At 47.4% G+C, this 288358-nt stretch overlaps 4 protein-coding genes and 1 long non-coding RNA gene across 19 annotated transcripts; 2 read left to right on the forward strand and 3 right to left on the reverse strand.

The window, feature by feature from the left end:
• Positions 1–19696: 19696 nt before the first annotated feature.
• Positions 19697–26996, reverse strand: LOC142072603 (uncharacterized). The gene is made up of 2 exons (XR_012669123.1): positions 26887–26996; positions 19697–21695 (listed from the first exon to the last, which is right to left on the reverse strand). It is a non-coding gene; the product is annotated as an uncharacterized LOC142072603 (long non-coding RNA).
• Positions 26424–157513, forward strand: TRIM9 (tripartite motif containing 9). Of its 14 annotated transcripts, none has more exons than XM_075129998.1 (13): positions 26424–27328; positions 96995–97129; positions 100302–100424; positions 117526–117636; positions 119223–119376; positions 126228–126385; positions 133519–133657; positions 143113–143301; positions 146478–146519; positions 147315–147338; positions 148845–149148; positions 151006–151168; positions 155334–157513. In XM_075129998.1, the coding sequence occupies exons 1-13, from the start codon at positions 26519–26521 to the stop codon at positions 155394–155396; spliced, it is 2415 nt and encodes an 804-aa protein (XP_074986099.1). In that variant the 5' UTR covers positions 26424–26518; the 3' UTR covers positions 155397–157513. The 14 variants fall into 14 exon arrangements, with proteins under 14 accessions (XP_074986099.1, XP_074986100.1, XP_048709289.2 ...); XM_075129999.1 differs by having other exon boundaries at positions 126240–126385; XM_048853332.2 differs by having other exon boundaries at positions 96995–97090; positions 126240–126385.
• LOC142072373 (uncharacterized) lies at positions 61441–63251 on the reverse strand. Its single transcript, XM_075129031.1, has 2 exons — positions 62388–63251; positions 61441–61999 (listed from the first exon to the last, which is right to left on the reverse strand). Exons 1-2 carry the CDS (start codon positions 62965–62967, stop codon positions 61458–61460), a joined length of 1122 nt encoding a protein of 373 aa, XP_074985132.1. The 5' UTR covers positions 62968–63251; the 3' UTR covers positions 61441–61457.
• A 46115-nt stretch (positions 157514–203628) lies between the features above and the next one.
• On the forward strand, positions 203629–238905 carry PYGL (glycogen phosphorylase L). Of its 2 annotated transcripts, none has more exons than XM_048853114.2 (21): positions 203629–203878; positions 204658–204916; positions 207976–208077; positions 210448–210526; positions 211600–211703; positions 221499–221630; positions 223517–223628; positions 224028–224110; positions 225418–225561; positions 225844–225936; positions 228485–228631; positions 231062–231225; positions 231753–231867; positions 233562–233663; positions 233751–233898; positions 234024–234082; positions 234500–234641; positions 235667–235874; positions 236478–236612; positions 237674–237740; positions 238508–238905. In XM_048853114.2, exons 2-21 carry the CDS (start codon positions 204674–204676, stop codon positions 238706–238708), a joined length of 2580 nt encoding a protein of 859 aa, XP_048709071.1. In that variant the 5' UTR covers positions 203629–203878; positions 204658–204673; the 3' UTR covers positions 238709–238905. The 2 variants fall into 2 exon arrangements, with proteins under 2 accessions (XP_048709071.1, XP_048709072.1); XM_048853115.2 differs by lacking the exon at positions 203629–203878 and adding an exon at positions 204029–204186.
• ABHD12B (abhydrolase domain containing 12B) lies at positions 238793–276760 on the reverse strand. Its single transcript, XM_048853117.2, has 13 exons — positions 276627–276760; positions 259789–259910; positions 256138–256237; positions 255069–255188; positions 252642–252672; positions 252215–252260; positions 251992–252121; positions 250217–250257; positions 249418–249497; positions 247512–247594; positions 245178–245256; positions 242299–242423; positions 238793–239893 (listed from the first exon to the last, which is right to left on the reverse strand). Exons 1-13 carry the CDS (start codon positions 276743–276745, stop codon positions 239869–239871), a joined length of 1101 nt encoding a protein of 366 aa, XP_048709074.2. The 5' UTR covers positions 276746–276760; the 3' UTR covers positions 238793–239868.
• Positions 276761–288358: the final 11598 nt, after the last annotated feature.

Below are 288358 nucleotides of genomic sequence, written 5' to 3' on the forward strand. Positions count from 1 at the left end.
GGGTGGTGTGACAGTAAATACAAAGATTGTGAGGTGCTCAGATACTATGGTAATGGAAGCCGTGTCAGTTCCATAGGTAGATGGACAGGGATAGTTTTTACAGCGCCTTTATATCGCCAGGCAGGCATAAAAAGGTTCTTTGTGTAACAGACTCAGGCCCACAATCCATGTCTTCGACCAGTTTATCCCTGCCGCCTTGCCAGCCGCTCCCCCTTTTTCTTATGTGGCATCTCTACGACTAGAGGTTTGCAACTCTGGTCATCCATTTTGTACAATCATATGCTATCTTTTTGTTGCCCTTTTCTGAACCTTTTCCAATATATATTTTTCGAGATGTGGTGACCACATCTGCACACAGTATTCAAGGTGTGGGTGTACCATGGATTTATATAGAGGCAAGATATTTTCTGTCTTATTATCTATCCCTTTCTTAATGATTCCCAACATTCTGTTCACTTTTTTGAAGGCCACTGCACAATGAGTGGATGTGTTTAGAGAACTACCCACAATGACCCCAAGGTCTCTTTCTTGGGTCGTAACAGCTAATTTAGACCCCATCATTTTACATGTATAGTTGGGATTATGTTTTCCAATGTCCAACACTTTGCATTTATCAACACTGAATTTCATCTGCCATTTTGTTGCCCAGTCACCCAGATCCTTTTGTAGCTCTTCGCAGTCTGCCTGGGACTTACCTTGAGTCGTTTTGTATCATCTGCCATTTTTAAAATTGCTCTTCCTGTTTGCTTGGTGTGGAGAGCTCACCTAGCAGCTACCCAGCTGACCACGGCAGCTCCCGGCAGCAAACACGCTCCTGCCTGGAGTACAACGAAGTTGTTGGATCTGCCGGGTCGGTGGGGAGAAGAGGCGGATCAGTCACAGCTCTGCTCCAGCTGTAGGAACTTTCATACCTATGAACAGATACAAAATTACTAAAGATAATTGAGACTCTCATCTGCACATTTTGCCACCTCACTGTTTACCCCTTTTTCCAGATCATTTATTGCTCTTGCCACTCTGGTGCCGACTTCAGCATCTGATCTTCCATCTTCTGGCATCAGGCTTCCTAGGTAGCAATAATTTTTCACTTCGTGTATGGCTGTCAGATTTACTGCACACCATATTTTTTTGTTTTGACCACATTCAACTCTGGGTCATATTCATACATGATCTCCACTAACTTCATCAGACCTTCTTCTGAAATCAGCCAACAGGACTGATTCATCTGCTGTTCACTCATTTTCCATTCATCGTAATGCCGTCTTCTGTTTCTTTGATTCATCTCAAGCACTCGATGTGAATAAAGTCAGTGACATTATCCAACCTCGTTTTGCTTTAGGGCCAGATGATGAGAATCAGGGTCCTTGCTTTGTTTGTCCCTCTTTCATCTGGGAAAGAAGGAACCTCCAGGACTCTCATTGCAAAGAGCACAAGGTTGGGCCATTTCCATGGCTGTGACCTGAGCTCTAATAGAAGTAGCATTCTTTCCCCTCACCAGAATCTGGTGGATGCGCACGCAGGCAGGGGAAGTGGAGTGTTATGGGAGGCCCTTTAGTGGTGAGTGAATACGAGCAATGCTGAGAAGGAGATGTAAGCATCTCTTTTCCTCCAAATCTTTGCAGTGTCCCCAGCATGGAAGGGACACTCCAGTTCTTTACGTTCCTACATGGAGTGTTACCCAGCCACTGAATGGAGCTGTGTGGCAGAAGCTCCTACTGAAAGGCATGACATGCAGGCAAGTTTGAGTCTCCTTTTTCAAGTAACCTTCTCCTGGGGGAGAGGAGGTGGGTAGGAACAACAGCCATTTCATCTCCAGCTCGAGTCCCAGAGAGTCCAAGCTATTTCCTGGCAGCCATCTGCCACTGGCAGCCACCTAACTGTGGCTAATCGAAGGCATCAGAGGCGTGGCAATGAGCAGTCCCCTGGCACAAAAGCAGGCGTATTGTGCCGAATGTAAGTGAGCCTCGCAACAGATGATCAAGCCGGGGTTCCAAGGCAACAGCAGGCTGGAGCTCAGAGACCAGTAGCAGAAATAATAGATCCACACTCAAGCTAGAGAAGGCCTAGTTTTAAGAAGTGCTCCACACCCTCAACTCTAAAGTCAGTAGGAGCTGGTGGACGCTCAGCACCTCTGACAGGCCCACAGTTTGGATGTGCCCTGTGCTTTATGGAAATTAGGCCCCACCATTATTTTGTCTCCTTTTGGCTGCTGTATCTTGATCATTCATGCATTTTGCTCCAGCTTCCTCTGTACAAAATGTACTCTGCCCACACACGCACCCATGCTGACGAATAGCAGCCCAGAGCGAGGCGCCTCTTGCTCCCCTTCTGTCACATTTCCTTTGACGAAGAAAAGGAGTCAAGATTTTTACCTAGCTACACGGAGCCAAAGGTGCTCTCCTCCCTGCTTCAGCAAGTGCGTCCGCTTAGCATTTTGGGTAACGTATAGCAAAGAACTTCATTAGTCCTGGTGCAGAAGAGAAAGCGTCTCCCTGTTTAGAAGCCACAAAGTCAAGCTAAAGGATAAATCACAAATTGCCTAATGGACAAGACTTGGTTTCTCTCCATATTATTACTAAGCCAGACATGCTGGAGGCTGCCACGATTAGTCACTGGACAGTTCTGAGAATGTACAAACGATAGCATCTGAGCCCACGTTGGATGGATCATCGCTCTGATATTTGTTCCCTTCCCTCTTGGTGTGCTCGGACTGATCATCCGGATTGGTACCCTCTGATGCAGATCTCTGTGTCCTGAGTGTCATCAGGAAACGTTGCTATAGCTTCCAGAGGAAAATCTGGGGGGATACGCATGCGTGATCTCCTATTAGAGATGTGCTCTCACGGTTAAGTCCCAATCCCATAGTGAGCTGCACATGGGTGGACTGAAGCCAATGGGGCACTCCACGGGTATTGAGAGACCTAGGGAGGCACTCCTCCTCCTCCTTTCTGGCACAGCTCTGGCCGTAACCCTCCAGTGTCCAGAGGAGTTTTGCCTCAGTAGAGACCATAGAACTAGGCCCTGCCAGTTGTAAAACTTCCCTATTTCGCATAATTCAAAGGTGATTTCTAGTCTACTCCACTACTTCCTATTCCTTGCTGGGGGAAGATAAGCCACCTGTGACTTTTCCACACAGGTCCTCCCTGCAATCAGCTTTTCTTGCTCCGAGGAGAAAGAACAGAGGCTCAATGCATCACTTGTAACAAACCCATTGCCATTTGCACTAATGGTAAAGCTTAACCTGCTTCTTTTTGCTCTGGCACTGGCCTTCACCTCCTCTTCCTGCATGGATTATGCTGGTCTCAGGGCTGGCCAAGTGAACCTTCTGGGAGAACATGTCCCAGGCGCTGGTAGCTTAATTCATTCTTGAACCACCAGGAAGATGCTTCAGATGGTCAGACCTGGACTCCCTGAAGGCATTTGCTATCTGCCTCTCACTGTGCAGGCTGCTTGTCTGCTTCAGTACCTGCTATCCGAATGTCTGAATTGACCAGGCTTGCGAGGGCTAGGCTGGGCTGGCATCTCACTAGGTTTACAGTCATTAACTCCACTCTGCAAGGGACGGTGCCAGAGAATTCTTCCCACTTCCTTTGAAAAGGCCTTTTATTGAAATACCAGGAAATAGCTAGTGTTTCAAATACAAATTGCTCAGCTCCCACCCACTCATGTTGATAACATAGGTCACCTCCTGTCTTTGGGCCCCATCTTCCCACCGACACTGCGTAGCCAGAAGTCCAGGCTGGCTTCTTCTATTCTATCTTCCAGCTATTAATCTGAAAAGGAGATTGGTTCCTCTCAACACCCTTTTCCAATTTGGCAGTGGTCTTCTATCAAGCAGGATGAAAAATGGGGCTTTGTTAGCCAAAGGGGAGAGCCTTAATTAGAAGCAGGCTGTCAGCGCTGGAAAAATGTGTGCAAGAAAGGTAAGCTATAGTCTCCTCACTTTCACTGCCTCATTGATTCCCCTGCGGGTGTCACTGCATACCAATGGGCTTGCCCGTCCTCACGCGCCAAAATATCCTATTTGCATTGGGGTTTGCTGAGTATTGAAGCTAGTGATTCCAATTCTGGGACTTCGACCCTGTGCTCGACAGTACTGATTCCGCCCCAGTACTGGCCTATCGCAGAACTCTTCACTTTTCCCTCAAACAGACAGCTGCCAAGAGAAATCAAGGCCTGTTCAATACTACTGGACCAGGTCCACCATTCCTGTTTCTTCAGTTAGGAAGCTGTTGACCCAACAAACAAGCCCATATGCTTATGGACTGTTAAATCAACCAAGCCTGCTATCTCCATCAGCAAAACACTGAATTGCACATTGGGCCTCCCTGAATAGGCCATCTGTCACTTTGCCACGTTCCCATGCACCATTAGGAAATGCTTCAAGATAGCTGGCAGTAACTCAGCGCTCCAGCTAATGTGTCAAATGACAGCATGTGTGAAGATGCCACTGGAAGTTTGGTACTAGACTTGGATTTCACTTCCCGCAACTAGGGAACACCTCTGCCCCCGCCATTCACCCTAAATGGAGACACTCCATGTCAAGCACACGGAGAACCTCACACTGGTAACATGCAGTTGTTTCCATCAGTGCACACACAGCATGGATACATGTTGTTACAACTGAGTGGATGTTGCACGCTGACCTACTGTGATGAGGCAAGCACTCCCTGCCTCAGTTTCTCTTCTCTCAGGGCCCCTTAAGAACTCCACACGGTCCAAAAGGGTTTAAAACAAAATTCCCCTGCTGGGGTTCCACATTATTAAATACAAGTAAACTTGCAATAAAGTCTCTTCCGTTGGGCTTGCGGGTTGCACAGCCCTGTGTTCAGGGACTGTGGTTGTCTAGCCTGGGTTCGGACTTCCCTTAAAGGGGCCAGCAACCCTCTCACATCAGGAAACGGCATTTAAGCCTTTGATCACCTCACAGCCAATATGTGATCTGATACGATTATCAGCTTCTGCTCAAGTGAGACTGAGTGTGCAAAAGCAAGACTGAGGCACACTGCCAGATCTGGGGGGCGGGGAGGAGGGAGATGTTCATGGCACAGCCAAAACTTCATTAAAATAACTCACCAGGCAGGGTCTAGGACTAGCAATGTATTATTCTGAAATAATGGGAAATAAGATTTCCTGGAAAAAAAGTCTGCATTCAACAACATAACTCATTGAAGCAGATGTTAAACAGCCACATTAAGTACCTAATTATCATGTTAATGACATTAATATCAAAAGAATAAAGGCAAGTGGATTGACTATTAAAGTTGTTCAGGACCTCTAGCCTAGAGACAATGTTCCCCAAGCAATTACTGTGACACTGAACATTGTTCAATAATTATAGATTTTAGGTCAGTTATGTTGTATGGCAGCGAAAGCTGGTTGTGGTTTGACATGTATGGGAAAGCTTTTTATTTTTAGCTAATTTGGTTACTATGGTAGCAACAAATATTTGCACTAGACTAGAAGAAGAAGTCATAAGTGGTGGGTTTGGAGATTTTTGCCTTTTACTCAGTTTATCCATAAGCTTTGAAACAGATTTCCAAAAAGAAGTCTTTAGCTATGAACTGCTCTATATAATTTCCACCTTAGAATAAACTAGTTGGTCCATTTTTCTTTATTCATTATCTACCCTTGAAACCTCTAGCTAATGCTGTTTGTTATGGAAGGTTACCTGTAGGCATTCATTTTCATATACACTTTTATTAATTCATTTCTGAAAACAAACCCATTATTCTCCTTTTAAAAACCAAGAACTCTTCCATTGCACAGTTCACGCAGATAGCATGGTTTTAGGAGTCTATCGCAATGCATGATGTAAGTTTTGCTAGCAATGAGCAGTACCTATACGTGAATGGATAAATACTTTGCCAGTAACGTCCCTGAGCCAGATCCAGAGCTGTGCTCAGTGCATCTGGTGGGGTGGGAATAAGTGACATCAGGGCTGCTCCCACTAGCACTGGCTGGAGCAGCCCCAACAAGCTGTTCTAGAAGGCCAGGTTTGCAGCACCATCAGTGGTCCACCTCTGATATGCTCCCTACGCTGGGGGAGGCGGTACAGAGTCAGCTACACCACCTTTACACCACCCAGGCGTTCCTGTGCAAAAAGTGAATCCTCAGCCAACTCAGTAAGGGTCTGATTAGACCCCCATTGATTTTAATGGGAGTTGGATCCGGTTCTTCCAAGGGAGGGAGTGGCAGCCAGGATCAGTGGTTTCTTGTTGAAATGGATTGGCTTAGATGCTGCCTCAAGCAGGATCTCTTCTAATTTTGCCTTTGCCAGCAGGTGCATTATGTCAGAAATGCTTGGACTTCAGAATGACCAACTTTTATCAGACACGCCAGCCATTCTCAAGGAAATGCAATATCTCTAGAGGCCTCTCATTCACTTTCGGCCCTTTCTTCTACAGACGGTTTCAGCCAAAGGCGTGACACGCGGTTCATCTCAGCGGCATGTAGGCAGAGGGTATGGTAATGACGTGGATTATTTGGCTGCAGTTTTGCTTAGAGATGCCGAGATTGTATCAGTGAAGTGCCCCATCCACTCCCACAGATAGGTCGTTTCCCTTCTTAAAGGGTGAATGGATAATTACCCTCCCATTACTAGAATAATGAATGAAAGAAAAACTCACTTCCCTACCCAAATGACCTAAACAAATCCTGGTATCTTCTGCAGCTGTGAGCACAGACTTGGGTGAGAACAGAACCAGGAGTTAAGAATCATATTTGTTCTTCTCACAATGATGCATTTAGGGTTGAAATGCAAAGATGAAATGAATATTGCCCTATGCCCATTTATGCGCTGAATTTCTCTATTTACTGGACTGTAGTACAGAAATACATTGTCCTTACCTTTAATAAATATTTCTCCTTTTGCGCATTCAAAGTTATTTTCCCTGACACATCACAGGTACACTGAAATTATCCCAGAATTCATCCTGCTTTGACATCACAAGATATCAAGGGTTGCTAAGAGACTCCTGCTATCTGGGATGTCACAGAATGCTGTATTACTGATCATGCTTTGGCACTTGAATCCCAAGACCATATGTGCCTTCTACATGCCTAGGACAGATAGAGAGGTTGAAGACATTCCAGCATCAAACAAACTGGAATTGCCAGCAAGATATCAGAGAGGGGAACAAGGCTTTTGTATAAGAGGTATGTCTTTGCTGAATGACCTGTCCAGCCTGGTTTAGCACATGCCTGACCCTAACTCAGGCACTGAGCCAGATTCTCATCAGGTGGCAATGGCCATAATTCCATTATTTCCCGTAAAGCCAAGCCAATGTACATCAGCTGAGGATCCAGCCCATTATTTAAGTCGTAAATATTATGGGCAGACTGTAACTGTCTGGGAAGATTCTTACACCTAAATCCCAGATTCCAGCTGCTTTCTCTCTGCCCAGGCAGGGATGCACTAATTTCCAGAAATCTTCCATATCAGAACAGCATATTGGTAATGCGTGGTTTTGGCTTGGGAAAGAATTTGCAAAACTGCCTCAGAATTACATGGCTCGTGCTCAACCAATCATTAGAGCCATATCTGGAGCTAGACTCTGTACCACAAATGTACTCCGTTTGTTCAGGTGTCTTGTTTCGACTTCAAAGCGCACAACAATGTTTCTAGCAATTCTCTGATCTGAAAATTCAGTCATGGTTCCTACAGCAACTGTCACTCAGCTGCATGGCACATACGCTGTATGCTTTGCCAGCCTCTAGGTGTTTCACAGGATGACAAACTATTTAGAACAAAGTTCACCCATAGCTGCAATGCAGCCATCTCTGGGGTAGGATGCGGCAACCAATAGAATGTGGCCAGCAATACTACGTAGCAGCTTTAGGCTATGTGAAGGAGAATGCTGTAGTCTGTCTCCTTCCATCCCAGCTAAGTTTTCTAACATCTCCTCATCCCGTGTCAAGCCACCAACCTAAGCCTAACAAGGCCAAAACAGATCTCTTCATGTTTCCTCCCATGCCTTGCCCGTCTGCCCTCCTTTCCTCATCACTCTGGACAACACTGCTCTCCCGGTCACTCAGGCCTGTAACCTTCCCTTGGACTCTGCCCTAGTCAACAGGCAATGTCCAAATCTCGCTACTTCTTCCTGTATAACATCTCCAAGGTAGGCTGGCTTTTCCTCCTGGCAGCACATCCAAGCCCTCAACTTCTCATTTCCTCCTCTCTCGCCTTGAGAATCCCATCGCATCCCTCTTACATCCATTCAAAACGCTGCTCCAAAACTCTTCCTGGCTCATTGCTCCAACCACGTCACCCCCATTTTTGCATCCCTTCATTGGCTCCTTGTCTTCACTTTTAAGGCCCATACCTATCATGACGTATTGGGTAACAGGCCATGGATGGCTACCTAGCAATGCCAGCCTTTATTAATCATCAGTCTTATTCTCCCTCAAACACCTTTGTATTCTCTTCCATGCCTTGGCTCACGTGATGCCTTGTTCTGCTAAATGGAAGAGCCATCTATGGCCAGAAGTCTTTCCCATGAAGGTACCTGTCAGATTGTGACCAAGTCACCTGTTAACTTTCTCTAATAAAACTAAATAGATTGAGTTCCTTAAATCTCATTATAAGGCATGAGTGATGTTATTGACATAAACCGTGACAGTATAGATCATTGTTGCAACCAGGGTCCTATGGTTGCACCAGTTCTTATACAGAGGAGGCCAAGTGGGGTGTCTATGGGAAGGTTGTAGTTTGCTGGTTATGATTTTTTGATTTGGGGGGAGGGATAGCTCAGTGGTTTGAGCATTGGCCTGCTAAACCCAGGGTTGTGAGTTCAATCCTTGAGGGGGCCATTTAGGGATCTGGGGCAAAAATTGGGGATTGATCCTGCTTTGAGCAGGGGGTTGGACTAGATGACCTCCTGAGGTCCCTTCCAACCCTGATATTCTATGATTATGCTGTTTGTGTGTGTGTATCATCTTTATATTTGAAGTTATGAATATTGGCTATGTATTTGTTTGATTCTAAGTAGCCTCAGCGAAGCATTTGGTCAGCTTCTTGAGAATGGGCACTTACTGAGAATAGTCATATGAAGAAACACTTAACTGACAATGGACTTTGGGACACGTCAGTCCACATCTGAGCTCTCCTGGGAACGTTCAAACTAACATGTAAACAATGGCGTCAGCTTGCAAAAAGCTGAATCATTCATAGACATGTGACTTGCCCAGGTGACTGCAAACTCCATCTTGTTGAGGGGATTTTACACAGGAGAACAAAGGGGTTTCCATCCACAAGAGAGGCCCTGGAAGCCCATCCATTTTGTCTTCAGCTGGCTCAAAAGATAGCCTCTCCCCCTCAGAGGGATGCCTGAAAGAAAGGACAGTAACTACTGGGGTGTGAGACCTAGATTATGAGGAAGTCTGGTCTCTCAAGGAAGCTTATTGGAACATCTGAGGGTGAGGTTTGCCTGCATTTAGTTTCATACCGTATTAGGCTTAGACTTGAGTGTTTTATTTTATTTTCCTTGGTAACTTACTTCGTTCTGTCTCTTATTACTTGGAACCACTTAAATCCTACTTTTTATATTTAATAAAATCACTTTTTGCTTATTAACCTAGAGCACGTAGTTAATACCTGGGGGAGCAAACAGCTGTGCATATCTCTCTATCAGTGTTATAGAGGGCGAACAATTTATGAGTTTACTCTGTAAAAGCTTTATACAGAGTAAAACAGATTTATTTGGGGTTTGAATCCCCTTGGGAGCTGGGTGCTAGAGACAGGAACACTTTCCAAGCCATTTTCAGTTAAGTCTGCAGCTTTTGGGGAACATGGTTCAGACCTGGTCTGTGTTTGTAGCAGGCTAGCTTGTCTGGCACAACAAGGCAGGGCACTGAAGTCCCAGGCTGGCAGGGAAAATGGGCTCAGAGGTAGTCTCGGCACATCAGGTGGCAGTCCCAAGGGGTCTCTGTGACCAACCTGTCAGAGCATGTAATCTTGAATCATTCTTGTAGATCTTTTCTCAGCCTTTTCCAACACCCTTTTTGAAGTGCTGACACCAGAACTGGACACAGTATTCCAGTAATGGTTTCATTAATGCTGGATTCAGAGGTAACGCCACCTTCTCTTGCTACTAGCTATTCCCCTGCTTGTACATCTGAGGATTGGGTTTACCCTCTTAGTTACAGCACTGGGAGATCGTGTTCACTTGGTTATCCACCATTACCACACTCCCCCCCCAGTCCTTTTCAGGGTCACTGCATTCCAGGATTCCCCATCAGCTCCAGCACCTATGTTCTGTTCCTAGATGCATGACTTTGTTCAAACGAGCACCCCTTCCCCTGCTTAACCAAGTGATCCTGGTCAGCCTCGATTCCTCACCTGTCCCACCATTATTCATCAATCCACTAGTTTGTGGATCATCTGCAAGTTTTACAAGCAATGCTTGTATATTTTTCTTCCCGGTCATTGATAAAGATATTGAATAGTGTTGGGCTCTCGTGGTTCAGAGAGCTCTCAGCCAATTCTCTTAATACTCTTTGGTGCAAGTTATCCAATACTGCAGACTTTAAAATATTTAACTTCAATAGTTGCTGTTTAACATCCTCCCTAGTTACAGATAGAATAGAAAGTATTATCATTAATGAATACATAATCTAATTTCTTTTCAAATACAGAACAGAATTATTTGTTGAATACTTCTGCCCTTTCTACATCATGATTGACAATTTTGCCATCATTGTCCAGTGTCAGGCCTATATCATTGCTAGGATTTTGTTTGCTTCTGATATAATTAAAGACTTCTTTCTTGTTGTCTTTAAATCTGCTGGCCATAGATTTTACACTGATACCTTTAGCTTCCATTGTCAATTGCCCGCATTTCCTAGCTGCAGATTTGTACTCATCACTATCAGCTTCCTCATTTGCTGTTATTTTAACTGAGCTTTCTGTAACAGTGTCACACCAACCTCTCACAAGCACATCTCTTCTGTTCAGGTGTCTGCATTCTTTAGACAGTCCCAGCTCTGCTATTGGGCCATACCCCCAGATCTTCCACCCTGGAGGCAGTAGTTTTGCCTTCTTGGTCTGTTCCAGCTGGGCCTCTTAGCAGTTTAGTCCCTCTTCTAGGGGTTTATCACTGTCTGACTGTAGGCCAGTTCCCCAGTGGCCTGTAGGGGGAGTCCCAGCCCAGGGATCCTAAGAATAGCAGCCACCATGGCCCTTTAACTACACTGCTTTCAGTTTCCTGGGCCACATCCCCATGGCCCCAGCCCTGATCAAAGCTTCACCCTTACCTCAGGGCTCACCTAAGTTCAGGCCCCACATTCAGCCAGGAGCTCTTCCTTGCTGCCCAGGTTCCTGTCAGCACTGAGCTGTCCATGGTGCTGCAGTTCCCTTGGGCCAGCCAGGAGCATTACCTGCCCTACTCTAATTCCAGCAAAGAACTGAGTATCTCTGGTTCTGCAGCTCCTTTTATATGGCCCTCCTGGGCCCTGATTGGCTGTTCCCTCCAGCCTCTCTGATTGGCTGCTTCCCTGCAGTCCCCTGTTTGGAGGACTCCTCTACTGCTGGGATGGGTATGGCAGAACCCTGAGGCCTCCAGCAAGGGGCCTCTGAGCCTAGTACACTCTGTCACACTTTCACCTCCTTCCTGAACCAGGAGGGGTTTGTTTGTTTTGTTTGTTTTCACCTTTGAGAAACTGGCTTGCTTAAAGCCTCAAGCATATAAATATTACTGGTCTGACTATATCCTTTTTGCACATCACAAATCAATTTAGATCATGATCATGCGATCACTTAAAAATGGGGGCTGTTTGAAGTGGAGATCACAGTGGATCTCAGCGGAGATCACAACTGGAACAGCCTATCAAGGGTTGTGGTAGGTTCTCCATCACTAGCAAGGTTTAAATCAAGACTGGATGTTTTTGTAAAAGATATAACCGAATTAAAAAAAAATAATTTATTCTGGGACATCCTGTGGCCTGTGTTATACAAGAGGTCAGGTTAGATGATCACAGTGGTCCCTTCTGGCCTTGGAATCTATGAGATAAAGTGGGCAGAGTGCAGGTGAAACAGTCAAAGGAGCATGATACTCTTAGTTTAACTGCTCAGTTTCATTAGCAAACTGGGGGCCAGATTTAATTCTCTCTTGATTAAAATTAGAAGTCATTCAAAAACACTTGAGAGTAAGAAAATAATTTCACAAGCACCATCAATTTCTTGATAATTTCTAGTTAACAGAGTTGTTGACTGTTGAGTAATCCTAGCTCGGAAGCATAATGTAAGTGTCTGGATTTTCTGTGGGATGCCTGCGACCAGCATTCAGCCTGGAGGGAAGGACTTCCCTGGGTACTGTTATACTAGCCAGGCCAACTTATGAGTCTCACAAGAGTCTCATAAGAAGGGCCATACTGGGTCAGACCAATGGTCCATCTAGGCCAGTACCCTGACTTCAGGTATAAGCCAGGTGCTTCAGAGGGAATGAAGAAAACAGGGCAATTATCAAGAGATCCATCCCCCGTCGTCCAGTCCCAGCTCCTGGCAATCTCCTGAAGAGCAAGTTTGCTGTCTACTTTTAGAGTGCACTAAATGGCACATATTTTCAAAGGCATTTCAAAGAGATTACCCACAATTCCACTCCCCCGCCCCAGCAAACACATACACATTATTCCTCCGTCCTCACTCAGCAAATTACACACCCTTCCGGGGACCATACTCAGGGGCTTGAATGACTTCAGACAGAGCGGGCAGTAGTAGACTTCTTCTCCAGGGTTTTAATACACAGCAGGCTGCTGCTTGATTAAATCCTATAGGCGAAAATTCTCCCTGTTAATATTCCAGTGTTTTCTTCCGCTTCCAACAGCAAGAAATGGAGATTATTTAATACTATAACAAATGCTTCATGACAACGGAGCGGTGAGTTTTTAACAAGAGCATGGTGCCTCCTAAGGCAGCATTATAGTTATTAAGTGTTTGTTTTTTTTAACCATTATATTTCACTACAGGCACACAACTGATGATTTTAATACAGAAAGCATGTGTGTGTTGTGTTTTTAATTACAGACTGTTAAAAAATCACTAAATATTTCAAATCCTTCTAGTAATAATCTGTTCATTGGGATTTGGATGGCAGGGGTGGTTTCCTTCTGCTAAGGAACCAGACTCCTAAGAAAGAAAAGAGTCGTCTCCACCAAATAGCACAAAAGGGCAAAGACTGACCGCACTTGCACTCCTGGGCCCCTGTCCATTTCCGTTGGTGTGATCGCATGGACGTTGATGATTATTAATAATTATTATTTTATTGTATGGATGTGGCACCCAAACTGTGCTCCTGTACATGCTTCATAGATGGAAAGAGACGTCGGGCCAGATTTTTTAAGGGATTTAGGCACCTACAAATGGAGACCGGCACCTAGGACCTAACTCCTACTGAAAGTGATTGGAGCTAGGCATGTAGGGTTCTGGAAAATCCTACCAGGCATCTACTTGCATCTTTAGGCACCTAAGTACCTTTAAAAACCTGGCCCAAAAGCTACCGCCCCAGAGTTTACAGTCTCAGGCACCGGGCCTGCCAAAATTCATACATGGGTCACTTCATGTGTGACAATAGTCAGTGGTACACTCCAGGCATAAAGACTACGTCTCTGCAAAATGAATAGTAATCCCCAGCTCTTATAAAGCACCGTTCATCAGCAAATCTCAAAGCACTTTGACCATCATCATGTCCGGTTTACAGGTGGGGAAACTGAGGCAGGGAGTAGGCCTGTACCTTGCCCTAGGTTACCCAGCTGGCCAAGGGCAGAGCCCGGAATAGAATTCAGGTCTCCTGAGCCCCGGCCTCACGTCCGTAAGTATTTGCAGAAATCAGGCCAAAGGTCCCTGCTGAGAAGTAGCCTTGGTAACGAAGCAGACCAGCTTAGCTACACCCCTTCATGCCTGGGAGAAGAACCAACTCCACTCCTCTCCTGACCCCAAATGCTCCCTGCTTGCCCCACTGTGTCCCTGAATCCCCCCTGCACTGGGAGCTCTGGGATGCAAAGCAGGGGAGTCCTTTGCCTTGAGGTTATTCCTGCAAGTGCACAGGGCAGGTGTAGCATATCGTGCCTGCCTGACACACAGTGCCCCAAGATGCACCACCTCCAGTCCCCGCATAAGTGACGCCTCATGCTGAGAGCACCCTGAGGCTGTTTGCCAGAGGACTTGCTGCCCGTCAGCTGCAGCTGTTGCTGAGCACCCCCTCTCGTACTGCTGTCGCACACCTTAGCCGACGTTCTTCCTCTGCTTGCTTTGTGGATTGCGCGGGTGCGGTTCCTAGTTGGGAACCAGAACCCTCGAAGTCTCCACTGACAATCTCAGTGCAGTGGTGCTGGACAAACGCTGTGTGAGCCAGCCAGCCGCGCTCCCTGTATATTAAATGCATAAATATAGCAAGATTGCCAGTCAGTCGGAAAGCCACGAGGCTCATCGCTGGGACTGAGGCTGAGAAGGAAGAGGGAACATCTTGGCACCTATTTATTTCAGAATTCAAGTAGGGCCTGATCCAAAGCCCACTGAGGTCCGCAGCGAGATGCCTCCTAACTTGGGTGGGCTTCGGAGCAGGTCCCTGTTTTCACCTTTCACATTTGCAAATCTTATCATCTACTTAAAAGGGTACGAGCTAAATGACACCTCTGCCGGTCCTCTCACATGGCTCTACAGCCGTAGGTACACCACCTGTCATGAACGGGGACCAGGAAGCCAAGGGTCTGGCACCACAGCCGGTAGGGCTAGAGAAGGGGCAGGGTCGGGGACAAGGCAGGCCTAGGACCGACAGCAACAGCAGAGAAGCCAGAGATCAGTTATAGCTGTTGGGCTTGAGAGCAGGCTTGCTGAGTGCCTTGGCCCATCCGGCTGGCCAATCAGGAGCCAGGCTGGGGCTCAGCTGTGCCCACGGGCTGCCTGGAGATTGGGCAGGGGCAGCCGCAAGTCCTAATTGCGGACACCATCTCCTGGAGTCGCTGCGGCCTGAAACGTAACACCCGGAGGTGTCTCCTGTTCTGTATTCAGTGTCTTGATACCGAGCCAGAGGTCTGGGTGACCTACGTGCTGGGTCTAGCATTGCTCGAAGCAAGGCTCAGTTGAATCTGTGATCATTGAATCTGTGACCCTGCTAATGGAAATCTCTTTCTAGATAATCCTTAATACTAGAACAGGAGTGTTTAATTCAATCTGCCCAGCTGTACATCCCACACCACCGCCCGTGTTATATCTCCCACCACCTTTAATCAGCTTTTGCGCAAGGCGAGGGAATGTCTAATTGCATTTTCGAAGCTGTCGTAATGTCGTAAGCTCCGTGACTCACAATGAGCCTCCCAACTCCCTGAGAGGCAGGTGGGGTTATCTGGCCCTCACAGACCGGGCTCCTCAAGCACAGAGAGATGAAGGCCGAAATTGACAAGGAATGTTGGGACATGAAAGATTTTGAACAGCTGTAGTAGGAATAAAGAAAAGGAGTACTTATGGCTTTTCTTTTTGCACATACAGACTAACACGGCTGCTACTCTGAAACCTGTAGTAGGAATGTAACTGAATAGCAAGGCAGAGATACTGACGTTGGTGCCCAACGCTGGGGTATGGAATTATGAAGTCTTAACTGTCATAATGTGGTGTAAAGCAGGCAAGATTGTCCCTTTCCCCCCCTCACTCAATAGAATATGCACACACTGCAATGGGTCCAGCTAGCCCTCACATCTGGGAGTAACTCCACTGAAGTCACTGGCATTAAATCCGTATAAATCCCAGCATACGTGAGAAGAGAAACAGGCCCATTCAAAAATCCAAACGTACCCACAAATGGGTATCTCAAATAAGAACAGAAGACACACCTCAGCCTATGCTTCCTCTCCAAACTTTACTGTTCCTTGCATTTCCCTGAAAGACCGCTTTGTCTTGTTCCTCCGCCCGCAAATGAAAGTGTGCGAGAGAGAGCCACTGCGGGCCCTTTTAGCCTGGCTGGAGTTAGCAAGGTGTGCCTGCCACTCTGGCCACGTCCACCGTACACAGTTTTGTCAGCAAAAGTCAGCTTTCGTCGACAAAACAGTGGAGGTGACATACTGCAATGCTCCTTCTGCCGATTTAACGCTTCTGCTATGCCGACATATTGAAACCACCTGGATGAGAGGCAGAGAGCTTTTTGCGATGAAGTTAGAGTGACGTAACGTCAGTGTAGATACCGTGTTGCTTATGTTGCCCGAAGAGGCCTCTAGGAGGTGTCTCAAAACACCCATCGTGACCGCTCTGGTTACCAGTTTAAAATCCGCTGCCCTGCAGCCAGGTACACAAGCATGCGCCCCTCCTCCTTTAAACATAAGAACGGCCATCCCCGGTCACCAAAGGTCCATCTAGCCCAGAGTATCCTGTTTTCTAACAGTGACCAATGCCAGGTGCCCCAGAAAGAATAAACAGAACAGATCCAGTGATCCATCCCCTGTAGCTCATTCCTGGTTTCTGGCAAACAGAGGCTAGGGACACCATCCCTGTCCATCCTGGCTAATAGCCATTGAGGGACCTAACAGCCATGAATTTATCTAGTTCTTTTTTTAACCCTGTTATAGTCTTGGCCTTCACAACATCCTCTGGCAAAGAGTTCCACAGGTTGTCTGTGCGTTGTGTGAAGAAATACTTCCTTTTGTTTGTTTTAAACCTGTAATTTCATTGGGTGACCCCTGGTTCTTGTATTATGAGAGAGTAAATAACACTTCCTTATTTACTTTCTCCGCACCAGTCATGATTTTATAGACCTCTATCATATCCCCCCTTAGTCATCTCTTCCAAGCTGAAAAGTCCCAGTCTTATCAATCTCTCCTCATATGGCAGCCGTTCCATACCCCTAATCATTTTTGTTGCCCTTTTCTAAACCTTTTCCACTTCCAATATATATTTTTTGAGATGTGGTGACCACATCTGCACGCAGTATTCAAGATGTGGGTGTACCATGGATTTACAGAGAGGCAAGATGATGTTTTCTGTCTTATTATCGATCCCTTTCTTAATGACTCCCAACATTCTGTTCGCTTTTTTGACGGCCGCTGCACATTGAGTGGATGTGTTCAGAGAAGTATCCACAGTGACCCCAAGGTCTCTTTCTTGAGTGGTAACAGCTAATTTAGACCCATCATTTTACATGTATAGTTGGGATTATGTTTTCCAATGTGCATCACTTTGCATTTTTCAACACTGAATTTCATCTGCCATTTTGTTGCCCAGTCCCCCAGTTCTGAGAGATCCTTTTGTAGCTCTTCGCAGTCTGCCTGGGACTTACCTTGAGTCGTTTTGTATCATCTGCCATTTTTAAAATTGCTCTTCCTCTTTGCTTGGTGTGGAGAGCTCACCTAGCAGCTACCCAGCTGACCACGGCGGCTCCCGGCAGCAAACACGCTCCTGCCTGGAGTACAACGAAGTTGTTGGATCTGCCGGGTCGGTGGGGAGAAGAGGCGGATCAGTCACAGCTCTGCTCCAGCTGTAGGAACTTTCATACCTTGTGAGCAGATTGCTCGTGTCATGCAGGAGAAGGGGCACAAAAGGGACACACAGCAGTGCCGTGCTAAGATCAAGGAGCTGAGGCAGACGTACCAGAAGGTAATGGAGGCCAATTGTCGGTCTGGTGTGTTGCCACAGACATGCCGCTTCTACAAGAGGCTGCATGCCGTCCTCAGTGGTGACCCCACCTCCACCGCCAAGAGCCCCGTGGATACTAAGGGGGGACTGGAGGCAGCAGCCAGTGGGGTGAACCACACAGACAAAGTGGTGGATGCGGAAGTGGAGCTGGAGAAGGATGGGGGACAGGAGGCAGGGACATCCAGTAACATGGTGCATAGGCGCCGACTTCTGCTTCCACCAGTGGGTGCTCGACCCCCCTCTGTCCCCGGCCCTGCCGCCACTCTACCCCTTCCATGAGGCCCTGCCCCGCCCCAACTCCACCCCTCCCTGCCCCTATTCCAACTCCTTCCCTAAATTCCTGCCTCAGCCCCACCTCTTCCCAGCCTCCTCCCCTGAGCGTGCCATGTTTCCGCTCCTCCCCCTCCCTCCCAACACACCATCAAACAGCTGTTTGGTGGCAGCCAGGCAGGAAGTGCTGGGAAGGAGGGAGGGGGAGGAGCAGGGACGGGGCATGCTCAGGGGCGGGAGGAGCTTGGCTGCCAGTGGGTGCAGAGCACCCACTAATTTTTTCCAGTGGGTGCTCCAACCCCGGAGCGCCAACGGAGTCAACGCCTACGGTATGGCGAGCCAGGGCCTTTTTTTTAAGTCCAGAGGGCTCTAGCCAGTCCCAGCACTCCAGCTCTGGCACGCTTGACCACAGTAAGTACTCATTGTGCTTTGATATTGCAGGGAGATATGAGGTAGAGCTCTTCTTTTTGTTGTTGTTATTGTTCCAGGGTAGAAGAGGGATAGAAATAACCAGCACCAGCACTGTTTGCGTCAGCTTCTTATTCCCCGGTGCAATGAGGCGGAGGGGGCCCTGCAGAAAAGTTTGTTGATACACACTGGGATGTCCTGGAAGTCCTCCGTAGAAATCTCTAGGAAACTTTCCTGGAGGTACTCTGCAATTCTCTGCTGAAGGCTCCTTCTTGTTTCTTCCCCCAGGCCAATCAGCAATCACCTCTGCAAACATCAGAGCGGCACACAGGCAAGCGGCATATGGACCCAATCTGTAGCCACACGCATGCAGGAGTTACACCCTTGCATCCTTGGTTACCCTAAGGAACATGATATCAGCTACTATTATCCCCCTCCCCCGCCTGTAGAAAACAGTGTCAGTATTCACAATAGTGACCCGGAGCACTTCCATTGATATCCCTGTGAAACTCACCACCACCACCCTTTCTCTCATCTCTCATGCTCTGAAGTGTCCCTAGCTTCTGTTTGCCAGAAGCCAAGAATGGGCAACAGGGGATGGATCACTTGATGATTGGCTGTTCTGTTCATTCCCTGTGAAGCACCCTGGGCCATTGTAGGAAGCAGGATACTGGGCTAGATGGACCACTGGTCTGACCCAGTATTACCGTTCTTATGTTCTTATCTTGCCCTTCCCCCCTAGGCCAAACTCACCATGGTTAGGCCTCTCGCTGCACTGTGTGTCTGCCAAGGGAGAGCACGAAAGTGATCTATGTAACTTTTCTGAATCAAGGCTATGAGTGCACTCATAACAGTGCCTCTGTCTATTGTTTCTTTAGCTTCTCCACATGTGCCCTTGAGGGTTTCCTCCTGAACACCAGCTGAGTGGCTCCGAGTGAGAAGGAGACAAACCAGGAAAAGTAAGGAAGACATGTTCAGGGAGGTGTTACATTTGTCTGATGCAGCTGTGAGCGAGCAGAGAGCAGGGAGAGAGACGATAAATGAAAGACTGAGAATGGAGAGCCAGGAGAGGAAACAGGGGCAGGAGCAGATGATACAGGGGCAGGAGGACCAAACAGACATGCTGAGCTCCCTGATTCTGCTGCAGGTGGAACACATGCATGCTTACCTCCCTCTGTAGCTCATACAGAACTGCCTTCCGTTCCTTCCCCAGACTCCCCACACACATTCCTCTCATCTTCCCAGGCTGTCCCAGGACCCCAAGCACTCCAACCCTAGGAACACATTTCACAATGACAGGTGGACATACACCCAGCTGTGAGAGCCCCACTTCAAAAAGTGCTCAAGTGTCATGTCCCTTTTAGAAAATAGAAATGTTTGTATTGCTGATGATTAAAAATGTACTTATAGAAAGAAAATGAATTTTTATTTGTCTACAAATCACAGTGGTTGCTGCTGAAATTTATACACAGTGCCAATCAGTGGATTTGCAGAAACAGTGAATGAACACACAGCAATCATTACAAGGGTCAGACTACAGTACAAGAAAGCAATGCCTGGCACAAAGTATTATAGAAAGGCACATTACTGGGGCTCATTATCAGCCTCAATCCCCTAATTCGAACAGCACCCTTTTGAGCCCATTGAACAGCGCTGGTATGTGGCTGCTCAAAAGCAGCCACCAGCCAATCCACCTCAATGCTGCATCCCTGCGGAAACTTTTCCCCTTTAGCTTCACAAATGTTATGTAGAGCACAGCAGGCTGCTCTGACCATGGGGATAAGTGAATCCAATTTCCCCATAAGAATCAATGTAAATGGCAGGGGGTTAGGGAAATTCTTTTTGCCAGACAAAAGACTATATGTATACACACACAGTATAAGTTTTAAACAAACAATTTAATATTTTACACAGCAGTGATGATTGTGAAGCTTGGTTGAGGTGGTGGAGTCAGAGGGTGGAGGAGGGTGGGACACTTCCCAGGGAATGCCTTACTGCTAAATGATGAATTAGCACTCGGCTGAGCCCTCAAGGGTTAACACATTGTTGTTAATGTAGCCTCACACTCTACAAGGCAGCATGAATGGAGGGAGGGGAGACAGCGTGGCAGAGAGAGACAGAGACACACACACCCTGTGTGTGTGAGAGAGAGACGTGCATTGCCCCTTTAAGTACTCTGACCCCACTCTAAATACACTGCTTTCTTAAGTAGATCAGCAAGTTGAGACAGCAGCTGCTGCCAGCTCGGTCCTGAGCCCTGTCCCGTCCCCTCCGCTCTGTGGAGATGGGGTAAAGGAACGGGGGGCAGGAGCGGGGGCTAGGGGAACACCCTCACATTAGCATCCCTCTTACCCCCACTTGCACAGCAAGCAGGAGACACCTGGGAGCAGCTCCAAGGCAGAGGGCAGGAGCAGCACATGGCAGTGGGGGGAGGGACAGCTGAACTGCCGGCAATTGATAGCCTGCTGGGCAGCTGCTGCACAGGGAACTTAGGGGAGCAGGGAGCTGATGGGGGGCTGCCGGCCCACCCTGGTTCCGAGCCCCCACAAGCTCGCTCCACCGGACTGCTCTTCCTGCAAGCAGTGGACAAAGCAGGCGGCTGCCAAACAATGTTAGAAGGGAGCATTGCACAGCTTTAAACGAGCATGTTCCCTAATTGATCAGCAACGTAACAACAAAACAACATTAACCAAGAATGAGGAGTTGTAAATGAGGAGTTACTGTACTCCATCACAAGGTGATCTAGGGCCAAAATGGGGATATGCGTTCCACCTATCACCCCACTGCAGTTAGGGAATTCCATTGCCACAAAGCCACCCATTATTTCCTGCACATTGTCCAGAGTCACCGTCCTCCGTAGCAGGAGGTGATTAATGGCACTGCACACTTACATGACTGCAACCCCCACGGTGGACTTCCCACCTCCAGACTGATTTGCGATTGATCTGTAGCAGTCTGGAGTTGCCAGCTTCCACAGAGCGATCTCCACTCGCTTCTCCACTGGGAAGGCAGCTCTCAATTTGGTGTCCCTGCGCCAGAAGAGGGGGGCAAGCTCTGCACACGGTTCCGGGAAGGTGGCTTTGCGCATCTGAAAGTTCTGCAGCCACTGCTCATCATCCCTTACCTGCATCACAATGTGATCCCACCACTCAGTGCTTGTTTCCTGAGCCCAGTACTGATGCTCCACCCTGTGTGGCTGCTCCATGAATGCCAACAGCAGTCTGGAATTGTTCCTTTTCATGGCGCACAGCAGGGCAGACACCACGGTGTCATCATCAGATTTGCAGCTCATGAAATACTGTAGGATCAGTCATGTTGTGTTCATAACACTCATCACAAGACTGGAGAGCAGTGCAGGATCCGTGCTTCCAGGCAGAGACGGCAGGCACACAGTTTACAGGGGCTGTTGAAAAGCAATACGAAAGGTAGTCAGAAGCCCATAGAATGATGGGACGCAGAAAACTGCATCACGGGATGGTGAGCCCGCCCCATTAGGCACTGTGATCCCTTCCCAGAACTCCCAGCGGCAGATGGTGGTGAGTTGCACAGTGGGATAGCTACCCATGGGACACTGCTCTCTCTGTCAATGCAAGAGCACCTACTGTGGACACGCTCCACCGGCAGAAGGAGCGTTGTGTGGTCACGCAACAGCAGTTTAATTACATCGACTTCAGTTGACGTAACTTTGCAGTGTAGACATGGCCTCTGACTCCACAGCCACTGCCCGACATGAGCGTTGAAGTTATCCGCCACCAGAATGACTTGGCTGGAGTCGTTGGAGAAGAGAGCGGGAGGAGCAGGGCAAAGGGATGACATTTTTTCTCTCTCAACTTTGGACACTCACATTTTTGAAATTCAAAATGGCCGACTTTGAAAGACAGTAACCGGCTTGTGAGTCCCCAGAGGAGCCTGGCGTCCCTATACAGTGTCTTAGAGCCTGCCTGGGGTTACGCAAGGACACATGCTTTCCCCTTCAGTCATGATAAAGGCTTGCTCCCTGAAAAGCAATGCAGCCTCTTGGTGCTAGTTGATCGCCTTTAAGCCTTGCAACACCCCACATTATATTTTGGATGTGATTCTCCCTTTATGGAATTTCTCCCTGATCTTTAAATACACACACCAGGAGGTTCATTTTTAAAAACAAATATCTGGGCATTTAAGCAAGATTTTCATCTCACTCCTTAAGAAGGGAATGGGTGCTAAAGAGCTGGCTGTTAAATAGCTTCCATCATTGGGTGAGGGAGAGATGCCCCATTCTGATTTCAAACACGACCAGCAACATTGCCATCAGCTGATCTATCAACTTCATAAAATCCTGGGGGCGGCTCACCCAGGCTCTGAGTTTTACCTGCCGGGAGACTTTTAATGGGCTGCATCTCTTCACAGACGGGCAGAGACTGATCGTCTTACTGCAGATGGAGATGGCAGATTAATTGGCGACAGACAGCCTTCAGCTTCACGCTGCTTTTTGCTCCAGTATCCGATGGGAGTATCTTACCGATTTCCTGAGGGCTGCCACTCCCCACCCCACCACATGCCCTGCCTCTTTCACACTTAGCTTGGAAAGCAAGATCATTAGCTCAGAAATCATTAGAAAGAGTGTACCTGTGGGCAATAGAGGCAATCACTTTCCTCTCCTTCCCTTTGTCCGGGAAATTTTACAGGCGGAATCTCTCAATCCACTGTGTGTAATTCTGCTATACACAGCCCTCAGTGCCTTGTTATTATTTTATATCACGCAAAAGGTGTTAAATTCCCTTTGCTCTGCGCTTGCTGGACAACTTAAAGATTTCTGAAATGGGCAGCTGGAGATGCCCCCGGGTTGAAGAAATGCCCAGTTGGCATAGCCAGCTAGCTATACCATCACCTCCTGTCTCCAACCTCCAGCATAGGGGGCATGCTGCAGGAAGGGACAAGGATGGCTGGAATGCACAGTTCTCCAGTGACTCCCACCAGGATAAAGCTTCTAGGAGCCTATACCAGCTGGTGCCAGTTACAGAGCCAGTCCTGAGGCTGATTGAAGTTGTGCCAGGTTCCCGACCTGTTCCCAAGAGCCCTGAAGATGGTGAGACCACCTCTGTCTCCAGCTTTGACAGACCTGAAGACGTGGCCCACAGTCTCTGCCCCACAAGCTCACAAACATGACATAACAAGGAGGACAAAGCACAAGGGGGAGTGTAGGGAACTTCTCTATAATGATAACAGGGCACAGAGGCTACAGAGAGACAGATTCTCATTTACACCCAGGCCTGTTTCCGCCATGGAGACAGAGAAGTGGAGACAGAGAGTTCGGGGACTCTGAGACAAACCCCCGTGCATTCATTTTATTCATGAGGAAAGAGCTTAATGAAAGCAGTTCCCTGCAACCTGCCACTTCCAGCTCCCTCGAGGATGCTCCAGCACTGACAAGGCCCTGCCATGATATCATGAGTTTGATTTTGACCCAAGGCCGGTTCTAGGGACAGGAAAGCCAGGTAGTCACCCTGGGAGGCGACTTCCAGGGAACGCCAGACTAGCTTTTTTATTTATTTTTGCTCCACTCTGATTGGCCAGACATTTTTATTCCACTCATGGGTCAACTGTGGTGGTTTTCTTTCCTTTTCTTCTCTTTTTTTTTGGCTTGGTCGCTCGGGTGGGAGGTGCCAAAACCTATTTCTGCCCTGCACAGTAAAATGGCTTAGACTGCTCCTGTTTTGACCAGTGCAATCCCTTAAACATTTGCAGGGAAAGATCACTGAGGAAGAAGAACAGGTTTCCCCAGATCAGATGGAAATTCAGAATCACTGTTTAGCCAGTACTGTGATGGACGGGCAGTCCAGGGGGCATGTTACCTCCCACCAGCCAAACTATACGTCTGGTCTGAATGGGAGTCTGATTACCAGCGCTTTAGTGAAAGTTGAGGCTGCACCAGATGTTCTTTCAGACTGAACATCCTCTGATCACCTCATGTTATGTTTCCCAATTATACTCTTCTTAGAGTTGTCCAGAGAAATTGTGCAGAGAATACATAAAATGGGAAGATGGAAAAAGAAAACATTCCATCAGCTCAAAGGGTACAATCTGTGCAAGGAGATGCACCAACACGCCCCCGGGGAAAATACTCCCTGGCTGGGATGATTTAGCTGGGGGTTGGTCCTGCTTTGAGCAGGGGGTTGGACTAGATGACCTCCTGAGGTCCCTTCCAACCCTGATATTCTATGATTCTATGATAAGGTATGGGAGGTAATTGTCCCACTCTGTTGGGCACTTGTGAGGCCTCAGCTGGAGGACTGTGTCCAGTTCTGGGTGCCACAATTTATGAAAGATGTGAACAAATTGGAGAGAGTCCAGAGGAGAGCAACAACAATGATGAAAGGTTTCGAAAACCTGACCTATGAGGAAAAGTTAAAAACACTGGGCATGCTTAGTCTTGAGAAAAGAAGACTGAGGAGGGACCTGATAACAGTTAAGGGCTTAAAAGTTTAAATACTTGAAGGGCTGTTATAAAGAGGACAGTGATCAATTGTTCTCCATGTCCACAGTAGGTAGGACAAGAACTAATAGACTTAATCTGCTGCAAAGGAGATTTAGGTTAGATAGGAAAAATTTTCTACCTCTATGGATAGTTAAGCTCTGGAACAGGCTTCCAAAGGCAGGCTGTAGAATATCCATCATTGGGGATTTTTAACAACGTGTTGGACAAACTCCTATCAGGGACAATCTAGGTTTATTTGGTTCTGCCTCGGCACAGAGGGCTGGACTTGGTGATTTCTCAACATCTCTTCAAGACCTACATTGCTATGATTCTGTGATTATCCGCTGGACTAGTACATTTTGTATCACTATGTAATTCTTGTATAGGACCTACAGTAAATACCATAGGGGGGGGGGAGTCTAAAGAAAAACATATTCATTGCAAGAATGTAGAACTCTCCATATATCTCCATATATCTTACCTTTTTTATCAAACACATTGGCAGTGCCCCAATCGGTAAGTGCTTTAAGTTATAAAAGTCAGAGCATGCAAAGGTTGCAAGACACTTTTTAAATGAAATTCCACTTTTGTTCTCTGCATTTTGAAACCATTAGTTTCCTCCCTACTCCAGACCCTATAGATTTCTTCACCCAGGGAATCTTACTAGAGAAGCATTTCAAGGTGCATGTTTTGCAATAATATCTAGAGGAAATTAACACAGCTCAGCGATAAGATAGAAGCAAAACTGTTAACATTATTTTGCAAATGCTCACCGAGGGAGCTTTCCTGAGAAACTCCAGTGAAGCGTTCTGTTGTGTCTAACACCAGACTACAGCTACCCAATAAGGAGAGATTCACACATACACACGTACAGTGCTAGACTTGCTCTGGGTGTGCTTCCAGCTTAGGTTCAGGGACCTTTGTAGTCCCTATGTCTACTTCTAACAGGGGAGCCCACGAGACCTCTCTCCCAGAGACTGTAAGACTTGTACTAAGCTTGTCTCAGCTCCAGTGTCTGAAAACAAGGGGGAATAATGAAGAGAACCAATCCTGCTCCGGTGGAGTATGTCACCTTCTCTGGAGGGTGCTGTAGCATCCCGACCAGAGGGGATTGTTATGCCTTGCTCATAAAGAGGCTTATGAAGAGTGGATTTTGTTGTCTTGGCTATGTACCAGACGACCACTTTTCCCCCTGCCCAATTGTCCAAGGAAGGGATGGCCCTAGGCTGCTGCAGAGCACAGGGGGGCTGGCTGCCAACTTTAGGTCGCAGAAGGCGCAGGGGCCTGGGCCCGGGGGGGCTTCGGAGCAGACGGGAGGGAAGAAGGGGCAGGCTGAAGGTGGGGGCCCTTATGCATAAGACAAGGGCACCTCGGGGCCGCAGCTGAGCCAGTGGCCCGACTGTGCGCGGCGCTGCACAGCCAGAGCCAGACTCGCGCAGCCCAACAGGAGGGGCGCGTTGGGACACTGCGGCCCGGAGAGAGTCCCGCGCGGGGGGCCGCTGGCTCCTCCCGCCGCCGCCCCTTCTCCCGCAGCGCCCCCCTCTCACCCCGCAGTCTGCAGGGGCGGAGCCCGGCGGGCGGGCCGAGCCAATGGCGCCGGGGGGGCGGGGCCGGCGGCGGCCAATGGGGCGGGCCCCGCGGGGCGGTGGGCCGGCGCGCGGCGCGGCCGGGGCCGGCGGCGGAGCGGGCGGGACAGGCGGGCGCTGCGCGAAGACTCTCCCCGCGCCGGCTCCGGCTCCGCTCCGCGCCCTTCCCCGCCGCCGCCGCCGCCGATGGAAGAGATGGAAGAGGAGCTGAAATGCCCCGTGTGCGGCTCCTTCTACCGGGAGCCCCTCATCCTGCCCTGCTCGCACAGCCTGTGCCAGGCCTGCGCCCGCAACATCCTGGTGCAGACGCCCGAGGCCGAGTCCCCGCAGAGCCGCCGGGCCTCGGGCGTCTCCGACTACGACTACCTGGACCTGGACAAGATGAGCCTGTACAGCGAGGCGGACAGCGGCTACGGCTCCTACGGCGGCTTCGCCAGCGCGCCCACCACCCCCTGCCAGAAGTCGCCCAACGGGGTGCGGGTCTTCCCGCCGGCCGCGCCGCCGCCGCCGCCGCCGGCCGCCCTGGCCCCCGTGCCCCGCAACGCCTGCCTCACCTGCCCGCAGTGCCACCGCAGCCTGATCCTGGACGAGCGGGGGCTGCGCGGCTTCCCCAAGAACCGGGTGCTGGAGGGGGTGATCGACCGCTACCAGCAGAGCAAGGCGGCCGCGCTGCGCTGCCAGCTGTGCGAGAAGGCGCCCAAGGAGGCCACGGCGATGTGCGAGCAGTGCGACGTCTTCTACTGCGAGCCCTGCCGGCTGCGCTGCCACCCGCCCCGCGGCCCGCTGGCCAAGCACCGCCTGGTGCCGCCGGCCCAGGGCCGGGTGAGCCGCCGCCTCAGCCCCCGCAAGATCTCCACCTGCACGGACCACGAGCTGGAGAACCACAGCATGTACTGCGCGCAGTGCAAGATGCCCGTGTGCTACCAGTGCCTGGAGGAGGGCAAGCACTCCAGCCACGAGGTCAAGGCCCTGGGCGCCATGTGGAAGCTGCACAAGGTGAGGGCTGCCGCCGGAGGTGGCCAAGGGGGGCTCAGACCTGCAGCTGGGAGCCAGCCCTGGAGGTTCGGTCTGTCTATGGAGCCGGTCTGTCTGTCCACCTCCCCGGGGGCTGTTCTGTAGCGCCCGTCTCCGTGGTGTCTAGGCACTGGCGTGCTTGGTGTCCCCTCTGCCCTTGCTAGCCCCAGCGCTGTGAACCGGGGCCTTTTTCTTTCTGAAATGGGCAAAAGATGGGGGGGGGAGAGTGCACCCCAATGTAATTCTTGCGCGTTATCCATAAGCAGCCGGGCTGGTGCTGCCTGCAGGCATTCATCCTTCCCCGGGCTCCCCTGGACTTCAGAGAGGGTTTTGGCTAAGGAAGGGGTAAGCACAGCAGGGGCTGGCCTAGGGTGGGCAGATGCATCTGCTCGGAGTACCGGCCAGGTAGGTAACAGGGCATGAAGGTTTGCAAAGGGCAAGTGTGCAGGCCTCCTGGGGCGCAGAGTGCCAGGGCTTGACGCAAAGGGCTATGTGTGGGCTGTGCATCTCTGTGTACCCTCAGTCATCTGGAGTTGGGGGGAGATGAGGAGGAAGGTTGGGAAAGGGTAGGCAGCTCCCTGGCTACATGCTTTACTGTATACGGATCAGCTGCTTTCTTGTGCTCTCCCACTTCATAATGCACCTTCTTTGGCAAAGGGCGGGTTAGGAGACTCCTGTAATGAAGCAGAATATTGAGAGGGGGCTGCGATTCCCACTCCTCTCCCCATGCTGAGAAATTCATTTTTAATCCAGGACTGGGATGCAGAGTTGGCCAGGGAGCTGGTGAATACCGGTTTAAACCCAGAACCTGGGATTTTATTAGAATACATGAATGAAAATGACTGAAAAATAGTTAACAATCTGATACTGGATTTGCAGTAATCTGGTCTGTTTAGTTCTAATGAAAGGGAATAAAATAAAACCCCAAAGAGCCTCTACTTAAAGCTGAGTGCTGTTGTCTTGGCTACCTCAAAGAGAACCTTCTCAATCTGGGAGTTCCCCTTCTGTGTTCAGCAGTGAAAATTAGCTGTTTGTTTAGTAAACAAAGAAGGGGGATTCCCAGATTGAGAAGTTTCTCTCTGAGGTAAACTGCCAAAGGTACTGCCCAGTCCAGTACTCTCTCTCGACCTGGCTGGCTGGAATGCAAGTGTTGGAGCTGAACAATGTGAGTACCGTGACTCACGTTGAAATATTTCAAGATGCGCAAAGGTGGAAGACCGCTTGACCCGATTCATGGTTATTTTGAGAGAGTTCAGGAAGGTGGCACAGAGAGTCTTAGATGCCAAAATTGCAAAGAAAAAGTGAGTAGGAAGGCGGACCGTATGAGGAAACATTTTGCAAAATGCAGCGAAAAGAACAATGAGATACCGGAACCACTGACTTTGGCTAAACATGTGCGGGTATTAGAATCAGCTGCTAAGGACAAAGGGTATTGACAAAACCGCACTACCATTGCCAAGCACATGGAAAGAAAGCCAGATCCAGGTTGGCCAAAGACAACGAGAAGGAAGTGCCACGGTTTTTCAACCATGAAGGCATTTGTTGGTGACAAAACCAACTCCAGAACTGAAATGAAAGATTTGAAAATTGCAGAATTTTTTTATGGCTGTAATGTTCCCTTTTCTGTTATTGAGCATCCAATGTTTGAAGCAATGATCTGCTGCCTAAGGCCAGGCTACAAAGCACCCAGTTGAAAGCAGGTGGCAGGTGAACTATTAGACACCGTTACTGATGGTTTGAGGGTGGAAGCACGCCATGAATTACATGGAAAAGCAGTTATGTTAATACAAGATGGCTGGAGTAATGTGCACAGTGACCCAGTGATAGCAAACTGGGTGCAGACAGGGAAAACTGTGGTTTATGTATCCGCAGTTGATACTGGAAGTAATAAGAAGACTGGAAAGTACTATGCTACACTGGCAAGAGAAGCCAAGGATTTAGCCAATGAACTGTATGGTTGTGGTGTTAAGAGCTGCCTGACAGACAATGAGAGAACGATGCAAAGTATCAGAAGTGATTTGGAACTAGATGACGACACATTAGTTACGTATGGATGTGCATCACATTGACTCAATCTACTTGGACAAGACCTTACCCCAAGTGCTTTGGTGACACGTGTTGTAGATTTACAAAAGTATTTTCTTAATCACCATCAGCCTGCAGCCTGGTTAAAAGAATGCCAAGGATCTGTACAACCCCAAATCCCTGGTGACGCACAATGGAACAGTCAAATAACATGTCTGGAAACATACGTTAAAAATCAGCCACATTATCTCAGGATTGTGAGTGATCATGAGGCAGAACTTGAAGAGAGAGTGGTCAGTATAATTAATCAAGGTATTTACCAAGAAGCAAAGAACTTGATCAATCAGTTGAAACCAATTGCCGGGGCATTTGACACACTCCAAAGGGACACATCAGCAGTTGCTGTTGCATGCGAAATATGGTTGGATCTACTGATAAATGAAGATCTTGCAGCACACAAAGCAAAAGTACAAAAGCGATTTCATGAGGCCATTACTCCTGTACACATGTTGACCAAACTCCTTCATCCAAAATATGCAGGAAAGAAATTGTCAGCTGAACAAGAAGAAATTGCCAGGCAGTGGTTGCTCAGCAAAAATCCCGACTTTCTGCCATATTTACTTGCATTTAAAGTAGAAGAAACTCCATATCCAAAATCAATGTTTTCATCCACTATCAAGGAAAAAGTTTCCCCTGTAACATGATGGAAGTATTTGAAGAATGCTGATATTCCATCTGACTTCATAGAACTGGTGGTCCAGCAAATTCAGTGGGCATAGAATGAATCTTTTCAAACGTTGGATACATCCATTCAAAACTGAGGAATAGGCTTGGTCTATCCGCTACATCAAAATTAGTCTTCTGCTACAGGATGCTGCGTGGCCAAAAGGACCTGGAGTGGTAATCTGCAACTCTGCATGTTTCTGATGGCTGCTCTGCATTATTGTCAATTCCATGTTTTTGATTATTGTTGATAAAATATTGAAAACTGACATCTGAGTCATGACACCTATAACCTCCTTAAGAAAATACCAAACCGAAATGTACACAGACATTCTGATGCTCAGGTTTATAATCATATATATTAAATATGTCTACTGCAGTTTAACTTTTTTCTTTGCACAACCCTAAATTGATCCGCAGCCATATGAAACCACAATTGGAATAGGTACCTAAAACGAAGTGTAATGGGGTGTGCATTAACAAAACAGTTTTTAAAATAGAAAATGCCGTAAATGGAGACTAACTAGGTTTTCCTGGAGCAATTAAAAAAAAAAAACCCAAAACATTATTTGACCTGGTAAATCCACCGCTGGTAAATACCATACCATGCCTGCTCAGATGTATGTTGGTGACCTCCCGTTTAAGGTAACTAGGGCAGAAGTGACTTGGATGTAGGCAGACAGAGCTCAGTGAAATGTGTATTCTGATGAACCATAAAAGCACAGCCTCGTTACTCAGGCTAACGTTGAAATAATTGTCCCTCTGTAATAAACAGGAGCTAGAGGGTGGGGCACGTTGGAAGGAGTAGGTGTGATGTAAGAGATATTGACATGTATGCCCATCTCTCCCAACCCCTAATGAAATACTTTCCAGGAACATCTTCATTTATTCATGTTGTGTTTTGACACAACATATGGAGGCAAACAGCCCTGTGGAGAATACACCAGGACTGCTGTGCTGTAATTCAGTTCTCTGTAAATTGGGCATGGGGGTGGGGGGCGTTCTCCTTGCTGACAGGCTGTCACTTCGCTTGACAGCTGTGCTGTTCCGAATGGAAAAGGAATTAAAGGCTTGTGCTACACTAGGCAATAGTGTACGTGTGTTGGAAGGAGGATTGTTCTTCCGGCATTCAAAGAGCTGCAGTGTTACTACGGCTGGGATGCAATGGCTGCATTTTAAGTACAATATTATTAGGCTTGGAAGGATTAGATTTTGACTGGTAAATGTCAGTAAACATCGATTTCACCACACACACACACCGACAACAAATATTTCCATCGATAATCAAAATTTACAGATAGGCAGAGTAAGAAACCTGCTGCCTGAGAATTTATTAGAGTTTGGTTTAAGGGTACTTGCATTGTATATTTGGACATATGATGTTGTGTTTATATTTCAATGGTTATAAAGCTTTAACTTGTTGAATTTCAACATCTACTGTCATTAAATCGTTATTGTCTGACCACTTCCTTGCCTGATGTTCTGTCCCTCCCCATAATTTCCTGCAATTGTGGACATTTAAATCTACAAAAATAGGGAAAAAATGCGTAAAAGTAAACATCGATATTATCCTTCACAATTATAGAAAAATAAAAATTAAATAAGAATGTAATATTATTGATAGCAGCTAGTAGTTTTCACACTGATCTTTTGATGTCTGTATCATCCTGCTGCTGCATCTTACAGCCTGACTAACATATAGATCTACGAATGAAACTCTTCTGCATGTTGTGGTCCATCAGTGTGTTAATATGCCGTGAGCCCTCAACTACTGTGAGTGTTGTGCTAGGTTTTACAGTGGGTGAGAGAAACAGCTCTTTCCCATTGAGGAGAATTGTCTATTAATTTATCAAGAGCATCCTGTTTTCACATGGAGGACCCTTTGGGGCCAGATCTTCAGCTGGGGTAAATCAATACATCTCCTTTGAAGTCAATGGAGCTTTGCTGATACACAGGAGTGGAGGACCTTACCCCCCAAATCATGCATGTAAATGTCTCCAAAACAATAGAGCATCATGCGTAAGAGGTTTTTTCATTATGGTTTGGCTCTGAGCCTATCCCAGTTAACCCCTTATCTTCTGGTGCTCTTTAGCTCTGATGCAGCAAAGCGCTGAATTATGTGCTTAAGTTTAAGCAAATGCGCAGTCCTGGTGACTTTAAAGTTTAAGCATACACATACAGTCTTTGGGGCTTTTGTTCTCTTGATTAGGCTTGGCTTTTCTAGTGTGTCTTCATTTTTAATGTCCTTTTAAAATAAAACTCTAGTGGAGAATTCTTGCTCTGTAAAGTCTTGTCTTCGGTGCCACACGAGCACATACAATTGGATTTTAATGCTGTTTGAAGTTATCATTTCTCATTCACATTTCCTCTTCTGGAGAATTGAATCAGAATGTTAAATCGTGCTTTCTCCTGAGTCATCTGAAGTGTCTGCAGGTATTTGAAGGGCTTGCTGAGCTGCGTGCCGTGACCGAGAGGGGTTTAGTGTTGTTTTCCGCTGGGGATGTGTTAGGGCAGGAGGGGATCGTCTGTTAGCTGGCATTTGAGTGGGGGTATGGTTGTGTAATTGAATTTATGACAGAGAAGCCAGAGCATGGGTCAGTGCCTTTGAGATCTCATACATCACAATAAATCAATAACATCAACTATTTACGCATAGGGCACACCTGTGCTGCAGCTGGGAGGTGTCATTCCCAGCGTGGCTAGACATACATGCTCTAGCTCTGCTCCAGCTAGCATGCTAAAAATAGCAGCATGGCAGCTGGGGGTAGCTCCCTGAGTATGTACCTAAGATTTCAGCTGGGCTTGTACCCGAGCTGCTGTCAACGCCCCTGTAGCCACACGGCTATTTTCAGTGCACTAGAGTTAGCATGTGTACGCTTCCCGAGCTGAGAATTACACCTCCCAGCTGCAGTATAGCCATAGGTCTGATCATGCAGGGGGGCTGTGTGCCTTGGGGAAGGTACCAAGAGACCTCCAGCGGCCCCTTCTAGGGGACCCTCACAGGATCAGACCCTTAAACGCAACCAAGCCTGGCTAAAAGAGCTACTTTCAAAGACTAAGAAATATTGTTCCTATTTGCTTAGTCATTTTGCTGTGACAGAGATGGATTATTGGCTCAAATGCCGCTCTGAAGCTTGCAAGAAGGAATGACAAAGATTGCGTATACATTGTGAACCACCTGCATAATTATAATACATGCAAGATATACTTTGCACTACATTATCATTGATTTTAATAAAAGATTAACATGATCATTGGTTAAATCTATGATGAACGACGAATGCCTTGAAAGCAATATTTATATATCGATACGCTCATGCAATTGCTGTTAAATACAGTATGCTTTACTTAGGAATGAGATCAACCAGCTCCCTCTATACAGTTCTTTAATGAGTGACCCAGTTTTTCACCATCCCGTGAAAGCGGGCTGAATGCATCGTTCTCTCAGATGATTATTTCAAAACACTAGCTGCATTGGGGCACATTTAACCATACATATTTCAGAGAGCAGTGACTTTGAAAGTGCACACAGATAAAGAGAGAAATCCTTTTCTTAGCTGTTCTGTTTTCCACGGCAGCTGTTGAAAACACCTTCATGCGAACATAGAGGAAAATGGCTTTACAGTCTGAAACATCCTCATTTTAAAAATATACAAAAATTGCTGCTCTCTGGACTTGTTCTGTCAAAGGGAAAACCACAACATGGGTCTAAGTACTATTCCTTGCACCTCCTAAGCTCCTCTTGATCTCAGTGGGAAATCTGAGAGTATAATGTTTGTTATTCATTATTATTATTATTTATTATTTTATTTTATTTATTATTAATCGTGTTTATTACAGCAGTGCGTAAGGGCCAACCAAGCATGGGGGCCTGTAGCAAAGTTGGTGACCCGGCGCGGCACCTCCTGCTGGTCATCTTGGGAATTAGCTCTCCAGCATATGGAGCGCCTCCTCCCGGCCAGTGTCTCACCTGCCACTGGCCCCGTGTTCCTCCCAGACCCAGGTGCCCCTTATCCTGGGTTCTGCCCTCGCAGTACCCCCACACTGTGGGTCTCCCCTCCCGGGGAAACCCCCAACCCTCTAAACCCACCTTGCCTCAGTGGCTACTGCCCATCATGTAGCCCCTGCTCACTGGGGCAGACTGCAGTCTGTAGTGGCCACTCATCATTGGCAAGGGGTTAGGACCTGCTGCCTTTGCCTATCCCCGGGCTGCCCCTTTGCAGCCCCAGTACCTTTTGGGCCTTTACCAAGGCCTCAGCCTGGGGTTTTACCAGGCTGGAGCTCCCCAGCTCCCTTGCCCTATTCCCCAGCACTGTTCTGCCTCAGGTACCCTTCTCTCTCAGGCAGCCAGGTCCTTCTCCCTCCAGAGCTAGAGAGACTCGCTCAGCTCCTGGCTCACAGCCCTTTTCTAGGGCCAGCTGTGGCTGCTTCCCCCAGTCAGCCTAGCCTTTCACAGCTGCAGCTCTCTTCGGGGCTGCTTTTAATCCCTGTTCTTCAGGAGTGGGGCTGCTGCCCCACTACAGGGCCCATTGTGCAAAGTGCTGTACAGATGGCGTAGTAGGCGGTCCCTGCCCTGAAGACCTTACAGTCTAAATAGACAAGACAGAACCACAGTATAAAGGCTATACCACAAGAATGCCAACACAGATTTTTGCCAAGGATTAAATATGTTTACAGGTTTCCTGAGTTAGTCACTGAAAAGGCCTTGGCATGGTTATTTCTGTCTCTCTAAGGGTTTTAGCCTGCTGCCCCTCACTATAGTATCAACAGCAATAGCAAAATCCCTAGTGGACTCAATGAGGTCACTGGCACTTCTTCCTCTTTGGGATAAAAACTCTCCTTGGGGTTGTGTTTTTGTTTTTGTCTTTTTAGATGGACTTGTTTTGTGTTGATTTGTTTGAGTGTTGTTTGGGGGCGTTATTTGGGTTGCTTGGGGTTTATTGGGTAGGAATGTCATTGTCGGGAGTCTAATTTGTGTGGCGGAAAGATCTGTTATATGTTAGCCCTAGTCCCAAATGCCCCGTCACAACCCACATTAGTGCAACCCAGACATTTGTTTTTCATCCTTTGTACAATTAAGGGATTCAGCTGCCCTGACATAGCATGCAGGAAACTGCCACAGGAGATCACTGAAATATTTGATGACTCACTTGCAGTGCAAATACACTGGCATCCGGATCAAATTTTATGGCTTATTCACAAACACAACCATTTGCAACAAATCAGGATACACACGACTGGCAGAAAGAAAGATACAGGAAGGGAATTGGAAGAAAAAAGGGGGCTTTTGTGGCAGACCCTTGCTGCATGGCTAGGCACAGTTCTGTTCCTGCTGCTGGAATTAGAAATCTCGCTGCTGACTTGCAGCAGTGATCTTTTGGGGTCGGCTGGGCTGAAATTTCAGTCGACACATTTGGACTTAGCAGGAGGCCCTTTTGGAGTCTAGTGTGTTGCTGGGGTATCAAGAAGAGCAGAAAGGAACTAAGACAGAGGTACAGCAGAGATCAAATGAGATGTCACATCCCCTCCTTCGGATTCCACACCCTTTTTTTTTATTTGTTTGTTTTTAATAGTGCAAGCTAAGCAGCTCAACAAACAGCCAATGTATGCTATGAGTTGGGTACCTGAATACTCCATGCAACTTCCCCAGCCATTCAGGCACATCAACGTGGTCTTATCTTCTTCTTCTCCTCCATCATCTCTTTCTTCCTGATGTGACTTGGCATCAGAGGATCATCCCTGTAAGACCATAAGAGTGTAGAATGGGAAGGGACCTCCTGGTCATGCAGTCCAGTCCCAGCTATCACGGGCAACCTCGGCGTACCATCCTGTTCATAAATTTATCAAGCTCGGTCTTAAAACCAGTTAGGGTTTCCTGCCCCCGCTCCTCTTATGGGGAGGCCGTCCCAAAACCTCACTCCTCTGCCGGTTAGAAACCTTCTTCTGATTTCCAGCCTAATTTACTCAGGGTCCATTCATCCCCATTTGTTCTTCTGCCAACGTTGTTCTTTAGCTGAAACAGCTCTTCTCCCTCCCTGATGTATTCTGACGACCGCCTCATTCAGGCGTTCAGTGTAACATCGCTCGCAAGTGAGACAGACCTGCTGACGGGAGCCCCCACCACCCGGGTGAACCAAACATTACCACCCTTACTGGTGCTGAGCGCCACAGTGCTCTGTGAGCAGTGCCGCTAAGTTTGAGCCAGTGTTGAGAGCTGGCATTTCTAACCTACCCTCAGAGTTCTGCAATGGGCTTTTAGAATTGCATTTTCTCTATGTAGCTGTTTTGAACAATTTTCCCTAGAAAACTAAGCAAGAGCTCTGAGTTTAGATCCAGGCTCAATTTTAATGAACAAGAGGTAACACCCTTCTTCCCCTAAGGGTGGGGAGCGAAGCAACAGGAATGATGGGCTGTCATTTTTTCCACATCTATCTCTTTAAAATTGCTTTTGCATTTTTAGCCAATAGATCTTGAACGGGACCAGTGTCCACCCATGACTCTGAAAACGGAGCAGATTAGGAGACGGATCCAATTCCCAGTGCACTCAGTGAAAAGACTCCCACTGATTTCAGTGGAAGTTGGATTGGGCCCTAGATTATAGGTTTCAAGTGGGATTTTAAGTGGTGATGGGCCTTGTACTGGTTGATCTGCCCAGGAGAGAATTTCACCTCCCAGAACAAGTCCATGGTAGCCCTCTTGTCTGATGGTGGATCTTTGCCCCTGCATCATCTGGGGAATCTCAGGTCATGGCAATTTTAATGGCTCACAGTAACAAAACAAGGGCTTCACAAGTGACACTCCAATCTTTTATAGGCTGTCAGTAGGGAGAGGCTAATTGACTAATGTGTGATCTGGATATCTGTTGATCCAGGATGATGATGGAACAGATGAGGCAAGTGATGCAAAGAAGAGCTAATCTTTTATGAGTCATGAAATGAAAGTTCTTGTGAACTTAATTTTCTGCCTGCTGCTCTGCTCATCTGCACAAATAGAAAGTGAATAATGCTTCCTACACACTAGTATCTGCCTTAGGGACAGTAAGAGTCAGAGCAGGTGGCAGAGTCAAGGTACTGAATGGAAGACAGCGTTATTAATTAACTTACTTGCCTGGCCCAGCTTTATGTCATCTGCTGGAGAAAGAAGCTTTTGTAGGTAACTGCTGTCTTGTGACACATAGTCGCGGGCTCTAGAGGGATTCCCTTAACACATGATGCTCATGGGAAAGATCCGAGGAGTCGCTTTGCAGACAAAGCTGTATTTGCATTTGCGAAGTAAAGCATTCGCTATTAAAACAAGAGAGGCTAGAATCTGCACTTTCCCAAGCCTCAGCGTTTTACTAGAATCCCAGTGTTGTTTTTTTTTCCCACAGCCTCTTCATTCTTGCTTCCCAATGGCTAACTTCATTCCCGACCCCTTCATTTTTCTTTCTGATTCCTGGAGGCAGATGCTCAGCTGATGGAAATGAGCGCAGATCCTTTGAAATCAAAGTGAGGTCAATAGAGTTACATCAGTTTACATCAGCTGAGGATCCGGCCCCTGATGGTCTTTAGTCTTGCTTTCCATAAATGTGTATTTCGTACGGCTTTCTGTCAATTTTTTTTTTCAAGCTATGCTGCAGTTAACAGAATAATATGCAATCCAGAATAGCTAATTAATCAAAGCTAATTTAATACATCCAGTTTTATAGCACATTCTGGAGGATTTTGTGCTGCACTGGATGCTAGTAAAACCCTTTCAAACACTTGCAAATGAAAATGGACTCTGGGCCATATCTTCAGATGGTGTAAATCAGTACAGCTCCACTGACCTGAGTGGTGATTCCTAAAATGAGTTGACTTCAGTGAAGTTATGTTGAGTTACACCAGATGAGTATCTAGGACCAGATTTCTAAAGGTCTTCAGGTGCTTAAAGATGCAGATAGGTGCCTAGTGGCCAATGGGAGTTAGGTGCCTACGTGCTCTGGAAAATCCCACTAGATGCCTGTCTGCATCTTTAGGCACCTAGATACCTTTAAAAACCTGGTCCAAATTCCTTGTTTTTTAATGGAAAATTAATTTCAGCCATTTCCATAAATGAGGATCTTCTAGTCCTGATTCGCCTCACACTTACACTGGTGTAAATCAGGAGTAACTCAGTTGAAGTCAGTGGAGATAGATAGACTGGTTTAAAACCAGCGTCATTGGGAGGTGAATGAGACGTCCTGTATTTCTATTGGAAGCTGCAGCTGGTAGCAATGTGTCCTTTGATTCTCTGTATTCCAAGGATGAGAAAGCAGACGATTTAACATGCAGTGTAAACGTTGCACAGGGTATTAAGTAAAAGATGTTAAGAGTGAAAAAAAATTGTTTATATTTAAGCTTCACAAGGTGCACAGTGAGAACAAACAAAGAGTACGCCCGCAGAGTTCAGCCAGGAATACTGTCCCAAGGAGATTATGCTTCTGTTCATCCGTGCTGTTTCTTCTCACTCCTCAATAAAAAAACAATCCCCCACGGTCAGAGGGGTCATATCTTAAATAGATCGTCCCGTTCATTCATTTATATTCCCCCATTCTGTGAAGCTCCTGCCCTTTCCATCACTCTATTAGAAATCTTGGCTGTGCATAACTGAGAAATTGTACTGTATTTCCATGACAATAACCACTTGTGGTTAATCTTTTAACCAAATAAGAGGGTTGTTTAAGGAACAAAAGAAAAGGGTCTTTTAGACTTTTAGAGGCTGTGAACCTTCTTATAGGGCATATGCTTTCTAGACATAAGAACAAACCATTCTGAAAGATGAAACATTCTTTCTTAGAATGTGAAGAAACTTCTGACCTCATTTGACATCACATGGTGGCATTTCCATCCAAGCTGTTGTTTAAAACAGTCATTTTCAAACTGGCTAACAGCTGCCTTTGCAGAAAGGACTTTTTCTTTAAAAAACGCCTTTTTTCCTCAAAGAGAATCATTTAAAAATGAGGCTCAACCCCGTGTCATTACACTGCCGCAAAGCTACACATTGTGATGTTCTTCTTTTAAACATTACGTGGGCAGCAGTTTTTTGTTCCAATTTGATCATGGCTAAGCCTTCCTCTGTATTTAGGATTTTCTTTGCTCTATTCGGGGTGGTAGATTGCCTGACAAACAGTCCAGCTCATCCTTACGCTCATGCAAGGTATCCCCACTCATTCCAAGTGGAAGAATTGTTGGAGTATGTGAAGTAGTTAACCAAACCGGACTAATAGAATGAATCCCTGACAAACACCATGCAGGTAACACTGAGGCTGACCTATCTGAATTCCAGTTATCGTAAAGGATCTAAATGATTCCTATTATGTTGGCCTCATGAGGGAAAAATACTAAGCTTCCTGGACAATGGAAAATATAGTTAAGCTTGGAAGAATTCAATTTTTATTCATAAATGTTGGTAAACGTCGATTTCACAAACTGGTGAAAAAGTATTTCCGCCCATAATAATTGAAATTTACAGAAAGGCAAAGTACCAAAAAGGTGCTGTTTGAGAATTTATTGGAGTTTGATTTAAGGATATTTATGTTGTATATTTTGACATGATGTTGACAATTTGTGTGTTAATGGTTATAAAGCTGTAATTTTTTGAAATTCAACATCTGCTGTCCTTAAATAATTGTTGTTTGACCATAGAATTCCCAGTTGTTTAGATCTCAAGCAAAGCTCATAGGGGAATTGGTTGCAATTAGAGCTGGGTGAAATTTTTCATGCAAATTATTTTTTACACTGAAAAATTCCAATGCAGGTGGACCGAAACAATTGATAGATCTTTGTCGATTTCTGCTAATTGTTTCGGTCGAATAAATTTTTTTGAAAAAAGAGAAGTCAAAACAAAATGTTTTCACTTTTTTGTTTCAGAAAGACTTTTTTTCATTTTGGAATGTTACTCAATTTTATTCTGTTTTAAATATGTTATGAAACCCACAAAGATGAAATGAAGCGTTTTGGTTTGAACAAAAAGTTTCATGTGATCTCAAATGATTTGTGTGTGTGTTACTTTTCCAGTTTACCAAAGAAACTGGAAAAAAAATCTGTTTCGGGTTGATCTGAACCAATTTTTTTTTTCTTTAAGTTCAACCACCACACTGAAAAATCTGTAATTCTCATAGCTCGAGTTGCAACATATCTTTATTTTGCACATTTGGGGCCACATCATTCTGTTGGTGTGTAACGGAGTGTGACCCAGGTGCAACCGAGGGCAGGAGCTGGCCCTTATGTTTTACAATACACAATATTCTGGGATTGATTGATAATCCTGGCAGGTGGATGGAGAAATGTAGTATTATAATATCTTAAACAAGGGGGCAGAACTTGTAGCTAGAAAAAGAAAGTGAACGTTTGTTTTGAACATTCTCTTAAGCCAGCAGTTGCCCTAACAACAAATTAGATAGTCAAGACTTGAGGCTGCAAGATGTCTTGTTGAACTACCCAAAAACACAGGTTTCAGAGTAGCAGCCGTGTTAGTCTGTATTCGCAAAAAGAACAGGAGGACTAGTGGCACCTTAGAGACTAATAAATCTATTTGAGCATAAGCTTTCGTGAGCTACAGCTCACTTCATTGGATGCATTCAGTGGACAATACAGTGGGGAGATTTATATACATAGAGAACATGAAACAATGGGAGTTACCGTACACACTGTAATGAGTGATCACTTAAGGTGAGCTATTACCAGCAGGAGAGCGGGGGGGAGGGGGGGATAGCCTTTTAATCAAGGTGGGCCATTTCCAGCAGTTGACAAGAACGTCTGAGGAAGAGGGGGGGAATAAACATGGGGAAATAGTTTTACTTTGTGTAATGACCCATCCACTCCCAGTCTCTATTCAAGCCTAAGTTAATTGTATCCAGTTTGCAAATTAATTCCTGTTCAGCAGTCTCTCGTTGGAGTCTGTTTTTGAAGTCTTTTTGTTGTAATATTGCAACTTTTAGGTCTGTAATCGAGTGACCAGAGAGATTGAAGTGTTCTCCGACTGGTTTATGAATGTTCTAATTCTTGACATCTGATTTGTGTCCATTTATTCTTTTACGTAGAGACTGTCCAGTTTGACCAGTGTACATGGCAGAGGGGCATTGCTGGCACATGATGGCATATATCACATTGGTCCATGTGCAGGTGAACAAGCCTCTGATAGTGTGGCTGATGTGATTAGTCCCTATGATGGTGTCCCCTGCATAGATAAGTGGACACAGTTGGCAACGGGCTTTGTTGCAAGGATAGGTTCCTGGGTTAGTGTTTTTGTTGTGGTGTGTGGTTGCTGGTGAGTATTTGCTTCAAGTTGGGGGGCTGTCTGTAAGCAAGGACTGGCCTGTCTGCCAAGATCTGTGAGAGTGATGGGTCATCCTTCAGGATAGGTTGTAGATCGCTGATGATGCCTTGGAGAGGTTTTAGTTGGGGGCTGAAGGTGATGGCTAGGGGCGTTCTGTTATTTTCTTTGTTAAGCCTGTCCTGTAGTAGGTGACTTCTGGGTACTCTTCTGGCTCTGTCAATCTGTTTCTTCACTTCTACAAGTGGGTATTGTAGTTGTAAGAATGTTTGATAGAGATCTTGTAGGTGTTTGTCTCTGTCTGAGGGGTTGGAGCAAATGCGGTTGTATCGTAGAGCTTGGCTGTAGACAGTGGATCATGTGGTGTGGGTCTGGATGAAAGCTGGAGGCACGTAGGTAGGAATAGCGGTCAGTAGGCTTCCGGTATAGGGTGGTGTTTATGTGATCATTGCTTATTAGCACCTTAGTGTCCAGGAAGTGGATCTCTTGTGTGGACTGGACCAGGCTGAGGTTGATGGTGGGATGGAAATTGTTGAAATCATGGTGGAATTCCTCAAGGGCTTCTGTTCCATGGGTCCAGATGATGAAGATGTCATCAATGTAGGAGAAGTAGAGTAGGGGCATTAGGGGATGAGAGCTGAGGAAGCGTTGTTCTAAGTCAGCCATAAAGATGTTGGCATACTGCGGGGCCATGTGGATACCCATAGCAGTGCCGCTGATTTGAAGGTATACGTAGTCCCCAAATGTATTAGCAAAAAGAAAAGGAGTACTTGTGGCACCTTAGAGACTAACCAATTTATTTGAGCATAAGCTTTCGTGAGCTAGTCTCTAAGGTGCCACAAGTACTCCTTTTCTTTTTGCTAATACAGACTAACATGGCTGTTACTCTGAAACCTAGTTTCTTTTGGTAACCCTCAGTGGGATCAGAGGGTAATGGCTTGTAGAAAGTGGTGTTGGAGAGCTGCCTAGCAGCCTCTTGTTCATATTCCGAACTATTCATGATGACAACAGCATCTCCTTTGTCAGCCCTTTTTGATTATGATGTCAGAGTAGTTCCTGAGGCTGTGGATGGCATTGTGTTCTGCACGGCTGAGGTTATGGGGCAAGTGATGCTGCTTTTCCACAATTTCAGCCCGTGCATGTCGGCGGAAACACTCTATGTAGAAGTCCAGTCTGTTGTTTCAACCAAAAACACAGTAAACACAATAATTACATCTAATTTCAAAGATACATTTTTGCATCTGATTAGCCATCAAATTGACTGTGTTACAAGAATATAGAAATGCTAATAGATCAGTGCTCTGTTTCCTAATAGGGTATTCAGTAGATAAAGGGTTTTAAGCTCAGCCCAGGTCTACGCTGGGGGTGGGATCGACCTAAGATATGCAACTTCAGCAACGCGAATAGCGTAGCTGAAGTCGGTATATCTTAGGTCGACTTACCTGGCCGTGAGGACGGCAGCGAGTCGACTGCTGCCGCTCCCCTGTCGACTCTGCTTCTGTCTCTTGCGAGCTGGAGTTCCGGAGTCGAAGGGGAGCGTGTTCGGGATTGATTGATCGCATCTAGACGAGATGCGATGAATCGATCCCCGATAGACCTGCCCTAATTACGTCTTTCCTATGACTAGCCTTTTATTATCTGAAAAAGTGGAGCAGACGTGAACGTTAACATGGTGTGACTATTGCAGGCTCCCCGGGGTGCACGGTGTTAGCCATCGCCCAAAGATGAGGGGCTCAGATCTTCCCCTGGTGTACAGTGGCATAGCTCCATTGAAGTAAACAGAGCAACACGGATGTTCTTGGGTGTAGAATCTGGCTCAAGCTTTTGAATGCCTGCTGTGGAGTTCCCAGTCTGATTCTTAAATGCTGTATCTGTGGCTGGCACTTGCATTTTAGAAACAGATTAATCACCTATTGAAATCTGGTTTGAGCAGTCCTCAGAAATGACGGGCCAGATCTGCAGATGGCGTAAATAGCTGGAACTCCACAAACAGCAGCGAAACCATGCTGTTTGCATAGCTGACGCTCTGTCCCTATGATCAAAACCTTCGCATTCAGTTCCATGATTCCCTTTTTGACATGCTGACCTTGGGGCGTTTGCCTGTCAATTTCCCCCCTCTTGTCACAGTTCTCTGCGGCAGGATTGTATAGGGGTGTGCAAATGAATGAAAGCTTAAGGTTGTTTTGACAATTAGAGGCTGAATAATGCATTTGTGGCATCATTTAAGCCATAGCTCTCGGTTTGTAGCTACTTTTGTATTCCACCCCACGCTTAGAGCCTGCATTCTTCTGTGATGGAATCCCTCTGTACCCCTGGTATTACGCTAATATGATCTTTTGTTGTGGTTCAAAGAGAATTAATAGGAATTTAAATAAGACATTAGATGAAGAGAACACTGCGTGTGTTTCAGGGGTTTCTCTCTTTGAGGATGGATGTAGCATTTGAAAGCGCTGCGGGGACATTTGTACATCTCCTTTACGATAATATTGTCCATAGTCGGAGCCAAACGAACTAATCCATAAACCTGAGCAGATGGCCAGTGAATATTCTGCCTGCCATTCTGCTGTCCTGGCAACATATGCTAGGAGATCAGCTCGGCCAAGGCATTCTTCCGACTTCTCCAATTTCCTTCTCCCCCTTACCTCTTGACCTTTGCACGCTGCTCACACGCATCAGCTGTAGGCTAATGAGAAGATACTGCTTTCCGCCCACCCCCTCACTCCAAGCAGTCTGTGTTAGGCAGTTCTGGCTTAGTCTACGAGTTGCTGTTGACATCAGTTCCTCTGAGCCAGTCGGCCCTGCGCTTTGGGAGCAGTTTTTATGGACCCACAGAAGAGGCCCGAGAACGCAGATTTGGATTGCGTGCTGATTGTTGAAAATAAGACTGGGTCATCACTGCATGACTCTGGTTTCATACAGCCGTCACGCCACTGGAATGAAAAGCTGGTGGTGAATCAGGCCTTGAAATTGCAAATGTTCTATGCTGGTATATCAGGATATCGATCTTGAGAGCTAGAGGTATTGATCTGGGACCAGATTCACCAATACACTTTGTGCTGCTGTGTTGTCTCAAAGCAGCCATGACTTAGATCTAACCAGAGTGGCACAAAGCAGCTGGAGAACACTGGTGAATCTGGCTCTCAACATCTGTACCTGCATTAATGTGTGAGAGAGATTTATAATGCAGCAAGAATGGGAACTGTTACCATTTCTTTGACACCCTTCTGAGGATACTTGAAAGATCAAGGGTGGGTTTGTGATTCAGGAACTAGAGTGGGATTGACAAGATGTGGGTTCAATTTCCTACTCCGCCACAGATTTCCTGTGTGACCTTTGGCAAGTCGCTTATTCTCTGTGCCTCAGCTCCCATCTGTGTAATGCGGGTGTAATACTCCCCCTTGTCTGTTCTGCTTGCAAACACTTAAGAGCAGAGGCTGTCTCCTGCTGTGCATACCTTCAGCACCTAGTGCAATGGACCCGGATTTTATCTGGGGTCTCTAAGAGTTAGTGTAATGTAAATTAATATAATAATTATGGTAATGCACCTAACATACTTCTGCTGTACATTTTCTGAAACATTAAGGTATGCTGAAAGCTTCCATGGGACTGGGCAAGGACTTTGTTAATCCAAGGTGCTATTAGGAGTCCTCTCTCAGAACATACCAAGGGCTTTAGCTGGAGAATCTAAACCATGTCCATCCAGGAAAGCGCATGAGCTTACCTGTAAGGTGAAGTCACTGGCACTTAGGCACAGGCTGAAATGCTGTTCTGAATTTAGGGATCAGAAGAGAGAAGTTGGTCAGGTTTATGGAAGTGGAAACCATCTTGGGCTTGGTGCAAGTCTAAGAATGACTAATAATAAATAATCCAAAATGCTATGTAGTCCAAATCCACACCCCTATCCACACCCCTATCCACACCCCCACCTCCTGACAGGCCTCCCTGGACTCCCAAGCCTATCAACCCTCCCCCCCCGCTCCCTGTCCCCTGACTGCTCCCCGGGACCCTCATCCCTAACTGCCCCCCCCGGACCCCACCTCCTATACAACCCCCCCCGCTCCCTGTCCCCCCCAACCCTCCGGGACCCCACCCCCTATCCGACCCCTCCCCCGTTCCCTGTCTCCTGACCGCCCCCTCCTCCCCGAACCTCTGCCCCATCCAACCGCCCCCTGTCCCCTGACTGCCCCCCAGGGCCTCCTGCCCCTTATCCAACCGCTCCTCTCCCCTTACCCTTACCATGCCACTCAGAGCTGCAGGACAGGCTTATTTGAAACCATGGGAGGTGGGCAGGCGCAAGCCGCGTTGCCCGTGTGGTGGCGTTGCAGTGGGGAAGGGGGGACGGTGGGGGAGGGGCCGGGGGTGAGCCTCCCCGGCCAGGAGCTCAGGGGCCAGGTAGGACGGTCCCGCGGGCCGTAGTTTGCCCACCCCTGATGTAGATTGAGTGTGAATGGCAAGAAGGTTTTTATTGCATTGATTGTGCAGTGGCTGCTGCTTATTATGCTGCGTTTCTGAAGCTACTAACTGATGACTGACTGGTCGATAAATCTGAGACACAGATTGCTGGCTAGACTCTGTCGGTTTCTGTGCACCATGTCACGTTCTCAGATGGTGATGGACTCTGTCTTTCCAAGACGCTAAAAGACACGGCCTCCCTCTCCCTGTGGTAGCTGTGTGGACGGGCTGGGTCATCCAATTTTTCTCTCCTCTTCTGCAGGCCCAAGACAAGTCAGGGGTTGTGAAGAGGGGAGATTATGAAGAGGTTTATTCCCTTCTAGTCCCTTCCTACAGCACTGGCTGCTTCCTTCCCTCTCTACCTTATGGCCAACTCATGTCAGACCATCTCAGAGCTAGCGTTTGAGGCAGTGTAGTCCAGCGGACGGAGGCTGAGTCGGGAGGCTTAGGTTTTGTTCGTGCCCAATGGCTCTCTTTGAGTTGAAGGCCAAACTGCTGGCCCCAAGTTTTCAAAAATGGCCTCTGGTTTTGGATGCATGAAAAGAATAATTTTAGAATAGAAAAAAATATTCCCCCCCCCCCCCCAAAGAGAGAAAAGTTTCATTGTGTCGTTCCAGAAAATGGACAAGGGAATGGTTCTGCTTCGGAGTGGACTGAAACTCCCATAAAGGTGCTCAGCCAAAAGCAGATGCTTTGTCTGCGGTACTCCTTCATAATGCATTCCACGACTAGCAAAGGAATATCGAAGCAACATGTCCTGTTTTGTGAGGTTCTGAGATTGTCAATAATCGAGGGTTTTTTCTTGTAACCTACTGCAGTAAATGATGGTAGATATTAAATGTGACTCGTCTTTATCGCTCTTGCTACTATTTAGCTTCTGCTTCTGCTGATCGCAATTTCCAGTTATTTGGTATCTGTCCAAGTACTACAATTACTGTATTCAGTAAATACCTACTTACAGTATCTGCAATACAGGGGAACAATATTTATAAGGCAGGAGGCTCTGAAAAAAGACAAGGTAGTAGATGTGTATTTAGATGCAGGTGCTGCTTGTGTAGCGTATGGGCCAGATCCACAGATGGTGTAAATTGGTACAGCGCCATTAATTTCACCCCAATGTACATCATCGTCTGAGGCTCTGAAAATAAATCAGGTAGAATTTCTGCAAAGACACATCTTCCTTTCGGGTAAGTTGGGGCAGTTCCATGAGCTTCGCCGTTTTGTTTCCATGAGTTACAATGAGATCCGAGAAACGAAGGCTGTACGCTGCGCTTTGAAGCCGTTCGTTTCATGCGTCGCACCTCAGCCAGGTTTCTTTCGCTGTGCTGTTTTGGGGTAGGAAGTGTACAGCAGCGTTATGGGGCTGCTGTTTTAATTGTTAGGTCCCTTTGTAGCTATATGGAGTTCACCTCAGGAGAATGAGACCACGCAAGGTAATTTGTGGCGGTCCGCATCCAAGAGTCTTTCCACAGTAGCAAGTGCAGTCAGCATTTGACATCTTGTAATGTGTCATGAGGAACCTGGGAAAATAGTGTGTGCCCACTGTAGCAGTCTGCTCCTAGCAGAGGAAAGGAGACTGCGGCTGTATGCCAGTTACTTGCCATCAGTAAGATTGCTACAACTGTCATCAGACTCATGGTTGTCATGATATTCTTGGTTTTGAAAAAGCATCTATGACTTTTGCCCCATTAGGACTTTTGCATGCCAATGGCTGGGCAATTGGGTGGGCCGGTAGGTTGGGAGGTATGAGTGAGCCCATGTGTGAGTGAGTGGACAAATGGATCTGTAAGTACCCAATCCTGAATCTCGGCAGTGGGTTAGGACTGCAAGGGTCATCCAGTCTTTCAAACCTTTTGATTCTAAGTGGTGGGTAAATGTGCAGGCAAACAGTTGTGTACAATATATAGAGACATGAGTCTTGATGAGAAGGCGTGATTAAAATCTCACGCAGATTTTGCACCTTTGTAATGCCACTGACTTCAGTTACTGATCCTAGAGCTATTCAGAACACATCACTAATGTAGACAGAAACAAAGCCCATGATCTAAATGAACTCCTTAAACATTAATTTATACACAATGGCAAAGGCAATTCTCTGAGCATTCCTATGTATTCTATATCTCAAAGTAACTCATTTCATCTGTGTATAGAAATGTGAATGTGTAAAAAAAGACTCCGGGTTGAGATCCGATGAAGTGAGCTGTAGCTCACGAAAGCTCATGCTCAAATAAATTGGTTAGTCTCTAAGGTGCCACAAGTACTCCTTTTCTTCTTGCGAATACAGACTAACACAGCTGTTGCTCTGAAACCTGACAAAACTGACTAGTGATTTTGGGTGCCAAACCTGAGACACCTCAAAGTGACCTGAATTTCAGAAAGGCGCCTGCCTTCTGTAAATCTAAAGCACCTCCAGGTGGACATCCAAAAATCAGAGGCACTCAAAAGCACTATTTGCGTTTGAGAATTTTGTCCTTAATCTGTAGCATCGAGGCTATAAATAGGTAATCGCTATCAAACACAAAATCCCAGTTATGCTTAGTGGATATTTGTGTTTGGCCTTATACAGCACATATCTAGACATTTTATCAGTCCCACCAAGGCACGTCAGCTTTTCCCTTTAATTGAACATAGAAATCCCCTGCCTGTAGATAGTAATTACTCTGTCATACGAAGGGAAGAGGTGCTGAGCATAAAAATAAATAAGGTGGCTTTATATTTAATAGCAGCAGTAAGACAGGTATAATCCGAAAAGAAGACACATGAGGAGTACAGTGTATATTTACTCAATTACTGCATGCTGAGCTATTATACACGTGGTATGTTATACTTCACTTTACCGTTACCAATGCCTTCACTCTAAAGTTTCGCCTACAAACTCAAGAAAGTATGGTAACAATTTAATGCACCCTAAGATACATTTGCCTTAGTCTAAGTATAAGAAAATGTACAGGATCCGATCTTCAGCTGGTGCAAATCCGCATACTTCCATTGACTTCAGTGGAGCTGCATTGATTCACATGAGCTGAGAATCTGGCCTGTAGCAAGCAGCTTATTCAGAAAGTTGATTACCAAGGACTCTGAGCAGAAATAGTCAGGTATCTAAAGGCTGTGCAGAGTTTTTAAACCTCTGTTAAATATTTGGAAAATCAATATTGTTTTATTGCAGTCACCGTTTTAAAAAATGAATACTTTACATTATTTTGGACCCACAATTTAACTTCTTATAACCCCTTTGGCCGGGGTGCTCCATGCTGAGTCTCTAGAGGACTTGCCCCTGGACTACGGTATTAGGGGCGACAGAGGCTCGGGACTCCATTTCCCAGGTTTCCTAGAGTCCAGGGCGAAGAAAGAACAGGCTGGAAGCTACTGTAAGAACCAGTCTTAAGCCAGAACTCGGAGACAAAGGGTTTGTTCTTACTTTCAGTTTTAGCTGTTTGAGTGGAGCAGGAAGAAACACATCAGTGTCAGGGACTGGGGTGTAGGCGTCGCATCTGGGCTGAGGTCTGCCCACTAGGGACCGGAGTCACCAGGCAGGAGTTGGAGGAATCGCAAGGCCAGGTCCCATAAACAAGAGTCAGGGTCAGAGCCAGGCTGGGGTTGAAGACCGGAGATCAGAGGCAGTGCCAGGTTAAAATCGGGAGGCAGGAGCAAGGTCAAAGTCAAGCTGGAGTCAGAGGCAAAAGACAAGACAAAGTCTGGCATTACAGCAGGCCGAGGTCTCTGTGGTTGGCCAGACAACTTCCTGGGCCAACCTCTGGGGTTAAGTAGGGGCACTTGGCCAATCAGAGGGCTGCAGGGTACTGTCACTCTAGGTTTCTTGGGCGGTACTTCCTGCTTTGCCTACTCTCCACAGTGTTCCCTGTCTTATTGACTGAAGGGCTTTGTGCAGAGGCTGTGTTTTTAAGTGTTTTGCTGAATTTGCAGCCCTAGTTTTATGTCTTGGAGTTAGGATCAAACAAGGTAAATACATTTTTAAACAACCGTTTGGCCTTTGAGCTCAACTGGATGCAAATGCTTTCTCAGTGATATTCCACAGCAAAACTGCCTGTGATCGCTCAGTGCCTGCCGTGGTGTTTGCTCCTGGAATTCCCACATTTTCAGTAGGTACATTTTGCTGCTCTTTATTTAGAGCCTTAACTCCACCACCCTGATGAGATAAACAACGTGGTTTCAAAGTGAAAGGACGCACATGGGTAAGCTCTGTTAATTAGTTAATGGTTTTTTCCCTTATGTGTTCGATATTGACAATAAGTTTAATGAAGGCATAATTAAGACACGGTCAAAATTTTCAAGGATCAAAGCTCCTAACTAATTGCATGCTTTGGGATTTCTTTTATGACTTTGGAAGCTTTGGAGCTTTGCGAGGCATGTTAATGTCAGAAACCCCCTGTCAGCCCCATCTGGTTATTTATAAGGCTCTTCGTTTTCAGAGTCTGCGGGTGTTTGAGAATGGCTGCAGCTTTGCCCAGCACCTTTTCATCAGCACATTAGCATCAGAGATACCTTTCCCAGGCCCCCAGAATTTTAAGGAGGAACCCTTCAGTTTTTCCTCTGATTTATCTTCTGACTTTGCTCCATGCTCTTTGGGAGCAAACACGTGAATATATTATTACTTCCAAAGTCATTGTTATGCTTGGTGGATATTTGTTTGGCTTTGGAATCCTTGTTTTTATTCCTTTTGATGATACCTTTTTATTGCCACGAGTAGCCATAACATTGTGAGAGCATCTCAGAGCCCCCAGTCACGGACCCAAGCCCCCCATTGTGCTAGGCAGTGAACACACATGGGGGGAAAAAAGATGGCACCTGCCCCAAGGAGCTCACAATCTAAGTATAAGACAAGGGACAACAGATGGATGAAGTCGGATGGGGGAATACCAGGAAACAATGAGACAGTGTTGATCAACATGAGAAGCAGTGACCTCAGCACACCAATAGCCTAACCATTGTCAAGTTTTTGGTAGGCATCAGGGAAAAGTAGAAGTTTAAGGAGGGATTTGAAAGAAGATAATGGGGTAGCTTTGCAGGGAGTGACAGGGAGTTCCTCCCAAGCGTGAGGGGCAACCCAGGAGAAAGCATGAAGGTGCTTGCTTGAACAGTTTAACAAGCAGGCCATGGAGGATGGCATCAAAGAGCTGAGGTGGGAGTTGACATTGCAATAGCATAGGAGAGACGGTAGGTAGGGTTGGGCTAGGCCAGGAAACCAAAGACAAGCCGTGTATGTCTGATGCAGTGGAAAAGAGGGAGCCAGTGGAAGGACACAGAGAGAGGGGAGAGATGGTCAAAGTGACCAGCTGGGAAAGTGAGCTTTACAGCGGTAGTGTGACTGGATAGAATTGGGCAACACAGCAGTAGTCAGGAAGTGACATGAGAATCTGGACAAGAGGTTTAGCTGTGTGGATGGAGAGGAGAAGCCTAGATCTTAAAGATACATTGTGCCTGGCTTTACGTATATGTTTCAGTGGACATTTCAAAGGACTCGCTGAAGTCAGTGGGACCACTCATGCGTAGAGTTAAGCACATGAATAAGTCTTTGCACTTAGGATGGAAGAATCCCATGCACCGCTACAGACTAGGGATTGAATGGCTAGGCAGCAGTTGTGCAGAAAAGGACCTAGGGGTTACAGTGGATGAGAAGCTGGATATGAGTCAACAGTGTGCCCTTGTTGCCAAGAAGGCTAATGGCATTTTGGGCTGTATAAGTAGGGGCATTGCCAGCAGATCGAGGGACGTGATCGTTCCCCTCTATTCGACATTGGTGAGGCCTCATCTGGAGTACTGTGTCCAGTTTTGGGCCCCACACTTCAAGAAGGATGTGGAAAAATTGGAAAGAGTCCAGTGGAGGGCAACAAAAATGATTAGGGGTCTAGAACACATGACTTATGAGGAGAGGCTGAGGGAGCTGGCATTGTTTAGTCTGCAGAAGAGAAGAATGAGGGGGGATTTGATAGCTGCTTTCAACTACCTGAAAGGGGGTTCCAAAGAGGATGGATCTAGACTGTTCTCAGTGGTAGCAGATGACAGAACAAGGAGTAATGGTCTCAAGTTGCAGTGGGGGAGGTTTAGGTTGGATATTAGGAAAAACTTTTTCACTAGGAGCGTGGTGAAACACTGGAATGTGTTACCTAGGGGAGGTGGTGGAAACTCCTTCCTTTGAGGTTTTTAAGGTCAGGCTTGACAAAGCCCTGGCTGGGATGATTTAGTTGGGGATTGGTCCTGCTTGAGCAGGGGGTTGGACTAGATGACCTCCTGAGGTCCCTTCCGTTCCTGATATTCCATTATTCGAATTACCAAAAAGGTCAAGCCCCGATAAGGGGGAAATTTGGATTGTATATAGATAGATAATCTCTTTAGCCTTTGACACAATCCAGCAACCAGCATCTCTTTATTCAAGGATGGACCAGCCCAGAATGCTTGGGATGTTGAAAGTCTGTCTGGAAAATGGGTTGTATTTTTGCATGGCAGGGCACAATTTTTAATGGCCACCATTTACCAAGCAGACGAAGAGGCCACTGGGAGAATCTGCATTAGGAATAAGGTCAGGTTCCCCAGGTTGTGCTATGAGGGAGACATGTTCACTGTGGCTTTTAGTTAGAGCATCCTGTCCTGTGCCCAGTCAGATACCTTTAACCTACACCCAATCTGGTCAACAGCTACTCCTCACCCTGACCAGTTCCTCTCTCCCCTCCACTGATCTCCCTGCTGCATTTGTCCATGTGCAAGTGAGGGGGGGAGTGAAACCAATCTCCGTTAGTTTCACTTCCCCTGCTGTTTGCCCATGAAGCATAGCAAGGAGAATATAGAGCATTTTAACATGTGTCTCCCATGAGTCCCTTCCAGCACATCACTGGTTTGTTTGCTTTCTGTGCCAGACAGAGTCTGTCCCATTCTCTTTCAAGTTTGTTTGCTTTGTGGCGTAGCTGCAGATTGGAATTCAGGGTTTTCTGGCGCACACCACCTCTGTACACTGTGTATTACGCTGCAGATTCGCCCGGGTGGTGTTATGTTTGATGTTGAACTTATGAATGTTACAAAACCACCTCTCTCAACAAGGTTTGAAAATCCTCAAAGGGCGGATTCCAAGAGACTTCTCATTTTCCTTAAGGTAAAGCAGTGGTTTAAAAAAAACATCTAAGAAGAAAAAAGCTGGGGAGCTGAACTTTTGCTGATGCAAAGGATCCTCTGGTGTCCTTCTGAATGAGGATCAGGCCCGGCCTCCAACGACTCTGTTCCCTTATTTTCAGGTTTCCTTTAAAAAAGATATCGGAGATGTCATTTCGGGATGGTTTTGTACTCCCTTTGGCTTAAGTGGCCTTTTCTTCATGTATTGTGTGGAAAGCTAAAAGCCTCCAAGGCTTGCTTGGGTGTTGAGATGCCATCTGCTACTGCAGTGCAGAGCTCTTTACAAGGAAGTGTAAAATTCAAAGGAAGATACATTGTGTCATCTTCATGGCTAAGCCTACCCTCACCCCCTTCCCCCCCATTTGAAGGGGGAGCAACTACTGCAGACACATGGGAGAAGGTAAAAGTAATGTTCCATTGCCTTTAGTTTTATATTACCTTTTAATAGTTGGCAGCATGAGCAACTCAAGGACTGAGGCTCTGGATCTTGTATTACTATGACCTTGCAGTAACATTGCTTTCCATACCTTCACCTTGGGGACTGAGTCCTGTTTTCCAACCCGGGCAACCAAACCAAATGTCCAAAACCACGTTTGGCTGCTCAAATGGACATTTAGGTCTATACATCTCCATCACTGTAAACACCATCAGCATCTCCCCTGTCATTCAGACCCATAACTTGGCTGTCATCTTTGTCTCGGCCCACTCACTAGATATGGGGCGGGCAAACTTTTTGGCCTGAGGGCCACATCGGGTTTTGGAAATTGTAGGAAGGGTTGGTTAGGGGAGGCTGTGCCAGGCTGTGCCCCCATCCCCTATCTGCCCCCTCTTGCTTCTCACACCCTGATGGCCCCCCTCCCCCTGGAACTCCTGCCCCATCCAACCCCCCTGTTCCCTGACTGCCCCCACCCGGACCCCTGCCCCATCCACACACACCCCCGCTCCCTGTCCCCTGACGGCCCCCCACCGCCCCATCCAGCCCCCCCCCTTCCTGACTGCCCCTCCCCCGATCACCACCCCGAACTCCCCTGCCCTCTATCCAACGCCCCCTTACCACGCAGCACAGAGCACCGGCGGCTGGCAGCACTGCAGCCGTGCCGCCCAGAGCTTTGAGCCAATGTAGTGTAATAAATTGCTCCCCGTAGCTGCTACCAGTAGCACATTCCTACGTGGAGCAGTTTAATACACTACAGCCTGCCGCGCTGAGGCTGCAGGGGAGGAGGAATGGGGGGGGGGAGGGGCTGGGGGTGAGCCTCCTGGGCCAGGAGCTCAGGGGCCGGGCAGGAGGGTCCCACGGGCCAGATGTGGCCCACGGGCCATTGTTTGCCCACCTCTGCGCTAGATCCTCACCTCCAGGTTGTGCCTGAATCTGGCTGATTCTTTCGGTATAACAGCTCCAAGATTGGACCTTTCTTCTCCAGCCCCACAGCTACATCTTTCATCCAGGATCTCATCCTGTGTCTCAGCTACTGCAGCATCCTACTCTCTGCTCTTGACAAATCCTAGCCCACTGCTTTGACCATGTCACCCCTCTCTTTGCAACCCTCCACCGCTGGGCTTTCTCTGTTGTATCAAACACAAACTGCTTGTCGTCATTTCCAAGGCCCTTCCCAACCTAGCCACACCTTACCTATTATCTGGCGTCTCAGTAGAGTATGAATCTCTTGCCTTTATTCCACAAGTAATGCCAATCTTGATTGTCCATGTTTTAAAACATTCAGTAGCTCCCTGGAAACACCCACGAACCCACCTCATTCTCCTCCTTCAAAGCCCTCCTTAAAACTCTCCGTTGTGGTGACAGCTACAAAAAACTTGACTGTGGGAATACACCCGGTGTGCGGTGGCCACTGCACTTTGCATGCTGACCATCTCATTGTTCCTTGTGCTCCCTCTGTCTGTTTGTTGTATCCACCTGTTGTCTCTGGTCTGACTCGAAGATGGTAAGGTATCCAGGGTGGGGACTGCCTCTTTCTTATATGTTTGTATGGCACCTAGCACAATGGGGGCCCTGGCCTCCAGGCCTAAAAAAATAAAGCCCCATTATTATTGTTTATTCATAATTTGTCGAGTGTCTAAAAATGTTACAGGTACCTCACCATTGCGACTTCAGTTGGACTACTGTGTTTTAAGTGAAGCACGTGCTTAAATGCTTTCCCGAATCAAGGCCTAAAGACACAAGGCTGGATCCTCAGGGGGCAGCTTTCTTTCTGCCACCTTTTTGCCCACCCTCCCATCCTACCTACTGCAAAGACCGCTTATTTGCTCTTCACGGTCACCCCTAGGTTTTTCATTGCGTTACTATTTCCTAAGTGTCTTGCTCCCATTGAATGTATCTGATTGAGATTATTACATGCTGTATTTTTTCAGGCCGAGTTTCATTTTTATTGTTTCCTGACCATATTTCTAGTCCCAGATGGTCCCTTTGGGTTATTTCTCCACCTGTACTGACATTTGCAGAACCTCACAATTTAGTATCATCTGCAAAGTCTGAGGCATTCCACTAGACCCCCTCCTGCGTACAGCATGGTGCATTGCTTTGCATATTACCCGTTGTGGCTGGTCCTTCTGCTGGCTTTCCATTTATTTGCAATGCTCAGATCATAGCCAAGCCAATATGAATGAATGCTTTACTAAAGTCTTAATATATTGTGTCCCCTGATCAAGCATACACAGTTATTTATAAAACCACGCTGTTTACTGTTCCTGCTTCCGTCATCTAGATGCTTTCAGATTTATTCACCTACTGTTGGGTCCATTATTTTATTAAGATTTAAGTTGCCCTGACTGGAGGGTAACTGGTAGCCTTTCGTCTTTTTCTTTTTGAAAGAATCTTACTGTATTGCATTGGATTTTTTCCAGTCCCTTGGTACTTCCCTAGTTCTCTCTGCCTTTTCATAAGTAATTGCCTATGGTTCAGTGAGTTCATTAACTACTTCCCTGAAAACCCCTGAATGCTTATAATCCAGATGTGCTGACATGGATATATTCAGGTACTATGTTCACTTGTCTGTTAGTTCTTAATAGATGTGTTGACAGTATCTTCGTTACTTCCTAATTGTCCATATCGTGTCTATTATTTTTCTTATTAAAGAGCAATTTTTAAAAATGGTGTTCATTTGCGCAGCCATTTGCAATTATTGTTGATGCAGGTGCCTTCCTTATTTCTCAATGGAATGACCATCTCTTCTTAATCAATTTCTTAGCATTACCATTAACTGCACGTATCTTTCCCTGACTATATTGCTGTGTGGTTTTGCTGCCTCCTCCTCCTCTTTCCCCTGTGCAATTTATGTTCCCATGAAATCTTCATGAAGATTCTCATGGGGCCGTAAAGGGCATGTCTTTTGCAGTGGAGCTGTGGCCCACTGTGCCTTAATTATGGTGGGGAACATTTTCAAAAGTGACTAAGTCCCATATTCAAATGCGATTTGGGTTCCGAAGTGCCTATGTTCTTTTGAAAATGATTTCATCTAGGGTATAGGATCTTTTAGCGTAGCCCAACTTTCTTCTACAGACAGGACAATTTACAAAACCAGCAGGACACAATTTGATACTGAAGAAAGTATCAGCAAACTAAGTAACAATATAAAAATAAGCCAGAGGGTGAGAAGTAGTCATCAGCCACTGAAGACACCCAAAATGTCCTACACTTTGGCCAAAGAACTAGCTTCTGGACTGAGTGTAAGGAGTCAGAATGTCACAAAGATTAAGGCCAGAAGGGACCACTAGATCATCTCCTCTGACCTCCTGTATAGTACAGGCCCCCAACCCAGCACCCGCACTCTAAGCCCAACAACCAGCACAAGACCAAAGTTTTACAGCCCACATGAGCTTGAAACCAAAACCCCATCAGGACTTCAATAAGTCCTCTGGTTGCACCACACTGAGTGTGTTTCTTAATTACCTTGAAGATGCTTCCTTGACATTTAATAGCTTTGCATTGTCATGTGCTATGAACTCATCCCAGAGTATATGGCATTCAGATAGCTCACAGTCACTACGTCCAGCCTTCCCATACCATCTGGTTCTTAATCATGTTGTCCTCTTAGGTGAGAAATATATCCCGGATGGTTTCACCTCTGATTGAATTCTTTGCTTTAAGTTGTCCTCTGTGTAACTTTAATAACCCAACAGATGCATGGATAGCTAAAGTCTTTGGTGACTCCAACATTCTTTTGTTTCAAGCTCCTCAAATGTAGTCCAGAAGCTAGAACTAGTTCTTCGGGCACAGTGTAGGGAGTATGGAGGGGTTTTAGTGGATGATGACTACATTTTCTTGCTTTTTAGTTTTATATTGTTACTTAAAGTAGTTTTGTGGCTACTTTCTTTGTTCTCAAATTGTGTCCCCCTGGTTTTGTAAATATTTCTTACTATATATCCTACACACGTAGACAATCCCCACCATTGTGGTGTCTAAATTCAGCGGTTTTCCAAGTCCCTCCACTTGGCCCTTCAGAATAGAAAGAAACTTTCAGTAAATTAATGGGTTGGTAGCTTGGTCTTTATATGGAAGAGAGCTATCCTGTTGGTTCCTCTAATGGCTGCATCATGCACTCTCTTCCCGTTTGAGAAACTCACCTGTTTACTCTCCTCTTGTTTGCTCCCTGCTAGGTTGACATGGCTCCACTCCCATGTCTGGCTCAGCCGTGCTCTCTCATTCACAATCACTCTCAAACTCATAATTACTTTTAAAAGTATATCAAATGAATCAGTGTATTCCAATAATAACAACATGTGTAGCCTGTGGGGAATACCTGTTATACAAAGTAAAAGCAGCCTTAAGTAATATGGAGCAAGAAAACTTTGCCCTATTTTATTACCAATTGTCCAGTCCGAGAACAGGCACAATCCCTCCCATGTGATTTAGCTGACCAATTATATGGTACAAATAACTAATAGCAAACACAGCAGCCAATCCAGGAACAAACCCTAGGTTGCACTCTGTCTGCCCAAATTATTTGGCAAACAATTGTGAACAACAGACAAGGTCAGAAAAATAAAAAACCGTTACTAGAAAACTCGCAAACGGAAAAAGAGCAGAATTCATTAGCTACATAATTAGAAGTTAATAATTAATCTCAACTTTGCTGTTCACTGCCTTTGGCACTTAGGGATATCCAGACTGTCTCATCGTTCAAAGCAAAGCTAAAGAAATGTGTGGTCTCTCTAGCTTTAACTGTTCACATGTGCTGATAATTTGTTCTGGTTAATTGCACAGAGCCTTGGGACAGAGCTCTGAAAGACAGTCTAGAAACACAGGCTGTGGAAAGGCTGACTTTTAAAGCTCTGCTTTCCTCTCTTCGCTTGTATACAATAAACTAGAACAAGAAGCACGTTTACAATTGAAAGATACAGGTTTTCAAGTAGGTTCAATCCCAAATCCTTTGGATTGTGCCCAGCCCTTCTAGAAGTGAAGGATTTCTAGGAAATTAGTCACTCTGACTTGAGGCAAAAGCAGTTAGGGTCCTGTTGTGCTTTTCAAACAAGTTAAGACATTTTCAGCACCATTGACAGCTCCTTGGTGATAGAAACTCTTTCTAGAAACCCCAGCTGGATGATAAGAATCTACAGGAGACTTGTGCTCAATTGGAAGCAAGTGCTCTTCTGGAGCGTTGACTCCCATGTGACAAGTCTTTCATTCTCTTATGCAGAGCAAGGAAGGAACAAAGCAGGAAGAGTAGGGGTATGTCTACACTACGGAATAAGGTCGAATTTATAGAAGTCGGTTTTTTAGAAATCGGTTTTATAAATTCGAGTGTGTGTGTCCCCACAGTAAATGCTCTAAGTGCATTAAGTGCATTAACTCGGCGGAGCGCTTCCACAGTACCGAGGCAAGCGTCGACTTCCGGAGCGTTGCACTGTGGGTAGCTATCCCACAGTTCCCGCAGTCTCCGCTGCCCATTGGAATTCTGGGTTGAGATCCCAATGCCTGATGGGGCTAAAACATTGTCGCGGGTGGTTCTGGGTACATATCGTCAGCCTCCCGTTCCCTCCCTCCCCCCGTGAAAGCAAGGGCAGACAATCATTTCGCGCCTTTTTTCCTGAGTTACCTGTGCAGACGCCATACCACAGCAAGCATGGAGCCCGCTCAGGTAACCGTCACCCTATGTCTCCTGGGTGCTGGCAGACGCGGTACGGCTTTGCTGCACAGTAGCAGCAACCCCTTGCCTTCTGGCAGCAGACGGTGCAATACGATTGGTAGTCGTCCTCATCGTGTCCGAGGTGCTCCTGGCCGCGTCGGCTGGGAGCGCCTGGGCAGACATGGGCGCAGGGACTAAATTTGGAGTGACTTGACCAGGTCATTCTCTTTAGTCCTGCAGTCAGTCCTATTGAACCGTCTTATGGTGAGCAGGCAGGCGATACGGACTGCTAGCAGTCGTACTGTACCATCTTCTGCCAGGCAGGCAAGAGATGAGGATTGCTAGCAGTCGTATTGCACCATCTTCTGCCAGGCAGGCAAGAGATGGGGATGGCTAGCAGGCGTACTGTACCATCTTCTGCCAAGCAGCCATGAGATGTGGATGGCATGCAGTCCTTCTGCACCGTCTGCTGCCAGCCAAAGATGTAAAAGATAGATGGAGTGGGTCAAAACAAGAAATAGACCAGATTTGTTTTGTACTCATTTGCCTCCTCCCCTGTCTAGGGGACTCATTCCTCTAGGTCACACTGCAGTCACTCACAGAGAAGGTGCAGCGAGGTAAATCTAGCCATGTATCAATCAGAGGCCAGGCTAACCTCCTTGTTCCAATAACAACGATAACTTAGGTGCACCATTTCTTATTGGAACCCTCCGTGCAGTCCTGCCTGAAATACTCCTTGATGTACAGGCACCCCCTTTGTTGATTTTAGCTCCCTGAAGCCAACCCTGTAAGCCGTGTCGTCAGTCGCCCCTCCCTCCGTCAGAGCAACGGCAGACAATCGTTCCGCGCCTTTTTTCTGTGCGGACGCCATACCACGGCAAGCATGGAGCCCGCTCAGCTCACTTTGGCAATTAGGAGCACATTAACCACCACACGCATTATTCAGCAGTATATGCAGCACCAGAACATGGCAACGCGATACCGGGCGAGGAGGCGACGTCAGCGCGGTCCCGTGAGTGATCAGGACATGGACACAGATTTCTCTGAAAGCATGGGCCCTGACAATGCATGCATCATGGTGCTAATGGGGCAGGTTCATGCTGTGGAACGCCGATTCTGGGCTCGGGAAACAAGCACAGACTGGTGGGACCGCATAGTGTTGCAGGTCTGGGACGATTCCCAGTGGCTACGAAACTTTCGCATGCGTAAGGGCACTTTCATGGAACTTTGTGACTTGCTTTCCCCTGTCCTGAAGCGCATGAATACCAAGATGAGAGCAGCCCTCACAGTTGAGAAGCGAGTGGCGATAGCCCTGTGGAAGCTTGCAACGCCAGACAGCTACCGGTCAGTTGGGAATCAATTTGGAGTGGGCAAATCTACTGTGGGGGCTGCTGTGATGCAAGTAGCCCACGCAATCAAAGATCTGCTGATATCAAGGGTAGTGACCCTGGGAAATGTGCAGGTCATAGTGGATGGCTTTGCTGCAATGGGATTCCCTAACTGTGGTGGGGCTATAGATGGAACCCATATCCCTATCTTGGCACCGGAGCACCAAGCCGCCGAGTACATAAACCGCAAGGGGTACTTTTCAATAGTGCTGCAAGCTCTGGTGGATCACAAGGGACGTTTCACCAACATCAACGTGGGATGGCCGGGAAAGGTGCATGATGCTCGCATCTTCAGGAACTCTGGTCTGTTTCAAAAGCTGCAGGAAGGGACTTTATTCCCAGACCAGAAAATAACTGTTGGGGATGTTGAAATGCCTATATGTATCCTTGGGGACCCAGCCTACCCCTTAATGCCATGGCTCATGAAGCCGTACACAGGCAGCCTGGACAGTGGTCAGGAGCTGTTCAACTACAGGCTGAGCAAGTGCAGAATGGTGGTAGAATGTGCATTTGGACGTTTAAAGGCGCGCTGGCGCAGTTTATTGACTCGCTTAGACCTCAGCGAAACCAATATTCCCACTGTTATTACTGCTTGCTGTGTGCTCCACAATATCTGTGAGAGTAAGGGGGAGACGTTTATGGCGGGGTGGGAGGTTGAGGCAAATCGCCTGGCTGCTGGTTACGCGCAGCCAGACACCAGGGCGGTTAGAAGAGCACAGGAGGGCGCGGTACGCATCAGAGAAGCTTTGAAAAACAGTTTCATGACTGGCCAGGCTACGGTGTAAAAGTTCTGTTTGTTTCTCCTTGATGAACCCCCCCGCCCCTTGGTTCACTCTACTTCCCTGTAAGCTAACCACCCTCCCCTCCTCCCTTTAATCATTGCTTGCAGAGCCAATAAAGTCATTGCTGCTTCACAGTCATGCATTCGTTATTCATTCATCACACAAATAGGGGGATGACTACCAAGGTATCCCAGGAGGGGTGGTGGAGGAGGGAAGGAAAATGCCACACAGCACTTTAAGCACAGCACTTTAAAAGTTTACAACTTTAAAATTTATTGAATGACAGCCTTCTTTTTTTTGGGCAATCCTCTGTGGGGGAGTGGCTGGTTGGCCGGAGGCCTCCCCACCGTGTTCTTGGGCGTCTGGGTGTGGAGGCTATGGAACTTGGGGAGGAGGGCGGTTGGTTACAGAGGGGCTGCAGTGGCAGTCTGTGCTCCAGCTGCCTTTGCTGCAGCTCAACCATACACTGGAGCATACTGGTTTGGTCCTGCAGCAGCCTCAGCATTGAATCTTGCCTCCTCTCATCACGCTGCCGCCACCTTTGAGCTTCAGCCCTGTCTTCAGCCCGCCACTTACTCTCTTCAGCCCGCCACTTACTCTCTTCAGCCCTCCACCTCTCCTCCCGGTCATTTTGTGCTTTCCTGCACTCTGACATTATTTGCCTCCACGCATTCGTCTGTGCTCTGTCAGTGTGGGAGGACAGCATGAGCTCGGAGAACATTTCATCGCGAGTGCGTTTTTTTTTCTTTCTAAGCTTCACTAGCCTCTGGGAAGGAGAAGATCCTGTGATCATTGAAACACATGCAGCTGGTGGAGAAAAAAAAAGGGACAGCGGTATTTAAAAAGACACATTTTATAAAACAGTGGCTACACTCTTTCAGGGTAAACCTTGAAAGTTAACATTACATACATAGCACATGTGCTTTCGTTACAAGGTCGCATTTTGCCTCCTCCCACCGCGTGAACGGATTTTGGTTGAATGCCAGCAAACATACACTGCAATGCTTTGTTCTACAGTGATTCCCCAGTACGTGTTGCTGGCCTGGAGTGGTAAAGTGTCCTACCATGAAGGACGAAATAAGGCTGCCCTCCCCAGAAACCTTTTGCAAAGGCAGAACCGCAAATGCCAGGGCAAAGTAATCCTTTCACATGCTTGCTTTTAAACCATGTATAGCATTTTAAAAGGTACACTCACCAGAGGTCCCTTCTCCGCCTGCTGAGTCCAGGAGGCAGCCTTGGGTGGGTTCAGGGGGTACTGGCTCCAGGTCTAGGGTGAGAAACAGTTCCTGGCTGTCGGGAAAACCGGTTTCTCCGCTTGCTTGCTGTGAGCTATCTACAACCTCCTCCTCATCATCTTCTTCGTCCCCAAAACCTACTTCTGTATTGCCTCCATCTCCATTGAAGGAGTCAAACAACACGGCTGGGGTAGTGGTGGCTGAACCCCCTAAAATGGCATGCAGCTCATCATAGAAGCGGCATGTTTGGGGCTCTGACCCAGAGCGGCCGTTCGCCTCTCTGGTTTTCTGGTAGGCTTGCCTCAGCTCCTTCAGTTTCACGCGGCACTGCTTCGGGTCCCTGTTATGGCCTCTGTCCTTCATGCCCTGGGAGATTTTCAGAAAGGTTTTGGCATTTCGAAAACTGGAACGGAGTTCTGATAGCACAGATTCCTCTCCCCAAACAGCGATCAGATCCCGTACCTCCCGTTCAGTCCATGCTGGAGCTCTTTTGCGATTCTGGGACTCCATCATGGTCACCTCTGCTGATGAGCTCTGCATGGTCACCTGCAGCTTGCCACGCTGGCCAAACAGGAAATGAGATTCAAAAGTTCGCGGTTCTTTTCCTGTCTACCTGGCCAGTGCATCTGAGTTGAGAGCGCTGTCCAGAGCGGTCAGAATGGAGCACTCTGGGATAGCTCCCGGAGGCCAATACCATCGAATTGTGTCCACAGTACCCCAAATTCGAGCCGGCAACGTCGATTTAAGCGCTAATCCACTTGTCAGGGGTGGAGTAAGGAAATCGATTTTAAGAGCCCTTTAAGTCGAAATAAAGGGCTTCATTGTGTGGACGGGTGCAGGTTTAAATCGATTTAACGCTGCTAAATTCGATCTAAAGTCCTAGTGTAGACCAGGGCTAAGAGATCCAGACGATGTGTCTTGTTTGAGTTTTACCCTTTACTGTTTGACACAGATGTGTCCTGTTAAACATAGGAACTAGCAATAAAAAAGGTGGTATGTTGTTGAAAAACAAGACAGTATATTTGGAAACTAGCCCGGCTGCTACAGAGCTCTAGCTTGACAGCACCATTCACTTCTCCCAGTGACACTAGTGTGATTATCTGTTTGTATTATGGCAGAATGCAAAACCCCACCCCCACCCCCCAGCCAAGTTCGGGGCTGTCTCTGACACTTAAGTCCCCCCCATAACCATCAAATCCAAGCACTTCACAGTCCTTACTGTGCTTGTCCTCACAACACCCCAGCAAGGTAGGGCAGTGCTACCATCATTGTCCCCATGAGGATCAGAGAGATTACGTGAGTTAGCCACTGTGACCTGTGGCAGAGCATGGAACTGAGTGTGGGTCTCCTGCGGCTAGAGCCCAAACTGATGGACCAGCCTTGCACTCCATCGGGCAGCGTTCACACCCAGAGGCGAAAGAGACTGCCTTTGCCCCAGAGAGCTGACAAACGACATGGGCCAGGCAGACGGGTTGGTGGGAGAAAGCGGGTATGTTCACCCTGTTTTACAGATGGGGAACTGGCACGGAGACATTTGAGTTGCCCAGGGAGACAGAGGATCTGCAGCACGGGACATGGGCCTACTCCCATTTTATTAGATATTTAAATCAGTATCTTCACATTGCTTGAAAATTATTGAACAGTCTAGAAAGAAAAAAGTCTGTAGGGCCCCGTACATTGTCCTTGCTCCCCATGCACATTCACTGCAGACCAACGCCAGGCCAGGAGCAAGCGGTTGCAGCTCCTAGGCGAGTCAGTGGCGCGCCAAAGCTGAGTCTGGCTCATTGACTCCAACAAGTGTTTCACCTTGGCTTACGGGCAACAGATCACCCTTAGAACGGAACTGAGTCAGACTGAATTTCACTTTTTTGTACTCCGTGAGCAATGTTAAACACCTTCCTTCCACGCTGAATGCCAGATCTCCAGCTCGGGTACATCAACGGAGGTCCATTGTGGACAAGGCAGGTATACTGGTGTAGAGCTACACCAGCCAAGGAGCTGACCCTTAATTTTTTGTAACGGGTGTCCCCATTACAAGGCTAGCAGCATCACCTCTGTCCCCTTCCTGGGTTCTTTGAGTGCACCCTTACAGGTGTCTACTTAGCCTGGGGTGGTAGTCTTCAATTCTCCCATTTCTAGACTGGGCCTGGGCTGCTGTCCCTGTGGATCAACCCTGCTTACCCAGGGGGTCCAACAGAGTTCTGGCACATGTCATTCTTCCTTTTGGGAGCCTGGGACCAACCAGCCTTCTTACGTCAAAGTATTGTTTGTTTTAAAACAACAAGCAGCCTGCATGCATGTCTACCTTACCTACAGGCTAACCATCCCCTCGTGGTAACCTAGGCAGGCCTGATTTCTTCAGACAACCCAGCAGGGTCTTTGTGTCTCAACTTGGGTCCTCTGAACAACTGCCCCCTACTCCTCCAGACCCCCTTAAACTACTATCCTCCTTTTGATCTCCCGTGTTCGTGGGCCTTTTCCTGTCCTGGCATTGTCTCTTAACAACACTCAAGTGTTTCCAGAAAAGTGGCCTATCCTGAATAATTTTCCTTCCAGATTTTTTTTCTTGCAGCGCCTTATTAAACTAGATCAATATATCCAAACAGCCAATATCCCAATCACCAATATACAGGATTCGTAAATCCTTAAAGAGCAGCCACAGTTCCATCACAGTGGGTTTGATGCTTCAGTTTGTAACTATTTTCTGTCGTGTAGCTCTATTATTCCATTTCCATGACAGCAGCTGTACAGCCCTTCAAACTCCAACACACGTTTCCTTGAAAACTACCAAAAGCAGCCAAGAATGTCTTTAGGGAATGAACATCACCGTTTTCTACTTGTCATACCTTACCCATTACATGTGAACTTTAAAGAGCTAGCCAACAGCAACATCAAAAAGCCAAGAACAAAGAACTCGCGTCCTGTTAAAGGCCTGTCAGTAAAACAGACGGATAAGGACTGTGTTGTGTAGTGTACAATTTCATACAATTTTAGGATCATGGGAGTTGCCAGACTAGATCAGACATGTGGTCCAATGTCCTATCTCTAACACTGGCCAGTACCAGATTCTTCAGAGGAAGGTGCAAGAAACCCTGCAGAAAGCAACTGTGGATTAACCTGCCCATGGGGGAAAAGTCTCCTCAAACCCAGCCTATGCCCTGAAGCATGAGGGCTTCCATTACCTCCAGAATTCCTGTTTTCTCTTCAGTCCTCACTACTGTAACTCTGGATGCTCTTTTTATCCATATAAATGCCCAGACCTGTTTTAAGATCCCACTGAACTCTTGACCACAATGATATCTAGTGGCAGTGAGTTCCACAGACTAATTGTGCATTGTGGGAAGAGATTTTTCTTGACTGGCCACTGTCTTCACTGAAAGTTGTGCTACAGGGTAAAAGAAAGAAGGCAACAATACTTTAGTGCTGGAGTAGTGGCTGTGGAGTTCTTACAGGGTATTGTTGGACACCACATATTTAGTTTGGATAATTTGGAACATCTGCAGTTACACAGGATAAAAGTAGAGAGATAAACTTTTCTGTTTCTACACATAAGCCAACCACCTACAGTTGGGGGTGGGACAGAACTACCTCAATAGGCAGTTATTCCTTAACTGTCATGACTCCACTTTGAAGAGATTGGTGGCAGAACCATAGATCTCGTCAACAGACAGGCATTTGTCACTGAATGAGATGTCTTCCTTTCCCCCTCCAACACAATAAGTAAGGCTGTTTCTTGTTGCTGTTGAAAAGCTTCTGATTAGTAGTGAATGAACCAACAGCCCTTTCCTCTCATGTAACACAATACAAGGGACTGAGTGTCATTTTGGGTGCCGAGTCTTCGGTAACAAGGTTGCTTCACTCTAGTGCCTTGCAGATTACTCACGGTAAGGCCTTGTCTACACTATGAAATTAGGTCGATTTTATAGAAGTTGATTTTTAGAAACCAATTTTATACAGTCGATTGCATATGTCCACACTAAGCGCATTAAGTCAGCAGAGTGCGTCCTCACTACCGTGGCTAGCATAGACTTACAGAGCGGTGCACAGTCTCCGCTGCCCATTTTAATTCTGGGTTAAGCTCCCAATGCCTGATGGGGCAAAAACATTGTTGCGAGTGGTTTTGGGTACATGTCGTCAGGCCCCCCTCCCTCCGTGAAGGCAACGGCAGACAATCGTTTTGTGCCTTTTTTTCTGGGTTACCCATACAGATGCCATACCACAGCAAGCATGGAGCCCGCTCAGCTCACCGTCATGATACGTCTCCTGGGTGCTGCTGGCAGATGCGGAACTGCATTGCTACACAGCAGCAGCTCCTTGCCTTCGCAGCAGATGGTGCAGTAGGACTGATAGCCATCATACATCTCCTGGGTGCTCCTGGTAGACCTTGGTGAGGTCGATCAGGGGCGCATGGACAGACATGGCTATTCTCCTCTTAGAGCACTGAATGGGAGCCAGAGACTGCAGGTCATTCTCTTCTTTAAGTTTCATCTCATGGAGGTTCAGTCCTGCCTGGAATATCATGCAAGCTGGAGGCTTCTGCCTCAGGCTGCTCTCCCAGCTGGTAGCACCGCGCGGTCACACCTACCCCAGCCTACCCCTTGCTCCCATGGCTTATGAAGCCTGGACAGTAATAAGATGCAGTTCAACTATAGGTTGAGCAAGTGCAGACTGGTGGTAGAATGTGCCTTTGGACGTTTAAAAGCTCGCTGGTGCTGTTTGTTGACTAGGTCAGACCTCAGTGCAACCAACATTCCCATTGTTATTGCTGCTTGCTGCGTGCTCCATAATATCTGTGAGAGTAAGGGGGAGACGTTTATGGTGGGGTGGGAGGTTGAGGCAAATTGCCTGGCATACAATTTTGAGCAGCCAGAAACCAGGGTGATTAGAAGAGCACAGCAAGGCGCACTGCGCATCAGAGAGGCTTTGAAAACCAGTTTCATAACTGGCCAGGCTTCGGTGTGACAATTGTGTGTGTTTCTCCTTGATGCAAACCCACCCCCTTTGTTGATTTTAATTCCCTGTAAGCCAACCACCCTCCCCCCTTCGAAATAAAGTAACTATTGTTTTGAAACCATGCATTCTTTCTTTCTTAATTTTTTAAAAAAAGAGATAATGGACAAGGTAGCCCGGGTGGGATGGGGGAGGAGGGAAGGACGAGGCCACATTGTTTATTGTAGCCACACTAAAAATCAAACTGTTTGAATGACAATCTTCTGTTGCTTGGGCCGTCCTCTGGAGTGGAGTGGCTGGGTGCCCCAGAGCCTCTCTTCTCTCCGCGGCCTCGCCCCCCCTGTCCCCCCATTCTTGGGCATCTGAGGGAGGCGGCTATGGAACATGGGGAGGAGGGTAGGCAGTTATACAGTGGATGCAGCGGGGGGTCTGTGCTCTTGCTGGCTTTCCTGCAGCTCCAAGAGACACTTCATCATGTCCGTTTGCTCCCCCATTAGCCTCAGCATCATGTCCTGCCTCCGTTCTTCATGCTCACTTAATTCTTTCCTGGCCTCTGCCACTGAATGCCTCCATGCGTTAAGCTGTGCCCTATCAGTGCGGGAGGACTGCATGAGCTCGGAAAACATGTCATCGCGAGTGCGGTTTTTTTCACCTTCTAACCTGCGATAACCTCAGGGATGGAGATGATACGGGGAGCATAGAAACATTCTACGCTCTACAATTCTGGGGGGACTTCATGGTCACCTGTGCTGCTGAGTTCACCACGCTAACCAAACAGGAAACGAAATTCAAAAGTTCCTGGGGCTTTTCCTGTGTACCTGGCTAGTGCATCGAAGTTCAAAGTGCTGTCCAGAGCAGTCACAATGGAGCACTCTGGGATAGCTCCTGGAGGCCAATACCATCTATTTGCGTCCACACTACCCCAAATTCGACCCAGCAAAGTCAATTTTAGCGCTATTCCCCTCATCGGGGAGGAGTACAGAAGTCGATTTTAAGTGCCCTTTAGGTTGACAGAATGGGGTTGGTTGCGTGGATGCAGTCATTTTTTAAATCGACCTAACGCGGCTAAATTCGACCTTACCCCGTAGTGTAGATCAGGCCTAAGAGCCCACAGGCCGAGACTTGGGGTCTGTGGGGTTCGAGGCAGGTGCTGCTTCTTCATTGCCACCAGGGGCCCAGCCACAGCTGCCACTAAGAGGTCCTGAGAGGCTGAGTCCTGCAGGAAGTCCCTCCCTAAGGGGCCTGAGTGACTGCCCTGTGTGATTCCCTGATTGGCTGACACTCCCCACATAAACCATGAAACCATTTCTGGGAGGTATGTGAGCAACCAAGATCTTTGGTGTACTTCTGCCTTGCTGTTCCTTATTGTGACTTGCCTTGATCCCAGACTCCTGGCTCAGCCTAGGGTCAGCTCCTGACCCTGATCTCAAGTTTACTGTCTTCAGCTTAAGACCACTGCTGACCCCAGTGAAAGATCCTGGCCCGGCCTGGCCCAGATTCTCACCTCACGCTCTCCATTTGGTAACAGGCTCTGATCTTGCAGGAAAATCAGGAAATACCAGAAGTCAGATCACAATGTTCATGTGACACCCCCCCCCCCTTTGTGTAGGTTTCACAGGGAGATTTTCAAAGGCACAGAAGGGAGGGGGTGTCGTATTCTCTTTGAAAGTCCCAACCGTTGACTCTCAATGGGAATTAGACACTGAGCTGTCATCTGAATATCTCTCCGAAGTCGCTAATTCCAGGAACACTTTGCTATTTGCTCTTCAGGAGCCCTTGACTCAGTTGAGTTCCAGAATGGACAGTGCAAGAGACAGATGGTTGCAAGAAGAGACAGGAGGTTTTCTTGTCTTTAAGGCCCCTGTGACCCAAGAGACCTGAATTCTGTTCCTAGCTCTGCTACGGATGTCCTAGGTAACAGGGACCGCAGGTCTTGATCTTTGCTCTACAGGGCTCGTTGTCCCTAGTAAGCATCAACCTGCCACCCAGCGACCAGCTAGTGTCAGAATAGGAGCTGGACTCTGACAAAGGACTCCAGTCCTGGAATCCAGTTGGCAGAATGATGGGGGCCCTGACTGGTACACAGCTCTATATAAGCCCAGCACAAGAACAGGAAGCTGTCCATGCATCATGGGCACTGCACAGCCACAGGCCCCTGCCTCGAGGATTTTACAATCTAAACAGATAAGATGGGAACTGAAGCACAGGAGAGATTAAGAGATTTGCCCAGGGTCACCCAGGGAGTCGGTGGCAGAATCAGGGTCTCCTGAATGCCAGATCAGTACTTTAACCACTGGACGAGAGGTTCTTCTAGCTGCTCACCTTGTAGGCCCACGTTTCCTCTCCCATTGGTCAAACATCTGTGGAATTCCACTGGCTTCAGTGGTGTCGCTCCTGATTGATATTGGGGTGAGGCAGACCAGTTCATTGGGCTTAAACACAATTCAGATCAGTGTAAACAGGTTTAAACAGTGGAAGGGCAGAGCTACAAAGGAAGTAACTGAGGAAGTGCCTGAGCCCTGGTCTACACTAGGACTTTAGGTCGAATTTAGCAGCGTTAAGTCGATGTAAACCTGCACCCGTCCACACAATGAAGCCCTTTATTTCGAATTAAAGGGCTCTTAAAATCAATTTCCTTACTCCACCCTGACAAGTGGATTAGCGCTTAAATCGGCCTTGCCGGGTCGAATTTAGGGTACTGTGGACACAATTCGACGGTATTGGCCTCCGGGAACTATCCCAGAGTGCTCCATTGTGACTGCTCTGGACAGCGCTCTCAACTCAGATGCACGATTGTCTGCCGTTGCTCTGACACAGGGAGGGGCAACTGACTACTTGGCTTACAGGGAGCTAAAATCAACAAAGGGGGTGGCTTTACATCAAGGAGTATTTCAGGCAGGACTTCACGGACGGTTCCAATAAGAAATGGTGCACCTAAGTTATTGTTCTTATTGGAACAAGCAGGTTGGTCTGGCCTCTGATTGATACATGGCTAGATTTACCTCGCTGCACCTTCTCTGAGAGTGACTGCAGTGTGACCTAGAGGGATGAGTCTCCTAGATGGGCTGGGGGGGGGAAGGGGGTTTGCAAATGAGTACAAAACAAATCTGGTCTATTTCTTGTTTTGATACACTCCATCTATCTTTTACATCTTTGACTGGCAGCAGACGGTGCAGAAGGACTACATGCCATCCACATCTCATGGCTGCTCGGCAGAAGATGGTACAATAGGACTGCTAGCCATCCTCATCTCTTGCCTGCCCGGCAGAAGATGATGCAATAGGACTGCTAGCAATCCATATCACCTGCCTGCTCACCATAAGATGGTTCAATAGGACTGACTGCAGGACTAAAGAGAGTGACCTGATCAAGTCACTCCAGATTTAGTCCCTGCGCCCATGTCCGCCCAGGCGCTCCTGATCGACCTCACAGAGGCGACCAGGAGCACCTCGGACATGACGATGACAGCTACCAGTCCTACTGTACCGTCTGTTGCCACAAGGCAAGGCGTTGCTGCCGCTGTGTAGCAATGCAGTACCACGTCTGCCAGCACCCAGGAGACATACGGTGACGGTTACCTGAGTGGGCTCCATGCTTGCTGTGGTATGGAGTCTGCACAGGTAACTCAAGAAAAAAGGTGCAAAACGATTGTCTGCCCTTTCTTTCACGGAGGGAGGGAGGGAAGGGGGGCCTGACAATATGTACCCAGAACCACCCGCGACAATGTTTTAGCCCCATCAGGCATTGGGATCTCAACCCAGAATTCCAATGGGCAGCGGAGACTGTGGGAACTGTGGGATAGCTACCCACAGTGCAACGCTCCGGAAGTCGACTCTAGCCTCGGTACGGTGGAAGCACTCCACCGGGTTAATGCACTTAGAGCATTTTCTGTGGGGACACACACACTCGAATATATAAAACCAATTTCTAAAAAACAGACTTCTATAAATTCGACCTAATTTCGTAGTGTAGACATACCCTGAGTGGAAGAGAAGTGATTAGGCTGAATATGGACAGGGACAAAATTTAAAGACAGGAAGCTTGAGATCTGCCAGTGCAAAAATGCACACCCATGACACCCAGTTGCACACCTACCATTCTCTGCATGTGATTGGATGTATATGTGACTATTTGGGAGGCCATAGGGCCATGTGCATGCACAATCTCCTGATTGCCACGTATAACTGACGGTTCCCAGGAGTGTCGCTGTGCAGTTGCACATCCATTTTTGCATGCAGACCTTAAGCCTTGGATTTTGACAGTTTGGCCCAAAAAGCCAGAAAGGATTTCCATGTTTGTGGGCAGACCAGTGGCTCACTTGTTCGGAATTGTGATCAGCTAAAATCCTTTCTTTGCCATAATTGAAGGAGTGTTAGAAATCAATGGGAGTTGGGTGCCTAGCTGCTAGTGGGATTTTCAAAAGCATCTAATCTGCAACCAGGGATGCCTAAATACCTTTATAAACCTGGCCCTCAGCAACTTCTTTGTGGTTTGAAATTAATGCACTACGCCTGTCAGCTGACAATGGCTGTGTTCAGATATGGCGGAGAACCAGTATACCAATAAGATGCTTGTAGCTGCTCCTTTATATGGGAGATGCGGTGAGTTTGGGAGTGTAGATTTATTAACCCTAAGGGAAAGGTGTTATCTATAGCAGTGATATAATGAAAGTTCAGCGCTAATAAAGGTTATCTATTAAATGTAATTTTTAATAAATGAAGTTCAGTTTTATCAACTGCTGGCCGCTCTAATTAATACAATTCAGTGAATTCATTACCTTTTAAAACAATCATAATTAAATTTAAGTTGCTGTTATAGACTTGGATGATTGTGCTTTCGGAGCCTCTGCATTCTGACCTGCAGAACATTCCCTAAGAAGCCAATTTAGGTGCTATCCAATATAGATTATAATTAGATCTGGTGCTCCTGTTGAGTTTATAATGATGAATCTTATTACTCTTTCCTTATTACTATTCTCAGTGGTAGCTGATGACAGAACAAGGAGTAATGGTCTCAAGTTGCAGTGGGGGAGGTTTAGGTTGGATATTAGGAAAAACTTTTTCACTAGGAGAGTGGTGAAACTCTGGAATGCGTTACCTAGGGAGGTGGTGGAATCTCCTTCCTTAGATATTTTTAAGGTCAGGCTTGACAAAGCCCTGGCTGGGATGATTTAGTTGGGGATTGGTCCTGCTTTGAGCAGGGGGTTGGTCTAGATGACCTCCTGAGGTCCCTTCCAACCCTGAGATTCTATGATTTATTTATCCCATGCTGGAATTGACAATATCTGCATTTTGCGTGAACTGATACCTTTGCCAGTCTTTACTGGAGGTTAATTTGGTGCTAATTCTTTGTTTCTACAGACATCTTTAGCGTTGTTTATTTTATCCATCTGATTGCAAACAGACCAGTATGTCCGGAATCTTGCTTACTCAGGAAGTCCCATTTGCCATACCAGGACACTACCAGGGGAGTAGCGTCCACACATATGGATCTGTTTGCATGATTAGGCTCTTGGAGCCGAGATTGGGCCCTAAACTAAACAAAACCACAGAAAATTTGCATACACGTGAATAATAAATACACCACTTTTCAATCCATATCTGAACCCAACTTTCTGAAGCTTCCATGTTAATATAAGCAACAGATGTATTTTATTGATACTTTTTCTAAGATCAGCTGTGTCTGTAACATCTGTCCTTTATCAAGGATTGGGGGGATAGATCTGTTGGCAGGGCCAGAGTCTTCCCTCCTTTACACCAGTACCTTTGGTAGGGTCACAGTTGTGACACAGGATAGAGTATGTTCCAGATGGTGGTGAATACTACAAGGAGCTCTTTGAGAAGAGTCAGATGAACCAAACTATACCTCAGTAGGTCCCATCAGAACCTACAAGAATTGCAGTAGCTCAGCAAGCCAGGATACCACATATGCAGCCTCCCCTGTGTACAGCTCCATACTAAGCAATGAGTCTATCATGATGCTCAGAACCTGTGTGGAGCATCTGAAAGGGTAAGGAACGATACCTTGTCTTAAGAGAGAATAATTGGGCAAATATGGTCTGAGTCCCAAGAGAAAGGTGTATGGGATTTTTAATGTCACAAGAATGAACAAAATAAATGTGTGAAATTATTTCCATTTGATTCGTTTAGAAAATTAAAAGAGCCATACCTCACCAATTACGGAAAAAGTCAGAAATATCTTCCAGAGCCAAGTCCAAAGAGGTGAGTCATAAGGATGGCAGAGGGATGATTCTTCTTCTATGTCACCTGTATTGCAGTGGTGCCTTCAGGACCTGCTCAAGGCCCCATTCCGCGCACACAACAAAAATTTCCCTCTGCCCCAAAATTATCTATAACCTAAGTAGGAGTTTGCCATCCGAGCGAACTCCAAATCCTCCTGACTCAAGCATCAGTCACAAATGAGCCTGGGCTACTCCATGACCCAGGAAACTGAAAGTAAAAAATTATCATATTAACTCCCATTCACAAACACTTGGTTCATTGGAAAGGGGATGTTCTGTCCTTTCAGGGCTCATGGGGGCTCCATCAGCCTTGAAACAGTCCTGTCTCATTGGGGGTTTTTTCAGTCTTTTTAATGGGGTTCTATTCTGCTAGTTTGAATTTCCTAGCCCCTGTTCTAATAGCAGCTGACGTACAAAAGAAGTGGGACCCCATCGTCAAACCAGAATTAGCACTTAGTGGGCATATCACCGGGCAGAGTAAATGAGAAGCTGCCTTTTAGACAACATGTTGCTCCCAGGGCCAGCTCCTGCAGGCTGGTGCAGATTGGCATAGCTCAGTGATGACACCGGTCACGGACACGACACCGGCTGAGGGACTAGTCTGTAACTCTCTCTGTACTCAGACCGTTTCCTGTCCATGTGACCACATCACGCCTCCTGACACAGGTTACCTTGTGTGCTGAGACTGGCAGCTGATTGCGTTCCTGGTCGAGGCAGGTATTGGGTAAATGTTCTGACAGCGCAGTGGGTGGAGGTGCCTATTGGAGAGACTCATGCGTGGTAAAGTTCCTCTGCGTGGTGCCTGTCTGCCCGTAGGCTCCAAACCCTCAGAGAAAACAGACCTGAGAGAAAAAAGGGTCTTGTTTTGTCAGAGAAACTTTTCTCCCCCATCCAAGCCAGGAAAATCGGGGCCAGCAGGAAAATGAAAAAGTGGAGAGGGGGCAGAATTAAAAACTAACGGGCTGCAAGGCAAGATGATTGATCAACATCTCCAATCCTGCCAGCGCAGGGTCGTGGCCAGGGAAAAGGGGGCCTGGCCAGGACGACCAATTGCCCCAGCAATCTGTCAGCCACTGTGGCCCCTCGTGACCATTATTTAGAGCAGCCTTGAGGCTGTTATAATCTACACTGGCGTAACGTCCCAGTGCTTGGCCGTTGGGAGGATTGGACGGCTGCAGAGGGAGTGTAAAGCCACCTTTCCCTTGCACACACATACTGCCTTGCACTGAGCACAGCTCAGCTGAACTGGTGAGTCTAGCCCACTATCCTTTCCTTTTCTCTGGCAACACTTGCATACATGGGGGGTCACTGTCTTTGGGAGGGGAATTTTTTTCAGCTTTTCCAGAGAGGAATTTAGACTGTTTTGTTATGTACTCTTTCTTCCTGTAAGATCGGTCCTTAATGGGCCAAGTCCTCAGCGGGGATAAATCAGCAGCGCTCCATTGACTTCAGTGGTGCCACGCAGATCTCCACCAGCTGTGGATCTGTCCCATTACTCGTAGACTGAGTCCCAGAGGGAAGCTGCCTGCAGCCCGCTGAGCTAAATCACTGTTAGTTGCACGCACTGTTCTCTGCCTTTCCCGCGGCTGCAATCACATTCATCGCAAAAGACGTAAAAGCAGTGACAAATGAACCCCCCATTTCCCAGACAATTTGGAAATGCCACCAAATGCACATTCGCAGCCATATATCCGCACACCCTATGCCAGAGAGCAAACGGCCATAATCAGCAGTCATTATGCCGACATTCCTCGAGGCGTGACTCAGTAAGTCATTACAGAAAATGACACGTTTACGGTTGTAACGTGTGTGCCTGCCTTTTGCAGTGATTTATCTGCAGCAATTTGCACTGCATCCGAGAGAGGCACTAATTTCTCAAATAGCTTATTTCTTTTATTCCTCTCCTAGCTTCCTGGTATCAGCACATTATCTGCTGTATGCACTGATGCTTATTGGTCTGACGCCAATTGCCGAGATACCTGCTTTTGTCAGATCTGTAAGTGTCTTCAAACAAAGGTTGAAAAGCGGCAGGTAGTCTACTAGGATGCCCACGGAAGGATGGGATTGAGAAACCTGCATCATGTGACGCGGTTCCTGCCCCAAGAGGCATTGCAAACCCTTCCCACAGCACCCTGCAGCCAGTTGCACAGTGGGATAGCTACCCACAGTGCACTGCTCTCTGTGTCGACGCAGGAGCTGCTAGTGTGGATGCGTTCTGCCAACATAAGGAGCATCGTGTGGACGTGCATCAGCAGTTTAATTAAAGCGGCATAACTTTTGTCGTCAAAACGCTGTAGTATAGACAAGGCCTTAGTCACTTTGAATTGTTTTCCTGGTTCCTAGCTGACTTTATGCTTACAGCAGATGGTGATAAAGTTGCAGCAGGCGATTTTCAAAACTCCACCTTTAGAAAGAACCTTTAGAGAACCTAGGGCCTGATTGGCATTTGCGCTACGATCCCTTTACAGCCCCTGAGCAGTGCAAAGGGGCTTACAGCAAGCGTCCGTATCCTTGTCAGAGCAGTGGCAGGGAGCGTCGGTGTAAATGAGAATCAGGCCCCAGTAAGGACGGGCTGCTGGAGAACATACCCATTGCTGCTACTGAAGATTAGAACGTTACCAAGACTGTGCGAAATTAAACATGCCAGGGCTTAAACGTAACTTACACTGTTGCTGTTAGCAACTCATAAGAGGCCAGAAGAAGGCTGAGCGCCTACCTGTCTCTCCCAGGGGCCAAGCTGAGCTCCCAGGGAAAGGGAAATCTCTGAGATGCACAAGAAGGAATGAAAGGATTTCTGAAAGGGCTGAAAAGGATCGATCCCCATCTTATTTACAGCCCCGGGCATTTGAATGTATTCTGCCTGCTAAAGGAGATGCATTGTTCTTTTCTCTGTGCGTGCAGGGCCAGTGGGGCGGGCATGTTTGTGTGTAAAAAGAATTACAGTATAGACATACCTTTAATGTCTCCTTTCTTGTCTCCTGTGAGCATGCCCTGTCCTACTACAGCTCTGTCTGCCTATCCCTGCTGCTTTCCCAGGGTTTATACACACAATTCCCCATCTCTATCTCTCTTGATTACTGAGCATAGCCTTTGCGTTCGCTTGAGCATTTTTAATAGACCCTGGGTTACACAAATCTAGCCTGGCCTGAACGGATAACAGCCAACCTCGGTCACCCCAACACTTGATAGACGACCCTGGCCCTTGCTAAGGTGCTTAGAAAGGCATCGCAGTTAACGATACTGTGGCTTTAACGACGCATTGACAAACTCTTGGGCAGCTCCCATGGGAAGGGGGAAATGCTCAGCACAGACAGGACTGGTATATTTCTAGGGATGGGGGCAATAAGGGGACATGGTGGTTTTGGTTGAGATGTGCATTTTGTCTCACAGTTGCACATAGGAGCTGGCCAGCAGCACCAGGCTGTGTGAACTTGAATGGCCCCGTGCCACCTACCTCTGAGATGGCTTGTGTTCCTCGCTGTTACTGACTGGAGCCTTGGGATTGGCCGGCAGGCTCCGCCTCTGTGAGTGCTGCAGCCGGAGTCCTGATGGCTCCTGTCTAGACAGCCGTGACAGCCACCGTTTACATGGCGGTCACGCCGAATCTGTGGGCTGGAGATAGTGGTGGGTGTGAGATGGGAGCGGGAGAAGGGAGAAGAAGATTAGCTGCCGTGCCACCGGCAGGTGTCCGCTGCCAAAAACAAGCGCTCGTCGTTTAGCGCCGCCTTTACATTGGCTCAAGCCAGCCAAATAAAGCTTGTTACGCTGCACGCTGCTGGAGGCAGGGCTGCAGGCAGATAACCTCCCTCGCCCAGGGTTTTATTCTGGCTGCCGGCTCCGTTCTGACATTGGCCATCACTGCACCTGTGACTTGGTAACGGCACGGAGCTCCTGCCTGGCACTTCAGGGCAAACAGAAATGACATCAGCTGGGAGACAGAAGCCCAGGCTTTGCTTTTGGATGCTGGAGGAAGGACACGAGCTCTTTGTGCAGTATATATGCTTCCTCTTGTGAAGAGCAGAGCATCCTCAATGGAAGCTGACCGAGCGGAATGCATATTAGAAGCCAGCAGTTCTGCTTGTAATTAGGACGGGTACTTTATGGGTCAGATCCTCGGCTGGTGTAGATCCATGGCACGCCACTGAAATCAATGGAGCTGTGCTGATTTACACTTGTTGAGGGTCCAACCCTAGATCTTTGAGCATTCAAGGCACGCCCAGAGGGCTAATGAGAGGTCAAGAGATGGTGGCCGTTCTCAGAAAAGCCTGTATCATCAAGGAGGGAAAGTAAAGCTGCTCAGAATTGTCCAGATTTCCCCCCTTGTAACCCATGTACTTTGTCTTGTCACTGTGTGAGGTGCCAGGTGGCAAGAGGACCTTACAGCTGTACAATGCAGAGTGTTCCCTGGTTATCAGGCGAACCGGGGTGAATCACAGATGTGACAGAATTGTGTCTGGAGTGCTTAGGGTTGAGGGGGGCCTGCTGCATGGGTTTTGTATGGGGACAGAGCCAGGAGCTTTTCCTCTCTAGAGCTCAATAGGCAATTGAGAAAATTCCAGGTTCGGGAGAAGATTCCTCGGCAGCTTGGCTGGCTGACTGCACAGGCTTGGGCAATGTGGACGGTGTCTTAGGTTAGCACAGAGAAGCAAAGGTTAAGGCCTTCCCAAGGCTCTGTTCCAGTTGACTAATAAACCCGCCTGTTTTGAAAGCGCTGCCTGGCGTCACTGCAAAGACTTGGTCAGGGCCCTGGGTCGTTGCGGAGTGTAAAAGTCTCTGACCCAGGAGTCTGCCTTAGTGGGAATCACTGGGCAGAGTAAATAAACCTGTTAGTCTTTAAGGTGCCACCGGACTCCTCGTTGTTTTTTGGGGCAGAACTCGTGGTGTGAAACAGGAGTGTTGGAGCCCAGAGGCCACGTGGCCTACCCTTAAGGCAGAGTGGGACCCCTGAGGGTCTGGCACGCTGAAGGGGTTCCTCCCAGGGACTGTTTTGAAGCTGGGCATAGCGCAGCTCTTGTGGATCCATGACCAGGTGTTCATCCCGACAAGTCTGATGAGAAATATCACAAGAACTCTTTGGCTAACAGAGAAGCCATCTTCCGTATTGGTCTAAACATCACAGGAGATCACGAGAATGTTGAGTTTATTTTTGTTATAAAATATTGCATAAGTGAAAATATTTCATACTGTTATGCTGAGAGACTGGAGACTGGATTGCTCACAAACCTCATTGAGACAGAGGGGTGTGAATGTGCCCTTCTTTTCACACGACGTAGGGATAAGTTAATCACAAGGCCCCGCTTAAGACAAAAGGGGAATCTGAACCTGCCCAGGATGACCAGGCCTGTGTGGGTGACCAGCTTTGCTGAGTATTTTGTGTGTGTGTTTTGCTTCTCCACTGATAATGGGAGAGTGAGCCAGGCAGAAGGAGCAGCTGAATGCACAGTGTCTGACCCTGGAAAAAGCCAGAGGAGAGGCTTTTGGGTCAGAGGTGCAGGCTGAAAAGAGTATTCTTGGGGTTGTGAGCAAAAGAAGCTCTTTCCTATTCTTTGATTCCTTCTGTTGTTCAGAGACACGGGACTTTGTTCATTCTTTGTAAATAAAACTGATTCAGAGAAATACCCGACTATCACCAGTTTCTCCTTCTAACCGGAACAAACTATTAGACCCCAATTTTGGCTCGCCGCTCCTGTCAATGGGGTAATACAAATCCAGTGGTGATTTTGGCAACTACCCCCCTCTCCAGGCTGTTTTCTGAAGTCTCTTTCCTGGAAAGTGCTGGGGAGTTGCTATTCTTTCCCCCATGGAATAAGGACAAAAGCTGAAAACAAGGATGGGAGGTGCGGGGCGTTGGTGCTGATGTGGATTTCAAGTCCTTTCACCCACCCATCTTTCCCGCTGCATGCGCTGTAAGGTGACAACATCACAGGGTTCTGACATCCCAGAAAAAAAATCCATGTTAGGGTTTTGCACTGCTGTCCATCACCATAGTACATAAAATATATTGGCAACCCAGAGCCCCAGCCACTCCCCAGCTCTTGCACTAAAACAGAAATACAGGAACTCAGCCTGTCAGCCTCCTGTGTATCCAACGCTTTGTATTAACACCGCTTGCCGCAGGGTGAAAGCTTTCTCAGACTCTAGAGAATCTTCAGACCCAGCTGAATAAAACCTGATGTTCCCCATTTAGCAGATGCAAAGATCCTGTCCTAAATAGCCAAACGTATTTTTAGCAAGCACTCCGTGCAGTACAGAACTGCCCTTGTACGTTACAGCATCCAAGACTAGAGGCAAGAGGTGCCCCAGAACTACTGTGTGTCTGTCTCTGCCACTGATGGGCACCAAAACGGTGCAACGTCAGGAATTCTGCATGATACCTTCTGTGGACAGTGAAGGTAAATAACTATTAGTCCTCTTCCTCTTTGCTAATTGAAGTGTCTACTGCATTCGTAATGCCACCCTCAAACCCTGCAGCATGTCATAAGCATGGACCTATCAAATCTGTGCATAGCCACGCATCCATTCATCTGTCCTCGTATCTGTGGACACAGTATCAATTCACCCAGCAGCCAGTCTATTCGCCCATCAATGTCTCCATGTCTGCAGCAGCATATCTGCACACCTGGGGTCACTTTGGGCACAGCATCACAGGCATGGCACACAGCCTAATTCCATAGCTTTTAGTGCTCTGTGCCGCTACGGTTTATCCTTGGTAATCTGTATTTCTCCGTGACACCTCCTCCCTGGTCCCAGCAGTTATGACCAAGCGCTCAGCAAGGATCAGAGCCACACTTCAGTGCACTGTCATGATGAAACAGCTGGCACGGAACTGAAAAAGACCTTGTGGCATTTAGTGCAGGCCACTTTGAGAGAGACGGAAGCCAAGTTTCTTACCCCTTCCCTGCCCTGTGCTGGCATGCAGCCGTGTCTCGGATGTGAAGCTGCAGGAAGAGCAGCCCTTGCAAGTGTACCTAAGGACCTTAATGAAGCAACGGCACTGGCTGCAGCAGCTCTAGTCCATGCGCGGCCTGATTTCGGTAGCAATGCTGGCCCTGGGGCCGGCTGGTCTAGTACAGGGCTTCTCAACCAGGGGTACAGGTATATACTTGTTTACACTGCTCTGTAGACTATACCCTGAAATGTAAGTACGCTAGGTCTATTCCAATTGACTGACTTTTATAATTTATATGGTAAAACTGAGAAAGTCAGCCATTGTTCAGTAATATGGGGCTGTGACACTTTTGTATTTTTATGTCTGATTTTGTAAACCAGTGGTTTTTAAGTGAGGTGAAACTTTGGGGGTACACAAGACAAATCAGACTCCTGAAAGGGGTACAGTAGTCTGGAAAGGTTGAGAGCTAAATTCCCTGTAAGCTCGCGCAGCACCCTATTTAGCGCCTTGCAGGCACTCAGGGAACCTGCCTGGGGACATTCCTCCCCCAGCCCCCACCTAGCCCGGCCCCCAACCTGCTGCAGCCGGGGCGAAGGGCACCCCTCCCCAAGCCCCAACTCTGCTGTGTCGCGGCCCAGGCTGGCCCCAAGCACGGCCACAGCGGCCCGGTCCTGGACCTGCTTGGGCCGGAGGAGGGGCACCTATCCTGCAGCCAGAGCCCCAGCCCACATATCAGCTGAGAAATGCACACCCTCCCCTCTGCTACTGGCTCTTCGCTGCTCTCTCGGGAGCTTTACCTCAGGCGGAGAGCGTCCTAACAGCGAGCTGTGTAAAGCGAAGGTGGGCTTGAGCCAAATACCTGCGACCCGAATATCCCCAGATTTGGAGAGAGGTCTGATGTGTGGGCCCATCTGCCGTGCAAAGAGGGAAGGACATGGGACTAGCACAGGGACAGTGGGGCTGTATCAGACCCACAGGCAATAGAAAGCATCATTCACCCAAGTTTGCTTCTCACATAAGCACATGGGGCCTGATCCACAGCTCAGAATCAATGGCAGCCTTTCCATTGACTTCATGTGGCTTTTGATCAGGCTCCCAGCCTGAGGCATTACAGAGATTTGCAGACAGCCGCGCGGAGGGCGGGGTGGGCCTGACGACAAGGGCAGCTGTCCAGGGACACAAAGTGGCTCGCTGAGTTTCACAGCAGGGTATTCTGCATCCACCCACGAGGCTTCCAGAGCACGAAGGAATTCCAATACTCTTCTTCTTCGTCAGCGGCCGTGAAAGCCCCTCTCTTCCGTGACCTTTACGAAACAAGTCTTTGGAATTAATAGCCTGTCGTCGTTGGTGTGCTGAATGTAATTAGCTAGCTGCCTTGTGACTGGGTTGCAAATGCTGCTTTGGGGGACCAGGATTAGTAGAGCAGAGCAGCTGGGGGCAGGGGGAATGAGAGAGGCTGGGGGATGAGTCAGAAGCAGCGACGGGGAAGGCTCCCAGCATCCAATCTGAAATTAAAGGGGAATGTATAATCAGAGGTTCTGCTGGTGTGGCCTTGACCTGTCAGGCTAGCCAACTGCAAGGGGCAGGGAGGCACAGTACGGGAAACTATACCAGGTCCTAGCTATCTGGCGTGAGTTACTCACCGCTTTACAATGGGCCAGATCCTGAGAGGGCGTAATTTGAAGTGGCATTGTGGCAGTCAATGGAGCTATGCCGATTTACACCAGCTCCAGATCTAGCCCTGTGCATAGAGAAAGAGCAGGAATGTTTTAAAGTCCCTGTTATGTGTTTGGGGCTATCTCCAGCCATCCGAGTGGATGAGTGGGGACATATCTTGCATTTTTCCAGCCTCATGAATGGAGCTTCTCCTGGTCAGTATCTCAGTGCAGAACATCGCAGAGACTGGACTGTCTTCCCTGTTCCTGACACCTGCTCAGAAATCAAGGCAGTCGCCACCAGGTACTGCTCCCCAGGCTAGTGTAAGGGAATATATCTTTCGGGGATCTTGCAGGGCAAGAAGAGAGTATTAGTACTGTGTACAGTAGCACTGAAAGGTCCGATCTGGGCCCATTGTGCTAGGTTCTGTGTACACACACACACACGACAGTCCCTGTCCCCAAATAATTCACACTCTAAACAAGACAAAGGGCATTTTATGCCCCTTGTTTACAGATGAGGAGCAGAAAGATTAAGTAACTTGCCCAAGGTCACACAGCAAGTCTGTAGCAGAGATGAACACAGCTTGCTCAAGTCCCAGTGCAGTGACTGAACCACCAGGCCATCCTTCTTGTCCGCCATGAAGTGAAGCTGCACAGTTATGGCACCCTAAGCAAGGCCATCCATGATCCATTGACAGACGAATTAAACCAGTCCTTTCCCTATTGAAGCTGCTATGATCTCTGTGCTTCTTTGCTTATTACTTGCCGCCTCACCAGCCTTCATTCCATAACATTCAGAGGGCTGCGTGAGACGGCTCTCAGCATAATACGGGACAGTAAGGGCTTCAGGAGATGCTGAGCACTGCTTAGCTGTGGAGATGTGAAAACGTCTTGTTCTCCACTCACAGGGGAGTTTTTGGGAGTCCTTTTTTGTTGCTGTTCCATTACTCTAGGTGCGCAGACACAACCTGCATTTCAGGTTTGAATTAATCCAAAAATCGCAGGATAAAAGCTCAGTGGAAACTGCCAAGTTTTTACCCGTCCCCGGTAAGGACCCTGGGAAACCTCTGATTTTTCAAATAGTTTTCACCTGAGAATGCAATCGCCTGAAGATTAGTTTCAATTGCACCAAAAGGTTGGCTGAGCTATAAGGGACTGTACGATGGCTGTCTCATACAAGAAATGACTCTAACCCTCACTAAGAGAATGTGGGTCTCTGTCCCACTCTCATGGCTGGACACACTCACAGTTACAGAGCCTTTGGTTTTAGCTCAAGTGGCAGAGGCTCGTGTCTTTAGCACTTGAAGGTCCTGAGTGCAAATCCCCTGTCAGCCTAAGCAAGTCAAGTTACTGAAAGGGTGCACTAAGGTGGAACTGGCTGGGACGCTTTTAGTCCTAACTCAAACCCTCCCTCTCAGAACAGAAAGCCAATTAACAGCCGCTTAGCTTCATCAACTTCTGCTTATTTTTTAATGAAACACCCAATTCTAATTAGCCAGGCGTCACACACAGTAACCTTGCAGCAAGAGCGGAAGGACGTAGCTCTCCTGCTTTAAAAAGAAAGCCGCTCATGACATCAGCCCCAACCTCCATTATAGTTCTTCAGACATTCAAGGTTACTAGCAGAGCTGGTCAAAGATTACTTTTTTGCTCCTCTTTTTGTATGAACTCATTTATGCCACACGCCCCACTGTAACCACTCTGTCTACCTACCAAGGGAGATACTTTTGTGGGCCGCATCACTGTAATACCTGAATGCCTGTCAAGTATTTAGAAATATTAATAATTTACCGCTCTCTTTTCCCTTTCTCCTTCCCACCCTGTAGGGAAAACAGCCCGGGTAGTTACAGGGGGGCAGTCGGGGGAGGCCCACGTGCAGAACTTGTTGATGAAGCTACGCTGAAGAAATGAGCTCTCCCTTTAGTTCTCCATATGAAGCAGTCCCAGCTCATGAGTGTTAGGGATGGCACGATAGTATTTAGGCCTGTATATTTGCCTGAGATAGAAAGTTGTGTTTGTTTGCCCGTTTGAGTTTTTGTATTCTTATATCCTTGCTAACATGTGTGAACAAGGAACAAAGACACTGGGGGTTGCTTCTGCCCAGCCAGGTGGGGTTTGTTAGCATAATGAGAAAAGACAAGAAATAGAGCTAAAGGGTTGCTGATTTTGGTGGGAGTTTAATATATGACTGCCTCGACTCCTATCTCAAGACGACCTCAAGCATCCAGTTGGGAGGGGCAAAGAGGATGGCCGGGGGGGGAGGTATAAGAAACACTAAAAGCCAAAGGAGAGGTGGCCTTGGCTGGTGCACAACCTCACTCCCTACCCCTCCCATGAGGTGGGACCAAAGCCCCCGGACTCAAGACCCTCCAAAACTGAATATGACCTTCAATTGTAAGGGGTGGTACCAGGGGCGAGCACTACCGGTATAATTAAGCCTGTTGAGAAGGAGGAACGGGGAAGGAAGCTCTGCTGGTGTACAGAGCGGTGGTTATGCTTGCTTGTTAACCCCAATAAACATCGCATTGCCTGCACTTTGGACTCTGGCCTTCCACTTGTCTGCATGACAAGAGCCAAGGGAGGGCAGGGGAGCCCTGACAATGAGCTCCAGGATCTAGCTTGTATGTCTGTGGTGGCTCCTGCACTCAGAAGTCTCACCCATCATTGTTCTAGTGGAAGGCAGCTGCCCTGGGTTGTCATGGTTGCAGAGGAAAGGGTAGCTGGAGCCAGTCCCAATGCTTTGAATATCAGAATAGAGACCTTGGGTTGCTTATTCAATGGAGAGCCAGTGCAGAGCACCTGGGTGATCTGTTTAGTGTTGACAAACAGATGAGCTGCTGCATTTTGTACCTGTTGGTGCTTTTTCAGGGTGTACGGTTCCGTTCCTAGGTAACAGAGTTTGCAGGACTCAGCCCTCGTGCCCCTGGACGCTTAGCCAGACCTGAATCCACTAGGATGGGGCACAATCTTCTCTACAATCACAGTCATGAGTGGATGATTTTGGCTGCTGTTTATTGGGTCATCCAGAAGCACAGGGGTCTAAAAGGACCCCAATTTAACAAGTTGAGGACAGATGCCTGCAGAAGTGAGGGATGTTAGAGAGGAGACAGCATCCCTCCTGCCCTTCATCTAGGTGCTGATATTGGAGGAGCTGGGGGATGGTGCAGGAGGGGTGTTTTGTGTACTCCTAGCACGTCTCGCCAGTTCTCTCCATAGCTTCTTAGAGATATTGAGTAATGAGGGGGGAGTGGAAGTTAAAATTCTCCTGGGAACCACCAGGTTCAAAACTATCCATCAGGGAGAGTGAAAACATTGCAATATGCATTACAATACAGTTTTTCTATTGTTGCCTTCATTACAATAGTGATCGATACATTTAATTTAAAAATGTCATTGGCTAAACTCACAATCAGAAGGCCAGTATTACCGTCACTAACACAGAGGATGAGCTTGCTTGCAGAATATTAGTCTGTGCTTTTGGTGTAATGCTCTGATTAACTGTCCAGATTTAAAGGGTTACTGTGGCATCTACATTGCTAAGAAGAGAACATTACAACAATATGTTGATCCAAATATGTCTCATCACATGTGTCAAGAGATACTTTGGATGCCCTTAGTCAAAAGGGGCACGCTGCCCGATTTCACTGTGCATTCTCTTGACGGTTCAGTGAGCATTGTCAACAGTTTACTTGGCACATCTTCCTGCTGGCTCATTAAGTGGGCTTTTCACCCAGTCGGACCTTTTTCACGTCTGCAGTCGCCAATACATTGAGATTTTAATCTCCCGATGTGCTACTGAAAGCCAATAAAGCCTAAAGCGAGGTAATTCTCATCAGACCTGCTTGTTAGGAAACCAGACTATCATGCCCGAGATCCTTCTAGTCCAGGGTCCTATTTCCAACAATAGCCAGTACCAGACCCTCCATTTTGGATCTCCCATAATCCCTAGTAGTTAGAGATTGGCAAATCCTGGTGCATGAGGTTTAATACCTCTTCCGAAATGTATGTTAACATTAGGTGTTGTAACTCTGGATAGTCACATAAATGCCTGATCCCTTTTTTGAATCTTGCTACATTCTTGACCTCAACAATTAACCTGTGGCAGTGAGTTCCTCAGTCTCAGGGTGCGTTGAGTGAAAACGCATTTCCTTTTATCTATTTTGAATTTGCCACCTTTCATTTCCAAGGCATGTCCCATTGTTCTTGTGCTGTGAGACTCGGGGCCTCCTGTCTTTTTGTCTGTGGGTCCAGATGATTCTTACCAGCTTGCTTTTTCTACTGAGCACCATGCCAGGTGTCTTTCCCAAATTTTTGCTCATTCCACGTTCTCTGACAGGGTGCTGCAGCCGTTGCCATAGAGGCCTGGTGCCCGGGAAGTGGCAGACGTACCCCAGTAAGGACTGGGACACAAGTAACTTCCAGGGCATGTGAAAGTTGCACCCATTTAACTGAAACTGTTCTTTAATCTGAATTAAGATGAACCGATATAAACTAGTTGGAAACCAATTTAAGAGCGTCCACACAGAGGGCGATTGTTCCCGTTTATTTAGGTCGGTTTAAAAACTGATTTGTTAAACCAGCACAATTCAGGTGTGTGAACAAGGCCTCAAGAAAGGCTGCTATAGACCAGAGAAGCAGTTATTTTTCTTTTATAATATCTGGCATGTTGCCCAGGTAATTTCTGTTACAACAACAAAGGAAAGTCCAAATGAACAAGACGTATTCCAGGCTCTCTGCCACATGGGGCTATGGCTCCATGCAGATTCACACAGCAGTTCGTGATGGCCTGGGCTCATGTTATTATACAACAGGTTCTTGCACATACTGCGTTCTCTGAGTTTTCCAAGAAAGGAATCCTCTTACTGTCCTCTCTACTCTCCTGGTCACTTACCCGTAGCTAGCTGATAGGGTAGCTTGAGCAGCAGCTGAGATCACTGCCAGGTCTGTTTGTGTTGTCCGGCTCAGGAACCTAAGAAGGAATTTCTGGCACAGTAAATACCCCAAATAGCTCCATCTTGCTCCTGTCACTGCAGTGCCAGCTCTATCTGTTCTCAGCCCTTCCCCTGGCCCCAGCTGGAAACATTACCGATCAGGCTACCACAACTCCTCGTAGAAATGAGACCCTCGGTCATGTTTTATCATTCAAAGTCTAGTGAGACTGAATGGATTTAAAAATAATAGAGCTCATTCTCCTCTCACTTATTCCAGCCTAAATCTGGAGTAACTCCATCCATGTCCACTGGGCTCCCCCAGTGTGAAACTGAAGAAGAGGGAGGAGAACCAGAGGAAATCTGGATTTCTGCTGAAAAAGGAGAAAACACACATTGTCCTGCCTGGAAACCCACAGCCCTGCCCTGTCGCTCTCCCGGAGTCACAGCATGTCAGTCAATCCATATAACACAAGCTTTCGCTGTCTTGGTACTGGAGTGTATTCATTCCAGCTCTGGGACGGCAGAAAATCCGAGAATGATAAAAAATCCCCTGGTAAGCCCTCCCTGAAAAGGAGGGATACAGAGCTATTACAAAGGGCACTGAACGGGGCTGTGTTCCTATCTCGGTACTGTGGGAATGGGGATTTCAACGCATAACTCCCATTAACGCTAATGCGTGCTATGCACACCTCTTCTAGCACATTGAGGGGAGCGTGTCAGGACAAGCAGGGGCTGGCTTGCAAAAAGGAGCCACCGCCTTTGGTTTGAAGACCAAAACGAGCAGAGCGTTCCTGCATTTTAATTGTGCTCATTCACCTGCTCGCCTTAGCTCTGGATTGCAACCTCTGCTGCTGTTCACGGCCTGTTCCTGGGCAGGAGTGGCCCATAGTTACAGAGCCTAACTGAAATCCCACTGCTTCGAAAGGACCAGTGCCCACGGCGGAGAACGCTCCGAGCTCACCCCGTGCAAACAGTCCGTACAAGTGACCATGCACCACTTATGTCCCATGTCGGAGCCTCCGAGGGGCTGAGCGCACTGCAAAGCACTTAAAGTTAAGCCTGTGCTCAAGTGCCTGAGCAGTCCCGCGGGCGCCCATGGAACAATGCCGATCGACGCCAACTGAGGAGCTGGGCCGTGGAGCGAAATCAGCTGGAAACCAAGCTCATCACACAGGACGTCAGACCGAACTTCACCTTAACTCTGCCTCGTGAATCTAGTGACTGTCAAAACGTCTTTTCTGCCAGCCTGAGAGCGAAGCAGTGCTCCCACGTCTTCGGCGTCTGCCTCGTTCATGCCTCCCCACCTCAGTCATCCGGCCTCCCTCCAATTCACGCCTCCCTACCCACCCTCACTTGGTCCTTCTAAATCTTTGTCACTTGTTCTGTTTCCTCTGGGATCCTCCCCCCACACACGCACAGACCTGTGACTCACCAGTTGGCGCATCCGCTTGTGGCTGGGCGTGGCATTGCAGGCTGTCTTCCTCTGGCACCCTTGGCCGGCAGCCACTGGTGCCCTCCAGTGGTCTGCTTCTTCTCGTGACTCTTCGCTGCGGCCAAGTCACTAAGAGTCCCACCTTCCGGGGCAAGCAAAAGTCCCAGCAAACATTCCAACAACCTCACATCCGGACTTCGGCCCGACTCTAGGGTCGATGATTCTTTGTATCGGGGGCCTTTCCCACCGTGGTCCTCGGGGGCTGATCGGGGAACCCAGGCCCTTCCGTACCCTGGGTTCCAGTCCCGGGACCCTGTAATGAGCAGCTAAGGCCTGTTCCGTCAGACTCCTTGCTTCCTCTCTTGCCCTGTCTCTAGGCCCTTTTCCTCAATCCCGCCTGGGCTCACTTCTCAGCAGATCCTTCACCCCTTCCCAGGCTCAGCTGAGTTCTGCTTGGCTCTTGTACTGAACACCTCCCAGGACTTTCTCCCTAGACACCCAGCTGCTGTTTGCCTCCCCTAAGGATCTTTGTGTCTCCTGCCTCCTTCCTCCAGAACCCCAACTCCGGGGCTACCTCACCGGGGTCTGGCCCTTGTCATAGGCCACACGGGACTATTGTGATCATCTGGCCTGACCTGTATCGCGTAGACCAGAGACCTTCCCCCAGATAACTCCTAGACCAGAGCTTTCAGAGAAACGTCCCACCTTGGTTTTGGCCAGGCTCACTACAAGAGCTTGCTCCTCCCCTGTAGCTTCCCAGAGCTCCCTTCTCAGGCAAGGACCTCAAGGCTGACCCTCTCCCAGGGCCTCCTGCCTCTCTTCTGCTACCCTGAAGTCCTACCTTTGTTAGTCGCCCTGCTCCTCGTTGCTGGGCCTACTCCTAAACTGGGCCTGGCCCACCCTTCAGGTGCAAGCAGGAGCACTAATTGCTGTCTGGCACCAGAAAACTCATTCTGTGCCGGTCTGGGGTACAAACCCCATCACAACACCCTCCCCCAGTTCATACCCATGCTGGCCGCGTTCTGTGGATGCTGCAGCGCTGGTGGTGTCTTTCGCCTGCACTAAATACGTCCACACAAGTGTGGCTTGCTGAGTTATTTTCTCATGTAAAATCTGTGTGTCTGTTTAATGCGCCTGACTGGTTAAATCCTCAGACGCAAAAGCCTGTCTTAGAGTTAGGGTCTCTTCCAAGGGCAGAGGCTCTTAGGAAATGTACTAGCAGGCTAGGCTTTACAGACCCGACAGACCAATTAACAGCTACTGCTGCACATTAAAAAACCAGTAAGCCATTGTTTCTCTGTGCCCTGTCATTGTGAATGCAGATTGTATTCCATGTTGTTGCACTAACCTTAATGAGTATGTTTTGCATTCATGCAAATCCCCCGCATGCATTTCCACAGGTGCTGCATTGTCCTTTAGCATGAATTAACGTTGCTTAATGGACCAAACATGACGACTTGGAGCTTTTAGATGGTCTCGCTACGTTTCTTTGCAATAGCAGGTGGCCTAGTCAGACATTGTCTTCGTGGGTGCAGTGCAAAGGGCATTCACAGCTGGGTATACCGGGATAGCAAGCAGACAGTTGGTAGCTAATTGTTGTGGGTTGTACAGATATCTGCTGGAGGTCTTCGTGCTGAACGTGTCTCCAGCCCTGCTGGAAAGGGGTTTTCAGTATCACCTTTGTACTCTGTCATCCTCACTCAGCTGATCCTTCAAGCCTGCTGGGCTGGAGGCGGGTGCTCAGATTGCATGGCCACAGCTGGGAGTGTATTGTAGGCCACCCCGCTGCAGAGCGCTGGTATCCACCAGGACCCTGTAGAGTCTGGCAGAGTGCCCGTGTGCAGCGGTTTTGGAGGCCAGTGCTGCAAGTTGTCCGGGCACTGGGCTCTGCGGGCCCTGGGCTCTGCGGGCCCTGGCACTCACACATCGACAGGGATCACAGAGGAGGCTTTGCCCAGGCTCTCACAATTCTGTAGGCTCCAAGACTTCATCAAAACCCCAGCCCAGCAGCCCCTGGGGGAGTGCAGTAGGGAGCTATAAAGGTAACAGAGTCTCAGTGCAGGGTCCGGGCCCGCCACTTTTTTGCCGTCCTGTGTAGGGTTGTCCCCACGCCTCCTGCTTGTGGGCTGCTGCTTTGTATCCTGTGCTGCCAAGCCCTGCGTCCAGTCCCACCTCTCAGGCTGCCTGCGATCCACGCTTCTCTCCACAGCAAGCTGCCAGGCTCCTGCCTCTGCAACCTCTCCCACCCTGCACACACCCGCTGAGGATTATGGAGCCCTCTACTGACAGGGCATTGAAATGGGTGACAAAGCACCCTCCACTGGCTGGGTCCTTGCCCGCCACCGCAGCCTGGGTAGGGGAAAGGTGCCCGGTAGTGGGTCAGCAGGTTCTTTAGCATCTGCTCCTGACAGTCAAGTAGGGCTAGCTGTGTAAAGACAAACACAAGCATTGGCATTGGGCTACAGTGGGAAGAATAAGTGACCGAAGACAGGCTATTGCCAGGCGATGCAGAGCCCCCTGGCCTCCGCAGTGCAGATCGCTTCATTAAAGTGGCTTGGCTTTGATTATGGAAATGACTCTCGCCCACCTCTGAAAGCTAAGGGAGTAATGGGGGCTGGCAGAGCAGAATCCTGCAGGGAAGGGGGCCACCTGGCACTGAGATAACGTTCACGGGCTGACGGGAGGCGAAAGCCAAGTCTTGTATTGCCACCCTGAAGCCGCTGCGTGTTTCATTTCGGCGCTGATGTAAGGACTAAGTGTGGAAGCAAGACCACGGTGCTGAAGACAAGGCTTTGTGGCTGGGTGAAAGTCACTGCAGTGGCAAAGGATCTGGACCGTTACAGGTGAACAGCGAAGCAAATGGAACCGTCGGTTTATTTCCTAGGCTGCTTTTATCCACAGTAATTGGATGATGGAATTCTGAGACCCAGATACTAAAAACGAATGGGTCAGATTCTCTCCAGGTGTAAATACGTGCAGCATCAGTGCCTTCACTGGAGCCGCACAAGTTCGCACGAGCAAAGAATTTGGCCCCCCACCGTGCCCAGTTACGCTGATCTAGCTGGGGTCAACTCTGTAGGGCCTGGTTCTGATCCCACGCCTCTTTTACACCAGTGTTTCTCTTTGCTGCGCTCTCCTGATTTACACCAGGGTAAGGGAGATCCAAATCAGGCCCTGCTGCTCTCTGGGAAATGGGTCTCAGCAGCATCCCTTTATCCCACGGTGATGCAGGTGGGGGAGGGGTGCGGGGCTGACTGAGCGAGGCTGTTCTTATTAGAGACACCTTTACCAATTAGCTCCCTGTCCTAATGACTCTTCCACAATAAATTACACAGGAAATGCAGAAATCATGGAGGTTGTATTAAAGCTTCCTGTGAAAGCAGCACTAAGGTGATTTTCTGGACCATTAAACTGTTGCCACTCGTTTACAGTCTAATCTCTTTGATACAAATTTTTTTTTTTTTAATTTTAGCCTCGCACAATGTTGCCAGGCACTGCACGCTATGATCTCCTGTCCCTTCCTGCGCTGTCAGTCAGTAGCTCTTCATTCTGTTTCCTTGCATGCCCGTGTTGAGCAGAGATTTAGAGTAAGACACCAAAGTGGAAAAATAGTGTCTTGAAATCAGGACCAATGGAGAGAAGCCTGCAAGAGCATTGTGCAAAAAGCACAGGAGGCTGAAACTGGCAGCTCACAGAACACGCGGCATGCAGAGGACAAATTGAGCTCGGTGCATGTCACTGACTCAGTAGCTGCAGCATTTGACTTTGCATCTCGAGGGACTGCCACAAAAAAAAGAACAAAAACCTAAAAACGGCCAGCAAATTACTTGAAGTGAATTGCAAAGTAAACAGCAAAGAAACTACACTCATTCCTGTCCAGAAATTAAAGAGACAGCTGTTTGAATTATACCTCTGCCCTCTTATACATAACATATGTGGAGAGCACAGGCTAATCCACTATGGTGGAGAGAAAGGCATTCCATCTCCCTGGCTCCAGCAGTCTGCTCATGGTTTTACCGGGGGGGGGGGTGACGTGGCGCCCGGATGCAGAAAATCTCCATTACCATTCAAAGGCAAGAATTAAGTGTGTTGCAAAACTAAAGCAACAAGCAATAATCACTGGGCTGCCTTTCTGTGCAGGGGAGAAGCTGCTAGTTAGGAGCAAATGGAAACAGAACTACTGGGACCGATTTGTACAGCTCTTTTTTTGTGTGTGTGACAAAATGTGGTTCCCAGGGTTTTTCCTGCCTTCCAGCTGAATCTCCACAAATAAGATGGCACCCTGCCCTGTTTCCCACCTCCAGCCCCGGCTCTGCAGATCTCTTTGGAATCACTGAATTAGATAAACAGAGACCGCTCTTGGGGCCTGAGAGAGGAAAAAAAGCTCCGGCCGATGGATTTCCTATACCTACGGCTCCCTCTGCTCTGCTGCTGTCCAGTTGCCTATAATTCCCTGGTATCCCTTCCTCATTTGCTGCCATTGAGCAACATTCAGCATTGCTGTGCATCATCATGTCAGCTCCCTGTTTGCATAATATAGCAGCGATTGACTGCAAGGATGTAGTCACGGGAGGGAGCAGTTTTGCAGCTGGAACTCCATTTTGCTGAGAGCCAGCCTTGCCAGTAATCAAGCCGCAGACCTCCAGCCACACTGACAATAATGAGGGCTAAAAGGAAGGAAGGAGCAGTCGCATTGCACACCTGCTGTGCAGTCATTGTCACCACCGACCCCTTTAAAACAGCTCCACTTGTCAGACGGTTGGGACTTCTAGAGTGTGTGGGGTGGGGGGGGGGCGCTTTCATGTTAATAAGGTGGGACAATAGCTGCAGCTTGGAACTTGGATTCTAGAGACCTAGGCTCTGTTCCCAGTTCTGCCGCTGGCTTGCAGGGAGACCCTGGGCAAGTCCATCCACCCTGTCTCCCCTTGTCTGTTCAGACTGTAAACTCTTGGAGCTGGAGATTGGGACTGTACACGTATGCATGGACAGCATTGGCTTGCCTGAAAATCCGGTCAAAAAGGGAATCTGGCAATGTCCGGTCAGCACTGCTGACTGGACACGAGAAGTCTCATTACCTGCAGTAACCAGCCTCCACCACTGGAGGGCGGGAAGAGCAGCAGCTGCTGCTGGAGCCTGGTGGAGCACTCAGGAAGGCTCTGGCAGAGAGAGGTGCCAGCGGCTCCCCCATCCTGCCCCGAGCAGAGCTGCCCCTCCCCCATCCTGCCCCACTCCCCCACCCACCCCTGGAACGCAGCTCCCCCGCCTTGCCTGTGTCACCCACTCTCACCCCCAGAGCGTGGCTCTCCCTCCCCCGCCCTGCCCTCCTCACCTCCCACTCCCAGAGCCCAGCCTCTCTCCAACATCCTGCTCCAGTCACCCCTCCACCACCCTCAGCTGGCAGGGGGAGGGCAGTGGAGAAAGCAGTGAGCGACGGGGGGGGCGGGGGGAAGAGGAGCAGCGGGGGCAGGGCCTGAAGGGAAAGAGGTGGAGCAGGAGACGGAGGATGTTCTGGCACTCAGTGTCCAATTTTCACAAATGAGAAAGTTGCCCACCCTAGTACAGCACCCTGCATGCTGGGGCTTCTAGGCACTTCCATAACGTGAAGGAGAAATATGTTTTACCCCTGAAATCGTTTTTCTGCTAATTACATTCTGCAAAACTTTTGGAGACAAGCCCACAGCAAAAGCCCTAAAACGGGACCCCCAGAACTATGGGGGGGGGGAGAAATGCTGAAATCTGGGGCTCAACTACCTATCCCAGGCCTGAAAGGGGCTGCTGATTTTGAGTGCCTGTCTTGAGACACGTACGGCCTGATTTTCAGGGGTGAGGAGCACCCCGCAGCTACCAGAGTCAATGTGGTGTCTCCAGAGGGGCACCCAAAGTGCACTTAGGAGAATGGTGCCGTGGATGGGGTTGTGTGCATTGAGCATGAGTCCTGGTGTAGCTGTTTGAACCTGGGACTGACTTCTAATTCCAGCTCAGACACTGATCCCCCTCCAGGCTGCTCTGCCTCATTATCCCGGGGGTCGGATGGAAGTGATCAGAAATGGGTTGATAAGACAATGGTTGAGATGTCGAAATGAATTTGCCAGAGGGACACAAACACAGCCAATGAAATCACTTTCCACAAATATTCTAGCAAATACCTTCGCCTGCAGGGATGTTCATAGAAACAGCAGCATTGTAGCCAACGTGATGGCGTATTCCAGAAAGCGAATGTTGCATTTGTATTCATGAGCATTCGCACTGGAGACCTGATTCAACAAGCTGTGCCCATCCAATCCGTGAACGGAAACATAGCATGTCATCTCTGCGTCCAGTCAGAATCCTTCTAATTTAAATAACGTGCAACTTGTAAGAACCTGCTCTCAAGCACTGTTTGCAGGAATTGTTCAACCAGTGTGTGTTTCAAACAAAAAATTGCAGTGTGTTTGACAATTTGCAACCGACAAAAGAGGCTAAATCCTTTGAGTAAGTTGTTGGCTGTTGATTAGTTGCCCAGATCTGGAGATAACACTTATCAAAATCACGGGGGAGTTGGGAGGATCCCTTAGTTAATGTTTGGAAAGCCCTATGAAAATGAAAACTGCCAGATATTTAGTAGTAGCAACTGTATTGTGTTTTGCTACTCAGCTCTATCAGGTCCTGCTGGAGTACACCAGGTGGGAGGTTGCTGCACTGTTAGTGTTGAAAGGGACAGGTTGCTAACCTGGGACCCAAGAGAGCTGTGTTCAATTCCTTGCTGCGCCACAGATTTTCTGTATGACCGTGGGCAAGTCACTTAGCCTCTCTGTGCTTCGGTGTCCCTCTGTCAAATGGACGTAATAGTACTACCCTGCCTGTCAGGGGAGTTATGAGGATAAATATATAAAGATTCTGGGTGGAGCTGGTTGCAGAATGGAATTTCCAGCTCGTGGGAAATTCCAACCTTTTGAAATATGTTTTCCCCCAACTCAGGATGAAAAGTTCCAATTTCAAAATTTCTCACAGGACCGAAGTTCCAAAAATAACTTATTCAGAAACATTGAAACAACCTTATTGAAAGGTTTAGTTTAGATAATGTTGAAGCATTAATAAATATAATTTAATTTAATTAATTAATGGCCGGCAAGTGGAGGAATAGTCACAGTGTGTGTAGAAGAAATTAGGGGGAGGATGAACTTGGGACTCTTAATGGTAGATAGTCTGGAGAGTGCACATATGAGGTGGGCGGGACGTGTGATAAAAATGGGAGCAGAAAGAAAGCGTGGGAAGAAGAGGACAGGAAGAAAGGACGTGGAAGACTGAGGATGTGATGGGAAGACTCTGGCTAGACAAATTTGAAGAGAAAAGGACCGGAACTTCAAGACCTACAGACTCATGCCATGGACCGTAAGGAGTGACGAAGAATCGTTGGCACCTCCAACCCTGTGTAAATAGGAAAAGGAGTCAAGAAGTGAAGTGAATTGAATTGTTACTATACTATACTATATTTAGTAGTCAACATGAAATAAAAGTCCATTTCAATTTCAAATAATTTCTAAATGTTTTCATCAAAATCGCCACATTCCTGCAAAAACATTTCAATTTTGGGAAAATAGCATTTTCTTATGGAAACCCGTTCAGTCGAAAGTTATTTTAATAGCTCCAATTGAGGGTGCTCGGGTACTGCGGCAAAGGGGGCTCTATAAATCTAGGAAAATCAAAATAACAATGCAGTTAGGTGTCATTATCTGCCATGGGGACATAGAAACCACTGTAAGGTAGTTTAAAAGAGATTCACTTTGACATCCAAAAAGTCACCTTTTGAGCCAGGAGTGCCACTAATTTGTTCCATTTTGTGTACCAGGCTGATAAACTACCATAAGTATTTAGATAAAGGTGCCGAGCACAATGGGACTAATAGTGCTCATCTCCTAAAACTCAGGCCACTTGCATAGGTGCCTGCGTGTGGATTTAGTTGCCTAGCTTTAGGATCCTGAGTTTGAAACTTTCAGCCTTTGTGTCTATTTATTATTCAACTAAAGGCTCGTCAAACCCACCCATTCATCTTTGAGCTGCCCTGCAGTGAAAGGCTAGTGTGGGTTAGATTCACATCCTAGTTTGCCGCAAACTAAATATTTGTGTAGACAAGCCCTAAGGTGACTGGGCCAAGGTCACACAGGAAAGTCTCGAGGGGAGCTGAATCCAAGGCTCCCAAGTCCCATGGTAGTATCCGAACCACTGGACCATCCTTCCTCTCACTGTTTACATTTGAGGAAACTGAAGTGCAGGGTTAACTCCAGTGATTTGCCCAAGGTCACACAGTTGAAGGAGGTCTGGGTTTGGACCCTGAACTCCAGGGCAATCACTAGACAATGCCTCTTCCACTTAAGGTCTGAGGCCAGAATACATGTTCCTTGGTGTGAATTAATGCCATCCCTTGACTGCCTGCTCCTGTATGCCCTGTTTATTGCTAACCTGCTTTGTATTTCTTTCTGCATGCAGAGCCAGCTCTCCCAGGCACTGAATGGATTGTCAGACAGAGCCAAGGAAGCCAAAGAGTTCCTGGTGCAGCTACGAAACATGGTTCAGCAAATCCAGGTACCATACCAACCCGCTAGAGAAACAAACCCCCAACAGGTTAATACACCATTTGTGACTTCATGCATCACCTCTGTGTCTTGTCTTTGCTGGTGACCTCCCGACCGCGTACACTGCTGGCCCCACACCAAGGGACCCCTTTGCATCTCTCCTCCAGACTCCTGCACTGCTGGGCTAGCTCCACTCGCTCCCCTTCTCTCTGGGATTGTCACTAATGCCTCCTTGTGTATCTGCAAGGAGCAGCTGTTACTAGACAATTATCACAGCCAGTCTTCCACCTCCTTGCCCACAGAGCAACACTGACTCTCAGCCTGTCCTGGCTTTGACAAAGGAATGTGGATCTCTAGCAGCAGATACCAGTTCTGCTTCTAACTTGCAATCAGCAGGGCTGTCAGTGAGCCAGTTGTAGGAGAAGCAATGTAAAAGGCTCGTCTTCCTAGCCCAGCCCACAACATGTGGGAACTTAAACATGTTGGTCCGATTTTTAAGGGAATTTGTTTGAAGTTTCTTTTGCTTCAATTCTTTAGCTATTCTTTGGGAATATTGGAGTCACGCTGTTATGTGTGTGTAAAATCAGGCCATTTGGGGCCAGATTCTGACCCCTCACTGAGCAGTACCTTACTGCACTGAAATCAACAGGATCTTCCATACAGCAGAGTGTGATTCAGTGGGAGAAGGGTATCAGGAGCAGGACGCAGGCCACAGTCTGGCCCTTTCTGATCCCCAGCTGGAGACAGAGCTGCATATGGTTTTTCAGTGGAGGCTAAATGCCAGCTGCCCTGTCCCTGGGGATGGCATGAATGTGGATTCCTAACCGAAGCCTTCCACATGAGTGGAATGAGCATGGCACCACAGTAAAACATGCTTTCAAGGTTAATGTTTAACAAACCTTCAGACAGAAGTGGCTTAAAATCTGACTGTGTCAAGTGCTGCTCTCTGTTGCTGGACAGCGCGTGGTGCTGTCCACTCAGGCCTCCGGAACGGTGACCCACTTTCTCTCTTTCCCAAGGCAGCAGCCAAATTCCTCAATCGGTCTCTGCTGCTGCCAAATTCAAATACCCACTTCCCCGCCCCCCTCCCAGCCAAAGTGCAGCCTTCCCCTGTGCCTAGCTTCTTCCTCCCAATGTGGTGGGTTTAGTTCAGATGCCATTTCCAGCAGGATTTCCTGCCCCTGTGTGTATGTGGCTGATGTGAACCTATCTCCGGGGGAGCAGTGTGGATGGAAGCACTTGATAGTTCCAAAGCCTAAATGTCCAGGAACTTATTTCATGTAGGCAGTTACTGAATTAGCCGTGTCCTCCCCGTTATGATCCTGATCTCCAGCACTTGCTCATTCAGGGCTTGATTCAGCCACATGTAATCACACTGAGAGGTGTAGCTCACTCTGTGAGCAACCACATCTCACCCAGTGGGGCTACTCAGAGTAAGGTAATATTCAGTGTGAGTGGCAAAGTCTAGCCAGCCTGTAGTTCTTCCTCATGCAAGTAGGCCCACTGGGTGAGATAGTGCAGCCCTCGCCATTCCTGGTGAGCACTTCCCCACACGCATTGTCCCACTGGCTTCACTTGCTCACACGAGTAGCCATGTTCGATTCAGGGAGGCCCCAGCTAAGCGAAGCACTTAAACAACGTGTCCTCAACTCTAAGCACATGAGCACTCCCAGTAAAGATTACAGGGCTACGCTCTGGGGCAGGGGCCATCTTTTTGTTCTGTGTTTGTACAGCACCTAGCGCAATGTAGTCCTGGTCCAGGACTGGGGCTCCTGGGTGCTATGGCAATATACATAATAAATAATGATCATGGTAACCTAGCCCGTTGAATTTAGTGAGATGTCTCACCTGAGTAAGGGCTGCAGAATCAGACCCTGCAAAAGGTAAACTGGAACCTCTGACCTGATGACCCAAAACCGTCACCATAGCACTGATACTTGTGATTGATTTAAAACCAATGTGTTGTTGACAAGATTTCATGTTATAGGCTGGGCCAATTGCTAACAACTTGGCCCCATTTTACACAGCCTTTTGAGAGAGCTCTGCTGGATGTAGGAACGAGATTGTGCCTTCGCCGGGTACAGAGGTACTGCTCAGTGTTGTGTGCAGTGACTGTTTGGTTTGATAACCCCCGGAATCAAGGCTCACAACCCCGTGAAATGACCAAATGAATGTAATAGCCTCAAAACATCAGGATTTCCCCATCCCAACGAACACCCCCAAACGAATATAAATTCCGACAGCTCAGGGAATTCTTCAGAATTCAGGAATTATTAAAGGCCCAAATGAGCATAACGTTGATAACGTACAGATGAAAACTGAAATCTTTTGGGGATGAGACACATTAGCCCTAAGGCAATAAAGCCATTTACAGCACTGCATAGATGTGTATGGTTAATTACTTAAAGGAACTTACCTTCCATGTAGCCTGCCCTCCAGCTCTTAGGGGGCTCAGAGAAGTTCACAGGTGGCTATTCATGCCTTCACAATCCCGCATTATCTCCTTGCTCCTGCCACCCTTACTCCCTAAGTATTTCTCATTCATGCCACTAGTCCCATTACCTTCGATGGGCCTGATTATGTGAGTAAAATTACATCCCTGAGTAGGGCCTTGCAGGATTGGGATCTGAATAAACACAGCTAGATAGAGAGCAATCACAGGGGTCCGGAGCTGTTACCCAGGGTTCCTGCAGTTAAGGGTTAGTATGTCGCACAAAGTAACTCTTTCACTAGGTGAAGGCAGGAAGAACTAAGTTGTTTAACCCTTAAAACACTGGGACACATATATTTACCCTCAGTGAACTCCTGGTTTCTGCTATTCCAGTTCCTTCTATATTTGCTCACAGCATCTAATCTAAGCTCCCAAACGCATTCCAGCCTCCTGTTATCCCTCCCCAAGACAACCTTGCACAGCCCCTTCAGGCTCCCCCCACTCCCAGTTCCCTCACCTCACCCCACCCCACACGCCCTCCCTGACCAGCCAGTCCGCTGCTGGAAAACCTCCCACCCTTACCCAGATGTGGACTCCACTCCAACCCACCTCCCGAGAGCTATTTCCGATCCCAGTTGACTGGCCAGCGAGAGGCTGAAGGGACATGTCTAGAGGGGCAAGGGGCCAATGGGAGCTTCCAGAGTCAGAGCAGTTAACATGTGGGGGGGACCACTCCAGACGAGCCCTCCTCCCTGCTGGAGGGGCTGTGAGCTGTGCTTTGTTAACACAGGAGAACAGCGTGGAGTTCGAAGCTTGCCTGGTGGCACAGTGTGATGCCCTCATTGACGCGCTCAACAGGAGGAAAGCCCAGCTGCTGTCCCGAGTCAACAAGGAGCACGAGCATAAGCTGAAGGTCAGTTCAAAGCTTTCTGATTTCTGAGCCTCTGCGCCTCTTGGTTACTGGTCGTAATTTTAACCCAGCCCTTGAGTGAAATCAGCGGAGCCTTTCTGGCTGAAGTGATTCAGTCGTCCTCACATCTTTTTCTTAATCCGTGTTCTGTCACAGATCGTTGTGACAATTCACGAACCTTCACCCACTGTTCAGCAGGTAGGCTTACCGTCAAAGTAGGTCCTGCTCGGCCGCAGTTACGACAACGGCCCTCAGCTCTGTTGACTTCAGTGGGAGATGAGGGAGGTAGGGTGACCGTATGTCCCTTTCTGGCCGGGACAGTCCCGTTTGTAGGCGCTGTCCCGACCGTCCTGACTTTTTTTTACAAAAATGAGCATTTGTCCCGCTTTTGTCCTGATTAGTTGGGAAGAGCAAATGAACAAATGCCCAGTTTACCAAAAAGGTTGGGTGTGCCCCCCAAGGGGCGGGGCAGAGGAACGTTGGGGGTGTGGCGACATGAGGTGCCAGGCAGTGGGTCTCGGGGGCAGCCCCAGCCGCGGGAGGCATAGGGCTCGGGTGCTCAACCCCAGCTGCAGGCGGCATGGGGCATGGAGCTTGGGGGGGAGTGAGCCCCAGCCCTGGGCAGTGCAGAGCTCAGTGCGGGGGTCAGCCCCAGCCGCAGGCTGCATGGGGCACGGAGCTGGCCACAGGCAGTGGGGGCTCAGGCGTTCAGCCCTAGCCGCAGGCAGCGCGGACCTTGGGGAGGTCATCTCCAGCCGCGGGCAACAGGGAGTTTGGGGGCCCGCCCCAGCCATGGATGTCATGGGGTATGGAGCCCGGGTCACGGGGGAGCTAGCTCCGGGTGGTGGGGAGCTGGGGTTCCTTGAGCTCAGGCAAGCCCCAGCCATCCCGTTTTTACTTTAGGAAATATGGTCACCCTAAGGTGAGGGCCCCCAGCATCTTGTAAGATCAGCCCCTAAATTAGCCAGGTGCAAAGGGGGCAATAAAGGAATGCAACAGGAAGAGGACAGTGATTGTGTTTGCTCTGCATGGCACGCACCTTTATGTTGGGGGATCAGGTCAGACATGACAGTCGGGTACTCCAGGGGTGCCACAGGAAACCCCCAGACAGATAGCCCAGGAGAGGAGGTGCAAGAAGTGAAGCTGAAAGTGGGACATGAAGGAGAAGGGAGGGCAGCGTTACCCTTCAGTTCGTCACTCTGCGGTTCCCTGAGGAACAGTACCTGCTCTCTTCAGCTGGCTTGTGGCTGCCAAGGTGACTCTGGGGCTTGGGCTAAACAGAGACTGTCAGGTGGGCGTGAGTTGACGGGTTGGTGTTAGCATGGTATCCATTGGCTGGTGTAACTGTACATCAGCAAGCCAGCCACGCAGGCCCAGGGCAATCGCACTGAAGTGGGTCACCCAGAGCCTGAGGTATTGAGAAGACACAACCATCTCACGCTGAGCTTTCCGGGGCTGTTATCTGAGTGTGTTTCAGTTATTCGGCTGAAACCTGCTTGCGGAGTTTTCACGTCTCCTCTCTCTCCTCATACATTTGGCACATAGCACGGCGTTGGGCCATCTGAATGGCTTTGACTCATTTTGTAGACCTTTCCCAGGATGGACCTAACCAGGTTTTCCCATCCGAAGAGCTGAGGGAGCCTGAAGGGCATTGTTGTTAATCTCATGTTCACCCTCACAATGAAGAAACCGGATGCTCTAGCTTAGGGCTTCTCAAACGTTTTCATCGCATGAGCCACATCTTAGCAAGGAAGCTGCCGTGTGGACCAGCGCCCCACCTCCCCATTTCACAAGTGCACAGATCACCTCCCCTCTTGTTCATGAAGGCATAACAGCCTTGTCCCTGACACCTTTCTTTCTTGTCCTTGTTTGGCCACCAATTGAATTCACACCTCCAAAGTCAGGGCCTCTGCTTTGCCCTGCAGTGCTGACAGAAGTCAGAGTTTAAAAACAAAGCCGCTCTGCTGTGTAGCTGGGCATTCCTTACGGGGTAACGTGATGAGTCTGATCAAAGCCAGCCAGCTGTCTAGCTTGGCCCGGCTACATCAGCAAGAGTGGGACAGGGCTGGTGGGCAATAAATTCTGAGGGGTGCGGAAACTGTTTTCCTGCCAGTGTTTTAGAGCCCTGAACCCAGTGCCGGTGCTCCGTTACAGAGAAATACCCAGCTTTTAAACTCTAAACACAGCCTGAATTTTCAGACTTGGCTCCCTAAAGCCAGGCACTTACATTCCTACTTAGGTCCATCTAAAAGCGCTCTCCCTTTCTGACGTGCTGCGTCCCCACAACTCCCAGCAACTTCCCACCGGCCACTTCTATTTAGGGGCCTTACTGCGGGCAGCCACATGTGAAAATGTTGGCCAGGGCTGGTCTGTGAATGCAGCTGCAGCAAAGGCTCCTGGGAAGAGGGAAGGTTGCCCGATGCGACCGGGTTCAAAGAGCCAGCAAGAAGGGCTCATGCCATATTCCAGGTCCCCCAGTACCAGTGACAATTGAACGCTGGTTTTAATTTCTTACTGCTGTGGGGTGGACTCTCCAAAGCAATTGGTCCTTCAAATCCAGCGGCCATCCCCCGCGGATCAGTAACAGTTTCAATGTAGGTCACATTTTTAGACTAAACGACTAGACTGTTCCCTTTAGTTCACATGCTAGGGAATAAGTAATAAAGGTAGCAGAACTGGTACTTTGAAGATTATCTGGGAGTGTTACATAATATGGTTTTGTCTTAATTGTGCGACAGAGTCCGATGCAATGCGTGTGTATACACATGTCATGGGGCTTTTGCATTGTTAAGTTGGTATGCTCACCCTTTGCATAAAGCCTGGATAAATAAACACAGCATGGTGGTCTGGTAGCATCCTTCCCCTGGAGGCCAGAGATGGGGCATGCATGGGGCACCTCTTCAGTTGTGCCATGGCTGCTACCGCCAGCCCAAGAGCTGCGTATTGGGCAATGGGGCTATGCAGTTCACAGACCCACCAGCCACGCCCCTGCCACTCCCCTAGCCCAGGCATGTAAATGCCCCTGCTCCAATGGGCTGCCCCGTTGGGCTGAGGAATTGTCATTGGGCGCTTTATTTGGCACTGATGCGACCACTGCTGGAATAGTGTGTCCAGTTCTGGTGCCCACAATTCAAGAAGGATGTTGATAAACTGGAGAGGGTTCAGAGAAGAGCCACACGAGAAGGATTAAAGGATTAGAAAGCATCCCTTCTAGTGATAGACTCAAGAATCTCAATCTACGTACCGTAAGAAAAAGAAGGTTAAGGGGTGACTTGGTCACAGTCTGCAAGTACCTGCATGGGGAACAAATATTTAAGAATGGGCTCTTCAGTCTAGCAGAGAAAATTTGAACATGAGCAAATGGCTGGAAGTTGAAGCTAGACAAATTCAGACTGGAAATAGGACCTACATTTTTAGCAGTGACCAATTGAGGGAGCAGCCGCTGCTGCCTTGGGAAAGACGGAAAGTGGGTCACTGTTCCGGGGGCATGAGTGGACAGCAACACCCGCTGTCCAGCCACAGAGAGCAGCACTTAACCCTAACCCTAACCCCAACACAAAGGACCCAAAGCCTGCCCTCTGCTATCGCTGTGCCGACACAGGAATGGCGGTTGGGCTGACACTGCTGTCAGGGTCAAACAGGAACTCCGCCGCCATGGAAAGAGAACGCAAAACGTAAGCAGGGTTGCGCTTGAAACTACAGAGCAGCCGTCATTCCAAAGGGGACGGGACCGCAGCTGCCGCTGAACCTGAGGGAGCATTGTGATTGGCATGGGCTGTGACATGTAACAAAGCCAATAGCATTTGCACGGAGACGGTGGAGCATTGGAATTGCTGTACAGAGGGCGGAAATGTTACGGAATCTGTCAAGAGGGAAGATATCCAGCATTCGGCAGTGCAGCTTAGGACGTGATTCCTCCTTCCCCTGCAGTCATTTATATGGGCACTAAGTGGGCATAAGACATTGCTCAGTCAGACCGCTCGCACTTGCATTCTGCACCTGGCACTCAGTTTGCACTGCCACGAGCAGCAGCTCTTGAAAGGATCTTTCTGCTAGACCCACCTGCTTGCAGAGGTGCCGTGGCTCTGTTTATAAGTGCGGAAGAGGCGAGAGAGCAGAGCTTTGCTCTGTATGCTGGGTCAATTTGTCCATGTAGCCAAAATTTCTGTTCCCATGCAGCATTCCGGAATGTGTGTTAACAGGGCTTCCGAGCTGACCGCATTTATCTGACACACAATTTCACTGACAAAGCGGCACATCGCCACGTTTGCCCAAAGAGCCAACTCACATTTGTCCCCTGGGTGGAAATATTTGTAAGAAAATTACCTAAAATGGGACAATTTTTCACTCTTCTTCCCCCCGCTCCTCTCCTTTTTCCTGATATTGCAAAATGCATGTGGAGATCAGAACTTCCAGAGCAAACCCTTCCTTATTCGTGCTCCATGTTAAAGACTTAGTTTTTAGAAACAAAAAGTGCTGTCCTTGTGAGAAGCAGAGGTGGGCATCATTTTAAATCACCACCCAAGAATCCCCCTTCATCCTTAGCTGTAATAACCCCCCCCCCCCAAGCTGTATTTTTCTAATGCTCACTTTTGGTTTTATTTCTAAATTCAAGATGCTGCAGAATGTGATGCTGTCTGAAAGCAAGAGACCAATATGGTCCAAAGCCCGTAGTTTGGGCGAGTGACATACAGGCTTCTCTGCACAGTTCTCCAAGGGTGAAATTCATGTAGGGGCAACCCAAAGCATAACCCTACCTCACTTACGCTCTCAATAATAAGGCTTAAGTGGACCATTCTGACCTTTGGATGGATGGATGACTTTTGCCCTCAATGCATTTTAACCTGTAACTACACTAACCTCGCTGCTGGAGTCCTCACCCCTGAACCCCAATTGTCAGATTCCCTGGAGAGACTGATTACGTGAACAGATATGTGTTAAGGGCTATGCTGTGGTCACAAAACTTGTACCACTCCTGACCTTAGCCAGTGTATGACCTTAGATCTCCAGAGGTGAAAGGCTAATACGTTCATGTCCTGTACTCACGTAATGCTTCTGGATCCAGGGGAGCTGGCTTCAGAAATTAGAGCTGAGATTTTTCCAAAAAAAAGTTTAAGGCAATTAGCTACCTAACTCCCATGAGGCACCTAATTCCTTTAGGTTCTTTGAAAATCCAAGCTGAAATGTTAGAGTTTTGGGAGTTCGGGGGGGGGGGGGGGGATTCGTGGAGTATTTTTTTCTGCTTGAAGTTACCACAAAGAGCCTCACACGATTAAAATGAGCCTCTTTACTCTGGGCTGCACTACAAACTTAAGTCATCCTATGTTGGATCGACTTACAGCCAATTACTGACTTACAGCCGATTACTGTGGTGATTCATGTCCACGTTGCCCTTTCTGTCGGGAGTGCACGTCCTCACCAGCAGCGCTTCCACTGACGTGTGGGGGGCTGAGAGCCTGAACTCTCAGCTCCACGCAGCTCCCCGCCAGGAGCCTGGCTGCCCACCAGGCTCTCAGCTCCCTGCTCCCAGCAGGGAGCTCGGAGTTCAGGTACAGCCGGGCTCCCAGCGGGGAACAGGGAGCTCGGAACCCAGGCAGCAGCCCAGCTTGGAAGGGGGAGTGGGGAGCCGGGACCCGGGAAGGGCAGCAGGGCACCCAGCGAGGAGTGGGGAGCCCAGGTGGCAGCCCAGCAGAGCCCTGCAGGGCAGCAGGGCTCTAGCTGGAGCCCACCTCCCACTCCAGTGTGACGGCCCCAGCTCTGAGCGGCTTTCTTGTCAATGTCACAGCGGGGGCAGGGAGCCGTGAAAGTGACAAGGATGACAGCCAACCAGCGTAATAATCCGCAGTGTCTGCATGGGCACGGCGTCGCCCTAACTACACCAACAGAAGCCCCACGCCTCTCGTGGAGGTGGAGTTGTGATGTCGGTGTAGCACGGCACTTACACTGGTGGGAGCAAGGCTGAAGTGTGGATACTGACATAATTAGGTTGACGTAGACCAGGCCTCAGTGTGTTACCCTTTGAGCAGCTAACATGAGACCGTCCTGTGCTTTCTTTTACAAAAACTCTCCAGTCCCCATATTATCTCTTAGTCTTTTATATCTTGCTCGTGCCCATGGGAGGTATCTGAGCACCTTGTGGAGGTGATCTGTACTGGAGAGTGGACAAGGGAGAGGGAAAAGCTATGAAGAGAGGTTAACGGCTGGACAGTTCATTTTTCTGCTGCCTGAGGGAGGATTGATTGTAAAAGGTTTCAAGTGTCTTGGACACAGTATGTTGGCATTCTGCCTGCACATGGAGAGACGGCACTAACACCAAGTGCAGGAGACCATCCTGCAGAGACTCTAGAGTAAGGACTGGGATCAGTAGTAAGAGGCAGTTGAACTTGGGGGCTCCTGACTCAGAAGCCATCTGACTCATTCTTCTTAGAGCAGAGAGCTGGCTCATTGATCCGGAGAGGCAGCAAGGACTGCAGAAGAAAGAGATGACATTGCAAAATGAATGAGCTTGGGAACCTGTTCAAGAAGTCAAATGTAAATGGACTTTCTATCAACATTTATTTTTACCCTGAGTTGTCCCTTTTGTAATGAGGTTTTACGCCTCTAGCCTTCTCATACCACTTTGCTTTCTGCTGGTTTTACTAAATTGTTTTATTAGCACTAACTTCTCTGGGGCTTTTTGGTTTGTTCTCCATTTGTGTATTTTGCACTGGAATCTGGGCTCGGAACTGCACCTTACAAATCCTTAGATGGAAATCGTAGAATCATAGGATTGGAAGGGACCTCGAGAGGTCATCTCAATCTCATCTCATCTCAAATGAGATCATTCAAGTTTCCTACATATGGTACCTCCGGCATCATGATGACTATTAATGCCACTGCAATTCCAGTTACAAACCCCCTCTGATCTCCACTGAAACATGTCCGACTGGAAATACTTTGTACAAATTACACATAGGCATTGTAAGTTAGGCCTGAATGTCAGAATCTTTCCAGTTGTTCTTTCCACCTGCATTTTAACCTCTGCTCTCATTAGTTCTGTACCATGAAAGGTGCATTGCGCCCCTCCTCCCCTGACTGATAACCCTTTTCTCTGTCTGCATTTCAGAAAACAACCCCTCTTTAGTTTCAGTTGTAGATTTTAAGACCAGAAGGGACCATTATGATGATCTGTTTTGACTTCCTTCATAATACAGGCCAGAAACTTCACCCTACACATCTGGCCCAACTTGTGAGGAACTTGGGCACATCTTGTAGAAAGAGACATCCCAGGCTGGTTCAAAGACTCCAGGTGATAGAGAATTTACCCCACCTCTTGCTTATTTGTTCTAATGCAAGGGTAGGCAACCTATGGCAAGCATGCCAAAGGCAGCATGCGAGCTGATTTTCAGGGGCACTCACACTGCCCGGGTCCTGGCCACCGGTCCGGGGGGCTCTGCATTTTAATTTAATTTTAAATGAAGCTTCTTAAACATTTTAAAAACCTTATTTACTTTGCATACAACCATAGTTTAGCTATATATTATAGACTTATTGAAAGAGACCTTCTAAAAACGTTAAAATGTATGACTGGCACGCGAAACCTTAAATTAGAGTGACTAAATGAAGACTCGGCACACCGCTTCTGAAAGGTTGCCGACCCCTGGTCTAATGGTTAATGGGGGCACTAGGTATTTGATTTTTATATCAGCCAGAAATGAACAGCAGCTTTAAACAAGAGAGAGAGACAAGGCAAATGTCAATAAATTTAACCGGCCTTAGCTTTCAGTCTGGCTGGCTATTAAAATGCCTTGTGATGCCCTATGGGCCCATTGCTTTCGATTTATAGGGTTTCTTGTGAAAAGTTCCAGTTGGGCTATTGGATTTTGAAAATAATCTCATTGGATAAGTGAAACTACCGTCATCACAGTGCACTATGGAACAGCCTCTCTTGGGAGCATCATCAGGCCATAATAATGAGTCAGTGATGTCTGAGCTCAGCTTCTCCACTCTAGGACACAGGCCCTGTTACTACCAACAGCAGACAGAGGGGGGCAGTGTATTGTCTTTGCTCGTGCGTCATACCCCTTTTTGATTTGACACAAGATTTTGGTGTAGCTCTGTTCTGGCTAGTAGGTAAGGCTGACTGTCAGACCCACCTCCCCCTTTTCTGTAGGACCAACCTTTGCCATTGACGCTATGTTCTTCCCTCTGGAAGGGTGGGATATGGGAATTTCCTCAACTCAGTATGTGGGACGATGTTCAGTGAAAGGAGAAGGGGCTCTTAAGAGCAGGGAACAATTTAGGCACGCTTCTCTCAGGGCACCAAGAACATCACCTTATTAACTCAGAGTCTAAGGCAGCTCGAAAATGTTCTGTCAAAATTGGCTTTTGACAGAAAATTGGATTTTGTAAAGAGAATTTTTTCACAAGTAGTCTCCACTTTCTGTGGAAACTCTCAATTTTTCATCAAAAAATGAATTCCTGAAAACCAAAATACTTTGATTTGGAATGCCGCTGCAGTGCACTATGGGAGATTTAGTTTAGGTACCGCATGTTCCCATTCTTTTGACATGGTCTCCCACAGTATTCTTGCCAGCAAGTTAAAAAAGTATGGATTGGATGTATGGACTATAAGGTGGATAGAAAGCTGGCTAGATCGTTGGGCTCAACAGGTAGTGATCAACTGCTCAGTGTCCAGTTGGCAGCCGGTATCGAGTGGAGTGCCCCAAGGGTTGGTCTTGGGGCTGGTCTTGTTCAATATCTTCATTAACGTTCTGGCATGAACTGCACCCTCAGCAAGTTTGCTGATGACACTAAACTGGGAGGAGTGGTAGATATGCTGGAGGGTAGGGATAGGGTCCAGAGTGACCTAGACAAATTGGAGGATTGGTCCAAAAGAAATCTGACGAGGTTCAACAAGGACAAGTGCAGAGTCCTGCACTTAGAACGGAAGAATCCCATGCACCGCTACAGGCTTGGGACCAACTGGCTAAGCAGCAGTTCTGCAGAAATGGACGTAGGGATTACAGTGGATGAGAAGCTGGATATGAGTCAACAGTGTCCCCTTGTTGCCAAGAAGGCTAACGGCATATTGGGCTGCATTAGTAGAAGCATTGCCAGCAGATCAAGGGAAATGATTATTCCCATCTATTCAGCCGTGGTGTGGCCACATCTGGAGTATTGCATCCAGTTTTGGTCTCCCCCCCACTACAGAAAGGATGTGGACAAATTGGAGAGAGTCCAGCGGAGGGCAACAGAAATGATTAGGGGGCTGGAGCACATGACTACTAGGAGAGGCTGAGGGAATTGGGCTTATTTAGTCTGCAGAAGAGAAGAGTGAGGGGGGATTTGATAGCAGCCTTCAACTGCCTGAAGGGGGGTTCCAAAGAGGATGGGGCTAGGTTGTTCTCACTGGTGGCAGATGACAGAACAAGGAGCAATGGTCTCAAATTGCAGTGGGGAGGTCTAGGTTGGCTATTAGGAAAAACTATTTCTCTAGGAGCGTGGTGAAGCCCTGGAATGGGTTACCTAGGGAGGTGGTGGAATCTCCATCCTTAGAGGTTTTTAAGCCCGGCTTGACAAAGCCCTGGCTGGGACGATTTAGTTGGGATTGGTCCTGCTTTGAGCAGGGGGTTGGACTAGATGACCTACTGAGGTCTCTTCCAACCTTAATGTTCTGTGATTCTATGATTCTCCTCTATGGGCCGGGCTCCTACACCGGCTTACATCTTCCATGCTGCTCAATGGCCAAGGACTCCCATGATGCACAGGGTCTGCCTCCAAGAGAGTAGACCATGGTGCATCGTGGGAGATGTAGTCCGACCAGAGAACCCAGTCTATAAAGGAGAACAGGAGTACGAGGCACCACAGCAGAAATTCCACATTGACTTTTTCCTAGTTTTGACCACAATTTTTCAGTATTGAATTTCAAGTCAAAAATCAACATCCCCACCCCACCCCACCGCCATTTTTCAGCCAGATCTAATAGGGACATAAGATTTTCCATGCCAGATCAATTCATTGGTCCATCAAACTGAGGGCTGTCTTTGGCGATGGGCCTCCACTAGTGGAAAAAGCATGATGCTGCTGGCTAATGCTGTATAGGGTGATTCCTTCCTGAATGTTGCAATAATCATCTCAGGAGATCGAGGGCTTGCCTACATGGTGCTTTAGTCATAAGCATATCACACACTAACTGACCTATGTGGACACTGCTGACATGCGCTAAAAGTTTCTTAATGTGCATTAATGTAGTTCTGCTTCAAACCGTACTATGTTAACCCACACTAGGGAACTTTTCATGCACACCAGCAGGATCTGCATGAGCCAGTTAGCTCATAACACAGTAGTGCAGACTAAGATTTACACACCTTTGGTGCAGACCAATGCACCATGGAGACCAGCCCTGAGAGTGATCACAGGTGACATGCAGGAGTTGGAGTCTCACAGGGTGTCCTAAACTGGAGTCCTCCTGCATGGTAGCTCCGGCCTAGCTCACCCTTTGGACCTCTGAGGGGCCAAGGTTTGGTAGTGAAGTTTGCAAAATCCAGTAACCTAGTGTCGAATACTGAAAAGGAAAGCAGCCCCTTGTGCAGAGATGAGTGCAGATGTTATTGTCTTTTAGGGGCTGTATTAAAATGTAAATTACAGCTAATGTTATCTTACCAGGAAGAAAAGCTTTTGGAATAAATTGCCTATTTTAAGGTTGTAGTGCGCTGCAGGGGCTGACAAAAATGCTCCATGACAGGCAGTAATTAGCAACAGAGGGTTCTGGTTGGTGCCCCCCTTTAGCATGTAAAGAAAAAAAATCCCTTTGCGTTGTCAAAGAGATCACCACCAAATCATAAGCAGCTGCTCTGAACTCTTTCCCAACCAGCCCAGCACTGCCAAACTCCCCAACATGACTTACCCAGTCAGTTACATCCTATTAGCCTCTTCCCAGCATGTTCCATAATTAAGCAAGGCTTGGTTTGTATCCTTGGTTTGTATCGTTCCAAAGTAATGCGTGCAGCAGAGTTGCTGGACTCTTCTGGGCTTTTCCAAATCCCCCTGGAGTCCATGAGAATCTTTCTATTGACCGTAGAGGGGTTTGGATCAGGCCCTTATATAATCTGGTGGGATCTGCAGGTTTGAAGTGGTGGAGCCCCCCAGCCTCTTCCATGGGGATGCAAGCTCCAGCGGTCCATCCTGCTCAAGCAGATGAATTACAGGGAGGCCCTGCAGTTGCAAACTGGTGCAGTCTCCCCTGCCCTGCACAGATGAGTCCAGCTTTGTGGGTGTGAGCAGTGGGCCCAAGTTACAGGACGATTGTGCTCACAGCTGAACGCTCAGTGTCTATTGACATAGGCAGGAATTTCATTAATCCTGCTTCATAAACGTGTTGGACCCGGTCCAGACCCAGCTAATCACACTGCTGATGACCACCGTAAATGTTTTGACTTTGCATAATGTTGTAGGTTTAAAATTCCCATGTTCAGTCTTGTGCTTCTTCAGCACGCATCCAGGGCCTGCGCTCTGCAGGGCAACCCCGTACAGTCACTCGCATTGTCTGTTGCACGTACGCTTCAGGGTGCTCCGCTTTGCAGCGAGTAACACAGGCAGTGCAGGAAGAGTACAAGGCCTGATGTGAACCAGCATTGGGCATCTGATCTGTAGTAGGCTCCTGGGTTAGACTGGCTTGCCACTGACCTTAGTCTCTCCTTGCAACCATTTTCTTAATTTAACACTTAGCCGAAACAAAACCGTCTGAGATTTACATGCATTGCCAGGTATAGCAGATGGTGGTTCCACTGATGATATTATTAAAGCATTGGCTTTGTAGGGAGAAGCCCATGAATTCATTATCCAGCAAGAACTGAACCAAGATTTAAGTCGCAAAGAAGATTAGGAGATAAAGATTGTTTTTCCAATCCCATATTTGTTGCCTCCCTAGCAGTATGTGCATTTCCCAAGGGAGCGTTTTCACAGCGGGATGGGATGAAGGGAAGGCTGCTGCTTTTATGTGCATTTGGCCCGGCGATTACACAGCTCATCAGTGGTCCGACCGACAGAGAAAAACACAGTCTCTTCAGGTGGCGTTCACTGGGCGTTGGTGTTTGTGGGCAACGTGCACTTTAGGAACCAGAGCAGGTTCCATGACTGGGCAGCGACTTCTTATCCTGCAGAGCAGCTGTATGGCCAGAAGCAGGTCGTCTGAAAGGTTTCCAATGAGGAGAGAATCTGAGAAAGCCACGGGGTCTACATTGTGATAAAAGATGTGGCTGCGGCTGGTCCAGGTAAGCTGACTCAGGTTCATGGGGCTCGGGCTGCACAGTTACAAATCTGCAGTGTAGACGTTTGGGCTTGGGCCAGAGCTCAAGCTCTGGGACCCTCTGTTCTTGCAGGGTCCCAAAGCCCAGGTTCCAGTCCAAGCCCAAATGTCTACACTGCAATTTGGCAGCTCAGCAGCCTCAGCCCTGCGAGCCTGAATCAGCTGACCTGGGCTAGCCATGAGTTGTTTATTGCAGTGTAGACATCCCCTTACTTACCCTAGTGTACCTCCACTGAAGACGGTCAGATTACAGGGGTTTAGAACCAAAGCACCTGAGACAAGAATCTGGCCCAAGAAGTCTTTTACACCCACTTTGCCCAACGTAAATGACTAGACCAGGTTACAAGGCAACAGGGAATCAGCCCCAAAGAACCAAGAAACTAAGGGCTAACGATAATCCATGCGGGGTCTCAGGACTTTACATGAAGTGAATATGCTCGACACAATGGTGAGAGCCGCAGAGATGGCTTTGGAGTGAGATGCCAAGTCCCAGAGGAGCAGTGTTAAAGGTATAGACGGGATTAGATTTTTATTGGCCCGTGAACAAGTTACTCTCAGCTTATTCAGGCGATGAAACTCTCGGGTCCCAGTCCTACTTCTGTTTCCCCTTTACAGTGCAGGCAAGGCAGGAGCTTGATTCCCCTGGCCATTGTAAACTAGCCCTAACTATGCTCTGAAGTGGTTTAAAAAGCTGGACTGCAGAGCAGAGGCAGGCCATGTCTGCGGCGACTAGGGAAACCAGCCTGACGCCTTGGCTGGCCGGAAATCTGTTCACGCACTGTTCCCCCGAAAGGTAAAGCAGACTTTAGCCCCCTGAGTTTAGGGCCACACATCTTGCTGCAAACAGCTGCTGTGCATGGGGCTGTCGTTAAAACTGGCTAATTTAAAATGTCAAACTATATCAAGCGACCAAAGTGAGTGGAAGCCGTGACCTTCACTCGCTGCAGCGTGCTGTGGAAAGAACAGCGGCTGAGCCAGGAACATCACTCCCCATGAGGCACCAGCTTTTTGACAACAAGAGCCAAACCCCAGTTCATAAGGCTGGATACAGAGGAGCTTCTTGAGAAATGGCTGGCAGAAGGAATAGAAGAGGTATGAGGGGCTGGTTGGTGTTAGAAGACAGGCAATATATTATCATTTATATTACACTTTTGCTAAGAGGTTCTATGCTAGGCACGGATCAAACCTATAGTGAGAGACGTCCCTGCCCCAAAGAGCTTACAATCTAAATAGACAAAGGAGGGAAACTGAGGCACAAAGAAGGGATGTGATTTGGGCACGGTCACACAGCTTGTCAATGGCGGAGCCAGGAGTAGAACCCAGGGCTCTAGTCTACTGGCCTGGCCGGTAGGCCGTGCTCCTCCCTCTCAGGGTAATTGTTTCAGCTCACTTGGGTGTCAAATTAGCATTGAATTACATCTTCCTCAAAATTATAGGGAAATCTTTAATATGTCTAGGGCAAAACTCTGATGTGCTCTTCTAATTGCCATACCTTGGTGAGGGCAGCCTCTCTGCATTATGTCCTGGCCTTGAAAGATAACCCATCACTACTGCATGCTGTCACAAAATTAAAAGCAAACTTTAGCATTCACCACTTTGGTATAATGACAGGTTTCAAATTAGCAGCCGTGTTAGTCTGTTTTCCCAAAAAGAAAAGGAGTACTTGTGGCACCTTAGAGACTAACCAATTTATTTGAGCATAAGCATCCGATGAAGTGAGCTGTAGCTCACGAAAGCTTATGCTCAAATAAATTGGTTAGTCTCTAAGGTGCCACAAGTCCTCCTTTTCATTTCACTTTGCTATGGTGGAACATACCAAAAAACAATGTGTGAGCTCCCCCTGCTGGTTTTACCTCAACAGTGCACTAGTTAACACTGTTTCTGGAGTTGTGAATCCTCTTGGGTTGATATGGTTAGGGTTGCTGGTGCATGGACAGACTAGAGTTGTCTTTTCAGTACATTGGTGCAACTCCTGACTTCAGTGAACTTGGACCTGGTTTGCATCCGTGTAAGTGAAAGCAAATTCAGACCCAGAGAATTAAACCAAAGGGGATTACTCTGGCTTCAGTTTCACAGCAATCAAATTGAATATAATGTTTTCCTAGAAAGAGGGATAAAACCAGCAAAAGGGTTTTTGTGGAGAGTCAATACAAATCAGGAGCTATATAGAAAATTATTTGTTGGCAATCCTTTAACTAATGCATTGCTGCATAAGTGGGCATATCAGCCTGAGTTACATGGAGCTCTGGACAGTTTTCAGTGTGGTATGTAATTCTGTATAGGTGGTTAAATTATACCGGAGAAACACAAGATTTCCTTGATTGGCGTGAAGGAGTAATTGCACTCTTAACAGCCAGTCACATGGGCAGAAGTTTAGCGCATGCTTCATTTCACCTTACGGTATCTGAGCAATGAGGATGCTCGGGTGATACATTTCACTTGTCATCAGATGAAGCTACCTTGCCAATAGTGCTGTCTATCCACATACCTGGCTGGTGCATAGACACTGTGGTGTAACTACTGTAGCAATGAATGCGAAACTGTGACCTCCATTTCCGTTTACTGCAGGCTTTTCAAATGGTTTGTTGCTGCATATGGTGATGGAACATCCCATCAAAGCCCTGGCTGGGATGATTTAGTTGGGGTTGGTCCTGCTTTGAGCAGGGGGTTGGCCTAGATGACCTCCTGAGGTCCCTTCCTAATCTTCTGTGATTCTGTGCTTTGTCTGTATTAAACATTGTCCACATTGTATTGTCTACATTAAACAAATAGGATCTACTGAATCGGTTAGCTTGATTGAGGCCTAAAGGAGAACTTTACAAAGCTTTGGGCTGTTTTTAAAACGTCTCAGACCTTCCATTGGAGCATTCAGCCAAAAGGATAAAATTACTCTCACTGACCTGTGCTACAGATCTCTTATCCTCCTCGAAACATCTCTCTTGCGTACCCTGTGCACAAAACTTCCATCGACATCAGCTGAAGTCCTGTATGCTGAATAAGTGCAGAGTATGCAGCAAAAATCCGTTGCGGCAGGTAAGAGATTGGCAGTAAAGGTCAGAGGGGAGAATTTTGCCCTGAAGTGCCAGTCGGTCGTAAGCACTGACGCCATCTCCCAGAACTCACTGTCAGGAGACCCAAGGGCCAGAGCTGAGAAAGATTGACTCTTTCCAGTGACTCACCGTGAAAAAGGACCATGGGGAAGGGTCAAAGATGGGCATGTTAATGTTTCTGTTTCTAGGATTCAGCATGGTGATGTTCTGTGATTTCCTGCCTGTATAGGCATCTGGTATAAATTGTTGCTATTTTTCTCAGCAGATCAGGGTCAGTGCACCCATTTGTATTCTGCTACTAGGGTCATGCAGCACTTCCCTTTCTAGGGGCCCCCTGCAGTTGAACTGATGCGTCTTCATAGAGAACATGGTCTGGAGAGCCACAGAGTAAATTACATAAAGAAGCAGTGATTTTACGGGGACTGTAAAGAGAGAGGTAGTGACTGTATCTGTGGAGTGCCAGGCGTTCTTGCGGACGGATTCTTGCTGGTCATTCGTGGGTAGCGCTAAGTAATTCACCTTGACCTGTCCTCCAGATCTGTGGATTAATTTGCATGTGTTTCCACGGTTCTCCTTACCCAGTGACACCAGTGGTTGCATCCTGCAAACATAGGGCCTGCTCTGATGTGCCCTGTGCTGCTGACTCAGCACCGTGCAAGACTGAAGACATGATTATATGTTGATCAAAAAATATAAACTGCAGCATTATCAGCTACTATCTGTAGTGCCACCTCATTCTTATCTAGCACTTCCCACCTGCAGCCCTCAAAGCAGAGGGAGGGCTGAGCTCTGCCGAGGTGGAAAGAGTTCATGGAGAAAGATGTAGCCCTAAAATAAAGGAAGGAGGCGTCTGAGGACCCTATTTTTACTGACAACCCTGGCATTTGGGAAGAAGTTACTTTCACTACGGCCCACCACTAGGGGAAGGAGGCAGTGTAGCCTTGTAAGTAAATAAGGGCACTAGACTGGGACTTAGGAGACCTTGGGTCTAGTCCCAGCTCTGCTCCTGGTTGCCCTTAGGCAAGCCACTTCACCAATCTGTGCCTCAGTTTCCCCATTGGGGATTGTGATACTGACCTCTTTTGAAAAGCACTTTGAGAACTGCTGATGAAATGTGCTAGATAAGGACTAGGTGTTATTACTGCTAATAGTAATCGATAATGTTGAAGTTTATATGTGTTTAGTTTAAAAATACAGGGCCAGACCCTCAGCTGATAAACAGGCACGTCTTCCTTGGAAACAGAGTCACTTCGCTGATCGACACCAGCTGAGGATGATAGGAATTAGGTAGCCCCCTTTTAGAATACTTTGGAAACCCTCTAGTGGGTCTCCCTGTCTTCTGCTGCAGAAGCCACTAGATCCCTACTAGAGTGACTGTGTCTATCTGTAGCTGGGCCATGTATGTTGTGTATAGTGAGTAAACAGTTATTTGTAACTCAGCTGTTTCTGTGTTGTGTCCTCGTATTAATGGTGTGCTGTGAGCAGAGATACATCTAATCCACTAGTCTGAATAATTAATCCAATCCAGTTGTGTGCTCTTCATGGATTCAGGGCTCTGGAGGCCAATTATTTAACTCCTGTCTTTGATGTTCTCTTTAGTCTTTTGCTCCCGTCTTTTGACAGAGTTCTTCAGTCTGATCCTTTCATGGTCTGATCCTGTTCCCAATGGCAAAGCCCCTGTTAACCTTTTGGGGGCGGGCGCATGCCCTTCAACCCTCACTGCTTCCACCTGCACTTGGAAACTCCTCTCTTCATCCCGTTGCAGGTGGTACGAGACCAGATCTCTCACTGCACAGTCAAGCTGCGCCAGACCACAGGCCTGATGGAGTACTGTTTGGAGGTCATCAAAGAGAACGACCCCAGTGGGTTTTTACAGGTGGGTGTGTGGCTGTTCACTTCCAGGTGCCTTTGGACAGAAGAGCTGGGCTGACTGCGAGGGCGAGCGAGTGCAGGTCCAGAGGCCACATTCATCCCCAGTGTAACTAGGATGGAGTCAGTGGAGCTACACCACGGAGGAGTACAGCCCCAGGTTGATTGGTCCATATTCGTTGTCATTAGAAGAACGTGCCAATCCCATCAGGAGTATTTAGGCACTAGATAATACTTAGTAATACTTAATAATATATACTTAGTGATACTTAATAATAGCGCGCGTGCTCTCTCTCTCTCTCTCTATATATATATATATAATGGTCTAAAAATACTTTGTAAAGGATTATTAAAGCTCTACCCCATCCCCATCCCCTTCCTGCCACCAGCATAGGAGCCATGTCAGGGGCCTGGCCAAGGAGAGGAGACATGGCCAGCAGCAGGGTGCTTCTGCTTTCTAGTGTAACAGGCCCCACTGTTACCAGCTAGTGTAAGGTTGCTGATGCAACCCTAGGGATTTGTGGGGTGTGGAAGAGGGCTCCAAGGTGGCATATTGGATTGGGCCCAGTCATCTAGGGAGATTTTCTTCCTGCCAATTTCAGTCTAGCATAGGCACGATCTTAAGAAGATTCCTTAGTATTTTGGGGCCCAGTCCTGTTCCACTGGAACTCAGCAGCTAAACTCCCATCTGCTGTAGCATGAGGAGGATCAGACCCTGTATTAGCTGTGTATTTCTAGAGATTTTACCTGTCAATTAAGACCGAACAAGGGAGACGTATCCCTGTGCTCTAAGAGCGAGTACCGCTGGTTCGTCACAAGAAACGCAGCGGCACTAGCTATGAGGCAGGTCCTGATACCCTTAACCCACGTGAGTAGCACCTTTCTCTGCATGATTTCAATGGCACTGTGCAAAATTACTACTCATTGTGAGCAAGGACATCAGAAACTGGCCCTCTGTAAGGAGAAAAAAATATCTTACATGGACGTCAGAGACTGAACAGGCTGGAGAAGGCTGCATGTAAGGTAGGAAGCAAAACAGGAATGAATTCATCCTGTGAGAACACTGGAACACAGACACTGGGAGAAGAGTTTGGAGGAAGATTCTTATTGTATCTCCAGAATAAATATTACAACACTCAGCCCTCCAGGACCCTAATGGGAGACAGACTCAATACGTGGCTCACAAGAACAATAATAGTTCATAAGAAGGGCTTTTCACTGCAGCCAGTGAAAGCCCTTGCATTGATGTCTCTGGGCATTGGGTCACCCCTATAAGATGGCATTGATTCGTTTGGCCTAACTAAGATGCTCAGTAGCTCCAGATACATGATTTGGTTCTGCTTGAAGTACTGTACAAAATCTAAACCTAAAATGAATGGCCTTGGTAGAGCCCTTGGGTGACACCCTGGCCCCATTGAAGTCAATGGCAAAACTCAAGTCACCATGAAACTTTAGTGACGCCAAAACTCAACGTGGGCAAGCCTTTGATTTCAAGCCCTGTTGACTTTTACTGTCATAAAGAACCAGCTCTTTCTAGGGCACAAAGCACTTGCTGGAGTGGCGTGTAATAACTGAGGTCTTTCTTGCAATCAGATTTCCGATGCTCTGATCAGGAGAGTGCACTTGACCGAGGACCAGTGGGGAAAAGGGACGCTAACCCCAAGGATGACCACAGACTTTGATTTAAACCTGGACAGTGCGCCTTTGCTGCAATCCATCCACCAGCTCGATTTTGTGCAAATGAAAGGTAAGCCTATCTTCAGTACATTTAACAAATAACACTCACCTATCATTGGCTTGTGCACACCACAATCTCTGGGTTTAATGAAAAATCACTGGATGTAAAAGGGCAACACATTGGAGCTAATTTTATCTACTAGGGACTTTGGTTTTTTAAGATATTTGTTGCCTTACAAATAAAAATTAAGAAGGTGGGTTTAAAACCTCAGAGAAGGTCCTATGGTTAAGCAACTGTTCTGGAGTTCCAGATTCAATACTCAGCTCTGCCACAGGCTCCCTCCGGGGCCTTGGTTAAGTCACTCGGTCGCTCTGTGCCTCAGTTTCCCAGCTGTACAATAGGGGTAGTAAAGTAATCCTTCCTTTCTGCCACCGTTTGTGTCCAGAGGAGAAGTTTTTGGGGGAAGGACTGTCTCTTGCTCAGTGCATGTGTGCGCATGCACCATGTACAAACAATTGACAATGGCGGGGCCGCCCGTGTTTTGCAGGAGGTGCCCAGCACTGGGATCTGATATAGTACCTTCCCTCCAAAAAGGCCAGTGCACCTCATAAGTTGTAATTGCTTTCGCCTCACAACACCCATAGGTATCAGCATTATTAAGCCACGGCACAAAGAGGCTGAATGACTTGTATGAGATCGCTCAGGAAATCAGAACCAGCCTTTGTTTTCTTTTTTTTCTTTGCCTCCTGGCTCAATTTTGTCTTAACTGGAGGAACAACCTGCTGTCCCTGCATCTCTGGCTGCCCAGGGTGTTCTCTTCTAAACGAGAGTCGGGGAGAGCACAGCTGCACCTGGCCGTGCTTTGGAAACAGTCCCGAACCCATGATGCTGAGGCCACCTGTTCCCCAATTGTGCAGATCTCAAAGGAGATGAGGTTTTTCACACTTGGAGCCAAATCCTGCTTGACTGATTGATGTGCGCTGTCCCTTTGGCTTCAGTGGGAATTCTCACGCGTGTGAAGGGGGGAGGGTTTTGAAGCAGTATAAAGAAATGCCTACATCCCTCACACATGCCCACAGCTCTCACACACGCTGCTGAATGGTGGTTTGCATTGCCTAGATAACGTGCTGTCTGTCTCCAGTCTGAATGACTTGACTTGAAAGCACAGCTCTCAAACAAGAATGCAAATTTGCCTGAGCCCGAGAGCGTTATCATCTCAGACATGCCAGAAACATTCTGCACGCTACATTGTAGCAAAGAACCACAACATCCAGATCATTTGGCTTTTTCCTTGGGGTTTGTTTTTTTTGTTTGTTTGTTTTTTGTTTTGTTTTTCTTTGTTGTTTGTTTTTTTAAGCACTTCATCTTAATTTTAATTTCCTCCTGATTATATTCTCTCCTCGTGGGCAACTGGTTCCGCGGTGGTCTACCTCTGCGAAGTCTCATTAATTCACAGAGCTGCAGGGATCCGTCGCAACCTGGGAGCAATTTCCGACTTGTGAAGTCCCTGGCAGTTGAAAGAAGATGCTGATTGGCTGTGACACAGCAAACTGTGATGGGGTGGAGCCAAGCTTACACCTCTTGACTGCTTGTGGTGCCCATTGGGGTAGCTCTAGTGACTTCAAGGTCACCGGCTCAGGATCTGGCCCTGGGCATTCATTGCTGTCTCAGCTGGATGTTCTGATATGCAATTAGTTGATACATGACCAACACCTTGACAATTAGCGCACCCATGGCTCACCGTTAGTTAATTGGACCATTGTTTTAAAGCACCAGCTGTATTTTTAATAGAGTGGTGAAGACTGAAAGTCTGGTCAAACCCAGTCAGGGCTGAACTTTCTCTGCAGCTTGCACACAAATCTTGCAGGCCGTGGGAAGTCTCCTTCCTCCCTTGTATTAATAATTTAGCCTAAGGGGTTTGTTTTTAATTAGCAAAAGCAAGTCTGCCACTGGCTTAGCTGCCTTTCCCTTTCCCTTTGCATTAAGAATACACGGAATTCACCAGAATCACATAACTGGGCAACCACTCAATGAAGACCATTTCCCGACGTGGGCCAGGAACGCCGTGGGCCTGAGCAATAGGTGCTGCACAAACTGCACCAACCTGTGGGGAGGCCCTGGGCCTCAGAGGTTCCCCTCAGAGCTACAATCCCGCTGCTGCCCCAGGATTGTGCTGGGGAGGAGTAAATTGCTTCCGTCTTTAGAAGCATGCGGCATGCTCCCGCTCGGCTGGCTGGCGTGGGGGGGTAAGGGGTACAGCTCTGCCCCACCTGAGCACTACGAGCAGCGGGTGCACACCTGCTGCCCTGTTCCCACGACTTAGAATAGAACAGAATATCAGAGTTGGAAGGGACCTCAGGAGATCATCTAGTCCAACCCCCTGCTCAAAGCAGGGCCAATCCCCAATTTTTTTTTTTTTTTTTTTGCCTCAGATCCCTAAATGGCCCCCTCAAGGATTGAACTCACAATTCTGGGTTTAGCAGGCCAATGCTCAAACCACTGAGCTATCCCTCCCCCCAATACTCGGTTTGGAGGGGCAGGGCCTTATTCTTCTCCCTTTGCAGACATGTTCGATGTAGCCCCGCATGGCCGTATTCTGGAGCTCTGATATTGGGTGTAAGATGATTGAGCCCCTCCCCTTCCTTTCGGAGCTAAGTAATAATGGAAGGAAATGGCGGCACATGCTGGGACCCTACCCAGCAAGCTTGGAGAGGGAGGGACAGGCCAAGAAAGGGCACGGAAGGAATGAGGCGAGTGAGTGGGAGTGCACTTCGCCCCGGGGAGGGTACAGCAGAGTCTCCTATACAGTAATTCCTCACTTAACATTGCAGTTATGTTCCTGAAAAATGCAACTTTAAGCAAAACAATGTTAAACGAATCCAATTTTCCCATAAGATTTCATGTAAATGGTGGGGTTAAGTTCCAAGGAAATTGTTTTTGCCAGACAAAAGGCATTATATACATAAACAGTATAAGTTTTAAACAATTTTAAACAAGCAATTTAATACAGGTACAAGTTTTAAACAAACCATTTAATACTATACTCATCAATGATGTTTGTGGAGCTCTTCCCCCCTCCCCTCCAACCTCCTGAATGCTGGCAGAGTTCGGTGCTGGTTGACGGTGAAAAATTAACAGGTGCTCTGCACCCACCGGCAGCAAAGCTCCCCCCGCCTCGCTGCCTCCTTCCCCAACTGCGACGCTTCCCCGCTCCTCCCCCTCCCTCCCAGAAAGTCCTAAGCGCCGCCAAACAGCAGTTTGGCAGCGGGGGAAGCGCTGGGAGGGAGGGGGAGGAGGCTGAGAAGAGGACGTTGTGCAATGCTCCCTTCTAAAGTCGCTGCTCTTCCACAGAATCCTGCAAGCAGTGGACAGAGCAGGCAGCCAAACGACGTTATAAGGGAGCGTTGGACAACTTTAAACGAGCCTGTTCCCTAATGGAGCAGGGACGTAACATCAAAACAACGTTGCGCGGGAGGGCGTTAAGTGAGGCATTACTGTATAGACAAGCTCGTAGGTGGATGGAATACATGACCTAGTGCTCAGCCTGCCGCGTAGAAAGACCCCCCAGAGGCACATAGGATATGGACGTAAACAGGCTGATTTCCAATCTGATGATGATGATGCAGCCGTAACGGCTGGCGTACATGCTCCGCCACGTAGCCTGCTGACAGCGCAGTTGCACCCTCTGCGGCGGTGGGACCAGGGGCGCATTGCCCACCCGCGGGGAGGAAGTGCCATTTCAGTTCTTCAGATCACAAACCTGCTGAGCCAGGAGGTGACGAACCAGCGCCAGCTGCTCGCAGCCCAGAGAGCAGCTCCTGCCCTAAAGGCACCGATGTGGGGGAAGGTCTTGAGCTGAGATACTGGGTATAGAGGGGGGGCAGATCAGACTTGAGGAATGGAAGGGAACACGCAGGACAGCTGTCACACTGGAGCCATAGGGAGCACACTGCTGGGAAAGGACAACGTCTCACAGCTACTGGAGAAAAGCCTGTTTGCACAGTGCACCGGGGAAACCCCCCGAGACAAATCGTGATAACCCCGGGGAGGCTGCCCCAGACATGAGCCACATGGCTTAGGTCTCCCAGATATGGTCCGTGGCTTGTGATCTGGCCTCCTGGTGCTGCTCGTGTGGGGCCATTAACAGGACAGCTGAGGGTTCCTCCAGTGTATCAGCATGTGGCTTTTCTCTTCCGGTGTTCATACCTTTTCCTTTGCACACTGCCCCATCTCCCTTCCCCACCTGCCACCTCCCATTCTCCTCCCCTTTACGCCTGTGTTGTGCTTTTCCTGTTCCCTTCTTTTAAGACTGAAAAGGCGAGAAAATCTGGGGACGGGGGGAAGCCGTGAAGCAGAAAGACCCCGCCAGAAAGGCGGCCAAGTTGCTGCTTTGCTGGGATGTGCCTTTAAACGGTGCCGGCTCGCAGCACTGTTGTCGGCCTGTGGCTCTGGGGACCCTGTGAGACGGGGAAGCACAGGGCTGTGCGTTTTAGGTGTGTCGGAAGCTGAAGATCTGGTCTGCCACCAGGCTGTCGGAGAACGAGATTCGTTCTGCTGTTGAGGGAATTCAGCCACCCAGGCCCTGTGGGCCCAGTTTGGACAAAACTTGCCAAGAATCTCTCAAACCCCTGGCACCAGGATTGCCCCATACGCAAAGCCTCCCTTCACCCTCAGCAGAGCAGGCAGTCCCTGCTCCCAGTGCTGGCATAGCCACAGTTTACATGTTACAGGTGTCTGACCTACCCACTGAATTATACCGAACAAGGCACTTGTCCCTCCTTAAAACCTGCCGGTGCCGTGATGCCCACACATCACTCCCGTCTGGCACTAATTCCCCAGGTGACCCTCTGCGACTTCTGCTCAAGAAGTTTTGATGCAGCTCAGCTATATGTGTCGAATCATTAAAAGTAATTCCGTCTCTTCTTCCCCTAGCAGACTGGATTGTAATACATATCATTTCTCTCCTGTCGTGCAAGCTGGCAAGTGCTATATAGATAGGGAACGGGGCTGGAATATGTGAAGTTACGAGAGGGAGGTGGTAGAATCTCCTTCCTTAGAGGTTTTTAAGGTCAGGCTTGACAAAGCCCTGGCTGGGATGATTTAACTGGGAATTGGTCCTGCTTCGAGCAGGGGGTTGGACTAGGTGACCTTCTGGGGTCCCTTCCAACCCTGATATTCTATGATTCTATGATTAAGTCTGGACTAAGGAAATGGGTAGGGTTTTTCCCCCTTGGTAGTAAATGTTTCAGTAGAGAGGTTAAGTATCACTGTGGGGTCAGCTATGAAAGCGGGTCCCCTTTCCCTGTGGAGTCTCCTCCAAGTCTTTTGTAGAGCAGGAGCAGACCTCCTTCTTTTACTTTTTGTTTATTGCAGATGAGCTAATGCTCCTGCTGGAGCAGAAAATACCATGAAATGACTTTTTGTCTTGGGCAGGAGCACACACGGAGGTTTGGCTATGGACTATTCAGCCTTTTTCCTCTCCATCACTGGTTCTAACCCAACAAAGACTGGAGACTGAAAGTAGTTACCGGCTGGTCCCTGTTTGGCGGCCTCCGTGAAATGAATTTGTTGCTATGGTTTCAGTACACTTCCTAATGGACATGAGCACTGACAAAACCCACCCCTACAACTGACTCTGGCAATTTGCTTGAGTGAGTCAGCAAAGAAGCCCAGCCATGAATGCCCCCTGGGGTATGTCTACACTGGAACAATAGACCTGCAGCACAGCCGCGGCTGGCCGGGGTCAGCTGACTCGGGCTGCGGGGTTGTAAAACGGCAGTGTTGATGTTGGGATTTGGGCTGGAGCCCGGGCTCTGGGACCTTCCCCCTTGCAGGGCCCTAGAGCTCGAGCTACAGCCCAAGCCCGAACATCTACACAGTAATTTTACAGCCAAAGCCCTGTGCGCCCGAGTCAGCTGACCTGGGCCACCTGTGGGTGTTTAGCTGCTGTGTAGACGTACCCATGGAGTCCATACTATGTTCACTTCTGGAATGGTGACTGTGGGTTGGCTGAGGTACAGTCGCAAGATTTTGTGGTGAAATTCACTGTACCCCTTTTGAAGATCCTTGGCCAACTTTGGTCAACAGCGATGTCCACCCAGAACATTTACTTGCACTGAATTAGCACTATTGAAAACATATTTATCTCTTGTTATATGTGGCTCACCGTACCTATCACAGCGACCCGCTCCCCCCAGCCCCCGAATTACTGCTCCTTCATGACCCACCGTGAGGAAGATCAGGTGCACCTCGAGCCACAAGTCATCGCAAAAGCCGTGATCCCGACTCACCCATCTGCTATTCTATTGATACACTGCTGTAACTCTTTTGATTGCAATGAACTTGCATGGCGGAAACCTGGGGTAACAAAGAGGTGAATTAGACCCACTCTTTCCCCTGATGCTGCAACCAGTGGCCGTGTTCTCATCCGGGAATGATAATGCCTGTCCCTCTGAAGCCAGACTCTCACAGTACATCGGGAAGGTGCTCCTATGACCTTCCTGGTCCTTGATTATGCCGTTGTGATGGGAGGCTTATGTATGGGAGCCTCGCTCTCACACCTGGGGGTGTGGTGCTATGTTTGCACACTCATGCAAAATTTATTCGAAAGCAAATGTAAGAGAAAATGAAGTAGCCCCGGTAAAATTTCACATTGACAAGCTGATGAAAACCCAAATTCTGCAAAGCTGCTCACGGGAAGTAAGTGAGAAAACCCAGTCCCTTCTTGTTCCTCTGTGCCTCAGTCCCATGAGATTTTACCTTAAATCCATTGAGAAATGCAGACTAGGTAACAAGCTTGTAAACGTGGCCTCCATATACTGGCGAAAGTGTGCATGAGTTTACATGCTATTTGAATGCGCTTGCTACGCCGGATGTCCACTGTGGTCGTAGAAGCCAGGGTTACACTAATTTTTGTTTAGCTTCCTCTCCAGTGCCGGCACCCCCAATCCTACAGCTAGAAGAGTGTTGCACCCACAACAACAGCGCCACGTTGTCCTGGAAACAGCCCCCTTTGTCGACCGTGCAGGTGGAAGGATATATTCTAGAGCTGGATGATGGGAACGGTGGTCAGTTCAGGGTAGGTATTGAGAGCACCTGTTCCACTGATAAAACGTGCCTTACGTGGAAGAACATGCCAGTGATGAGTGGCCACACAGGAGCATTTCGGATAGACAAGAAGCAGGCTTCTATTCTGCAGAGATGCACTGGGCTGGAGAGCCTGCCACTGCCTTGTAGAATCAGAGAAATCTTAAGTCTCATGTACTGTTTTCACTCAGGTTACACAGGTGTAAATGATCCCACGAGGCGCACAGCAGTGGGGCATCAGGCCAGTTTTGTATTGTTTTTTAGAAGAGTTCGTATGTTGTTTATTTCTATGCAGTAAAAGCTTCTCCCGGATGTGAACTGAATCTTTCACTTTTTGTCAACAGCTTCAGTCTGGTTTTTATTCCAGTGAATACTCTTATTGTGAGGGACTTGATGCAGGTGATAGTCTGTGGCCTGTGTGACCCAGGAGATCAGACCAGATAGCCAGAATGTTCCTTTCTGGCCTTAAAAGGCTGTGGATTGAAAACCCAGCTGCTAACCTTGCAGGGGGAAGTGAAGTGGTCTCACAACAGTCGACTGTAGACACCAGTTCAGAGATTGTTGAAACTATCAGCCAAAGAGTGCTTGCCATGATGGAAGACACCGCACAGTTGTTCTGTAGCAGTGGCTCAGGATAGATTATTACACAGGGCCTACCAATTCTACATGAGAGTCACTCCTGCAAAGATACAGTAGTGATAGCAGGACCCTGCAGGGAAATGGCTTCCCTGGTAACTTTCATTGTTAGACAGTTAAGCGGTTAGTCTTTAGCCATGACCACATACATCAGGTTCCCTCTTGGAGAAACTCTCTCTCAAATAAATTGGTTAGTCTCTAAGGTGCCACAAGTACTCCTTTTCTCTCTCTCTCTCTCTCTCTCCACTTTTCATTTCAGACATTGTATCTCATTCTCTCCTTCACTTGGAAGGAGCCCTCCTGTGGCTGAAAAATTTAAGTTACACATAGGGGCAATATCCCAATAGCCAATCGTGGGATCAGGGGAGCACAGAGGTGGCTGAACCTAAGGATTGGTCTTCAATTTTTTTTAATCAGTTTGCATTCCTGCCTTTTTTATCTATGCGAAAATATTTCCAAACTGCCGGTGGATTTTTTTCTTGTTTTCAAATCCACTTCCAAACGCATTTGCACTGCAAATACTCACAAAATTCTGCCCCTGGTTACGCTGTTCAGTCTGACTCACTTTATTTCCCATTGTCGTCGAGCGCAGAATTTGGCCCCAGGTGTGTGTGTAGTTTGTTTACTGGGGGTAGATAGGAGAGTGGAAGTTCACTTAAGGCTGAAGCCTGCAGCTCCTACTCACATGAGCAGGAAGATTACTCGCATAATGGCTGCAGAATCAGGTGATGCTTATGCCTAACCCTTATAATGAGTGATTGAGAACTTCTCCAAACTCTTCATCCTTCCGTCCCACTAACGTCAAATAATGGTATTTGGGAGGTCAGGTGAACTGAGGCTGCAGGGCAGAGTATTTTGTTGTTGTTGGATAATATCTGCCTTGATGATCAGCATGCTTTGGAAATGAGAAGAACTCATTTTAAAGCAATTTTTGAACAGCTTAAAGTAGGCTGCCAAACATCTCTTGCAAAGGCTGCTAATTCCCATGGAGGATTGCGGTTTGCTATACTTCAGGCAATCAGAGGCGTTTAAGGCTTGGGGACTTTTAAATTGCTGTAATTATACAATTAAAATGTGATTTTTCTCTGATCCGACATGCTCATAATTATTCTCTAGCATATTCATCACCATTCAAAGCAGGCAGGAGAGAGCAGCCCACCGTGTTTCCTGAACTCCAGCTGCACATGACACAGCCAGGCGAGATCCAGAGCAGAAACTGGGCAGTTGACAGAGGGGATGTATTGAGTTTAATGAGAGAAAGGTGCAGGGAATAAAGCTTTCTAGCTGGGGCCAGGAAGTAAAAGGAAATCGCCTTTTGTTTCAGAATCCCACAGATGTATTACTTTTGGGGGAATTCTGCGCCACTGCGTGTGTGCAGAGTTCATGTCCCCTGCAGATTTCTTTGCTTTCCTGCAGAAAAATGTCTTTCTGACAGGGAAGCAAAGGGAAGCTGCAAGAGCAGTCCCGCACCACTCCCTAGCAGAGCAGGGACATTGTTTCAGGCAGCTGGCAGAGCGGTAAATCACCAAGGGGCTGGGGACACCCCAGCCAGTGGCTCCTATCCTGAGCTGGGATCAGGTACTAGTTTCAGCAGGGCTGGAGGCAGGACAGGATGGGACTTCCTCTTCTCCTGCAAGGAGTGGCTGGGGCTGTGTCAGACCCACCCCAAGAAACCTCCCCCAGCTGCAAGGAGCTCAGCATCCTCCCCTGCTTCCTGCCCCCATTGCTCCTCAGCTGTGGGGGGGAGGGGTCACTGTAGATGAGATGCTCCCCCATCCACCCAACCCCGTGCATCTGGATCTTCCATAGCCAGACACCCCTGCCAAGCCTCACCCACTACATCCAGAACCACCCTAGCCCTCTGTACCTGAACCCCACCCCACTGAACCTCAGCCCCTACATCTGGAGCCCCCTTGCATCCAGACCCCCTGCCTCTGGACCTCCACCCCTGCACCCAGACCACCCCTCACTGAGCTCCCAGCACTTAACCCCCCATCCCCTGCACCACCCCGAGCCCCCACACCACTAACCCCCAACTAGCTGCACCCAGATCCCCACTCCACCAAGCCCCACTTCCCCAGTACCCGAACCCCCAACTGAGACCCCCAGACCCTTCCACTGAACCCCAGCCACCTTCACCTGGAAGCCCCTGCAGAGTCCCATTACCCCTGCACCTGGAACCCCGCCCCCCAAAATGAGCCTCTGCACATCCAGATCCCCCTCACACCTAGACCCCCGCACTGAGCTGCCCGCACCCAGGTTGTCCCACACAGAATCCTCTCACCCTACACCTGGATCCCCCCACACTGAGCCCCTCCACACTTGGATCCTGCCTGGTTGAGCCTGCTTGCCCCACACCTGGTGCAGAGGGGCAGAGCCCCAGGGTATTTCTGGGGCAGGCCCAGGCCCTGCTGTGTCAGGGTCGGGTGCAGCCTCACTGCTGAGTCCGTGTCCTGGGGGTGGGCAGGCAGGCTGCAAGGCGATCTCCTACCGCAGTGCAGCCAGTGGCCTGTGTTCCCCACTGCCATGCTGGAGCCTCTGCATTTATTTATTAACAAATAAAACTTGCAGAATTTTAAAATATTGTGCACAGAATTTTTAATTTTTTGGCTCAGAATTTTTTAATTTTTTTGCCCAGAATGCCTTCAGGAGTAAACGTATTCACAATGTGACTGGAGGACAATTAAACTCAGCTATTCAGTGTCCTCTCTAGAGGACTCTCAAAGCCTCAAGACCACCGAGTTTTTTACTTTAGCTGCCTCACTGTCAAAGCCTCCTGTTCCTTCCAATCAAGCAGGACTGGGCATGGCTGCCTCGAGTCCACTCCAGAATCGGACAGGGTCTCTGCATGCCGAGCCGCGCCAAGTTCTCCACCTCCTTTCTCCCAGTGCTGAGAGGGCTGCCTCCATAAAGTGACCCTGATCCCAGAAGTCACGCACCACCAGCCACATAGTGACCTAGTGCTTTAAAACCAGCTCATGTATTCCGATAGGGCTGGAGCCTGCAGGTCCTTGCAAGGGGCTGCAGGGCTCAAGCGTGGGTGAAGTCACATCCCTCATGGGGCCGTGCCCTTGCTCACCAGTGCACAAGGTGATGAAGGATGAAGACTGGATGATCACTAGTCGTGATCCCAGTCGTGCTAAGGGGGTGCTTAGCTACAGGTCCCCCACTGAGGCCTTTCTCCATGACCTCCCTTGGAAGCCTATTCCAGAGTTTAACGGCCCTTACAGTTAGAACGTTTTTCCTAATATCTTATCTGAATCTCCCTTGCTGCAGATTAAGCCCATGATTTTTTGTCCTACCTTCAGCGGACATGGAGAACAACTGATCACCATCCTCTTTATAATGGTCAGCATATTGGAAGACTGTTATCAGGTGTTCCCCCCCCCCCCCCAATCTTTTCTCAGGACTAAACAGGCCCTGTTTTTTTAACCTTTCTTCACAGGTCAGGTTTTCTAAACCTTTATGATTTTTGTGGCTCTTTTCTGGACTCTCTCCTATTTGTCCACATCCTTCCTCAGTGGTGGTGCCCAGAATTGAACACAGTACTGCAGCTGGATCCTCACCAGCACCAAGCAGCTTGAGACCGTTACCTCCTCTGTCTTACATACAACACTCCTGTTAATACACCCCAGAATGATACTAGCCTTTTTTGCAACTGCATCACACTGTTGACTCGTATTCAACTTGTGATCCACTGTAACCCCCAGGTCCTTTCCAGCAGTACTACCTCCAAGCCAGTTGTTCCCCGTTTTGTAGTTGTGCGTTTGATTTTTCCTTCCTACGTGAAGTACTTTGCACTTGTCTCTGTTGAATTCCATCTTGTTGAATTCAGACCAGTTCTCCAATCTGTCAAGGTCATTTTGAATTTTGAACCTATCCTCCAAAGTGCTTGCAACCCCTCCCAGCTTGGTGTCGTCATGAAAGACTGCTCCAGCTGACAGAGATTAGAGCACTCCTCAGGCTGCTCTAACTTGTGACGGGGGTTCGTTTGATAGTGGGAGGCAAAAGGTGGCTTAGGATAGTGGAAGGCAAAAGGCGGTTTAGAATCAGCTTTGCCTCCCCTATGGCACAGCTGTTCATTAAGTCGTAGGATCTTTCAGATAACAGTGGAGATTATCCAGAAGAAAAGCATCACCAGCCAATCAAATCTCTAAGTGGATTCCAAACCCTGGGGTCACATCTTCAGAAGCCATTTACGATACAAAATTCAAATCTTATCACATAGTTTATTTGACAGATGACTTGGCAATCTGGACTGTCTCAAGCATTATTACTCCCAGTCAGAGCAATTCTGGGTTTTCAATCGCAGTTGCAACAATAAAGAATAATGGGTTTGCCTGAGTCCTTAAAGCTTTGCTCCTGACATGGCCGACCAGATCTGTTGTGTTATCCACTTGTGCTCGGAGATGCAGCTGCTGTTTCTCCTCACGCCAGTATCTCAGCCATTACCACATATGCAGAAGTGCAAATCAATGTATAGCCAAGCATTCTGTCCGTGAGGCGTGTCAGAGTCTACCAAAAACAGATCTGACCTGTTTATGTGCTGCAGCGAATAATATTTTGCTTTTCTATCTGGGGATTTCGAAGCACTTGACACTCACTAAAGAGTTAACTCTCATGAACATCTCTGTGATGTGGGAGAGCATCACTAGCTGGGGTTATTTTGGGGGGGGGCAGGGGAAGATGGGAATGGTGAGTTTAGAGATTTTGGCTCCAGTACAATGGATGAGATTGGTCTTATCCAAACTGAAACCAAAAGGTATGCACCTCCGGAGTTGTTCTGAGTTGGACCCCAAGCCAGAAGGGAAGAGTTTGAATTCAGGGATTTGGCCCCCCGCCCCTGGAAGTTCTGGGTTTGGCTTTTCTCTAATTTACCAATCATTAGGTTAGACGGTGCGTTAAATCCAAACAGCCAGATTCTATGAAATCATTAAAGACTGAGAACAAATTGATGTAAAAGTGAGCTGAAGTGTTTATGGTCGGGGTTGACCCACATGCCAGGGCACTCAAAGTGATTAAGCTGTTCAGTGGCAGTTCGTTTTCTAATAATCACATCAAATGAGTGTCCTGTTCGACAGTGATAAGATGATAAAGTGGGAACCCAGTATGTTAAGTGAGGCAGTAATAAACCCCGCGTTTCTGTAAGAGCATTAGAACACAGCTCTGAAGCATTTTCTGTAACCCAGTGCCAGGTGTATTTCACTTTTTATTACCTTTGCTCAGTAAAATGAGTTCACAGCTCAAATTGCACTGCTAACTACTGAGTGCTAACAGGTAACACGGTACCTGAGCAGAGCTGCAATTTACGTAACTACCAGCAATGGTGCCTAATTTAATTAATCTGCTCAAGACTGAGGGAAAAGATATAGAGCAGAATTTTGTGTTCTTTGTCCATGGGACTTTTCCCAAAGGAGTCTCATGGGTCAGTTAGGCCCAAAAGTCCTGGTGAAATGTGCAATACCTTGAAAACAAGACGTCCATATTTAAGCAGAGACTGTTTAAACAGACGCACGCTACTCCAGTCTGTTACTCCCAGCAGAGATACACAAAGGATTCCTGGAAGAAAGGAGAGAGTGGAGGATATTTCCCAAGGAAACCAAGAAAAACCCTTCCCCAGCAACACAAACGAAAGCAGGCAGGAGCTTAAATCACATCCCCTGTGATTAAAAGCAAATACTGTAACTGACGTGTGCGAGGATTTAGTAGTCTGTGGGCTTGATACATAGCTGGTCACTCCAGCATTAGGCCATTGTGACTCTGTTCATCTGAACCGAGTTACACTGGCATCAAAATAACACATTGGTGAATTGGCCATGGATCTGTGGCATAATCCTATCTTTCAGTAGCCTCTGTTTGCCAGAAGCTGGGAATGGGCGACAGGGGATGGATCACTTGATGATGACCTCTTCTGTTCATTCCCTCTGGGGCTCCTGGCATTGACCGCTGTCGGAAGACAGGACACTGGGTCAGATGGACCTTTGTTCTGACCCAATGTGGCCGTTCTTACGTATGTTCAGTAAAGCATTCATCCTGCCACCTGAGTTTACAAGGAAGTAGCGTCTAGGTGCAAGTTTCCGATTACAGAACTTCATTGAGTTTATAATCTTTCTTCACTCAGGCAAAACTCCCCTGGACTTCTCTGGGAGTTTTGCTTGAGGAAGGATTTCAGGATTTGGTCCAACATGAACAGCAATGGCCTTACTGTACAGCAACTGGTTTTACCTGGTAGGTTTGTCAGAGCTCCAGTGGCAACCCATAGGATCATTTTATCTAGACCCAGTCTTATCGTGTTGTGCTATCCCGCGCTGGTGAATCTCCTCCATCTCTTGCCTTGTGGCAGACAGCATAGCATGACCAAAAAGTGCATTACTTGCATGTCTGTGTTTGAGCAAGCTGTGGAAACACTGTCCAGCAAATCTTCTTAGGAAGTCTGCACTGCAGAGCCTGTGCGTCCGACCCTAACGCAGCTCTCTGTTTGCTAACTAGGAGGTGTACGTCGGGAAGGAGACGATGTGCACTGTGGATGGTCTGCACTTCAACAGCATGTACAGTGCTCGCGTCAAAGCCTTCAACAAAACAGGAGTCAGCCAATACAGCAAGACCCTGGTCCTACAGACGTCCGAGGGTAAGAGGCTTGAGCAATGTCACTGTGAAATGATACACCAGAGACAGTGCTGCCCGCACATAGCGTCCGTAAAATCCACATCGCTTAGCATTGCGATGCAAGGAGTAATTCCATGGCTCCAGATTTAAAAAGCCAAACACTGCAAAACAAGTGACTGTGACAGGAAGAGTAAAGGTTATGTCAGCAGGCCAGAGCAATGTCAGCAATTGTCTTCCAGGCCTTTCCTTCGCTGAATATATTTAGTGAAGTACAGCGCTCTCGTGGGAGGAGAGCTGGTGATGTAATGACAGGCACTGACTCAGAGAAAGAGCGTTTAAGATTTGAATGACGACAGGTTCGCACCTTGGATGGAGTTATATTATTTTAAAATGAAGCTCAAATGTCTTTAATTCCCTTTAAATTAAAAAAAAATTGCTGAGAAACCAAGGACTGTGCTTGGCTGCGCTATGATTGTCATGTATGGTGTTTAGTGACGCGCTCTGTGGTGTACTGTAAGGATGAGAGAGACTGTGGGACCGTCTGGGGTTCTTTCTATATAACAGCAAAGCCGCACCAGTTCCATGTACAAAGCTGATTACAGCCACCTCCTTCAGCTGCCTTGGTTAGAATATTAAATGCTGCTGTTAAGCATAACCAGAGGGAAACCTTTCTCTTCCTGCCTTTAAATACATCTGTCACACCAGGCAATTTATCCATCTTGGAAGATAGGCTTGATTCTGACATTCAGGTCAGGAGTCAGACGGCTAGTTTAGACAAATGACTTGGGAGTTAGAAACAGCAGGTGGTAATCTCATGATAAGGGCTGTCATCTCAGTGCCAGCACATCTGCAGTCCTTTAAAGTATACTTATTAGCAGAAAAGTGACCCTTTCTTTGTAGTTCTCCACACCTACCGGTATTCCCTTTCCATAATTTCCAGACCCACATCGCTCCATTTTTCAAGCCAAATCCGGGTGTCTCTAACCGCCAGCACTGCAAGCTTAGCCTGACTCGAGAAAACCAAGCCATTCGCCTTCCGCTTCATGCAGTTATCATTAGCGCTAGAGATACTGGAACCAGAATCAGAGAATATCAGGGTTGGAAGGGACCTCAGGAGGGCATCCAGTCCAACCCCCTGCACGAAGCAGGACCAATCCCCAATTTTTGCCCCAGATCCCTAAATGGCCCCCTCAAGGATTGAACTCACAACCCTGGGTTTAGCAGGCCAATGCTCAAACCACTGTAACTAGTCGTTCTGTTGATGGTGCATAAGGCAGTTTAAACACAGCCTGTCCGTACGCAGGAGCTGCGGTTTTTGAGTGTTGCCGAGGAAAAAGGTGTTGTGATCAGAAACATCAGCACAGACGCATAGGATCAGATTCGGATGTAGCCATTTTCACGTCTCTGACTTGTCGTGCGTCAGGAGATGATGCCTATTGTTCAGAAGGAAGCCATAATGCTTCCCTCTGTTTTTGAGTATGTCAGCAATACAGATGGATGAAGTGTAATGACATGTCTCAGAAGACAAAGCAGAGAGAAGCTGGAGCAAGGACTGCTCTTCCTCCTTATCTGAGCGGCTGGAGAAGCAAGCCTTTTCATTACAAATCATGGGCCATATCTTGGCCTCCGACCCATCCATGCGTCCCCCGCTGGCGTCCGCATGAGTTCTCTGTGTGTTGGCGCAGACCAATGTGGGGCCCATGAAAAGTGCCGTATTCCCCCTAGAGCTCACAGGATGTACAGAACGACAAACCATTTCCAAAAGAGTTGGAACATTTAGGGCCCTCGACAAGGCTCTTCTGCACCACTCCTGCTGCCAAAGAGAAAGCTGGACAGCTGCCCTAAGCAGAGATTTTCAAGTGTGGAGGGACCCCCAGCTGGCTTAGAGCGCTGTGGCAGCTTAACACCAACCAGTCCCAACCCTCCCCAGCACAGGGACAGGCAAGGGTGTGGCCAGAGTACCATAACCTCTTGCACCCCCAGCTCCCTGTGAAAATCAGTGGGATTTGTGATCCTAACTCAGTTAGCCACTTTTGGAAGTTTCTACCCGTAGTTGTTACTTTGGAAAGAGAAAATAGTGCAGAACATACCAAGGATCGTCAAGGCCCCCTATTACCATCAAGAGAGAGACTCTCAGTGACAGCACTGGGAGCTGGATTGGGCCTTTACAACACACAACAGGGCCTCCCATTCCTCTCCAATTTTTATCCCATAAGCAGCTTTTGATATTCAGCTTCCTGCCCAAAGCAATGGCAAAGGGAAAACCCTTGTTACATGAATCAGTCAAACCTGGGGAATGGAATTTGTCTACCAAAACAACTGGGGTGGCCAGGGTTAACTGCTTTAACTAGCCCAGGTCAGGAATGTGCAGGAGCCCCTGCTCAGTCCCTATGACTCAGGTTTCCTCTGGGTGGATATTTGCATTTTGGTATCCAAGGTCCAAGCCTGTCCACATGGCGCAGGCCCCAGATAAAGGAGCCCATCAGAAGGATTCTGTTGATGGTCCCAGCACAATGGCGTTGTGCTTGGAGCCTTCTTTCCAGCATTTGCCAGGAGACAGGCTTTCAGAAACCGATCTTTTGTTCACTGGAGTCTTTTTACTTGAATGGCTCCTTTTTTGTTATTCCAATGAAAAAGAAAAAGAGCTAAATGTGTCCCAAAGCATTTTCTCCTCTCAGAAGCACTGAGAGCTCTTTGGGCCCAAAACAGAGAAACAAATTGTGCCTGTATTCAGCTTAAGTGTATCTGAGTGAATCATTGAACAGACCCCTGCTGCACTGACAAGTGGTTTGGGGTATAATTTCTGGCCTATTCCGCAGAATTGGGCTGCTGAGTGCAGATTTGCATGAGCATGGGTTTGGCAGAGTGCTTTTCCCTTCTGCTCTGCTCCGCAAACTACGGGAGCATTTTAGTAGGAGGGGAAGTGAGAAGAAAAGAAGAGGAAGGCGCAAAGAGAAGAAGATGGTTGGGAACAAGGCCGTGCTGTTACCGTTGTTAATCTCGTTAGTAACTCGTTACTAACTGCTCAGCTGAAGGCACTTGGAGGTCTGGTTCATTTGTTTAATTACTGATTTCCAGCTCTGGCATAAAAGGACTGATCCAAAATCCACTGAAGTCAAGGGGAGTCTTTCTGTTGACGTCAGTGCACGCTGAAATAGACCTAGGGAACCATGTGCCGTGCCACGCCCCCACCACGACCTGTCGTACAGCCGCAGGAGCAGTGAAATAAGTTTTCTCCCTTAACCAGGGAGACAGTGTGAGGAGCAAGTAGGGCAGGCGGCTCAGAGGGGACGATCTGGGGAAACCTCACCGGGGGGAGGAGGTAGTGGTGTGTTAGCATCTCTCTGGGCACTTTCACCCTGCATGAAGAATAGGACGGTCCAAGCTGCAGGAGATTGGTAGGGCGCGTTTTGTAAAGTAAAAATGTTGAGTTTCAAGGCAGGTTCCACGGGGATTCGAGTATCTATGAACAGGGCAAGGGTAATAAGCTCAAGTGTCACAGCATCTGTAGACATAGGCCTCGATCCAGCTCCGTACTTCAGCCCCTGCTTAGCTGTAAGCACACGCGTGAGAGAGCTCCTCGAAGCCAATGGGACTGTTCCCAGGCAATAGATTCCCAAGGTGGTAGGGACCTCATAAATCTGACAGACAGGCAATCCTCATAAACATGCTCTCGGTTGTCTGAAAGGGCAATTTTGCTGTCCGTTTTAAGAGATTACAATTTGCTCTTTTAAGGGTCATGCTAGATGCCTGCAGCAGGGCCGGATGGACTCCTAGCTATGAGGATGTTAATTGCTCAGAGCCATTTTAAGCAGACAGTCCCACAAGATGAGCAAAAACATTCTCCAAGTCGCCTTTTTGTTTCCCAGACAGGAAGAGCCACATACTCTGTATTTAACCATCCGACCTAAAAATGGCAGCTATTTGTCTGCTGTTGTTAGCAAGGAACTGAGCGCAATTGCGGCTGCATGATAGCTTGAGATCGTTTCATCTCCCCAAGTTGGTGGCAGGTTATTGTATGGGTAGCCCTAGAAAGAAGTATTCAAGCAGACATGTCTCCTGTCTGTTCTCGGATAACAATTTATGTCACCCTCCCTTAGCAGGTTTACAGGGCATTGGTACTGTAAATGTGGACTAGCCAGACTTAATTTTCTATCGTTGGTTGCTGATGAGATCCTTGGATGAGGTTCCGCCCCCTGGTTTATTTTTCGGTCTGTCTTTTCTTATCTTTGTGGTGCCCAGAGTAGGTGATTTCGTAGAAGTTTTAGAGCTCCAGTGAAACCGGCTTCCAAGAGAGGCCTTAGAGAATGGCCTGGTTCCAGTGCACGGCTCAGATCTGATTAGGACACAAGCAGACCCTCACATGAACAGCCGGTTTTCCTGAGGGCAAAGGACAGGCCAGGCAAGAGGTAACTCGGAGTCACTGAGCAGTGCAGAAGGTGAGGATTAGAACACAACAGGACTGACTGGCAACCTGCCTTCCGCAGTAGGGAGCAGTATTGCTGGGGATGGAGACCTTAGATCTGGTTTAACGGAAGTGTGACAGCATGACTCTGTGTGAGGGCAGAATTTAATCCAGACACTGATTGCCAGAGCAGTCTGACAGCACAGCGGGCTTCTCCAAAGCTGTTACCCTGTCGTAGGGTTGGCAGACACAAAAGATCAAGGCAGGTGTACATGTTGCAGACCCTTATGCTCAGATCTCATCTCCTCCTTCCCTTCCGCTATCGCCCAGCGTCCCTCTGCCTTTTCTGTCAGCTCGATATTCTCATTCAACCAAGCTGCATCCAGGCCCCATCGTAAGACCCAATTATCATGTAAGGCTTTGTGCTAGGATGGGCTGCTGCATGCTGGCTCTGAATGACTTGGAGCCCATTCTGGTGGAGCAGGTTACCGTGAAGTCCTCTGAAAGGTAAGCAAACTAGAATAAGGGTTGGAGCTTAGGTTTCCCATGGGTATCACAAGCTTTCAGAATCACCAGACAAGGGATGCTCTCAGCTTCATCGAGAGCTTCTGCTCACAGCTGCCTGCCTATGACGTACGGAAAGGTTGTCAGGGCAGGCATCAGGATAATGACAGGTTTCAGAGTAACAGCTGTGTTAGTCTGTATTCGCAAAAAGAAAAGGAGTACTTGTGGCACCTTAGAGACTAACCAATTTATTTGAGCATAAGCTTTCGTGAGCTACAGCTCACTTCATCGGATGCATATTGTGGAAACTGCTAGAAGACATTATATACACAGAGACCATGAAACAATACCTCCTCCCACCCCACTCTCCTGCTGGTAATAGTTTATCCAAAGTGACCACTCTCCTTACAATGTGTATGAAAATCAAGGTGGGCCATTCCAGCATAAATCCAAGTTTAACCAGAACGTCTGGGGGGGGGTTAGGAAAAAACAAGGGGAAATAGGCTACCTTGCATAATGACTTAGCCACTCCCAGTCTCTATTTAAGCCTAAATTAATAGTATCCAATTTGCAAATGAATTCCAATTCAGCAGTTTCTCGCTGGAGTCTGGATTTGAAGTTTTTTTGTTTTAAGATAGCGACCTTCATGACTGTAATTGCGTGACCAGAGAGTTTGAAGTGTTCTCCGACTGGTTTATGAATGTTATAATTCTTGACATCTGATTTGTGTCCATTTATTCTTTTATGTAGACACTGTCCAGTTTGACCAATGTACATGGCAGAGGGGCATTGCTGGCACATGATGGCATATATCACATTGGTGGATGTGCAGGTGAACGAGCCTCTGATAGTGTGGCTGATGTTATTAGGCCCTGTGATGGTGTCCCCTGAATAGATATGTGGGCACAGTTGGCAACGGGCTTTGTTGCAAGGATAAGTTCCTGGGTTAGTGGTTCTGTTGTGTGGTATGTGGTTGCTGGTGAGTATTTGCTTCAGGTTGGGGGGCTGTCTGTAGGCAAGGACTGGCCGGTCTCCAAGATTTGTGAAAGTGTTGGGTCATCCTTCAGGATAGGTTGTAGATCCTTAATAATGCATTGGAGGGGTTTTAGTTGGGGGCTGAAGGTGACAGCTAGTGGCGTTCTGTTATTTTCTTTGTTAGGCCTGTCCTGTAGTAGGTAACTTCTGGGAACTCTTCTGGCTCTATCAATCTGTTTCTTCACTTCCGCAGGTGGGTATTGTAGTTGTAAGAATGCTTGATAGAGATCTTGTAGGTGTTAGTCTCTGTCTGAGGGGTTGGAGCAAATGCGGTTGTATCGCAGAGCTTGGCTGTAGACGATGGATCGTGTGGTGTGGTCAGGGTGAAAGCTGGAGGCATGCAGGTAGGAATAGCGGTCAGTAGGTTTCCGGTATAGGGTGGTGTTTATGTGGCCATTGTTTATTAGCACTGTAGTGTCCAGGAAGTGGATCTCTTGTGTGGACTGGACCAGGCTGAGGTTGATGGTGGGATGGAAATTGTTGAAATCATGGTGGAATTCCTCAAGGGCTTCTTTTTCATGGGTCCAGATGATGAAGATGTCATCAATATAGCGCAAGTAGAGTAGGGGCGTTAGGGGACAAGAGCTGAGGAAGCGTTGTTCTAAATCAGCCATAAAAATGTTGGCATACTGTGGGGCCATGCGGGTACCCATAGCAGTGCCGCTGATCTGAAGATATACATTGTCCCCAAATGTGAAATAGTTATGGGTAAGGACAAAGTCACAAAGTTCAGCCACCAGGTTAGCCTTGACATTATCGGGGATAGTGTTCCTGACGGCTTGTAGTCCATCTTTGTGTGGAATGTTGGTGTAGAGGGCTTCTACATCCATAGTGGCCAGGATGGTGTTATCAGGAAGATCACCGATGGATTGTAGTTTCCTCAGGAAGTCAGTGGTGTCTCGAAGGTAGCTGGGAGTGCTGGTAGCGTAGGGCCTCAGGAGGGAGTCTACATAGCCAGACAATCCTGCTGTCAGGGTGCCAATGCCTGAGATGATGGGGCGCCCAGGATTTCCAGGTTTATGGATCTTGGGTAGTAGATAGAATATCCCAGGTCGGGGTTCCAGGGGTGTGTCTGTGCGGATTTGATCTTGTGCTTTTTCAGGAAGTTTCTTGAGCAAATGCTGTAGTTTCTTTTGGTAACTCTCAGTGGGATCAGAGGGTCATGGCTTGTAGAAAGTGGTGTTGGAGAGCTGCCGAGCAGCCTCTTGTTCATATTCCGACCTATTCATGATGACAACAGCACCTCCTTTGTCAGCCTTTTTTATTATGATGTCAGAGTTGTTTCTGAGGCTGTGGATGGCATTGTGTTCTGCACGGCTGAGGTTATGGGGCAAGTGATGCTGCTTTTCCACAATTTCAGCCCGTGCACGTCGGCGGAAGCACTCTGTGTAGAAGTCCAGTCTGCTGTTTTGAGCTTCAGGAGGAGTCCACCTAGAATCCTTTTTTGTAATGTTGGTAGGGAGGCCTCTGTGGATTAGTATGTTGTTCAGAGCTATTTTGGAAATATTCCTTGAGTCGGAGACATCGAAAATAGGATTCTAGGTCACCACAGAACTGTATCATGTTCGTGGGGGTGGAGGGGCAGAAGGAGAGGCCCCGAGATAGGACAGCTGCTTCTGCTGGGCTGAGAATATAGTTGGATAGGTTAACAATATTGCTGGGTGGGTTGAGGGAACCATTGCTGTGGCCCCTTGTAGCATGTAGTAGTTTAGAAAGTTTAGTGTCCTTTTTCTTTTGTAGAGAAGCAAAGTGTGCGTTGTAAATGGCTTGTCTAGTTTTAGTAAATTCCAGCCACAAAGAAGTTTGTGTGGAAGGTTGGTTCTTTATGAGAGTATCCAGTTTTGAGAGCTCATTCTTAATCTTTCCCTGTTTGCTGTAGAGGATGTTGATCAGGTGGTTCCGCAGTTTCTTTGAGAGCGTGTGGCACAAGCTGTCAGCATAGTCTGTGTGGTATGTAGATTGTAATGGATTTTTTACCTTCAGTCCTTTTGGTACGATGTCCATCTGTTTGCATTTGGAAAGGAAGATGATGTCTGTCTGTATCTGTACAAGATTTTTCATGCAGTTGATAGATTTGTGCTGGAAATGGCTCACCTTGATTATCATACACATTGTAAAGAGAGTGGTCACTTTGGATGGGCTATTACCAGCAGGAGAGTGAGTTTGGGGGGGGGGGGGGGGGCAGAGGGTGAGAAAACCTGGATTTGTGCTGGAAATGGCCCAACTTGATTATCATACACATTGTAAGGAGAGTGATCACTTTAGATAAGCTATTACCAGCAGGAGAGTGGGGTGGGAGGAGGTATTGTTTCATGGTCTCTGTGTATATAATGTCTTCTGCAGTTTCCACAGTATGCATCCGATGAAGTGAGCTGTAGCTCACGAAAGCTTATGCTCAAATAAATTGGTTAGTCTCTAAGGTGCCACAAGTACTCCTTTTCTTTTTGAGGATAATGACAGTGCACTTTGAGAATAGGGTGGTCACAAAAGACCTGGATTGCCATGGTGTGACAATGAAATCTCACCTACACAGCGTGGTAGCCTGCAGTCACTGTGAGACAGATCCGCTGCCCATTGAAGTGAATGGGAGGACTCCCAGAAGCTCCAGTGGCCATTGGATCAGGCCTTCAGATCACAGGGTTAACTCCTAACAAAACTCCTATTGGGAGGATCAGGTGTCAGTGTTGATAGATACAAAGAGTTATCCAGAAACTCTTAACCTGTGGAACTCATTGCCAGGGGATGTTGTGAAAACCAAAACTATAGTGGGGTTCACAAAAGAACTAGATACGTTCATGGAGGATAGGTCCAACAATGGCTGTTAGCCAAGATGGGAAGCTGGGAGTGGACAACGGGGGATGGTTCACTCGATGATTACCTGTTCTGTTCATTCCCTCTGAAGCACCTGGCATTGGCCCCTGTCGGAAGACCAGATACTGGGCTAGATGGACCATTGGTCTGACCCAGTATGGCTCTTTTGATGTTGTTGAACACACCATCCTGTACCACCTTTGAGTAAGGTGGGTTTTTGAGGGCACTTTTAGTAACACAGTTTAGATCAGCCTTGCAGAACTGCATTGACAGGTTACCAGCCCAACACAAACCCTGCGCAGCATGCCCTTTCCTATGAGGAGTACAATGAACAAGAGAGTATGTGATAGCATTTAAAATACATCTGCTGGGCCTTAGGTATGGTAAGATGTGCATCTCCTGCGGTGGGATACATTACTGTGACACCTTCCAGCATTTGCTACAAAGAGGATTTAGCCTAAGAAACGCTGATCAGATTTGTCTTCAGCTCCACAAGGATGTTTTTGAAGATCCAGATATGTTTACTGGTCACAGTGTCAATGATACGGTATTATTGAGTGATATCTGTGCTCCAGAACTTCCTGTGGCCTCCTGCCCAGCACACATGCTGAGCCTATGCATGCTAAAGTGTCTGTGTTTTGCACCGGGGGCTCGGCTCCGGTAATGGTTTGAAGTCAGCCCGCAGATTTCTGATGTGGGGTTTGCATTGATCTTACGTTTAGACACAGAGTCAGAAGAACAGACCCTCCCTTTTCCAGTGCCTTTGGAAAGATTTCAGCTCCGTAGAATGAGTCCTTTCTCCTCCACACTTAATCTACAACCCAGCTTCTCGGGGAGATCCTACTTTGAGCTAAGATCCTCGTCCCACCCGCTGAGCTTGCATTCTTCTTTGCAGTCTCTGAATTCAGCCGGTGAGCCGAGCACGTCTGGCATTTCCTCTTGATCTGTGCTTTTGGGCAGCTCTGAAGTATTTGTTTTGTTTTGTTTTGTTTTTTTCCCATGACATTCATATGCCAGGGGGACACGTTATTCTGTTTGTCAGTGGCCTGCTCCCGAAGTGAAGGGAATTTGGTTGATGTAGCTTTGTGGTGTATATTTCTATGTAACAACAATACCATTGTCGCTGTCATTTAACGGCATTGATTAGCAAGCCCCGGTGCAGTGCAGAATTCCTTATGTGATAGCTGTTATGACCAAGGGAGGAGCCGGGCTGGAATTACGGGAATAGGCCTAGCACAAGCCTCTGAGGGAATGCTGGGGAGATACGGGAAGGTTCCAGGAAAGCCAGCTGCTGCTGTAAGATTTGTTCATTGCAACTCTTTTTAAGACTCGACCCAACAGACCTTTTTAAAAAGATATGTTAACAAACACAAAAGCAAGCAGGGCATTGAGTGGGTCATAGCCACAACTCTTCTCATCTGAAGACGGTACAGTCCCTTTTTAAAAGCTGCTGAGTATCTACCGCTCCCTCTGACTTAACTTTGAGTGGTGGGTGCTCAACACCTGGCAAAATCAGGCCCTCTGATATTTAAAGCCTCTTTTTCTGCAGAGGGGAGGAAATAAGAACATGAATAAAATTCTGAGTAGCGTGCAGGACAGTTGGTTACAAGCACAGCCCCCCAGGTACCCTGCCTGCCTCCATATTCCTTGCTTTAGTGGGTTGTGACAAAAGTTTAGGCTGATTCACTGTGCAAAGTGCAGCCATAGTCTCCTTTGCCTTGCGGTGAACAGCGACTAGCACAAGGAGCGGCAGGCATAGCTGATCTCTTTGGTGCTGTTTCGTAATCATGGAGAACAATTTTTTGCACATTTCTTATTTCTAAGATCCCAGGGCCTCATTCTCCCATCGTGCCAGGTTTAAACCAGTGTCACTCCAGTGGCGTGACCCCCCACTTATTCTGGTTAAGCAAGGGGAGAGTGGGGTCCCTTTTATTTTGTTTCCATCTCACAACTCGGATTGAGGAATGCTGCAGCATGACCGTTGCCAGAACATACAGGGGCCCCTACCCCCTGTCAGCAACCTTTCTTCCTTTGTGCTTTTCTGTTGTTCATTGTACTGCTGCTGGCTTGAACTATGCTTTGTTATTGGACGTTTTGACTTTGTGTCCAATGTACTGAGATCTATTGTAACGGCTTTGATTAATACCTGTATGTGGAGCGTGTATCTTCGGGATCACGGGCTGAGGTCTGGGAAGCGGGTGGGAAAGGGGGACAGGAGTTGGATTTTTACAAACACATCTGACCACTTTGTTCTTATTTGTCCTGCTGATGGGTAATTTGTATTACAGTCGACCCCAGAAACCTTGGGGGAAAAAAACAACCCTTTCGGAAGGGGACACAAGGCATGATTCATTAAAACTGCCTCAGCTACCATTGCACCATTTTACACAGCAGGAGTTAAGTGCTGCGTGAGGTTCAATGAGAAATACACAAGATGTACCCTGACTGGAGGGACCGGTGTGAATGTGCTAGAGGAAAACATTGGCACAGAGAAAACACCTCCATTTTTTACATGCAAATAGAAACCAGTCACAGGCCCATCCGGAGCAGTCCAGCCCTAACATAGTCTGACAAAATGGGATCGCATCACTCCCATGCTGGTTCTTCTTTCCCCCCGGGGCAAAGATATCCCCTTGTCTCGACAAATCACTAAGGATTAATATGGGAAGAACAGTTTGTATGAAGCTACAATAGCGTCTTTATCAAAATAGATACATTTGGGCCCAATTCTCTGGTGCGGTGCAGCCACTTTGCCCTGTGATGCTGGCAGAATCTGGCTGTAGAGTTGACGTAAATGACCCTAGTCAGATTACCCCAGTGCAAGGAGAACCCTTCCTTCGCACGCAGACAATATGGAGGATTTTACACCACGTCCTCCCCGGCAATCAGTGAAGCTGGGGAAAAGAGGAGATGGGGGTGGACTTCTACACTATGCAATCCCCTGTTTCAGCCCTTTGGAGCTGTCTGCAGCTAGTAGTTAGAGCAGTCTCCTGGCTGAACATGGGAGCTCCAGGATATGTCACGGGAACCATGGAAGGAGGTTGCATGGCACCTGTGCACACTCACTCTGGCTCTGCTCAGTGATCAGCCTCTAATTTTCATGAGTACCAAATACCATCAGTAAATGTTCAGTGTAATGTCGTATAATGACGCTTAGCTCTCTCTGAGAGGCACTGTAGCATAATTATTCTTAAAATATGGCAATAGCTAAACTAGAGTTATGTAGCTACATAAAACTCACCTACGTTAACATGAAAAGTGATCAAATGCTCGGTCTACCTTAATCCACGTGCTCTTTTTTGTGCGGGGGGGGGTAGATTTCAAATTATTTTTGCAGAATAACTAGATATTCTCGCTGGAGAAAGTTCTCTCTACGTCAGATGCTGTCTACCCATCTTGTTCTGATTTCTTTCCCCAGAGGAAGTTGTGGACAGTATTTTTGAATGTGCCGTGCGTAAGGAGATTTACTGAATGGGGAAAAAGTTTTCTTTTTGCTGCTAGAGGCTCTTTTTCAGAGGCCAGTACAATCCATTGGACTCTTATGAAAATAGAGACCAGGATCTTCAAAAGCGTCCACCAATTTTTGGGTACTTTTGGTTTTTAGGTTCCCACTCAGAGACACTTTAAAGGGTCCTGATTATCAGAGAGCAAGTGTTCAGCTCTTTCTGAAAATCAGACCCCTTCCAGGAGTCTCTAAATTGGGTACCCAAAATCACTAGTTTCAGAGTAGCAGCCATGTTAGTCTGTATCTGCAAAAAGAAAAGGAGGACTTGTGGCACCTTAGACTAACCAATTTATTTAAGCATAAGCTTTCATGAGCTACATCTCCCGATGAACTGAGCTGTAGCTCACGAAAGCTTACGCTCAAATAAATTTGTTAGTCTCTAAGGTGCCACAAGTCCTCCTGTTCTTTTTCCAAAATCACTAGTCACTTCTGAAAATCTTGAACATGGTCTTTGGCTTTTAATGAATCAGGCCTCAAGTGATCGGATCGAATGGATAATTTTGTAAGTGTTTACAAGTATTTTTTGTGAGACTGGTTGTTACGTCTTAGCTTTGATGTGTGAAATATAGTATCTCTTTATAGGGTGCAATTTTGAGACACAGTCAGCGCCTTACTCTCAATTAGGCAAGTATATTTATTACAATTAAGTGGTTCATACTTTGTTGGTCATTTTTTTATTTTTACGTTAAGCCTTTTTTTGACAAAGTAAATAAACAGCTCACTATAATCAAAGACTGTTTCCTACTTTACACCCTGTTTCTCAAATGCCATCCTAGTGATTTGAATGAGGAACAGTCATTTTGGTTTGGTATTAAAGGAATTTTAAGTTCTTCCACTTGTTGGTTTTAAAGAGAAACCTGAAACTGGGCTGTGGAAATGGACTCCCCATCAAACTTTTATCCTTAAAATAAAATACATTTGGACTGTACCTCACTAAGGTGCTTAAGCATGTGTCAGACTTTAAGTACATGATTAGTCCCATTGAAGCTAATTGGATTATTCATGCACTCAAAGTTAGACATTGACTTGGCTGAATCAGGAATTTGGGTCTGATTTTTACAGGTGCTGAAAATCTGCATTTCTTGGCGATTTCTGTTGGAGTTGCAAGCGCTCTGCAGCTTGCAAAATCAGGCCCCTTAATTCTTTTTGGAAAAAGCAAACCCTTTTCAGATGACCCACCTCAGCTAAATTCACCAACTGATTCGTACACAGTGTAGTTTAAAGTGCACTTCATTTACAGTGGAGGCCCATGGTGAGTCTGTGTATAAACAAATTTCAGGACATGAAAAAAAAAAAAGATTCCTGCAGTACATGGAAAAGTATGTGATCAAAAATATATTTCTGAATTCTTTATTTTAATAAATGCCAATTTTACTTCCTGTTTCTTTCCTGCATGCCTTTCATTTGGAATGACAACAGTTGACATTAAAAAACTGGTGGCAGGTATGGAACCCTTTATATTGAGCTATAAAACCAGTAAGCAAGCTAGCCTGTGAAAAGACTCAGCAAAGCAATGAATAAATCTGTTTTATTTTCAAGCAGTGTTTACTTGGGTGAGAATATGTGCCCAGGTGTGAGACTGTGTTGTGGATATGTCAGTTCACGTTTGAACTACAGTAAATGCACAGGCCGCAGGAGAGAACAAATCACCTATGAAACGTGGCTAGTGGTTTATGAAATTCTGTTACTCTGTGTATTGTCAAAAAAGTGATGTTCCACCTGTCTGGTTTACTGTATCCAAGTCGCAGTGTATTTAGAGGTTCTCAACATTTTTCAGAGCTCACATGAACTAGATTTTATAAAAATAAGGTTGAGGGCTCGCTAGGGAAGTTACTCGGTGTTGTTCAATCTGTCTATCCATGTAGATTTTTGTGTGTGCTGTTGATTACTAGACCTGCAAGCACTCCCCCCCTCATGCACACTCACACAGAGTGTCTGCTAATCTTTAATCCTCCTTCCCACACTCAACCTCAAAGCATTACTCACATGACTAATCTTTAGTCATAAGAGTAACTATTACTGATATTTGTATTACACTGCTACCTAGAGGCCCAACCAAAGTCAGGTCCCCATTGTGCTAGGTGCTGTAGAAACATGTAGCGAAAGGCAGTCCCTGCCCCAAAGAGCTTACAGGCTAAATAGATAGGACCAGCAACAGGTGGGAAGGAACATAGGGAAGCAGTGTATCTCACCCAAGGTCACACAGCAAGTCAGTGGCAGAGCCAGGAATAGAAATGGGCTCTGCAGCATCCCAGTCCTGTGCCCTACCCACTAGACCAGAACACCCCCCCACCTTTGTGTAAAAGTTTGCACGATCAGGCTCCATGACTCTAGTGTCGCTGGTCTGCCAGTTGCCAGGCCCAGGTATCAATAGCCTCCATCAGTGATTCCATGCCCGCAGGGATCATTTGTGAGCAAGGAGACCTTTTCCCATGGGTAAATTCTACTGAGCCAGTCCAGTCTTTCTCTACTTTCCTCTGAGTTTATAGAGAGCCAGTTCCCTGCTGTACTTAATCATAGAATCATAGAATATCAGGGTTGGAAGGGACCCCTGAAGGTCATCTAGTCCAACCCCCTGCTCGAAGCAGGACCAATTCCCAGTTAAATCATCCCAGCCAGGGCTTTGTCAAGCCTGACCTTAAAAACCTCTAAGGAAGGAGATTCTACCACCTCCCTAGGTAACGCATTCCAGTGTTTCACCACCCTCTTAGTGAAAAAGTTTTTCCTAATATCCAATCTAAACCTCCCCCACTGCAACTTGAGACCATTACTCCTCGTTCTGTCATCTGCTACCATTGAGAACAGTGATAAGCACAGCCTAAGCCCACTGCTGGTTGAGCTTCCTTCCTGCAAGGTGATGCATGGTGCTTCTCATCCCATCTGTGTGGCTTTGTTGCTGGACTGGGTTGTTTCAGCCATACTAAACCACTATCCTTTGTGTATTTCCAGTGGCCTGGTTTTCGTTCGATCCCGGCTCTGCACACTCTGACATCCTCTTTTCCAATGACAACCTGACTGTCACCTGTAACAGCTATGATGACAGGGTTGTGCTGGGGAAAACTGGCTTTTCCAAAGGGCTCCATTATTGGGAGCTGTCGATCGATCGTTACGATAACCACCCAGACCCGGCCTTTGGTGTGGCTCGTGTTGATGTCCTCAAGGATGTCATGCTAGGAAAGGACGACAAAGCCTGGGCAATGTATGTGGACAATAACCGGAGCTGGTTCATGCACAACAATTCACACACTAACAGGTATGCCACAAACCCTGGAATCAGGTCTTCTCCTGACTGTCTTTCTCTCAGAGATCAAGGCCCAAACTCACCCCTGATGTAAGCCACTCTTCAATGGCAGCTGCACACATGTACACTGGGAATGGACTTGCTCCCTAGAGCCTAAAGTGAAGTCCTTACGCTTAGCGTAAACTAGGGGCAGTTCAGGCATCTTTGGTATTGTACCTGCTACAAGAACTCTTCACCTACTGTACTAAGAATGAAATGATCCTGGTCTATCTCTGCTTCCTAGTCCTCTGAACATTCATCCGTCTATCCTTGCAGAACATTTCACCACCTGTGAGTAATGCACTCATCCCACACTCCTGCCAATAAACCTGTATCACTTTTATACCATCCGGAGTGCTGTGCTGAGGTGTAGAAATTCTGTCTCCATTTATCCGTGCAGGCCAGTGTGTCAGGATTGTACGCTTATTTTGTAAGCAGTGCATTCTTCCCACAGGCTCTTCTGCCCTGTCACTGGTAGCGTATGGTTAACAATTGAGTGCAGTTGGCCACCACTAGACCAGATGAGTAGATGGACGTGCCCTGCTCAACCTAGGGGGTTGTAGGTGGGTGAGACCCACCTGGATGCCATTAGCATTGAGCTCAGAGCAGTATTCTGGTTGTGTTTGTGTTTGAGATGAGACTGGCATGTGCAACCATCTTAGAATACACTCTGGAGGGGATCTCATAGCTCCTGTGGCTCTGTCGTACTTTTAAAGTGACAGCATGTTACCCTTTTGTGTCTCCTACATGTTCCCTCCACATAATTCCCTATGACCCTTCCTTACCTAGAGGGAAAGGAACAAGGGACAGTGTCTGCGGGCACCATACGGTGGAGGAACGTGTAATGGTATTAAGTTGGGTCCATTAGGCTGTCCATTGTTACTCTCAATCTTAACATGGGAACAAGAGTTCCCCATACTGTGCAAAGCTATTTTATGGCCCTTGGGACTTACCCATCGGGTTTGGGAGTCTTTGCATTGACTGCAATGGGAGCTGGATCAGGGCCTCAGCTGGTAAGTGAAAAGTGAGACTCCGTAGTTATACAGACTAGAATTTTAAAAGTGGTGATAGACTGTGATGTTCGTTATGTGTTGTGGAACACCAGACTTTGGCGTGTGGCACAGTCTTACGGCACTAGTGTGTACGATTCCCAGAGATGCTCTGATTGTGTAATGGTTGCCTTACTTCTTTTATCCTGGGTTCAGTAATCCACAGTTTGGGCCAAATTCGGGGATCCATACTCATTCCTCAGCCTGGCAAACGCCCACTGACTTCCCAGGTGACTCCTTATGAATGGCTGAGCCGCTGTTTTAAAAGTTCAGAGAAGCCAGTTTTTTCCCAAGTCTCTGCAAACTATGTGATTGTCCTCTGAGGCGCAATTCCGCCCTGAGACACACCTCCCTGCAGACGCTTCCGTTGAAGATAATGGGAGCCCCGTGTTTGTATCTAAGGGGCAGAATCTGGCCCATCATCACTAGGCTACAGTATTGTGCAGTTAGTGTGTACACGTGTATTTGTCCCTTGAAGTGTTTTTAGACTACACTGTTTCACTGAAGACTGCCAGGAATCAGGGACGGGGCTGGATTTCAAATTAGGGGCGCCAGCGTTCTAGGGACGCCATACCTCTCTAAAACTGTGGAACACAAAGGCCAGCTGTAGGCGTGGGGGCGCTGAAGATGCTGTGCCTAGCGCTGCGTAAGGTGTAAATCCGGCTCTGATCAGGGGTGTTGTTTTGTGCATTTCAGGGAAGCCATTCTGTACAAACTCTGTAGCAAGGACTGTGATGGCATTAAGTGATGCACATCATCTGACTTCCTCTTTCCCCAACAGGACCGAAGGGGGAATAACAAAAGGTGCCACGGTTGGAGTGCTCCTTGACTTAACCAGGAGGACCCTAACGTTTTCCATCAACGAAGATCAGCAAGGTCCTGTGGCTTTTGAGAACATGGAGGGCCTATTCTTCCCTGCCGTCAGTCTGAACAGGAATGTGCAGGTATGTGCTTTGTCAAAGCGGTTTCACAACAGCAGCGTATGAAAGATCTGAACTTGATGGCGAACTCCTCCTGCCTTTCTGTACATTTAGCACCATTCTTATCCACTAGAGCGTTCTCAACAATGTAAGAAAAACCTCAGCAGCTGCTAGAAGGGGTGAGAGCCTTTGTGGAACAGGGCAGTTTGGAAGATTAAATGTAATGACCCAGCTCACTGGTGAGCCACTGACATCAAGATGTGCCTTTGGACAGCGCATAGCTTGTTCCTTATACTTCTTCTCTCCCATGGATGGCAGGAGAACAGGAGTGCCGCTGCCTTTGGCTCAGAGGAGCTTGGCCACTCAGTTTATCAGCATCCTCCAGGAATCGCACTAGTTATTAAAATGCACTTGTGTGATACCAAGGATGTTCTACATCCTGTTCCGCACACAGCAGTTTCAAACACAGGCTCTCTTTTGAGTTCTTGACCATTCACGAACTCTATCTCTGCAACGAAGACTGGAAGACTGTTTAATATTTGTCTTGCTCTGAGCTACTCTGGTATTTTTAGTCTCAATTTTTATTTGCTTCCATCCCCCTTATTGTCCTCTTCAGAGCGTTATTGGTTTCATTCACTCGGCAGACACTCACTGAGCCTGGTTTTGGTCAGCCCACTTTATCACCCTTTGCTTCTCTAAGCGCTGCACCATTGCCAAAGGCTTGTTAAAATCTTCCTAGAAGATGCCAGGAAGAAATAAGCTTGAATCGGTTACGTCAGGACCTTTCAGGCAGTTTGATGAGGTGCCCACGTGGTAGGTTCCGTTATTTATTTGGGACTATATTATGGACATCAAAGGTAATCTTCCCTCGGCAGGAGAGAGAGACACAATGCAGCCATGAGCTCTATCCAGCACCCATGAATCAGAGTCCCATTGACTTCAGTGGGATTTGGATCAGGTCCTTGAGCATAAAGGGGGAATTGGCTAGAAGTGCAAACATTACTACCATGCTGTTTGGGCAGGTTGTAGGCATAGCCTGCCCAGGAACATACCTGTAGTGGCAGGAGAGCAGCCCTGGGAGGAGCCTTTGCGTCCCGTTTTCTAGGGGCGGAGCGAATGCAGCTGGTGATTGAATTTTTCCCATCTACTGGGGTAGCATTATGCCTGAATAAAGGGCATCCCCCATCTCTGTGCCCCACAGGCTCTAAGAACCGTAGCCTGGCCCTTTCTTCACAGTTGATCCAGCGTTAACCTGATTTTATGGAGATCTGAGACTCTGGTGATTATTCTGAATACCATTATTAAATTGCTAAGCAACACAGTCCTCAGTAACATTATGATTTTATATTGAGCCGTGACCGTGTGTTCAACACTCTGTGGTACTTGTATGTGTACATGGGTGTGATATACATATACAAGCACCATTGCTCGATGAGTTTAATTCCCATCTCTACATCCTTTACTTTGTCCCAAGAGAAGAGAATATTTATCAAACCCCATTGCTTCCTGACAGATCAATAGAAGAGGTAACGTTTAAAATCCCCAAATAATAGAGAAGCCCAAGGACATGCTGATAAAAGTACTGCTCATAAACTCAAGACATTCATTATCCTTTTCCCCCAAAGGTGTGTGAGTAACTCAAATGGCTTTATTAGGATTCAGAAGACTTTATTTTGGATAAACTCATTTATAAATTTGACTCTAAAACCTCTACGTTATTTTGAAAGTAAAGAAATGAGTTATGCTTCCTTCCCATGATGAGTGTGAGAATTAAACTGTGCAGAAAGGAGAATAAATCTGAGAAGGGACAACTCTACACAGTTGTATGCATATCAGTGATCTAGACAATAAAGCAAGCTACAAACTCTGTTACACTGCTCACAAAAACTGGCAATTCTTATAGGTTTTGAGAGTGTAAGTCAGCCAATTACAAGAACAAAGGAGGACATAAATCCACACCGAGTAGAGGTCAAGCATAGGAGTTTTTTACATACAGCGCTGACGGAGTGTCACCTCGCTTATTAGGTTCAGAGACACTGTCAATCAATTGATTACAGTGGAATATATGGATTTTCCATGGGCAGGGAAAGTGACAGGGTAGGCAGTTCCACACCCCCAGATAGGTTTAGCTGCAAGACATGATAGCACAGTAGCCAATGGTCAAAAGGTTACCTAATGTCTCCGCCCATGGTCTCAAGTTAACAAATTGACATTTAGCATTTAATTAGTACTTTAATAAATGTATTCATACAGAATATATATTGAATTCAATTTGGGGTCCATAGGAATGAAGTAGCTCCTTTGATTGTCCAACAGATACACATCTAGGGTTAAAAACAAAGAAACAGTGAAAGTATATGGCAATAAAGATTGTCTTTCAAGTTGCTTATTTGTGTTTTAAGACAGGCATTGGTTCCTGGGAAAGGGAGGTGGGAGGAGGCCATATCTTATACTGGCATGTTTGAACCTTTTATAAACTCAAGGTTGGATGTGTGGGAAGAACATCTCCCTACAGAAGAAACTAACACAACAGAAACAGGGCTTCTTTATTCTATTTGCAACTTTGAATAAGACACAATTATTGACCCCAACATCTGGCATTTGCTGACCAGGCATATCTTTGCAAAAGCAAGGTTATCTTTGGTTATTCTGCTTTCTCTTAGCTATTGCTACGCCTCTGACCTCTTGACCAAACTCTGGACTTCGGGCCTGTACACAAATCCATATACCAGGTTATTACATCAGCAATGGATTTTAACCCTTCAAACAACCAGATGGGTTATTTTCCCTAAACAGAAATCCAGCAGTGGTTTGGCCATCTCTCTGGTTGACTGATGAATTCTTTTCTTTGTCAATCATTTTCCTGAGAAAAGCAAATATCGGTTTCTCTAATACGCATGTCATAACAGATGAAAGAGAAGTGCTCTTCTGTATTCCCTGGATCTGTAGTGAAATCTGTGCATAGAAAGTTCTCTCCCGTGTATTTGCAGAGATTGTCACAGACACAAAGGGGAGTGAGGGAGTTGGGCGCCTGATTCCTTTTTGTGCCTTTGAAATCCTCTCCATTGCATACTCCTTGTTCTGACGCAATTGCTGCATCTGTAGCTGCTCAGTTATCAATGAGGGGACAGCCCCTTCCCATGTCTGTATTCCCGCCCAGAGAAAATGGTACCAGGGGACCTGCTGCTGCCGGAGACCAGCGGTGACCAGTGATGCCTTGGAACACAGCAGAGGTGCTAAGGGCAGGGAGGCAGGCAGAATTTCTGGAGCCCACAGTTGTTCTAGGGACCCAGCATCCCCACAGAGCCTTCCTCCTGGAGCTCAGTGCACCCAGTCGTGTGATCCCTGCTCCTCTGATTACCGACCACATGTGGGTGATGCTCTTCTGGTGCCACCCAGCCTTTCCTGCTCTGTGGCCTTTGCCTTGCGTCCTGCTCTTGGTTCTGCACGGGGATGGAAAGATGAGTGGGAATTAAAGGCACTGTGTCAGGACAGGCCTGCCAGAGATGTCAGGAGAGCATCTCTGGTGTTCTCGGCGCCACGGGTACAAGGGGGAGCAGGCAGCGAACACGCCACTGGGCATGAGGCAGCAGCAGGGAATACCAAACGAGGGGACAAGGAGGAGAAGCATGGAGACGATGAATATTACAGGGGAAGGATGCATGGCCGGGGGCCCAGGGCTCCCAGTGATACACTTGGCTGCCCTCTATCCCAGCGAGGACCTTTCCTCGCTGCAGATTCCTCTGGGCGTTTTGGAAGACTGGCGGTTTTTAAAGATGGGAACCAGAGCTTGAATCATCGCGGGATGAGAACGGTGCAAGCTGTACACTATCAGCCAGGTCCAGTCAGGGAGCCCGTGCACCTCCACAATGACACCAGAGGCGTGTCCTGCCGAGCGCTCTGTGCTGCTCCTCTCACACTGCTCCTGCGACGTGCGCTGCTGATGGCAGTACGCATGCTCCAGGGACTGCGGGTCCGCCACAGCCCTGATGCGCCGTGGCCTGTAGCCTGTTTCACTGGTCAAGCAGAGCAGCCAGGGCACGCTTGTATGCCAGAGCAGAACGCCAGCTGCACACGGTGCTGCTTGCACGTGGTGTTTAGACCCCTTACTCACGTAAGCAAAGTCAGGATTTAGCCCCAGGTGCGTAAGAATGCCGATTGCTCTCTGGTAACAGGGCTGTCGTTGCAGGTGACTCTCCACACTGGTTTGCCGGTCCCTGAATTCTATACGTCCAGGGCATCCATGCAGTGATGAGACTACTGAAGCCAGCTGCCTTTTCTCAGGATGAGTGAAGAGAGCTGCTTTACTTTGTGAAGAAGAGACCTCCTAGGAGCCGGGGAATCTTTGGTCAGCTGGTAACTGGAAAACCAAAAAAAGAAACAAAAGCGAGAAGAGAAGAAACTGGCCTTCTCCAGTCTTTGTACTCCACGACCGCACGGCAAACCCGCTTGGCGACTCTCTGGCACTGTACTGTGCGTGTTTGCTTTGCTGTTTAGCTCTTTTGGCTGATAAAGTACCTAGCTAGCCTGAGATGTTACTCTGTGTCAGCTTTTCGGTTTGGGTCATTGGTTTGATTTGCTATTATTTTTAAATGTGGGCTTTTAATTTCCTCATAACAGTGTGGTTGCTGTTGACCAGTTTAGCTGCTGCCGTCGCAAGTGAAACCCTTCCAATTACTTTCGACTGAGTTATACATCAGACAAAAGATGCTGTCTAAAGAAACCAAGGAGAGACTTGGAAGCAGGGGGAGGACCCTTGGTGGGCAAGCATTTTCTGATGCCAGTCAAATTACCTCCGGTGATGTTACTTTCCCTGTGGCCTTTCTTGTAGAGCACCCTCAAGCATATTTGTAGACATTGGTCTTGGATTACCAGTTAGTCTATACAGAGCCAGGTGGAATGCATCAAGTATTGGGAGACCATCATATCTATTATAGCAGATAGGGCCAAATTCTTCCCTCACACGTGGATGTGGCTCACACTGAAGTCAATGCATCCCTGGGCAGGATTTGGCCCAAAGATATTACTTTTAAATACCAAGAGATTTGCCAGGGCTTCATCAGACCACTGTAATTAAGATGGATAGGTAGCCTGAGAAGATAATTACATTTCTGATGTGATGATCACTTGGTTTCAGCAGAATAATTAGATGTTAATTGATCAGCTCTGGTTCTATAATTTATCATTTCCAAAGGCTTTTCTGTTTAGCTCAGTAGGTGGACCGGGCTGTTTACCATCCTCCTGTTCCCAAGCACTGCAAGGCAGTGCGGATTTGCGAGAGGACTTGATACAAGCATTTGCACCCACTCAGTGGCTTTATAATCTGCACTCTACATAACGGTGCCAGCTGACACAATGCTGCCATATCTCACAGGGCCTGCAGTTGGCCCTTTTGATATTAGCATTTATTTTTTTATAGCTACAGCGAAAACCTAGCCTTAAAAAACCACCCGACAGTGTCCTTTTTTTCGTAGAGAGGATTCATTCTGTTCTGAGGTTAGCATCACTTGGGGATCAGGAGAGAACAGAGCAAGAAGAGGAAAGAGAGAGTTGGAATCACAGTCCATGGCATTCACATTCTCAGGAATAAATATGCTTGTTGCCATGCCTACCTGTGCCTAACATCAACTCGAGTTACATTCTGCTTCCATTCACAAACTTAACTTTCTGGTAATTCAGACAAATGTCACATGTAAAAACGACAGATGATTACCACTGTGTTTAAATGCCAGAACGTTAACTTTTACCGTTTCTGTAGTGAAGAAACTGCATGCCGCATGTTATTACGCTTTCCTTTGGTTGATGACACTCTCTAGATTAGTTTCAGGGGCTGGAGAAAGATTCCATTTTGTTGCCCAACCATTTGCCAACTTGCCAAGCAATTGGGTTTGTTGAAAAAACATAGTTAGTTGAACTGGGGATGGGGTGGGAGGGGAAGCTAATGGAATAATGTTCCAGCAAAAAGACATATGTAAATAGATAATCATTTCCTTTTAGTGCTTACCATTCTATTTAGAATGTTCTTATTTGTTATATTGTTGTTCTAGTATTAAGTTTACCTAATTTATTGAATGGGTGCTATCTTGTTCATTTAAACCTATTAGTTTATCTCAGCTACAGAAGAGCTGTGTTGCGGGACAACGCTGATCTGTTATTTGTTTAATTTCTTATGAGACTCAGTTGCCGGGCCACTGTGGACTCGTTTTTCATAGTCGTTATATTCCCAGTTCTTTATGATGTTCATGATGCTTATTAGATTTCTAGTGACTTGTAACACGTAGTTGACGCTGTACTGCAATCCTAGCTGCGTACAGCTGCTGTACTAAAGAAAAGTGTTTGCTGTTCTAATAAATGACTTTTATGAGAGAACTGCATGGGTCCCCCGTGTGTCTTTCGGTTTTCCTTGTGCAGTCACTGGGGGTATTTACCGTAGTGACAGAATTTCCTGTGTTCGGAGCAGGAGATACTTAGAGGCCAGCTGGCCACCTCCTACGCTCTCTGTGACCCCAGGAAGGAGGCCTGCGTATCAGTGTCATTGACAAAGGGACGAGTGTGTCAGTAAGCAGGTGTGAGCAGGAGCCAGGGCGAGGGGCCGGGGAGGATCCCCCCGTACACAGAGCACAGGGAGCAAATGGAGCTGGGCCTGGTGTGTGGGCTCCACACGGGAGAGGGAAGAAAGCAGGAGCCGGCAGGACTCACTTCTCCACTTCCTCCTTTCCAGAAACTGCCCCTGGGAAGCCCGCAGTGGTAACGGTGCAGACGTGCCCAGGCAGATATATTACCCTGTGGCCGACCGTCTTTTCAGTGTTTCATTGCAGGATGTCTTGTGGCGTCCCTCCCGAAAACTAAGAACTAGCTGATCGTTGTGGCTATTGCGAGATGTTCGTACGGGAAACCATTTCAGAGTGATGTCACGTAGGCTATTGCGCTCCAAAACTGCTGGAAGTGAAACTTGTCACCTGAGGCAGGGGAGGTCACAGAACTGACGCAGTCAGCACTGAGTACACTCAATATCCATGGGGCCAACGCAAGCCCTGTGTTTACTGTCTGGCCAAGATGCAGGCTTGAGCATTTGCAAAGACAAAATACCCCAAGACAGTCTCTGAACAGAGGGGACACACACACACACACCGGGCTACGCGCCAGTAGTCTGTAGCTGTATCGGAGAAGAAGACGGCACGAGATATTATCCATTAGGGAGGAGACACTCTACCCGCGGGAGGGTCTCCTGTGAGGGGGATCCCAACTTTCTCGGCTGGACAAGCACAGTAAGGACTGACCATTGGGTGAGAAATACCGTATTAGACAGGAAAGGAACTTGTTAATAAGCATAGGCTAAAGATAGCCTTGTATGTTCTTCTTTTACCTGTAACCTTATGTTTCCAAACCCCTGTACTTACTTTTATTTGATCTACCTCCAACGCTGTTAAATAAACTTCAATTTATTTTTACTGTAGACACATCTAAGTGCCTTGTGCTAAGGAGAGTGTTAAACTGAGGTGACACCGGTGAATTGGGGATGCACGGCCTCTACAGAGGCAGCGGATTGGCATGCATTGCGGGTTTCCAGAAGACAAGGGACTGGGCATTTGAGTGTAACAAAGTGGGTGTGTAAATTACTAGCCTGAACTAGGAAAGAGCAGGGCTCCTGGAGCCCGGAGCGGAGCGCCTGTGTTGTCAGCAGATGATGGCTGAGGTGTTTTTCCCCTGGTGGGCACAGACAGGGCTCCCTCCTGCTGTGAGCAGGTGATAGTGATACACCGCAGACAGTTGGGTTAACCCTGCAGCGTGTCCCGGTAGCGCTGACGGGATCCCTGCGGTGATACGAGAGGCCGTCAGAACAGTGAGGTTGTTAGGAACAGCATGCTCATAATCACATACACAAATAACGTTCTGGCTGCCCCGACAGGCTGAACCCCCCTCGGCGCATCCAAACCCAGCTGTGTTCTCTGGAGCAGCCCCAGGGCCTGCGATGCATGTGTGCCCATGCAAGGCAGTAAGAGGGAGACAGAGCTCCGAACCCCCAACAGTCCCCACCCCTGATTATCTAATCCAAGGCCACAGCATGCTCCCTCCCTTTTTGTTGCCTCCTCCGCAGGGGAGCATGGGGGCTTTGCCTGCTCTCGCTCTCCCCCCAGAAGAAAGGAAGGGAAAGAAACGGAGCCTGTGTGTTCTGTTATAGACCAAGGGGAGTGTGTCAGGCAGTTTTCCCCTGAGCACAGCCCCCAAAAGGGGTATCCACCGAGGCCGGCGAGTCGCTTGGAGATCATGAATTCCCCCTCTCAGTGGGATGCCAGTCTGCCTGGCCTTCCCCAAACCTCTGAACAGAGCGGGCGTCCCCAGTGGGGGGATATGAACATAGTGTGCCCACCTCAGAGGTGCCCATGTGTCTGGTTTTCCTCAAACCTCTGGAAGAAAGGAGTGACTGTCCGCAGCAGGGACACGCATGGTCCTAGCAACTGGCTTGCCTGGTATCCGGCACCCTGCTTCAGCTTGCGGCTGTGCTCCATAGCAACTTCTCGACCTCCGCAATGTCCGGGCCCCGAGGTGTCCCAGCCAGCCCTCACTCTGATAAGTTCTGCTTCGGTGGGTAACTCTCCTGCCCCTCTGTCTACCTTTCCAGACCCCCTACCCCTTCCTCAGACTCTGCTTCCCCCCACTAGCCCAGCGCCATATAAACAATGCAATTCCTCGTCTAAGGGATCTGATGCTGTCCAGCCCCTCAGTAGCAGCCTCCCCACCCACTCCAGGACCCAAGGGTGCCTAGGCCTGAGGCTTCTCTGTCTTCCTTGTGCTTTTCTGGGTGGTTTCCCTTTCCTCTAATGCCACTGCAAAGCCTTGTGCTGGCTGCCAAGCTCCCCCAGGCCCACTCACTACAGCTAGCTCACCTCTGGACCTGGCGTGTCAGGGTTAAGATGGAGGTTTGAAATCGCTGCACCCCGATGTTCAAACCTCAGCCCAGGAAACAAAGCGAGCACCCTGCTTTTGGCTGGGGAAAGGGGAAGAATCTTTCAAATGCTATGTGAACTGGGGCCCTGTTTTTATATACATGCTGGTTAAGCCCCTGTTACAAGACTCACCCCCGAGAGCACCCCCTCATGGCAAAACTTGGTATTGCAGCACTTCTGCCTCAGTTTCCCCACAATAATATTCGGCCTACTTCACTGTCGAGGTGGCATGGCCCCCTAGCCAAGCCACTTTAAAGTGTTCAAGGCCTTCCAGGAATCAGAGTGCTCAAGTCTGAAAACAAGAGTCTTCAGCCCTTCTGGGCTCAGCCTTCCACCCTCCACGTCCCGTCCCCCCCCTTACGGGCAGGCTGCCAGCAGCCACAGCCCATCTTGCAACCTAACCGCTGGCTCCTGAGCACCAATCACCCAACTATCCACGCCAGGCCTAGCTGCCTACCAAGAGCCTCTCAGCTCAAAGCCCTCAGCCAGTTCCGAGTGCGAGACCAGCTTCTTGCTTCATATTAGAGCAGCCTCAGTTTTTCAGGCCTTCCAGCCTCTTTCAGGCTAGCTGAAGCCTAGCTGCTTATCCCGGATCAGCCCCTTCAGTCTCCTCCCAGCAAGCCCTCATCTGCTGGGCTTTTCTCCTTTTTAAGTTCCACGCCCTACACAGGCCTAACTGGCCCAAGGCCTTCTGGCCTTCCGGGGTATGTCTTCCCTGCGGCTGGGACCGAGCCCCCCAGCCTTAGTAGACCGACATGAGCTAGCTCTGCTCCAGCTACTGTGCTAAAAATAGCTGTGTGGAGGCTGCTGCACTGGCGGAGGCTGGGGCTAGCCACCTGAGCTCACACCCACCCAGGGTCAGGTTGGTCCGAGCTCGGGTGGCTAGCCCCAGCCTCCACTGGTGCAGCAGTATCCACCCTTCCATTTTCAACACTAGCTCATGCCCCACAAGCATGAGTCTGTCTACTAAGGCTGAGGGGCTCCCTGCCAGCTGCAGTGTAGACGTACCATAAAGGGGCAAGCTGCACATCCCTTCTCCTAGGGCCCCCCTCCCAAGCCAGGCCCTAGAGTGAGGGCTCCAAGGTTGGCATGCAGGAACCCGCGCTTCTATGTATCTCTCAATCACAGGGAAAGGATCATCTCTGCTGCCCTCGTTTTCAGGAGCAGGTTTTCCCTCCATTTTCTGCTTTGCCCCAGGGACCCCAAATGTCTCTCAGTAAAACAGAAACATGGTTGTTTTCTCAGGCCTCTGAGCAAGGGTTCATGTCTCTCTGCCATGCTTTTCTCTGGCAGTTTTCCCTCTAATTCGCTTGGGGCTGCATTCTCCCTGGCCCAGGAGAGGGATCTCTGCTGGGCTCCTACTGGCCAGCCAGCCAAGACATGCCTCTCAGCTTTCTACTGCTTTCCTTATTGCGTCACACGCCCTTAACTAATGTCCTTCATGGCCAGCTAATTGCACAAGCTTTCAAGAAAACTGATTGTTCAGACCCAGCTGTAGGCTGGCTTCCTCCTGCATAGAGAGCGCCTCCTACTGTGAGATTGACTGCCTGCTGCATCAGCCTTCAAGAGAACAGGTTGTCCAGGTTCACTTATGTGTTAGCTTCCTGTTGCTCAAGTTCTGTCCAGTTTAGAAGCACCCTGGTCCCTCAGACCCGCCCTTAGGGTGCAACTTTCCAGAAGGAACACAACCCTCAGGGTCTGAAGGGTGATATGGCCTAGGAGGGCTGAGGATCATTTCTCTGAGGGAGGTCCTATCTGAGCCAGCTCTTATTCAGCACTCATGAAATCTTCCATCTTCAGGCTGCCGGTCACTTGCAGCATCTGGGGTATACATTTTGGGAGAGCGCCTGAACTTGTGTCTCAATAATGCGGTCCACTTGTCAGACATCTGGGTTTCCCTAAGCCTCCCACCTAGTGCTTTTCATGGCAAGTATAGAGCATTGGGAAGCTGGCTGCGTTTCTCTGTGGCGGACCTTCTGGTAGCTGAGCCAGTGCCGTAGTAGTGAGGGAGTAATTTACTGTTGCTATAAGCCAGCAGTGAATTTCTATCACCTCCGGCGCAAGGATGGGGTGGGAGAGGGGTGAAAGGGCTGTCTCTGAGGCCCAATGCCTGCTGGGGCTGCCGCTTTCGGGGGCGGGGGGCAACTCGCACACGACCCTTTGCTAAGGCTATGGTCACAAGCTAGGAAACTGCAAGGTAAAAATTGGCACAAGATGATAAAGGACACACAGTCGTAGTTCTGTGTAATCAAAAAGTAGGTTTAAGTTGAAATCTGTGGGATTTTTGTCTCAATAAAAGCTTCTGGCTAAGTTCCTTGATGTGACCCACACAGTCTTCGAGACCACATTGGGATCATCTTTTATTCATCACCCCTGTGGGTCCAGGGGCAAGATTTCAGTAAGAAACCCCAGAAGGTCCTTTTGCCTTCTTGCCTCCTTTCCTGGGGACTGGCTGAACTCCTCTGAGATTTCGCCATTTCCACTGCGACGGCCGTGCGCCTTCATTAATAAAACATCAGCTAATATTACATTTGAATTACAAATGAGCACCGTGAAAAGAGGCATTCTGCAAGCTAGGGGATCAAGGAGGAATTTTTTTTATTAACCCCCCCCCAAGTTTGGTATCAATTATTAAAGAGAACATCTGCACTAGTGAAGTGAATCAAATGGTCTGGGGGGAGATGGGAGGGGAAGCTGAATAGAGCTATTCCTACTGGAACCTGGCGGGAAGGTGAGGTTATGTTGAAGAAGCCATCAGTAACTGCCTAATTTTAGGAGATGTAATACAGCTGTTTCTGTCACTTCTGTTAGCATCTCTTGCATAGCATAAAAAGATCGGAAGGCAGGCCCAGTTCATTAGAATACAGACAACCAACGCTGATGTTTGCAATGCAAGGCGGGTTATCTATGTTACTGCTTATGGGCCTGTCTAGCTCATAAGAATGTCTGATCCCTAGATTCTGGAGTAGACAAAGACATAGCATTGGTTGATTATAATGTTATTTTACTCACATATTAACTGGAGACCACTTAATTATAACAATATATTTCAGTGGCCAAATTCAGCCCTGGCTTATGCAGGTGTTAATTCTACGGAGATGACCAACTTTCTCATACAGTATCATGTAATTACTCAGTAATTATTATTTCCACTTTCTAAATCACAGCCTGCATTACATAGTAATTGCTCTTTGGACTCAGTGAGCCTAATTAATTACCAAGCCAAATACAGAAACATGTAATTACTTACAACGTAATTACAGGGGGCTGCATTGTGCGGACTGGTTTTTAAGCAGAGCTCTTCAACAAAATTAATAGGGAGTTCTGCTAAACAATTGCTGGGACATTGGTAAGCCATGGTATTTGCTAAGGAATCCATTGTCTGGTAACACAGCATCATCAGCAAAAGTTATTCAGATTCAAGATCCTACAGGCCAATGTCCCAGGTACGTACTGACTGAATGTCTGCAGGGGAAATTCTGAAGAGACCCAAAGACTTGGACCCTTTCAAGCAGGGGCAGATTAAGCACATTGGTTTGTGGATTCACATCCTGGCTACTGGGGTGCTCAGGGCCCAAGAGACCTGAGATCCACAGATCCAGCTGTGGGGCAGTGACAGGGTGTACTAGCCCCCACACTGGAGCAGTCATGGTAGGGAGCAGCCCAAGAAGGGACTAGCCAGTGTCCCAGAGGCAGCTGGCATGTTGCGGGTGGATTCCCCACTGACTTAGTGGTGAACCCATTTGCCACTACCAGGCCCTGAGCTGGGACCCAGTGGAGCAGGGAGGGCCTGAGTCCCCCTACCCGGCCACCCCCTTTGCAGGGCGGCCCACTGAACTCCCTCCTACTGACTCTGGCCCCGAGGCCGTGTCTCCTTGTAGCCAAGGGGAGTTTTGTTGGGGCCAGCCATTGGGCCCCACAGCCCAGAGGTTGCAGACAGCCATTCGGACTTGACCATGGGGCTACCATGCCCTGGCCCTACCCCAGGGGGATGGGGTGTACTGGCCCCACAAAAGGGGCCCATCTTCTGGCAGAGTGTGACCCAGGTGGTACAGAAGCTGGGGACTAGTGTGAGGATGGAGGTTGGCTCTGCCAATCCTCTGTTGCCTTCTGTGTTTAAATGTACAATGTTATGCATTGTATATCATCTCCAACACACACAAATGCCATGCTAAGTTCAAACGCAAGGCAGTAAAAGGCAGGAGGCAGGTGCATGTAACAAAGCAAGAACTTAGGCAGCTGAGCCCACCTGTTATCAGGTGCTTGGGATGGGCCACACTGGGAATGCCACACTCCGGGCAGACAATCCCCAAGGCTGGTGGTTTACTCTATAGTTAGATTTACCAAGCTAGTAACAAAAGAGCTTCTGCACTACCAAACTGGTTAACCAGGAAACAAACTCAGTCCCCTTTAGGCATTCTAGCCATTGGCTCCCATCCAGACAACCAAGTCTAATATAGTGAGGGGTTATTGAAAACCCATTTTCACTATATGAGTGGTTCTACTAATCCCAAAGGATCAGACGCTTATCTCCAGGCAATATGAATCTCAGATCTTACACAAATATCACGCTGTCAGCCAATCCTTAGTAAACTAACTGAAGATTTATTAAGAACAGAAGAGTTGTAAACAGTTAATAGACCATATACATACAAATTATTGCAAAGTTCTTATATTGGGTTTGTAGCTGGGATGAAACAGACTGATGGCTTGTAAAGTCTCTCTGGAAGGTCCTTAGCCCATAGTTCAAGATGCTTCTGTTAGTTGAAAATCCACAGTTCAGAGACTTAGAGCAGAAAAGAGCAAAGGCGAGGTGGCTCAGGGGTCTTTTATATCCTTTGCCATGTGCATGAAAATTTACTGTCCCAAACAAAGCCCACAGACCTAGTGCATGGAGAGTTACTGGACCAAGATGGAGTCCAGGGTCACATGTCTGTATCACATGTGCTTACATGCTTTGCCAGCTCACAGAGGCAGCCATTGCCCATATTCTTTCTGAGGTGTCCACAGGAAAGGCTTACTGGGCGGGATGAATTTCTTCAATGGCCCATTGTGAGCTGAGTGTCCTTAAAGGGCCGTCAGTACATAGCTGTCTAGTCCTGATGTAAATCTATCTGGAGGATGTCACCCAGGAACAAAACATGTTTAAGATACAAGTACAAATCCAATATTCATAGCTTCAGATATAAAGATGATACATGGATTTAATCAGGATAACCATACTCCATAGATTGTAAGTTTTCCATTGACACCTTACATGATACACTTTGTGCAAGATGTGTTGCAATTGTATAACAGCGGTAATATCAACGATATAAATGGTCATCTTTAATCATACAGCTTCCAAAGAACCACAACATGAAGCAGTGATTCCAAAACCATTCTCTGAGAGGAGAAGATATGTTCCTGTGGTTATGGTGAACCCCTACTGCCATCTTTCCTTGTAGATCCTTGCCTCCACAGTCCAGCACTGGAGTAACCTTATTACTTTAATTGGTTTGCAAGGGTTTAGCTGGGGGAAGAATTAGCCCAGTATATTTAGAAGTAGTCCAACAAAATTCCAGGTACTTAGCATCCCGGAAGGTAGAAACAGGATAACTTATTTCGTTTCATCAATTCATTAACAGTTCATTTGGCCCTGAGATACCAAAGTGGGGGGGCAGAGAAGGGGAGGGAAAGCCCTTCAGCTTACAGATAATATGCCATTCTTCTACAGCATGCAGGTGGGGCTGCTGGGTGTAATGGCGGCAGCTATATGGTTATTGTTTTAATGATGTGAGTCCTGGAATAGACGTACCTTTCCATTCTGCTGAAAAGTTTTTGCTAAAAAGAAAAAAGGAACTCATTGTAAGTAAATGAGTTTCATTTGGAAAGCAGTTAGGTGACAAATCCAGGCCCTGGTTTTGCGTTATTTGAGCTTTCCTTCTTGTGTGATTGAGCAAATATTTAAACTCTTTGCAGAATAAAATAAGTTGTATAATATAACGGTACCAAACTTGATGCTACAACAGCAGGGGAAAGCATTGACTTGATGGGCCCAATGAATGAACCAACACCCCAGTCTCTTCTCTGAAGGCTATGAAATGTGCTCAGTTGCAACTGCTAGTGCTTAAAACTACTAGTGTCTCTGTCACAGACTGGGATGTGAATCCTCATGCCCTGTGGCTGGAGCAGGAGTTAGGGGCCAGATCCCAGAGCCCCCTCCGGCACCCAAACTCCCTACTGGAGCCTGCACCCAGAACCCCTCATCTCCATCTCCATCCCCATCCCAGAACCCGCACCCACAGCCGGAGCCCTCACCTGCCCCCACACCCCTGCCCCAACCCAGCGTCCCCTCCCACACCCTGAATCCCTCATTTCTGGCCCCACTCCGGACCCTGTACCCCCAGCGGGAGCCCTCAGCCCTCCCCCCGCCCCGATTCCAACCACCTGCCCCAGCCCAGTGAACGTCAGTGAGGGGGAAGGAGAGAGAGCAATTGAGGGAGGGGGGCTGGAGTGATGGGGGTGGGGCCTCGGCAAAGGGGCGGGGCAAGGGTGTTCGGTTTTGTGCAGTTAGAAAGTTGGCAACCCTACTGTAGTGTAAGTCCCAAAACACAGAGCCAGATCCTGAGCTTGTGTAGATCAGTGAGTTCTGGTCCAGTCAGTGGGACTGAGCCATGTTACACTAGCTGGGGATCTGGCCCTTAGAGTCCTTGGCTGAGATATATTGAAATTCTCAGAGTGCGACGCCGGAAGGAATTAATGACAGCCTTGGACCCAAACGCTATTTAAAAGGAGCTGTTTGAATGGAAAAGCTGCTGCTAGTGTCCGATCTATTTCAGACTCCCTCAAACATGCAGTTAACGAGACCATAATGAATGAGTCATCGTTTGGAAATGAGATTCCTAATTATTTTTGCAGGATGCTGATTGCCAAGTGTGGTGTTTGCAGTTTATCTGAATGATACAATATAATCTCTTCACTGGCTGGTGGATCACGTGGCTGAAGCACAAGGAGATAAATAGCCATCATTAAACACCAGGCAGGCTGGGAAACAGTGGAGCTGATAAGAATGGAATATTAATTTAGCCGTTCAGAAAGTTTCTGTTAGCACATTGGCTAGTGAAACTTCTGGTTCTTTCCCTGGCATGATCCGTGTGTGCATAAAGCAATCACCAGCTAGTGCCTGCAACACTGAGCAAGAGAGAGGGAAACCGAGGGAGACAATGAGGAGGCCCTTACTCCCCAAGTAGTCCTGGTGGAACCAATGGGACTTCACGGAGAGTAAAGGCCTCCTCAGCATGAGGCTGTCCTCGGGGACAAAAATATTAGGGAACCGAGGGGAGAAAGAAACAAGAGATACTACCACGAAGGAAAGAGAGAGAGGGTGAGTGAGAAACTCTAATCCACCCTCAAAAAAATGAAATGAGGGAAGATGCACACTGAATGCCGTATAGTTGCTCTCGTTTGCCATGGGGCTGATCTTGGCCTGGAGGACATCATAGCAATTGCAATGGCCTCTTTTTCCATGTGACAAAGCCCGTAGCATGATCTTTGTAGCCAGCACCAGCAGAGCTGGGATAGCTTAAAGGGGCTTTTGGGAGTGGTTAGGTTAACAATTTTTGGTGACTATTTTCTATGGGAAGTTGTGTGAAGCATTTTGCCCCCTCTGATTGTCATTCCATAATCACACAGGCCAAAAAACAACAACAAACAAACCAAAAACCAGTCCTGTGCTAAGGATTTACTCTTGAAAAGCTGACAAATGAAAATTATGGATTTGCAAATGTGTGTGTGTATATATGAGTTTTCTTGTCAATGTCCTGTACAAGCTCCAAAAGGACAGAACAGGTCAGACATGGGACAAATAAAACTAATATACAGATAGAAAACTTGATGAAGCTTAAATGCACTGTTTTATTACTCATACATTCTAGATTTATTAATATGTAAATGGCAACTGTTAATCATTATGTTACAATTTTATCTAGTATCTTTGGGAAGAGCCTGGAAATCGTTCACATTTAAAGAGCTGAGATAAAACTCCCATCCACTTTGATGGAGCCAGGATTTCATTCCTCTTGTTTTGGTCTATCATTGTAGCCCCAATCCTGGCCCCCTTTTGGCGGGCACAGCGGGGACTGAAGCTGGGCCCTCAAAGCATGAATGGCTACAGCTTGAGACCAAGAGCCAAACCTCAGTAGCTGTAACAACTCATGCCCTCTGGGGATCAGAGAGGGGTGACTTAATACACTCAACAGTGGGTTACGTAAAGACAGACGTGCTTAATTTTAAACACATGAGGAATCCCACTGAAGGTTGTAGGATTACTTGTATGCTTAAAATCAAGCATGTGAGTAAGCATTTGCAGGACTGGGGGGCTAAGCCTTAAGCGTCCTGTGTTTAATCCAGAGGTCCCCAAACTGTGGGGCACACCCCCCTAAGGGGGTACAGAGGAATGTTCAGCGGGCCTGCGCCAGCCCCCACAGGGGAAGGAGGGAGCTCCTCCTAGCCCCTCCCTGCCCCCAGCTCTGTGCCGGCTCCCAGCCCTGCGCCTGGCCCCTCCCCAGCCTTGGCACGGCTCCGCATGTGGCTGGGGGCCCAGCTGCCGGCCCCCACCACGGCCCAGCAATGACTCCACTCCCAGCCTTGGCCCCTGGCTGCGGCTCCATTCCCAGTCCGGGAAGAGGGGGAGGCTGGGGACAGAGGCAGAGCCGCGAATGGAGACAGATGGCCGCGAGCCTGGCTGCCGGCCCCCATCATGGCCGGGCTGCAGCTCTGTTCCGGCTCCCAGCCTCAGCCCCTGGCTGCAGCTCCATCCCCCATCCCAGCCCCAGACCCACCCCCAGCTGCAGCCTCAACCATAGCCTAGTTCCAGAGGAGGGTGGGGGTGTCTGGACAGGGTTAAGGGGGGGCCACAACCGATTTAATCTATGTTAATAGGTAAATGGAAACTTGTAATAATACCGATTCCAAAAGTAGGTTGTTAATTGTTTTTTACAAACATACATTATCTGACTCAACAGGTACTTCATACACCTTTGTCATAGTTAATATTAAAGTCAGTCTTGTTCTATTATATTTTAACCATACTGAGATGTGGGTTTCTGGTAGGGTGACCAGACAGCAAATGTGAAAAATGAGGACGGGGGTGGGGGGTAATAGGAGCCTATATAAGAAAAAGACCCAAAAATCGGGACTGTCCCTATAAAATCGGGACATCTGGTCACCCTAGTGTCTGGTATTAAAATAAGTAGGGCTATGGGGAAAGGTGCATGGAGGTTTACAGTCACTGCTGTCATGCATCCGATGAAGTGAGCTGTAGCTCATGAAAGCTTATGCTCAAATAAATTGGTTAGTCTCTAAGGTGCCACTAGTCTTCCTTTTCTTTTTGCGAAAACAGACTAACACGGCTGCTACTCTGAAACCAGTCACTGCTGTTAACTCATGGGGTATTCACACAATGCCAGTGATGATACACAGCTGTGAGAAAGATTCATTATAAAACACACCTTGGCTAAATAACTAATTAATCAGCTACCTCTGCTAAGTTTCTCACTGTATCTTTGGATCTCTATTCCTTAGCTAAAGTAGAGACTAGAGCGTAACTGTAAAGGTATGGGCTTTACTAGCCAAAGTAAGATTTAAAGCAAATAAGAAATGACAGAAAGCAAAATAAATGTGGCTAGCAGATAGCGTTTACAATATTTAAAACAAATTCAGTAAGGTGTGGTACAATTCCTCAAGTGATGATAAAGCCGTCTAGTTGCGAAGGCGACTCTTTTTGTCATTCCGTACAACTCTGGGTGGGCGATTGTGGGACCAACGTCAAACTATGGCTCCTTGTGGTCACAGGGTGGCAGGCCCCTTTAAATGAAGCGGGTTCCCCTGTGCACTCCAGGTGCTCCCAGTTTGACCAATCAAGAGGACAGGGCTGCACCTGAGGCTATAAAGGGAGGGGGTGTAATAGGTGCCTATATAAGAAAAAATCCCGACTATCGGAATTGTCCCTATAAAACCGGGATACCTGGGAACCCTACTGGGAGGGCTTCCTGACTTCGAAAGCAAAGATAAACTTTGAGGCTATCAGCAGGCTGAGAGCCATTTTGGCATCCGTCATTTGAGGAGATAAACCCAGCAATTTGAGCTCTGTGTTGGATCCTGGCCAGCCAAGAAGAACGACTGTGGTGAGAAAACCTCTGAACAAAATGCTCTAGCTTCAGTGAGGTTTTAGTCTGATAAGTGTATGTTTACTGTTTGGTGGCAACCATCTCTATCCCAGTTCCTTCTGTGTGGTGTCACTCACATAGCCGGTCTGTGTTAATAAACTTAACTGTGTTTTGTTACCCACGGTATGCATCCGATGAAGTGAGCTATAGCTCACGAAAGCTCATGCTCAAATGAATTGGTTAGTCTCTAAGGTGCCACAAGTCCTCCTTTTCTTTTTACAAATAGAAATGTTTTTTACTGCTACAAATTAAGATGTGTATCACACAGGGAGAATTCACTATTAGAAAAATCAGCTTTACCAGACAAATATTTCCAAAAGGTTTAGACAAAAACAATGTGTTGTATTTATGGCCATGAGAAGCAGCAATTTAATTTAAAAATAACTCCTATTCATCGTGCTGCTTTTTAGCCTGGTTTTACTCACTGACTTAGTGAACAGGTCTAAGAGTGAGTCAAAAAACCAGCAACACAGTCTGAACAGGCAGCCTTAATTCTGGTATTTCCGAACTTCTGAGTGCTTGACTTTGCAACCTTAATAATGTTCTTTTAACGTACATGGGGGAGGGAAAAGAAATTAAATCCTATTGGATCATATTGAGCCCCACATGGGTCATCAGCAGGGTTGGAACTTTTAGATCCACCACACGGACCTCTGCCACCACAACAGAGTAAATGGTAGCCTTCGAGCAAGTTGACATCCCATCTGGGGTCCTGCACTAGAGGAGAATGAGACACTTTGTCAGGGGGTTTCACGGATACTTGCTAACAGAGGAAGGATAAGACTCAGGAATCTTGGGTTCCATTCCAGGCTCAGGAGGGCAGTGTGATCTAGTGGGCACAGATTCTTCTGCCTGTCGTCGTCTGTCCCCCCCACACACACACACACACATCCAGCTTGATCCCTTCATCCCACCTCATCCTCTCCAACTTATTCCTGTCCTGTCTCTACCCCACCACTGGCTTCTCATCCCAGTCCCATTCTCTCTGCACCTAGCTGATCCCAGTCTCCACTCCTCAGGTCTCTCATTGCCATCCCAATCTCCTTGCACCAGATATCCTAGTCTACTTCCCTGGACTCCTTGTCCCAGGCTCCCCACAGCTGCTAGATTTCCCACCTCCCTGCCTTGCTCAGATCACATCTCTTTACTCAGCCAGCCCCAGTTGTCCCCCTCCTAGTTCCTTGTCTGATCTGTCTGTCTCCTTCCCACCCCCACCCCCAAACCTCCAGTAGTGTCCCGTCCCCGCATTACCCAATCACACTGGCTTCCAGTCTCTCTCCCCAGGCTCATCCTCAGTCAGTGCCCTCCTTCCCCGGGCTCCTTATCCCAGACTCTTTGCCCAGCCAGCCCCAGTTTTCCCCCTGCACCCTGGTTACTCATCAGATCTGTCGTCCCTTCCTCCTAGCTTCCCCCATGTTGTTTCTCAGTCCCAGTCTCTTTGCCCAGCCAGTCCCTGTCTCCCCCATTCCAAATCCCTGTCTCAGTTGTGCTCTCCCCCGGTGAATTTTCCAAAGATTTATAATTTAGCCACATTTGGATGGCTTTTCAAGAGGATGGCAATAGGCCTTTCCCTGACATGAAAGCCAATTCCCCTGCCAAATTTCAAGTTCCTGATCCAAAGCATCTGAGTGACATCGGGGCCTGAGGCAGGAGAGATGCTGGCCAGCAGGGGGTGCTCCGAGTACGGGAAAAGAGCTAATTCCCGGACTAACCAGCAGGAGGCGCCGTGCTGGTGAGTCAGTGACCTGCTACAGAGCAAAACATATTTTTCATTAGCCTCAAGCTCAGAAATGGCTGGACTGTTTTGGCTGAATTTTTTCCAGAACATTTCAGCCCAAAGGGTTACGGTTTGGCGAAGTTAGAAACAACTGAAAAGTCTCTTTAATAATGGGAGGCGTTGGCCAGCCCTAATCGTCGGTGGTGCTCTCAGCCCCATCTAGTGTTGGTATAGCGATGGTTCTCCCCTCTTTACAGAAGTCTAAGCCATGGGCCATGTTGTTGAACGGTTTTAGGCTTCTCCCATCTCCTTGGGTAGCACTTCCCCGCAACCGTGAGTGTGCGATGGAAATCTGTGCCCCAGGGTCCACCTGGATTCTACCTGGGTATCCAGTGATGTAGCATTTGGGCCTGAACTCATTGGTAGCTATAATTTCTAGCTTTGGGCCTCCTGATCCGTGGATGGAGGCCTGGCATTTGATCCCCAATCTTGGTAGTTTCCCTTGCCCAAACAGCTATTTTGCTGTGAGTGTCTTGTTGGAAGTGACCTGAGCCACTCCAGAAGCTTGAGCTTTATGTTATAGTAGCTTTGGACGTATATAAAACCATTCATCTCTTGCACTGCTTTCCAGCCTGCTCTGCTCTGCCCTGAGCTCTCCAGTGCCGGGCACGGCCTGCTCCACCCACTGGGCTCTCTGCTCTGCCCTGAGCTCTCCAGTGCCGGGCACGGCCTGCTCCACCCACTGGGCTCTCTGCTGTGCCCTCAGCTCTCCAGTGCCGGGCACGGCCTGCTCCACCCACTGGGCTCTCTGCTCTGCCCTCAGCTCTCCAGTGCCGGGCACGGCCTGCTCCACCCACTGGGCTCTCTGCTCTGCCCTCAGCTCTCCAGTGCCGGGCACGGCCTGCTCCACCCACTGGGCTCTCTGCTCCTGTCTCTCAGTGGTTGTGTCCCTGGCTCAGGGCCCTTGCTGTTTTGCCTGCACACTCTGATGTCTTGCTCTCCCTGTCAGGTGCTCTGAATGCACAGTGGAGAGTAGGAATTGATACTTTTCTCTGGGTGCACTTCCTGGGGGCAAAAAGGGGGCTCTCCTCGGGGTGACTCCAGGGTTGGCAGGTGCCTACATGGGCATGCCATGGCCGTTATTTTCATTGGGCCCCTATGGAATCCTGCCTGTTCCCATGCTGGTGTTAACTGGCCTTTGCCCTGAGACAGCCTCGTGCTTATGGGGTGTTGTGCACATTTACCAGTGGGTGAGTCGACACCTGGTGTGTTTGGACCCGGACTGGGCAAGGCAGTGCTCACTGCACCATCAGGAATTCAGCAGCCGCTCTCCTGGATGGACATGCTGTGAATGGTCCTGGCATTGAGTGAGTGGGCAGATGACGAGGAACGTTAGACATGGCCCCAGAGTCTGGTGCACTGAGGCCTTTGTCGGTCTGATAGGAAATTGGGTGGGAGGGAGACTAGGGGGCTTGAGACCAGGCTCTGTGCTTCATCAGGGGTGGTGCTGCCCATGGGGAGGTGGGAGTGGTCCATACAGCTCTGCTACCCTGTCTATGGCTGCAGCAGATTCTTGGTGAACTGTGAAGCAGCCCGTGAACCTCACTGCTGCTGCCATAGGTTGGGGCTCGCGAGGTGAAGAAGTGGCATGTGGTGTGGACGGTGTGCACCTGGCACTTTGCTTGCCATGATCTCAGATGTAACAGTTTCTTACTTCATCCCCGGTCAGACCCTGCTGCTGCCTCAGCTACCCTGCTTCCCCCGCCACCCACCCTATCATGCCTGTTGCTTTTCAATCACACTCCCTTAACTCACAGCCAGTTTCCCCCAGCCTTCTTCTCCAGCTTCACCGATCCACTATGCCCCCTAGACCTCTAATTTCCTCTTAAGGGTTTTCCTCCAGCAGGTAGATCTAGTCAGGCCTTTCCCTCTGGCTGGCATGGAGAGTTTCCTGTTTTGATGTCTCTGACACTGGGTCCCCTCTAGATTCCCTGTAGGAGCCCCACTCTCTCAGCTTCCCAGACGCCTCTGAGCAGGGGAGCTCTGCTAGGCCCACTCCAGCTTCTGAGCCTCTCCGAGAGCTCTCCCCGTGGTCTTTCCTAGCCCCTGGTCTCCCTCTCACCCTAGGGCAGGCTCCCTCCTATAGGAAGTTCTAGCCCTGGGCTACCATCACACTATGCCAGGTTACCTGAGCCAACCACTAGTCTCAGCCCAAACCCATCACCTGGAAGATGGATAACTAGGCAGGGGTAGGAAGGTGAGCAGGGTTGGGCATGAGAAGGAGGGACAGGGTCCCTACGGATGCCAGCATGGTTCAGGGGGAATCAGTTTTGAGCTAGCCCAGAAAGAGCAGGCTTAAGCAGCATATTTTGTGCCCCTCCTTCTTCCTGGACTTCGATGTGCTCACCTGCCATTTGATGTGTCTCTGGGAAGGACATCCCTCAGGTCAGTGCAAGCAAGTCTCTGCAACTCCAATCATAAAGAACAGGCTCACACAGCTCCAAGCCTTACAAGCCAAACCCACTGGCCCAGCCTTGGTTCAGGGTCCGATTAACCATTCATGCCATCAGCGCCCCCTGAAGTGGGGAAGAAGGCTTTAGTGGCACGGTCAGTCACCCTGAAGTACTGGATCATACTGATGAATTTACAGATCCACCAGCCTGAAATTTCTAACCGCTATTTCAGTGAGAAACACCTACAGGCGATATCCATCTGTGGAGCCGGATGCGGCATTCCCCACTGACATCAACAGAGTCTTGAGTAAAAACCAGGGACCTCCACGCACAAAAAAAAAATAAATCGCTGGCCCCCTGGACCCTGTGAAGCGTATCTGAGCAACCCAGTAGGGTGCACAGTACCTGCACTTGTGGGTCATACTCAGCCAAAAATCCCGTAGGTCAAAACTGAATCAAAGTGTGTCTCAAAGTAAAAGTGAAAAGAAAAGGAGTACTTGTGGCACCTTAGAGACTAACCAATTTATAACCAATAATAACTAACCAATAATAAGCTTTTGAAAGCTTATGCTCAAATAAATTGGTTAGTCTCTAAGGTGCCACAAGTCCTCCTTTTCTTTTTGCGAATACAGACTAACAAGGCTGTTACTCTGAAAGTAAAAGTGGGGGTCAGAAAATTTAGTCTGCAGCCTGATATATATCAGTGGAATGAGATTACTGATATCTCAGCAACACACCAAGAGACAAAATTAGAGCTAAGTCAGTTTACTATGAGGTTCAGAACATATTGGTTACTGGCTTGACTGCAAAGCTATTGACTGAGACTCAGCTATATTCTAGAGTGGGGGTTCTCAATCGGGGGAGCGTGACCCCAAGGGGAATTGTGAATTGGCACCTGTGTTGTTTAGCAACTAACAGCAGCAAGTCATAGATTTACACTCAGACTCTGTCCCAACAGGGCTGTTGACTGGGGGGAGGGGGAGGGCGCGTCCTGTTCCACCCGAGTGTTTGGGAATCCAAATTAAAATGTGAAATACAAACCAGAGCTAGTGAACACCCTAACGTGGCTCTAGCCTCCCTTTTCAAATACCTCCACGCACTTTGACGCCTTCACTTCACTTTAGCCAACACCATACAAGTGTGTTAATATACCCAGGGGAAAACCCTGCTCCCAATGAACCCTATCAGTGCTGTGTCATTAACTCCAATGGGAACAATACCTGAACCTGCTATATTGAAATAGCGGCCAATCCAGAGATTTAACGGTGGCTTGAATTGGAGGCTCCTACTTGGCACCTCACTGCTGGGTTGTCAGAGATTGGAATTACTGCAGAGTTAGCAAACGCTGAGTTATTCTTTAGCTGCTTGATTCAGAAGCAGTAATAACTGGCTAAAGAAACCTCTCATCTAGCTCTCCTGTCATGATGTGAAGGATCCGTGGTGTGTTTGGGAGGGGGAAGAGGGCAGGAAATATAGGACAAAATCGCAGGAGTTGCTGTTGGTTTAAAAAGGGGGTTTAAGGACTCTTACACACACACAAACAAATAGAAATGTTTGATACCACTACTGATTAAAATATGTATCATGGACAGACCATTTTGCTATTAGAAAAAGCTCCCCAGATCTACCTGATGGTATTTCCAGGAGGTTTTGACAAAAAAATACTACATACTTTATTAATGCACATGAGAAACAGTGATTTCATTTTTTAAATCATTCATATTCTTCATATAAAGCTCTTTTTTTCCTGCATGTGTTTACTCCCTGAGTACATATGAACAAAAGGGGGGAAATTAAATCACCATCTCTAAATTAACTTAAATTGCAATCAGGCAAGAGTCATTCCATGTTTCTTATTCATTAGAAACACAGGCCCATCCCAATGCAGCATGTTGAAAGTTCAAGTACCCCACCTGCTGTTCTCAAGGGGTTTTTACATCTCTCACACATTGGCTTTTCACTGTACCATTCCAAAACATGGCGTTTTTTACTAATTACGCTAGGATTAATTAGTTGATGTATAGCACTTCGAATATGCAACACACTCTACCCGTACTAGGTATTATGTCACACAAGGGAATAGAATGTGCAGTTTTTTTCAGCTGGTTCTTCCACTGCACTGACTTTTCTTGACTTCTTGGCTTTCCCGTAGGAAGGACACAACTTGTCATTAACACAGGAAACTCAAAGGATTTGAGAAGGCAAGTAATAATTATCTAGGGCGTGTCATAATTATCTAGTGTGACGGTGTATGACTGACCCCAGCAAGAGAAGGATTCTGTTAACTTGGGAGCCTCGCCAAACGGAAGCCATGTCCACCTAGAGAGGATTTGGTGAGCTGAACCCAGGAGTCAGTGTAGGCACAAGAGAGAGAGACCAGAGACCAAATCACAGAAGTGCTCACATGCGCAAGATCTGTTCGTCCCGACAGATACAGCCCAGAGCACCTCTGCAGGTGAGGAGATTGGTTTTGTGAGGAAACTGTGTCTGTTGCTCTGAGACTAGTGGATAGCCAGATCTCCTGCTCTGCTTGCATTACCTGTTCCTTGAGGGTCTATGAACGAATTCCACATGGGAAGAGTCTCGGGAAGAATGCAAAGCACTCAAAAGGCAGGAAACGCTGGCATTAAGAGCTGTCAACGTTGTAGATAGGGACTGTGACAGTTCCGGAGTTTACTGCGCCTCTCCCCGCTCCGTGGTCTCCTCCAGGGCATCCCTTTAGGTCTCAGGACTCCAGCTTGGGTGACCAGACAGCAAGTGTGAAAAATCAGAATAGGGGTGGGGGGGCAATAGGGTCCTACGTAAGACCAAGCCCCTAATGTCAGGACAGTCCTGATGAAGTCAGGACACCTGGTTAGGTCACCCTAAGTCCAGCCATCGCTTCTCTATGGAGGGGGACTGTGAGACTTTTCCTTAGCCAAGGAGTCTGGGGTGAATCATTACTGCCTGCTCACGGCCGGAGGGTGCCCTCTCCGTGCCCGCCAGTGGAAACACTCGCCACCCACTGGCTGCTGGCAATGCAGGTGCTGCCATTGCAGGCTAGTTATGTACACACCCCACTTGGTTACACTTGAGTGCCCAGTCCCTTATGTTTTGGTCACCCACAATGCACAGTGCCTCCATGAAAGCAGTGCATCTCCAGTTCACCGGTTTCACCTCGGTGTGAAGGGTTAATGTTTAGCTAGTCCACCTAGAAGCAGGCGGGGCACACCCTGACTGTTTCGTAGAAGCAATGCACACATTGCTCTATCCAAGGACAAGGGCTAGATATGAACCATGAGAACTTGATTGTTTGGACAGCAATTGTGGGAGGCTTTCTTAGGCTGGGCTCAAGGCCTGAGAACCAGGATTGTAGTATATAAAAGATGCAACTAAGTATATTAATCAACGTCATACATTCCTTTGTGTATCTTTTTGCGGTAGCAGTGTGTAATGCTTAGGGGGGAGAAATATAATAAAAGGAGAAGGTGGAAGGCGGGGGGGCAGAGAACTCCCATCTCAGCTGACCAGCCTGCCTGCTTGCAAAAAGCTGTGTTCTGTCTCATCACTGAACCGCCACATCGGTGCAATAGTCTCCGTAGCACAAGGTACTTAGGGCAGCTCTACACTGCAATTAAAGTCCTTGCTGACGGGCTCAGGCATAGGGGCTGTTTAATTGTGGCGTAGACATTCGGGCTTGGCTGGAGTCTGGGCTCTAGGACCCTGCAAGGTGGGAAGGTCCCAGAGCTCTGCAATTAAACAACCCCTTAGCCCAAGCCCGGGTCAGCGGGCATGGGCCAGCTGCAGGGTTTTATTGCAGTGCAGACATACCCTGAGACAAGTTTATAGTAAAAAAAACCTGAAGTTTATTTAACAGAGCTTGAGATAGATTTCAAAAGAAAGTGAGTTTAAGCATGTGGAAACCTAAGGTTACAGGTAAAAGAAAAACATAAACTGTAATCTCTAGCTGTCATAAATATAAAGGGAAGGGTAAACCCCTTTAAAATCCCTCCTGGCCAGAGGAAAAATCCTCTCACCTGTAAAGGGTTAAGAAGCTAAAGGTAACCTCGCTGGCACCTGACCAAAATGACCAATGAGGAGACAAGATACTTTCAAAAGCTGGGAGGAGGGAGAGAAACAAAGGGTCTGTGTCTGTCGGTATGCTGCTTTTGCCGGGGATAGACCAGGAATGGAGTCTTAGAACTTTTAGTAAGTAATCTAGCTAGGTATGTGTTAGATTATGATTCCTTTAAATGGCTGAGAAAAGAACTGTGCTGAATAGAATGACTATTCCTGTCTGTGTGTCTTTTTTGTAACTTAAGGTTTTGCCTAGAGGGATTCTCTATGTTTTGAATCTAATTACCCTGTAAGGTATCTACCATTCTGATTTTACAGAGGTGATTCCTTTACTTCTATTTACTTCTATTTCTATTAAAAGTCTTCTTGTAAGAAAACTGAATGCTTTTTCATTGTTCTCAGATCCAAGGGTTTGGGTCTGTGGTCACCTATGCAAATTGGTGAGGATTTTTACCAAACCTTTCCCAGGAAGTGGGGTGCAAAGGTTGGGAGGATTTTGGGGGGAAAGAGGTGTCCAAACTACGTTTCCCAGTAAACCCAGTTAGAGTTTGGTGGTGGCAGTGGATATTCCAAGGGCAAAGGATAAAATTAATTTGTACCTTGGGGAAGTTTTAACCTAAGCTGGTAAAAGTAAGCTTAGGAGGTTTTCATGCAGGTCCCCACATCTGTACCCTAGAGTTCAGAGTGGGGGAGGAACCTTGACACTAGCCTATACTCATCAACCGGTTACTTTCCAGTATAATAAGGTTTTTCTTATCCACTGGTTCATTCTAGCACTTGTTCAGTTCAGTGTTCTGGGACCCACCATTTACTCCTGACGGCATTCTGCGCCAAAAAATTCCGTGCCAAAAACTAAAAATTCTCCACACAATATTTTAAAATTCTGCAAAATTCTCCAAATGTTATTTGCTAAATAAACATGGAGGCTCCGGCATGGCACTGGGGACACGGGCGGCAGCTATAATAGGCCAGGGAAGGCTAAGCCTTCCCTGGCGCAGCTGCCACCTACCCGCCACTGGACACGTGGGCCGTGGTGGCCCAGTCCCTTCCCCTTCCCTGAGCCCCCACTGTCTGCTGCTGCCTGCCTGCTGCTGCTCACCTTGTCCCTCCTTCTTGGCCCTGGGGAGTGAGGAGGGAACATAGCAAGGCAGCGGTGGGCGGGAGAGTGAGGCAGCTCGCTTGGCCAGGCGCTGGGCTGGCAGGGCACAGGGGGGAGGCTGGCCGGGCATGGCTGGCTGGGAGTGGGGGGGGCCGGCAGCTCGGCCTGGTGTGGCTGGGGCTGGCCTGGCGCTCATCAGGGCCATGGCCACCGGGCCATGGCCAGCAGCTTGGCCCGGCGCTTGGTCCGTCCAGGGGGCGGTTTGACCTGACATCCTGGCTCAGGGGGGCTGGCAGCTGGGCCCGGTGCTTGGGGCGGGTGCTGGCTGCTCAGCCGCGGAGCGGCTTGGCCTGACACTTGGCCTGTCCAGGGGGTGGCTCGGCCCGGCGCTCGGCCCATCCAGGGGGGCCGGCAGCTCAGTCCAGCAAGACTGGGACCAGACTGGCACTTGAAGAGGGGGGCAGCCCAGCATGGCTGGGGTGGGCTGGCCACGGGGGATGGGACGCTCAGGGCTCTTCCTCTTCTGTGGGAGAAGGAGGTTTAGGGCACCAGCATGCAGGGGGCAGGGCCTCGGGCGGAAGGGGCGCAGCCAACGGGCTAGCCTCCCCAAAGTGGGGGTTCACCCGCCCTCCATGGTTGAGGAACACAGGCCACTGGCTGCACAGAGGTGGGGGATCACTGTGCAGCTCCCCCCCAGGACATGGACTCAGCGGTGGGGCTGCACCCAACCCTGACACAGCGCAAGGACCGGGCCTGCCCCAGAAACACCCCAGGGCCCTGTCCCTCTGTGCCAGGTGCACCAGGTGTGGGCAGGCAGGCTCAGCCCAGCAGGATCCAAGTGTGGAGGGGCTTAGTGGGGGGAGAAGGGTCCAGGTGTGGGTTGAGAGGCTTCTGTGTGGGGCAATCTGGGTGTGGGTGGCTCAGTGGGGGATCCAGATGACTAGAGAAGTAGGGACCATAAAGACAAAACAATAAAAATGAATAGATTCCACACCCACAACTGTTGATAAGTGATTCCTTGCCAGACAGAATGCTATCAGACAGAGTTTTGTTTAAACATCTTAAGATCTGTTTCTTTATCTGGTGATGGTGGGTACTATTAGGACAGGATCTCCTTCTGAACAGCCCGATATTGCACTGAGGATGTGACTTTCTGCTTCTTGGCTCATGGCTGCTGCTCTCCTAATATGGCCTCAGACCTTACAGGGGCCCAGGGCAGAAAGCCGAACCCCGAGCCCCGGCATGTGGCTTTCTGCCCTGGGCCACAGCGAGTCTAATGTCAGCCCTGCCAAAGCCTGAGCCCTGCCGCGTGGGGCTGAAACTGAAGCCGGAGCAAGTTAGCTTCCTGGGGGCCCCCTATGGCATGAGGTCCTGTAGTAATTTTTGTTGCCACAGGAGGGTTGCAGTGCATGAAGTTTGAGAACTGCTGATCGGCTTTAACATGGGGGTGGGGGTTGGGAAGTGCCTAGTTTTATTTCAAATTATCTGCAATCATCCCTATCCGCCAGAGGCCGCCTCTGTAGAAATTTCTCCCGATCTCATTAGTTATTCTGTGAACCAGACATCCTCCCTACTTCATTCCTTCCGGGCTTGTTACTTATTATTTTCAAGGCTTTTCTTCTCCTTCCTTGTCACGGCCTTTCTTTGTGGAAGCAAGGTCTGAAGGTTTCAGAGTAACGGCCGTGTTAGTATGCTCAGATAAATTGGTTCGTCTCTAAGGTGCCACAAGGTCTAAAGGAGCTCTCCCCTGACAGCTAGCAATGAACTGCGGGGGAAAGAGGCTTCAGGACCGGACTGTATTTACACGAACACACTTCATCTGCCTCGGTTTCCAGCACACAGAGCTGGGTTGCCTCTTAAGCTATGTCTACACTACAAACCTCACAGCGGTACAACTAGAGTGACACTGCTGTAAGGTTTCCTGTTTAGCCGCTCTATGCCGACGGGCAAGAGCTCTCTCACCAGCATAATTAAACCACCCCCACATGAGCGGCGGTAGCTTGTCGTCGGGAGAGCGTCTCCCGCCAACACAACGCTGGCCAGGCCGGCACTTTTGTCAGTGAAACTGATGTCGCTCAGGGGGGTGGTTTTTTCACACCCCTAAGCGACAAAAGTTTTACCAACAAAAGTGCTAATGTAGAGCAAGCCTTAAAGGTGCCCAAGAGTGGGGTTTAATTTTCCCAGCTACGGGGTGGGGGCTTGAGCCGGTTCTGTGTTATATTGTTAAGAGGGACCCCTGAATATTGAACCCGGCCCCTGTGGCTGCTGACTCCACCTGGCAGAACAGCTACATTTACACCACCTACATATTTCCTCAACCAAACATAAGTTAACTCTAATTCTTTAATTTCATATTTATCTTCCAGTGGACCTGCGGATCACACAGGAATTCTGATGATTGCTTTGTAATTGAGGACTTAATACCTTTAACTTTAAATTATTCTGAGAATTACTTGAATAATATCTTTATTTTAACAAGATAAATTAATCTCACCTTTACAATTATCTCACACTTTAATTATTAGGGCAAACAGGTTCTTAGGCTTTGTCTGCATGACCACTTTTGAAAAAAACACACACCCCCCTCGACCGACATAAGTTTCACCAGCAAAAGGGCTGGTGTGGACAGCCCTCTGTCGGCAGGAGAGGCTCGCCTGCTCACAGGGAGGCTGGAACAATTTGTCTAGCGGGGGTGCTGAGAGCCATGGAACCAAACGGTAAACCCTGGATATGATGGAAACCACTTCAAGGTGCCAGGGGGCGCAGCAGCACCCCTAGTTCCAGCACCTACGCCTGCTGACACAGCGAACGCCGCTCAAAGTCATGGGGGGGGGTTAATTCTGCCAGCAGGAGAGTGCCGTCCTTCTGGCAGAGCAGCTACACGGGAGACCTTACAGCGGCACAGCTGTGGCGGTACAGTGGCATGAGTGCAGCGGTGGATGAGCCAATAGGCCCATGGGGCCCATGCCCAGGGGCTCCAGCTAATTGGGGGGCGGGGCTGGAAAAATGGGCCCCCCAGCAGAAATCTGCCACGGGCAGCGGAAGCCCAGAGCCCTGGCAGAAGCCACAGGGTTGACAGGGGAAGCCCCAGCACCCCGATCCCGGTCCCCAGCGGAATCATGGGGTCGGGGAAGCCCCAGTGCCTGGACCCCAGCAGAAGCCACGGGGTGGGCAGGGGAAGCCCCAGCACCCGGACCCCAGCGCTCAGCAGAATCGACAGGTGGGTGGGCTGGGGGAATCCCCAGTGCCCGGACCCCAGCTGCAGCCCTGGGACTGCAGGAGTTCTCGCTCCCTGCCATAGCCTCAGGCTGGAGGAGCTCTCACTCCATGGCGGAGGGACAGAGCTTCTCTGGTCTTGGGGCCACAGTGTGCGGGGGAGAAAGGAGCAAATGGGGGGGGCAGAATGGGGTGGGACTGTGGGTAAAATGGGGGCAGGACCACAGTGGAAAGGAGTGGAATGGGGGCAGGGCCGTGGGTGCAACAAGGGTGTAGGAGGCAGACCAGGGTGGGGCCGTGGGCAGGGCTGCAGGTGGAAGGGGTGGGGCAGGGCCATGGTTCCAGCGCCGGGGCGCCCCCACCTGCTGTGGCCCAGGGACCCAGGAGATCTTAATCCGCCTTTGTTTAGTGGAATCTTTAAAAGCCCATTTAATTCCTTTTTTTAAGTTCCTGGCTTTGTTCTTTTTCGTCACCTCTGTGGTAAACAAAACACACAAATATCCAGTGTTCGGAGCAGTTAACTACGTCCTCCAAGGTAGGAAGCCCAACCTCTTGGGTAGAAATATAATATGTTTCCAAAGCTTTAAGGTCATCTAGCTGAATGTCAGCCATTCTGAACGTACCACAATAGCAACAGCAGCTGAGGGCATCCCCACCTTACTCACTGCAATTTAACCAAGCACGGCGTATCCCACTGCTGTTTTCCTTCTGCCTTAAGTGAAATACCTGGGTGTGCCCACGAGGCCTTCAGCAGTCTGCAGCTGGAACAGAACCAGAGGAATTTTGCATCTCTGTGCTTATAACAGAGAAAGTGCCCAAACGCTGTTTTCCTTTCCTGTTTATGGCCCCTTGTGGTCAGCACAGATCCAGGGGAATTTTTTTGTCTCCCGGCTGACAGCAGGGAGCATCCAGTTTCTGGATTTTCTCCCACCTTCCCACTTTACACATGGGGCATCAGCCGTCTTAAGCTGGAACCACAGGAGGAATTCTACCTTTGCTGTCTTTTCATGCCATCAGCCATGTTTAGACCAGAACAACACAGAGGAGTTTTACTCTTCCTGTCGTCTCACATTAGAGAGAGCGGAATTCAAAAAGAGGAAGTGTCTGTACTTCCTTTTCACTGCACTGCAGTTCTGCAAATTATTTTCCAACTATTACACGGGCTGAGGAGACAAACCAGATATTTTTTGCCTGGAAAATCTTCCTCATCCCTGGTCAAAGTTGTGACCTTTGAAACCATGACAATCCCTACTGCATGTCTCACCAATCCTGTTCATGATACCACTTGTAGCCTTTGATTAATTTAGAGTGCAAAATTCACAGGTCACTAATAACCGGTTATTTTACTCAGGTGGCTATATAAGTTTATTACAGGAGATGAGATTGATCAATCACAAAAGACATGAGGACTTCTTTAGTACTTAAATACATGCATGTATAATAGCAATCATAGAAAAGCAAAATAAGTTAAGCAAAACAATCCCCTGCGTTGTGCATACTCAGAACCTCCTGGAGACCATTAGATCTATCAGAGAGGGAGAGGATGGAAAGAAGAGTAAGCAGAGAAGGTCACAAGTGAGATGTAACGATCCAGGCTTCCACCAGCCTGTCACCCAGATATGTCCATTAGAGGTTGGACTTACACCTTAATTTATACCTTTTCCTGCACATGTCCAGTGATGATACTGAAGTTGTCTCTTAGTCTCATGTCTATGTGTGGCTGTCCAGAGCTGGGGTTCCAATTGTTGACATAAGCTATTTGTGTCAATACATTTCCCAATATCTCCCCCACATTAATATGGTTAATCTGATGATTATGTGTACCGAAAATCCCCTAAGAATCTGTTATTTCAAGCTTGGTTTTGTTCTTTTGCGGTTTTCTTGTTTGCCACAAGATACATATTACAAAGAGCCCCTAGAACCTAGGTCAAACACTCACGCTAACTTACAACAACTGCCAGGACTATTTTAAAAAGTGTTTTAGAGCAAGTTTCTCCCTTTTTTGCTTGATAGCGTTTCCTTAAGCAGCTTGGCTTATCGTAACATAGATACGACAATACAGAAAGGAATTTCAAGATCAGTCAGGGATCAAAGGCGTCCGGGATGAGTCACTATCACACGTTCACAGCAAGAGGGAGCCCTCTCTGTGCCCACCAGGGGAAACGTGCCCCACTGCCACCGGCTGCTGGCAAACACAGGCACTCCGCTCCGGTGCTCCGTGAGCCATGCCCTAGCCCTCTGCAATTCACACACCCCACAGTGTGACACTTTGTAAATCTCCAGCCTGCATCTAGTGCAGACAGTAAGCACAGGCCAACTCCATTGCTGTCTATTGTCCTCCTGTCGCTTGGGTCGGCTCTTAGACTCCCACTCACCAGGTGGCAGCAGGTTTTACTCCCAACAGTCTGGGAGCACACTAGCCCACTTCCACCTTAATTGAATTGGCTCGTTAGCACTGACCCTCCACTTGGTAAGGCAACTCCCGTCTTTTCATGTGCTGTGTATTTATACCTGCCTCTGTATTTTCCACTCCATGCATCCGATGAAGTGGGGTTTAGCCCACGAAAGCTTATGCCCAAATAAATTCGTTAGTCTCTAAAGTGCCACAAGGACTCCTCGTTGTTTTTGCTGATATGGACTAACATGGCTGCCCCTCTGAAACCCAGTCTATATGTTACCTCACTCTAAAATTGTTTCCCATACAAACATCTCACAATAACCATGATGATCAGCTAGTTCAGGGGTGGCCAACCTGTGTCTCCGGAGCCACGTGCGGCTCTTCAGAAGTTACTAGGCGGCTCCTTGTCTAGGCACCGACTCCGGGGCTGGAGCTATAGGGGCCAGCTTTCCAATGTGCTGGGGGGCGCTCACTGCTCCACCCCTGGCTCTGCCCCCACTCCACCCCTTCCTGCCCCCTCCCCTGAGCCTGCCGTGCCCTAGCTCCTCCCCCTCCCCCCCCCCCGAGACTCCTACACGCCACGAAACAGCTGATCGGGAGGTGCGGGGAGGGAGTGGGAGGCGCTGATTGATGGGGCAGCCGGTGGGTGGGAGGTGCTGGGAGCGGGGGTGGAGGGGAGCTGATGGGGGGCTGCTGATGTGTTACTGTGGCTCTTTGGCAATGTACATTGGTAAATTCTGGCTCCTTCTCAGGCTCAGGTTGGCCACTCCTGAGCTAGTTCTTAGCTTTCGGCAGAGACCCCCACATGACCCCCTTGGTGGAACACTGAGAAGATGGCCAGACACGGGGTAATATACCTGCCCTCCCGCTTCAGACCTCTTCAGATCTAGCCTTGCAGTCATCCTGCAATTCACTGCCCTGATCCCCAGCAGGTTTGACTTGTGTCTAGTACCTGCCATTCTGTCCTGTGGTATGGGCTAGGACAGGCTTACCAGTGGCCAGCCAGCTTTCACAGAGCACAGTAGGACTCTAACCACCAAAGACTATGAATATCCCATGGGCTGATCACGTGTGGCACATCTCAGTAGAACAGTCTGTGGAAGATCCGTGCTTCCGGGGTCTCATATATGTCACAGCGACTAAACTAGAAAGGTTTCAGAATAGCAGCCGTGTTAGTCTGTATTCGCAAAAAGAAAAGGAGGACTTCTGGCACCTTAGTGACTAATCCGATGAAGTGAGCTGTAGCTCACAAAAGCTGATGCTCAAATAAAATGGTTAGTCTCTAAGGTGCCACAAGTCCTCCTGTTCTTTTTTCTTTTAAACTAGAAAGTGCTAATTGATCTTAACAATGGGTGTTGCTACTGCACTACCTATGATAAACCTGGTGGCCTGCTGAGACAGCCTAGATGCCTGGGGCTTAAAGTACAGAGTTGGATGGGGTAATCTGCCAGCTGTTCAGAGCTCTTACTCAGCAAACTCCCCTGAAGGCTGACTAACAAACGACAAAATCTAAGATCAGTGCAGCAGGTGATTCCCGGCAGCGACAGTCACACCCAAATCCAAGCAGCTCACCTACATTGCTTAAGAGCTTTTTTTTTTTTTTAAGTGACACAAGATCACAAACTCAGATCATCACTAAATTGTGGCAGTCCAACCCTGCTTCCTCCTGTTCAGATTTGGGTCCTATGTGTCCCGCTTCCAGCTTTAGAACAACTGCAGGCTACAGTTATCAGAACTAGGTCAAAAGGCAGCGGTCCCACCCAAAATAAACAAATCCAAGCTGAGGTATAGCAAGAGAGAACCTGTACAAAAGCGCTTAATAATCAGAATGAGCCTGTTTGTTAGAGGAGGAAGAATAAAGGAGAAAACCAGTGTCCTGGATTGCAGAACACATGTCAAATCGGGCTTTTCACTAAGTAATAATTATGCTCATAAATAAACCATCTGTTTGAATGGAAGGAACCCACTTACCCATCACTATTTATGTAAGAAAAGAGGCTAAAGAACAAAAAAAAAAACAACCAAATAACACCTAGCATTACCAAGAGCAAATTATTATGTATTTAAAGTGTATTCATAACAGGTTTTTAGGCCAGTGTGTTCCCAGGCCTCTGGATTTTAATTCTCACACAAGCAACACAAACATCAGCTGCCAGGTTTTCAGCAGAGGACCGTGATTTTGGGTTCCTCAGTCTTTGGGTGTCCAAGTTGAGTCATTATGCGTCTCACTTTCAGAGATGCTGGCCATATGCAGCTCCGACTGATGTCATCTGGAGTTCTGGGTGCCCAGTGCCTCTAAAAATCAAGCTCCAACTTCTCACGTTGGGCACCAAAATCAGTGGCCGCTCATTTTTGAAACACTTAGTTCAAATGAAAACTTCTCCTCTGTGGCTAGTCAGATGCTATATCATACTTTCCTTGGGCAAACTCTCCTTGATTTCAGCGGAAGCTTTGCCTCAGTGGGGAGGGACTGCAAGGACTGGGCTCATAAGGGGAAATTCAATCCTGCCCTGCTTCTATGCACCTCCCTCCCCTCTACGTTGGGAGCCCCCATTGATGCGCCCACTGTGGGTTCTACTGCAGGTAGGAGGAAAAATAACCAAGCCATTATTATGTCCTGGTGATCAGAGCTGGCGCTAGGCATAAGCCGACTAAGCAATTGCTTAGGGGCCCTGAGCAGCTCCAAGGGGCCCCTCTATTAATCAGTATGTGTTGGGGGGGGGAGGGGAAATATTCCTGCTTAGGGTCCCCAAGGGGCTAGCAACAGCATTGCTGGTGATTCTGTGTCACTGCAGTAGCATATCTTAGGTCAGCTCTCAGTGCTGCCCGAACATGGACCATGGCCATGCCAGGCAAAGCTGGAAGCCCCCCAGTCTGGGAATGCAAAGTCGGAATGCAGCTCATAGTCTGAGTTCACGTCTCCTCTGTGTAGTTAGTTACTTTTACTTTGTCCAAAACTGCAAGAACAGAAGAAGCTTTTCTCCTGACTTATGCAGCTTAGACTCAAGTGATTCTCAGCTTGGCTGAGTAGAAAGCTGCCTCCGTTATACGGCACCCCAAAAAGCCCTAGTTCACCACAGCAAGTCCCTTTTGCTCTCTTAGTAATGCCTTGGGTGTCGGCAGCGGTAGGTATACTCCATGTACAACCTTTAATACTCTGAGGATCCATATTTTTAAGAGTGACTGGCAGATTGCGCTGGACACACTGCTAGACAGTGCTATCTAATTGCACTGGCTGTGCTAACATCGGATTTATTATTCTAATAATTAATTGTTTATATTATGGTAGTGCCTAGGAAACCTGATCAAAAGTCAGGGGCCCATTGTGAAAAGCGCTGTACAAACACAGTGTTGACAGTTGACAGATAACCACTCAAGTTTAAATACTGTAATAGCAAAGTTAAAAGCTTAAAGTTAAACAGGAAAGAAGATTTCTTATGTGAGTGCAATAAAGGATATATGCCAAACTATGTCAGGAGGATATGACTAGAGAGAGGACTCCCATTAAATTGATGGTAAAGTGTAAGAGGAGTCTGTGATATATATGATGTTTTTAAAGTTTATAATGCAAGTTTAAATTTAATGTTAGAACATTTAAATTACATTTAAAGTTAATTTTAATATCTGAGCACATTATGGGATCAGAGTCCAGCACTAAAGAAAACAGCTATCACAGAAAGGGGCTGTATTAATTGCATTAACGTCTCTGAATTATGTTTATCCTTTCAAAAGGGAAAACTTACCAGGACTCAAGATATGTGTTTAACCTTCTTACTGCCAGTGAGACAATCAGAAAGCAAATCTAAGCCAATCACTAATGATTTAATTCATTGGCTTGAAAACACGAATGTTACTTTTCACAGATTTTTGTCCTACAGGCAACAGTATAGCAATTCTAATTATTTTTCAGTACAACAATCAATGCAATGTGCAAACCTTGGAGTTGAAATCACGTGAGTAAACTATGAAGCAGCCATGTCAAAGTATAATGACTGGTTTAAATTCTCTCTCAATCTGCAGCACAGTCTACAGGGGAGCGGAGGATCAGGTGTCAGTTTCTTGGCTGGCAACTCTCTTTTCTTAGCTGGGGTTAGATTTAGAAATAATTCAGTTGATTTACCTGGCTGTCAAGTTGCCCTGCGGTGACTGAGGACTGTGTGCACCAGCCTCAGGACAGACTGTTTAGAAGCAGGGCACAAACCCCGGCCTGGTTGTGAGTTCTGTACTCAGGGCAGGTCTACACTTAAAATGCTGCATCAGAGCAGCTGCACGCCTGGAGCGCTTAAGTGAAGACACGCCTACACCAACAGGAGAGTTTCGCCCGTCAGCATGGTTAATCCACCTCCATGAGAGGCAGTAGCTATGTTGACAGGAGAAGCTCTCCCATTGACACAGTGCTGTCTACACTGGGGGTTAGACACCGAGCAGAGGTGTGGATTTCTCATATCCTTGAGTTATACTGATCTAAGTCTGTACTGTAGACCTGGCCTTTGTTTTCACCAACAATTTGTTAAGTGTAACCTCCTCAGGCACTGTAACAGCCTAACCATGGAGTCACAGACAGTCCCCTTAGATCAGCACCCCCATCTCATCACCCAGATAAGCCTACCTTTGTGATAGATGGTCCCATACACAATATTTAGGTTACTCCCGGTCCCAAAGGACCAGACACTTACCCCAGGTCAATTGCACCTTAGATCTCACACCAAAGACAACACTTGTAGCCAATCTTATAATAAACAAGCTAAAGATTTATTAACTAGAAAAAGGAAATGGAGAGTTTTTTACAAGGTGACAGCAGGTAACATACATACACAAATGAGTTACAATCTTACGATTCAAAATGTAATAAAAGCTTCTAGAATAAGCAAGCTCTATCTGTACCTTAGGGCTAACCCAGGTTACAAAGTTGCCTACAAAGTTCTCTTACTTATGCCTACAAAACCTTGCCTTCAAGCAGCCAAGCAGCATAGAGATAGTGTTTCTTCTTGTTAGGGGTTTTTATCCCATTCCCTCCTGGTGCTTCTCAGCTGATGAATCTTGCAAGTGAAGTCCTCCCATCTCCAAGGGGAAGGGAAGAATAATCAGCAGTCATTTGTCCTCTTTTGTGTTCCATAATAGTTCATCTAGTGTTGATGGGACTTCTCTGTTGGGCAGAATTTCACACTCGTCAATGTCTTTCTCATGTTTGGTGATTTACACGGTTACAGAGGATTACAATGCAAACACGTAAATATTATCTTACAATATGGGATACAGATATTATGAGATTAATGCATGCAGCGCCTTACAAGAATTTCAAAAAGTCTAAAACACAGTCTTCTCATTCTAAAACAGGTGAGTCAGACTGGGTTCAGCTAAGTATTTTTCCATGTTCAGTTGACACCTAGGGGCCTTGGCATGAGCTGGCACCTGGTTTGCCAGCATCACACAGGCTAAGGATATTATTTATATGTGTGCTCTGGGTTTGGCAACAAATACTTGGAAAAACCACTCATGGCATTTGAGTGTGGCTCTTGTTAAACAGGTTCTAACAGGGGGGGTAGGTAATCATTCCCCCAGACTCTATAGGCAATTCTGTCCCCTCCTACATGGCTACCTCCAGGGCATTATCCCTCCCTCTCCCATTTCTGACCCACTGAAGGATGCTTCTCAAGCCCAGGAATCTGTATATGAGGTGGGCTAGTTGTTCTACGCAGATAATTCCCACCCCCCTGCACCATCACCATGGCAAGGAATGTTAACTTCTCCACAGCCCTCCCAGGGATCTGAGTGTTGTGGGGTGGGAACGTACCAGGCAGGGACTGTTGCAGAAGCCTCCATGCCAGTGGTTCTGGCCTAGATCTGAGGTGGAATCAGTTTGAGGTTGTGCAGGGATGGGACTGGAACTTGGGCCTGCAGGACAGCCAACGCTTCTGGGCCGCTAGCTGGCAGCTGTGGAAGGCCTGTGTGCATTACTACGTAGACCCTGTGGAAATAATTACCACAGGGAGTACTGCCTCATCACAAAGCCAGACTGACAGCTTCCCTCACGGTCCCTGCTTGAAGCCCAGGAGATGTTCCAGGAAGTGTTTGTGTAACAAGGCGGACTTCCCGGTCTGCCGTAGTGACGGATCTGCCTCTCGGCTCACTCTTGGAAGCCTGACCCTGGCTTTGACCTACGGCGCTGACTCCAGCTCTGACCACTAGGCATGACTGCCCAAGCCCCAGTGGTGAGACAGTCTGCCCGGTTTGGAGGATGAAGCCTCTGTTTCGTCTGCAGTCATCAAACCCCACCAGCCCCCTGATGGAATCCCAGAAGGGGACGCTCCACAAGGGGAACGCCACACGTTTCCACCCCACAGACCCATCCCTGTTTCTGCAGGAGGGTGCAAGCCCCACCACACTCATTTCCCTGTCAGATATAGACTTGGGCATCCCTTTGTCTCAGACTTTATAAGCTTCTCTGGCTGTAACTGATCCATGCCGTTAGTTCTCTGTCTTCCTCAGTCTCCCTGGAAGTTTGAAACACGTCTCCATCCATACCTGGATTGTTTATTGATGGTATATGGTGTGACTGTTATAGCTAGTTGTTTCAGTGCGGGGGACAAGACAATCACGTATTTCAAAAATTCATACTGTTCCAAAAAAGAAAGCAAATTGAGTGATTCTTCCACTTAGGAACTTCATTCTCTCATGGCCAATCGTCTCCTGTTCTTGGGAACAGACCTAAAATTTTTTTTTTTTTACCTCAGTGAAGGGGCTGCTTATAAAGATACAACTAAAGCAATGTTAAACCGAGCCTTTCCAGGTCTGTTACAGTGCTCCTATAGAAAGGCAATGGCAGTTAACTGGGCGTCGTGCAGGGCTCAGTCAGATTGCCAGCAGATCAATCAGTGTGTGTATAAATTACACCCTCAGTGACCGAACTCAGATTTGTTAAGTACAACAGATTGATCTCTCATATTTAGAGCTGTTGAGCACTTTTCAATGGAACAGCTTTCCATCGGGAAATGCAGTTTAGCTGAAACTGAAACATTTCGTGGGAACGCATCAATGTCAATGAAATTTTCAGTGGGAAAAAGTTGAAACAAATTGTTTTCAACTTTCTTGGTCTGTTAATGTTGAAACATTTTGTCTTCACTATCATTTTGATTCAGCTTGTTTGGAATTTTAATATTTCTATATAGTGCATGATGTGTAATATGTTCCCTTAAATATTTTATATTATGTTTCAATGTTATTGAAATAAAACATTTTGATAGTTCTGCATCTAAATTTTTCAGAATTCCCATTCCATGGGACATTTTGAAATTTCAGATTTTCATTCCAATTGGGGTTGTGTGTGTGTGGGAATTCAGAATGTCTTGTAGAACAGAAATTTCAGTTTCTCACCAGCTCTGCCCATATTATTGCCTTGTGGCCAGCATCATGAGATATAGTGGGGAAATTAAACACACAGAAATATCCCATTCCTCATGAGCATCTTGTTTTCTGACTCCCAAGTCTCTGCCAATTCTCATCACTCAGTGTAGGGTTGCCCTGCCCTCTTATAAGAACTTTTCCCAGCATGGCTTTCTGTGGGCTGGTCCTTTACATTTGGCAGAAGCAAGCTGCTGAGACTCTACTGTGGCCATTTTGTGTCTTTGTTTACACATCTTCCCCTCTTTCAGATGGTATGTTTATTTCCTTGTGAAAGGAAGTGGTATGCTCTCACAGATTGATTGTGAATCTAATCATACTTAAGAATTTAAAAATACCCAGAGGCTTGAGTACAATGGGTGCATGTTTATAAATACAGCAGCATCTTGCAGAAGTTGAGGATAAGATCCAGACTTCAAGCAGTTAAAATAGTAGGATCCATAGATTCACCGCTCTTTGAAATCTCTAAGTAGTCAGACATTCTGCATTTTGGTAGGAGAGGTGTGAGGAGTTTCCAGTAACCTGTGTAACCTCACTTTGGGCCTGTGTCCTTTCTTCAGCCTTTATAGTTCTTAGAGCTCTTTAGTGTGTGTTCCTTGTACACCTACAATTTTAATTCTGCTGCATCCATCCATAACTTTATCACAGGTGGACATGACTCCATGAAGTGCTCAGCTCCCTCAGTGGGCACTGCAATTAGAGCTCAAAGTGTTCAAATCTTTCAGCACAGGATCGGGTCCCCAAACCTGCTACAGATGCCACTTGTTTCACCAGTTTCTAGCTTTTCCTCAACAGATGTAATGGAAGCCTTCATCAGCAATCTGAGCATGCAAGGATTCCAGAAGGACTAGGACTGATTTGTCTCTAAGCAGGCTGCTTGCTTAATTTTCTTAGCATTTTGGCAGTGGTAGCCTGTGAGTGTGAATAGCATGGAGCAAATTAGATCTGTTTGGTCCTTCTTGCTGGAGTAGCTTCATTACTTTACGCAGCAGGAAAAATCTACGTACAGAATCACTGATGTAATAAATTATAACCATCCACTCACCAGAATGACAGATTCTACCTCCAACCTATTGCTCTTTTAAGACCATTTTAAACATCCATGTACTTAATTTCAACTTCCTCATTCAACATATGTAAATAAAAGCTACTTACTTCCTTTCTGACCAAAAGTAACATTGCAACTGACGGTCAGACCTTAGTGCATAATTGCTTACTATGGATTTAAGATACTGTTGCAAACTAAAGGGCACACTCTCCTTGACATCTAAATACCATTTATAATCAGTGAGCCTCTCTTCTGTCTGGAGTTAGCATCTACTGATGAAAAAATAGTGCCTAAGCTTCCCTTTACACAATAATCCTTTAATTTGCTCTTTTTTAAATGAGAAGGGTTAGTTTTAGACATGTCCGTCTCGTTCCTACTCAGGTGTGTGCAGTTTTCACATTGTTCACTAAACACACAGAGAACATACCCTCCTGGATTCCTATTTCCCTGTGTAAAAAAGATAGGGTATAAAGCAAACCTGGGCTAAGCAACTGCTTAACTGATTGACCATCCCACCTTTCTTAAAGTTATTTTAATGTATATTGCATAACTAAAGAAAAGGACCCAAGAGCTGAGTTTACTTGTATAATGTTTTATTAACTAGCCTTAACAATACTAACTAATAGCGAAGGACATCAGAAGGCAAAAACGGTATCGGACTATGACTTGGCTAACACAAACTAGAAATTTGGTTGGTATAACCATTCACGTTTTCAGAATCAAATCACATAATCACAATAGAAAATAACACATTCTCAATTACAATCTTGGGGAGGGGACTTTTTTTTATAGATTTTTGATTCAGAATAGGGCCTCATTTGTGCCATCTCTGGTATTGCTAACACAACAGAGGAAAAACAATCCAAAACTAGATTACATGCCAGTGGGGTCATGCCAGTTTACCTACATGCCAATTCACCAAGGTCTCCTTCCTAGTGGATCTATTGTAGTCAATCCTTTTTAACCTATTTCCCAATGAATATTTACCCGAGGCTCTGCCTAACTACCTAAAATAAACTCCGACATTTATGACACACTAGATAGACTCTATATCTTACCTATCAGCCCTCAATCTCAAAGGAAATCCACACAGCACTTTCAAAAGACAAGCCTGGGAGCTTAAATTCATTACTCTGCTAGACATCAAAAATCATAGGCTGAACAGAGACACTGGATGTATGGCTTCTCACAACAATCTGTAACCCACTGACCCCCTCTTTTTGTTCCATGACTACAGAGCTGTTAATGGGCCACTCTACCTTGAATGGTCCCTTACAATGTGCTAACTACTTATGCTAAACAATCTGTTTCAACTTGCATTTTTCTTTGATGCTGGGAGTTCCTTTCCCAGACCTGGAGAAGAGCTCTGTGTGGCTCAAAAGCTTGTCTCTCTCACCAGCAGAAGTTCAGTCCAACAAAAGATAGTACCTCACACACCTTGTCTCCATATATACTGAGCCCTGGTCTACACTAGGAGTTGAGGTCGAATTTAGCAGCATTAAATCGATTTAACCCTGCACTCGTCCACACAACGAAGCCCTTTTTTTTTTTTTTTTTTTTACTTAAAGGGCTCTTAAAATCGATTTCCTTACTCCACCCCAACAAGGAGATTAGCGCTGAAATCGGCCTTGCCGGGTCGAATTTGGGGTACTGTGGACACACTTAGATGGTATTGGCCTCCATGAGCTATCCCAGACTGCTCCATTGTGACCGCTCTGGACAGCGCTCTCAACTCAGATACACTGGCCAGGTAGACAGGAAAAGGCCCGCGAACTTTTGAATTTCAGTTTCCTGTTTGGCCAGCGTGGCAAGCTGCAGGTGACCATGCAGAGCTCATCAGCAGAGGTAACCATGCAGAGCTCATCAGCAGAGGTGACCATGATGGAGTCCCAGAATTGCAAAAGAGCTCCAGCATGGACCAAACGGGAGGTACGGGATCTGATCGCTGTTTGGGGAGAGGAATCCGTGCTATCAGAACTACGTTCCTGTTTTCGAAATGCCAAAACATTTGTCAAAATCTCCCAGGGCATGAAGAACACAGCCCATAACAGAGACCCAAAGCAGTGCGGCGTGAAACTTAAGGAGCTGAGGCAAGCCTACCAGAAAACCAGAGAGGCGAACGACCCTTCGGGTCAGAGCCCAAAACATGCCGCTTCTATGATGAGCTGCATGCCATTTTAGGGGGTTCAGCCACCACTACCCCAGCCATGTTGTTTGATTCCTTCAATGGAGATGGAGGCAACAAGGAAGCAGGTCGTGGGGATGAGGAAGATGATGATGATGAGGTTGTAGATAGCTCACAGCAAGCAAGCGGAGAAACCGGTTTTCCCGACAGCCAGGAACTGTTTCTCACCCTGGACCTGGAGACAGTACCCCCTGAACCCACCCAAGGCTGCCTCCCGGACCCGCCAGGTGGAGAAGGGTCCTCTGGTGAGTGTATCTTTTAAAATACTATACATGGTTTAAAAGCAAGCATGTTTAATGATTAATTTGACCTGGCATTCGCGGCTCTCCTGGATGTACTCCCAAAGCCTTTGCAAAAGGTTTCTAGGGAAGGCAGCCTTATTCCATCCACCATGGTAGGACACTTTACCACTCCAGGCCAGTAGCATGTACTCGGGAATCATTGTAGAACAAAGCATTGCAGTGTATGTTTGCTGGCATTCAAACAATATCCGTTCTTTATCTCTCTGTGTTATCCTCAGGAGAGTGATATCATTCATGGTCACCTGGTTGAAATAGGGTGCTTTTCTTAAGGGGACATTCAGAGGTGCCCGTTCCTGCTGGGCTGTTTGCCTGTGGCTGAACAGAAATGTTCCCTGCTGTTAGCCACGGGGAGGTGGAGGGGGCAGGGGCTAGCCACGCCCTGGGGCGAGGCAAAATGTGACCTTGGAATGAAAGCACATGTGCTATGTAAGTAATGTTAACAGCAAGGTTTACCGGGAAAAGAGTGTACCCACTGTTCTATAAAATGTGTCTTTTTAAATACCACTGTCCCTTTTTCTTCTCCACCAGCTGCATGTGTTTCAAGGATCACAGGATCTTCTCCTTCCCAGAGGCTAGCAAAGATTAGAAGGTGAAAAAAATGCACTCGTGATGAAATGTTCTCTGAGCTCATGCTGTCCTCCCACACTGACAGAGCACAGATGAATGCATGGAGGCAGAAAATGTCAGAGTGCAGGAAAGCACAAAATGACCGGGAGGAGAGGTGGCGGGCTGAAGAGAGTAAGTGGCGGGCTGAAGAGAGGTCTGAAGCTGAAAGGTGGCAGCGTGATGAGAGGAGGCAGGATTCAATGCTGAGGCTGCTGGAGGATCAAACGAATATGCTCCAGCGTATAGTTGAGCTGCAGGAAAGGCAGCTGGAGCACAGACTGCCGCTACAGACCCTGTGTAACCAACTGTCCTCCTCCACAAGTTCCATAGCCTCCTCACCCAGATGCCCAAGAACACTTTGGGGGGGCCTCTGGCCACCCGGCCACTCCACTCTAGAGGATTGCCCAAGCAACAGAAGGCTGGCATTCAATAAGTTTTAAAGTTTTAAACTTTTAAAGTGCTGTGTGGCCTTGTCCTTCCCTCCTCCACCACCCCTCCTGGTGCTTCTCTCCTCCACCACCCCTCCCAGGCTACCTTGGTAGTCATCCCCCTATTTGTGTGATGAATTAATAAAGAATGTATGAATGTGAAGCAACAATGACTTTATTGCCTCTGCAAGTGGTGATCAAAGGGAGGAGGGGAGAGTGGTTAGCTTACAGGGAAGTAGAGTGAACCAACGGGCGGGGGGTTTCATCAAGGAAAAACAAACAGAACTTTCACACCGTAGCCTGGCCAGTCATGAAACTGGTTTTCAAAGCTTCTCTGATGAGCACTGCGCCCTCCTGTGTTCTTCTAACCATCCTGGTGTCTGGCTGTGCGTAACCAGCAGCCAGGTGATTTGCCTTAACTTCCCACCCCGCCATAAACGTCTCCCCCTTACTCTCACAGATATTGTGGAGCGCACAGCAAGCAGTAATAACAGTGGGAATATTGGTTTCACTGAAGTCTTACCAAGTCAGTAAACTGCACCAGCACGCTTTTAAACATCCAAATGCACATTCTACCACCATTCTGCACTTGCTCAGCCTGTAGTTGAACAGCTCCTGACTACTGTCCAGGCTGCCTGTGTACGGCTTCATGAGCCATGGCATTAAGGGGTAGGCTGGGTCCCCAAGGATACATATAGGCATTTCAACATCCCCAAAGGTTATTTTCTGGTCTGGGAATAAAGTCCCTTCCTGCAGCTTTTGAAACAGACCAGAGTTCCTGAAGATGTGAGCGTCATGTACCTTTCCTGGCCATCCCACGTTGATGTTGGTGAAACGTCCCTTGTGATCCACGAGTGCTTGCAGCACTACTGAAAAGTACCCCTTGCGGTTTATCTACTTGCCAGCTTGGTGCTCCAGTGCCAAGATAGGGATATGGGGTCCATCTGTGGCCACACCACAGTTAGGGAATCCTATTGCAGCAAAGCCATCCACTATGACCTGCACATTTCCCAGGGTCACTACCCTCGATATCAGCAGAACTTTGATTGCATTGGCTACTTGCATCACAGCAGCCCCCACAGGAGATTTGCCCACTCCAAATTGATTCCCGACTGACCAGTAGCTGTCTGGCATTGCAAGCTTCCACAGGGCTATTGCCATTTGCTTCTCAGCTGTGAGGGCTGCTCTCATCTTGGTATTCTTGCGCCTCAGGGCAGGGGAAAGCAAGTCACAAAGTTTCATGAAAGTGCCCCTATGCATGTGAAAGTTTCGCAGCCACTGGGAATTGTCCCAGACCTGCAACACTATGCAGTCCCACCAGTCTGTGCTTGTTTCCTGAGCTCAGAATCGGCGTTCCACCGCATGAACCTTCCCCATTAGCCCCATGATGCCCACATTGCCAGGGCCCGTGCTTTGAGAGAAGTCTGTGTCCATGTCCTCATCACTCTCGTCACCGCGCTGACGTTGCCTACTCGCCCGGTTTCGCTTTGGCAGGTTCTGGTGCTGCATATACTACTGGATAATGCGTGTGGTGTTTAATGTGCTCCTAATTGCCAAAGTGATCTGAGCGGGCTCCATGCTTGCCGTGGTATGGCGTCTGCACAGAAAAAAGGTGTGGAACAATTGTCTGCCATTGCCCTGATGGGGGGAGGGGCGACTGACGACACGGCTTACAGGGTTGGTTTACAGGGAATTAAAATCAACAAAGGGGGTGGCTTTGCGAGAAACAGAATGGCCCCCTCAAGGATAGAACTCAAAACCTCAAGGATAGAACTCAAAACTGGGTTTAGCAGGCCGTTGATTTCACGCAGGGAGGGAGGAGAAACTGAATACAAAACAAATCTGGTCTATTTCTTGTTTTGATCCACTTCATCTATCTTTATACATCTTGCTGGCAGCAGACTGTGCAGTACGGCCGCTAGCCATCGTCATCTCCTGGGTGCTCGGCAGAAGACGGTGCAGTATGACTGCTGGCCATCGTCTTCTGCTGGCTGCAGATTAAAAGACAGTGCACTGCCGGTAGGACTGAATCGCCATGAGACGAAACTTAAAAGGGAAATGACCTGGCTGAGTCACTCCCATGTTTGCCCAGGTGCCCCTGACCTCACTGAGGTCGGTTAAAAGAGCACCTAGGACTACATCCATGAAGGCTACCAGTCACACTGCACTGTCTGCTGCCAAAAGGCAATGAGCTGCTGCTGTGTAGCAATGCCGTACCGCGTCTGTCAGCACCCAGGGGACATACGGTGACGGTGAGCTGAGCGGGCTCCATGCTTGCCGTGGTATGGCGTCTGCACAGGTAACTCAAGAAAAAAGGCTCAAAACGATTGTCTGCCCTTGCTTTCACGGAGGGAGGGAGGGAATGGGGGCCTGACGATATGTACCCAGAACCACCTGCAACAATGTTTTAGCCCCATCAGGCACTGGGATTTCTACCCAGAATTCAAATGGGCGGTGGAGACTGCGGAAACTATGGGATAGCTACCCACAGTGCAACACTCCGGAAGTTGATGGTTGCCTCGGTACTGTGGACACACTCCACCGACTACATGCACTTAGAGCATTTGTGTGGGGGGACACACAATTGACTGTATAAAAATGCTTTCTACAAAATTGACTTCTATAAATTCGACCTAATTTCATAGTGTAGACATACCCCAAGTGTAGGTCAAAAAGCTTGCACACTTGGTCTTCTTTCATGTCTATCTACATCTAGAACTTGAAAGGCAGTGTGAAACCATTATAGAACCAGTGTTCTATAAACCTAGTTAACTATAGTAACTTATTCAGTTTTAAAGCTACTTTATATCAGTCTTGATTGGAACTTGTTACAAAACAAAGTCACATATTGTAACTCCGTGAGATGCTTTAAAACACATACACAAGCACATACACTTCCTTAATAACTGAGTTAAACTACTCAGTTTTAGGAAGTGGTAAATTAACTGATTTGGGTCATCATCCAGGAAAAAGCCTGTGGGTGTTATTTATCACCAGATCTTTAATAAGCCTGTCCATCTTCAGCTCAGTGATCATTCACAGCAAGAGATGACTCTGCCAAACAGAAGCGGAACAAAGGACAGGCAGGACTATGAATCTTGTCCCTTCCAGCTATCCTTGGCTTTCAGGAAGCAATGTGCTGATGAACACAGGCCATTTTATCCTGTTTCTGTTGGGCAGTACAACTTGATTCCTCTTTTTGGAGGTGCTGGCATGAAGCAATCAGATGGTGAGCCATACTTCTTCTGAAGATTCAAAATGTCCAACCACAAGGAGAGTCATCCTTTCTCACCATCCAATCAGGGAAGAACCAACTTCAGGTTTTGAGTTCTTGCAACTGGGACTGGAATTTTCTAGTCTCTTTGTGCAACACATCTTGTCACACCAGCTTGTGTCAGACAACTTAGGCCATAACTGTTGGTACCGCATTTATGCTACATACCTTGAACACAAGTTGGCTTGGTCAAGTCAGCAACTAACCTCCACAAGTCACTTTCTATGGGCCCCTTTGTGGTGCATCCCTTGGCCAGTTTTGCAGTTATGCTTGCTCAAGTTGCAGTTTCTCCTTCTCTGTTAGCTGCTTAACTGGACAGTTTAAAGTTCATATGATTTGCCAGAAGCTGGGAATGGGCAACAGAGGATGGATCACTTGATGATTACCTGTTCTGTTCATTCCCTCTGGGACCCCTAGCATTGGCCACTGTCAGAAGACAGGATAGTGGACTAGATGGACCTTTGGTCTGACCCAGTATGGCCGTTCTTATGATTTATACAAAGTCCTCTCCATATTTGTTGATGCTTTTTAAACTTGTTCTAGTAGTCCATTATAAAATAGAAAGTCACTTGAAGACCTGTGGTTTTCCAGCAGGTCGGAACAGTTGTGTAAATCTTCATTTTTGGTTCTCCTTGTTTTAACAACAAAGGTAGGACCTTGGTATGTATGACTAATGGCTGAACGGAGTCCGTGCATTACCAAACAGTTACATTTCTGATTATTCCACTCTGTGGTCAAGTGTCCCTATAAATACACTATTAGGTTTCAATTCTTTTTATTTACTGCCTCTTTCAGCACTGGTGTATTTCATTAATTTGATAGCATAAGCATGCTTGATTGCAAACATTAGCCTTCCTTCCTTCTTCACTTTATGACTTAAACTAAAAAAATCAATATGAATGCAACCTCTTTCTTTCCTAATGAGCATCTCATAATGTAATTCCCATATGTGTTGGGCTAAGTTTCCAAATAGCTCTCAGCTCGGCCTCTGATTGAACCTCTGATCTATATGTATAAATTGCATGTGTGCATTCAGACCATCAGTTAAACATCTAACCACTTAACATGTCAATATAAATGCCATTCCCCCTGAGATTTAAACAGCTAAAGTTGGGGCCTGTCAAAGGGTGGGGTCTCCCTTCCAGCTGTGAGAAAGGTCCGCAAATAAAACAAGGTTTGCCTACCATTTGCAAACTTTAGCAGAGTCCTAAATAAAAATCCTCCCTTTCCTGCTTATGACACACTCCCACCCTTTTCTTTCCTGCCTATTATTTTAATGTAGTGTAATAAGCCCAGCTGCATCTATTCCATGGTCACTTAATTTGTCCTGGTCAGATTCTGGCCTATCCAGCATGGAAAGCAGGGGTGCGGATTCTCCTTCTACCAGGGTGGCACTTCCTAGAACCCAGACTGGTAACATGTAATACCCCATCATAGAGCCCAAAAATGTAGATACCTCAAATCAGAGGTTAACATTTGAAAAATTAGCCTGCTAAATGTGTGTGTGTGGGGGGATGACAACCATGAAACTTCTTTATGATGGACACCAAGGACACAGTTATTTTTCCAGTCATCTTACCAGGTGGGTGCATTACATTCTGATTAATATGGAGGAACTCTCACTGGGCCAAAGAGTTTAGTGGCAATTAGCACATGGGACTGCAGTTAGCAGGTGACCATTAACACAGGCTTAGTTTTACTAATGGCCTTCACATCTCCGAACTGTGTAGCAACTATGTGTTCATTCACATTTTCTATATACCATTTTTGTAGCTGTTCTTAAAGCATTTATTTTATGGAGGATGTAAAATCTGTGTTCTTGGTATGGCACTTGAAACGGACAACTTACTCCACACCCTGCCACAGTTTGGGCTGGCTGGAAGAGGAAAGCCATCTGCTTTTCTCACTCGTTTCTTTGATTTTGTTGGCTTTACTGAGATGGGCTACAATAATACACAGGACTGGAGAATCAATACAAACATAGCTGTAGGTTAACAGAAAAGCAGAAGTAGAATTTCATTCTTTGTCAAGAAACTTGCCCTCAAGGCAAGATGGAGGTAGACAACAAATATTTGGAAGCAAGATAAGATCTAATTTCTGGAGTGGTGTATAATAATTTTAATTAAGGTGATGTTGAAGTAAAAAGAAAACGGTACAAAGAGTTTAAGCATAGAAGTTTCTGGTTATCAGGCAATAAGGTACAGATTATCAAGAGGTGCGAAATTCAGTTTAGGAACGGGTGGCGTAAGGAATACATAATCTGGGGGTAAAAGGTTAACGGGTCCAAGGACAGACACTGAGATATGGGGGTATGTTGTTCATCTATAAACCAAGAAGAACCAGGCCTTGTAGTGTTTTCACATCAACTTAAATGGGAGTTAAAGACGCAGACCAATTATAAAAAGAAAAGGAGGCCCAGTGGCACCTTAGAGACTAACCAATTTATTTGAGCATAAGCTTTCGCGAGCTACAGCTCGCTTCATCGGAATGCATCCGATGAAGTGAGCTGTAGCTCACGAAAGCTCATGCTCAAATAAATTGGTTAGTCTCTAAGGTGCCACTGGGCCTCCTTTTCTTTTTGCGAATACAGACTAAGACTAACAGGGCTGCTACTCTGAGACCAATTATAGGAAAGGCAGGCCAGGCAGAACAAGGGGAGGGCATGGACGAAATACTCCTAAGAGGGAGCGTTGATGTTTCTTTCCTTATATTGTAGCTCTGGGCGAAGATTTGATTTTTAATATTTCAGAACATGGAGATAAATCCCTTCTAAGGCTCTTACAGAGACAGGGTGGGTGAGCGAATATCTTTTATTGCTGCAGGTTTCAGAGTAACAGCCGTGTTAGTCTGTATTCGCAAAAAGAAAAGGAGTACTTGTGGCACCTTAGAGACTAACCAATTTATTTGAGCATGAGCTTTCGTGAGCTGTAGCTCACGAAAGCTCATGCTCAAATAAATTGGTTAGTCTCTAAGGTGCCACAAGTACTCCTTTTCTTTTATTGCTGCAGCGCTTCTGGTGGCGAGACAAACTTTCCAGCTCCACCGGGCTCTTCTTCAGAACTATACCCCTCTGTTCCTTCCTCTCCTGCTTGGCTACGCTGGCAAGAAGCCCAGGTCAGCAATAATCCAGCCGGCAGTTCTTGTTTTGGAAGAAACACTCCGCTCCTCCACAGCGTCGGGCTGATTCACTTTCCTGTGCGCCAGGGAGGCGGTGCACTGACCCGTTTGCAAAGAGCGCCTGGAAGGGAGGGCCTCATAAAGCCGCAAGTTGTTTGTTAATGTCACAGGGAGACAAAAGTCCATAGCCGAGGCTGCTGCAGCTGAGCTGGCTGCAAACCCTATTTTTGCCTTCCCCCTTCAAATCCACCCCCCAAAGCCACAGATCAGGCTCACAGGTGAGGCTAAGTCCTTGCAAACAGGCCGCCCTGCCCCGTTTGCAGCCCCAGAGCCCAGGGTGGGTCTGTGCAGGCGGCTGCGCCCTGCAGGCACCGGCTGGGCGGGTTTCGCTGCCGCCGGCCCCGGGAGGAGGCTGTTTGCACAGCGCGGGGCTGGCCGCCTGCCCCCGCCCCGGGAGAGGAACCCGCCAGCCCCGGCCGGGAGCGGCTGCGAGCGGCGCTGGCCGCAGCCAACCGCGGGCTATAAATACCGGCGGGCGCCGCTCCCCGAGCCCCGGCAGACGCGCGAGCAGCCGCCCCGAGAGCGGGTAGGTGGCCGCCGGCCCCGCGCTGAGCATCCCTCCCCGGGGGGCGCCCCCCTGCGCCCCGTCCTGCGGGGAGCGCTGGGGCCCGCCCGGGCGGGAAAGGGGTTCCCCTCCCTGCCCCCCTGCGCGCCCCACAGCCCCCACCCCGGTTATGGATAGGGGCGCAGGGGGGCGCCCCCCCAAACCACCCTGCGTGCACCCCTTGGAGGGGGCTGAGGGTCCCCACTCACCATCCAGCCCTGCCCTGTGCATGCGACCCTTTTCTATACCTGGGTGCTCCCCCATTTGTAGGCGGGGGGAGGTCCCCTCCCTGGATCACCCTCCCTTCCCCAGTGGGGTGGCGAGGGGTCCTGTCTCCAGCCCCCGTGGGGTGGGGGAGAAGCACCCTGGGCCCCCTTTCCCTGCCGGCTGTGTGCACCCCAGGGAGGGGAGGAGCCCGTGCTGAGCGTGCATCCTGCCCCCTCCCCCTCGCAGCCCCGGGCCCAGGGAGATGTCGCGCCCGCTGACCGACCAGGAGAAGAGGAAGCAGATCAGCATCCGCGGGATCGTGGGCGTGGAGAACGTGGCCGAGCTGAAGAAGGGCTTCAACCGGCACCTGCACTTCACCCTGGTCAAGGACCGCAATGTGGCCACCCCCCGCGACTACTACTTCGCCCTGGCACACACTGTGCGCGACCACCTGGTGGGCAGGTGGATCCGCACCCAGCAGTATTACTACGAGAAGGACCCCAAGGTGAGCTGGGGAGGCACCATGTCAGGGCGGGGGGTGGGGCTGCACTGGGGCTGCTGGCAGCTGGCGGGTAGGTCCCCCAGGTACAGGGAACCCAGTCCAGGATCACCAGGGGTACACAAGCCCCAGATGTGCACCAGGGAGGGCTGCTCAGTAGGTGGGAAGCTAAGGGCCAAGGGGAGCACGGTGGTGTGCAAGGCACAGTGGGGAGGGGGAAGGCACTGTGAGTTTGGGACCGCTTCCTTGGGCAGGTCCCCAAGCGGGGACATAGCTGTATAAATCCCTCAAGTTATGGGAAGGGTGAGTAGCTTCTGACTCAAGACCAGGAGTAACTTGTATAGTGGGGGTGCTGAGAGCCATCGAACCAAACTGCACAACCTGTATAGGACGGCAACCACTTCAGGCCAGGGGTGGTGCCACACCTCTTGGTCCCGCACCTATGCTCAAGACCCTCCCAAGGTTCAGGAGTGGGGAGGCTACTTCATGTCTGGCATGGGGAAGCCCTGACTAGATGCTGGAGATTGGGAGAAGACATTACTTTCCCATCTTAAACTCCTCATGAGCAAACCTTGCTAAATCTCCCCTTGCTCCTGCTTTGCATTCAGCTGGAACTAGGTGTTTTTAGGGGGAGACGTGTCTGCTTCCTCATTTGTCCCTGATTCCAGGAACTGGGTTTAAACAAACTAGGCCACTTTAACTTGTTTTGCTAGTTGAACAAAACTTGGCTGCAAACACCAATATCCAGTGCTTGGAAAGAAAGTGTTTGCTGTATTGTATTGCAGCGTTTCTTCCTGTGTATTCCTGCCCCCTTTTGTATTGTCCAGTGGGTCTGGCTGACCAACAAATATCCGGAAACCCTTTTAGGGTAAATTAGTTTAAGGGATCAAAAAGGTCAGAGTCAGCTCAAAATAAAAGCAAAATTAATTGGCAGTGACAGAACTTCAAAGCTGTACGTGCTTTACTACTAGAGTTTAAAACTTCCTTTGAGCCTTTTAGGAATACTTTACATGAGCCATTGCAAAAGTATAAGGAGCCTCTTTTTATGACTCTGTGAAAGTGCCATGTTAGCCGTCCTTCACAATTGTTTATATATAAACTCTCACTTTCTTCTATTGCTCTGAACTTCAACTGAAGAAGACAGTCAAGCCAAAGTACACCTTTTTTACTCCCTGGCTGTATTTCTTAACTCTGATCCTTATAATGTGGCAATAAGAAACCAAAAAGTGCAGAACATGTGTAATCAAAATTTAAAAGGTAATCGACAACTGTCATATCTCAAGAGACCTGTGTAGTGCTTCCTGTGGTCTGCAGCATTGCGCATACAGACTGCATTTTTTCTAGGAAAACCCAAGCCCTGTAATTCAAAATTTTCTAGAGTAGATACATGTACTTCATGGAGACCCAGGGACTTTAGGTACTTGTGGGAACTAGGAGCACTGTAGTGGAAGAGGTTGAGAACTCATGTATCACATGACCAGGTGTGAAATGTCCATCCTCTGAACCCTCAGGCTCCTCTGAGAAGGAAGTGGGACTGAAGTAAAAAGCTCAAGCAGTCTCAAGTGAATTGGCTTAACATTCCTCTAGGGTCATTGCTTGTCCACTTTGGTTTATATTGAACACAGAACTGTGCTTGCTAGTGGATTAAACAGTAATCCTGTTTGTGACATCATTTGAAAGCCCCTCCCAATCTGTCAAGTCTAATTACTTATCACAAGGCTGACCCCACCTTTCTCAGCCAATGATGATTTCTCATATGTCTGCTTTTCGACAGGCACCTTTGCGCTCTTTCCCACACTGTGGCTTACATGTGGAAGGGACCCCCCCTGTCAACATTCACAAAGCTGCCACCTTCTCCTCTTCTAAATCCCTCCTTAAACCCAACCTCTGCTGTGATGCCCACAGATCACTAGCAGCCATTGGCTCGAGTGGCATGTAGCTGTGACCACTGTGACCATTTATGCAAATGTACTTGTCTTTACTGTTACCTTCCCTCCCATCTGTTACATATTGTTACAGTCCTAGATTGTGAGCTCTCTGGGGCAGGGCAACAAGTCTTTCTTTGAGTCATTTGTGCGGCACCTAGCGCAGTAGAGCCATGATCCCTGACTAGAGTCTCTTAGCACTACTGCAATAAAAACAATAATCCTTGCAGGAAATTAAATTTCAGGGAACAAAGACTTCTATTATTTAGAATATTTGTATCAAGGGAGATTCTATCTAGATGTTTTGTTCAGGAAGCAGGAGTAGCTCTTGAAAGCACTCTGTGCATCAGAGTCAGGTCAGTTGTTTGGAGTTTCTAAAGCCTGGTTTAATTTGAAATGTCTGCTTCGTTTACATTTTAACTTGGTTTCATAAATAGACATAGGGCCACATGCTGCCCCTGATCTGAACATGCACCTCTCCCATTGATGCAATGAAACTGTCGGTCACAGGTTAAGGCTCTTGGAGGAGTTCTGATCTCTTGTTCAAACAAAACTTAACCTCTTCCACCCTGGACCTACCATGCCCCTCTCCTCTCCCTGTGTGAGCATTAATTGTTTAAAACTAGCAGTGAGGGTGTAGAACACAGGGTTGGAGGTAGTTAGGCCTTTCCTCCATCTTGTTGCATGGCATACTTTATAATTTTTTTCCCAGCATCCGCCCTATTTCCAGCCTTTCCTTTGGTTACATGTACAGCACATAAGGCCTGAAGCAGTCTGTCTGCAGACTCAGGAAGAGAGTGCTGCATGGGGTTATCGCTACAATCCTAAAGGCTGAAAACACCTTTTTTAAAAAGTGAAATCAGAAATCAGTGGGTTAGGATCCCTCACCCCCTGCCCAAAGTGGCTTATGAATTTTTAAAGCCATGCTTATTTTAAATCAAGGCATCAGCTAATAATCAGGATTTTCTACTCAAGGTGTTACCTTAACAAAGACTTAAGAGTCCTTTTGATGATATAAGCTGGTTTTATTACTCTTGGATTTAGAAGATGCCAAAATAATGTTTCCAGATCTTGAACATTTTTGAGGAGACTGTTTCTACATGTTTCAGTAAGATTTGCTTTCATTTTTCTTTGTTTCAGAGAGTTTACTATCTCTCTCTGGAATTTTATATGGGCCGCACCTTACAGAACACCATGATAAACCTTGGATTGCAGAATGCCTGTGATGAGGCAATTTATCAGGTAAGTGTGTCTATATTGTGGTTTAGCGGAGTAATATTTAGTCATTACGGGTTTTTGTTTTGTTTTTGGCACCGGGGTGGGGGGGGGTGGAGGGAGAGAATATTGTAGACCAAGAAGTCAATTGATAGACACAGTCCTAAATGGCCAAAGTAAAGGTCTTGGAAGAATGTTAACTGACTGGGTGTTCAGTGGGTGTTGGCTACATAAGGAAATTCCTATGCTTTTGGCACCATCGGTTGACAGGATGTTACTGAATTTACAAAATTTCAGCATTAGAATAAACCTCTTGGTGTAAAATTCGACTTCCCCTTTTCACAGGAACAGAAACGTTACTTGTCACTGCTGTTTGAGGCTTGTGGGCTGGTCGCAGAGTCAGTGGTGTATAATAGTTACTTTTTAGCTAACGAGCATATATGTAAACTGTTAAGTGCTCTCTAAATCCAGAATGACTCATGATTGTTCAGTAAAATGGAGGCATGCTGTACATTGATTGCTCACTAGCAGAGCTCCAAACCTTAACATTAAATTAGTCCGTGTTTTGAGCATAATATTCCAAGACTTTGGGCCAAGTTCCTCCCTCGTGTAACGAGGCGTAACTCCATCCGCGCCAGTGGACCAAGGTTATCTTGGTCACTCATGCCTTGGCTTTGCTCCACCATTCGTCGTTGAACAACTGCTACTGTTGTTCCAAAGTTTTGAAAGTGGCTTTATTCCATTCTGCCCTTTGCTGCCCTTGTACTCTTGTTAACAGTATGCTCTCTAGTGCATAGCATTTTTAAGCAGTTACACAGCAGGAGGAATATTCTTCAGACAAACGGCTCTCCTTTTGAAACGCGTTTATTTCTGAATTTTTCACTTATACTGCACTCTTTCACAATGCAAAGAGAATAGCAGTAAGGTGAGGGCCTTGTTTTCGGAGAGGAATGTGTTTAGATTCTTTGTTCAAATACAGCTTATGCTAATATACCTCTGGAGTTACTGGCATGTACTGTTCTGGTTGATTGGAGAAGATATTATTTAAATGTGTTTTTTGTTACATGGATGGTAGGGCCTGTAAGGTTTTATTCTGAGAAATTTTCAGCTGTGGTATTTGATGATTGTTGGTATGAACTGAGTAATAATGATTTTATAAAATATTCTTTGGGTTTTTTCAATACCTAAAAATTAATAATTTAACTAGCAGTAGGTGCTAACTTACATGGATTTTCTGTAGTATCTAAAGAAGTCTCTTTGTAAAATGTAATGCTGAAATATAACTGTACTCTAGTGCAAATGCTAGGTCCCTGCCCCATATGTTGGTAGGCCTAGTTTCATGTGGCATAAACGTCTTTCAGAGTTTTCATACAGAGTACAGCATTTTCAAAAATTTTCTATACGTAGGCACAGCAACTTATCTACCCAAAAATGCCTAGCAAAATTCAGTGTTAGAATTCATTTCCAGTGTCCCAAAACTTCTTCGTGGTATGTACCATGAGTTGAGCTGTTACCTTGTTGGGTATAAGCAATGCAGGATCAGATTTAGTCTGTATTTGGATGGGAAACCTTCACAAAAATTGTAAAGTGGTATAGTGTATGTGACACATACTGCCAGAAATAAAGCAATGCCACAGCCAGGTATGAGGGGGCACTGTGCTTCTGGGGGCACTGTCTTTTGAGTGAGATCTAAGACCAATGTCCTGACAGCTTAAGACCATTAAAATTCCCTGGCACTCTTTGGAAGAATAGGTGTTAGCCTGGTATCCTGGCTAACAACCAATGAAGTCTTGATGCTTTTCATACTTAGCTACTCTAGTAGTTTCAGGTGGATCAGCTATTCTTCATTTAACATCCTGAACTCTTGTGTAGTGCTCTTGTTATAGGTGGTTACCATCCTCCAAAAGTAGCTGTGTTTCACTGGTGGGCGAAATGTTTCTCTTCTATATTGTGAAGTTTTGATGAGCATGTTGGCACCTTCAGGTGAAAGGTGCTATATAAATCAGCTCTTTAGTTCAAGAACAAAAAGTGCAAGTGGGCTGGGGTTGAGGGGCTTATGTTGCTATTGTCCACAGTGCCTGGAAAGGGTAGAGGACCAAAGGTGCTTTGGGGGAAATTCACTGTCGCAGCTGCAGAGATGAGTCTGGTTAAGCTTGGAATCCAATAAACAAGTTCCTTCTTGAGCACCTGCCTGCCAGGATAGTAACAAGGGATGACGGTGCAGTGCTGAATTAATTGTGTTCAGAGCTCCTTGTAAATGGGTTCTTTCCAATAGCTCTGTTTGCATCTTAACTCCTGTGTTTCTCCCGCTCCCTCATGGCAGAGTGGTATTGTAAATGTTCGTTCTGCCACTCGGTTCAAGAGCACAGAGCTCGTCTCTCTTCTGTCTGTATTTAGCTAGGGCTGGATATAGAAGAGCTGGAGGACATTGAAGAGGATGCTGGCCTTGGCAACGGAGGTCTTGGAAGACTGGCTGGTAAGTGAGTCCCATGAACACAAGGAGCACTTGTCTGCCTGCGTTGTGGTAGTACCTAATTATAAGTGTAAATTAAATGGTCATGCCTTCTTGTAGTATGAACACTGTGGACAATGCTGGTGGTAGGGAAATGAGTTTAATATGCAGGGCACTAATTTGTCCCATCTATGTGATCTCCCTGCCTTTCCCTCACACCCCTCCCCTAATAAAAATGATGATTTCCTTTCATTCACTAAGCTGTCTGCCAAATAGTTTAAATATAGTCTGTTTCGCTCTTGGACTCCACCTGTCCTCTTCAGTCTGGCCTCTCCTGCACAGAAGCTATCTCCCCTTTTCTATTAGTGCCTGGCTGTAACTTGCAAAATGTTGACTCCAGAAAATAGACACGCTGGCTGAATAATAGGATAACAACCATGCAGATATGACTTTGCTATTTTTGAACCAGTGGCCCTGCAAATGCTGTTTATAGTACAGGACTATTTAGGAGGAAGGTGCGTGTCGCGGGAGGGAGGGACGGACTTTGATACTCTTGGCTTATATTAGTGCAGGGCTGCATATGGGTCTGATGGAAAAGAAAGCGGGACTGACTTCCAGACCCCAGTGATGATCCCCCAGTTGCTTGAGCATCAGATTAACCTTGGGCTTCATTGTCTACTCAGAATGCTCTCCAAGGCCAACTGTATCTTGACTCCCATCCACACCTGCTTTCAACTGGTGTTTCTTTAGTCCTCAAAGTACTTGTTTCCCTAGCATGGGAGGTGGTACGTGTGGTGTGCCAGGCATGGGGTTGGAGCCACATACACAAAGGGGGAGGCAGTATGTGGTGTTGTGTGTTATGCAGACAAGGAGTTGGAGCAATAGGAAGATGTGGAATGGAAAAGAGATTAACTGACGGTCTCTAAGCCATGCCTGCATATGCATGCTGCGTAAATGTACCATTCAACTTAGCGCGAAGTAGGGAGCTCTGTTTTTTTATATTTGGGCTGCTTTGTAAGCTTGTCACTTTCAGGGGCTGATGAAACCATAATGGGAAATTTCACTAAATACGTCCCTAAATTGTCTGTCCTTAACAGCCTGCTTTCTTGACTCAATGGCAACACTTGGGCTTGCTGCATACGGGTATGGCATCAGATATGAATATGGAATCTTCAACCAGAAGATCCGAGATGGATGGCAGGTACAGCTAAGCCAAACCCTGCTGTTTCCCTCCCCACCTTGTGGAAGCAAAGAATGTGCTTCCTTTAAACACCGACACTGAGGTCATGGGTCACTTGAGATGTTTTGTCCCATTTATCACATGTTGTCCAAGTTTGAGTACTTTAGATCTCTTGGTTTAGATTAATTTAGGCAGTGAAGCTGCATTTAGGGGAGCCAATACAAGATGCAGTGTTCTGTTAACTGGAGAAACGTGCCCTGAAAGTCTGAAATTTGAATTTTATTTGGGGGAGGAGGGTGTTCCCGGTCCCCCAGGGAAAATGTAAAAGCTCTTCGAAATCCCTCCCCCTGCAGTTGACTTATTGATAAGTATGCCTCAAATCCTAAAATATGAGTTACTCTCCTGCTTGTAACATGGGGAAAGAGAGGTCATTCCTCCAGCAAAACAAAAACCAAAACTATTTGTGATGGTTAAGTGGGGATTATGTTGCCTCTTTCTTCCATGTCTGTCAATACAGAGAGAGAATCCTTTCTACCCACCCTTCTGCAGCCACCCACTTAATAACTCAGTGGACCAAAACCAAAGTGTACCTGCCCTTGTGTTTGTAGCTATTTAACCTGATGCATTGACAGGCCGCACTCCATGCTGTTACATTAAATGGCTAGTGTATGGGATCTTAAGCCTTGAGGAAAAAAATGCTAAATTTGAAGTTTCTACGGTTGCAAAAACATGTGCTTAATTTAGAATTATTAAAGTTTCAGCTGCTTAAGAAGGTGAGTTTTCAGGATGTATTTAACGATAGCCAGGGGACAGGCTGGGATGCTTGGAATTCAGCCTATCAAAATCAAATACACAATACACACTTTTTTTTTGTTCAGAATCATCTAACCAACTTGCTCCTCCCATGATTTCAAAGTGCCTCCCCTGGCTTCCCCCTGACAGTAGTACAATGTTGAAGCCATGGTGTCAATACAGATATCAGCTGCTCGCTGACCACTGGGGCGAACATGAAATTTAATATCCAAATAAACACCACCCGGGCTTCTGGCTTCTTTTTTTTTAATACCGGAGTCATTCAGTCACTATTTAAAGCCTAAATGAAGCTACCTTAGATTCCAGCCTGCCCCACCAAAATGTTTTAGAACGCAGGGAGCGTGTGGCAGCTTTTAAATCTAGCTTGCTGGGGAGCGTGTGGTTGGTATTCCAGTCATATCTAGGGATCCTGACTGAAATCGGGGCCTGTTGCATTGATTCAGATGAAATATTTGAGCCAGGGTCAAAGGTATTAACATAATCCAGTCATTGTCCAACATGAACGAGTTTGAAACTAGGTTCAGGGTTTGGTATTCGGGGACCTTAGCCTGCTTAGTACCATGGCAAACATGCTATTAAAAATCCTTATAACCTTTTACTAAAGATTAATCACTTGAAATGTCAAGTATTAAATAAGGCTTTCATTTTAACAACATCCCTTGTTTCCTTTAGCTAGAGAGGTTTTTTTTTAAAAGAAATAAACCCCTCCCACTTTTGTTCGACAATGTCTTAGATAGTAATAACTGTCCTTTTTGGTGAAGAAACACAAGTTTGTTGAGATGGGCTGGAGCTGTCCTTGCTGTTTAAACCCCAATCCAGTCTCCTGGAAGATGAGGCAAAACAACCATAAAAGGGAAAAGTAAAGAACAGCCAAGATAGAAAATGCAGATTCTGTCTCTGACGTTGACTTTCGCTTGCAATCTCCCTGCTGGAAAAACACAGGCCCAGAAGACTTATCAGCCCCTCCAAGAATGGGCAAATATGTTTATGGCATTGCTTTTAGTTGCAACTCTGGTCAAATGCTTACAGCAATGTTGTAAAATACGCAGTCTTGGCTGGCTAAGCGAGACTCTTATTAAACAGAAGGCAAGAGGAGAGAGAAGAAAGAAATTAAGGTGGGGAAGGAAAAGGACACACTGAAGGGGAAAGGGGACAAAGTCTCACTTCCCAGGTGGTGGTTGGAATTTAGCCAGTGACAATGTCATCTGGGTCCTTCTCTGTCGCCTGGTCTGATCAGGACATCTCTCAGGATTAGGACAAAGAAGGTCCAAGGTCCCAGGGGATGGTGTGGGTGGCAGCCATGATAAGGCTTGCTGCAGTGTTTGTTGGCAGACAGCTGCTGCTTTTACTAACTTTCCCCAATAGTCTTCTCTTTGTGAGAACCCTGAAACGGAGTGGTGGATGGAATACTCCATCTTCTCATTACTTTGTTCACCAAATAGGCCTAATTTTGGACGCACCAGTTTTGGGATATTTTTAACCTTACCAGTTACAATTTTAACACAGTCCTTGAGTGGCATTCGTAAAACCCTTTCTAAATTACATCTGTTTTTCTCTCCTTTTTGCATCCTTCTTTTAAACAATTTTATATAAGAAGTCATTGTGACAATTTTGAACTTTCACTCACTCTTAGCAGTTGAGCTCACAGTCAGGGTAAATTTGTAGGCCCAGTCATAACAGGCCCCATTGGAATAGGCACTGTATGGAGACACATCCCGTAAGAGACAGTCCCTGCCCTGAAGAGTCTGTCTGCCTTGTATATCTAAAGCTGTAAAGGGTGGCAGAAAGGAAGTACCATCTCTGTTTTACAGATGGGGAGCTGCAGCACAGAGAGATTGAATGACTTGTTTAAGGTCACAAGAAGTTCATGGCAAAGCCAGGACATGGAGCCAGGTCTCCCGAGTCCCGTCCAGTACCTTAACCACAAAACCCGCCTTCTCTCTGTTACGCAGGGTCGGCCCTAAAAGCATGAAACGCCTTAGTAAATGAAAAATACAGTTCTGTTTGGATGCCTGTATTGTAGGTTGGTAACATTGACTTGTTGGTGCTTGCAGAATACTAATCTGTTTATAGCATATCTTGGCATAGCTGCGTTGCACGGAGAAACAATGGGCCCTTTGAGTTCACCCAGACTAATAGTTTGTTCAGCAGCGACTGACCAGGCTGAGGTGTTCCTGCCTCGCTGCTCTGAAATTATACTCCAGGCCGTCAAAAGACGTTTCCTTGTTGAACTTTGCAGCATTTGAATGATAAATGGCTCGTTGATTTTGCCCGTATTTGAAACCTGTGCGCCCACCGCAGTGAAAGTGCAGCTAGATGCCCATGTGTAGCTGTAAACTGTGGGGTTTGGTTAGGAGTGTGCTGTGGAGCAATGGCACCAAAGGAAGGTGCCTAGTTGTGGCACTGTCATGCCAGAGAAGCCATTTGTAGTCCTGGGGCCAAATTGAGCCCTCATATAAAAAGGCATAAATCTCATTGACCTCACTGGAAGCTGCACCCACCCATGCAGGGATTGAATTTGGGGTCTCATGCTCTTTGGGGTAGAATTGGAAGAGTGATAATGGCAGTGCACCTCTTCCTGGGGCAGGGGAAGAGTTACTTTTACATGGCTGAGGAGCAACATTGACTGATACCCCCCCCCCCCAACAGAAGAATTGTTGTGACCCAGGACCACAAGGAGGGAAAGGAGAAGATCCTTGGGGCTCTGGCAGACAGAGAAGCCCCCCTCTTTCTCCCCATAAAGGAGAAAGCTGTGGCGGGGAGAAAGGTAGATGCACTTGCAGGGGCAAAATATCAGCGCGCACTGGCCTGAATGGAAAAGAGGTCATGTAGGTTTGAGATGGAAAGACCTAGGCCAGTCCCACCCATCCCCCAAGAAAGGACGTTCTTTCCTGGCTTCTGAGCTCAAAGGTGCCCATTCTTAGCAGGGGACAGTTTCAGACCTTTGGGTTATGGGCCCAGGTTTCTGGCTCTTCATAAACTGGGAAAGTCCTCTTTCTTCGTGACAGGCCTAGCTGTTCTCTTCCATCTGCAGTGCTCCAATCTTCTATTTCTTTTGTGTTGTCAATAAGCTTTCATCTGGAGCTGTAATCTGAAACTCTCCTTTATTAGCACAAATCTGTGGTATCCAGCTCTTCTAATGGCCCTGGAGGGTGCGCGCGCGTGTGTGTTTGTGTGTGTAAATATATATTTATTTTAAAGTGTAGCCAACATTGCATGTTTGGCCTGGGCTCTTATCCACCCTGCAGTTGATTATACAGAATTCCATCTGACTCATGGAAAGGGAACAGTGACTAATCCTATGAACAGCCAGCCTTCCTCAGCGTGCAGTTTTTAACTGCTTTCCTATTAAAGATCTGCTAGTTAAACAGCAGGGCAATGATTTTTCTTCCTCACTCTTTGGTTGCTTTGTCTTAACATGGTCCTGTCCTCTACTCCTATGACCTGTACATAATGGCTGTCTCCTCTATAGCTCTCATTCAGCAGCATTAAGGCGGTGTCTAATCTATAGTCTTCCGTTTAGCAGCACTTCTTCACTGAGGGGCCAACCTGCTTCATTAGCAGGTCTCCAGGATGAGGTTTAAATTCTGATTAAATCTATTCCTGTCTCATCACACTCACAAGATCCAGTTGAGTTAGTGAGCGGACAGGGAACCAATTACCTTGTAAACAGATCTGGTCTTAGACTATTGTAATCATCTTTGTCTGGAAAAAAGCATATTAGAAGGAACGCTTCTCCGTCAATGGTCATCTGCCTCTCATGGAGCTCCGGTGCTCTTATAGCTCTAAAAATACTCTGATATATTTGGAGCTATAAGGTCTTGCATTGTTGTGGAGGACCTGGCTTTCAACATCCTTTTTTAAGCAACTGAGTTGTTGAAATTGGGGAAATCATTAACTGAAGATCTTGCAAATGATAACCAGGGTTCAATGTAGAGATTACAAAACAGAGATGCCCAGGCTAACCCATGATTGTCAACATGAGCAGTTACTGGGATGTTAAAAAACTTGAAATAAAGTCTTTTACTGGTTGGTGTTGCATGAAATTAAACATACAACCATGTAAAGATTTCCTAAGTGTTTCTTATTATAGTCTTTTAGTTTTAATTAAAGTGAACAGAAAAGGTCAGATTATAGGTGCCTGGTGTGGGTATAAGTGTTTGTTTGAATTTTCATATGCAGTTACCATAACTGCAAATGCAAGTCAGGCTTTGCATTCTCCGGCACACAGAATTCTAGATGCCCAGTTTGCACATCAGCTCACAGAGTGTGCATTTTTAATGAAAATCTTCAGGCCTCTGTTCTGACAATCTGTCCCCGAAGCTCTGAACAACGTGGCTCTCCAACTCTCCTGTGCATGGATTCTCTCAAATAAATCAAGCTCTCCAGCTAATGAACTTGGGAGCTCTTTGTGCATCTACAGATCAGCTGCCAAAAAGCCTCATCCAAGAGCCATGTGAACAAATGATTTCACTAATGGTAATGGAATGTTAACCTGTATATACTGGTCAGCCACTCGGTGGCACAGTGTGTAAAATGCCTTATTTAAACGAACCTCACCCCAACCTGCCTTCCTCAGCATGCGCAGTTTATAACTTCTTTCCTATTAAAAGAGCTGTTTAGTTAAACAGCAGGGCAGTGACATTCGTTCCTCACTCTTTGGTTGCTTTGTCTTAACATGGTCTTGTCCTCTACTCCTATGTATTTTAAATCATCTTATGATGAACTCACCTGGTGTGTATAAACAAGCTCTGTAGCCAGGCCATATCTGGTACAGGAACGTGACATGGTGTCAGGAGTAAATTGACAACAGAAATAGAAGGAAAACCGCAACAAAGGTTGCCAGGATCTCATTGATATGTCACTCTTCAATGCCCAAGAGAGCTTTAGCAAGCTGTCACAATGGATAGAATAAGCAGTATTTCACAAGAGTCTGAACTGCACACAACCTCCACAATGAACCTGGAGATGTAGAGGTATTATCTTTAATTTGGGCTATGGGGAAGCAAGCAGAGCAGAGCTTTAAATCCTTTGACTTTGTGACTGACTTCAGTACAGATAGAAAAGGAGGACTTGTGGCACCTTAGAGACTAACCAATTTATTTGAGCATGAGCTTTCGTGAGCTACAGCTCACTTCATCAGATGCATCCGATGAAGTGAGCTGTAGCTCACGAAAGCTCATGCTCAAATAAATTGGTTAGTCTCTAAGGTGCCACAAGTACTCCTTTTCTTTTTGCGAATACAGACTAACACGGCTGTTACTCTGAAACCTTTCAGTACAGATGACCATGAAAGGCTTCTGGCTATGTTTGATGCATACTTTATGGAAGAGCATGTTTTCATCGGAGAATTCAAGAACCAGGGGAAATGTTGAATGTTTCATAAGAGCTCTTCGTACATTGGCTCACAACTGATTTTGGGGAATGCAAAACATGAAAACAATCAGATGGAGGCTGGTTATTGGGTTAACAGAAAGGAAAAACCTCTCACAGCAGTGACGGTTGAAAGGAGAGTACAGAAAGCAAAGCAGTCTGACCTGCGCAGATAGCAAAACTTCTTAGAGCAACTGAAAAGGAGCTTAAACTGTAAACAGACACTTCAGTGTTAAGTTGTCATAAAACCCCTGAGGCAAGGGGAGAGAACTCCCAGGCTAAGAGGGACAAATTCTACGAGCTCTGGGAAAAGTCATATCCCTAAAGATTATGCATGTCCAGCCGGAGGCACACCGTGTAATACATGCTAAATGTCCATATTTCATGCAACTGTTTCGTGCACCAAAGCAGTCAGGGAGTTGGCTCACATTACAGACAATCAAGAGCCATTGTTTCTGGGATCTATCGCTTGTGCTGACATAGAGCCTGCCTGGAGAGTGAAACTGAATGTTCATAGCAAGATTATTGACTTCAAAATTGACTCAGGAACTGACATCACAGTCATCTCAGAAGGGACTTACAATCAACTTCAACCCCATCTGGCGCCGCTCTGGCTTGCCCTGGAGGTATTCTGAACTGCAAGGGCCAGTTCCGCACAGAAAAACTTACCAAGATAAAAGCTTTGCATTCTGTGTGTGAGTGATCAAAGACAGCGAGGCAACCATGATGGGCCTAGTGAGAAAGATGGAAGAACTCAGTGGGGAGTTTGATATTGGACTTTTGAGAGAAGATCCAGTACAAATCAAATTGAGACCATGCTGAACCATACAGTGTACAAACACCCCTACTAGAGAGACGTTGGAAGAGAGAGCTGCACATTTATGCAAATTCAGAGGACATTATTACCTGGTCAGTGTGGAATATTCTTGAATGACATAGTTATTGAGAAGCTGAAGTGAACTTTTGCTCACTTCGGTATTCCAGAACAACTGTGATGGACAACAGACCACAATTTGCTACAGCAGAATGCAAGTCCTTCTGAACAAGATATGATTTTGTAGCAGCCTACATTAGGCACAAGTGAAAGGAGAGGCTGAGAGAGCTGTACAGGCAGCCAAGAAAATCCTACAGAAGGAAGATCCATTCCTTGGTCTTCTGAGTTACAGATATCCAGTGGCTCTGTTGGTGTCTATCTCCAAAGTGGACAGACATGAAGAGAGTAGCAAAGTTGAATAAAAAGGCTAAAGGTGTTTATGAACACTTCTACAATAGACATTCCTCTGAGAACTGCCAGGTCTAGAATCTGGTGACTGTGTTCATGTCTAATTGAATGGAGAAAATGGATGGACAACTCCAGCTGTTATAAAGAAAAAGAATTTTGTACCCAGATCATGTGATTGAGAGCAACAATGAAGAGTTCAACAGAAACTGTCAACTTCTACAGTTTGCTCTGTTGATTGTTGAGGAACAAACTCTACAGATGGCCGATGCAGAATAAAAAGGATTCCAAGTGAACCGCAGTCAGTCGTTGCAACTAATGGACAGCCAGATGACCATGTTACATATTCAGGTCATGTGATTAGAAAACCAGTATGATTTAGAGACAATTAATGAACTGATACATTGAACAGACTATCTTGCTGTCTTTGAGGTTAAATGGTGGGAATGTAGAATTTAGAGAAGAGGGAATGGAATGATAAAGTGTATGAAACTGTTCGGCTACTGGGTGGCGCTGTGTGTAAAATACCTTATTTAAACATAGCTCAGCCGTACCTGGCTGAGCACTAAAGGGTCTTATGCTGATCTCATCTGGTGTGTATAAGCAAGCTCTGTGACTAGTCCATATCTGGTACTGAAACATGATACCAGTGGCACTAGACCGTCCCTTACCTTCCATGGCTGCAGCACGCTTTCAGTTTAGGGCTTCCCAAGATGGGGACCTCTTGGGAGGGCTTCCTTTGAAGTATGACCCATGAGAGGGCCAAGAGGCAGGGTGTGTGCTGAGGATCTGCTTAGTCATAACTTTTTAGGAGCTTATCAAAGGCATGAATGGGAGAATAGGGGTCCTCTTTCCACTGGCTTTCGATGAAAGATGGATGTCTAAGGTCTGCACCTAGGAAATTGGGTCAGTATAACTAGATTGCGCGGGTGTGAAAAATGCACACCCCTGAGTGACACAGTTAAACCAACAAGAAAAGGAGGACTTGTGGCACCTTAGAGATTAACCAATTTATTTGAGCATAAGCTTTCGTGAGCTACAGCCCTCTTCATCGGATGCATTCAGTGGAAAATACAGTGGGGAGATTTATATACACACAGAACATGAAACGATGGGTGTTACTATACACCCTGTAACGACAGAGTGATCACTTAAGGTGAGCTATTATTGTATTGCCCAGAGTTTGCTTCAATTAAGAGACAGTGGGGGGGTAAAAGTCCTCCCCTATAAAAAAAAAATTTTTTTTTACCAAAATAAAATGTAAAAATAGCTGTTACTTCCCTTCCTCTTCTCCCATGTCCCAAGTAAGAGCGGTACAAAGACACAGTGTAGAGGCTAAACTGGCATAACTCAGTCTTCCAATTCTTTGAGTCCCAACTGCCATGTCCCTTTCACAGTGGCAAATTGTCCCATTTCTCTAAAAGATGAGTGAGTTCCACTTGTCCGCATATATTGAGTCTACTTATCCTTGATTTTAAGTTTTCAGCATCATGTCAGCGCTATGCAGAGTTGTCTTCCACTGTTAACACTGGGAAATAAACCACTTTTTTCTTTTTTTTTTGTTTTGTTTTTGGTTCCATTCTGAAATGAATCAAATGCTGAGAGAAACACACCGCTCCAAGGAATAATCTGAAGGACAAATGTCTTTAAAAATCCCCATCCCCTCCCCCCAAATTTTCTTAGGACTGTGCTCAATATTGAAAAAATCGTCATTGAACAAAAAAGCAGCCCTATTCTCTCAAGGGGTCAGTAACTTCCTTGCAATTTTCTGCGCTGTTTAGGCCTCATCCCAGTATCTAAATCAGAAGCAAGAACTGAGGCATTTTTCTCTGATTGTCTTTGACCCATCACTGCCCTGAGTCCACTTATTAGATCTCTCTGAACGGGAAGCGTATGAATAAGTTACTTTTATGTTAATGGGCCTGGCTTCGTAGGGTACAGCTACGCTGCAAAGAGAAACCTGCGGCAGAGTGAGAGCCCAGTTCAGCTGGTTCAGGCTCGTGGGGCTGGATCTGCAGGGCTAAAAACAGCAGCTGGTGCCTGGGCCCCAAGACACCCCACCCACCCCCACACACACGCACTGGGTTTGAGTACAGGCTCCAGCCTGAGCCCAAACTTCTGCGCTGCTAGTTTTAGCCCTAAAGCCTGAGGCTTGCAAGCCAGTGTCATTGACCCAGGCTCTGAAACTCCCCTCTGTGAGTTTTTCTTTGCAGTGTAGACATACCTGAAGGGCCATACAACTCAATCCAAACACTTGGATGTACTCTCTCTATTCCAGGCCCTAAAAATATAACCTCTTTGATCCTAAATGTTTTTGTTGCATTAGCTCAAACGGTGGCATTTAGCTTGTTTGCTTCACCTTGCATGAGGTGGGGGTAAAAAATGGTTCTGTTTAACTATCCCCTTTCTAGGTGGAAGAAGCCGACGACTGGCTTAGACACGGCAACCCCTGGGAGAAAGCCCGTCCCGAGTACATGCTGCCTGTCCACTTTTATGGAAGAGTGGAACACACCAAGAGTGGACAGAAGTGGGTCGATACGCAGGTACTGACGTGAGCTGGGTCATGCACAGGCCTGTTGAAGGAGGAAATGCATTTTTTTTTTCCAAACAGCTAGAAACTGAGTATTTTATCCTGAAAGAAAACTTCTCGCAGTTCCAGTGCAGGAAAACCGATGTCTGTTGTTCCTTTGCTGTTGTGTAAGGGACACTGTGGCTTGCCAGCAGAGTGGTCTGTTTAGGAAGGGTATAAAAGGGGATAAATCTGAGGTGGCGCCCACGTCTTGGTCACTTATTCCTTCCATAAACTTCAAGGAGGCTCAACATGACAATCTGTGATTACTCCTGAATTCTATTGCAGCTCTTCTTGGCCCCCCTTAACCTGGGATCCTCTTTTGAGTTAAATACAAAGTCTGTGGAAACTGCTACAGAGCTTTGAACGTCCCACCTGCATTTAATGGCCAGTTTAAAGTGGGGCAGTCCTATGGTGGCTGCCTGCCACCAGATGAAGAAGCTGTAAACATCTGGGGGGAGGTGGAGAAGGATATTTCTTTAGAAACTACTCTACATGAAGCTTAAAAGAAATAATCTTATTACTTAATGAAAATAGTAGAAATGGACGAAGTTAGTAAGATTCAGCAGGTTGTAAAGTAGCATTCTTTTATTGTCTGTTTATTTGTATTATCGTAGCATCCTTCTGTACATTTGTTCAGCTGTTTATGTCCACGGAAATGAACTGACACTCTGTACTGTCGTCAGAAAAGAAGTCTGCAAGATGCAGCACATTTGTGCTGCTGACAGGAAACGAACCATAATCATCTAAGAGACCACAGCTGAGCGAAGGCTGGCCTTGCAAAGAAATACTGCTTTTAACCAAACATTTCAAAGTGCCTCCTAGCCCTTGCCTTGCAGCCTGGGCTGATACCAGTACTGGGAGTAGGAATGAAAACTTCACCTTCACCCCTGAGCACAAACAACCCTGGCATAATATATAGCCAGCTACTGACGGGCAAACCTCTGACCAGGCCTCTGTGTTGGTAACTGCTCAGCCTGCAGATACCATATGGAGTGTCCCGTGCTGACAGTGCCATCTGTCTGTGTGGAGCTGGCAGGGAAATTGGGGGTTCCCCAGACACCCCATCTGCAGATCAAAGTCTGAGCAACTTCTCTTTGCAGGCTGGAGGGGATGAGTGCTGATTAGTTTTTCCATAACACTAACACTCCCCCTCTTCCTCCCAACCCCGTGTCCTGAATTATAGCACTTTCCAAAATCTAGATGGTTGCAATGGGTGTATAAGGGCAGGGAGCAATGTTCCTGAGCATGTTTCTAGAATATATTCTACACCCCCTCCCCCCCTTTTAAGGTGTAAATGAGTGATTCCTATTGCTGGAGTTGGAGACCTAGTTGCAAATTCTCCCTTTTTAAGGAGAAGTCAGTATTCAACTTGATTAGCCATAACTTGCTTTTCTAATTCTATTTCTAACAGTTTTGTACATTTCAAGCATATTTTTGTGGCCACCTTTTCAGGTTTTTTTAAGTTAGCAAAGAATCCCAACAATGTTCTGAGCAACAGATAATTTTGTATAATTAGCAGTGCCAAACTGACTATTAAGGGCCCGATCCACAGCCTGTTGAAGTCAGTGGAAAGACACTTACTGACACCATTGGGCTTTGAATTCCATGTCGTTTCAACATATGCTTTCTGTGGGCCTGTTCCATTGCTCTTTGAAGTCAGTGGGAATCCTTCTATTCACTTCAGGTGGTTTTGGTCAGGCCCCGTGTGTAGCCTTGACTGACACATCTAGGGGCGTGCTTTGTTTCTGGGAATAGTCGGAATATCGCACAAAGTCACGCTTTAATTCCAGCTTCTTCTCTAAAAAAGACCTCCAAATCTGGCTCACTACAGGTCATACTGTAACCCCTGTGTAATAGGTGGTCCTTGCCTTGCCCTACGATACCCCTGTGCCTGGATACATGAATAACACTGTCAACACCATGCGGCTGTGGTCTGCTCGGGCACCTAATGACTTCAACCTCCGAGACTGTGAGTACCTCTTCTGTGACCTATTCGCTTCTGTCCTGAATCTCCCCACATCTGAGGCCGATCGCATGCTTTGGAGTGAGCGGGGAGGAGGAGGGCTGCCAGGGAGAGCAGTGAAATAACATGGATGATGGAATGCTGCTGGGACAAGGACTGGAACTTACTATTTAACCAACAGTAAAGGGAAATTACGGGGGGGAGGTAGTCAAGGAGGAAGGATCCAGTTTGAATAGCCCAGTAACTGGGCCTGCTCCTGACTCGCCTGTTACTTTGACAGTCAAGCTTGTGTTGCTTTATTGTCCGATTCCCCATCTTTCTGTCATTCCTCTGACTGTTAACTGTCCTGCGTGCAACCCATCTTGTGCAACGTGCGCTTGCATTGACTCAACCCTTCCCTTGTAGTTAACGTTGGAGATTACATTCAAGCCGTCTTGGACAGAAATTTGGCTGAGAACATATCACGTGTCCTCTATCCAAACGATAATGTAAGTCATCCAAAAATTGCTAAAGGTTTCACTGCTAGAGCCTGTTGCTCGTTCATTTGATTAATTAGCTGAATCAAAACCTCCTCGTGCCCAGACAGGGAAATGGATTAATCCTGCTCTCAGTGTCAGACGACTGGAGCAGAGGGCATATCCGAAAAACACCAACAAAAGAACAGTGAGCGTGTAAACAGTGCCTCCGTGCATTGTGGGAAGCAAACACTGAGCCGTTTCAATCAGCATTACTTCATGGTTTTCTTAAGTTAGCCTGACATGAAGCTGGGGTTTCACACACTGCAGAGGAGTATTTTAAAATATTCATTGCCAGGGGGAGCGCGGCCGGGGCGTGTTTCAAAAGCATCTAAGAAATTTAGGAGCACAAGTTCTACTGAAAGCTGTGACTTGTGCTCCTCAATCCATGTGGGCACTCGAAAATACCACCCGAAATTTTAAAGAGAGAGAAATGAAGTTATGCATGTTGTAACAGGCAGTCTTTCATAAACCCTGAATTGTGTGACTAATTTGATCTGACAAGGCCCTTTAAAGAGAGAAATCAACAAATCCGGTTTAAGGAAGACTTCTTAAATCCAAAACCAGTCAGGCTGATGCTCCAGCTGAAACTCACGCAAGGTCAAAAAATGGCATGAGGTTAAATTCATTGTTCCTCTAATATTCGTGGGCATCGGGTCACTTTTGTTTGGAAGCCTAACATTAGGCCCTGGATTTTGAAAATGTTGGTGTAAGATATGTTTGGCTTCCTATGTGGCTTCCTTCGTTGCCAGAACTCCCTTCAACTGCCTCAACAAAGCAGAGAACTGGCTCCAGCAGGGATGGGATTTGACCTGTCATCCAAGCAAGGCATGCTGGGTGCCCTGCTCATGTATGCCTAGGAGTGTGAAGAGTTACTTCCCGCCTCAGTTCAGCACAAGGAGTCAGTAGCTACAGGTTAAACCAATCACAGGGATTATAACACTGAAAAGAATCCTTACAAATGAACTTTCTTCTCGTCTTTTTCTGCCTTTTTCCTTCAGCGATTTCACTCACTGAAGGCAAGGGAAAACAAACTGGACAGCTTCCTTCTTTCTAGTCAGGTTCGGTTTTTCATTCTCATGCATTGGCACAATGCTGCAATGTTGAAGTTACAAATGCTGCTGGGGAAATACCAAAGCCAAAAAGTAACACACTGCTGTAAGGTTAGAGCACCCAGATCAATTTAAGCTCAAACCAACTGAGAATTAAACCCTTCTTGTATTGCACCTGTCCCTTAACTGTTCAGGTTATGTAGCATTCCTGTCTGTTCTTGTTTGTAGTTTTTCGAAGGCAAAGAGTTGCGTCTGAAGCAGGAGTACTTCGTCGTGGCTGCCACCCTCCAGGATATCATCCGACGTTTCAAAGCATCCAAATTTGGAAGCACAGAAAGTGTTCGAACTATATTTGATTCTTTTCCAGATCAGGTAAACGTTATGGGATAATGGCCAAGTGAAGTCTGTAATGATTGAGTTTGAAAGCATGCTTTCCGCTTCCTCAAATGTTTTGGCTGTGAAGACCAAGTGATTCTCTCAGGATCTGATATGGTATTTCCTAGACTAAGAACTCACTTTCAAACCCACCCAGCTTCAAAGGAGGGAATAAATCAATGGAAAGGTAGCATATTTGACATGTCTCGAAGCAGCTCGCTGTGGGGCAAAATGAAGGATTACAGGTTTGGTTGCTTGAATTTTGTATTATTTTTATAGGTAGCGATTCAGCTGAATGACACTCATCCTGCACTGGCCATTCCTGAATTGATGAGGGTTTTTGTGGACATTGAAAAACTGCCATGGACTAAGGTTTGAAAAATCATCTCTGTGCTTTTTCTGTGATCGAGAATACCAAACGTTGCAAGTGTAGTCTTGCTAAAGAGCAGCTGTCTAGATAATCCCTTACCTTTCTCATGGCATATGATAGAATATTGACAAGACTCTTGGATTTACCCCTGTAATCTAACTACACTGTGATCAAGACCACAAAGTTGAAGAAAGTGATAGGTAGCAGGCCTTGTCAGGACAGCTTTAGGGACTTATGGAGGCCAATTTTAAACTTGTGATACGCACAGTTATATCTTTAAGTTGTAAAACCTTTTGTGAGGTTTCTGTTGTTCAAAAATGGATCTGTTCAGAAATCAATAAAACAAATTACACCTCTACCCCGATATAACGCGGTCCTCGGGGGCCAAAAAATCTTATCGCGTTTATAGGTGAAACTGCGTTATATCGAACTTGCATTGGCCTCGAACATTTCCGTTATTAATAGTCACTTCCTGCCCCCTGACTGACCCCTCGGAACCCCCGACCCCTATCCACACCCCCACCCCGTGACAGGCCCCCCGGGACTCCCATGCCCTATCCAACCCTGTCCCCTGACTGCCCCAATGCTTATCCACAGCCCCGCCCCCTGACAGGCCCCCCGGGACTCCCATGCCCTATCCAACCTTCCCTCCCCACCCCCCGTCCCCTGACTGCCCCTATCCACACCCCTGCCCGGTGACAGGCCCCCTGGGACTCCTACGCCCTATCCAACGCCCCCATCCCTGACCGCCCCTCCCCCAGAACCTCCAAAGCATCCAACCCCCCCTTCTCCCTGTCTGCCCCCCGAGACCCTCGGCCCCGGCCCGGCACCCTCAGCGTGTCGGAGCCAGACACGCTAAAGCAGTGATCCGCCGGAGCACGCAGCCCCGCCCCCCAGAGCGCTGCTTTATCACGTCCTATCCCAATTCGCGTTCTATCGGGGTAGAGGTGTACTACTGAAGAGGTCAATCTGCTCCATGCATAGCCCTACATTTTCAAAAGTCTGCTAACACTTTTGCATGTGTCAACATCAGATATATATACACCTTTATTATTATTTTATATATATATACACCTTTATTATTATTTTATATATAATATAAAAATAAATATGCCCAAGTTGGGTTGCATACACAAAGTGCATACACAAATCCTCACACAGTGCTTGCTCAGTGGGTTTGCACACATGCCAGTCAGATGTTCACCGATCTGTATCTATTCTTTATACATACTCTTGTTGCACTTGTAAGCTAACTGACTACCAACCATTTGGAAACTGAATCTTTTCCTGTGCAGCACAAAGCCATCGATGCAGAGATGCTCATTCCGTAATATGGGCACAGCCTGTTAAATAGAGATGATAGTCCTGTGTGCTTCTCTAAACAAAGGCTCACTATCGTAATAATGATTGTCTGACATTTATGTGGCAAGGATTTGTAAACGTGCTAAAACTTCTTAGCTACTTTTAGCTAGCTATTTTTAATCAATCAGGATACACTACCTTTCTCATGCAGGATATGGAACAGCAGCTGCCTGTAACAACTTCATCAATAATCTGCATCTTTAGAGCAGTAACTAAACTAGGATTTATGGAACCAATAACTAGCAGCCACAGACTGTACTGGTCAAACAGAACATTACAATCTGGAACTCTTATATAGGAGTTTAATAAAATTCCAGCATAAAAAAAGTTCACCATCCCATATGAGAATCCATGGGAGTTTGTTTAAAAAGCCTGTTTCTTCTGATCTGAAAGAAACAAGCAGAGCATTAAGGATCTGCAAAATCTGAGTCTTCCTGCTGGAAGCATCTATTGCAAGGAATGAAATTTCCCTTTGTTCAACAATGTTCTTGTTTGTCAGAAAGGCCTGTTTCATCATAGGTTATGAAGGAGACAATTGGAGTGACCAGCATAGATTGACAAGTTGTTTATTGGTATTAAAGTCATCCAAGAGGCCCCAAACGAGAACATAGCCCTGTTGTGCCAGGTGCTGTACATTTACCTAGTAAGAGCTGTCCGTTTACATAGAGGAGACACAGGAGGTGGCATCATCCCCACTTTACAGATGGCGAATGCAGATACAGGGCTTGTCTACACTTGAAATGTTACTGCTGCAGCCACACCACTGTAGGCACTACCCACGCCAATGGGGGGATGCGGTTCTCCTGTCGCTGTATTTAATCCGCCTCCCTGAGAGGGGTCTGTCTACATAGCAGGTGAGGGGGTTTAGGTCAGCTTAACTCTACCACTCATAGGTGTGGATTTTTCACACACCCCTCCCCCCCTCCCCAAGTGATGTAGTTAAACTGATTTAGTGTAGGCCAGGCTGCAGAGATTAAATTACTTTCCGGCTAAGCTTCAGGGAGTCTGCAGCAGACCCAGCCCCCAGGCACATACACCCCTACCCCCGCCTCGTGAGAGGACAATTTGTATCCCAGGACTGGGTCTGAGTAAAGTTTTGTCAGAGTGGGTAGTACGTGGGTGTTGTACAGGTTTGGGACATCCTTGGCTTTACTCTTTTAACCGTTAACCCCCTCTATTGAACGCCAGGCCTGGGATATCACCAAGCAGACCTTTGCCTACACAAACCACACGGTGCTCCCTGAAGCTCTAGAGCGCTGGCCGGTCGATCTCGTGGATAAGCTGCTCCCGAGACATCTGCAAATAATTTACGAAATAAACCAGAGGCATCTGGACGTAAGTAACTTGAAATGAAAGGGACACTCGCTCAGTGCTGAACGCATCCCGCTGTGGGAGGGGAAAGGAAGCATCCGGTATCTTTCTGTGCTGTGCCGGGGCGTGGTGGTCGTAATGGGCTGGCTTCTCTCTGACATGGAATCTGCATGTGTGACTGTGAGGATCTGTGCTGAATTTCTTTTTCAACAGAGGGTAGGGAAAAGAAGGGGGTCCTTGACATAAGGATTGGGCTAAACCACAGGCAATCCTTTTTTGCGTTTCCTCTTTATCCCATACTGGCTGTCTGATCTATCGATTTTTAACAAGAAGTCCCCCTGAGAAACAAAGTTGTTTTCCTCCTGAAATATTAAGCTCACTCTAGAGAAGATGGGGCTGACTCAGGAGTGTAAAATAAACAAGGGAGGGCTTAAATCTCAAGGACATTAAGGTCTCTTTGCACTCTGGCAGCACAAAGGGGCCTTAGTGTAAATGTGAAACCAAGCCAGGATGCAGATTAGTAAAATTTCTCTCTCTACTCCTGCCTCTCCCCCCTACTGCTGTATCAGTGGCCCTATAAGAAAGCTCAGAGTGGGGGGGGGGGGAATCAAACACTAAATTCGTTCCTAAAGGAGAAACTGGTGAATCAAACCACTTTGCCAGTGGGTAAAGATGCTTTGCCCAGACACACACAATATTTATTTATGGGAGCAGGGGAGACCGGATAATGCTGATTTTGTGGAGCATTGGATTTACCAGAGAGGGCAAAAACAAGTACTTGCAGATGTCAATGATCCAAACTCTTCACAAGGCTTCAAATGCAGCAAATGATGGGCAGGAGAGGAGAGAGGAACAAAACCGCTAGAATGGCAGTGTAACAGGGCACCGCAGCGCCTCCTGCTGGTTGATTTAGGAATTGTGGTGTCTCGCTCTCAGTTACTTTCTCTGTCTCCATTGTCCTCACAGTCGAACCCATGGACTGCGGCGTCCGCTTCTGGACACTGCCCTCTGACCATGCCCGCTCCGCTGGCTCTCTTCCCACCCCTTCTGGGGGACTGGCAGCTTCAGATTCTACCACTTGCCTCAGTGGCTAGCCCCTTCCTCCAAGGGTAAACTGCAGTCTGGCTTAGCCACTCTCATAACTGGCAAATGAGGGGGAAGGGGAGACCCAGGCCCGTCTGCTACTCTGGGCCCTGACCCAGGGACCCTCTAGCAGCATCCACTTACTGCCCCCCTCAAACTCTCCTCTACTGCCTGCTTCCCTGGGCCACTTCCCATAGCCACAGCACCTTCTCTGCCCCTTTGTGTCAGGGCCCCAGTGCGGCAGTTGTCCGCCTAGAGCTCCCCCAGCCTCTGTCTTGTCCTTGTCTTGGGTGCTTCTCCCTTCACCCACCAGGGAGAGACTGCACTCCTCTCTGCCCTGCAGCCTTCTTATAGGGCCCAGCCTGGCCCTGATAGGCTGCTTTCAAGCCTCCACTTGATTGGCTGGCGCTCTGCACAGCCTCTCTGGCTTGCTTTAACCCCTTTCATGCCAGAGTGGGGCAGCTACCCTGCTACAGGCAGCAACAGAGCTCAAAGCAGAATTCAGTTGTGCCGCCATCCGGGCTGCCTGGAACGCGGTGCTGTTATAACTCATGTAGAGGATGATACAGTGCGGCTGTTCCTAACAAGGCCCATTACACTGCTTTGTCTGGGATGTGCAGCGCACGCTCCGGAGTGGATCGGCCCTATAGAACTCCTTATTGTTCTGTTCTGGGACTTCTGATGCTGTTGGTCCCATTGTCCATTTCTCTGATGCCTCTTAGGCCTGGCCCACTGTCAGTGACTCACGATTCACAGCAGCACCGCCGCTGGCTGGCTGTAGCTAACCTTAGAGAGACAAGGTGGACGAGGTAATAGCTTTTATTGGACCAGCTTCTCTTCGTGAAAGGGAGAAGCTTTCGAGCTTACACAGAACTCATCAGGTCAAGTATACTTAATCCTGTTTTATACTGGCCCATACAGGTGGCTGTTCTTATTTGTGGACAGGGATGGCTTTTTTTGTTCTGGTTATTTTGGGATTGATTGAGTTGTAGAGTGACTGACCTTATTGATGCTCGAACGTATCCACGATCTAGTTGCTGTGGATCTTTTTTCTTAAAAATCATTACAGCACATTTTTGAATTTGTCGTTTGGACGATACTTGAATCCCAAATCTGTTTTCCAAAATTTCGATCTATTCCCATATCAAAACTGAAGCTGTTCTTTATAACCTGAATTTTACAAAGGCTTCAGATGGCCCCAGAGACCTACGTAGGATTGGGTTTTACCATACAGCAGTCCTTGCATTGATCAGACCCCAGATGCTATTAGGGCAGAGGGTGTGCTTTCCTTCTGCTGGCTAAGAGAGCAGCTGATCTTAATGCCCAATTATAGATATCAAATTTATGACTGGCCTTTATCCCATCTCACAGAAAGTTGCAGCCCTGTTTCCTAATGATCTTGACCGTCTGAGAAGAATGTCCCTGATTGAAGAAGGAGGAGTCAAGAGAATCAACATGGCCCATCTCTGCATCATTGGCTCGCATGCTGTTAATGGCGTAGCAAAGATCCACTCTGATATCGTGAAGACTCAGGTGTAAGTTAGAAAAACTATAAATGTGGCTGATGGCAATGGATGAATTGCAAAGTACAGCAGTGCCTGACCCTGTTCAGTAGGACGTCTGAAATCAAGACTGGAGTACAACTAAGTAAAATTCTTATAAAATGGAAAACAGGCGTTGTCTGAGTCAGGATCAAATCAGCAAAGTGCAGAGCATTTGTGACTGATGCCAAGAGCAAGCCAGGATTAGCAATTGTTACATTTATTTATGAACGAATGTTAATGTAATAGAAATGGGCCGTAAAATTAGCCTTTTTTCCCCTTAATTCCCCACCATTGCAACTCCCACTTGTAATGGTGCAGGAAGGGAGATTCTGACAGTAAGCAACTAGCCCAGAGCCATGCAGCGAGTCAACCATTGTCCAAGCTGGGAGTAGAATTTGCAATCCTGTGCTCTAGACAATGCTGCCTGTATGCATGGATGCCCACTCAGATAACAGCTTCGCACTGAGCATGGAAGAATAGCCTCTCAGAATAAGACCATTACCTTGTCCTTGTCCTAGATTCAAGGACTTTGCTGACCTGGAACCAGAGAAGTTTCAGAATAAGACCAATGGAATCACCCCCAGGCGCTGGCTCTTGCTTTGCAACCCAGGACTAGCAGAGCTCATAGCAGAGGTAACTACAGCACCTCTGTATGTACATGTCCTGGGAGCATGTGGGAAAGAGGGCTTGGGCACGATGTTAAAATGGTAACCAACTTTTTCTCCAAGTGAGGCACGGCTTTGGGAGTGCCCTCTGCACCCTCACTGAACACAGCAGCTGGATGCCTCTGCATCAGTGATGGCTGCTCAGATGCATGTCTCTCTGGGGGGGGGTTGGTCTCCCCATGGGGGCAGCACTAGATTCAAGAGCTGGAAACCTAGGCACTGACTTCCCCTCTGCCCTGTGGGTGCTCGACCCCGTCTCCTCCATCCTGCCCCCGGACCACTGTTGCCCCGCCCCAATTCCACCCCCAGCCCCGCCTCTTTACCGCCTCCTCCCCTGAGCACGCTGTGTCCTCCCTCCTCCCCCTCCGTCCCAGAAAGTCCTAAGCGCCGCCAAACATCTGTTAGGTGGCGGGCGGGAAGTGCTGGGAGGGGGAGGAGCGGGGACATGGCATGCTCAGGGGAGGAGGAGGCCAGGTGGGGGCGGGGGGAGCTTGGCTGCCGGTGGGGGCGGAGCATCTGCTAATTTTTCCCCGTGGGTGCTCCAGCCCCGCAGCACCCACGGAGTCGGTGCCTATGGCTGGGAATAAAGGAAAAAGCAGCTGCTCCCCTCCAGTTCCACCCACTGGTCACCCTGTCCCCCCTCGTCTTCCAGCCCCAGACAGTGAAGCAAAGGCTGAGGGTCTCTTTCAAGGCTGGCAGTTGCCGGAGAGAATTTGTATTGGAAACTGCTTTATTCAGACTGTTTTCTCCCGGCCTGGAATATCTCTCAGCGTTCCTGGGTGGGAAAACTACCCAGACTGCCTTCAAAAGCCTGCTTAAAATACTGGTCCTCCATCTCATGAGAAGCTATCAAGGGACTTCCTGTGTCTCTTTGAGAGTATTCCTGCCCCCACTCTGCCCTGTACAGTAGCGTCCCTGTGAGCCAGAGAGTGAGTGAGTGCAGGGTGCTCCCACCTTGTTCACTAATGCTGCAGCCAGAGGGAGCAGTGAAAGTGTTTTTTAAAAGAATCCTTAAGATTTTTTATTATTATTATTTTCGAGCTTTGGAGAATTGAAAACTACCTTGAGTTTCTTACTCCTTGTCTCTTTGTGGGTGGTACAAAGACATGCACAGGACTTGGGCCCCGGTACACTTTCCCCAAAGGGAAAGAGCTGTGCCTTTCAAAATATTGCTACAGATTGACAAGCCCAGCATTCAAAAATGTCTGAGGGTCTGCCTTTTAACTCCCATTTGGAGCAGGGACCTATTGGAATAAACCCTAGTTAGAGAGTCCAAAATCCCAAGCCACTCAAGCCCAGATCCTAGGCTCTTGACCACATGGCTAGTGAAGCCAAGTTGGCAAATATGTTCTGAAACTCTCCACGGGAGAGGGATTGCGGGGGGCTTGACTTTGGACCTCTGACCTCTAACTCTTTCAATTTAAAACTGGCCAACCTTTTCCAAACCTTGTTTGTCATTTTAGTTTTCAGCCTGTTGAGTTAAAATTTCTTGAACAAAAGTGCTGTCTATAGAAAATATTGATCCCTCCCTGAAGTTAGAACACCCTGGATTCTGTATCAGTCTGCCTGGACTGAGCTAAATTTGCACCATCTGTGTAAAAAGGCTATTCAGTAACTCTAGAGATGAACGTATTGAATTACTTAATGTTATTTTTATTACAGAAAATAGGAGAGGACTATGTGAAAGATCTAAGTCAGCTGATAAAGCTGCATAAGTTTGTTAATGACGATATCTTCATTCGGGAGGTTTCCAAAGTGAAACAGGTAAGGGATTAGGGAATCTCTGGACAAGCCACGGGATGGTGTGAACTCCGTTGTGTGCAATAATGCCCTTTTTTAACTGCTCCGCAGGAGAATAAAGTCAAGTTTGCCCAGTTCTTGGAGAAGGAATACAAAGTGAAGATTAACCCTTCCTCCATGTTTGATGTGCATGTGAAGAGAATCCACGAATACAAGCGTCAGCTCATGAACTGCCTGCACGTTATCACCCTGTACAACCGTAAGTCACTCACCCGCTGTCTGTCTTTCTGAAGGAGACAATCTGACCTGGGCAAGTGTGGATAGGTACTGAAAGTCTGCAACACCTGTTCTGAAAATGTTAGGTAATTTCACATTTCCTTTTAGGCATAAAGAGAGATCCTATGAAGCCATTTGTGCCTAGGACAGTTGTTATTGGAGGCAAAGTAAGTTAATCCCACCGGGCTTTGTGTAAGGGGGGGGGGTATGACACTTCATGGGGGAGACTTTCAAAAGCACTTAAGGGATTTAGGAGCATAAAAGTCCCACTCCCTTTTAATGGGATTTTACCTTTGGAAAAATCTACCTCTTATGGTAGCATCTGAAAGGTTTCAGCGCCCCACTGAACTTGGCAAAGCACAAACCTAGAATAATTGACAGTCCCTGCCCCAGAGAGTTTACAGTCAAAATGACAAGATAACTGGTGGATGCAAGAAACAAGCGGGCTGGGGTATGGAGGGGAAAAAGACAAGGTAACAAGGGTGTTCCAACAAACTAGCTGTGTGAGCAAAATGGCAGTCAAAGAATGTGGGTGTACAATTATTAACAGCCTTGCTAATCTTCAGCCTGTGGCTCTTTTCTAGGCTGCTCCTGGATACCACATGGCTAAAATGATCATCAAACTCATTACAGCTGTGGGTCATGTGGTGAACAATGACCCTGTGGTTGGAAACAAGTTGAAAGTCATCTTTCTGGAGAACTACCGAGTGTCCCTGGCTGAAAAAGGTAAAGTGCTCAGAGCCGTGGGAGAGGCTGCATGCGCAGTATGGTTTGGAGGAGGACGTAACTGCCATTACAATAAAGCTGCCAAGTAATTTTAGATCAGCCTGTCTAACTGGGTGCAGTTAAGATTTTTCTTCCCTACCTAGAGCTTGTACGCGCTGCTGCTTATATGTAGACCGACGAGCCGAAGCACGGCTGGAAGGGTTAACAGCAGTTTCCCTTTCAGAGTGAGCGAGAGTGTGGGTATGTTCTTCCACTTTGTTACCTGGATTGACAAGCTACTACTTCACCGCTTTTTCTGTGTGTGTGCGCTTTAAACCAAAACAAGGTTCTCCTGTGGAGCTTACAACTGTAGTTGTGTCTCATAGCTGTGTCAACACTGCAAGAGCTCGAGAGAGAGTTGGATCTTCTAGAGTTGGGTTGTCTTGAAAATTCCATCTCTGTGCACGCTGTGGTGGTAAAATAAACCAGCAATTCAAACAGCAAGAATAAGTCTCCTAAACACGAACACTGCCTAAGAACTGCAGAGGAGAATGATCTCTGATCTAAAGTTCTCCAAGCAGTGTGCAATCTTACCTAGTATAAGTTTTTTATGATGATTTAGGAATGAAGCTATGGCCAGAATTCTAAGGCCCTGATCCTGCAAGAGGATCTATGCAGACATCTGTATGGATTCAGCGTTCCATCTACACAAAGCCAGTTGTAGGATCAGGAGCCTAAGTTTGAAAACATGTATTCTGAAGGATGGATTTAAAAAGTGTCCATATCGATTAGGAAGCTGTAGTAGGCTGGTATGTCCTGCCAGTGTCTTTTTAAAGCCAGGTCCCAAGCTGCAGCCAACTTTTCAATCAGTATAAATCCCTAGAACTAGGAGCCAACACAACACCAATCCAAGGATGCTAATGGATGCTGCTCTTAAACTGGGCAGTGATGCCAAGGATGGATTCCTGTTTAGACTTTAAATTGACTCTCATGGAATTGGGAACGAAGCCAGTAATTATGACCCTCTTAATGCATTTTATTGGCAGTGATTCCAGCGACCGACCTGTCTGAACAGATTTCCACAGCAGGTACTGAAGCGTCCGGTACAGGAAACATGAAATTCATGCTGAATGGAGCCCTGACCATTGGGACCATGGATGGAGCAAATGTTGAAATGGCAGAGGAGGCTGGAGAAGAGAACTTGTTCATCTTTGGCATGAGGATCCAGGATGTTGCAGAGCTGGACAAGAAAGGGTGAGGTTCTTGTATAGCATTATATGAAGGAGAGCTTTGGGGTGGGGGGGAAATAAGTCAGTCCCCTGGGCTGGACCTTTATACCAATGAAGCTTTGAATCACACTGCTGGCCAACGGCTCCAAAACTTGTCTCTCTCAGTCTCTCTCATCAGCAGCAGTTGATCCAATAATAGGTATTACCTCACCCACCTTGTGTGTCTCATATCCTGATCCAACATGACTACAATCACTCTGAACTTCAGCCTTTGTGCATTCAGACTGCCGCTTGGCTTGGAAGCCCAGCCTTGGAGGGTAGCTTTGCTCAAAGAAGGGGCATTGCTGTAATCCAGCCTTGGAGGCTGCATAGGCATGGGTTTACCTTGGCAAGGAACAAAACCATTAGGAAGTGGTGCAACTTCTGAATACCATGCAGGTGGAAAGAGCTGCCCTTAAAGGTCTGTTGCATCAAAAGGACTACAGCAGTAGAGGGCACCAGAGCACCGGACTAGTGAATTAACCGTGGCAGTAGGTAAAATTAGCTTCAGGATTCATCACTGTTAAATTGTTAGAACAAACAGATGTTTAAAATGGCTTGTTAAACATCTTCCCTCTCTGCATCTCAGGTACAATGCTCAGGAATACTATGACAAGCTTCCTGAATTGAAGCAGGCCATTGATCAGATCAAGAGTGGCTTCTTCTCTCCGACGCAACCTGACCTTTTCAATGAAGTGACCAACATGCTGTTCCACCATGACAGGTAGGAACCACCTCTGAAATACTAACTCTGGGGCAGGAGATGGCTTAGTGGTATCAGCATTCAGTTCAAAATACCTGTGTTCCCTGGCACCAAGTAGAGACCCCAGCAGGGTCCATTTAGGTCTTCATCCTTCCAAGAGGGGGGTGGGGGAGGTGTTTTTCAGATGTGGCTTGAGGAGCTGAAGTCCAGTCTCCTCCATTCAGTCCATGGCACTTATCAGTTTGCTGCAGTATATTTAGCCAAAACTCTTTGGAGCACAGATTTGCAATGTACTGGCTGCCACTTATCTTCCTCACTGTCACGCTCTCCCCCTGAGGTGACTGTATTTCAGAGTGCTATACTGATGAAAAAGCAATTTAGGATCCTTTGGGGGTGAAAGGCTCTCTACAATTCTAACATTTTAGAACTGATGTAGAATTGATTTTTAGCAGTTTTTTTTAATATTCCTCTTGGGAACATAAAACTGATACATTTGGGCACATGCCTTTGTCACAAGCGTACACAGATGATGTTCCTGTGCCGTGAGGCTTCTTAATAGCCTTTTTGAATGGTACAGCCTGTATTTCTCCGAGAATATGAACAGTAACCAGGATGTCACTTGCTGCTCTTTCCCTATTTCAGGCCAGGAGGAGGGTGTTTTGTGTCTTGCAGTGCTTGGACTAAAAGCTCTCTGTGACAGAGGATGTTGTACCTATTATGTGGGCAGCTGCTTTGAAATTGTAGGCACTATGGGAATACATAATGTTAGCTCCCATGACATCTTGTCTTCCTTGAATGTCTGGTGTACCATTGTCTCGGCTGGTCTGTACTATCCCTCTTTCCATTGACAACTCGATACAGGCCAGGATGGGGGAGTTCTAGGAAAACAGGTTGAAGACTTTCAAACAAGTCAGGAATACATGTTTTGTGAAGTATTTCCCCGTGTGTGTCAATTCTCAGCTCTAAACAGGGCAGACCACTGAGCATTTTAGTTTATTAATATTAGTTAGCTGTCACCCAGGTATATAAAATGTCTGTAGGAGCAGGGTGAGTGACTTGCACTTTTTTCTTTGCTCTAATAGGTTTAAAGTATTTGCAGATTATGAGGCATATGTCAAATGCCAAGACAAAGTCAGCCAGCTGTATATGGTAAGAATGGGACAGGAACAATCCAGGGTGGGCTGGAATGGGATTGGATCCCTACTGCAAGTTAGAACATCTTGAAAGCTGCTCTTAACTTGTTCCAGGGCATACTGGGTTAATCTGGTAAATCCCCTGCTATAACCCACTGTATCTACTGGTTTAGCCCACTGCATCTACCTGTAGAGACTTACCAGTTAGTGAATATAATGGCAGATTGAGCACTGATTATTTTAGAGCTTAACTGAGGATAGTGACCGACTTCTGCCTGTCTCCATCAGTTGGTGGGTGGCTGAGGGAGCAAGAAACTTGCAATCTGCTGGAGGCTATAGTTGGGGGCCCTGCTCTTCAAATTGCTCACTAGGATCTCCATTAGCAAAAATGTATTTGAGCCAATTGGCTCTTCAAAAAGCTGGCATTGTTCACTATGCACTCAAGCAGAGCAGCTGATCCTGAGCAGTGTGCAAAGCTTTGTGTCCAAATACTTAAATATGAAAGTGACCTTCAGGCACGTCTTCACTGGAACAGGATCATGTAGGCCAGCAACTTGGAGAGGTTTGGTTGGCACAGCACAAGTTTTTCTAAAATTGCCCTCACTCAAACTTTAGACACTGTCCCTGTTGGGTACTATAGTAATGCTGCTGTTCCCTTCAAGGCTGGTGTCTAACCATAGTCCTAGATAGGAGTTTACCAGTCCTTTCAGGCACTCGGTAGAACAGATACAATTCCTGCAAGGACTATCAGCATTTACATGATGTGATCTGGTCTATCCACAGAACGCTAAGGAGTGGACCAAACTGGTTATTAGAAACATAGCTGCCTCTGGGAAGTTCTCCAGTGACAGGACCATTAAGGAATACGCCCGGGATATCTGGAATGTGGAGCCTTCTGACACAAAGATTCCTCCACCTAATGAACCAAGGGATGTGGTTGATGACAAGAATTCCAGTTGTACAACTGAAAAGCTGAAGATGTAGTTCTGAGAAGACTCTGCTGTGCAAGCTGCCTGTAGTAAAGATGTGGTGTAAGCATTGTTATACATACATACATTCCCATAATGGTTTAGTGGATATCTTTTTATTGTCTTTAAGGTTTCTCTGAGTCGAGGTGTTAGGAATGTTCAAATACAACTGCTTGCTTTTGGTGCTGGAATAAAAGTGCCAATTGAAATATCCACTGCACTCACTGTGGTTTACTTAAGCCTAAAGTCAGAACCTGGGATTGCTTGTGTAGACTCAGCCAGGCGATTTTACTGTACCTGTCCTCAAGTCAGATGTTACATAAAATGTCACAAGGGAAGTAGGGGGGGGAAGGAAGGAAGGAAAATAGGCCCAACTAGTCTAACTAGACACACACAAGTAGTAATAGGTTTCCTCAGGAGCAAGGGTGATAGTAATAGGCTTTGTTTCAGCAGAAGGAAAAACTGACCAAAACCTCCCTTGCTGTAAACTAAGTGTTGTAACTGCAGGGGGCACAGAACACTGCCCTTAACTGTTACCTTTCCTCAAGACTGAGCATGCACAGTTCTAACCTTTGATCACTTTCTATTCTCCCATGGGTTCTAATTTCCTAAAGAACTGGACTTAGCACTGAGGCAACCTCAGCAGGAGTATTGAGAGCAAGATAATTACCTCCCCACCTGAACACTCAGAGCCTTTCCAGCCCTCCACTGGACAGCCCTCTACGAACACTGGCCTCATCACTACCCCATAGTCATACTCCAGATATTAAGCACCCTGTTCCTACTAAGGTGTTAAGATAAAGTCCAATTCTGTGCTGACTAGTAACTTGACTACACAATTTGGAGTTTCACAGATGTGATGTCTGTAAAAACAGCCATAGAGGGGCTTATTTATCACTTCAAAAACTGCTTACATTTAGTGCAGCCCTTAGTTTTAAGCTCTTAAGAAGAAAACAAAGTTTAGTGTAAAGTAAACTTTACCCTACCTGAGTACAGCTTAGGGTAGGGGGAAGCTATTTTGCCAGTAGCAGGTCTGTCTACACAAATGTATTTAGTCCATTTGCTGATTAAAATCAAATCAACTTTCTATTGTAGTTTTGTTGAAAGTCTCTGCCATGATGTGGCTGCAGCTGTAAGTGCACCCATGGTGATTAACATACATTGCAGTAGCTGGTATCACTTGATGTTCTTCAGGAAGTCTCTGCAACAAAACAAGTAATGTTAAACTATCCTATTCTAATGGCTAAATGTTTAATATGTATCTTCCCCTGAAAGAAGGTAAGTTAGACTAGATAAACTTGCCCCTGTGGTATACTAATACAGGACTTGTTCTACAGGCCCCTTAAGGACTGTGCTCATTACAGATGCTGGGCTGAGTACTCCAGTAACTAATTATTGAATTGACCCTCCAAAGGAAGCAGCAGCCAGTGCCTCTGGAATACTAACCTGTGAAAGGCTGAGGGCTCCTGACAGAGTGGTGCAAGAGCTAGGTACTCACTATACTAGGGATTCCCACACTGGTACATACAGTCCCCAGAGATCTCAGATGCAGGATACGGGGGAGAAAGATTCATTGCATTTTCAGACTAGGTCTTCCAGCTGAAGCTTTAAAACTGAATGTTAAACACCAATACTTACTTCAACATGTACCCATGTGAACACACAGATACTGCACTCTAAAATACTCCTAGGGGAATTCTGCACATTGTCAACATAAGACTATATAATCATGCATTTCAATTTTGGTAATTTTTCAAAATACCAGTCAGCAAGTATGTTTAACAATACAGGAGTAGAGATTAAAAAACCACCTTTGACAACCCAGTTCTCTGCCTGCCCTCCCCCCCAGCAGAGGGAGAAACAGCCTGATGCTGGGTCCCAAGCTGATTAGGAGTTTCCTGCACACCTCCCCTCCTTCCTTCAGGGCAGGCAGAGAACTACAGATGCCCAGAACATACTGTAGAAGGGAGTGTGTGTGTGGTGACTCACTTAACATAGTTAAGATGCATTTTTCAGGAACATATGTGAAATAAAGCAAATCCAATTTCCCCATAAGAATTAATGTAAATTGGGGGGCGGTTAGGTTCCAGACAAACTCTCACCAGACAAGACACATCTACACTAAGTTTTGAATGATTGTGAAGCTTGGTTGAGGTGGAGGAGTCAGAGGGTGGGATATTTCCTAGGGAATGTCTTGCTGCTAAATGATGAACTAGCACTTGGCTGAGCCCTCAAGGGTTAATACACTTAATGTAGCCTCACACTCTACAAGGCAGCAGAGAGGAAACAATAGATACAGGGCAGTATCTGCAAACACTTCCCTGCAAAAATGGAACATGATGATGAGCCCCCACTATCCAGCTAGAGCACATGTGCAGCACTTTGGAAAGTCAGCACCTTTAGCTGTAAGGGTACATGCATATGAGGCAGGCAGGCATTGCCCCTTTAAGCAGCTCAGACAGGAAGCAACAGCTTCTAGCAAGCTGCCCTGTCCCCTCCTCTGCTTTGTGGAGAGAGGGTATAGAGCAGGGGGGACATCTTTATCAGCCCCCCTCTCCCCTGCAGGAAGCTCCCAGGAGAGGGCAGGGCAGGAGCAGCACAGCAGAACTGCTACTGGGCAGCTGCTGAGCCACATACCTTGGCTTACAGGGAAGTTGGGGGAGCCCACCCCCCTGGTTCTAATCCTAGGGTGACCAGATGTCCCAATTTTGGGGTGTCCTATATAGGTTCCTGTTACACCCCACCCCCCTCCCACTGGTCACCCTATCTAATCCAGTGGACAAAGCAGGCAGATGCCAAACATCATAAGGGAGCATTGTGTAACTTTAAATGAGCACATTCCCTAAATGATCAGCTACGAAACAACATTAACCTGCACAACGTTAAGTGAGGAGTTAGTGTATTTGCAAGATGGACTCTGCCAGGTCCAGCAGCCCCTAGTGGTAGCCCTCAGCTCTGCAGCCTACTGGGATTGTGTGCACACAACTTCATTGCTGTACAAATTCTACATTGTACAGAATTGCCCCATAAGTTGTAAGTGAAATATGGACAGATGCAAAGAGCAGCTCATGTTAACACAGCAATGAGAAGGATAAGGGATATATAATAAATAGACTAGTTTAGCTGTCCAGTAGCGCAGTTGTGGTATGTCACAGGGAAGAACATGATTGCTGTGCTTTCCCAGGGAAGCCAGAGGACTCTTCCCAGCAGAGTGACCAGGATCTACACCGAGGGCGCCAAAAAGCAACAGGCCCCTTGACTAGCATAAGCCCTTGACCAAAGGTAAATTTTCAGAGCATCTTTTACAATAGATTTGACTGGGGAGAGGCAGCAGCATTATCCCCACTTGTTTAAAAAAAAAACCACAGAAGCAAAGGGTAAAAGTATTTTGCAAGCAGCAGCTCACCTGTTAAGGGTGCCAGTTGTGGTCCAAGGCTGCAAACCCCCTTCTACGTCCACAGCTAGACAGCAGATGCTAACTAGTTGGGTACAGACCTGGGCAGGCTTTTCAGCTGAGAGGGACACTTGCCTTTACCCACCCCACAGAACAAGCTACTTTATAAACAAGCTAATTTGACAGCTGAGTCACCTGCTGGCATTACTTACTTCACAATGTCTGGCAGTTCTGGATCTGAACAGATGTTTTCATGGGCTAAACCCAGCTTCTCTGGAAAGGCAACAAACTTGACCTTGTCTTTGTTCGCATAGGAGTGGAGAGCAATCTCAGCAAGCTAGGATGGGGGGGGGGGGGGGGAGGAGAAAAGAGAGAGAATCTTCTACATGTCATTTAGACTTTGAGTACAGTTAAGTGAATTCTAATGGCTTCTCTCCGTAGGTAGTTTACATGGCCCTCTTCACCACAGTATGAGCACTTAATGGCTTCATTAACGCGCCTGTAACCTAGGGTAGTGCTGTTAACCACATCTCTCCAAGGGGCAGAAAGATGGGATCAGGCAGGTCACTTGCCCAAGGTCAGGCGGTGGTGGTCTTGGGTATTGAGGCTAGGTCACTTGAATAAATCCAGTGCTTTATCCACTAGACCTGCTTCTCTTCCTTAACTACCACCTAGTCCCCTGCTGATCCAGTTTCATGCACATAAGAGGTACACTCACTTCTCCCCAAAAGTAGCTAATATTAAGGGGAAAACAGCATTGACGGCCCCAACAAGAATTCTTTAGCATGCAGAAGCCTTGTTAGTTTTACTTGACCTACAAAGGTTTGGATATGGTCATTGAGCTGGAATATCAGGGTGATTTCTTTGATAGGCACGCCATAATTCCTTCCCATTGAACCAATCAATTCATACACTTCCATGTACTGCAGCAGTGATTACTCAGCTCACAGAACACTTGGCATGCTGGCTTTTTGAACACTGCTGTCACATCAGGTTTAAGTTCATGAACTTGATTGCTTTAGACTAAGGCTGTCAAACAATTAAGAATGGCAATTAATCAAGATTAAAAGTAGTTGCTATAAATTGCACTGTTAAATAGAATACCAATTTAAACTCAGCAGAGACGTACATCCTCCGGAATGGTGGCTGCAGCATGAAGAGGCACAAGTATCTTGCAACCCCAGCTACTACAATGCCATGTGAATGCTGCTTCTCGCTTTCAGGTGATATTGTAAATAAGAAGTTAGCAGCGTCTCCCATAAACGTAAACAAACTTGTCTGTCTTAGCAATTGGCTGAAGCAGGACTGAGTGGACTTGTAGGCTCTAAAGTTTTGCATTGTTTTGAGTGCAGTTGTGTAAAAAAAGAAAGCCATGCATAAATTGCACTTTCACAATAAAAATTGCACTATAGCACTTGTGTGAGGTGAATTGAAAAATACTATTTTGCACAGTACAAATATTTGCAATTAAAAATATGAAGTGAGACCTGTATATGTCCTAGTGTGTTGTAACTGAAATCCATGTATTTGAAAGTGTAGAACCACATCCAAAATATAAATTTAAAGTTAACAGTACAATTAAAACTGCAAGTAATCTAGTTAATTTGTTTGGAGTTAATCACTTGCGTTCACTGCCGTTGCTAGCCCTACTAGTATTCCTTTCCATTTTCCCAACCATCGTGCAACAATCAGGTTCCTTTCTGCAAGGTACTTCAAGAAAAAATGTACCCACCTCCATGAAGACTAGCACCCTAACATTCTATTGGGGTGAATATCAAGGTTAAAGACAAACCAAGCAGATAAAAAGGTTCCTCTAGAGCCATGAAATAAATGAAAGGTCTTTCAGAACTCCCAGTAGAGACAAGAGAAAGGCCCAGACAGTTACTCACTGCTGCGGCAGCCTGGATGCCCTTCTTTACACGGAGTCTGGTTAACGGTGCTCCAGCCCTGCCTTATGACTCGATCCTAGAGCTGACCCGCTCACTCCGAGGCAGGATCTCTCTGAACTAGTCTGCCTGCCTAAGGGTCCAGGTCTACGCACAACTGTTCAGGCCATGGCAGTTGTTTCTAGGCTGGAGTCAGCTGGATCATGGGAACCTTCAGTAGTACAGGGAAGCAGCAAGACCCGCCTCCAGGGTACTCGTCATGAGGGGAATTAAGGGATGTTGAAGGGGAAGTGGTGGATATAGCCTAGTAGTGGGGGCTGTTAGCAGTATCATACACACAGGGCACTTACTCAAGTTCCCTGCAAGCTGCGTGGTCACGCTGCAGCCTACTTAGCACCATGCAGGCGCTCAGGGAACCTGCCCAGGGACCTGCTGCAGGAGGGGTGCCCCTCCCCCAGCCATGGGGGCTCAGGGAGGGGCACCCCTCCTGCAGCCCCAGAGGTGCCTCCCCGGCCCAGGTGCTGCTGCAGGGAGAGAGAGCTGGGAGGGGAAGTAGTCTCTTCCCCACTGTAGCCCCTGAGCATCCCCTCATCCCTAGCCCCACCCCAGAGCCTGCATCCCCAGCTGGAGCCCTCACCCCTGCACCCAACACTGAGCCCCTCACCCCCAGCCCACAACCCCTGAACCCAGCCCTGAGCCCCTCATCCCCAGCCCCACAGCCCCAGACAGAGCCCTCCCAGCCCTGAGCCCCCTCCCACACTCTAAACCCCTTGGCCCCACCACATGAGTTTTGTTATGTGCACCAATATGAAGGCGATGTGTCTTACTGGTGCACATAACAAAATTCGTTCTGCACATGGGTGGGAAAAAAATCTATGGGAACACTACTCTTACACCCATGGGAGATACTGCTCTGTTGTGCTGAAAGGGCTGCACTCCCCCCCCTTCCCGCCCCCCACATAAAAACCTCTCTGTGTTGCATGGAATTTTTATGCATGGTGTTAAACACAGCACATACGAAGTCAATATAGATTCTTCTCAGTGAGCGGCATACAAAGGAATCTACAATTATACGTGATGCCACTGCTGGTAACAGGGCCCGTTTGTAAAACAGAACAGTCTCAGACTTCCTTTGGCCTCACCTTTCCCCCAATAACCTAACCGCATATAGAGGTAGAGTTGGCTTTAATCATGAGAAAAGTTACCTTTCTACCCAGGTGCATGGGCAAGACAGGGTCATCTTCTGAATGCAAAATCAAAAGGGGACTGGACAGCACTTTAACACTAAGGGGAAAAAATAGAACCTGTTAAAGAAACACACAGCTTCTGGTTATTTAACCTAGTGCTTACTAACAAGGGCCAGTGTTAGGATCAAAGTTTTGTTAGTAATATTGGTTTGAGGGGTCTCTCCCAGCCCAAAGTGCTCTGCTGTTTAGCTACAGTTTGTACCTTTAAGATTTAAGAGGAGAGAGCACTGAGTTTTTAAAGGCAGACAGGAGCAGAACATTATGTGTACAAAGAGAGTGTAGAAACATCTGAATTTCAGGACACTGCAGATACCAGAAATACCCTCCCCCCTACACACATTTGACAAATGCTGAAGACTAGAAGTCCTAAATACTATCCCCTCTTTGTAATCACTTGGAATAACGAACTTTACACTCAAATCACTGGTGATGCTGCTTGCAGCAAAAGTCAAAGTGACAGCTCTGCAGCAGTTTGGTGGAGGAGTGAGTTCCTTCCTCTTCTCAAAATAGTGGAGGTCCAGGGGCTGGATAGCTGAGCTCCCCCTATGATGTGTAGGGTGTGCCAGTCTCGAGATGGCCAGTTCACGCTTTGTAGCGTACTTATGACAGGGACTCCATGGGAGGAAGAAAGCCTTAATATAGTCACTAGTCCTAGTGTGAAATATTTCTCAGTAGATCAGTCCTCTGTGTCCACCAAACACTTGACTATGGAAGCAAGGCTGAAAATATGCCTGACCTAAATTGGTTTATTCTGCTTGACTGGGACAGATGTCATGCTTGTAGCTTCCCTACTCACCCAAACACTTGAGTGGAGAATCTCTGAATGCGCAAGGCTTTCGACACACCTGTGGCTCCGTTTGTCTCATTTGTGAATCCTGCCCAACTCCCATAGATGGGAGTTTCTCACAAAAGCTTCTGCTTTCAAGATTTCTATTCCAAGTGTAACATAAGTTCAGGGCAGGTGCCCAGATGACACACAGCTGTTTCTGGCTCAGGGGAAATCAGTTTTCAGTTGTAGGGTAAGAGCTTTAACTGGCCATCACTACTAGTGGGACCATCCATTTGAAGTACGTCAGGTTTCAGAATGCACACGCAGGTGAACAGGGACGATGCTCTAAGCTAAGGCTTCAGGCTGCCTACTACCCAGCAGCTACGCCTGCTTCAAAGCGCACCAGGGAATGGTGTGTGCATTTTACACCCCCACTTGCCACAAACTAAGTGTGGATGTAGACAAGGCCTTAGTGTCAACCAAGACAGTGTTGTCTCCCTATTTATAATTTTCAAAATTTCCTTCACATGCGGGAGGACTGGACAATTTTTGTAGTGGGAATGGAGATTCCAGGGCAAGGGGATGACTCTCAGGGGCATGCAACTGCAGAACAAAAGCCCCGGTGCCTTATTTTATGCAGCATCTTTCATGTGCACTATGTCCCTAAACAAGTTAGGGTTCCTCTATGCAATACTCATGAGTTAAGCCGCAGCAGAAAGAAGGCAAGGGAGAGGAGATACATTTAAGTCAGATGGAGAGACATAAAGGAAGGTGGCTCCTGGCTGCAGAGAAGGCTCTAGCATCAGGTGGGGCATGACTGCAGAGAGTCAGATCCCAGAATGAGTTGCGGGCAGAAGGTGGCAAAGGTGAGTTACACCAAGGCCACAGAATGTTTTGTAAAAGAGGGTATGTCCTGCTATTGCCAGCGGCCCCAAACCAAAGACTTAAGGAGAGAGACAGCAAGGGAGGAACAGCAGGGAAATGGTAAATAGCTAGAGAGGGTGGAAGAGAACTGCCCTCCTGGTCTCACTTCCTACTGCAGCCATTGTCAGAGCGTGAAAGAACAGAGCCTCTTCTGCGTACAGCTGAGCAATACAGCAAAGCAACAGAAGGCCTACCTGTCTTACACCCACCCCGCGCTATCTGCCGCCCTGCTGTTTGGGCGGGCGGGCGCGGTGGGGGGGGAACTCAGATGAGGGACAATAGGACTGAACTTGTCTAAACAGTGACATCTGCAGTCATTTTGTAGGTGACAAAAGCACACGTTTTAGGGGGCAGAAGTCTCTCAGAAAGCTAGTTACTGACACGGGCTAATTTTGATGGGAAAAGAGTGTTGTATGAAAATCTAGCTTCCAAGAGGCTGAGCCTCTCAGTGCCGCCAGTCTCAGTGATTCCTCCACTGTACAGAAAATGGGTTGTAATGTAACCAGAAACAGGACTTTGTTCATAGCAGCTAGCCAGTCCAGCAAGATGACAAGTATTCATGCTTCAAGCAGAACAGTAGGTCCAGAAACATTACTCACTTCTCATCATTATGGAAAAATATGTCACCCAATGCCATTGAGTCAAGGATTAAGTACTCAAATCCTGGGAATTTACGGTAGATCTATCAAAGAAAGAGGGAGAATTCAATGCAATACTGGGCTAGATGGACCTTTGGTCTGACCCGTATGGCCGTTCTTATGTTCTAACATTAGGGACCCTGTTGTACCTCTTAACTGTCCCTAGTTTTGCAGGGCATTCAGTTTGTCCCCCTGCATACTCCCACCCAAGGAATGGGTCCATACTTCACATACATACAGCTTTTTCATTAGAGTAAAACTGAACATGAACAAACTCACCCAAGTATTTACCCTGCCATCGCTATGTAGCACTGACCAGCATTTGACATGTGCTGTTTCTTCAGCACTGCTGACAGCTCTGTCAACAAGGGCTTCCCCCTCCCCACCACAACTGAGAAGGTCGCTGGTTTTAAAGCCCACTCTCTGGGAACAGAACATCTCCGTTCCAAGTTACGCCTAAAACAGGAAACCAGGCATGGTGTATCCTGGTGCTGTAGATCTCTTGACCAAATGACATTAACATTTACCCCTCCCAAATCACCACACTAATTCATTAATAGTAAATGAGATTCTAGCGGGACCCAGTTGTGCCAGGTGCTGTACACACAGAACAATTAAGGCTAAGAAATCATCCAGGATTAGTATAAATCCTGCACAGAGCTGAAGTTCTAGGGCAGCATGCAGGGGTTTGACACATCTCAGAGCACTTCCCAAAGTTAGGAATGTGTTATTGCCATGTTACGGACAGGCACAGATTAAGTGATTTGCCTGTAGTTACACAGCGTGGCAGTGGGACCAGAACCCAGGTCAACTTGTGCCTGTTCCACCGAGATGCAACAATCCTTCACGCTAAGGAAAGGCAGAATTTCCATCAACAGAATGTGTAAAGCGGCCTGACCATTCGAAGGTCCCCCCCTTCACGTGCATTATCACCAGCTTTGATTAACTCCCCCTCCCTTACCTACTCTGCATGGAGAACGTTTATAAGACAACTGTTCAGGACCAGAAAGACACAAATTAGTGTCCACCTCCCTGAGCGGCGCCAAAGGCCTGGAAGTGGGGTTACCGTGTCGTGTGTACCAAGAGTGAGGCTGGCTTGCATTCTGGAGTGAGCTTGCAGCCCCGGAAGGGGAGGAGTTCCTTAAAGACTGACCCGCCTCTGCACTCTAATCCCAGGCTGCTCTGGTAACTGGAGAGGACACCAGATAACTTGGACAGCTCTGGGAGCCCATCTCGGTTACAGCAGCCTCCCCAGGTTGCCCTATGGGCCCCAGCACTGCCGAGAATCTCTGCAGCACTGTGGATTGTAGTCCTACCCCTGACATGCTCCACCCACCAACACGCCCCCACCCCCAGCATGCACCCAAGGCCAGGGCTTGCAAGGCAGCCTTATGGGCTTTCTTCCATGGTCACTGCATCATGTGAATGCCTCCCCAGCCCCTTTACACCACTCCAGGCATTTTACCGTGTGGGGCCAGAGCAGGGGGAGGGTCTAACTCTTAATCTTTTGTCCCTTGTTGATTTGCAGGCCAAGAGATATGGTGTTTGGAGGCTGTGGAATATGGCATCATCTCCAATAGGACAGCAGGTTTAGTGCCCACACGAGTTCATGGTGTCCAGAGATGGATTTCATCCCAGAGATAGCCTGTTACCAAGGACCTTCCCAGATAAGACTGCCATTGCATTTCCCACTGCTGAACGCTGGTTGATAGCCAGGAGCTACACCAGGTGTCAGACATCTAAATAATGCTCCCTCCCCAGTCCTGCAAGGGAGACGTAGCCAGGCTACTTAGAAGAATCTCACTGACAACGTGCACTTGCTTTCCACGTGCAGCTACACTAGGATACAGAGAGTTTATGGCCTTACTCTGGTAATGGGGATATGAGCTGCTGCCTCCCGAATGTTGGTGAATGAGGATTCCAGAATGATCAAGTCCACCTGGATGCCTTGGAAAGCGTAAGGAGGTACGAAATGATCAGTTAGGCTTTGGACCATTTGACATCCTTCTTGCTGCCTCCATGCCTCTCACCTGCGTTCCCCCCCACCCCACCCGAAAACCATGCATGAATTAGCAAGTCCAGTATATGAAAGCCAGGTGTTCTCATGTGCTGAGCATCTGTATTACTCTCCCCCTCACACACACAGTGCAAAATTAGGAGATTAGAAACAGTCCCTTGTTCTGCCACTATTCCGAGACTGTGCCTAATGACTGATCCAAAGGTTGTGGAGTCTTTCCAGTGACTGCAATGAGCTCTGGATCAGGCTCAATCAGCTGGATACTTGGAAAATTAAAGAGGCTGGACAGCAACTTCAAGTTACTGCAATTTCTAGGTCTGCCCTGCATGGCACTTGGCAGCTGCTCTCTGCTTCCTTGGCACTGTCCAACTCCCCTTCTATGGAGGGGAGTTCCCAACAGGTGCAGAGCCAGCTCCCTAGGCCACCCACCCTGCATCCCGCAGCACCCCAAAAATGCCAGAAGCACAGTGCACTTCAGTAGTCCCCAGCTGACAGCCCTTTGGAGCTGAACCTAGCTGATGTGGTGTAGACAAGCCCTTAGGTTGCGCTAAATTTGGCCGTGGCCACAGCGAGCTGTGACTGACTCTTGCTCCTCTCAGCTCCACCCAGCTGATGGGCCAGCCCCGGGTTATAAACATTTCAGAATTACCTTTTTCTTCAAGCAGTTTCCTTGCAACATTTGTTGCTACTCTGTAAGAAAGGAGCGATGAGTCAGTGATTATGAGGGCAGTGCATTTTAAAGGAGATGCATCGATTAAGGCCAGAACAGACCATTGGGTTCATCTCACTTGATCCCCCGTATAACACAGCCCAATGGACTCCAATTCCTGCTTCAAGTCCAACAGCTGTGGTTGAAATGGGATTTCTTTCAGAAAGATCCAATCTTGACTTAAGTATTTCCAGGGATGGAGAATCCATCACAACCCTTGGTAAATTGTTCCAATGGTTAATTACCCTTGTTGTTAAGAATTTGCTCCTTATTTCTAGTCTAAATTTCTCTTTCTCTGATCGACTGGAGAGCCTCTGTGATCAGATTTCTGTTCCCCATGTAGCTACTTTTAGACTAATCAAGACCTTTTCTTTGTTAAGTTAAATAAATTGAGCTCCTTGAGACTATAGCTATCAGGCAGGTTTTCCCCAATCCTTTAATCATTCTTGTGGCTCTTCTCTGAACACTCTCCAGTTTTTCCTCAACATCCTTCTTTAATTGTTGACACCAGAGCTGGACACTATATTCCAGCAGCGGTCACAGCAGTGCGAGATACAGAAGTAAAATAACCTCTGCTCCTATTCGAGATTCCCCTGTTTATACATTAGCATTTTTGGCCACTGCATTGTACTGGGAGCTCATGTTCAACTTGCATATCCACCATGACCCTTCTCCCCACAGCCTTTCTGAGTCTCTGCTTTCCAGGATAGAGTCTCCCCGCCTATAACTATGGCCTACATTCTTTGTTCCTAGATGGTAGGACTTCATGTTTGGTTGTACTGTAACATGTTTGCTTATGGCTGCCCAGTTTACCAGGTGATCCCGATCGCTCTGTATTAGTGACCTATACTCTTCAGTATTTACCACTCCCCCAGTCTTTGGGTCACTAGCAAGCTTTGTCATTTTATTTTCTTCCAGGTCATTGATAGAAATAAGTAGGGCCAGGAACCAATCTCTGCAGAATCCCACTTAAAAAAAATACCCGCTCAAAAATAATTGCCCATTTGCAATTACATTGACATGTACCAGCTAGCCAGTTTAATCCATTTTGTATGTGCCATGTTGATTTTGTACCTTTCTAGTTTCGTAAAGATGATGTCATATGGTACCAAATCAAATGCCTCACAAAAGTCTAAGTATCCCAGCATCATTACCTTTGACAACTACAGTTGCGAGAAATAGTTTGCAGAAATCTATTTGCCCTAAACCCATGTTGACTGGCATTAATTATTTTACCTTCTTTTAATTCATTATTAACAAAATCCCATATGAGCCATTCCACACGTTTTGCCCAGGACTGATGTCAAGCTGACAGGCCTATTGTTACCCAGATCATCCGGTTTACTCCTTAAAATGTTGGCACAACTTTAGCATTCTTCCAGTCCTCTGGGCCAGGACATTACTCCTCTGTTAGACAGTCTATGGAGTTCAGTGCCTTAGAAGTCGCTGAAATGTGACATTTTCCTACTATAAACAAGGCCTAATAGGAGAAATAGGGGATTGAACAGGATTTTCCTTTATTAAAAAGGAAGTTTTAGCAGTAGCAGAGATCAGAGGAGAGAAAGGATTACATGGGCATTATATGTTTGCAATTAAAACCCACCCTGGTATTTTAGGTTATACAGCAACTACACATTTGTCCAGCAACCCAAGGGATGCTTCACTACAATCCCTAGACTCCACATCCTTTGGCCAGTCTCCGGTACCACACTTACCCACTACCCAAGGAGTGTCCCCAGAAGAGCACTCTGCTATTTCCACTCCGGGCTTTTACCCAGTCATAGAGGTACAGGACGTCTGTAGTAAATCCAGTCTCACTTGGATAGCCGCTAGAGTCCCCATACCCTGGGAAGCAGCAGATTAGGGGGTTAAAACATGAAGAAAAAAATTTTAATAAATGGAGAGACAGCTTTGTTTGGTGTTTTTTGTTAAGTTTACCTCTGTAGTCAAGAGCCAGTATATGGAAGCCTGCACCACTCATCACCTGTTCAAGAAATCAAGCAATGTTACACTCCAAATGACAGACTAGGGCAGCCAATGTATTTATTGTTCAAAACTCAGAGCTAGTGTACGGGCTGGAAGAACCATCCTACAGTGGTGCAGCCCCAATCCATGGAAAGAAAGGATTGGTACCCACTAGATTCTACTTGCCCTACTCCTAGCCATCACTCAGATGTGTGCAGTTGGCTTGCTTGTGTAAAAAACAAAAACCAAGCAAGATTTGGCCCTACCAAATCTTTGTTGGTGACATACACTACCTGGGAAGCGAGATAACAAGCAGTGTTCTGGGATACCATCTGAGCGAGTACACCCCACACACTGGACTGTGGGAGTCTCAATACCCACTCGTATCAGTCTGACCTACCTTCATCAAGGAAACTCTGTGCCCTGAAGCCCTGTAGGAGAGTTAAAAAAAAGCTTTAACAAGGATTCATTGATTCGAAGAACAAGTCCTCTTTACCAGGGGCAGCCAGATGATAGGCAAAAGGAAGAAATGAAGATTCTTTAAAGATAACAGGAAGCTGAAGTGCTCTTTAATCCATTTTAAAAATGGATTAGTCTGTGCACTGTGGCCCTGCACTAGAGGACAGTTTTAAATCAGAGCACCATGTAGGAACCAACAGTTTGCAGCTGGCCCCTTCAACAGATCAGTTAGCCTCGACTTTCATTGCCTCAGCCCCAGGATGTTTTATTCACCTTCAATTAGGCCCAGAATGGGTGTACTGGCCTCTAGAGTACGACACGTGCAACCTTAACAGAGGAGTTTAGAACAAACTTCACATTTCTCCAATATTTCAAGTGCAAGTTATTTTATAGCAGAATGTTTTCATATTGATTAGCAGTCAAGGGTTTGGGTCGTTTTTTGTGTTTTTTTTTGGGGGGGGGGGGGGGGGGAGAGGGTGTTGAGACAGCCACTACAAGATTTGGGAGTAATGACATAGCTTTACCAAGCACCAGGAAGCTAATAAACGGCCTAATATTTTAGCACCCAAGATGCTATAAAAATTGATCATCACTAAAGACTTAAAGCGAGATGGAAGCCGTGGCACGCTATTTCAGTGCGCGAGCACCAGCTTTGGAGCACACAGACATATGGCCAAAGTCCACAGTTGCTGAAATACCAGAAAGAAACAAAAAGGAGGCTCTGGCTATTTCCTGTTTAAAACCGGTCTGCCTCAAGGGAGAGGCAATTTAGATCAAGAACTTATTTTCAGACTCAGCCAGATAAAGAGCATCCTTTAAAAGAAATCCAACACAGTGCACCAGGGGCGGCCAACCTGAGCCTGAGAAGGAGCCAGAATTTACCGATGTACATGGCCAAAGAGCCCCAGTAATACATCAGCAGCCCCCCCATCAGCCCCCCCCAGCTCCCAGCACCTCCTGCCCACCAGCAGTCCCGCCAATCAGCGCCTCCCCCTCCCTCCTGATCAGCCATTTTGTGGTGTGCAGGAGGCTCTGGGGGAGAGGAGGAGGAGCGAGGGCAGGGCAGGCTGAGAGGAGGAGGGCAGGAAGGGGTGGAGTGGGGGGCAAGGCCTGTGGCAGAGCCAGGGGTGGAGCAGCGAGCGCCCCCGGCACATTGGAAAGTTGGCGCCTGTCGCTCCAGCCCCGGAGTCGGTGCCTAGACAAGGAGCCGCCTAGTAACTTCTGAAGAGCCGCATGTGGCTCTGGAGACACAGGTTGGCTACCCCGCAGCATTCATTTTACAGCCATTCCAAGGGGCTAGGAGGACGGCTCCTCAAGGCTGGCTATGATGGGGCTAACAGAACATTTAGGCAGCAGTTCAGGGTATGACAGCAATACACAAGGTGGGGCAAATCCTGACCTGACTCTCTCCATGAGATCAGTAGGTTCTGCAGGTCCAGTCAGGGCAGGACTCGATCGGGAAGGAGGCTCCAGGCACAGAGGGAGGCATGAAAGGAGAAGGCACAAGGCGGATGTAGGTGAAGGACTGAATGAGCAATCTGGACTGAGCAAAGGGGGGAACAAAAGGAGACAGGAGCAAAGAGACAGGAAGGAGCTAAGTTGCAGCAGGCTGTGAAGGGGAGAATGGGGAGCCTGACAGAAATAGAAGGACCAGGGAGTCAAGTGAAGGGATTTTAGGAAAGGCTGGACTTGGTCATGCATCAGGCCAGGCAAAGGATCACCACAGTAGTATTTTGGAAAGCTTGGCAGGAAGGCCAGAAGGAGACGTGGACAGGAGTCAAGGCAAGAGACAATCAAGGCCTGGAATAGAGCTTTGCAGTGGAAACAGGAGAGGCCATGCAGACAGAACTGGCAGGCTTGAGCATGTGATGTGGGGAGTAGATGCAGAGATGAGTCAAAGAGGGAGGATGAAGGAGTTGTGCATAGTAATGGCAAAAGGACAGGCAGACACTTCAGTAGGACATGCTGAATTGACAGGATTCTCTTTATAGGAAAAAGAGAACTGTTCCTAAGCCTTTCTATTGTGGAAGCTGCACTGGGCTAGATATTCTACAAACAGCTCCTGCCCCCAAGGGCTTACAACCTAGTAGGCATAAGAAGTGGCTGAGACACAAGCTGGGGAGGAGTGGGTACCAAACAGTATTATAAGCCACATCATAAAAAACCAGGAACAAGTCTGCCGTCTCTCCATAAGAAAGGTCACTTTCAGCGGAGCTTGGGGGGTAGGGGGTAGGACAACTTCCAGAGTTTACAGCCAAACTATTTCTGTCTCCAGCTGGTGAGAACAGATGTGACTGACACAAGCAACACAATGTACCCAACATAATATAGAACAACCTACAAATATAGCATTATTCATGTTAATCACCTGTTACCTCCATTGCCATGGAGATAAATTATAACGGGATTATTGTCTGCAAGACTTTCTTCATACCAGCTGTGGTCCTTCCCTTGAGCTTCTATCCCCCTGCTGCCAGGCAAAACATGCCTAAAGAACCAAGAGTGTGTAATTAACAAGCCTGCTCAAGTGCATCTGGATATTCCATTACTGATCAGAGGAGACATGCTACTGTTTCATGGATCAGACACTGGGAAGATGAATAACTGCATTTAGTTAATGGTCTTCAAAAACCAGGCAGGCACAGCCTCTTTCGTTAGGTAGAGTCCAGCCATTTCTCTGTCCACTGCTCTACATGGAATACCCTTCACAAAAGGAAAAACAAACAATTGAGAGACCAAATACTGTTTTTAATTCAGCAGAATATAATGCAGCATCATTTCTCAGTTTTAAAAATAGCTACATATTCTCATCACAGTCCAGTAGCCAGGAACAGATCCACTGTGACAGATGAAGGGCTTTGGACACAACTGCTGGTAGACAGCATACAGAAATAATGGGGAAAATACAGAACATCCAATGGAGGGAGCAATGCACATGCTGCTCTGCGGCACACCATTGCTAGCTGACCCAGCTTGACATTCAAGGCAGATTTTCACTACTATGCCCATGGACTTTCACCACCTGCCCATGTACACCAAGGTGCAGCAGTGCAGGTACAAATAGCAGGCTGTGTGCGCCTACACAGATCTGGTCAAAGAAGGGTCAAGCCCTTTGCATCCAGATACAGCTGCTGTTTTTATTGTTCACTACTACAAAGGAAGTTCTGGAGACATGCAAGCTCTTACTTTGCTTCGTCACTAAAACGTACAGCTTTATGCAGAACATAAGAATAAGTTTTAGCTGGAGAATCTAAAAAGTTGAAGTAGTGACAGATTTTTACATTGCATGCCACATGGTATCCAGGTGTCAACTACTAATATAGTTTGACGTTTGAAATTCTTAGACATTAGACCTCAGCTGGGTACATTAGAGTTCAAACAAACACTTTCCTTTTGCCAGTCCATGAGAATCTGAATGGATCTGGTTGTCTACTCACCAGACACCGATGGTGACCTCTGGTTCGGTTGTGAGATAGAAGTTTACAGTATGGTTCAGCAGCAATTCAGGCTTCCCAAAGTCCACAAAGGGAAATGCCACTGAGAAAGACAAGTCACAAAATGCTAAGTGGCAAGTTCTCCCGTACAGTGCAGTAATCATCCTATTGATAGCTAGGAGGATTAGTTCACGTCCAGAGTCAAACTGAGCAGAGTCTCACCAGATTCCGAGGAAGAGGTTTCATGTTATTGCGAGAAAACCTAATTCCTGACCTATCATGGGTGGAATCTTCTGAACTCAGCTAACTCCTCCCCCTGATGTCAAAGAGCTTTTCACCTTTGGCTTCAATGAGAGCCTAAGCAGACCTGTGTCAAGCAGTTCTGAAATCTTTCCCCTTCAAGTGTATACTATACATAGCACTTCCACATAGAGAAGTGATTGTACATATTTATACTACCTCTGCTACCCAGCCTACCCGCCTTCTCAGAACGAGAACTGCCATGAACAAGATCCTTGGCAGAAGAGTGTCTTATTGTCAACTCACAGTAATGGACCGAAAGTACCAGCCATCCCAATCCCCAAGCCAACATGAAACTGACCATTAACTAGCCAGATAGGTACAGGATGATGAATCCTTCACGCAAAAGACGACGACAGGAGGAAAGTGACTGGAACAGAGTCCCTTAATAGGCATCCTGGCATCACAAGCTGATCTCAACACTGGAGTCCTGATTCTCCTCCCAGCCAAATCTTTCTATTGACTTTATGGGACCTGGACCAGGCCCCAGGAGATTCAGCATCTGGTTCCAGTTCTGCCATCGATTCTTTGTGTGGTCCTAGACCACTTACCTCACATGTGCCTCAGTTTCCCCAAATCTAAGATGGGTATAAATACCTACCTACCTTCATGGGGATATTTGAAGATTAGAGAATGTTTGTAAGCCACGTTGAACATAGGCGCTGGAGCACCCACAGGGAAAAAAAAGTTAGTGGGTGCTCTGCACCCACTGGCAGCCAAGCTCCCCCTGCCCCCACTTCGCCGCCTCCTCCCCAGAGCATGCCGCATCCCCACTCCTCCACCTACCTCCCAGCACCTGCTGCCTGGCTGCTGCCAAACAGCTGTTTGGCAGCATTAGCAAGCTCCAGGAGGGAGGGGGAGGAGCAGGAACGTGGTGCACTCAGGGGAGGAGGCAGGCAAAAGGCAGGAATTTGGGGAAGGAGTTTGAATAGGAGCAGGGAGGGGGGTGAAGTTGGGGTGAGAACTTTGGAAAAGGGGTTGGAAGGGGCAGGGCCTCATGGAAGGGGTGGAGTGGGGCGGGGCCAAGAGCAGAGGTGGGGGGGTCGAGCACCCACAGGAAAGAGGGGAAGTCAGCACTTATGCCTTTGAAGGTGTAAGGCCAAATTCAGATCTCATGCAAATGGGTAAAACTCCCCTTACATCAGTGGAATTGAACCCACATACAGCAGGTACTGGAGTACAATATTATTATCTCAGAGGGTTAATATTGTTCTTTGCATATTCTCATTGATTTCTGGGCTTCTATTACACCAAAAACAGTGAGGACTTTACTGTAAAGAAATCGAATTCTTCACCGGGCCTTGCTGTTCCTCTTGCTACATGACAACATATTAATGCAAAATAATTGCAAAGTGATGGTACATTGTTTATTTGTGCTATTAGAATCATAGAAGATTAGGGTTGGAAGGGACCTCAGGAGGTATCTAGTCCAACCCCCTGCTCAAAGCAGGACCAACTAAATCATCCCAACCAGGGCTTTGTCAAGCCAGGCCTTAAAAACCTTTAAGGAAAGAGATTCCACCACCTCCCTAGGTAACCCATTCCAGTGCTTCACCACCCTCCTAGTGAAATAGCATTTCCTAATATCCAATCTAGACCTCCCCCACTGCAACTTGAGACCATTGCTTCTTGTTTGGTCATCTGCCACCACTGAGAACAGCCAACCCCCACTTCAGGTAATTGAAGGCTGCTATCAAATCCCCCCTCACTCTTCTCTTCTGCAGACTAAAGAAGCCCAGTTCCCTTAGCCTCTCCTCATAAGTCATGTGTTCTAGTCCCCTAATCCTTTTCATTGCTTTTGGCTGGACTCTCTCCAATTTGTCCACATTCTTTCTGTAGTGGGGGCCCAAAACTGGATGCAATACTCCAGCTGTGGCCTCACCAGTGCCGAATAGAGGGGAATAATCACTTCCCTCCATCTGCTGGCCATGCTCCTACTAATGCAGCCCAATATGCTCTGAGCCTTCTTGGCAACAAGGGCACACTGCTGACTCATATCCAGCTTCTCGTCCACTGTAATCCCCAGGTCCTTTCCTGCAGGATTGCCGCTTAGCCAGTTGGTCCCCAGCCTGTAGCAGTGCATGGGATTCTTGCGTACACACTTACACCTGGGGGAATTCTGTACCATGGCACACGCTCAGAATTCAAGTCGCCTGCAGATTTCCCCCCCGCCACAGAAAATACTTTGTCAGAGAGGCACTGCAGTTATGCCTTTTGGCCACCAGGAGCTGCTGTGGCACCATGACAGCCGATAGCTCCCCGTAGCAGCCAATGGAGAGGAGAAGAGGCGGCATTCCTTACAGTGCCCTACCCGGGGCGGGGGGGACCAGGTGAAGAGACATATTGGGGGGGGGGAGGGGGAAGAGAGAAGAGAAGACAGAATGGGGCACAGACTGGGGTTCAGAAGGATGGGAATGGGGGTGCCTGACTGAATGGGAGAGGCTAGAGGCAGCCAGGGTCTGCATAGGGGGGCTCCCCAACAATCCTTCCTCCCCCTCAGAAAATTAAAAACACAAACAAACAAACAAACAAACAGTTCTATAGGTCTCCCACTCATACCCAGCCACTCTCCAGGTTCACTCCCAGGCTCCTTCCCAGCAATAACTTCCCCCTCCCTCAGCTTCTCCGTTACCCCTGATTTCCCCCCCCCCCCAAGCCTTTGCACTGCTTCTGTGCAGCAAATACAGTTCTGGATTGTAGTTTAAAGGAATTACTCAAAGTTCTGTATTCATATGTCTAGTAAGGATCTGTCAAAAACATGTTTTGTTGTCTGTATTGTTACAAAACTTGCCGACTGGTATTTTGAAATAAATTACCAAAATAACTGAAACTGACGTGATTATATGGTGTTATTTTGACAAATAAAATATGTAGAATTTTAAAAAAATAGTGTACAGATTTTAATATTTTAGCGCAGAATTCCCCCAGGAGTAACAAATATATTGCCACCAGGAAGGTCAGGCCAATTAAGGATCTCCCTTTGTCCCTTGCCTTCATCATCCGAAGAGGTTATTCTCACTCAGCAACCCCACTGCATTTCTCATCCCACCAAACCAGCTGCACCACAGAAAGGTAGTCAGTCAATCTACCCCTCACACCACCACACTGCTTCAGATTTACATAGAGGTTTTATTTCACATCCCAGAAATCTCATGAAATTAGCCAGAATCCCCCAAATAGTTAAGTCTTAGCCCTTTGATACACTTTCATGTGTAGCTTGGTACTAGTAAAGCAATATGTACACTTTTGCTCACCAGCTGCCCCCTTTTGCTCTTTGATAAATCAATAGAGAAAGAAATGCAATGAGTTCCACATAATTTCTTATCCACACAAGTAAGTGGGAGGAATACTTACCAATATTGAGAAAGACAAACTTGGCCAACAGCGCAGGAAAGAGACGTATAAGGAATGGTATGGAAACATAAATAATGAAGAGATGCAGAATTAGGGTTCTGAATAACCAGGATGGCCAACTCCTGTAAGACATAAATCCCATTGATATACATTAAGAAAACAATATTTAGCGTTAGTTTAGCTTTATGAGTCTTTACATAGGACTTGTGGGGGGAGGGGTTGGGTCAAGTCTCCAGCTTATGGACATGATTAAAACAAGGACCTAGAGTTTTGCAGGGGTGGGTTTTCTTCCGCAGCAGCAGGAAAGTTAAGATTCTTGCAAAAAGCTATTTTAAAAGAAGTCACTTCCCTGTCAGGCACTAGAGGCCTAAGACCACCACCAATTGCTAGATTTGCTGTAGTCGTGCTCAGCAGTGCTGCTGCCTGCAGAGACTTGAGTTAACTCTGTCTTTTGTATTCTATGCAAAGTCTGGAAAATGATCCTCAGGTACTTCAAGAGGAGCACGAACAAGCTGGAGCACTTCTTTGGTGTGCAGAAGGCAGCATGTGCAAAGGGATTTCCCTATTCCCATCACTGATGCTCAACAGCCTGTTCAATCTTTCTAAAGCCTTCTTTCGTGAGGCAAGAGAGGCAAATAGGCAAGTCCAGATTAGTGCGCCAGCGGGTAGCTTCAGGAGTGGCTTGATGTAAATGGGAGATGCCACTGGCAAGTGATCAAAGCAGACACTGACTTTCAGCGTGGTCCACCGTTTGCCAGGGGGTGTCCACAGTCATACTGTGTTGTCTCCTCTTCCAAGAGAGGAGAGTGGGGACAGCAGCTGCCACGCAATGTTCTAAAATGGTCCAGTGCAGAGGACTGTCTCCAGGGTACATTGAAGCACGGAAGTTCCTTTGTGAGATTGGCAATCAGATGTGTGGGAAATTCACATTATCCCAGAATTCTTTCCAGTGAGCCTCAGGATTGAATGACAGCACTTTAAGAACTTTAGCCAGATCTCTCCCCCACCCAAAAAAAAAAAAAAAGCCAGCGAGATTTCAGGCATGCCTTTGGCAGGTTCTGGAAGTCTTCGTGAATTGGTAAGCTCAGGTTGGCCATGGTTCAGTTGTATGTATCTCTCCCTGGATTTGGGAGCGGGGGAAAGGGGGAAATGTGTGCCAGAGTGCACAACTCTTGAACAGGTGTGGATTTGAATGTTCCTGTTAGGATTCTCATCATGGCATTAAACTGCATGTCCAGAGATTTGGTACATGAGCTTCTCACCCAGACTGGTAAACAATAGTCAGAGGTTGAGTATACTAGGGATAGAATCGCTGTTCAGAGGGTGTGCGCACACGCTGTGCCTAAGAGTTTTCAGACAAGGCTAGTCCTTGCTTTTACCTTTTTACACATCTTTTCTGGCAGGGCTTTAGAAGTCAAGTTTCTAAACCTCAATGTTAAGTAACACACAATTCTCTCCACTGCACACGCTACTCGTTTTTAAGCCTTATTGCTTTCCAGGAGGCAAGATTCAATAAGTATTTGCTGTTTGAGATAGTTGGGCTGACCTAGGTTCTTTCCACCCCACCATGTTGTGGGAGGAAAAATCTTAATAAAATGCTACTCGATTCATGTAGGCTCATGTGTATCCTTCAAAATTTCAGAGTATTTTGATAGATTACAAATGTGCACACACAGTTTGGACCTTTAACGACTAAAAATATATATAAAGAATCCTACAAAGTGTGGAAACATGGATGAATTGCTAAGGAGGAGTTCAAAAGAATAGCACAAGCATGCAGGGACAAAGTCAGGAAGGCTAAGGCACAAAGTTACACTTAGCAAGGGCCAAAAAAGGAAATAAAGGGTTCTAGAACTACATTAAGAGCAAGATGAAAAAGTTTAGCTCCTCTACTTAGAGGGAAAGCGCTAATAAATGATGAAATCTCCTTTGCTCAGTCTTCACTAAAAAGGCTAATGGAGACCAGATATTCAACACAATATTAACAAGGGGAAAAGGAAGACAAGCCAACATAGGGAAAGAATATGTTAAAAAATATCTAAGATAAGTTAGATGTATTCAAGTCAGCACAGCTGGATGAAATTCATCTAAGGGTACTTAAGGAACTAGCTGAAACAATCTTTGAGAACTCATGAAGGATAGACAAGGCCCCAGAAGACTGGAGAAGAGCAAAGATAGTACCTTTCTTTACAAAGGGGAACAAAGCAGACCCAGGGAATTATAGACCAGTCAGCCTAACTTTGATACCTGGAAAGATATTGTACAAAACTGATTAATAGTTTGTAAGCACCTAGAGAACAAGTCATACTATATGATCAAAGTATAAACATTTGTTAGTATTAATGTTGCCACTGTTAGATAATTGCAACAAATCTTGTACAAAAAGTGTATCAGGTAAGGCGTCAATGGCAAAGTTATGATTTGGAGGGTGATTATCCCATTTATAATCTTGTATCATCTTTGTATCTAAAATTATGAATATTGGCTATGTACCAGTACTTCAAAAAGGTGTGTGTCCTGGGGTAACACCCACCAGGTAATTTACATCCAGTCTGGCCAGCACATTGGGAAGCAGCTATTTAAGTTGATGGCCCATTAAACACTTAGCTCGTGCAATGGGTCACAGAAGACGCTTATCTCCACCCAGTGAGCCTTCCTGTGGACACTTGAGCCAAAATATGGGTAATGGCTGCTCCTGTGAGTCAAAACATGCAAGGGCATATATGACTTGCTCACATGACCCCAGACTCCATCTTTTGCCTGTAATTTTTCCCCCAAAAACTAAGCCCTGGTCTACACTAGGACTTTAGGTCGAATTTAGCAGCATTAAATCGATGTAAACCTGCACCCGTCCACATGATGAAGCCCTTTATTTCGGCTTAAAGGGCTCTTAAAATCAATTTCCTTACTCCACCCCTGACAAGTGGATTAGTGCTGAAATCGGCCTTGCCGGCTCGAATTTGGGGTACTGTGGACACAATTCGACGGCATTGGCCTCCAGGAGCTATCCCAGAGTGCTCCATTGTGACCGCTCTGGACAGCACTCTCAACTCAGATGCACTGGCCAGGTAGACAGGAAAAGAACCGCGAACTTTTGAATCTCATTTCCTGTTTGGCCAGCGTGGCAAGCTGCAGGTGACCATGCAGAGCTCATCAGCAGAGAGGACCATGATGGAGTCCCAGAATCGCAAAAGAGCTCCAGCATGGACTGAACGGGAGGTACGGGATCTGATCGCTGTATGGGGAGAGGAATCTGTGCTATCAGAACTCCATTCCAGTTTTCGAAATGCCAAAACCTTGTCAAAATCTCCCAGGGTATGAAGGACAGAGGCCATAACAGGGACCCAAAGCAGTGCCACGTGAAACTGAAGGAGCTGAGGCAAGCCTACCAGAAAACCAGAGAGGCGAACGGCCGCTCCAGGTCAGAGCCCCAAACATGCCGCTTCTATGATGAGCTGCATGCCATTTTAGGGGGTTCAGCCACCATTACCCCAGCCGTGTTGTTTGACTCCTTCAATGGAGATGGAGGCAATACGGAAGCAGGTTTTGGGGACGAAGAAGATGATGATGAGGTTGTAGATAGCTCACAGCAAGTAAGCAGAGAAACCGGTTTTCCCGACAGCCAGGAACCGTTTCTCACCCTGGACCTGGAGCCAGTACCCCCCCGAACCCACCCAAGGCTGCCTCCTGGACCCAGCAGGTGGAGAAGGGACCTCCAGGGAGTGTACCTTTTAAAATACTATACATGGTTTAAAAGCAAGCATGTGAAAGGATTACTTTGCCCTGGCATTCGCGGCTCTCCTGGATGTATTCCCAAAGCCTTTGCCAAAGGTTTCTGGGGAGGGCAGCCTTATTGCGTCCTTCATGGTAGGACACTTTACCACTCCAGGCCAGTAACACGTACTCGGGAATCATTGTACAACAAAGCATTGCAGTGTATGTTTGCTGGCGTTCAAACAACATCCGTTCTTTATCTCTCTGTGTTATCCCCAGGAGAGTGAGATATCATTCATGGTCACCTGGTTGAAATAGGGTGCTTTTCTTCAGGGGACACTCAGAGGAGCCCGTTCCTACTGGGCTGTTTGCCTGTGGCTAAACAGAAATGTTCCCCGCTGTTAGCCACAGGGAGAGGGGAGGGTTGAGGGGGTAGCCACGCGGTGGGGGGAGGCAAAATGCGACCTTGTAACAAAAGCACATGTGCTATGTATTTAATGTTAACAGCAAGGTTTACCCTGAAAGAGCGTAGCCACTGTTTTATAAAGTGTGTCTTTTTAAATACCGCTGTCCCTTTTTTTTCCTCCACCAGCTGCATGTGTTTCAACGATCACAGGATCTTCTCCTTCCCAGAGGAGAGTGAAGATTAGAAAGAAAAAAAAAAAAACACACTCGAGAAGAAATGTTCTCCGAGCTCATGCTGTCCTCCCACACTGACAGAGCACAGACGAATGCGTGGAGGCAATTAATGTCAGAGTGCAGGAAAGCACAAAATGACCGGGAGGAGAGGTGGCGGGCTGAAGAGAGGGCTGAAGCTCAAATGTGGCTGCAGCGTGATGAGGAGGCAGGATTCAATGCTGAGACTGCTGGAGGACCAAACCAGTATGCTCCAGTGTATGGTTTGTGCTCCAGCTGCCTTTGCTGCAGCTCGAGCACAGACTGCCACTACAGCCCCTGTGTAACCAACCGTCCTCCTCCCCAAGTTCCATAAACTCCTCACCCAGATGCCCAAGAACGCGGTAGGGGGGCCACCGGCCAACCAGCCACTCCGCCACAGAGGATTGCCCAAAAAAAAAAAAAAGAAGGCTGGCATTCAATAAATTTTAAAGTGCTGTGTGGCATTTTCCTTCCCTCCTCCACCACCCCTCCTGGGCTACCTTGGTAGTCATCCCCTTATTTGTGTGATGAATGAATAAAGAATGCATGAATGTGAAGCAACAATGACTTTATTGCCTCTGCAAGCGGTGATCCAAGGGAGGAGGGGAGGGTGGTTAGCTTACAGGGAAGTAGAGTGAACCAACGGGCGGGGGGTTTCATCAAGGAGAAACAAACAGAACTTTCACACCGTAGCCTGGCCAGTCATGAAACTGGTTTTCAAAGCTTCTCTGATGCGTACCGTGCCCTCCTGTGCTTTTCTAACTGCCCTGGTGTCTGGCTGCGCGTAACCAGCAGCCAGGCGATTTGCCTCAACCTCCCACCCTGCCATAAACGTCTCCCCCTTACTCTCACAGATATTGTGGAGCACACAGCAAGCAGTAATAACAGTGGGAATATTCGCAAAAAGAAAAGGAGTACTTGTGGCACCTTAGAGACTAACCAATTTATTTGAGCATGAGCTTTCGTGAGCTACAGCTCACTTCATCAGATGTTTACCGTGGAAACTGCAGCAGACTTTATATACACACAGAGAATATGAAACAATACCTCCTCCCACCCCACTGTCCTGTTGGTTTCGCAGAGGTCTAAGCGAGTCAGTAAACTGCACCAGCGCGCCTTTAAACGTCCAAATGCACATTCTACCACCATTCTGCACTTGCTCAGCCTGTAGTTGAACAGCTCCTGACCACTGTCCAGGCTGCCTGTGTATAGCTTCATGAGCCATGGCATTAAGGGGTAGGCTGGGTCTCCAAGGATAACTATAGGCATTTCAACATCCCCAACAGTTATTTTCTGGTCTGGGAATAAAGTCCCTTCCTGCAGCTTTTGAAACAGACCAGAGGTCCTGAAGATGCGAGCGTCATGTACCTTTCCCGGCCATCCCACGTTGATGTTGGTGAAACGTCCCTTGTGATCCACCAGAGCTTGCAGCACTATCGAAAAGTACCCCTTGCGGTTTATGTACTCGCCGGCTTGGTGCTCCGGGGCCAAGATAGGGATATGGGTTCCGTTTACGGCCCCACCACAGTTAGGGAATCCCATTGCAGCAAAGCCATCCACTATGACCTGCACATCTCCCAGGGTCACTACCCTTGATATCAGCAGATCTTTGATTGCGTGGGCTACTTGCCTCACAGCAGCCCCCACAGGAGATTTGCCCACTCCAAATTGATTCCCAACTGACCGGTAGCTGTCTGGCGTTGCAAGCTTCCGCAGGGCTATTGCCACTTGCTTCTCAACTGTGAGGGCTGCTCTCATCTTGGTATTCATGCGCCTCAGGGCAGGGGAAAGCAAGTCAAAGTTCCATGAAAGTGCCCTTACGCATGCGAAAGTTTCGCAGCCACTGGGAATCGTCCCAGACCTGCAACACTATGCGGTCCTACCAGTCTGTGCTTGTTTCCCGAGCCCAGAATTGGTGTTCCACAGCATGAACCTGCCCCATTAGCACCATGATGCATGCATTGGCAGGGCCAATGCTTTCAGAGAAATCTGTGTCCATGTCCTGATCACTCACGTGACCGCGCTGACATCGCCTCCTCGCCCGGTATCGCTTTGCCAGGTTCTGGTGCTGCATACACTGCTGGATAATGCGTGTGGTGTTTAATGTGCTCCTAATTGCCAAAGTGAGCTGAGCGGCCTCCATGCTTGCCTTGGTATGGCATCTGCACAGAAAAAAGGCGCGGAACAATTGTCTGCCGTTGCTCTGACGGAGGGAGGGGCGACTGACGACACGGCTTACAGGGTTGGCTTCAGGGAGCTAAAAATCAACAAAGGGGGTGGCTTTACATCAAGGATTATTTCAGGCAGGACTTCACAGAGGGTTCCAATAAGAAATGGTGCACCTAAGTTATTGTTCTTATTGGAACGAGGAGGTTAGCCTGGCCTCTGATTGATACATGGCTAGATTTACCTCACTGCACCTTCTCTGTGAGTGACTGCAGTGTGACCTAGAGGAATGAGTCCCCTAGACAGGGGAGGAGGCAAATGAGTACAAAACAAATCTGGTCTATTTCTTGTTTTGATCCACTTCATCTATCTTTTACATCTTTGGCTGGCAGCAGATGGTGCAGAAGGACTGCATGCCATCCTCATCTCATGGCTGCCCGGTAGAAGATGATGCAATAGGACTGCTAGCAATCCGTATCGCCTGCCTGCTCACCATAAGACAGTTCAATAGGACTGACTGCAGGACTAAAGAGAATGACCTGGTCAAGTCACTCCAAATTTAGTCCCTGCGCCCATGTCTGCCCAGGCGCTCCCAGCCAACGTGGCCAGGAGCACCTCGGACACGACGAGGACGGCTACCAGTCGTATTGCACCGTCTGCTGCCAGAAGGCAATGGGTTGCTGCTACTGTGTAGCAATGCCATACCGAGTCTGCCAGCACCCAGGAGACATACGGTGACGGTTACCTGAGCGGGCTCCATGCTTGCCGTGGTATGGCATCTGCACAGGTAACTCAGGAAAAAAGGCGCGAAACGATGGTCTGCCCTTGCTTTCACGGAGGGAGGGAGGGAAGAGGGGCCTGACGATATGTACCCAGAACCACCCGCGACAATGTTTTAGACCCATCAGGCATTGGGATCTCAACCCAGAATTCCAATGGGCAGCGGAGACTGTGGGAACTGTGGGATAGCTATCCACAGTGCAACGCTCCGGAAGTCGACTCTAGCCTCGGTACTGTGGAAGCACTCCGCCGAGTTAATGCACTTAAAGCATTTTCTGTGGGGACACACGCACTTGAATATATAAAACTGATTTCTAAAAAACCAACTTCTATAATTTCGACCTTATTCCGTAGTGTAGACATACCCTAAGACTGCGAGCTTTCCCTCCAGCTTGGGAGAAAGTAGAAAAGACCTTAGAGGCATCTGCATTTTGCCTCTTTCCTGCTCTGATCTGTGGATCTACCCTAAAAGTAGCCTTCCAATCAATGGACTGAGGACCTTCCAATCTTTTGAATGTTACCAGAGACTTTACAAGCCAGCAATTTATTCCACCACTGCTTCAAACGTGATACAAGAACTTTGCAATGTTTGTATGTATAGGATTTTTGACCATTTTGACTTTTTTTTGGTAAGAGAAAAGATTAGATACTAAAGGATTGGCAGCAGCATGATTATTGGGTAAGACCCGAGTTATATATTGACCTGGCTATGTGGCGGATCTTTTGAGATCAGAATTTCCCCCTCCCCCCCACTAGGCAAATAATCCTTTCAAAGAAGGAGAAAGCTGTGAATGGGATAAATCTGGATTTTAGGAAGGCTTTTCACAGTCCCACATGACATTCTCAAAAGCAGACTAGGAAAATGTGGTCTAGATGAAAGGACTATATGAAAGAGTGACAATGATTTGCTGTGAAACTGGGAGGACATATCTAGTGGGGTCCTGCAGTGGTCAGTCTTTTCATTATTGACTTGGATAATGGAGTGGAAACGACACTTATATCTGTGGAGGACACTAAGCTGGGAGGGGTTGCTAGCACTCTGGAGGACAGGAAGAGAATTCAAAGTGACCTTGACAAGTCAGAGTATTGACTTTACCCTTGTTGATTTCAGACTAAGGTAAATGCAGAGTACTACACTTAGGAAGGAAAGACCAAATGCACAACTACACCACAGGGACTAAGTGGCTAGGTGGTAGTATGCTGAAGAGAATGGGGTGGGAGGTTACAGTAGATCACAAGTTGAATGAGTCAATCTGATGCAGTTGTGAAAAAGCTAAAATTCTGGGCTGTAACAAAAGGAGTGTAGTAAGGCATGGGAGGTCATTTGTCCCACTCTACGTGGCACTGGTGAGGCCTCAGGTGAAGTGCCGTGTCCAGTTCTGAGAGAGTCAAGAGGAGAGCAACGAACATGATAAAAGGTTTAGAAAATCCAACCTATGAGGAAAGGTTAAGAAAGGGGCATGGTTAGTCTTGAGAAATGAAAACTTGGGGGGGGGGGCAGCAGCGGATATTTGAAGACTATGTTAAGGGCCTTATGAGAGGATGGTGATCAGCTGTTCTCTATGTCCCCTGAATGTAGGGCAAGTAGTAATCACATTAATCTGCAGCAAGGGAGATTTAGGTTAGATATCAGGAAAAATTTTCCATGGCCTGATCTACACTTCAAAGTTCGGGCAACATAAGCCGTGTTAGGTCTATTTAATAATGTGTCTACACTACCGCGTCCCTTCCACTGTCCTAAATGGCCTGTAGACTTCTGTACTCCACCTCCACAAGAGGTGTAGCACTTGATTGGACATCCATGGGGATAGCGTAGACACTGCGTTGTGTCATTTGACTGACTTGCCCTCCAGGAGGTGTCCCACAGTGCTCTGCTGTCACCACTCTGGAGAGCACTTTCAACTCTACTGCACATCAGCCAGGTACACAGGAAAAAGAGGTTTCCTGGGCTTTAACATGGGAGCTTTAGAATTTTCATTTCCTGTTTGATCAGTGTGAGGAGCTCGCCAGCACAACCGATTATGGAGACTCAAGGCTGCACACGCGCTCCAGCATGGAGTACACAGGGAGGTGGTGGATCTTATGGTTGTGTGGGGAGAAGAATCTGTGGAGGCAGAGCTCCGATCCTGCAGAAGAAACACCGCCATCTGTGCCAAGATTGTACGGGGGAGAAGGGCTATACCGGGGACATGCAGCAACGCTGCATGAAAATAAAGGAGCTTTGGCAAGCGTACCAGAAGACAAGGGAGGCGAACAGTCATTCTGGTTCTGCCCCACAAATGTGCCACTTCTATGAGGAGCTGCATGATATTTTTGCTGACGACCCCACCACTACCCCAAAACGCTCCATGGAGACCTCCCAGGAGCCTTGGGTGACCTCAAGCAACAATGAGGAGGACATTGTTGACAAGGAGGCGGTGAAGCAGGCAAGTGGCGGATCCATTCTCCCTGACAGCCAAGAACGGTTTTTAACCCTGGAGCCCATCCCTTCAGAGGACCAGTTGGTGGGAGAGCATTATGCCGGGGAAGGCACCTCTGGTAAGCCCACCTTTCTGGTCAAACTGTAGGGGTTACATGCTATTATTTTTTATGTTTAATCTGAACAAAAGAGTAGGTGTAGTGGGTATCCGTGGCCACTCCAGTTATGCAGAAGGTGCTCTCTGGAAAAGACTGTTTATGTGCATAGTGATGGCCTGGGAATCCTCCATGGAGAGCTCCAGGAAGCTTTCATGGAGGTACTCCGCAATCCTTGGCAGAAAGTTTCTGGGAAGGGCTGCCTTATTTTGTCCACCACAGGACGGATACTTTCCCTCGCCACTCCAGTATTAACTCTGCTGGCATTGCAGCACAAGGACCAGGTCTGTACCCAGAAGCTTGCAGCATCTTCTGCCTTGCCATCTGTTACCCTCAGAAAAGGGTTATCGCATATGGTTACCTAGGGGAAACGGGGGAAGTTTTCAATGCTAGCCCTTAAACTGCAAACAATTCAACAAGTAATCTACCCGTTAGGTAAAATCTGGATCACAACCACGCTGTCCCAAACGTGCTATGGTTGGAAAGGATCACTGTGTATTGCAACCAGCATTTTAAAAAAGGGGGGCAGCTTCCTATGTCTCCCTCCCCCGTGCTGCTTTTGTAAAAAACAAATTTGGGGGACTTTATGCTGGTGCTTGTCTTCAATCTCCATCCAGGCTGATGAGGGGAAAGGGGTTTTTTTCCTTAAGTTCCAACCAGTGATCCTAAGGATGTTTTCACAAAAGCAGCAGCACAAAACCTCTCGTCCATGCCTTGTAGCTTTACTCACCATGGCTGGAGCAGCAAACCAACTCTTCCAGTAGCCAGCGGTTGTGATTATGTGGTGTCTTGCAATGAAGTGCATTGAGGGGTGTGTTTTTTATAAAAAGAATTAACCTTGCACCAGAAACACTGCATGCACAGTCAAGGCCCCCCTTAAAAACAACAAGGAGTCTGGTGGCACCTTAAAGGCTAACACATTTATTGGGGCATAAGCTTTTGTCAGTAAAAAAAACACTTCAGATGCATGGAGTGAAAATTACAGATCAAGCATAAATATACCAATGCTACCCTTGTGCTTTGTATTCCTTGGAGCTGAAACATTGTCTGTCAGTGCCTCTTCCACACCAGGTCTGGTGCCAAGATAGGGATATGCGTTCCATCTATCGCCCTACCGCAGTTAGGAAACCCCACGGCAGCAAAACCATCCACTATGTCCTGCACATTGCCCAGAGTCACTACCCTTCTTAGGAGAAGTCTGCTAATGGCCCTGGCAACTTGGATTACAACAGATCCCATGGTAGATTTATCCATTCCAAATTGATGCCCCACTGACCGGTAGCAGTCTGGTGTTGCAAGCTTCTACAGAGCCAACGCCACTCGCTTCTCAACTGTCGGAGCAGCTCTCATTTTAGTATTGCTGCGCTTCAGGGCTGTGGAAAGCTTGTCATACAGTTCCTGGAAAGTGGCCTTATGCATTCGAAAGTTCTGCAACCACTGCTGGTCATCCCACAGCTGCATAACGATGCAGTCCCACCAGTTAGTGTTTGTTTCCCAGGCCCAGACGTAGCAGTCAACCATGTCAAGGTGATGCATGACTGTTGCCAGCAACTGCCAATTACTCTGTTCTGGGTCTTCCAGCAGGGCTGCTTGTGTGACATCATTCCACACGGCAGCTCCTTTATTGGCTGTGTAAATACTGCAGGATAAGGCGTGAGGTGTTTGTAATGCTCACAACAACAGTTTAGAGCTGAGCTGGGTTCATGCTATAGCAGCTGCATGGGTAACCCGGGCTTATGAAAAAAAGGTGCAAAAAAAAGGCTTTGTTTGTTTGCTGTTGATTGGAGGGAAAGAAGGAGGGAAGTGCATCATGGGAGGCTAATGCCATGTTCCCATAACCACCCCCGCAAATGTTTTGGTCCCATAAAGCATTGCAAGCCCAACCCAAAATTCCACTTGGCTACATGAACTGTGGGATAGCTACCCACAGTGCAGTGGTCTGTGCGGCAATGCAAGCCCTGCTAGTGAGGATGCACTCCTCTGACACAATGAGTGTAGTGTGGACACACAAGATTGATTTGCTTCAATCGGAGGCTCAATGTCAACTACGCTATAAAGTTAAGTTGACTTTATGTAAGACATGGCTTAACTGTAGGGATAGTTAAGGACTGAACAGGCTTCCAAGGGAAGTTTTGGAATCCCCATCATTGGAGGATATGAAGAACAGGTTAGACAAACTGTCAGGGATGGTCTATGTTCATGGCTTTCAACCTTTCCAGACTACTGTACCCCTTTCAGGAGTTTAATTGGTCTTGTGTACCCCCAAGTTTCACCTCACTTAAAAACTACTTGCTTACAAAAAAAAATACAAAAGTTGTACAGCACAGTATTACTGAAAAATTGCTTACATACGCATTTTTATCATAGAATTATAGATCAATTGGAATATACATAGTGTACTTACATTTCAGTATATAGAGCAGTATAACGAAGTCATTGTCTGTACAAAATTTTAGTTTGTACCTACTTCGCTAGTGCTTTTTATGTAGCCTGTTTAAAACTAGGCAAATATCTAGATGAGTTGATGTACCCCCTGGAAGTCTTCTGAGTATCCCCAGGGGCACATGTACCCCTGGTCGAGAACCACGGGTCTATGTATACCTGGTCCTGCCTCACAGCAGAGAGCTGGATTAGATGCCCTCTTTAAGTCCCCTCCAGCCCTACAATTCTATGAGACAAAAAGAAGATGGGTACAGACCAACAGGGGAGTACAAGGAAACAGTGAGACAACACTGGCAATAGGTAGCAGTCACAACATACCAGTAGCCTAATAGTCAAGTTTTTTGCAGGCCTCACAGCATAGGAGAGTTTTGGAGAGGGATTTGAAGGAGTTAGGGAGGTAGCTTTGTGGATGTTCATGGGGAGCTCCTCCCACATTTGAGGGGCAGCCAAGGAGAAACCAGGAAGGGACTTACTTGAAAGCTTAACGAGTGGGCAGCACAGACTGACATCATGGGCCAATCGGAGCCAAGCACTGACCTCTTAATAGCGAATGACAGATTATAGGAAGGGTGGAGACTGGGCAGAGGGCCTTGGAAGTAGAGAAAAAACCTTATGTTTGATGCGCTAGAGAAGGAATGCACAGACAGTGATTTGCCCAAGCTGATGCACCCTCTCTATGCTTCAATTTCCCCCGGCCCCACCCCCATCTCTCAGAAGGGGATAAACACAGCCTGTCTTGCATAGGCACCGGAGGAAAAATAGTGGGGTGGAGCAGGGGTCAACTACTTCCATGCTACTCAAAAATGGCACCTATGCAGTACACAGTGAGATGCGGGCCCCATTTGAAAAGCAGCACTCTTCTTTAGAAAGAATTTGAGTATGCCGTGAGAAAACATGGATTACTGCTCAAGCCATTGCAACTGCAGTCACTCTATGCATGCAACACCCAGACGCTGAAGAGAGCCTGGAAGCACCTAGTAATTGCTTCAGCTTTGTCAGTTGTAGCTTTGTGTTGCACTAACCTACCTCTGAAATGTATTAATGCCCAAAAGAGGATGAAAACACCAAGAACGACAGGAGATTTTCCAGAGTTAGTCTCAGGCTGGGAGAGAAAGTTCACACAATCTCTGGGGAAATGAGGAGTCTTGCAAGCTAATGATGCTGGATCATGATGCAACTGTTGAGTCAGGGAAAAGGACTTCCCACACACACCCAGTCATACACTAACAGGAATTATGCAAAACTTTCCCAGAAGATGCTGTTCTTGTTGGGATGTGGCTCTAGCCTTTGAGGGCACTGTCCAAACACGTTCAGACACCCCAGCAACATGACAGGATACTCATCAGAAAGCAAGCTAGCTATTTGCCAGTGTGAGTCTAGCTCTGTTGCTGCTGTCCATTGAGATTGCCAGAGCATGAATATCTCAGAGGCCACAGGAAGTTTTTAACTTCAAACCAGAGCTCTGTTGGAGGAAGGACACTGATGTGGAGTGCTATGGAAAGGGAGGAAGAGAGCTAGATGTTTGAGTATAAAGGGCCAGCATCTTCAGTTTACGTAAGCTAGAGACGCTCAGCTGGAGTCATTGCAGTTACACCAGCCTAGGGTATGGCTCAGAGTAGAAGACAGTTGAGTTAAAAGGGGTACAAATTCACTGTACATCTAAAAAACAGGGCAGATTTTCCAGAAAGCAAGACAGCATAAGCTTGTGTCAGTGCATAAGAGCAGACACAGAGGAAGAAAGCCAAGGAAGAAGGGGATAGTGCTGGGAAAGTAATATGGCAGGAAAGATATCAGAAGTGGGGTAAATGCTGTGGATGGAAGAAGAGTTTTTACAGAAGAAATTGAAACAATAACCACCCTTGAACAAGACAGACGCTTTTGACCAAATGTTCTGACCAGCTTCATGGTAGGCTGAATGATGCCAGTTATTTCTAACCTAATGAGGGTATTAGTCGTTATTAGGTAATTGCTGATGCTTGGCTAGGGTCTGAACCTACAAACGCATCTATGACATTTTGGGTCACAATATTAAAGCCAAGTTCTTTCTATCCCATCCTTCACTTTGTGCAGCCTCCCTGCGAAGTCAGAGGTGCGAGAGCAGAATTCAACCAGGCACCAAGGAGTTTATCATCTAGAGCAGGAATGGCTCTCAGATAGGAATGGGGGAAAACTTGCTTAAGAAAGTAGCTGGATGGGAACTGAATTTTAACATTTTAATGCATTATATGGATGATGCTTTGTTTTAGCCTGAGAATGCTTTTCTTTTTATAGAAAAAAGAAACATGTGCCACAGAGTTTAATAAAAATTGAATTATTCAGCAGATCTGTACTGGGATAAAGGGTCTGTCGTGACCCTCAGTACTTCAAGGGAGCCCATATGCTACCACTATTTGTGCGGTATTTGGTGTGTGACTGGGCAAGGGGACTTCAAGTCTCCTTTACTGTCATTTGCCACTTTTCACAAGCACTAGATACCAAGGAGGCAAGAAATTACAAGCCACTGCATTTGATCCAAGCAAAATCATAGCAATTCAGTCTATTTTAAGGTTTTATGATCCTAGACATCCATGTAGACTCTCAGATAAACAACTCTGAAGAAGGTACTGTCATACGATGAGACTTTACACAGAATGCTGAATTGGACGGCCTAGCTCTCCACATGCTGGTGCCACACAACCAAGACAATTCCTGTCCTGAAAAGTCTACAACATAAGAGACTCCCAAGGCAATTCAATCTAGACGGTAGAACCACTGGCAGGAAAATGACTAACTGGGGACTTATTTACATTGAAATCGAAAGTGAGAATGCATTTTAGTAAGTTCTCTAGAAGACAGAGCAGGAAAAATCTAGGAAACTGTCTCTTGTCGTTCCCTTTCCCTGGTCTATGTTGACCCAGTCCTTAGACTGGGCCCCTGGAGCATAAACCATACTGTGTTTCTTCAGTGCCAAGCACATCTTGGCAACTACTAATCAAAAATAATAAGGTCTGCACAACATACATCAGAAAAACAAGCAGAATATTGGATGCACTTGGAGCTCAGAACAGTCATGAGAATTGCTCAACACAGACGCTATGAAGAGTCATCTTAGATGAGATCGATTGCGCTACTGTGGCTAGATTTTGGATAAGAGTTTATCAACCTATTCTGATCTCTACAGAGATGAGACAATAATTAAAGGTAGGGTGGGAGGTGATTAATTTATGCAGAAAGGCTAGAAAAAAAAAACAGGATGGAATTTGTAGTAGATGGGAGAAGAGCCAATTGAGCTCCAAATGGATGAATGCTAAGGAGGATTGTGAAAGCAGAAGCGAAAGCTCTTTCACATCTGTTAACCCAAGGATTCAGAAGAAAGTGGTAATTTCAATTCCTTCTTTAGGGTTCCCAGTAGAAGTATCTAGTATAGTCTATGTTCATAATTTAAGCAAACATCATCAGCAATTGGTTATTATTTGGGGTCAGACAACAAGCTCTAACCCACCTTTCAAATCTGCAATGCTCCTCTGAGCAATTTGTACCCATTGTAAAATTTTTAAATATGTAGAGAGAGAGAGCACGCTTGTGTTTTATTAAGCAAAACTGAACTTGGCATGGGGTGGAGGGGGCAGCACGCAATACACTGGGAGCCAAGCTTTTAAAAAGGGCGGATACCTGTGCATAAAGCAACCCCCATGTACACCAGCAGGTGCAGCTACCCAGGGCCAGGCTTAGGGAAAATGGCACCCTGGGTGAATTTGTATTTTTGCACCCCTGATCCCCATGGGCATGGCACCTCTTCCATTGCCCCTGGGGGCACCTCACCCCTCCTGCTCCCCCAAGACGGTGACTAGATAGCAAGTGTGAAAAATCAGGACAAGGAATAAAACAAAGCCCTGACTATCAGGACTGTCCCTATAAAATCAGGACCTCTTAGCCCCCAACACTCAGCTCCTGCGCCCACAAGAGGAAACTGACTTGCTGGCTCCCCCGCACCAATGCTGCTCCTCCACACCCCAAGGAGGCCGGGCTTGGGGAGCGAGGAACCACATCAGGGCTCGCTGCGTCCAGGTCATGTCCCCACGGGGGCTGGGTAAGGGGAGACCGGAGAGCAGCGGCTCCCGATGCTCAGCAGCCCAGCCGGGCACAGTGACCCGGCTGCGCCCGGAGCTCGGGGCTGCTCTTCGCTGCCCCGCTCGCAGCCCCCCAGTGGGGGGCCCAAGCCGGGGCTGCACACCCCCGCTCCCCCCCCCCATTCCCCTCTGGGAGGAAGCAGGGCGACACCTGGGCACCCCAAGCGGCACCCCCCTGCCAGCGGGGAGCAGTGTGACACGACCCGCCTTGCATCACTTCACCTGGAGCAGGGCTGGGAGCAGAGGAGACCCCCGGGGGGGGGGGGGCAGTGCAGACGGGGACGGGGGGGGCCTGCCCTGGAGCGCGAGGGAGACACCCCCACAGGGGGCACGTGGCGGCGGGGGGGGGGGGAGGGAGAGAAGAGCCGCCCCCTCCCCCAGCGGAACGGGACTTACCGCCTGGGCCGCGGGGAGCCCCCAGGGGGGTCTCCAGCCCCGCCCGGCGAAGCCTGGGCCGCGAGACCCTCCCCCAAGGGCGGCGGCGGCGCGACCCCCCGCTCGCTGCGCCGCTTCATCCTCGGCTCTGCGCCGGGCAGCGGCGCCGGCTGCCTTATCTGCGGGGGGCGGGGCCAGGCCGGCTCGGACCCGCCCCCTCCGCCCCAGCACCGGCCAGGAAGGCGGGGCTAAACCCCGCTTAGCCCCGCCCCTCCCTATGCCCCGCCCCCCGGCTGCCGCTCAGGGCTGGGGTGTAGGAGTAGCTGGGTTGGGGCCCCCGCTGCCCCACCCGCTGCGGGGCCAGGGCAGCTCTGGCTCCCTGGCCTTCCCTGTCCTCTCTCCGCTGCATCGGCTGGGGCAGCGAGCTGGGGGCTGTATGCCCCCTCTCTGCAGCACGGGCTGGGGGAGCAGGGTCAGTCACAAGAAATGGCCCCACCAGGGGCGCCAGCTGGGGGGCAGGCAGGGGTGAAAGTGGGCCGGTGCGGCGAACTGGTAAGAAGCCGGTTCCAGTCCGTACCCAGCTGCCGCAGCAAAGGACCCTCCTTACAGCGCTGCTGCTAACGTCGCCGCCCCCCCCGTCACATCAGCGGCCCTGCCCGTAAGGAGGCCGATGGAGGGGGGCAAAGGGGCAGCTACCCCAGGGCCAACAATTTAAGAGGGCCCAGGACTCTGGCCACTGCTGCAGTGGCCAGAGTCCTGGGCCCTTCAAATCACCGCAGGAGCCCCGGGCAGCGTGAGCCAGGCAGCGCGGATGGACTGGCTGAGGGAGGTTGACCCCCAGGCCCACCCCTTCCAGGGGCCCGGAGCCAGGCTCCCGTCCCGGTAAGTGTTTAATATTACTTTCACCTCGGGGGACAGGGGAGGGCAGTTGTTGTATTCAAGAGCTAGTAACAAAGAATATACATTAAAATTGTAAACCTAACCAATGTCCCTTAAGTGACTTGACACTAGATGTGAGAACATGTAAGGATTAGAGCTGAGTGGGTCTAATATTTATGTAATCCTCTTTTTTTATATAGGAATTAGATACAGTGCTCTATCAGCTAATTTCTAAGTTATTATCTGGGAAAAAAACCCTCGAGTTTTCAGATGCCTAAGTAGCCCCTGGAATCCTGGTTAAAGTTGCCCCCTCCCCCACCAAAATCTAAAATGGTGCCCCTGTGGCCGACATGTCTGCCCAAGCAGTATTTCGTCAAAGCGCGTGAGTCAGCCAGTTACACAGAAATGCAAAAGCAAAATTTATGCACACCGAGCTCCTCCGCTAATGATACAATTGGGAAAGGAGCTGGGTCTCTAGCTACATTTGCTACACAACGTTTTACAACAGATTGGGTTGTGTAATGGACATTTGGATCACTCATTTTTAGTGTCACAACCAAAACTGGAGCAGAGGGTAGTGTAAACACAACCAGCATCTATAAATAGATGGGCGACCAGCATGGTTAAAAATAAAAATTAAGCTTGATTTTTCACTGGAGTCACAAAATGAAAAATATGGCACTGCCAGTCTGAATGTGTGCTTGGGCTAAAGAGCACTCTGGAAATGTGGGGAAACTAAGGAGTATAACTTGGCTAGCAAACATTGTGCAATTATAACAGCTTGATACCATGTTTAATTACCTGGGATTCATTACAGATATAATCTATCACCTTGAGCTAAATCCCTGTATGTTGCCCAAAAACATGCACTAGGTAAAGACGCTGAGGGTACATCTACGCAGCTATCAGGAGGCTAGCTTTGTGAGCTAGCTTTGCTGTAGCTAGACCAGTGATCCTCAACCTGCGGCCCATGGGTCACTTGCTGCCCAATCAGCACAGTGCTGTGGCCCTTGTGACATCCTCAGGGCCATACAGGTAGTATTGGATGCAGCCCACATAACACATACACGACCCACAATAGTAAATAGGTTGAGAACCACTGAGCTAGATGAAAGCCAGCTCAGGCTTGCAGTGTCAACATACCCTGAGTCACTTAACAGTACTATCACTGTAATAAAGCCAAACAAGCTAAGAATCCAAAAGATTTTTAATAAGACGTGCATATGTGAATGGTCACTTGAATAGCTGAGGAGATAATGTCTAGACTTTACAATGGAGAAATCGTTTTAGTTTTTGATAGAAACCAAGGATTTGAGCTGATCTGGCTAGATACAAGGGGAATTGAAGGTGCAGAGTTTTGCATTTTAGGTATCAAGTCAGACCTAACCAAGAGAGTAGAGTCAACTAGACAAATAAATTAAAAACCCCAATACCATGGGCGGCGGGTATCATAGGCCAGAGGAAGCTAAGCCTCTCCTAACCCAGGCCTTGGCCCCACCCACACTCTGCCCTGAGACCCTGCCCTCACTTCTCCTGTCCCCTGAAATCGGCAGGGGCTCAGCCTGGGCCAGGGCTCGGTTGGCCAGCAGCCAGGGGCAGCCCAGGGCAGCTCGGCCAGAGGCGGCTTGAGCCAACCAGCCAGGGGCAGCTCAGGCTGGCCCAGGGGTTGGGCTGGTGCTCGGAGCCGGCTGGTGGCCCAGGGGTTAGGCCGATGCTCAGGGCCAGGTGGAGGCCCAGGGATCAAGGCGGCCAGTGTGGCTGGGATGGGCTGGCTGGCAGCCCATGGCTCAGGGCAGCTGGAACAGATGGGCCAGTGCTCGGGGTGTTTTGGCCAAGCCACGGTGGGGCTTGGGGTTCTGGCGGGCGAGGGGGTTGGAAGAGGTGGGGTAGGGGCAGGGCCTCCGGAACCAGGGACTAGTCTCCCCAAAGGGGCGGGGGGTTCACATGCTGCCCATGCCCAGTACTGAGGCCTTACAATGATTCCTGGGCCTGTTAACATCTCTAGTCTGTCGAAAGGGAATTAGAGGACAGTACATAATGGTACTGGGATGACAGAAGAAAAGCTTTGAGTAGTTTAAAAGCTGCCATGGAAGTGTCTGTACTGAAATATTTTGGAATTCATAAAAGAGCCTAATACCTCAGTCAATACAGCTTCACATGTGTTTGGGGCAGGCCTCCAGCAAGATGATCAGTTAGTGGCACTAGCTAAAACTCAGAAGAACTATGCTCAGATGGCAAAAGAAAAGCTAACGTCTTCGGTTGTGAGCAGTGTCATAAGTATGTTTTTGGGTAGAAGTCAATGGAGATGGGAAAGAAACCACAGACCTTTTCAAGCAATATCACAGAAACCACAGGGCAAAGCACTTCTGGACTTTAGAAAGTGATTATAAAGTAGCAGAGGTCTGATCAAGTGGAAATTCTTATCGTGCACATGCTTTCAAATACAAATAGTTGTGACCGACTCTAGTTATAATACCAATCAGCATCTATTATTTGAGGATATAACACAGTTGTCCAGAAGGATCTGAATAACTTCCATGTAAAATCAATAGTAATGGTATATTACTAGTATGAGGTCAGAAATGGTAATCTGAATATGGAGAATTATAAGATCAGAGCCCATGAATCCTATTCTGGTCAGGTGAAGATAGGATATCCAACTGTGAAATATGCAATAAATACAGGAAACAGAATGTAAAAGCCACTGAAATCACTTGAAATTGTAAAAATCTACTTGACTCTGGTACAACACATGGTTACAGGTTTTGGAATTAGAGCAAATTAAATACACCAATAAAGATAAAAAGTTGACAAAGCACAAATGGATCTTTTAATGGTAACAAATAAAGGCTGTGAATAAGATTTTGTTAATACTGGTGTGCTCACTTCATAGGATCATAGAACTGTAGGGCTAGAAGAGAGATAATCAAGTCCAGTCCCCTGCGCTGAGGCAGGACCAGGTACACCTAGACCATCTGTCCTGTTTTGGGGTGCAATTCTGGCTAGTAAGGGGTTGTCTAACCACTTGTCCTGTAACCAAGTGCCTTAAAATGCTCTCCTGCTGTCGCTCCCTGTCTGGACGCACCCAGCCAGCATTCAAGCACGCACTGAGTGTGTGTTAAGCAGCCCTGGTTCAGCAACTCGGACTCCAGCAGCCTGCTTGTTATACCATAGCCACACTCTGGTCTCCACCAGCCTTAGTTACTACTAGCCAAGAGACCCCAACACACCCCCAGCCCTGAATTTCCCCAAAACTGCCCTGGCGTGTCCAGCCCTCTCTTGGAACACTCTGGGAAGTAAATGAAGCTCATTTGCTCCTTTAGAGAGGCAAAAGCACGTTCGAGCTTATTAACAGAACTGGGGTAAATACACCCTTCCCTTCAAGCACACCACTGTGCTGGTTTATTGAAAAAATAAAACAAGTTGATTAAGAAAAGGGCATAGGGTAAGAGATTCCAAATAGAAGGAATACAGTTAGAAAGGATTACAAACAAACAAAAATAAACATATGCTTTCTAATGGCTAAGATCTAACTTAATGAGCTACAGTCTTTGTTAAGGAAACTACTTTGAACAATCTTCCAGTCCGAGAGATTTCAACCCCCTTGACTGCAGGACCCATATTTCTCTGCTTGCAAGAGCTCTGCTCCCTGTGTCTGTCTAGTGACTAATGCCAAGGTGGCTTCTTCTCTCACACACTTTCCCAAACTCACGGTTTTGTCCCCAGGCTCAGGATGTCTTCATGATGTTCTTCCCTTCCTCGGGATTTCCCATTCCCCCTGCTGATTCATATATAAATGGGGCTTCAATTGTTTTGATTTCACAATGCTACCTTCCCTCCTGGGGGGAAAATTTGTTTTTCCCTGGGTTTGGTCACAGCCAAATATCATTGAGTATGCATATTGCCTTGTATAGTGTAATACACACATTTCACAATAATATAAAACACCAGTGTGGTTCATACACACTCAATACACTTTTACTTATATTGTATACAAGCAGTTGATTCAATTGCTTATCCTTTGAGATTCAGACCCCTGCAAGAGGATATTTCCTAGGTTGATGGTTTTGTTTACCTTTTACGTAAATGTCCTTAATTGTCTCTACCTGATGACCAGTCTGGTCAGACAAATAAATACATATTCCTTTGTCTAGGGCACACTGGGCTTATGCATTGCTTGCCAAACACAATTTAAGAACATAATTCTAGCACATATCTATAACTCTTTGTATGCACTGTGCACATGCAGCATGCAAGAATATTAATGATCACTGAGTTATTAATTTTCCAGTGATATCTTTCATGCCACCTTTTGGGTATATATCAGGACAACAGTGTGTTAGGTGTAATGAAAATGTCAGGCCTGATAAGAGTAGTGAGGCACAAATGGGCTTCTGTGTCACACCATCCCTGACAGGTGTTTGTCTAACCTGTCTAAGCAGGTTCTCTAAGCAGAGAATCCACAACCTCCCTTGGATGCCTATTCTAGAACTTAACTAACCTTATAATTAAACAGTTTTTCCTAATATCTAACCTAAGTCTCCCTCGCTGCAGATTAAACTGATTACTTCTTGTTCTACCCTCAGTGGACATGGAGAACAACTGATCACCATCGCCTTTATATAGGGTGACCAGATAGCAACTGTGAAAAAACGGGACGGGGTTGGGGGGTAATAGGTGCCTATATAAGAAAAAGTCCCAGAAAATGGGACTGTCCCTTTAAAAATGGGACATCTGGTCACACTACCTTTATATCAGGTCCCACATCAATCTGCTTTACTCAAGACTAAACATGCCCAAGATTGTTTTTTTTTTAACCTTTCCTCATAGCTCAGGTTATCTACATTTTTATAAATTATTTTGCTCTCCTATGACCGCTCTCAAATGTGTCCACATCTTTCTTAAAGTGTGGTGCCCAGAATTAGATGCAATACTTCAGGTGAGGCCTCCCCAAGGCTGAGTAGAGTGGGACAATTACCTCCCATGTCTTACATACAACACTCCTGTTAATACATCCCAGAATGATATTAGCCTTTTTTTGCAACTGCATCACACTGTTGACTCATATTCAGTTTGTGATCCACTGTCACCCCCAGATCCTTTTCAGCAGTACTACTCACCACTATTATTTTGTAGTTATGCATTTGATTTTTCCTGGCTAAGTATAGTGCTTTGCATGTATCTTTACTGAATTTCATCTTGTTGATTTCAGACCAGTTCTCCAGTTTGTCAAGGTCGTTTTGAATTCTAATCCTGTCCTCCAAAATGCTTACAGCCCCTCCCAGCTTGGTGTCATCCACAGACTTTATAAGTGTACTCTCCACTCCATTATCCAAATCATTAATGAAAATATTGACTAACACTGGACCCAAACAGACCTTTGTGTAACCCCACTAGATACATCCTCCCAGTTTGACAGTGAACCATTGATAACTATTCTTTGAATACGATCTTCTAATCACTTTTGCACCCACTGTCACATTCTGGGGTGCAGTCCAGACCAGCGAGAGGTTGTGTCACCACGTACCCTGCAACCTTGGATGCCTAAAAATGCTTTGTTGTTGTAGCTCCCAATTTGGGTCGCTCGCAATCAGCCTACCAGTATGCAGGTCTCACCTGATTGTCTGTGCATAGCCACAGCCCTGGTCCAGCAGCTGTAACCCCAGCAGCCTCTCAGCAGCACATCAGCCACATTCTGGCTTCCAGGAGCTTTGGCTACTACTTGCAGGGTGACCCCAGCACTCTCCCAATCCTGCATTTTCCCCCCAAAATGGGTTCTGCACTGTTCCGCCCTCTCCTGGACATTTCAGATAGTAGAGGTCCAGTTTACCTGTAAGGCGCCAGTATACAACGGTTTACTACTTTAGCTAAAGTTATCAAACAGTCCCATTTAAACACAACAATGGATTAGTTTTGATTAAAGAATAAAACAAGTTTATTTAACTACAAAGAGATATCTTTTAAGTGAGGACAAGTATAAGGTATTAAAGTCAGAAATGGTTACAAGGGAAATAAAGATAAAATGCTTCCTAGTAGCTAAAACTTAAACTAGACTTGGTTCAACGTAAAATCCTTACCACATGTTCCCAGCAACAGGGCTAATCAAATTCTCAAGTCATAACCCCTCTCAGGCTCCAAAGGCTGGTTCCTTTGTCTTCATAAGTGAATGAGAAAGAAAGAAAGAAATCAATCAATCAATCAGGGGCAGTTTTGCACGTCACTTGTGTACTCCAATCACCCTTTGAAATGAATTTGCCAGAAGGTTACCCCTAGATATATTTCCTTCGAACTGTGAGGATAGAGATACAGAGTATCGTGGTGTAAGAGGTTCCATGTTGTTTGTTAAATGCAGATCAATCTGTCCCTGCCCCCGTCTGTTGCCATGGAATGGCCACTTGACCAGTGATTGCCAATCAACTTTGATGACACCTGGCTAGAGGTGTTCATTTGTCCTTTGTCTTTGAGGAACAGGCTTACACCCTCCCCCAGACCCTTCGTCTGGTAAGCACATTACAGTCATAATTTCAGATTATGTTCATAACTTTACATATAGTGTTGCTACACACATTTCACCAGGATATTACTGACTGCCAAGTTATTAGTTTTCCAATGACACCTCACAAGGCATATTTTATACAAAGATTATTACAGTAGTGAGTAGGGTATGATTAGTGCGTGTGTTCGGCCACACCCAGCTTATAGTAAATTCATCTAGGATACATTTCCCTACTTTACTTATGAGAACATCATGTTGGGCTGTGTCAAAAGCCTTACTAAAATCACAACATATCCCACCTACAGCTTCCGCACTATCCACTAGGCTAGTAACCCTGTCAAAGACGGAAATTAGATTGGATTGGCATGATCTGTCCTTGACAAATCCATGGTGGCTATTCCTTATCACTCTGCTGTCCTCTAGATGCTTACAAATTGATTATTTAATATGTTTATTCATGTATCTTTCCAGGTATCAAAATTAGGCTGGCCGGTCTATAGTTCCCCGGGTCTTCTTTGTTCTCCTTTTAAAGGTAGGTATTATATTTGCCCTTGTCCAGGCCTCTGGGACTTCACCCATCATCCATGAAGTCTCAATGATAATTGCTAACAGTTCCAAGATAGCTTCAGATAGTTCCTTAAGTACCCTAGAGTGAATTTCATCAGGCAGTATTGACTTTAATACATTTAATGAAATTTTCTAAACATTCTTTGACCTGTTCTCTCCCTATTTGGGCCCGTGTTCATTCTCTCTTGTTGTTAATATTAATTGTGTGAAGCATCTTGTCACACTTTAACTTTTTCCTAAAGACTGAAGCAAATAAGTATTAAACACCCCAGCTTTGATGTAATCTGTTATTAGCTCTCCTTCCCTGCTAAGTAGAGGACCTACCCTTTCTTTCATCTTTCTCTTGCTCTTAATGTATTTATAGAACCTTTCATTACCTTTTAAGTCCCTTGCTAACTATAATTTATTTTTTGCCTTAGCCTTTCTTATTTTCTGCCAACATGCTTGTGCTATTCTTTTGTGCTCATCTGTGATGTTGAATGATTGAAATATGACCATTTCTATAATTAATATTGCCACTGTTAAACAATTGCAACAAAACTTGCACAAAGTATATCATGTAAGGTGTCAATGGAAAAGTTATGGTTAGCTAAAGATGATTATCCTGTTTAAATCTATGTACCATCACTGTATCTGAAGTGATGAAAATTGGCTATACATCTGTATCCCAAATGTGTTTGTTCCTGGGGTAACACCCACCAGGTAAAATCTGTATTGAAGCCAGACAGCTGTGGGTTGATGGTCCATCAAAGGCAATTAACTCTCACAATGGGCCATAGACAAAGCTTGTCCCACCAGGTGAGCCTTCCTGTGGATGCCCCAGGCAGAATATGGGTAATGGCTGCCCCCGTGAGTCAGCAAGCCATGTAAGGCCATGTGACTTGCTCATGTGATCCTTGACTCCATCTTCTGCCTGTAATTTTCCACAAATGGAGACTGTGAGCTTTGTCTGAAACATAAAATTTCCAGGCACATGGCAAAGGGTATGAAAGACCCTGTAAACATCTCCATCTTGTCAAGTATCGGGGGTAGCTGTGTTAGTCTGTATCCACAAAAACAATGAGGAGTCTGGTGGCACCTTAAAGACTAACAGATTTATTTGGGCATAAGCTTTCGTGGATAAAAAACCCACTTCTTCAGATGCATGGTGGCAAGGTTCCTCCCCCACTCTGAACTCTAGGGTACAGATGTGGGGACCTGCATGAAAAACCTCCTAAGCTTATCTTTACCAGCTTAGGTCAAAACTTCCCCAAGGTACAAAATATTCCACCCTTTGTCCTTGGATTGGCCACTACCACCACCAAACTAATACTGGTTACTGGGGAAGAGCTGTTTGGACACGTCTTTCCCCCCAAAATACTTCCCAAAACCTTGCACCCCACTTCCTGGACAAGGTTTGGTAAAAAGCCTCACCAATTTGCCTAGGTGACTACAGACCCAGACCCTTGGATCTTAAGAACAATGAACAATCCTCCCAACACTTGCACCCCCCCTTTCCTGGGAAATGTTGGATAAAAAGCCTCACCAATTTGCATAGGTGACCACAGACCCAAACCCTTGGATCTGAGAACAATGAAAAAACATTCAGTTTTCTTACAAGAAGACTTTTAATAAAAATAGAAGTAAATAGAAATAAAGAAATCCCCCCTGTAAAATCAGGATGGTAGATACCTTATAGGGTAATCAGATTCAAAACATAGAGAACCCCTCTAGGCAAAACCTTAAGTTACAAAAAAGATACACAGACAGAAATAGTTATTCTATTAAGCACAGTTCTTTTCTCAGCCATTTAAAGAAATCATAATCTAACACGTACCTAGCTAGATTACTTACTAAAAGTTCTAAAACTCCATTCCTGGTCTATCCCCGGCAAAGACAGAATATAGACAGACACACAGACCCTTTGTTTCTCTCCCTCCTCCCAGCTTTTGAAAGTATCTTGTCTCCTCATTGGTCATTTTGGTCAGGTGCCAGCGAGGTTACCTTTAGCTTCTTAACCCTTTACAGGTGAGAGGATTTTTTTCCTCTGGCCAGGAGGGATTTTAAAGGGGTTTACCCTTCCCTTTATATTTATGACACATGGAGTGAAAATTACAGATGCAGGCATTATTATACATGAAGAGAAGGGAGTTACCTTACAAGTGGAGAACGAGTGTTGACAGGGCCAATTCAATCAGGGTGGATGTAGTCCACTCCCCATAATTGATGAGAAGGTGTCAATACCAAGAGAGGGAAAGCTGCTTTTATAGTGAGACAGCCACTCCCAGTCCCTATTCAAGCCCAAATTAATAGTGTGAAATTTGCAAATGAATTTTAGTTCTGCAGTGTCTCTTTGAAGTCTGTTTTTGAAGTTTTTTTGTTGCAGGCTGGCTGCTTTTAAGTCTGTTATAGAATGTCCAGGGAGATTGAAGTGTTCTCCTACTGGCTTTTGTATGTTACCATTCCTGATGTCTGATTTGTGTCCATTTATTCTTTTACGTAGAGACTGTCCAGTTTGGCCAATGTACATGGCAGAGGGGCATTGCTGGCACATGATGGCATGTATCACATTGGTAGATGTGCAAGTGAATGAGTCCCTGATGGTGTGGCTAATGTGCTTGGGTCCTCCGATGGTGTCGCTAGAGTAGATATGGGGACAGAGTAGGCAACGGGGTTTGTTACAGAGATTGATTCCTGGATTAGTGTTTCTGTGGTGTGGTATGTGGTTGCTGGTGAGTATTTGCTTCAGATTGGGGGGCTGTCTGTAAAAGAGGCCTGGCCTGCCTCCCAAGGTCTGTGAGAGTGAAGAATCGTCCTTCGTTTGCAGATCGTTGATGTGCTGGAGAGGTTTTAGCTGGGAGGCTGTATGTGATGGCCAGTGGTGTTTTATTCTTTTCCTTGTTGGGCCTGTCCTGTAGTAGGTGACTTCTGGGTACCCGTCTCGATCTCTCAATCTGTTTCCTCACTTCCCAGGTGGGTATTGTAGTTGTAAGAATGCTTGATAGAGATCTTGTAGGTGTTTGACTCTGTCAGAGGGATCGGAGCAAATTCGGTTGTATCTTAGGGTTTGGCTGTAGACAATGGATCATGTGATGTGTCCTGGATGAAAGCTGGAGGCATGTAGGTAAGTGTAGCGGTCAGTAGGTTTCAGGTATAGGGTGGTGTTTATGTGACCATCACTTATTTGCACTGTAGTGTCCAGGAAGTGGATCTCTTGTGTGGACTGGTCCAGATTGAGGTTGATGGTGGGGTGGAAATTATTGAAATCCAGGTGGAATTCTTCAAGGGCCTCCTTCCCGTGGGTCCAGATGATGAAGATGTCATCAATGTAGCACAAGTAGAGGAGGGGCGTTAGGGGACGAGAGCTGAGGAAGCGTTGTTCTAAGTCAGCCATAAAAACGTTGGCATATTGTGGGGCCATGCGGGTACCAATAGCAGTGCCGCTGACTTGAAGGTATAAGTTGTCCCCAAATCTGAAATGGTTGTGGGTGAGGACAAAGTCACAAAGCTCAGCCACCAGGTGTGCCGTGGCCTCATCAGGGATACTGTTCCTGTCAGCTTGTGTGGAATATTGGTGTAAAGAGCTTCTACATCCATGGTGGCCAGGATGGTGTTTTCTGGAAGATCACCAATGCATTGTAGTTTCCTCAGGAAGCCAGTGGTGTCTCGAAGATAGCTAGGAGTGCTGGTAGCGTAGGGTCCGAGGAGAGAATCATAGAATCATAGAATCATAGAACATAAGGGTTGGAAGGGACCCCAGAAGGTCATCTAGTCCAACCCCCTGCTCGAAGCAGGACCAATTCCCAGTTAAATCATCCCAGCCAGGGCTTTG

Source organism: Caretta caretta, chromosome 6 (assembly GCF_965140235.1).
Source record: "Caretta caretta isolate rCarCar2 chromosome 6, rCarCar1.hap1, whole genome shotgun sequence".
Taxonomy (NCBI): Eukaryota; Metazoa; Chordata; order Testudines; family Cheloniidae; genus Caretta; species Caretta caretta.

Excerpts from the sequence above, each read along its gene's own strand:
- PYGL (XM_048853114.2), top strand. The coding sequence starts at position 204,674 with ATGTCGCGCCCGCTGACCGACCAGGAGAAGAGGAAGCAGATCAGCATC. Across the intron at positions 231,868-233,561 it reads TAGCAGAGCTCATAGCAGAG|AAAATAGGAGAGGACTATGT; the intron begins GTAACTACAGCA and ends TTTTTATTACAG. Across the intron at positions 235,875-236,477 it reads GCAGAGCTGGACAAGAAAGG|GTACAATGCTCAGGAATACT; the intron begins GTGAGGTTCTTG and ends TCTGCATCTCAG.
- TRIM9 (XM_075129998.1), top strand. The coding sequence starts at position 26,519 with ATGGAAGAGATGGAAGAGGAGCTGAAATGCCCCGTGTGCGGCTCCTTC. Across the intron at positions 126,386-133,518 it reads GGAACGGTGGTCAGTTCAGG|GAGGTGTACGTCGGGAAGGA; the intron begins GTAGGTATTGAG and ends TTTGCTAACTAG. Across the intron at positions 143,302-146,477 it reads GCAGTCTCTGAATTCAGCCG|GGTGCAATTTTGAGACACAG; the intron begins GTGAGCCGAGCA and ends ATCTCTTTATAG.
- ABHD12B (XM_048853117.2), bottom strand. The coding sequence starts at position 276,745 with ATGAAGCGGCGCAGCGAGCGGGGGGTCGCGCCGCCGCCGCCCTTGGGG. Across the intron at positions 252,122-252,214 it reads ACTGGCTCTTGACTACAGAG|GGTATGGGGACTCTAGCGGC; the intron begins GTAAACTTAACA and ends GCTGCTTCCCAG. Across the intron at positions 249,498-250,216 it reads GAAACTGCTTGAAGAAAAAG|GCATCCAGGTGGACTTGATC; the intron begins GTAATTCTGAAA and ends ACGCTTTCCAAG.
- LOC142072373 (XM_075129031.1), bottom strand. The coding sequence starts at position 62,967 with ATGCAGAGCTCATCAGCAGAGGTGACCATGATGGAGTCCCAGAATCGC. Across the intron at positions 62,000-62,387 it reads AGGCGGAGAAGGGACCTCTG|CTGCATGTGTTTCAATGATC; the intron begins GTGAGTGTACCT and ends TTTCTCCACCAG.